The sequence below is a fragment of the Cyprinus carpio genome, chromosome A18 (genome assembly GCF_018340385.1).
Source record: "Cyprinus carpio isolate SPL01 chromosome A18, ASM1834038v1, whole genome shotgun sequence".
Classification (NCBI taxonomy): domain Eukaryota; kingdom Metazoa; phylum Chordata; class Actinopteri; order Cypriniformes; family Cyprinidae; genus Cyprinus; species Cyprinus carpio.
The window spans coordinates 24984326-25272683 of NC_056589.1; the positions used below are offsets into that span (position 1 = coordinate 24984326).

Consider the following 288358-nt stretch of genomic DNA (forward strand, 5'->3'; position numbering starts at 1 on the left):
GAACATTTCCTTCAAAACCAAAATAATTTATTTTATTTTTTTTCTGATATTGTTGGCACACCTTAATTGACAAACTAGGGAAAATAGTTTTTTGAGATTTTATGAGAAAATAGAAGCAGCAGGAGTCTCTGAACATGTTGAACAGATTAATCCAAAATAAATGGTCAATGCAATTTATTTATTTTTTTCGCGGTACTAAAGAATCTGGCTTTTATTCATGGAATTTTCTGAAGACTTATTAGGGTCTGATTTATCTAGAACTATTATTTTTCTGTCCTACATTCTTTTGTTGACTCAAACTGTTCTTGTCATTCACTGGCAGAGTAAACTCAAGGACTGTTTGCCGTTTGTTAATAAGTAAATGACGACTGCACACAGGGTAGGAAGTTTCCCATGGAAATGCATACCATTCGCATTCTTTGTGTTTGTCTCATTTGCACACACACATTAGATACACGTTTCCATCTTCATTGTCAAACATGTGCGTACACATGTTGCATGTGCATTATGCTTCATAACTCACACACTCTGGACATCTAACTGTTTTCCATGGTGAGTTTTTACTTTTTTGTATAAAGCAGTAGAGAGAATGACGTATATGTGGAAGTGGATGTTTTTCTTGATGAAAAGCCTCACTTCTGATGATGTATGATGATTTATATAAACACACACAATAGTTGCACAATTCTCATTTTGATTTCTGTCACCAGAATTGTTAGGAGATTATTCTTTGTTGTAACTGGTGAGAAACGTAAGCTCATATGTTTTTGGGCTAAAATGATTTAAATATTTTATTTTATTTTAATTTTTTATTTTTTTATTTTTTATTATTTTATAGATTGAGGAGAGGAAAACTAGACTCAAACCTAAACCTCAAATGCTTTTGGGATAAAAAAAAAAAAATTCCGTCAGCATTGTATTTATTTTTTTTTATTTTTTTGCCATTATCTATCTTTTGCATTGGCATTATTCTATTTTAGCATATAGGGGATTGGAAATGATCAGCGAAAGAGGGGAAACTGAATTCGGAAAAGTTGCATGCTGGATTTAAACTCCCATAACCTGCATTAGAACTGTAACTCAGCGTGGCAGAAAACATGCACTAATCAGTAGTTGTTTACAAAGGCAAACTCTAATGCATACTACACATTAGTTGGTTGTTAGGGCATTGCTAAATGGTTGTAGTTTTTTTTTTTTTTTTTTTTGTCAAGGCAAAATTAGTATATCTGAAGTAATGACACACCTTTCCTCAACAAGCCACATGATGAAATGAATGAAATTCAAATTGTTCAAATCCCTAACACTTAGTGTGAGCAATAATAATAATAATGAGGCAGTATCATCAATGCTAATGACTAAGCAAGCAGCACTAATTATTTTAGTGTTTATCATGGTGTCATCATGTCACTCTTCTCAGTGTCTGCCTCAGGTTTGCTTTTATTTGCAGTGGAGTCTCTGTAGGCATGGGTCATCTTTATGAGATGCGTCCTGCTAATCGTATTTAAGGCTTATTACCTCTCTCACTCTCTCTGTTTCCGTCTCACACACACACACACACTCACTCACAGCCTGTGGTGCTGGCTTCATTAGTACTATCCGTCAGCGTTAATGTAGAACAATCTGCAATTTCCAAACACTCCCGAAACATCTGTCAGAATGAGGGTTAATGCGGCTTCGGCAATCATCTCGCCCGTAAACACTACCGTTTCCTATAAACGTGTCCGGAACAACCAGAGGTTTATTTGCTTTTATAATTAGAGGTTGAGGCTAAATGCATTTTTCATGCTAAAGATCAGGCCGACAGTGTGTCAGTTCTTTATTTGTCATCTTCTGTTATGTTACGTTGGTTTCACTGTGATATGTGTTCAATACTGAAATGCTAAACGGTCTAAAGTGAGTCCCGGACTAAATAGTTCATTGTTTCCTTGTCATTGAGAGTTTTGGTTGAAATTTAAGTTTGCTAAGGGCAAAAGAATGTGGGAAGACCTTTGGCTATCTTTCCCATCAGCCCCTTTCTGTCTTTTAGTTCCTGATGTGCTCTGGGAATCTCAACACAGTTGGCCACGAGCCCAAATCAAGACAATACAAAGGTAAATGGGACACTACAGTTTTATCAGTGATTTGAAGCGGTCTTTAGAATATTTGAATGAAAAAAAAATCAAAAGTGTATTTGTATGCATATCTAAGTTAACCTGTTTACTTGAAATATAAATGTAATATATTTCAAATATTTATAGAATTTAGTGATGTTATATGATTTCATTTTTTCATTTCTCATTTTTAAAGACTGGTAAGAAAAAAAAAAATGATTATTTTAAATTAATAGCTTATTGTATTGACACATTTTTAACTGTAAAAAAAAGTGTTTTATCTTTCAACTTTTATGCTTATTTAAATGTTATTCAAATAACTTAACTGAAAAAATGTATCTTGGGGTTTATTCATATAACATTAATAGTGGGTAGGAAAAGATACAGATACTGTTAACTTAATAAATATTTTCCAGATAATACTTTAATACTTTAATACTGGCTTCTGTACAGTAACAATATAAAAGCTAACAACATATTTTCTTTTTCACACTATTTTCTCACACAGTAAAAATGGATCCGTATGCATACAATTATATATCTGCTGTATGCATAAGATTATATATCTGTTTAATATTTCAGGGTCTTTAAAAACCCTTGATTTACAGTTAGGTCTTTTAGAATCTTATACCATTTGTTTTATGTTTGGTTTTGGAAACAATTGAGGTTGCAGAGTTTTGGGCAAGGACTACTATGTCTAAGCAATCAGATTTATTGATTTTTTTTTTTTTTACCTGACAGACCATAAAATGAGAAGAAAACTCCCACAGAACACAGTGAATGAAGGTCACCAAATTATTTTTGAATGCAGAAATAACATTAGCATAGCATATTTTCTACAAGACTTCAAGAGCTACATGGAATGATAATTGGTTTTAAACGACCTTTTTTTCTAGTCTCTTTTGTTGTTGATTTTGATGGAAATCGATGCATAATAGTGTTAATCCAGCATGGGCACCTGTTGTCCTTGTATATGCTAATGTGTTTGTATGGAGCAAAGGCTCTTTTCATCTACAGGTCACAGCTCAACCACTGTTCAGCTCCAACACTGTGAACCGTGAAGAACAGCACAACACCAAAACCCATCTGCATTCTGTTGTTTAGAAAGCTATATCATGCTTATAGCTCTCTCCGCTGTGGGAGGTATGTGTATATGCAGCTAGAAAAACAATTGGTGAAAGTGTCAGGACTGATGTTTACTGTGATGATGGTTGTAGTTGTAGATCGGTGCACTGATATTATTGGCATAGCTCCTCTTGGAGATTTTAGAGCACTTATAGCAACACATGGATGATGTGCAGGGATATTACTCTGTGCTTGGTGTTAATCTCTCAGCTGTAATTATGTTGCACATTGATGTCAACGCAAACATGCTTTTAATGAGTGTGTTTAATTTTTAGAGCAGATGAGTACTGCAGGGGCTGGATAGAGTTGTGTATGAAGTATACTCACAGGCTCACATGCATATAGGCTATAAGTATTGAACCATGCGCAACTAAGGTTATTCAATAAACTCTGCTCATTTTTTACAACCATTATTCGTCTCCTGCCTCTGCTCTACTCTGGCTTTACACAGTCAACTTGGCTGATAGAAGACATGCTGTTAACAGTATGCAGTGTTTTTACAAGTCACATTTTTTTCAAAGAATTTTTATATGATTTTATAGAAAATAAGTAAATATTTAAATTCTATAATTAAATATATTTTATATTTAATTTTAATATATAATTAAATATATTTTATATTTAATTTTAATAAATGTTAAATGATAAATGGAAAAATGTTTTATATTAAATCATTAAATCTAAAAGTATATATATATATATATATATATATATATATATATATATATATATATATATATATATATAGCAATTAATTTGATTAATTGACACATAATGTCAGTAATTAAATATATATTTAATGACATTATGTGCCAATTAATTAATTAATTAATTAATTATTTTGATTCAACATGGCATAAATAATGCTAAATTCATATTAATGGGTTAAAAAGTGAATATTTAAGTATGAGATTATTATTTATTTTTTTTTTTTAAATGAAATGATACTCTCAATATGAAACTAATAGCACCAGTATGTGGGTGTATGTCACTGTCTTAATAAGTGAGTCATTCAGTCAATCATTTAACCGCTTTGTATCAAAAAGCTGTGAGTCTTTATGAGTGGATCACTGAATTAATGGCTCACTCAAGTTGTTAAAAATCGTGGATTCATTCAGTAACAAAAACCACTGTGTGTTGCTCGGAAAGGCACAACAGTTCTGCTGTTGCTTTGTTTGGCACTATTTTCATTTGTAAAATTGAGCAAAACAGATAATATTGGCAATATTGTGTCTAAATTTTAACACAGTAATAACTTTGTTTATTTAACCTATTGCATCAAAAATTAATATCACATTTGCAATAATGCAGAAAAACAGATACTTGCTTGTGTGATATTGCTAAATATATCATATGAAATAAATATAGGACAAAAACCTATACAGGGACATTTCTTGCCCACATATTTTAAATTTAGGGGCGTCGAACTGCATTCTAATATAGGCTACATTACACAGTCAGTCCTAATCTCTCTCTCTCTCTGTCTCTCACTTGCTCCTTGCTCTTCCTCCAAAATCACATTATACTTTACAACACAAAATGAATGTTAATTGTAAATGCCAAGAACTTGTTCTCCAGGGGAGCTTAAATGTGGGTTAAACTCCCAGTCAGAGATTTTAATGAGGATTGTATTAAGCTCCCCTTTTGTGTAAGATCATTCTGTGGCTTTTGAAAATTAGGCTTATTTCTGAAGCTACTGCAGTTTTGGTGTGTGTCTTAATGTTGTGTAGTGCAATTACAGGCTTCTTGCATACTGTGTGTGTATGGAATTTAATATCCAATCCTTTAAAGGGGTAATATCATAGAAATTAAATTTTCCTTGAACTTTTGAAATAATAAAAGTTGGATGTAGCTTTCAAAACTCAGAACTCCTTTCCCAGTCCATAAAGAGCATTTGCTGAAACAAAGCTCCAAACATAGGCAATTTTCAACTTTCTGACATCAACTAGATGAATACATTAACATGACCGCCCACATTTACATGTACAATGCCTATAGAAAAATAAATTTACTCTTTTTGACACAAGAATAATTTACTAACATTATAAGTAATCTATAAAAGTAATTAAATTCACTAAATAGTAATGATCTTCACTTTGCATCTATGTCATGAATTCATTGTATTTGAGTACCTGTTCAATATTTTAGAGGAAAAAAAACTCCGGGTTTGGTGGGAAATTGATCTTTAGGATTTAAAAAAAATGCATACTGTATTTTGAAGCGTGTATTTGGATCTACATGCTTTTTTTTGCGAATGAGAAGAGAAATGCCAATGGGTAATGTTATTGAGTAATGTATAGCTAGACTAAAGATTCGAATATCTGCATAATTTAGAGAGTACATCATTTATTCTCTTACATGATGGAAATATGCAAGGTGCCAGGAGAATCTTGTCTAACAAACTGTGGTCCATAAAAATCCATTATGGTTATGATATGAGTCGGTTTTCTGCTGCAAGGCGGATGTTGTCTCACAAACACTGAAATGTTAGCCTATATGATGTTGTATGAGAAACACCAATATTTGTAGAATTGTGTGGAAATGTGTGAGTGTGAAGTGAGTGTGTATGTGTGTGCCTGTTGATGTTACACTGCAAAATGAATTATTGAAATCTCTTTATTTATTAATATATTTTTTGCTTACCATACTATATATGTGTGTGTGTGTGTGTGTGTGTGTGTGTGTGTGTGTGTGTGTGTATATGTGTGTGTTTGGGACTGATGCCGTTTTTATTATTTTAATTATCATTATTGTTACAAAAGTTACTTCAAAGAAATAGTGATGTTTAATAAGATAATCAAAGCAACATTTTGGCATCTTACATCTGTAAATAATAAACATCAGCCAACAATATTAGCAAACGAAAAGATATATTAATGTATAAAGTTGTATTTCCTTACACTGCTGCATTTAACAATGTGCTATATAATATAGGGCTTGTCCTCAGACTGCAGAGCTGGTGGAGAGAGACAGACTTTTACAGTTTTTTTTTCACAAATATCACAAGAATAGAAGAGTGATTTGACATTTCTTTGAGAAGAACACCTGTTAGTAAATATGGTTGTCAGTACTAAGCATACGTCAAAGACTCTGTGTCTACAGAACGAGATCAAGTGCTTGCATAAGAATATTAACCATATTTGCAGTGTGTACAAGGCCTTGGACACTCAACAAGTAGCTCTGTTGCCATTGGTTACCTAACACTGATCCAAACATAATGTACTAAATTAGCTTCGTTTAAGGATGTTAATTGAAAATTCTTCATCATTATTCCATGTCATTATTTTCTATAGCTTGTTGGGGCCCTCTAATCAGCAGCAAACATGATTTCTATGATCATGTGTGTGATTGTTTTAATATGATGGATGGGGAATTCCAACTTGTGGGTCTTTTTTGAAAAATTATTAAGTTCCTTTCCTGCAATGACTTGAATCTTACAGGTCAGTAGAACTTTCTGCCAGGATGTGTGTTTTGTGGTTAAAGGATGCCACACAGGGATAACTGCTTACATCTTTCAGATCCAATCAAAATGACTTTTACCTCTCTCTCTCTGTGTGTGTGTGAGTTAGTTTGATCCATCATTTCTATAGTGGAATTCGATGCTTGATAGCTGTGTGGACATGCATAGATTGTCTGCTGTTGAAGCCTGGGGTGAGCAATACCTCTCTCTCTCTCTCTCCCCTTCTCTCTCTCTCTCTCTCTCTCTCTCTCTCCCCTTCTCTCTCTCTCTCTCTCTCTCTCTCTCTCACAAACACACAAACTTACACACACACACACACACACACACACACACACACTTAAAATGTTCAGTTAAATGTTGATTGAGAAGACAGTGCTGTGTGCACGGCTAGGGAAGTTTTGTCATTCTCAGTGCTGCTTGGACCTTAAACAGTATTTAAATGCTTCCCGGTGGCCACTGCAGGCACCCTGTGAGGCCAGATTTACCAGAAGCTTCATTTTGTGAGTTTCTCATTTGACTGCATCCGATTGCAGTGTCAAGTTGAATGACTGGAGCAGATGAGACTCCACAGAAAGTTTGTAATCAGGCAAAGCCGTATTGCATGAATAAATGTTCATATTGAGTTTGTGAAAAACGTGGCCACAACTCTAGTGACCTGTTTTGTAAAAGAGAACAATAATGTCACAGCTAACTGCCCGAATATGTCTGCAGCTGCCTTTTGTCTTTTGAAATCCTATGTTTCGATTCAGTCAACGAAAATTTTAATCCACTATAAGACTTGATAACCAGATCAGTTTTTCTTTTTTTTTTTTGTTTTTTTTTCATATTTCGATATAGTTTGATTTTTACATTTTTCCTGAAGAAAATGTGAGTGTTGTTTGTCTGTTGCCACAATACTAGGGTGTTCTGGGTTGTTGTTTGGTGTTGCTGGGTAGTTGTTGGGCTGTTGATGGCATGTTGCCTGGTGTGTTGCTGGAGAGGTTTTGGGGTGTTGCTGGGTAGTTGTTGGGCTGTTGATGGCATGTTGCCTGGTGTGTTGCTGGAGAGGTTTTGGGGTGTTGCTGGGAAGTTGTTGGGGTGTTGATGGCGTGTTGCTGGGGCGTTGCTGGGGTGTTGATGGGCTGTTGATGGGGTGTTGCCTGGAGATTTTTTGGGGTGTTGCTGGGTAGTTGTTGGGGTGTTGATGGGCTGTTGCTGGGGTGTTGATGGAGAGTTGTTGGGGTGTTGCTGGGTAGTTGTTGGGCTGTTGCTGGGGTGTCAATGGAGAGTTGTTGGGGTGTTGATGGGCTGTTGATGGGGTGTTGCTGGGGTGTCGATGGAGAGTTGTTGGGGTGTTGCTGGGTAGTTGTTGGGGTGTTGATGGGCTTTTGATGGGGTGTTGCTGGGGTGTTGATGGAGAGTTGTTGGGGTGCTGCTGGTTAGTTGTCGGGGTGTTGATAGGGTGTTGCTATTGATAGGTTATTGTTTGTATGTACTAGTGCAAAAAATGGTCAGGTCACACATCCAACTTGTTGTTATGACGTGTAATCATAATTCATGCAGGATTACTATACACACATATGCTGCATTCTTAGCTCTTGAACAATTAAATTGTTCATTGACTTTCAATATAGCTTACATCTACAACCGTCCAATGGTTATTTGACTTCCTTTCCTGACGGCTTGGGCACAGGAAGCTCTAATATCCTTGTGTAATGGAGTGTTTCTCTGTCACCGTCCACTGTCTCTAATTAAACGGTCCCATTTGTGAGTTTAACTAGTCCCGTTTTTTACTTTTAACCTAACCAAAAAAAGTATTTCTCCAATTTTAACGTATCTGCTTCTTGATGTCAGCACATTCTCCCCTTTCTATTTTTTTTAGAATATTGCCTCCTGTAAATAAAATATTCTCTCCCTCTTTTCTTAAAATCTGTAAAGAATAAAATAACTTATGAATGTTACACATTTTGTGTAAATCAAATGATAAAAATGAAAAGGATTTTAATTCCAGGCTTTAGCATAACACATTGTGGAAAAAGTCCATGTGAGGTGAATCCTTACACTTACAGTATAGCATTAACACAATCCTTATGCAAAGTGCTATTCGAGTGAAAAATATCAGTCAGTTTACTTGGTTGTTATTTTTTCAAGCATATTGAGCACAGGTCTCTTTATCTTCAGATTTCTCTTTTATCTGAGATTCAACAGATAAAGCCAGTGTAGAGCATCTCTAGTGTTGTTTATTGATCTCAGAGTCCTCCATTCAGCAGTCACTTCCAGCCATCCTGCTCTCCTGCGCTGTTATGAGTATTTTGTATGAATGGATGAAAATGAGGTTGCTCGTGGCACTGCTGTCGGAATCATCACTGGCCTCCGATCTGCTTTGGTTAAATAATGAGGCAACACACAGATAATGCATAACCTAAAAAGATCAGGCCAGAATCGATACAACTGCTGAGTGCTCCGTGCAACATCTCTCTCCCGTGATTATCCTGAGCAGGTTTGGGACCAGAAGTAGCAGTAATGGAGATAGAACGATGAGAGGGAAAAAAATTTAGACAAATAGAGGTAAATCAACAGAAACAGGAGAGCAGCTGTAGAGATGAGCAAAGACTTTGTCTCTCCCTATGAACTCATAAATATTCAATTATTATTAATATTATTATTATTATTATTATTATTGTTGTTGTTGTTGTTGTTGTTATTAGTATTCAATTTTTTATATTATTATTTTATTTAATAACAACAATAACAATAATTATTATTTTTATTATAGTAAAATTTAAAATAATAATAATGTAAAATAATAACAGTAATAATAGTTATAAATAGATAAATAGTTATTAACAGTAATAACAATAATAGTTATTATTATTAGTAGTATTATTATATATAATAATTAATATAAATATTAATTTGCATTATATATATATATTAATAATAATAATAACAACAGCTAATATTGTTATTACTATTAATAACTGTTATTATTGTTATTGTTTACATTATATTTGTTAATGTTACAATAATAATAATAATAATAATAATAATAATTATGATTATTATTATTATTATTCTTATTCTTATTATTTAAATTAATACACATATGTGCGTGTACATAATGACACTTTTGTACAAAAATACTTCAGAGAAAAATTAACTATTAAATATGTGTTATTGTTTGCTTTAACAATAATATTTATTTCATCATATTTAAATTATAAAAATATGAACATGGCCTTGGTCTTTTCCTCTCAGTTTCTTTCTTACCAGCATTGTCTCTCTTTCTAGGGAAAAAAATCCTTCAAGTACCACTTTCTCATCGATTGGTTGCCCTCTCTTTCCTTCATCAGTCTATCTCTCTGTCTCTGTAGACATTATGCACCTCCATTAAATCTCATTTCAGTCTGTCTGGTAGGTTTCTCCCTCTCTCTCTCTCTCTCTCTCTCTCTCTCTCTCTGTCCTCATTCTTGCTCCATGTGTTTGTGTTGAAGCCTGCAGGGCAGAGTGAGAGACAGAGAAGGCCCAACTGTCCTGCTGCGGCTTGTGTTCAGAGACGAGACTTCTGTCTGTTTAGCTGGGTAGATGCTCAAACATTTGCCACATGGCATGTGCTTAGGAAGAAGTGGAGGGAACACTTAATGCCTTTTTATTTGGCTAGCTCGATTTCAAGATGTAAGATCAGTAAATGCCAAATCTCTCTTTTACACGTTTTCCACCGATGGTGAAATTTATTTATTTTGTAAATGTTTTTAAACTGTTATTGAGATAATTGTTTAAATAAAAACTTCTTTCACAAAAGAATTAGATTTATTCAAGCATCAGTACATCAATAAATGATCATCAGTGCCAGGTTAAGTAAAAATGTAATGCAAATAAAATGTCCATGTTTAATAATATATTTAAAATTTAAGCAATATACAGTAATATTTTAGTATCATTGAGATAATATTATAGTTTTTGTTAATATTTGTATATTTTCTATTCCATTTAGATTTTAATTTTAAAGTATAAGTATTTAAAAAAAATAAAAAAGTTTATTATTATATTATTATTATTATATTATTATTATTGCTTGTTTTTAACTTCATTTTATTTTTTGCCACGTTATATACAATATAAAATTTTAATTTTCTTTTCTTTTCATTTTTAAATGTGACTTTTTACCTTGTTTTTATTTCCTTAAATTTTTTTAATTCACATTTTTTATTCCCTTTTTAAGATTTTTTTTTATTGCTTAAAGAAATGGTACATCATCAGGCTGTAGGCCTGTTTTGTGGTAAACAAGCTGTAATAGATGATGACATTCAGAAAGTTTTCTCCTGAGATTTCTGCCCTCCCTGACGTCTCTCATCTTCCTCTCTATACCCCAAAACAAAGCTCTTCATCTCTCTTATTAGGGTAGGTAATTGAAAGTGGAGAGGCTCGTCATCTCACCTGGTTAATGTTCATTCAAACTAGAGCACATCCTCTGCTTTCCATTAGATTTCCTCTCTCTTCTTACTCACCTCATTTATTCACATCATCCAGCTCTTTACTCAGCATGTCACTTTCCAGCCTATTCCAGTGAAAGCTGCCAGAAGCTTTCGCTAAGGCTGTTCGTTCGTCCTATCTTTTGGCTGGTCTTTTGTGCTTTCAGAAAGTCGTGAGAGAGCAATAACCTAGCATACATCTGAAATTAATCGTAATCGAGCTGCATTCCAATCTGTTTATCTCTCGTGAACAAACAGTGGCTAAATGAATGCTAACCATTGTTTACACAACACTAACTTTGTCCTCGCCCTACTGTGTTGTTGTTAAATAAACTTCACCCCTCACGAGCACCAGTCAAAGCTGGCGTACCCTTCAGTGCTACTTTGTCAGAGCCGCAGCTCTGTTCAGCTTAATATGAGGGTGTGCGGCTACCTAATGCAGTGTGTATGGCTTGCTAATTAATTTGATAGGCTAGTCACGCTCTGGCTTGTCCAGTGGGATAGGATGGATTGTATTGGATCAGTGACACAGATTAAAAGAGAGTAGCCACTGAATGTGTTGGATGGGTCCTGTACCACTGTGTACTTTCATTAAGCTAATGCCGCTGAGTTTCAGTGTGATAGCGGCTATTATCAGCCAAGCTATTTCCCATCTCACTGAAATTACTCGTCCCTCATCACCCGTTTCTAAAGATAAATAAACAGTTGTGTGGTATAGTCTAGTAGAAATGATGAAAAACTAATAGGGCTTTCTGTATTGCAATAACCTTGATGTGCTGTAGCATCTTTTTATATGCTTTCAAGCTTTGTCGCTCATGGACAGTTCAGCTAAACTAGTTACTGATTGTTGCTCCAAGACGGTTCAAGCTTATTTAGGTGGTTTATCAAATGGAGTTTAACCTGGTTTGAGACTTTTTTTCCCACATTGACAGGGACCTGTTTGAACTGATTAATCATTTGTGAACTAGTTAACCAGCTTATAGTAAGTACTTTAGGTAGCCTATATAACTTTTCCAGAAAGTGCATAGACAAAACTTTACTTGGTTAAAGACATCTGACCATCTATCTATCTATCTATCTATCCATCTATCTATCTATCTATCTATCTATCTATCTATCTATCTATCTATCTATCTATCTATCTATCTATCTATCTATCTACAGTATATATCTATCTATCTGTCCGTCTGTCTGTCTTTCTGTCCGTCCGTCCGTCCGTCCATCCGTCTGTCCCAGTTCAGATAAGGAGAACATGCATTTTATTCCAAATCCAGAAGGATTCAACCAGTGCAAAAAAAGTACAGAAATGTAAAACAGGATGTGAGTGATCCTTTGGTGAATGCACGCCCAGGTTTCATCTTATCTAAATCTTGTTGGGCTGTCCTGCTGTGAGTCTGGTGGCATCGTGAACAAACCAGAACAGGAAATCTGATCAGCTGGAGTAATGAGCTCTGAGCTGCTGCTTCTCCTTTTTGCATCTTTTATAGACCTCCACAAGCCAAGCTCAACGCCAGCTAAATTCTTAATGACCGCTCAGACTGGGCTGTATACGCTCTCATTTTTGCCTGCACGCTCGCAGCTCCCTTAGATCGTTTGCTTTTTCCTGATGCCGGGAAATGATGTGTCTCTTTGTTGATAAGGAGAATGACCTGTTTTGAATGTAGCTGAAAGCAAAGTGTCATAGTAATGAGAGGATAGTGCTTCGGCTCTCGTGGCAAACATAAAAGTCAAGACACGAAAAAGGGAGGAAGCTCTTGGCAGCATCTGGAAAATACTTGATATTAGGTTGCCATGGCAACCTGCTAACACATGGAAATAGTCGTTAATTGCAGGTAATGGCAACACCGCAAGCGTGCGGTGAAAAGTTGAGTCAAAACATTTGTACATTTTATGTTAACATGTAATTATGCTAAAACAGTAATAATTTAATGAGGGAAGCACTGCACAATTGTATTTTTTCTTTTTCTTTTTTATCTTTTCACATCTTCATAGTCAACAAACTGTAATTTTTTCATAATTGAGAAGTAATTTTCCTTGTGTGTGCACCGTTTTTCCTTTGAAGTGTAAGACAAGAGTTTCGTTCTTTAATTAAAGGCTCTGGGCTCTCCAGACTGCTCTGATGAAATGCTGTCAGAAATTACAATGTCTAGAGACCATGTTCCTGTTTGGCCCCATTTATTCTTCTTTTCTGGTCTCACTCCTTTCTTATCTGTCCCTCTCTGTCCGTTTTTTTTTTTAATCCCTAGAGGTCACTGGTTTATCAGAGATGATATCATATGGAGGCAGGCATGCCCGTCTAAAAAAGATGTTCAGTGGGAAAAATGTAGGGTAGGACTTGATTTTAAACATACTTTTTATTGATTTTGCTAAATACCACAGTATATTTGCAGATATTTAAAATGTAGGGTAGGACTTGATTTTAAACATACTTTTTATTGATTTTGCTAAATACCACAGTATATTTGCAGATATTTAGCAAACACGCTAACACGCTAAACTCCATATGATACTCCGGGTTGCCAGTTAGTGGAAAACACAGTGTATTGCAGCCATGGATCCATCTAAAAAAATCAATGACTAGAGGCTTATTAAAATTCAGATAAATCAACTCATCAACTTATGTTCGTCGCCTTCCATCATCAATTGAGCTTGTTCCTGTTATGTGTCCTCAATCTGGCAACCCACATGAGCATCAAGTCTGAGGAGGAAGAAGTGGGAGAAACAACTTTTTAATTTGGACTGCGGTATCCATTCCAGATGTTAGCTGTCAATATTACATTCTGCACCTTTAAACATCTGTTTATCTGTTACTTAACACAGTATGTATTGTCTTCAGTGAAAAAAAAAGAGTTGTTTTTGCAGCAAAACTTTGATTATTAACAAAATGTTTTGGTTGGAATAACATTAACCACTGAATCATCTACAATAACACCAGGATTGTGTGCATTGAGAAAGTAAATAAAACCACTTTAAACCATATTTAAGTAAGGCATTTATGTTTTTATTCAGTGTTAGAAATAGACGGAGGAATCAAAGGTGCGGAAAACAACCTTTTAAACAGCCAATGTCTTGTTAAATCCTGTAATGAAGCGAATGTACTGTTACTCTTTCATCCGTAACTTTGCAACCTTGAACTTTTCTTTATTCTTATTGAAATTAGTGGGGTTTACAGAACACAGTACATGAAGATATAATTAGGATTTTTACACAAATACCGCATTAACTTTGTTCTGGAATCTAATTGCGTATGCATCATGTTCTTCATCAAACTTTAAAACTTACAAATTTATGCATGCTTTTAGGCTAAAAGTGTTCTCACCAAATAGGCAACAGGCAATCAAGAGCACCTTGTGAGTGTGGTCTGTCATTCTCTTGTTTAAATACCCATCCCTCCATCGATCCATCTGTCTTTCTTTGCATCCATCCTTCCGTCCATCTTGCTATCTTTATCCTTGTTGCCGTTAAATGTTGTTAAATACTTGCCGTTCACTCATCTCAGTCCAGATTACACAGACGAAAACATCAGTTATTCTTTAACTCAGAATGACTGTATATGTTCCTGAGTGTGCAGTCCTTAAATGTTGGTGTGTATGTAGTGTTTGTGCACAGCCTGACATTCTCTACCATAGAGATCTGAGTTTTTTTTTTCATTTTTTCTTATTTTTTCTCTTCTACTTACTCGGTGTTTGGCTCTTCCTCTGTTTCCATGGTAACATGTCAAACTATCGGAACCTCCTGTCTCCACCCAACCCAGCCCCCCTCCCAATTTGGTTGTAGGTCAGAGATAAAGAGCTGGAGAGAAAGCGAGCAAGTACTCTTAAAGGTGTTTGGAGTTTCATGGCTCTTTTATGGCTCAGCTCTTTCTCTCTTCTTCCCTCTCTCTCTGTCTACTTTCAAATACACTTGGATCTCTATGGTGACGAGAGCAGCAGGCCTGTCTGCTGTTTGCTTGGGTTCTGTAATGGTGAGTAACACATGAAACTGCCCTGTTTCTCCTTACTGCTTAAAGTACAAGTCTTTGTACTTTTTATCATACATATTGTATCAGTTCTGTGATGCATCACTTTGATGAATCCAGAGCAGTTGTACGCTTGAATAACTTTGATTTTTGGTTCAGTTTAATTATTTTTGTTATGTTATTTCGCTTTCTTACTCTCTCTCTCTAACTCTGCAACTCTTTGGCCTGTAAGTACCAAAACCTAGTGAGCTGCATATCTGGACAGCATTGCAATCCCAGAATACATTGTGATGTGCTCAGTGAAAAAATAAAGAAAAAAAAGCAACAGCTTAGTTTGTGTTATTTACTTTTGGCAGGGTAATTTAAACTTTTTTTTTTTTTCAGCTTCATGTGCATATAAGATGTGCATATAATGTCCAGTTTATGTGCATATAAAACACACTGTAATAAAAAAGATACTGGTAATTTTCTGCCAGGACATTATCTATAAAGTTACTCACTCAAAATAAATAAAAACTGAACTAATACTAAAACTGAAATAAAAATAATTTAAAACTAAATATTTAAAAATGACAAAAGTACATAACGAAATAACAAAAATGGACTAAAATTCAATTGAAAACTGTCAATATTCAGTTTATATTTTATAAATGTAATATACAAATATTCAAAAAATTGTAAGTATAACTATAACGGTAAATAAATAATACTAAAATATCACTAGTGTACTATAAACAAACTCGACTATCAAACAAATGATTGGTCCTTTTGGGTTTGGTCCTGTCTCCAGTGCACTTCTTGTAAGTTGTAGGCTGTCTATGAAGGTGGTTCTGTTAGGGTTCTGATGCTGCCTTCTTTGTTTTGAGCTAATCTCTCTTTTTCTCTGCCTGTGTTTATTGTAAGTAAGATTAAACATGGTCTTTACAGGTCAGACAGCAAATAAACTGAAGCTCGCCCAGTAATCAGTTCATAACTGACTTCCAAGACAAACACACACCTACAGACTGGCCTTAGTCTTACTGTGACAATCAGAGGGATTCATGGAAACACAATCAGGCCGCTAATGGAAATGGAAAATGAAGTGCTTTCAATCAGCCCCATGCCGAGTGCATTCATGAGCATAACAATTTAAATTCCTTTATTTCATTAGTGTGATACTTGATATTTTGCCATAATTATATTGTGTGTCATTTGTATGCATTGTACTTTCTCAATTACATCTAGCAGGATTCCACGAGTTTGGCATGTGGGTAGTTTTCATGAAGCACACCAATGTTTTTTTATGCCTCAAGAACCCACTTGAACTTCTCCCTAAGTTGTTTGGTAAAACAATCAGTCAGTCTTTCAGTAACACTTTGTCTGTCATTTTGTCAGTAATCCAGGAAATCAGCATTAATCAATTTCATCCCCTTTAGACATCATGTATGTGACAGAAAATACAAACACAGGTTTCTTCCTCTATGTAACTTCGAAAAATGGCATTTGTGCTCTTAAAGAAATACTATAGGTTATTTTAAGCTCAATTGACAGCATTTGTGGTGTAAAGTAGAATACCACAAGAACCTGGACTCATTCCTTGTTTCTCTCTCATTTTTTTAAGCTTTTTTTAAGGTTAAATTGAGGTTATTTTGATGGAATTTTAATGGATGTAAAGCTGTTGAAATCACTGGCGTTCCGTTGTCATGACAACAGTGTTGTAAAATTGCATATAACCTTACACAGAAAAGTCAATTTTTTCACATTTAAAATAATGTTAATGTTATCATTTACAACTTGTGGCTACTTTTGAGAGAGTGAGTATTTATGTTCACAAGGAATCAGTTTTTGCTGCTAAACATTAATGTTCCACACAGAAAATGTTTGGCTGCATCCAAAATTGCTTGAGTAGGAGCTTTTGAAATAAGTACTTTGTTACTATTAAAAAAAAAGCATGTTCTATATAGGCTGTGGTATAAATTTGTGTAGCTTGAATGTAACCTGGACATACTATATTCATCATATTTACACTTGCAGTGTCACAAATCCTCTCCTGTGGCCTCATAGGAAAGTAAAATGTACTTGTGTTGTGCATTTCGAAATCTCTAAAATACTAGTAGTTAATCTACTGTTTTATACTGTGAATTCGGACACACTTCTCTTTTCACAGACTCTTTTTTTCACCTATATAGTGGAGAAGTGTGTATATTAAGATGCCTTTGTTTATAAATTACAGCAACATAAAATGCAAAATGATTTGAAATGTGCAAATCAAACTGACTCAGAATGTTGATGATTCCTGGCTGTTCCTGATTTTTATTATATTGCTATACGTGAGCACAGACAAATAGAATAGTCAAATCACTCACAGTAACAATAGATTCAGCTCATATGAGCTTGATGCATCAAGTTGATGCTAATTTGCATGAAGTTAAACTTTTCTCTGCTTCGTCAAGCTGTTGGACATGCCATATCGTGTTGCCAGCGGCCATTGACTCTCACTTCTGCTTGGTTTGTCTTTGCAAGTTGCTGTCAGTGTGAACAGGGCTTTAAAAGTGCCAGATGGTTAACCAGATGGATAAATGTCTTGCAAACATGACTTAGAAAAATAAAGTAGCTCTAAGAAAAGAGTCTAGCATCATTTGTTTGCAGACACCACATAGTTTGATTTTGTATTATGTAATTCAATGATATTCAGACTTTCTAAAGGCAAGTAACCGTTGTTTTATCAGGAACTGGTAAATTTTTGACTCTTTTTCTGATAACATTCAAAAGACACATCTAAGTGTTTATTTTATTACACTTCATCTATTTGCATCTGTAGATTCCAATTACGATACTTATTTTTAAATGCAGTTTTCTCGAAATGAGTTTTTTTCTAATGCACTGAGCCAGAAATCTCCTTCTTCAGTCGCACTTACATAAACCAGCTTTACACTTTTATTTTTTTTTTCTGTATGTTTTGTATGTTTTAGGTGTTAGGTTGGTTCATATATTAATCACCTGATATATAATTCACATTTTCTTCCTAAAAACCTGTTATCGACCTGTTAATGAGTATTTTCTGATTTATGGAGCGATTAAAAACATGTTGAATTCTTGTCTGATAACCAACAAAATGAAACAAGAATTTTGAACCTGACTTTATCTGATGATCAGATGTCTGTGCTGGACATTTATGCAATTGTAAGCATATTTAATTAGATAATGCTTAATATGCATATTTAAACATAACATTTAAGAAAATTTCATAATACAAATCAATTTAGTTAAATATTTTACTTTTGCCTTTACTGAAGTGTACATTTGGGCCAACAGGTGTGTAAGTGTGTAAGCAATTTAGTATTTGGCAATACTAAATGGGCATGAAACTTTGATCACATTAAGGTTGTACTCTACCTGGACTGATATGCTCATTCTTTGAATAATATATTTGCAGGTGATGTCAGAACTAATGAGTCACCAAACTTTGCTCTCTTTCTTTCCTGATGTACCACACACACATAAAAAACGTCAAATTAATTCCTATGTGTCACACTGCTGTAATACAGTCTTGTCTCCCTAAAGCAAATGTGTAAATTATTATCATCATAAATGATTAATCTAACCTCATACAAAGTGTCCTCACAGACCAAAATCTGATGATCCACTGCCATAATGATCCCAAAAATGAACACAAGACATAGTCATCGGTCAGGACATGTGACTTCACACTCAGTGATGGTGATCGCTAGATAGTGTGGTAACTTTGAAGTGGGATAAATTAAGTTGCTATAAAAAATTACCAGTGCTAAAGGTACAATAGTATCTTAGTATCTCTTACAAAAAAGGTACACTAAGCCCTTTTCAAAAGCTACTGCAGTTTAGGTACTAATATGTAATTTTAAAGTACTAATATGTACCTTTAATGCACTTACTGTATATGCACTATTTAGGGATAAATAAGGAACAAAGATCATACCATTTAGATTTTGTATTTCAGAAAAGACTAGAGTAGAATAGTGAGCTATTTAACTGATGGATTGAGGCATAGTTTTTTCTCCTTTTTTTGCTATGTACTGCAGGAGATCGCTCAAATGTGCACTTTCTTTCTCTTTCATTTGCATTTTGGAGAATAATGCATTGGTCTTTTGTTAATTCATCTTTTTTTGTTCTTTCACACTGAGTGTGACAGATCAAAATGAGAACAAAATGACAGCGGCCATATTTCTTTCAGATGACGTCAGTTTATTCATACGCCGACTAATTAGTGTGAATAATATGCACACACAGTCATTTGTTGTGAGAAAATGGTTGAGCATGATTGAGACGGGTTGATTTGTGCACAGCATGTGACGCTAGAATGAGAGGAAGGAGAGAACTGTATGTTTGTAATAATACTGGGCTGCTTTTGGTTGGAAGTCAGCCTTGGGTTGTGCGCTCTAGGTGGTCTCACTATAACTGAAATAGCTTCAGCTGTGACTAATAAGACTGATAGAGTCTTTGCTATACTGAACTCATCTATTTCCAACTGTGCAATGGAAAAAAAACAACAATAAATAAATTAAATTAACATCAAAATGAGGCTAGGTTACGTTGAAATTGGCGGCTCATTTATTTAAGTTTTTTTTTTTTTTTTTTTTTTTTTTTTTTCATTTAGTACTTGTTTTTCCATTTGACCAAGAATAAAAATTATTATGCTTAATATGACATGAGTTTGCCTGTAAAGTGAGGTGAGCTGTGTCACTTTTACTTAAATTGCTCTATATAAATGAGATAAAGGTGAAACATATAAATATAAATAAGAAGAAATAATTTACTGCAACTGAATCAAGCAACTGATTGGTTGCTTGATAATGTTGAGTTTAAGAGGTAGCAGTTAGTCCCATGCTGGTAGATGTAATATCTACCATTATATGGCTTCAAAAAGCATTATTTTACATTAAATACTTTTGGGAGACTCTGCAGCAACCAAGATAAATGGGTACTGATGCAGTTCTGCAGGTATTGTAGACTTTGGTTGGGATCCAGGATTACAGAAGCTTTGAAGAGTAAGTCATTATAATCTGGCCTTTTATGACACTAATGTCCCACAGTCATCAGCTGTTGTATGATTTATTATCATAAGCTTGACACTAGTCACTAGTACAGCCTCTTTCTTTCTTTCTTTCTTTCTTTCTTTCTTTCTGTGTTTTTTTTTTTTTTTTTTTTTTAGTACTGCAGTGAGTTTGGGCTAAGAACCACAGAGATGTAAAATGTCTTGCTTATAATGTAAACTTTTTGGTCGGACCAGTGATTAATGTTAGCATTTTTTTTTTTAATTAAAATATTTTACAAATATAAAAAATGTAATGAATCAATAGATGTTAAAAGTTTTGATGAAGTTACATATTAAAAAAAAAAAAAAAAGATATATATATATATATATTTAAATGCATTTTTATTTTATTTTTTTATTAAATTTTAAATTGTATTATTTTTGTATTATTATTTTTTTTGATCAGTTTTGATGGTTACACATTTTTTTTAACAATGTTTAAGTGCATTTTAAAATAACAAAATTAAATATTTGTATTTTAATTTTTCATTTTAATTTTACATTTTATTATTTTCGACTGTTGAGCCCCGGTTTGTGTCTGTTTAACACAAACAATGCTGTTTAATGAGTTTATTCCAGCAGGGAATTGAAGAAAATGCAGAATAACATACACAGGTGTTGCAGATGTGATGAGAATGCAGGTCACATTGAGAAACCAGAGAAAACATGAAGAAAATTGCTCCTACCTTCAGAAATGATGCACCCTAAGCCAATAATGGCTCCCTCCATAGTAGATCTGATTATTTCTGAAAGCTACACTATCTCACAATCTACGGATCTTTTCCATCATCATCTCACTCTTGTCCTCCTCTTCCTTCCTCACTGCACTATTCTGCTGTCTCTTCATTTTGCAGAAACAAGTGAGGACGCCCAAACTCCTCTGTAATGTTATTTTCTGTGCGCTGAGCTCAGTTCTGCTGAAAACGATATAATCAGGATGGTGCCGACAGAATTGTTGCATTAGATAACTGCAGAACGCCCTTCAGGTCCGTCATTTACACCTTAATATGTTGAGCAGCTAGATTGAAGTTCAATTTAGCTGCTAACAGCAAACTAAGCTTCTCTCTCAAGGGTGTCAGTTTAGTCTAAAGTTCTTCCTGAAATAACACGACATATCTTATTAGTATTAAGAACCTTTTGATGCACTGTTGCGCATCAGTTCACTAGATTTAAAGTTTTTTAACCCTGTTTTTTACACTGGTGGTCTGAAACCGTGGTTGGAATGATGCTTATCAAACACAGGTGAAATCCTCCACACAAGAAGAGATTGAGTTTTCTTTGTGAAGAGAACGCGATTGCACCTCCTTGAATAGAGGTTATGCACAATAAACATCTGTATTCTGTAAAACAGGTTGCGTTGCTTCCAATTCAGGCCTTTTGAATGTGTTAAATATTGAGCTGTTTTACTCCAGATGCCTTCGGCAGAAATACTAAAGATGAGCATAACTGATGTCCATCACATATGTAGATTGATATTAATATCTAAAAGTTTTTTCTTCTTCATATTAACATTTGGATATTAAAACATAAATATAAAAACCCTTTTATACTGTATGAAGAAAAATATAGAATTTTATTTTTAAAATAGTTTTATGCTGTATGAAAAAAAGTGAAAGTGAAATGAAATGTAATTTTATTGTCTTAAGTTTGTTTGGAAGTTGTTTTTTGTTTTTATTATTGTTATTTTTTATCTATTTGCATGAAATATATTTTTCTGTACGTATGTATTATTTATTTATTTGAAGAAGTCTCTTATGCTCACCAAGGATGCATTTATCTCATTAAAAATACAATCAAATCTGTAATATTGTGAAATATTATTACATTTTAAAACAACTTTTTCTATTTGAATATATTTTAAACTGTAATTTATTCCTGTGATGCAATGCTGAATTATCAGCATCATTACTCCAGTCTTCAGTGTCACATGATCATTCAAAAATTTGAATAATTTAATTATTTTTATTTTTATTTTGATATTTTGATGATGAAGAATTTTTTGTTGTTATTATAGTATTATATGGTTTTTTTGCTTATTATTTTTTTTGTGGATAAACAGCGATGCATTTTTTCTCAGGTTCAACAGAACAGCATTTGTTTGAGATAATTTTATAACAACATAAGTCTCTACAGTCACTTTTGATTAATTTATTGTGTCCTTGCTGAATAAAAGTATCATTACCTTAAAAACAAATGACTGACCCCAAACATTTGAACAGTAGTGTATCTAGAAAACTCACTTGCCTTGTTAGAAGACTTTCTTGAAATCGATCAGGTTTCCTAGAATGGGGTGAAGGTCAAGTTTTCTTAGACAGGTTGAATTTCTCAGGTTCAATCACAGCTCCAGGATCAGGGTAAGAAGTAATAAAGCTGCTGGGTTGAGCCTGATAAAAACAAGCAATGAAATATCACCATTGTGCGCTCTGTTGTATACATTTCTATAGCTTTCCTACTCGCCTGCACATTGAATGCAGGCCCTGTCAGCATGTCTCATGTTAGTGTCTCGTTTTGACGGCTTTCTGTTTAGGAAAGTCTCGAGAAGAAACTTTCATTTCCTCCCCAGTATTTTCACATCACAGACGGCTTACTCTGGATTATGAATATTTGTGCAAGTGTGTATGTTTGTGTGTTTGACGATGTGCTAGACGTGTGTGTTCTGTCATGCCGTCATCTCTGACTTCACTTTCACACAAACAGACTGGAATATTATGAAAGGATAAAGTGCTGTTCTCTGCTCGGCCCATTATATCCATCTTTACTCTTCTCTCTTGTGTTCCTTTGTCATTTTCTCACTCGGTCTGGTATCCAGTCATTCATTTTATGTATTGTATTCTCTGTACACCGCTCTGTCTGTCTTGGCAGTTTTAATAAGCTCCTCTTCTTTTTTTCTACAATAACTCAGTGACTTCCTTTCATTGTCTTTTTCTCTATCTATAGAGATAAAGGTCAAATGACATGCCGGCTGGTGGGTTATCTTATGTAATTGTACTGCATTTGTGCAGCCACTGACAGTCAAAGAGGTCAGAGAGCAACTGTTTTTTAACATATGCACTGTGAATTAACATGAACTAACAATGAATGACTGTATTTTCATTAACCTTGAGACATTAAGAAAGATTAATAAATACTGTAATAAATGTATTGTTCATTGTTTGTTCCTGTTAGTTAATACATTAACTAACATTAACTGATGGAACCTTATTGTAAAGTGTTACCGAGTAATGAAATGAGTAATCTGATGAATAAAGTAATAAAACAAATGCACACCTTTTTGACGTGCAAGCAAACTAAAAAAAGAAAAAAATACTGCACACTCTCTTAAGCACTGTTTATTAGTTACCAACGTTTCGTAAAACAAAATGTAAACTCTTGCATAAATCTAAAAAAATCAATAAAAAAAATCAATAAATAAATACATTTACATCACAAATGCTCATAACATTAACAAAACAGAATATCAAAGTATACATGTACCATTATCTTCACATGTGCATGATTACTACCCTTATTTATATTGTTCTCCACTTGGTAAGAAATCATACCTTGACCAGGGGTACTTGTTTTGCCAAAACACTGGTAACTAATAAACAGTACTTAAGAGAGTGTGCAGTTATATTTATTATTATTATTTATTTGGGCAAGTAACATCTTCCACACATCTGAAACCCAAATCAAAGCTTATTCTTATTCTTGTCTCGTCTTGTCTGTCTGAATGTCTGTCTCTGTCTATCTGTGCTTATAGATTTGGAACAGGATATCATAGACAAGAAGTAATATTTCTACATTTACTGTCCATTGGCAGATGTAACAAAAGTTGCTTTTGCATCTCTTTACATTGATGGAGAGCCTCAGTAGTGGCTAGTGGACTGTAGAAGGTGCTTGACAGATCGCAGTGTGACAGTGAGTTTCTGATGTGCTCTTTGGAGAGAAAGACAGACACACAGAAGTAGTGTGTGAGAGAGAGAGTGATGGGAAAGTGTGGTGAAGGGGCTTCCTTTGGCTGTGAATTATTTAGCTTGACTCTGATTGAGTTTTGCACAGCCTGTCTGTTAAACACCAAGAAATATTGTGATTCTGATCTATTCTGTATTTGCTCTTCTAATTCAGAATTCATGCGTTAACAGTACATTAATTTTTAAATGAATTATTTTAATTAATTTTAATTTATTTAATTTAATTTAATTTAATTTAATTTAATTTAATTTAATTTAATTTAATTTAATTTAATTTAATTTAATTTAATTTAATTTAATTGTTTAATTTTGATAGATTTTCACTTTTGCGTTCCACAGAAGAAGAAGATTGAGCAAATGATGCCTGAACTGTAAGGATAAACCGCTTTGATTCATTTTGTGGCATGTGTCTCTTTTTGAAAGACTTTCGGCATTTGGCGCTTCACATCAAGCAGGAATTCAAACACTTGGTATCCTTCTGTCAAGTATTAGGCATTATTAATTGATAAATGGATTTTTCCGAGGCATCTAAATTGGTTGCCATGGGAGAGTTTGCATGTCAGCAGCGTTAGACTGAGAGAAAGGGCATTAAATGGGGCAAGACAGCGTTCAGTGGTGGAACAGGGCTGCGTCACACCAGCCTGACAGCCCTTTCTAACAAGCCGTCACCATAGAAATGCCATTGGACGCGTCAGGCAAACATGACCTGCTTCACAACCTCTGACTCTCACTGATGGAGGCCACTGGAGGGTGATGCTTATTGGTCAGGAAGCTATCAGTCACTGAAGAGCCTGGAGACTCATGAGGCAGTGCACTTCAAAATTCAATAGATTGTTGTGTTATGTGTAGTTAATGCATAGCCATGTATGATGATATAACTACCCTAGATGTGATGATATTTGTATGAAACATAAAAAACCCCATCATGCACAGAATTATTGGGCAGCTTGCTAGACTTTGAAACTGATCTATTATGTTTCTCATAGTTTTTATTTGATATACCTGTTGGTACAATTTGCATAATCATCTCTGTTTTATTGTTCCTCTTCTGTTCCTTTTGGGGACTGGTTATGCCAAGAGAAAATGGCTTTGTCCAGCCTGTTCAACTGTGTGAATTAATGCTAATAAATGTAATAGAAATAAATTGATTCGGTTCCCCCTCTGAAGCTGAGAATGGTCTTTCTGCTGTTTTAGACATTAATGAATGCATGGCTCTGTAAGCACATTAGGCCTCTCTCTCTGTGCAGCAGGATTGAGTGGTCTTTTCGTCATACTTATAAATTTTCAGAAATCCAGCAGTCTGAGAAATATTCCATTTGCAGCATATAAACATACTCGGGCACATTCACACTCAACTCATCCACTGAGCTGGTGGCTGGTCTCTCGCTTCAAAAACACACAAGTTCTTGGTCTTTTCGGATTAAGAGTCTTTCATTATCAAAGCCATTATCAGTGGTATTACTTCCATCCATCTCAACATGACTACATGGCATTTAAATTAAATAACTGTACCAAAGTCCAGCCTTCGTAATAGGAAAAAGAGAGATAGAAAGAGAAACAGTGAATGAGAGAGGAAAATGGAAATGACTGTCATTCTGTCTGTGTGTGTGTGCATACTTCACCAATTTTTAGGGATAATTTTGTTTCAAGAAGTGAACTAAACTTGACAAAACCATCTTTTGGGAACATCCTCACTTATATAAAATAATATTTTTTAAAACTTATTTAAAAGTAACAATTGTTTTTTTGTCTCGCAGATTGTTTTATGCTCACAAAGGCTGCATTTGTTTGATCAAAATACAGTAAAATAGTATTTGTGAAATATTATGACAATTTAAAATAACTTTTAATATATTTTTATTATTTTAATATATTTTAGAATTTTTTTATATATATATTAGAAATGTATTTACATTTTTTTTATATTTAATATTTTCTAAAATATATTGTTTTAAAGTGTAAATTATTACTCAGAATCATTGCTCCAGTCTTTAGTTTCACAGTATGCTGATTGTTGCTCAAGAAGCATTTCTTATTTATGTGGATAATTTTTCTTTTATTTTTGTTCGTTTTTGTGGAATCATTTGATGAATAGAAAAGTTCAGAACAGAATTTATTTGAGAGAGAGAAATCTTTTGCAGTATTATAAATGACTTTACTGTCATTTGTGATCAATTTAATGCCTTGCTGAATAAAAGCATCATTTTATTTCCCTCATAAAGTCACTCAGGGCTGCGTTTATTTATATTTTATTTAATAATATTTTGAAATATTATTACAATTTAAAGTTTCTGTTCAATATATTTATATTTTTATATATATTTAAAGTGCAAGTTATTCCTGTGATAGCAAACTTGAATTTTCAGCAACTTTGGAATGATAGTGTCAAATATTGATATATGCATATAGAGAGAAAGAGAGAGGGTAAATGCATTAAAGTAATTTAACATGTAATTGACTTACTAGTGCCCTTCGCTTTGCTGTAACTCTTTAATTTGCTGAAGAAAAGCATGAAGATGGGAGTGCTGAAAGAAATCAGAAAGGTTTAATAACTCATCTGAACAGACTCCTCTATAAAGACTGAGTTAAAAGCCCCATCCCCTCAAACGGCCCTTAGGGAGGGAGCAGTTAATAGTGCACTGGCCTGTGCTCCGAGCGAGGTTTGAACCTGTGCACAGCAGAAGATGATTTTAATGTTGTGCCCTGTAACACTGAGTGTTGTGAATGTCATAAGCAGACTACTGTATAGACATTACAAGCCCCGGGGAGTGAGTTCGACAGTCATTACCCACTGACCCTTATTACTTACAGCTTCAGTGTCAGGGACACTTCAGACTGGGTTTTGGCCTCTTTATTCAAAGTTTATTCAACTAGCCAAAACAAACATCCTAGAGGAAAATATTGCTCGGAGGTTGCCATTTCATAGCTCTGGACACGTAAAGGGATAGTTCACACAAAAATGAAAATTCTGTCATCATTTACTCAACCTCAAGTTGTTCCAAGCCTGTATGAGTTTCTTTAGATACTTTGAAGAATGTTGATAAACAGTTGCTGGAGCCCATTGAAAAAAAAAAAAATAAGATACTACGGCCAATGGCTACCAGCAACTGTTTGGTCTCCTAATTTCTCAGAAATGAGTACAGAGCTAAAAAAAGAATGTGATCTTGGGAATGTTTGCGAGGCATGATTAAGTTTATATTGAGATCTCTGACTTTTGAATGCAGTTTAAAGGGATAGTTCACCCAAAAAAAGTTGTTTTTGTTTTCTTTCTTTTGTGAATTATATTTGTTAAGATTTTGAAGAATGTTGGTAACCAAACAGTTGAGGGTAGACATTGACCTCCATAGTATTTTTTTCATGGAAGTCAATGGCTACCCTCAAATGTTTGGTTACCCACATTCCTCAAAATATCTTCTTTTGTGTTCAACAGCTGAAAAAAAAAATTCATATAGGTTTGGAGCAGCTTGAGCGCGACTAAATCATGACATGGTTTTCATTTTGGGGTGAGTTATGCTTTTAAGACTTTGTTGATATCTGTTCATCTGCTCATTTGTGATTTTTCTTTCCTATGGGGTTGGATGAATAAATTATGTCATCAGTTTTTTTTAGCTTTCTGATTTGTACAGTATCAGCTAAGACTTCCCATTTAAATTGTTACTGTACATTTGAACTGGCTGGAGTGTTAGTAAAGGAAGAAGACAGATACAATTACTCTTTTATTATTTTTTTCCTGAGAAAAACCCTAGAGAGCCATGAAGTGAAACGTTCGGACAAAACAAGGCAAATGCCCGATTGCTTTAAAGCAGTTGATCTTGATTAAAGTCCCTCCTCTGCAAAATCTCAATATCAAACACAGGAATTACACCCTCCACTTGTTAATTGTCCCAACACGGCCGCCTCAGTGGGAAATGGATTAGCATTTCTGCATAATAGAGCTGCTAGTCGCTCTTCAGCGCTAATTGTGTTTTTTTAGCTCTTTCTGTCAGCGCTCGTTGAGAGGTGAGAGAGACGGATGTTTGTTTTTGACGTTTTAAGTAAACTGGTTGCAGACAGCACTGATTGTAATGGTAAATGGTCAGGCACTTTGTTAAGTAATGTGCATTTAAGATGAACTGGAAAACAGACACTTTTATAACTTAAGTAAAAACAAGTACTAAGCTAGAAAACAGAATTGATTTAACACTTTTTAACACATTTAATTTTTGTTAATTTATTTCTGAGAGAAGTAAATTGAACACTAAAAGTGCCAAAGTGTACCATGGTATTACTTTGTTTTTTGGACAAGGGGCCATTGTAATACCTTTTTTTTTGGCCATGAACATTAAACGTTAATCTATTGCAAACACAATAAATAGAAGTTCTCTGTCTTCTGAGTGATTTTAAGCAAAATTTTTTTCAAGGTTGCTAAGGTGTTCAGGTGTTGCTAGGGTTGAACTGTATTGCGAGAGCATGTTTACAATGTAGAGACACCAATCAGAGACAATGTGACATCATTACTTGTCAGTTTGATTTTGAATGGCACATTCAAAGGAATAAAACATTCTAGAACAGTAATGTTAAATTTCTTAAAGGGATACTCCATCCCAAAATGAAAATTTTGTCATTAATCACTTACCCCCATGTCGTTCCAAACCCGTAAAAGCTTTGTTCGTCTTCAGAACACAATTTAAGATATTTTGAATGAAAACCAGTATGAGACTGTCTTGAGACTTGCCAAAATGGCACTACGCTAATTTGGAGAGACACAGAGCAGAGAAATTATTGAATAAAGTTGTTATTTTTGTTTTCTTTGTGTACAAAAAGTATTCTTGTTGCTTTATAATGTTACGATTGAATCACTGATGGCAGATGGACTATTCTGACGATGCTTTTCATACTTTCCTGGACCTTGACAGTGTAACTTACTTGGCAGTCTATGGGACAGTCTCAAGCCTACCGGTTTTCCAAAATATCTTAAATTGTGTTCCGAAGACGAACAAAGCTTTTACGTGTTTGGAACGACATGGGGGTAAGTGATTAATGACAAAAATTTCATTTTGCGGTGGAGTAACCCTTTAAGTATAAACTATTAATTTTATCGAACAGTGTTATGGATCAGTTAGTTTGTTTTCTTCATCAGAACAGATTTGGAGAAATTTTGCATTACGTCACTTGCTCACCAATGGATCCTCATTCATGCAGAGAATGAGAGTCCAAACAGCTGATAAAAACATCACGATAATCCACAAGTAATCCACACCACTCCAGTCCATCAATTAACATCTTGTGAAGTGAAAAGCTTTGTGTTTGTAAGAAAGAAATCTATGATTAACACTTTTTTAATTTCAAACCATTGCTTCCAGGTGAAATTTGAGTCCTCTATCAATAATATTGCTTTCTGCAATGAAAACATAATTTAACCTGAATCAGGAGAGAATTATGTACAGATCAAGCCCTGTTTACAAGTGAAAACCGTCTAAAATAATTCTAAACAAAAATGTTGGTGGATTTTGATGTGAGAGGACAACAAGAGATTTCATTGGATGAAGTGGTATGGATTACGGACCCATATTTTGCCCAGAAACTAAGGTTTGAAGTTCAAACGACTTAATGATTTATTTGTTTCTTATAAACACACAGCTTATCACTTCACAAGGCATTAACTGATGGACCGGAGTGGTGTTGATTACTTACACTATATCTAACCATATCTATCTATCTCATTAAAAATTTCACAATATTACTGTATTTTTTAATGAAAAAAATGCAGCCTTGGTGAGCATAAGAAACTTCTTTCAAAAGCATGACAAAATCTTTATTATTCCAGATTTTTGAATGGTAGTGTAACTTTACTGATTGGTTGACAGAACAGCAAACCAGTGAGATCGCAGTTTGTAATAAATCTGGTATTTTATAGCTTATGACCCGTAGCATTTTACGATTTCTAAGTTTCGAATGCATAACATTTTTATTTCATAAAGTATGTTTTGTAGTTTCAAAGCCTTTTATCAATGCAAAGTCATCACTAAATGGTAAGGATTTATGCTAATATCTTTCAAAAACCATCTTTGCCTAGGGCCTTTCAGAACTTTTGGAGGACACTGTATGTGTGCATGTATATCATTACATTAACAGTTCACTGAATGAAGAAACAAGTAATCTAAATACACTCATGCACTTTTCTGCAGTTTTAATCATGATCCAGTTATATTACTAGAATGCATTGGGAGCAATGTTCTAGTTGTGTTTGTATTTGCCAGTTTGTGTATTTGTTTGAGTGAGACTTTTATGTGAGCAATTAAGTCAAAAGTCAGTTTGGTGATTAACTTTGAGAAGAAAGGGGTTGATGAGATCATTGGCTTTGAGAACGAGAGAGATTGAGACTGATAAATCTTAATAATTCTCTATAATTAGCTCGTGGTCTGTACAAGTGGGACCCAGGTACACAGCTGCTAGATCCAGCTCACCAGCAGCTCACCATCAGGACCCTCTGTGATGTGTATGTGCTGTAATGAGACAGGTGAGAGCAGATGTCTCTCGGGTATATCATTATGATAATACTTTTTTAATGAAGCTTGGATATATAGTATATTACAATATAGCAGATGCCTTATTAAAGGGAGAGTTTTGATTCTAGGTTCTGATTGTTTAGCACGGCAATTTTTACTGTCCACAATATAGAAATGTAATAGTAGGTATGAGTCTGACACAAAACCTAATAAGAATTTGATGATTAAAATCTGTCCTTAATATTTTATTATAAATATTGTAATATAGTAGTGGGTATAAAACAACATATAATTGTGATAACATTTATTTAATAAAACAAATGAATCTGTTTAATAACATTGTAATTATAACATTTATTTTTTAAAATAAAATGTCTTTAATATTTTATTATATATATCTTAATAATATAATATAATATTTATATATATATATATATATATATATATATATATATATATATATATATATATATATATATTTGAACTGCCATTCAAAAGTTTGGGATCAGTATGATTAAAGAAGTTTCTTATGATCATCAAGACTGCATTTATTCAATCAAAAATACAGAGAAAAGAACAGTAATATTGTGAAATATTATTGCCCTTTAAAAATATTATTTATTCCTGTGATGGCAAAGCTGAATTTTCAGCATCATTACTCCAGTCATCAGTGGCACATGATCCGTCAGAAATCATTCTAATATGTTGTTTTATTAATAATGTTGGAAACAGTTGTGCTGCTAAATATTTTTAGGAGCCTGTGAAACTTCTTTCAGGATTCTTTGTTGAATAAAAAGTAAAAATGAAAGCGAGAGAGATAGAGAGAGAGAGAGAGAGAGAATAGCATTTATTTAAAAAAGAAATATTTTGTAACAATATAAACTACTGTTCAAAAGTATGGGTATTTAAAAAAAAATCAGCAAGGACGTGTTTAATTGATTTTTTTTTAATTATTGTAAAGACTTATATTGTTAGAAAAGATTTCTATTTTGAATAAATGCTGTTCTTTTCTTCTTAACTACTTTTATAGCTGTTTTTTATTCATTTGTTATTGTATCCAGTATCCACTGTATATGTACAGTATATGGCTGCCATGGCGTGAATGCGATCTCAGAAGCTTTTTGCTTGTTTGCTTATCTGTATTTGATTTTAATTTCATTAAGTAGATGTTTCGCTCCACCAGTGTTCTAATGAATTTCTATTGGAGTGTTAAATAAATCTTGAATGTTTGTTAGCCCCACTTATATCCTAGCTCATATATCATCACTGTGTTTGTGTGTGTGTGTGCATCTTTCTGCATTCATTTCATCCCCACAATATGCCAGAGCAGCACCCACAAGAGGATGAGAGGGGGAAAGCTCGTCAGAGCTCATCTGCTAATTAATGTCTGATTAAAGCAGTGTGCCTGCAAGGTCAGATTTAGTTTCTCCGCTCAGTCTGCATGAACACAACTTCCATACTAATCAACATGTCCTGCCACTATTGCTTTAAGATTGGTTTAAACCGCCATTCTTTATGTGATCTTGGTCAAAATGAAATAGAGCTCTAGAGAACATCATAAAGAGCATCATCTGCTTTCTTGAGGGATCTGGTTGATGCTATGTGTCAGTATTGTTCAGTGCACTTGACAATGACGCTGACACATTCTCATTATCAGAATCGTGTTGTTAGTTCATGAGAATATGCTAATTTGACAGTGACTGAAGTCTTTTTTGGCCTGTCTCATCCAGGTTCTGTGTTATGGATGCTGTACTTGTTAGCTACCCACAGTCCTTTCTGCTTATTTATAAGAATGGGAATCATGAACTTATTCAGAACCAGTTACATTTTAAATAGTTCATATATATTTGTATTTTTTGTTTAAGGTAGATTATTGGATTGCATTCATGCTACCTCTAAAAAGATTAAAAAGTATGTTTTTTTTTTGTTTGTTTTTTTTAATGTATTAACTGAAATGATCAGCATTTATTTTTACAAATATTTATTCCTGAAATCAACTAAAGGAATAATAAATGGACTTATTCAGAGGTTGTTGTTGTTGTAGATTTACATCACGGATGACGTTTTGATAACTGTGCTCGTGAAAGCCCCACTGTTGCTGTTTCTGCATCTAGTGCGACTTTCTATTGACCCTGTGATACAAGTAGAGTGCAATCGTTTATTTTAGAGAGTAAATATCTTCCATGAATGCTGATATGTACAGTAGATGTTCAATGAAAGCCAGTTGTTGTGTGTCTTTCTGTCAGTTTTTAAATGTGAGCCTGTTGTTTGCGGGTGTTCTCGCCATGCTGCTTTTCCAAGGGTCCTCAGTGCAGAGTAATAAGCAGTTTATTTTGTTTCGGTCTCTCTGTTGAAACAGATCCCATGCTGACAACAATAGCCTTTCAAATCCTATTGCTTACTTGCCTAATTTCTTCCACCGGGAGCGTGGAGAGGAGGAACCTCTCATTTTTCCCCTCCACCTCTCCGTCGAGGAGCGAGTGTTAGATCATTACGTGAGGGTGAGAAGAATGAGCACTCTGTGTGGAGCCCCGTGTGGTATTGATCTGGTTGAGCTCCGCTAAGGACGTGACTCTGAGCTGTTATTGGTCTGTTTGGAAAGGCAGCCGTGTCCTCTGGAGTTAAAGTGTGTGAATGAAGTGTGTTTGAAAGGTAGCGTATGTACAATGCATTCTGAATTGACTGCACCACATGAAGACTTCATTTTCTAGCGGCGGCGCTCGGCTCTGGCCATCTCGAGTCTGCAGGTGATGGCCTGTTACTTTGAAAAGTAGTAGTAGGAAGGGCTAGTGGCCACTTTTGCACTGATTTCCAAGTAAATGAGCTGAAAAATATCAAAAATAAAAATAATCTATCGTTCTATCGTTCTGTTGTTATATCTATCATTCTATCTATATATCATTCTATCATTCAATCATTTTATCATTGTTGTTTGTTTTTTAATTCTTTCTATTATTCTATCATTCTATCTATCATTCTGTATGTCGTTTTGTTGTTCTAAAGTATCTATCATTCTGTCTGTATCTGTGTTCTGTGTGGTGTTCTTTCTGTCATTCATTTTATCATCTACTGTAAATAATTTTATTCACCATTCTATCTACTGTTCGATCGTTCTATTTTTGTGTACTATAATTCTGTCTGTCAGTCGGTATTTTGATAGTTCTTTCATTCTGTCTATTTGTCTTATACTCAATCTATTTCAATTCTATTTCAATTTAACTTCTTTGTCTTGAAATTCAAATAGTATCTGTGCCAGGCGAAGGAAAAGTTGTGAGTTGGCTTCAATCTTTGGCTTTTTGTCACAGATAAGTCACATACTTAAAACATGAAAGGCAGATGAGCATCAGTCTTGTCGTATGTGCTTGGTTTTTGGCTCCGTTTTCCCCGAGATCAAAGCCACCGGTGCTCCATGCACCATTTGAGGCAGAAGTCCACTCCTAATTGCTTGGCCACTTACAAAATCAATTTGGGATTTAATTGAATCCATAAATGCCTTGGTGGCTGCTTGCACTGTACAGTCCCAAAGATTGTGCTATAGATTATTGGTCTTGCAAGTTAAAGGTATTTAGGCATGCTTTACTGTACAAGCAAGGCGAGTCTGTGTTTGTGTGGTTAAAGGAAATTGTTTGGGATACCTAACACCTGAGATAAGTTTCAAATGGAGGATACACGTGAATGGGGGAAGTTAGTCAGTATGGTTAAGTGAACAGTTATAGTGTTAATGTCTATTTTTTTTAGTAGTTAGATTTTTTTTTTCTGGGAGCTGTTAAGCTGGAGGCTCTGCCATGATTTAAAATGCTTGAAATCTGTTGGTTCAAATGAAAGTGGAAAAATGTGAAAACAAAATACAACAGTAGAAACACTTGCCAAGGCAATGCATTTTTAGAACACTGAATGTGCTGTACATAGAAAAAGGCAATAGCACTATATAGTAATCCAACAGTGAAAACTAAAATATCTAATGCAAAATATAAAGTTGCTTTTATTGAAGAAAAATAAACTCAAAAGCAAATTAAAAATTCTATCCCAAGTGAGTCGCAGTGCTTTGTTTATTTATAATTGTTTATTCACATAAATTACCATGATTTTTTCATGTTTGCGTTTGTGACTTCACAGGTATTTTCCTCGAATGTTTGCAATAATATATGGTGCATGATTAGATTCCAATGAAGGTGCCACAGAAAATGCAGAGTTTCCATTTTTCCTTCGGAAAGGAAAAGCTGATATGGTGCATTTTGTAAGCAATGACCTGGGTTCAGTAACGACATCTGTGGCATGCTGTCGATTACCAGGTACACTCATTTCAGCTTGAAACTAATGCTGTTTTTATAATAGTGCTTCTCAAGGGTCTATTAGGGAAAGATATTCTAGAAATATGATTGATATTTTTGTTAAGAACTAATCCATTGTGAAGGTGTCTAAAGCATGAAGGTCTAGATATGCACTTAATATGAGTTTGTTACATGTAAACAGAGAATTGTGGATAGCTACATTTACGTCTTTTTTTTTTTACTATCCTTACATATATTATAAGAACATATCTTGTGATTGTTTTTATCAACTAGTCTCATATTAACACACACAGTATAATGGCCATACTTTCAAAGCAGTTTGCATTTTTACAGACTTTCCTTCGTAAATGTAATATTGTACAGATAATTTTTGTATGCTTTTTCAAGCTGAGAGGCGAATTCAAGTTATTTTCAGTGTTAACCGGCAATATGCCACAGATGTTGTCAATAGAGCTTAACTTGTATTGAACAGAGAATGTTCCTTTAACCTTGAGATCAGAACATGTCGATTTACCATTTTCATACATCTGAGATCTACTGCCCTATTGTGGAAATTTCCAGAAAACCCAGCATGCGTATTTTGAGAATATGATTGACTGCTCATTGTCAAATAAATGCTTCATTCCCACCAGGATAACTTTGATCTTGTGACATTCTCTGACTGCAGAGATAAAAAAAAAAATAACTGTGAATTTTCTTGTAACATCTTCATTATATTTCTTGTCATTTTGTACCTGAGGTTCATTATTGAAGTGCAAAATATTAAATTATTCTGCCTAAATACATTTTACGGCCTTATTCTCCTGGACAAAAGAACTGGAGATGTGCAGATGCTGCAGTCTGACAGATGTTTAATTGAGTTGTACAATTGATGTAGTAGCAGTTAATAATCTGTCTTCACCTTGATACTCCGCCCTGATCTTTATCTGTAGCCGTGTTTTACGGGCCTTTTTTTCTATTACAGCTTTTACACCTTGTGTGTGTGTGTGTGTGTGTGTGTGTGTGTGTGTGTGTGAGAGAGAGAGAGAGAGTATGTCTATTACTCTTTCTGGCCTGAATGGCTGCAGTTTATGGAGGTTTTTTTTTTTTTTTTACTAATCTCATTATGGGCACATTTCACCTCAGAACCTTATCATGGATGTGGGACTCCAGCCAGAACCAACACACACACACACACACACACACACACACACACACACACACACACACACACACACACACACACACACACACACACACACACACACACACACTCACTCACACACACACTTATTTGGATCCACTGATATCTAAAGCGAAATAAATTTCTATTCTTCCAATTTAATAAAATACTTCTGATTATGTAATAGGATTTGCCAAGTTGATTATTAGATTTACTTTTATTTACACAAGCCTGCAATTAAAATGCCACCTGCTCTCTTTCTGTGTGTGAGTTTCACTGGAGATTTATAAAATGAGCAATTCCAGCCTTGGCTTCTGATTGATCAATACAATGCTCTAGTTGTGCTGAAATCCACAAGCCTGTGTCTCTGTTCATAAGAGTTCATGGTTGCTTGATCTCTATTGCTTGCTATCGGGGGTTCTCAGATTTGTTTTTGATGCCTCCCTGCAAAATGAGATGAAACTTTTGCAATAATCAGATTGCTAATCAGTACTGTCAAATGGCACTTAATGTGAAATGATGAAAGTTATTTACATTTATTCATTTATGTGTCTAAAAAGAAAAAGAAAAGAGGAAAATCAATAGGAATTTTACTTACAATATTATATTATATTATATTATATATAATTTGTCATTGAAAAAATCAATATTTTTGTCATATGTATTTTTACAGGTACAATTTACAGGTATTCATTTACGGATGTTTATTATTAATAATACAATATTTTATGATCAATATTTTACATAATCATTAAAAAACTATAATAATCAACTGTATTATCCTACAGTATCCGTGCAGTAGATCTGAATGTGAGGAGCTAAATGAGATTTGAGAAGGGATAGTCTTCACACTTTGAGCACCACTGGCATTTAAAGCTCTCTTTAAACACTCTCCCTGGTGTGTGTGTGTGTCCTCAGGTTGATGGGTCACTGGTGCTGTAAAAGCCAATAGCCTCTGTGGGTCTGTGATGTACTGCTTGCTTTCAAGGGGAAACCCTGAGCACTCTGCAAGCAGACAATCTGATTGGATGAGGAAATTGGCCGCAATAATAACCAGGGCTCTCATTAATATCAGTGCAGCATCCACAGGGATCTCTTATTCATCTCTCTCTCTTTCTTTTTCCCTCAGTCTGACTCCCACCTTTGTGAATAGCTGAATACATTGAGAACAGAAAAACACTGCGTAAGTAAACACTTGGTATTCTGTTTGGTTACAGGCAACTCTAGTGCCTCTGGTATATGGGGTCTTAGACTAAATATCTCACGCCACATGAAGGATGGTGCACAGTCTCACTATGACAGTTCTTGTGCTATTCTACAGCATTTTCTTCCTTACAATATAACATTAATAATATCGACTTTTTCTCGCTGAAGCACAGTTGATTGTTTAAAGATAGAAAACAGAAATTGAATCTGTGTTTGTATGAATATCCAGGCAGACAGTATGGGGTTATAAATCTCCCAACTTAGTTGAAGATGCAATGCAGTATAAAATGCATAATACTGGTAAAACACCTGTAAAATATAAATATGGAAAAATTCCTTCAAAGTTTTACAGATTTTTTAGAGTTCACAATCCAGTTTACGATTATTTTAATTTATTTAAATTATTGGTGTCAGTTGCTAAAGGCTACATATTGGTGTGTGTGTGTGTGTGTGTGTATGCACTGTTAAAAATTTTGGGGTCAGTAAGATTTTAAATTATTTTTTTTTAATGTTGCTGAAAAGCCTGATTTTTTTTGTGATTAAAAATACAGTTAAAACAATTCTATGGTGAAATATTATAACATTTTAAAATAAATGTTTTCTATTTTCATATCTTTTAAATTTTTATTTATTCCTGTGATGCAAAGCATCATTAGTCTTCATCTCCAGTCTTCAGTGTCACATGATCCTTCAGGAATCATTCTAATTTGCTGATTTTCTATTAATAACTTTTTGAAATATAAATCTTTTGTAACGTTACAAATATTTTTACTGTCACTTTTGATCAATTTAATGCATCATTGCTGTATAAAAGTATTAATTTCTTGGGGGAAAAACAATATTACTGATCCCCAGTGGTATTGTGTGTGTGTGTGTGTGTGTATGTATGATACTATGTATATATATATTATATATATATCTATATATATATAATATATACTGATCCCCAGTGGTACTGTGTGTGTGTGTGCGTGTGGGTGTGTGTGTGTATATATATATATATATATGCTCTTGAAGGACACGGGTTGACACAACAGCCAAAGAAGAGGAAGAGCAGGAAGCATGAAATGAACCTGTCTGAGCTGTTCTTAACTCAACACACACACACACACACACACACACACACACACACACACACACACACACACACACACACACACACACACACACACACTTGCCTCTCCATCAGACAGTGTTCTTTCTCCAGTGTCATTCTCTTTAGATGGGAGCATGCTGCTTTGCTCTAGCTTGCCATCAGACAGTGTTCTTTCTCCAGTGTCATTCTCTTTAGATGGGAGCATGCTGCTTTGCTCTAGCTTGCTTGCCTTTGAATGGGTAGTGCATGTACAGTTCTCTCTCCACCTTCAATACCACGACTTAGGTGCCCTTGAGCAAGGCATCGAACCCCCAACTGCTCCCCGGGCGCCGCAGCATAAAATGGCTGCCCACTGCTCCGGGTGTGTGTTCACAGTGTGTGTGTGTGTTCAATGCTCTGTGTGTGTGCACTTCGGATGGGTTAAATGCAGAGCACTAATTCTGAGTATGGGTCACCATACTTGGCTGAATGTCACGTCACTTTTCACTTTTCACTGTTCTTTGCTTTTGGACTTCTGATGGGTTGGATGCTTTTAAATATCATTTGGCCAGAAATTGCCACTGTTGTGCCTGACATTATTCACCTGCAAGGAGTTAGAACACATGTAAAGTGGTGATTAAATTCGACATGACACTATCTTGAATAAAACACTTTGAAATAAAGTCCAGCAGCAACTAGTTCTTCCTAAGAAATACTCGCTGTAGCAACCTGGTACTTTGTAAACGTGTCTTTGATTCTCGGGGGACTGGTAAAGAACCCTGACTCACGGAAATTGCATAAATTCAGCCAATCAGATTGTAACTTGTTTTAGGAATGCTGTCCCAGGCAGAGACAGCTTTTAACTGTAAATCAGCTCAGGTTTTACTGTGTCTTACTTTGGGAGGCCAGTGTAAAGTCTTTGAAATGATTTCCGCCATCTCCTTGTGGGGACATATTTATAAACATAATCAGGTTACATTTATTGTTTTTGTTCCTGTTTGATTTGCTAGAAAAGATTTGCTAGGCTTGTGGTTTGTGTGAGCTCAAAGTGTGTTGGAGAGCACAAATTTCATCCTCCTTTTGAGAGGCGGAAATGTCTAGAGAAGCAATATCCCCTCATAAACTGTGTAGAGCCTGAATTACATTGGCAGATACTGTTTCATAAGGTTGTGTGCTTCTGGAGACTATTCGTGGACAACACAAGCACAGAGCAATTTGAAAAGCCGTGGCTTCCTCATCTCAGCCGCAGAAGTTTCAGAGCGGGGTGGGGTGAGCTTTTCTCACTACCTGAGTGTGAACCCTAAAATAAAGTGATAATTCAGGATGACAGTCTGATTTCAATCAGCTTTCTTTAGAGAATAGCTGGCTCACAGCTCACCTGGAATTCATTAAGCTTATTGGCTCTTTGTTTGATCCGATAAGAGGCATCTCGTGCTTTCATGCTCTGTCAGTGGCACTGGCCCTGTACCTCACTCACTCTCAGAACCAGGCTTTATCTACAGTATCTGTGTTTGTGTTTTTCAGTCTTTCTAATAGAAGCAAGACTAATGAAGTGCAGTATCATGTCCAGATTATTGACTGGGGCCCATATTGGGCACAGCCTCATTCAAGAGTGGCATGAAGTATAAACAGACCATAACAAGGATGATGATGACATCACTGAATCATCAGTGAACTTACTTTAGCTGGAAAAATTACTCTTTGTATTTTCTTCTTGCATTATTGACAAGCTATTTTCATGTCTGACACTGTAAAGCTGCTTTGACACAATTAGTATTGTATAAAGCGTTTTATATTTCGGATTTTTATGGTTTTTATATTTCGGATTTTTGTTGTTGTATAAAAATTTAGTTGTTTTGAATTTTTATTATTTTTGTATTTTGTTGATTTATTGGGATTAAGTTAATTTTTTTCACTATCAATATAAACTAGATTTTAGGTATTAATTAAAAAAATTATGATTAAAGAAATAAAATAAAAAATATTTTTTTATCAGTAAGTACTTAATAAATATTAATTAGTTGTTCCACTATCAATATAAAATATATAAAATATTAATAATAAAAAAGTAAAAAATTAATTAATAATTAATAGTTAAATAAAATAAATATTTAGAGTAAATGCGTGAAGAAAATACCTGGTGATTAGTTAAATTAATAAATTATTTAATTAAATTCATTTTTAAGTACACTATATAAAAGCACAACTAATAACAAATTATCACAGACATGTTTGTCTTTTTATGAGCTATAGTGTATGATTCTAATTAACTGATGTTCTCATTGTCGCTTAATTAATTTCCGGTGTGTAGATAGGTTGTTGTGATATGTTCGTGTTGCCACATGGGACGCCGGAGGTGTGCTTCTGTTTTGTGCTCTTTGATATGTACTCAGTGTTCAGATTCTTTTTTTTCACACCGTTTAATCCTCAGTGTTCAATCTGTAAATATACAGAAGGGATAAAGGGATAAAGAAACACATCAAGATATTTGAATTTCCCCAGAAGATCTTTCAACACAGCCATAAAAAACCCATCATCTCAGCTTACATTGATAAGTACAGCATTTTGTTGTGTAAATGGATCCGCAAAGCAAGGCTTTACATGAAAGATGATAACATTTACATAAATAAAATGACACTTTTATTCGCTATCAAAGGAATCCAGCTGTTATAAATAAAACATTAATAATATTATTCACGCTATTTGGTATCAGCAACTCTACAGAGACCCCGAGGTCTGGATTATGGTGAAGAGGGATTTGTGAAGCTGAAGATCTGGATCTAGATCCACATCCGGGTCTGATCCAGATCAGTCCTCAAGGGGTTTTTAGGGGCAGATGTTTAGTCCTGGCATTGCTCAGGCTTTGGCCATGTTAAAAATGCGCATACATTGCTCAGTTTGTGGGCAAAACCTAGTGTACAGTGAGAACATGAATAATTCACTTTGTTTGACAGCTGGATTGAAAATAAGGGGAGCCATTGGAGACTGTATGTGAGAGCGATCCGCAGAGCATCTTGTGTTGTGTAGAAACCAAAGGAGGATCTTGGGTAGAGCTGCCTAGCAGGGGGACGCGATTTAAAACCCCATAACCTCACCAACAAAATCTTCTATTATTTCCTGTTTTGCATACAGAATTTGCTTTGGTAAAATCTAGCACAGAACAACATATTCGCACAGGTTTGGAAACGCAGGGGTCTGTGTTGTGAGTGTGTGAGGTTGTAAAGGCTGTGATGGCCGGTTTTAGTCTATAGATATCTCTATCTTCAGCAGGGTATGATGTAATGGAGATGAAATATGTTTTCTGGCACCACAAACTTTTAAGCATCATTTTAGCAGTCATAGCCACTTCGAACAGCACACTATCACAGTCTCCCTCACTTTCTGCTCTCGCTGTTATTTACCCTTCACCTTCATTTCTGTTCTGTCCTTGGAGACTTTTCAAACAAGTGGAGTATGTAACAGCTCTGGAATTAAACTTGTCGGCGATGTAGTTCCCTGAATATATTGCAAACTTTAACAGATGCGGCTGTTAGGGATGGACGCTGGTACACGAGTAGCGACAGCAACTTGATCACTGAAATATAGTGATAGTTGGACTTTTTTCATCTCACAAGCATTTCAGTTTTGCAGTAGTTTTGGCATTGGTTATGTTAGCATGTAGTTCATTGTGTATTGATTGGCAGCAGGACATGCACAATATATCAGTACCATTTTGGTTATTGGCTGCTTTTAGTTTAGTTTTAGTTTATATATACAGTATATATATACATTAATAATGTTTATTATTATTATTAATATACATACTGTGACATGTTCAGATTATTTTGATTGGTTCTCATGTGAGGCAAGACCTTAATAATAATAATAATAATAATAATAATAATAATAATAATAATAATAATAATACTGCTGCTAATATTAACAATAAACCCATATTGTTTAAATTTTTGGTTATTATATATATATATATTATAACAACCAGTTGTTGCAATTTTTCTAATTCCATTTTAAGTAAATATTTAAAGGAAATACCCAATAATTTAAATTAAATAAACTAGTAAGTAACATACAGTATGCTAAGTGTGTGTGTGTTAAATATATTTCTAGATATGTTTAATCTTATTTTTATATTTAGATTTATTTAATAATCAGCCGAAATTGTATACAGTATTTGATTATTATATTTGTTTATTTTTGCATTTTGATCACCTTTATCATTAATTAACCCTCACTTAAATCACTAAAGCACTAATATTAGTTAAAAACACTGTTAAATGTAAAGTTTAGCAAATCTCAAAATAAATATTACTTTTCATACTGTGCATTTTAATTTTTTTTTTTTTTTTTTTTTTGCCTTTGCAGTCACCATTAAAAATGTATGAATTCATGTAAATGTCTGGGTATGTAATACTAGTGATTTGTAACAACAAATATAATGAGGTATAAATGTACAATAAATAATAGTAGCCTAACATTTATGTAACGTTCATCAGACACTCCGTTGAGAGTGTTCTGTGGGTTGTGGGCAGCTGGCAGTGGTGTGATGTGAGAATCCACTGTGGTGACTGGGGTTCACCCACTGATGTGTCTCGTTCTCCATCTGGAAGAGGTGCGCATGCCCACAGATGCATCCAATGTGTGAGACAGTTTCATCTGCTCCCACAAGCCTGACTGATCACAGGCAGTTTGAGTCTTTCAGAGTATCAGTGGGAGCTTTTTGGTTTTGTTGCTGTTTTCTCAGAAAGTTGCTCCTTTTGAGGTGTCATTTACAGACAAAAGAAAAATACTGAAGCTGGATTCTGCTGATATTAGCATGACACATCAGGCTTGTTTTATTGTATGTGTGCAGACCTGTTAAATCTGCCGTTGAGCTGTTGTCAGTCACTGAGAAATGTCATATTGCAGATGTTATTTGTAGTCATTATTAATGAAGACTTTCTTTAATGAGATGGGGAAAAAAACAAGGAATAGAATCAAACTTAGCCTGCACGCAATATGTTACTAGACTTTCATAACATATATATGATTATGTATGTTTTTAAATGTGATATTTCATTATAAGTGCCGTCATTTACATATGAGCAGTGAAAGCTACATTATTCACGTTGCCGTTGGTTGACTCATGTTAGCAGAATCTCGAGACACTGCGTATAGTGTGTTAAATCATCTTGAATGCTCTCTCATTGCGTGTGTGCATGTGAAGATGTCTGATTTTCAGATTAAAGGATTAGTTTACCCAAAAATGAAAATTAGACTGTGTTTTACTCAAAACATCCCATGTGTATATGACTTTCTTCTTTCAGACGAATCCAGTCGGAGTTATATTAAAAATTGGCCTGGCTATTCCAAGCTCTATCATTGCAGTCAGCTGGTGTTGCGGTTGAACAGTCCAGAAGTCATCAAATAAAGCACGCGCATCCAAAATAAAATGTGCCTCACGTGGCTCTGGGTGTGAATAAAGGCCTCCTGTAGTCGTTTTTGCACCTTTTTTAAAATTGCACTAGCTTATAGAGGACTGTAAGTTCTTTAAAGTTGACTAGTTGTTCAAACAGAAGTGAATTTAAGCATTAGTGGCACACTATAAAACTTTCATCTGTTTTTACATCTACTGCCTGTCTGTCTGCTAATTTAACCTCCCACAGAGGCGACGCAGCATACAGCCCAGCTCTGTGTGTGTTCACACTGGAAAATGATAGTTTCAAAAACAATATGCCCATGAGTGTTAACGCAAGAAAGACTTAGACATGCAATTATGCTACAGAACAAGACAAATTCAAAGGAATGAGAAAGAGACTGAGGAAAAATGTGTCATGGGAACAGATGAGTTTGTGATGGATGGCATAATAAAGTGGAACAATGACATGGGGGTCAATCAAATTTTGGCCCACAGAGATAAAACACGAGGGCATGTGAGCAAATGAGAGCAGGAGTCAGTGACATCACAATGATGGACGGGAGCGGGAGGGAGGGGATCCCTGTGGTCAATCCATAACTGCTTTACTCTGTGCTGATTACATGTCGGGCTTTTGTCAGGTTTGCCTGCATTTGGTTACATGCTGAGGGGGGAATTCACTAAGAATGCATGACGAAGAGCAGGCTGATAGTGCCATGTATTTGCATGCATTAACTTGCATTTGCATACAGTATATGTACAGTTATAGTACTCTTTCAGTGCATTTTGCACTAGATTGCATGGATTCATTCTTTTTTAAATGAATTGTATTACATTATGCAAGCCTCAAATATGCATGAAAAACTGACTTGAACACAGGTCCATTATCATTAACGGTTTGTGTGTTATATTGTATTTGGTGCATTTATTGGTCCTTGTGTTTCGTGATGTAATGTGGCAGCACTGCTTTAGTGATGCTGCTTAGTATTCAGTCAACCTGATAAAATGTTGATTTACGCATACAGATACACACATGCACACACACTGTCAGCGTGAGATGACACTCACCGATGTGTGAACACATCAAACTTGGTCAGATAGTGTTGGTAGCTGATGCTTTGCTGTGGACTGTGAAGGCAATATTTGCTTGAAATCAATAAAGCAGTTCAGCAGCCTCTCTTTCACTCGTCCGCTTATGTTTTTACACTGAAACTCTGCCAATTATCATGTATCAGATTTATTAGATCATTAGAATTCTCTGTGTATCTCATATCATCGTTTTGAATGATTGTGAGTTAATGCCCACAGGTTTGCCTTTCCTGCTCAAATTCACTCTCTTGTGATTTTACACTATAATTCTGGCAATTATCAAACATGCAAACCCTGAATGGGTTTATTTTGCGAAAATGATTGGCTGGAAGTGCACTATCCTCTTATACAAATTACATTGATGTTTACTGAATCAAAGATGATGAAACATTAAATATTGTTTGGAATTTATTTTATGTGAGAAGAAAGACAGTGTGAAGCAATACAGGCAATATGAAATTAGCACAGCTAGGAAATCAGTTGCCTGGGTCAGTGTTCAATTATATAGCGTAGTGTCATTATACAAAATAATAACACAATGCCACAAAACTAACCAAGCAGAATCAAATATTGCACAGAGCCCCGCAGTAAGAGATCATTAGAGTTATATATGTATATCTGTTGTGAATGTTTTGCGTTATTTAATTATGGTGTTGTAATTTGTTTTATTGTTCATTCAGAAATGTGTTTACCCAGCATTATAGTCCACAGATTCTTTACCTTCTTTTTGCTTTTATATTTTATAATTTCTTTAATAATTTTAAGTCTTACTAAAATAAAATAAAAAGGCAAAATAAATTACTGACCACAAATCTTTATATAGTTATTATTGGGGTAAGAACAAAGAAAAGAAAGAAATTACAATTGTGAAGGAAAGAAATTAATACTTTTAGTCAGTAAGGAAATACTGAACAAAAGTGACAGTAAAGACATTTATAATGTTATAAAGAAACATCATGGTTTGTCACAAAAAATTAAGCAGCTCAAGTTTTCAACATAACTTTTCAATAAGAAATGTTTCAAATCCACATATTAGAATGATTTCTGAAGGATCGTGTGACACTGAAGACTGGAATGGTTCTGAAAATACAGCTTTGCATCACAGGATTAAATTTAAAATTATATTTAAATAGAATATAATAAAATATTCGAATTTTAATTTATTAATAATTTTTCATAATATTACTGTTATGACTGCATTTTTGATCAAATAAATTCAAGCTTGGTGAACTTGCCGATGTTTGGTATATAAACAATGCAGGAGTATATTTTGTGATAACTTATAACTTATATGGCCATTTATCAATTAAATAAACAAATAAATGGACAAAATTGTTTAGATTTTAATTGTATTATATGAGAAGAAAGATTTTAGGGATGTGAAGACATAAAACTAGTGCAGCTAGATAGAATATTCATTACTTGGGCCAGAGGTCATTTATAGAAACAAAATATTGATTTAATAGATAAATAGAAATATTTGACTCCAGAAAAGAAACAAGAGAGCTGTTGCAATAATAAATAGCCAATATCAGATCATTAGAATTGTTTTGTGAGCTAATCTGATTATTATGCATTATTTAATGCTGATGTTGTAGTCTGTCTTATTGTTTATTGATAAATGTACATTATTGCCTACAGGTTTAATGATTGAAATGCTTAATCACAGCACACATCTAACCCCTCTCTCTCTCTGTCTCTCTCTCTCTCTAATCCTCTCTTGCATCTCCCCTCCCCTCTCTCTCTCTCTCTCTTTCTCTCTCTGCGCTGGTGCGTGTGCCGGCAGCTCCCCGTGAGTGTGTGTGTGTGTGTGGATGCGTGAGGGAGGCACTATGCAGTCAGAGCTCCACACACACAGAGCATGCTTGTGAGTGCGGGCTCGGGCAAACATGAGCCTTCCCAGCCCAGAGATCGTCCACAGCAGCAGCCTGAACTCCCGTCTAAGCCCCCCTCTGCCCTCCCCCTCTCCTCTATACCTCTTTCGCTGCCTCTCTCTCTCCCTCTCCTCATCTACTCTCGCCCTGCGCAGCCTCTTCCCCGCCACCTCTCCAGCACCAGCCGGGGGGACATCTCCCACTCTCCGCACGCCGACGTTTGCCGAGCGCCGGTTGGCCCCATGGAGGAACCCCAGGGTAACACACTGGTGGTCCGCATAGGCATCCCTGACCTGCAGCAAACGGTGAGTTCTGTCAGTGCTCCAAACTCTCTCTTTCTCTGTCTTTTATTGCCTGTTCTCGTCTCTTTCAAGCATGCACTTGATTGTTCTCTTTCTTTTTGTACCTTTTTATCTTCTTTGCTCTTTTTGCTCTTGAACGCAACGTGTCTTCATTAGTGTAACTGCGGCGGACTTTGAAACTGGCCACTTGGAGAGAGACGGAAAATTAAAGGTAGATACAGTGATGGGTGGGTTATCGGAGCTTTACTGTAATTCACAGGGACTTTTTCCCGCCTGTCGCCAGGCTGTCAGACTTGTCAGTTGGGTTGCAGTGTATTGTACTGCGTCCCCAGGGCCCTCTGGAGCGACATATGGTGCTGATGGATATGAGAGCGCCGTGTTGAAGTGCAGTTACTCACCTGTTCCTTTTGGACAGATACAGGTGTTACGGTTGCAGGTGGAATATTGAATTAAAAAAAAAAAAGTCAGTATTGCACACACACTGAAGCCAGGATCTGGAGGTGTGCTTGAACTTTGATTGCATATAAGCATGGCTTTCATTTCTTTTTCTAACCTGAGGTTAGTTTGGATGTGTTGAGGTTGTTTAAACATGATTTGCAGCAACTGGAAGTCATTTGATTTTGGTGAGATTTGGCGATTTTGATGCATGACTGGACGAGATGAGCGTCGGTTTTCAATTTGTTCTCTGTAGAACCGGGCGACAGCTATCCATTAGAATTCCCAATACAATTATGTATGATACACTAGCTTTCAAAAGTTTGGTGTTGGTAAGATTTTTTTATGTTTATGAACAAAGTCTCCTATGGTCACCAAGGCTTCATTTATTGAATCAAAAAATGCAGTAAAATTATGAAAAAAATTTAAATTTAAAATAACAGTTTTCTGTTTGAATGTATTTTAAAAATGTAATTTATTCCTGTGATGCAAAGCTGAATTTTCAGCAGCCATTACTTCAGTCTTAAGTGTCACATGTTCCTTCAGAAATCATTCTGATATGCTGATTTGCTCTTATTATTATCAATGTTGAAAACAGTAGTGCTGCTCAATATTTTTTCAAAGAAACCGTTTTTTCCCTTTCATTAATAGAAAAGAACAGCATTTATTTTGTTTAGAAGTATTTGTAACAGTTTACTGTCACTTTTGATTTAATTTAATGCATGCTTGCTAAAACAAATTCTTGCTAAAAAATCGTACTAACCCCGAAACCTTTGAATGTTAGTACATGTTTTGTGTAAAAAAAAAAAATTAAAATTCATTGCTACATGGCTAGTAATCACATACTAGCAGGTGCTAACAGAGCCATGCTAACTATCCAAACCTTGACCCCTTGGAGCTGAGCTGGGATTGTGTGATTGACAGCAGTGTGGAGCATGATGTGAGAGCCTCAAAAAAATGAGAAATGCTTTATAACTTTATTCAAACAATATAGGCAGCTGCCAGCCAATCACTGTGAGTCTCAAAGCGTCTCAAAATTTACCAATATAACTTATGGTTGGTTTTTATATTCTAATATATATTTAAGTCTGATTTCAAATGCAATTTCCACACTTCAATTATAGCTTGGATATGGGTGGGTTAACAAAAGTGTATGAAATGTCAATAAGCACAATTACAGCAATTACAAAAATGCACATATGCTAAAATGCCTAAAGTGTATGTATGATGATTTAATTGACTTTGAATTGAAAGCAATCATAGACCATGCTGAAGGTGTTTTGGCCAGTGCCATGCGGTTTCCTTTTTTAGTCAATGAAAACATGTTTGACTCCATTTTGATATGCTGAGCAAATGTGCAAACAATGAAGTTCACGTGATCCTGACACAGATGAATATGACAGTCGAGTAGGATCACCTACTAGTGACCAACAGCAACTTGTTATTCATTAGTAGCTCCGAGTGGGTGGGTTTATTTCTGTTGGATGGTCCTTGCCCATTTGTTCAGGTTCCAGTATGAGGTTTCATTTTTTGGATTGAGGTGGAGCTGATGTTGGATTCTAAGTATGTGACCAAATATTCTTGATTGGGGGATCAAATGGAAAAGTTTAAGAAATTATCCTGTGAATATTGTGTGAATATATGTGTCTAGCCCTGGATGAATTGATTGGTTGGTTTTAAGAAAGCTTGCTGCATGTTTCTCAGCCTGTTTGGTTGAGTCCTTCAATGCATTTGATGCCTGGGAAGTGAGTAACTGCAGTAGAATGAGTGAGCAACAGATCAATGGCTCATTCTGCCAGTCAGAAATGTGTTTCTCCTCGAATCTTTCATCCTCGCTCTCGGCGCTGTATGAGTGTGCATTTGTGACCATGCATGCATTAGTATGGACTTGTGGTTGCATGTATGTGTGTGGTTATGTGTCAGAGCTTCATTAAAAGCAGAAAGCCATAGTGTTAATGAGTGCTGACTTTAGAAGGGCCCAAATCTCTATGTTAATAATGAGAGGTGAATGAAAGCAGAGAGAATGTGTTAAATGCCAGATTTTCACTGGCCCATCCAACCGTCACTCGCCTTTCAAATGCTAACTCGCACCCGCTAAATCCTGATAGTATCTTTGGGAGCATTATAATCCACATAAACAATATCAGATTGCAATCTCTGTACTCATATGGCCACATCCAGCTCCTGAGAGCACGTGGAACTCTGAATTTCTCAAACATAATTTTTTTTTTTTTGCATTTTTTTTTTGCATTTTTTTGCATTTTTGAGATGGAAGGGGTCTTTGGTGTAAGTTTTGTTAGGTCAGGGGATTGCAAACTTTTTGATCTCAAGGAAAACCAAGTATGTTGGTCCTCTCTTGTAAGAAACCCCCTTCCTAAATTATTATGCATCATTTCCTTGTATAATAAAGTGTGTGTAATATATAAGGTTTGATAAATGTTGATCTGTTTTATTTAATTTGTTTTTATTATTATCAGTAATAATAATACACCTCTAATAATGTCACACCTCTGTTCATCAACTTGCACTGGCTTTCAGTATCTGCTCACATAAAATTTAAGACATTGATGTTTGTCTACAAAAAAACCTCTGCACCCCTTTACATATTAATTCATCATATGTGCCCTCCAGAAGCTTGCGTTCTGCAAGTGAACAGTGCTTTGTAGTGCCATCCCAAAAGGGCACAAAATCACTTTCACTGACTTTTAACTTAACTGTTCCCAGCTGGTGGAATGACCTACCCAACTCGAGTCTTTAGCCATCTTATTATTATTATGCAATTTATCTCTTTTACATTTTTTACTTTATTTACTGCACACTCCTTTGCGGGTCCCATGCAGGACCCCAGTTTGAAACCCCCAATTTTTGATCACTATGTTCCAGAGGAAAGTATTATTGCTCAAACTGCTCAAATTTTATTGCTCTTTCACAGCTCCTTGGTTGTAGACTTTGTCTCTTGGCAAATTTAAGAATATTTGTGACCATGGACCACAAAACCAGTCTTAAGTGTCCATTTTTCGAAATTGAGATTTATACATCTTCTGAAAGCTGAATAAATAAGCTTTCCATTGATGTATATGTATGGTTTATTAGGATTGGACAATATTAGGCCGAATTACAACTATTTGAAAATCTGGAATCTGAGGGTGCAAAAAAATCTAAATACTGAGAAAATCACCTTTAAAGTTGTCCAAATGAATTCTTAGCAATACATATTACTAATCAAAAATTAAGTTTTGATATATTTATGGTAGGAAATTTACTAAATATCTTCATGGAACATTCTCTTTACTTAATATCCTAATGATTTTTGGCATAAAAGAATAATCAATAATTTTGACCACAATGTTTTTTGGCTATTGCTACAAATATACCCCAGCAACTTAAGAATGGTTTTGTGGTCCAGGGTCACATTTTGAAACAATGCTGAGATCTCTATAAGAGACACATGTGAGATTCATAGACACTTTTTTCCCAGGAGGAAAACCTAAAGTCTCCATTTGCGCTCCAGTTTATCTCATTGCTATTTATGAGAAACAGTTATTAAAACAGATATTAAAAAGAGTTGTGATGTGTAAAATATACCAATTCGCCTCGAAATTATATATAAAAAGTGCACTTTTTTAAATCTTCCATATATTCAGGTTCTTTATTCATCTTTTGCAGTGGATGCCTTTGGCAGTGATTACAGCTGCGAGACTTACTGTAAGTAGGCTGTGCATCTACTGGATTTGCAGAACTGGATTTGGTCAGTTATTCCTGTGTCCTCCATGCGGATGCTTTGTGGATCATCTGTAAACTGTTATCTTCAGGTCTCTGAACACATTTTCTGTGGGGTTTAAATCTTGGCTTTGACAGTGCCAATTAGAGACGTCCAGAAAACTGTCCATTAAGTATGGCTCATTGACGTAGTCTAAGACTGGTGTTTTTTTTTCCATTGCAGATTTTTTTGAGTTTTGTTCCATTCAATTAGCTCCTTCAGATGAGCAAATCTCCCTTTTCTAGCCCATAAAAAGTAGGAATGAGCATTAATTCAAATATTTGGGCTCATAAACAATGAATATTCAAATATTTGTTTATTTAAATAATGTTTAACGAGAAAGATGTTATTTTTTAATAATAAAGTTTTTGTCATCATTTCTAAACAGCTTTTGAGTAGGCATTATACTGTACACAACAATGTTCTACAACAATGTTACATTCCCTCTCAAGGTTTTTTCTTTGTTTTTTTTTTTTTTGTTGTTTTTTTGAAAAGTGTGTATACAAACAAGGATTTATCATGGATTCTCTGGCATTATGCCCAGCAAAGCAACAAGTTGTAAAATTCGAATAGTGTTTTTATTTTTCAAATAATAATCACAGATGGAATATTCAACAATTTGTGCACACCCCTAATAAAAAGCTTCCTGCTCCATGAACCTGCATGACTTCATGGTGTTAGCGTTTTCATCAGACGCAGTGCTTGGCATTTTTGCAAGCCAAAGAGAGAGAGATGTTTCTCTCATCAGATCTGGGAAGCTTTTCCTTTAGTCTTCGCAAAGTGCCAGTTGGCAAAGACTAGGTTCTGGCATAAGTTTAGTAAACAGGAGCGGCCAGGGTCCTTATTGGATGGATAACCAGTCTTTGGGGTTTGAATTGTCTTTAATTTGACAATGATGGCCTCCACACTGCTTTTAGAATCCTTCAATGTTTTGACATTGTAAACTGTAGGACCTCATGTGGACAAGTGTATGATTATGCGTGTCCAACCAAGTGAATTTTCAACAGTCAAGTCTTCAAGCTATCAGATTATCAAAAATCTAGTGTGGTGAAAAAAGCTCAGGCTTGCATGCATGCTTATTTATTTATTTATTTATACATGCTTATTTATTTTATTATTTTTTAAAAGTATCTATTTATGATTTTAATTACAGGTATGTACAGTTTTTCCCTTGCATTTATTTATTTTCTTGTGTGATGCAGTGGTGAAAGCACAAGGTTTTTTACTTATTTATTTATGCATTTATTTGCTTATGTATGTTTTTTAATTCTTATTTGAAAGTATAGTTTCTTACTATGGGCATCCTGTGCATTAATATATATATATATATATATATATATATATATATATATATATATATATATATATATATATATATATATATTAGAGCCCGACCGATATGGATTTTTGGGGGCCGATGCCGATATTAATTCGAAAAGAGCCGATTTATAAGCCGATATTTTAATTTTGAAAATAAACTGGATATTAGACCCATTTCCTATAAACTACACTTACACAACATTCAATAGCAAAATATCTGCCTGTTCTATGTATGTGGGCTGTATAAACCATTTTCCAGAAGGGATTATGTTAAAAAAAGCCTTAGATTATAGTCTCAATGACTAAACAATTGCACATCAAAAGTATATATTTTTAATGATCAAAAGAACACTGCATTAGAGGAATCTTTGCAGAAGTAGTCCCACACTTTGCTGCTACAGCGTTCACCTTTTTCAGCCATCTGTAGGGCAGAAAGAGAGACAGAGAAAGAATAAGCATGTGTATTAATAATATCACCATGTATCATTACTCATGTCATCATTAGAATTATAATAATAATAATAAACAGAGATCTCCTACATAGGCAAAAATGAGAAATATAGGTAGTTTTTTATATTTATTAATTTTTTTTTTTTATTTAAAATTCTAAGCAATAGGTATTACCTATTACCTACTTATATTTAACTATATTATTACACAATATTTTCCTGTTATGTCTGTAAAGCTGCTTTGAAACAATCTGTAAAAAAGAAGAAAAAAATAGCGCTTGTTCTATTTTAATTATTTACATGTCCCCTCTGGTTTAATCATTTCTGACGCACCTACTGTAGTTACTGTAACTACACTATATTTGCCTTCACAGACACATTCACAACGGACCCGTATATCTTCTCCTCTTCTCTTTGTGCAGTCTGAATCAAAACATCGTCATGGACTAGCGAACGTAAAGTTAGCCTACTGTTACCGGAAGATTACGGAATCAATTCGAAGTTGAATGGTTAACGTTAGTGTCATGAACACACCGCTGTCAATTTTGAGAAGAACCACCTTCAAACACTTAATAGAAAGCATTTAAGGGGCCTGCTAAAAAGGAAGCTATGTTAGCGTTAGAATAACGTAACAGTTGTTGTTTTTTTCGAGGCACGCTGTACATAACTTCTAGTCATTGACTACACGCGCCCCCCCCCTGCCACACAGTTACGCGGTCATTATGTGGGAAACACTGCAGATATATTTAGAATAAGTTAAACGCTAACGTTATAGTTTGACCTCTTATTAACGTTCGCGCGCTCTTTCCACTGATAAACATGGTATTAGCTTTGTGGCTAATCTAATATAGCAATGCATTAGCGGCTGTAAGTGATGTTACAGAATATTTAGAAGTGATAATGATAGGACCGTTAGCTAGAACTACCACACTGTTTTATACAGTGTATGAACTAAATCTACAATCATTTCACATGACGAACGACAGACTCACCGTCAAAAGAGTACATCTCCATGGCTCGGCTGATAGCTTTCTTCTGTAGTGGATTTCTGGCGCTGTTGTCAACTGGGGAGCTGCAGAGCTCCCTCTGGTGGGCAAACTATGCAACACTCATAACATGAGTGAAGCATGAGACTCTGTTTCTCATGTTTCTTCGGCCGTTATAAACGCCGATGCCGATTTAAATGCAATTAGCTCATATCGGCCGATAATATCGGCCGGCCGATATATCGGTCGGGCTCTAATATATATATATGTATATATAAATAAAAGCTGGTTATCACAAGCATTAATTTCATAGATAGAATAATAATTTTAGTACGTTCTGAAATAAAAGTGTCCATTCTAAAATGAAAGTTGAGAAAAAAGGTTTGAATCATTTCTGAAAGGTTTATACCCGAAGAGTTCTATCTGCCATGTGTGGTTTTGTTGCACTCGTTTTGCAAATTCTTGTATTAATGTCGCACCTGCTTACAGTTTGTCTTGCGAATGTTGTTGGCTGTGTTCACTGCAGGGTGACTTCCAAAATACTGTGTATATTAATAAAAAAGTGAGAGAAATAGGAAGAAAGGGGAAATACAAAGAAGGATAGGAAAAGGTGGAGAAAAACGGATATGTAGAAAAGAGCACATGTCTCTGGAGGGTTTCAGTTAAGGATTTCAAAGTGTGACAAAAGCCCTATCCGCTGACGTTAATCGCAGAGGGACACCTGTGATGTACTTACACATGGCACAGACTACAGGGACCTACAGGAAGAAATGTTACGCTTTACAGTAGATTACAGAAGAAAGTTTGACTGTACACGTGTAGGTTTGTGCACTCTTCATCTGCTCCTATCTCTTGTGTGAAATTCAAATCATTTCCCGAAGAGAAATTATGATTATTTCTTCAGCTTTTCCTTTTTCACATATTGGTTTTGCTTAAAGGAGTTCCCTCAAAAATGAAAATTCTTTTATCTTTTTTTCTTCTTCTCACCCTCATGTCGTTCCCATGCCTTATGACTTTCTTTCTTCTGTGGAACACAAAAGAAGACATATTGGGTAATATCTAGACTATTCTTTTTCATAATGGGGACTGGGGCTGTTTGGCTCCACAAAATGATAAAAAGCCACATAAAAGTAGTCCATATGACTCATGTGCCACATTACAAGTCTTTGTGTGAAATTTAATTCATTAAGTAGTTTTGTTAAGCAATTCTCAAACCTCCTGCGTCAAGATTCGTTGTGCTAGATTTGACAAGAATGACTCCTGACATCAGTGACGTCGAACTTCTTGACATGCCGTATTTGAATTGAATGTGATTTGAGGGTTACAGGGTTACATTTCAGTTGATTTTTTGTTTATATTTTGTTATGTTTTTGAATGTAAGTTGGATTAAGTTGGGTTTTGTTATGTTTTGGAATATAGTTATGTTGATTTTTTTTGATGATTTTTAATCTGCATTATGAAAAAGAACACTCTTGACATTCTGCAATATTTCTTCTATTGTGTTCCACAGAAGAAATAAAATCATACCGGTTTGGAATGACATGAGGGTGAGTAAATGATGACAGAATTTTCATTTTGGGTGAACTGTCTCCTCGTTGGTTTCATATTGACTGCCAATCAATGTGGCAGATGTCTGGCATGAGTTCATTCAGGTTGATTACCCGGCTGAGCTGTGCTGCTCAAATGCATGCAATCGCCTGAGAGTACCAAGTAGTCAAAGTATCTTGTGCACTATATAATCTTTAGGAGCCAGAAGCTTTGTGTAAAGAGAAGAAGTTGTCTGGCAAGCATGAGTAACATTAGAGCAATTTTCAGCAGATATCATCTTAAATGTTGGTCTTTTTCTCACATAAAGCTATCATCCGACTTTGGAATACTTGGAATAAAGTGCACAAGTCATATAGAACATGTCAGAAGAGCAACGGCTCATAGCTCATTCCTTTCAAACTTGAGGTTTTTTTTTTTTTTTTTTGAGAGTAGAAGTGAGCATTTTGTGGAATATGAATGTGTTTTCTAGAGTTTTATGCATTGTTATCTATGCCGTCTTTGTCTTTTTATGTCTCAAATGACTAATATCAAACGCTACACGAAATACTTGTTCCCATGACTTGTTAATTTGTAGCCACGATTTACTGATTAGTTCCCTCGATTTAGTAAATTGTGGCTATGTTGTACTGATTTGTTCCTTAGATTTAGTAAATCGTGGCCACATTGTACTAATTCGTTCTCTCATTTTGATTTAATAAAACGAGGAAATTCCATTGTTTCATGTCTGTATTTATGTAGTACTGTGGTCCTGTGAGGTATGACATTTCATTCCACTGTATGTCCCCACATGTAGCGGAATGACAATAAAGCTCAACTTGACTTGACTCGAATTAGTAAATTGGGGCCACAAATATACATGTAGTGGGAACAAATTCTTAATTCGTGGCCCCGTTCTATATATATTTTTTCCTGCATGTCATGTGTGGGGGACTGTAGTTTTGTGATATATAATCTGACCGTTTAATGAAAGCTTATCATATTGGATTTTGTAATGCTCTGGTAATCAGGTTCTTGGTCCCAGATCTCCTGTTGACAGATGGCATGCATGGCACAGAATGGACGCAGAACACAGTGACAGCTGTAAAACACACCTTACAGTCCACCTGGCCTTCCTCTGCGGATGTCTAATGAGTGTTTAAAACAAGGAGTAGCATTCTCAGCACATTTAACTTCCATAATGTGATTTTTTTCAGTGGGAAGTAATGTAGAGAGGTACATGATTAATCGTAATAAAACTGAATCGTATTATGGTTTAGTGGGATTCTCAAATCAGAAGGACTGTGATTTCATTAAATAAATATAAGATCTGTGTGTTTCAGAGTGAAGCGCAGCACTGAGTTTTTTACACGCTAGCAGCTTGATCCAGTGTTTTCAGTGTCTTGGTTTGCAGTAAATTCTGCTACACACCAACTTACCTCTGCATCTGCTCTGAGTTTGGGTCAGTTATAATGTGCATTTAGGAACATGTGTCAAACATCTTCTCAGCAGAAGTGCTTATAACTTTCAGGACTTCCTGCGGTTTTCTGCCAAAATAAAAGCTCAATGGTTTAATGTTTCAAAATGAAAAAAAAAAAAAGACATAAATATTTATTTATATATTTAATATTAGTATTTCCATTGTCATTTACAGTTGTCAAGTGAAATTAAATTATTATTATTATTTCATTATTTTGTTAAATACTCATTTTTATTTTCCAGTGAAATGCTGCAATAGTTACATTTCTTATTTTTTATGAATAAAAATCAATCAAAGGCCTATGGCTGCAAGGGAAGAAAAAAATCTAAATTTTAAAATTGTACATTTTCTGATACAAATTGTGATTTAAAATGCAATTAAAAAATAAATAAATACATTTTAAAAAGCCCCAGATTTGCTGTGCTTTTTTTATAGGGATGCATCATTTGGCAAAAAATTTAAACCACCTGGAAACTAGTGGCAGGTATTTGGAGTCAGTGTTGATGTTGTGTTGCAGAACGATGTGTGATGTTACTGAGGCGAGACGGCATCATCCGAGCTTGAGACAGACTGATGGGTCTGAGACAGCAGACTCTCTAGAATACTGGTGGCTGACTGCAGCTGTCCGATCTAATGCTCGTCTTGGACTCGCCGCTTGGGATCTGATTATTTTTGGGTTAGCTTTATTAGCATTGAGTTGTGAGCATATTAGCCCCACGTCGGCTGCCCTGCTGCTTAATAAAGGCCATTAATTGAGAGCGGCCTTTGTTTGGATCTCAACAGAAGAGATTAGCCGTTCACTTCAGCCACAGCAGGCTGTCTAAACTACATAAAGAGCCTGCTTTCCATCTCATTCTCTTTCTTTCCTTTTTTCTGTCACTGTATACTTAAATAGAGGTGATGGATGCATTTTTAACACCACAGTGTGCATACAGCAGTAATGTGTGGTTATAAATATGCTTTTCACTCACAGCATTCAACAGTGTCACTTCATGAGGATCGTCTTTTTCTTTCACACTTTCTGTTTGATCATTTAGCTTCCTTTTCTTACGTTGTCATCGCTACATCGAGACATCCTAGTCTCCTATGTTCTCTCTGTCTGTCTCCACAATCCTCTGTGCTTCAGAAGGCATCTTGCCCCCTCTTCTGGCACACACATTTGCTCGGCAAGACGATGCCATCCATCATGGCAAAGATGGAAATGGGGAGCTTAGTTTGCGGAGGCGTCTCACGTTCTTCTGATGCTATTTTTAGCTCATTCAAACCCAACCTGCACTAGCATGTCTGTCGCAGACTCTCCCAGCACATTCACACAGTTCACTCAAATTAGAGCTGGGTTTTAGGACTGAAGGTCTGGAGCTTGTTATTCAGGTGTGTCCTGCAATCATCTGAGCAGGTGAAGGGAGCTGTCCCCGGTGGACTCTGGGATTGATGTGCATATGACACTGAGAGCAGACCTCGACAGAGATCCATGCTGCTCCAGGCATTTGCCTTTGTTCTTGAAGTGGAGCTTTCTTTTCCATCTGAAGCCATGAAACCAGGAACGTTCTGAAAAGCTGCCTTTAGTATGCATGTGTGTGTGTCTGTGTATAATATACAGAGTTGGGTAAAATGCATTACATAGTAAAAAAAAAAAAAGTAAAGTAATTTAAGTCTGCATTTATTAAATAAAAAATACAGTAAAAAAAAGAGTAAAAGTGTGAATTATTATTACAATTTAAAATAACTCTACTTTTATTCAACAAGGCACATTAAACTGTTCAAAAGTGCAGTAAACACATTTGTAATGTTATAGATTTAATACTTTTCATCAATATAATATCCATCAAAGAATCCTGAGAAATGTCTCACCATTTCCACAAAATATGAAGCAGTACAATGGTTTCTAACCAGGATAATAGTAAGAAATATGTCTTGAGCAGCAAATAGGGATATTAGAATGATTTCTGAAGGATCATGTGACACTGAAGACTGGAGTAATGATGCTGAAAATTCAGCTTTGTATCACAGGAATAAATAACATTTAAATATATATAAATACAAAAAAAAGGATTAATATTTCACAATAATATTACTGTTTTTTTATTTATTTTTTTAAAAGAGAGAGTTATTTAAAAAATTTTTTTTACAAATCTTACCGACCCAAACTTTTGAACAGTTTGTCCTCATTTAAGTAAGTAAATGTGCGTGAGAGAGAGAAAAGAGGATTTCCTCAGCTTTGCTACAGCATGGTACAGTTTCTTCCTTGTGGCAGTGCTTCTCCAAACGGCGTCCTCATCCCATTATTTATTCTTTTTTTTATTCATTGACTCTTACACTCCAGCCTGTAGCACAACACACACAACTATAGGAGCCGGCTCAGAGAGCTGCTGATTGGATGTGACGAGGTCAACACACGAGAAATGTTTGTGAAGTTAGGTTGGCTGTTTGTTTAGGAGCAAACCTGTAAGTGTCAGAGACTCCGGACAACTGATGTTAGATCATGACCCTGCTGAAAAAAAGCCAACAACAACAATAGAAAGCTTCACAGAAGTTTCCACTTCCGTTACAAACATTACAAACGTTTAACTGTTAGAACTGCCAAGTTTGCGGAATTTCCCCCAGAATTGGGCAGCTTGTGAACTATTACTGAAGGGTAACAGTTTAAAAACTAAAAACTCCAATCCGTTTAAAAGTTGGACTACTAATAATTTTCAAGTTGACTTGTGTATAACACATAACAGTGCCTATTAAAATATGTATTTTAGATATGGGAGTGGCATATGTTGAGTTTTGATATTTGGATATGGTCAATGGGCTTGTTTTATGTTATTTTGGATTGACCTTTGGGCAGGTTTTGTTGCACAGACCTGGCAACCCTATCCAGTAGTCTTTTTAAGCCATATTCCATTAGGATTTAGTGAGTTTAACATGCCACCAATAGAATGCAACAGTTAACTAGTAGAGACCCACAGGGAAAATTACAGTCTCCAGTAAAACCAATACAATTCCCATTAAAACCATTATAAATTATATGAGGGTTTCTATGTATTTTTTTGTTTGTTTTTCATGTTTTCTTTGCTGATTTTTTATAATACATTAAAATTTAAATTAGTTGGTTCTTCGAACATTTGAATATTAAACTCATAATATTTAATATAAATGACAGGGCTGCTGTAGAAATGTACCTCAATTATGGTTATTTTACACAGAGCTCTTATAGTTCTTATTCTTTTCTTGTTCTCTCTACAGTATACTACTCTTTTTTTCTGGCCATATCACTCGTTTCTCTATTAGTGTTGTGTTTGTGAATTCTGGGTGTTCTCGCTGTTTAAGTGCCAAAGGGAGCTTCAGTGCCCTAGGCAATTTACATCCCAACACAGACTTTTCTCCTGAGTTGATATAAGCGATTGTGAGCGATTGTTCTCTCATATCTCTGCAGTATGAGAGAGATCCTGAGGGAATGTGTTAGTCCGGCTTTTGCCCATCTAAAACGGTTATTGTTTGTTTGTAACATGGCCAGAGTGATGTATGTATTCATTTCTTTTCTAATGTGTTTGTGTTTATGTCACTAATGAAAAAAAGTTCTGGGGTAATATTGTGCTATTCTTTATTCTTTACATTTTGGCCTACACTACTGTTCCAAAGTTTGGTGTTGGCACATTTTTTAAAATGGTTTTAAAAGTCTCTTATGTTCACCAAATCTGCATTTGTTTGATAACAAATATTGTAAAACGGGAATGTTGTGAAATATTATTACAAATTAAAATAACTGATTTCTATTTTAATGTATTTTAAAATATAATTTATTCCTGTGAAGCAAAACTTACTCCAGTCTTCACTGTAACATGATCCTTCAGAATTCATTCTAATATGATTTGCTGCTCAACAAGAAAAAATAAAAATTAAAAAATTGAGAAAAATGATACTGTGTTGCATATCTGTCAGTGCCAAAATTATGTGAATATTTGCTTTCAGTATCTGGTCCTGACCCCCTTTTGCAGCAATACATGCAGCTAAACATTTCTTAACATAACTGTAACATGTAACATTCTTGTAACATATTAGTACCTATAAATGTATACATTTAAAGTTAGTCAGAGGGAATTTTTATTAACCACTCAACAGATATTACTCTTTAATTATGAGTTTTCACTTTTACATTTCTTTATGACTTTTTTTTTGTTGTTGTTGTTTAATGATAGTTGGTTTGTTAATTTGATTATAGATTTTCATATCAATTTTGTATTTTGTTTCTGATGTATTTTTGATAGTTGATGTTAGGTGGCCACTTGTTAGTTTCTTTTTAACGGTATTTGGGACAATTTGGGTTCTAATTGATGTAAATAAAGATTTTGTGTAATGGGTTTTGCAGTTCTGCACTTACATTTCAGCATTAATTTTGCTGTAAGAACAGCTTATTTGAACATGTTTTTATATGTGTGTACATGTTGATGTCATTTTGTGAGTCTATAGCCATAGTCATCCGGCATATGAAAGGAGAAGTGCAGCAGTCCTCTCATTTGTACAGCAGATAGAGCTGTAATTTCCTGCTCTATACAGAGTGCATGTGAGGGGAGAAAAACTTTGGACTCTCAACCAAACTGACTCGAATGTAAAATAGTTGTGCAAATATCTTGTCTAGCTTGTCTGTTATGGGTAACTGATGGTCTTTATCAAGGCAAATGTAAAGCCAAAGCTGAATTTGTTAACAGATTTGGAGAAATGTAGCATTCCATCATTTGCTCACCAATGAATCCTCTGCAGTGAATGGGTGCCTTCAGAATGAGAGTCCAAACAACTGATAAAAACATCACAATAATCCACATGCAAGTCAACTTCAAGCTGTGTGTTTGTAATAAATCCATCATTAAGAGTTTTTTTTTTTTTAACTTCAAATTGTTGCTTTCAGCTAAAATACAAGTCCTCGAACTATAATATTGCTTTCTCCAGTGAAAAAGTCTTCTCATTTGAATCAGGAGAGAAATATGCACAGATAAAGTACTGTAAATAAGTGAAAACAGCCCAAAACACTTCTGAACAAATACGTTGGTGGATTTTGATGTGAGAGGACAACAGTGGATGGACTTTTTCACTGGACGAAGTGATATTATGGATTATGGAGTGATATTTTGGCCAGAAGCAACGGTTCAAAGTTAAAAGGCCTCAATGATGAAATTGTTTCTTACAAACACACATATTTTAACTTCACAAGACGTTAATTGATGGACTGGAGTCAAGTGGTTTACTTGTGGATTATTGTGATGTTTTCATCAGTTGTTTGGACTCTCATTCTGACGGCACCCATTCACTGCAGAGGATCCATTGGTGAGCAACTGATGTTATGCTACATTTCTGCAAATCTATTCCGATGAAACAAGCTCATCTACATCTTGGATATGGCCTAAAGGTGAATACATTTTCAGCTAATTTTTATGTTTGGGTAAACTATTACCTTTAAAACAACAGCTTTGTCCAAAATACATAGTATCATCATAGTACACGTCCAAAAATTTAGCTAATTCCATGGTTTGGGGTGTTAGCTTTACCTCCATGTAAGGTTCTGTAGTCATCAAAGTCTTTGGGTTCACCGTAACATCTCACTCAACATTCATCTAAAGACTCTTGCCTTCAGTTTGAGTCATCTTCTGTGTTGACTTTGAGTTAAAGATGACAGCCTTCATATAAGATGTTAGCACAGTAATTTACACCCTGACACACATGGGAACAGGTGTGTGTCAGAGAGAAGATCTTGACTGACGTTAGTGTTGAAGTTAGCTGATGGAATCTCTTAAGCTTGTCCGTAAAGAGTGGAGAGACTTTAATTGCATCTGAAATTGAGACTGCTCTTTCTTCACATTTCCATCACCTTTCCTTTCCATTTCTCTTCCCCGGTCCCTTTATCCACCTCCTCTCTTTCCTCCAGGAATACAGCAATCCCTGAGTACACTGGTACAAGACTGGGCTGCACTAGACTTAACATTTTCAGAGATAGATTAAAAATATATATTTGATTCCATATTATGTATTAATTTGTTATTGTATAACATTTCTATTTTAAGATTACATTTAACTTTTATGATAATTTTAAATAATATAAAAAATATATAAATTTTTTATTGTATATAATTTTTATTTTTTTGTTTGGTTTTATTTTATTTTTTTAATAATAGAAAATAAATAAATAAAAAATCAGGTATTTTTGTTTGGTTCTTACATCAAACTCTGTTGGAGTCAGCTGTGAGCTTGTTTCTCATGTTTCTCATGTTGGTGGAGCTCTATTTGTGTGGCATGCATGAGTGAGTGTTAATGTAGTTGTCGTTTATGAGGACCATTTTAAATCAGTGACTTATGTTGGCTAATTTAGAAAATAGTTGCATTATAGACTGCTGTTAGTGAAGCTGCTCACTAGGGTTTGCTCCAAAACTGTAGTTTGTTTATGCACCAGACCACTATGTTAATTTCCAATGTATTAGATTTTTAAAAAATAAATTTTAAATTTTACACATTTCATTTTCACTTATTAAATAAGCAAATTTGTTACACTTACCTACTGACTTTTTTTAAAAAAAAAATATCAAATAAATCATGAGAAATTTAATGTTCTGCACTTTTCTTTGTCTCTGATTAAATATCTAAACTTGCGACACTGACCTTGTGAACTCCTCAGATGTTCTTGCTTCAACTAGATCAAGATGTTCTTGTGAAAATTTTCAAATCAAAATGGAGAACATGATTATCTGGTTTTGTCATTAATCAAACGTCTGAAATTATGAAAATCAAGGTCTTTTTTCTTTTTTTTTTTTTTTTTACTTTTCTTTAAAAATGACTTTTTTAATGATTTGAAAAGTGTCTTATGCCATCAGAGGGATAAATTACATTTTAAAAGTTAATTTAAATTTTGATAATATTTCACAGTATTAGTGTTTTACTGTATTTTTGACAAAATAAATTCAGCCTTTGTGAACTTTCAGAAACATAAAAAAAACTATTCCAAACTTTTAGTGTATATTAATTCAGAGGTATCTCTGAAAATAGCTCATTTAATTCATAATTCTTTATGTACAAGCTTTATGGTGCATTTTGAATGAGATTTTGAACAAACTGCTGAGCAGTAACCCTCTCCTTCAGCCCTAGCTCTGCGATGCTTGTGTTGACCGGTGTGATTTCTGTAAGCAGGTCAAGAGCAGTTCAAGTGTGGGTGATTCAGTGCAGACTGTGGGGTCAGTGACCAAAAATGCTTTGACAAATACACCACTGACACACAAAAATACATAGCAACACAAGCATACACACACTTGAGGTCTGTCATACAGTTTTTCCGCTCTTGCACACTCACTTTAACATGCATCCCTCATGTATCCACACACTTCTGTTGAGATGGCAGTATTCCCTGAAGACACACATGCACAGCTGAATTTCTTCTGAGGATAGAGAAACTCTAGAGCATTTGGCAGAAATACAATCTCTGTAAGAACATGCGGATGTGAATGCTTGGCCAACACATTGCAAGTTTGTGTTATCATACTCGCAGTAAGATGCAGCGAAACCTGATGATCATGTTCTCCAGCATGATTTCAGAATGTCCTCATTAGCATCTAATGCTTGAGTGGAAGCAAGAACAAATAACCTAACCCTAACTCTAAAGCTATCGTGTGATATCAAAAGGCACAGAATGCAGTGCACGGGTCTTACAGCCACTTTTATGAATTTTATTTGAAGCTTTTGCCTCATTTATAAAGCCTCTATTCATGCTCATTGTAATTGCGTGGAATGGAGCATCCGTTCTTCAAAATATCTTCTATTGTGAAAGTCATACAGGTTTGGAACGACATGACAGTGAGTAAATGATGATAGAATTTTCATTCTTTGGGTGAGCTGGTATAAAATGCATTTGCGTCTGAGTGTTTGCCCATTTCTCAGTGTGACAGGTTTGAAAATACAGTCTTTTAGCTCAGGCTAGTAAAGCACAGAAGCAGAACACATGGTAAAAAAAAAAAAAATGCCTTCCATCTTTCCATATTATTCACATTTTTTCTTTTCCTTCATCCCTCCGTCTGTTCCAGTCTGTCACGCTCCCCGTCTCAATCGAATTTTTCCCTCTTGTTTATTTGCTTTTTGTTCCCAAATGGCCTGTGGTAGCGCAGCGGGCTTGAAAGACAGACGCAGAAATCAAATCTTTTCCCTGTGTGTTGGTCGTCCTCACTCGCCCAGCTGAGCCCTGTCACCATGCCATCCCGTCCGGCTTTAACAGTCTCTCAAGCACACATATTGAGGGGCATATGTCAACACCCATGAGCTTTTTGACACTTATAGTCACCGTAAGTGTCATTTTTAAGAAGCTCTATGATTTTGACAAAGTGTACCTAATGCCATATTTCTACTTATCCAATTGTTCGTAATCACATTTAAAGTAAATACTTATTTCCGGACAGTGAACAAAGACTTATAAATTCCCAAAGATAAATGTGAATTTCCATTAAAAAGGCAGACCTGCTGTTTATGGAAGGCACAAATATTTAATAGCTCGTATGAATTTTACATTAGTTGACAATGGCATTTGTGCTTCATGCACATGTAACGCACTGTAAAATTCATGGCGTTATCATAGTGTGCAAATAAAACTTAATCATAATTTCACATTTTCAATATGTAATTTGATTAGGTTTTAAAGTTTATATTCATTCATGTGTTATAAAGAGGGAAAAGTCATTTTTATATGTTCTGTGGAAACTGAGAGGTGCTCACTATTCAACAGTGTTTCAGATGGTTGCTAGGGTGTTTTGGGTGGTTGCTATGTTTTTTGAGGTGGTTGCTAGGAAACCTGTTTTTTTGCCAGTGAATAAAAAATAAAGGTAATTGCGACTTTTTTCTCGCAATTCTAACTTTTTTCTCATAATTGTGGTATAAATAGTCACAATATATACATACACAAACACATTTGTGAGAAAAATGTCAGAATTGTGAGTTTATATCTCGCAATTCTGGCTTTATAACTTGCAATTAGGAGTTTATATTATTATGGGGGAAAGTCATAATTGTGAAATAATAAGAAAAATAAAAAAAACAATTCAGTGGCAAAAACAGGCTTCCATACAAATCATTATCCCTGTGCGTGAGCAATGGTAATATTGATGGTTGTCTTAACAGATGCTGCTAATAAAGTTTGTTTAGTGATGAAAGCAGGGAAGTATAGATGTAAGTAGCACATTTAGTAAAATGTTTATAGGTCTCTGCTTTCTATGTAAAAACCAACCGACTGAGATACAACCACAGTGTGTTGTCATGCATCAGTGTCTCTTAATTAGAAAAACTTCATTCTCAGCATGTCCTTCAGGATGTGTGTGTATGTGTGTGTTTGCATGTGTGTATATATGTGTGTTTGTGTGTGTGCATGTTTTCACACACTGAGAACAGCTAATTGAATGACAAGTGTGTCTTTCCATGAGCTGGTTTAGTGAGTTCAGTTCCCCCAGGCATCTATTATGTGGTGATAAAAGAAAACAGCCCACCTACAGTCTCCTACATGTGTGTAAGAGATCCAGAGACTGGTTAAGCCATGTTTACAGCCATGTGAGACTTGTCTTAGAGGGATTTGACCCTTGTGAATTACATTCAAGTGCTCTTGCAGAGTCAGATGAAATCTTTTCTGGTCGTAAACCTTCCACTTAGACAGGAAGAGACTGTCTGACTATCATGTAAAATGACCAGCCATAGTTTATTTTAGATTTATTTCACATTTAGCAGCAGGTACATTTGAAATCAGCTATGCTAAATTAATAAACCATTGTGTGAAAATGTGGCCAGAATGTGTGTCCAAATTCTTAATTAGATCATAAACTTAACTCTGAAAGCAAACTGCATTAAACAACTAAGTGACTCAAACAAAATGTGACTGTAGATGCAATGCCACAAATTTTTACCAAAACCTTTGTCTGGTTCTTCCTCAGAAATGTTCATTGGAGCAGTTCACTATCTTGTAAGCACAATTTTGTTGCCCAGTGGAGCACTAAAACCTGTGCACCCGACTCCCAGAAATTACACAGCAGGCAGCCAGTAAGATTAGAGCCTTATTGAGCCTTATGTTTTTGTTTGTTTGTTTGTTTGTTTGTTTGTTTGTTTTTTCATTTTTGCTTAAATTAATAACGTCTGGAGCCAGATTTTGAAGATGTACAGTCAATGTCAAAGAAGTACAGATTTATACAGCATTGGGTCTAATAACAGAAAACGATCAGCTCTGACAGCTGATAAATGTTCAAAATTGTTTGTTTTTTTAGTGGATATTGAGTAAGTATTGTATGGCATTGTGAATATTGTGAAGATGAAAATATACATACATACATAAATATGCCATCTGCCACCCTGTAGAGGCCATTTCTTTCAATGATTTAAGCACAGCTGCAGGACATCACTAGTTTCTCACACTTTGCATGTGTGATCTTGGACCACTCTTCTTTCACTCTCTTCCACAGTTCGGTGACTGTGGTTTCTTAGCCATAACTTTGTTGTCAAGGATTTTCCATATATATATAATATGTAATTTGAAAAAAAGCGAATAAAGAAAATAACAATTTAGAAAAAAATATATATTCTACAATATAGAGTTTATGTATTACAATACAATATACTGTAAAAAATATTTATACGTATGCATTGTCTATTGACATACCTATAGACCATTAATGTGTACACTATCATAAGACAAATATGCATTGACAGGATTGATATACACACACAATATAAATACTTAAGATTAGGGCTGGGAGTCGATTCCAAAAAGAATCGATTCCTCGATTCCGGGGCGTTGGGAATCGAGAGTCGATTCCAAAGGTTGGAATCGATTCCATCAAGGGGAGTCGACTCCTCATTCAGAGTTTTTTTCAGTTCAACAAAGCTTATCAATGGGAGTCTCTAAAACGGAAGGCTACGTCCGACAAAAGCGGCACACATTTAATTTCACGAAAAAAGAAAAGAAAAAAAAAAACAGAAAGAAAACGAGTCGGTACTGATCAATTGAATTTTAGGATGTAGGCTAGCCTTCCGTTTCAGAAGCACAATTCACCAAAGCCATAATTACAACAGTTGTGAGATAAAAGATTATTATATATATAAAACGATTCAGAGGTTATTTTACGGTAGAACTGGCTTGTCCTCAATTTTGAGCGCTGCATGACAGAATAGATCATGACGTGATCGAGGGTCTTGATCTTATTCCCATCTAAAATACTCTTTTTTGAAACATTTCTATCAGCCAATGATAATTCTAAAAGAAAACTTCAGGAGCATAGATCAGTGGCCAAGAGCGCATCTGATTGACAGATAAACCATGAGCTCTATCAGTTATTAATGTTCTGGTTATTTAGTTTAAGTGTACAGTTTGTTAATATTGTGCAAAGTATACAAAGTAAACTTCATCATTCAGCTCAACTGGGCACATTTCTTTTAGACACTTCATGTCTTATTTAATATATGCGATAAACGATTGTCCCTGCTGAGCTGGGCTATGACTAATTTCACGGGCAAAGCTGAAAAAACAAAACTTTTCATATCATCATTTTTTTTACAAATTTTTTCAGCTTCATATTATAAGGATACATTATACGACCTATCCTGCAGTCATCATGATGAGATTAGGTTCCTTTAATCTAAAAAAAAGAAAGAAAAAAAAAAAGAATTGAAAAAGAATCGAAAACAACAGTGAGGAATCGATTCTTGGAATCGATTCCCATCGATTCCAGGACCAGGAATTGGAATCGGAATCGATTCCAAAAATTGTGGAATCGAACAGCCCTACTTAAGATGATTTAATATATCATATATTTAATATGGTAGTAAACTTAGATCGTAGCGTGGCCTTATGGCTCTATGATATGTTCAACTAGCAGCTCTGAATTCAGTGCACATACAAGACCACAGCTGTCTGTCCGTTACAAGAGAGAGAGCAAAAGTGAGTGAGAGTTTCTAAAGAATCAACACACCGTGTAGATTGAGCTTCTGCCTCCAATATGCTTCTCTGGCTGTGTGTGTGTGTGTGTGTGGAAACCATAGGAAAGTTTCACACAGCCAAACTTTTAACTCATCAGGAGTGTGTGACCTGCGTTTCGGAGCTGTATTTGTCATGTCACATAAATAAGTTAGCACTCTGTTGATTGTTGTGTGGATGTTCTTCTCACTCCCGTTTCCTCTAGAAAAAATTGTTTTTACAGCTTGTCAGATCTGGGCTCCTTCAGAACTCGCTTTGTGCATGTGAGCGTGATTTTACAGCTAAAGTTTCAGCACATGACAATCCAACACAGAATCTTTAGCATAGTAACTACATATTTTAATATCATTGATATACTCTTACAGTTTTTCTTAATAATTTGAATGACATTTCATTGTTAATTTTTTTTTTCTACATTTCTCATTTTCTTATGGTTATAGTATGATGAATGTGTGTGTGTATATATATATATATATATATATATATATATATATATATATATATATATATATATATATATATATATATATATATATATATATATATGGGGACTATATATATTTATTTTGGACATACTAAAGAAAATAAAGTTGTGTGATGATGTGTCAGGTTATAGACATTTAAAACTAGTGATATTTTAGTATCATTGATATACTATTACAGTTTTATTTAATATTTTTGAATGAGATTTTTCTTTTTAATTTTAACATTTTAATAATTTTGTTGTGCTTTTTTATGTCTGTATAGTTTCTATTTTTGTTTATTCGCGTTAAGTTTAGTATTTTAGTACTTTTAAACATAGATAAATTGTGAAATTAAAACATTTGATTTTTTTTTATTTAGTTAGTTTATTTAGGTATTTGTTTATGTTTTTAGTTGAAGTTAACTATGATAACCCTGTCTAGAACATATGTGCAGTTTAGTTTTTTCATATTTCTTTATACAATATACAGGTTTGAGGATGAGATGATGACAATGTTCATTTTTGGTTAAAATATCCCTTTAAGACCTTGACATGCTGAGAAAGTGATTAGCCAGCCATCTCGCAATGAGATTTTGAAAATCAATCATGAGTAACGATCATTTTCCAGCTATTTCCAGTGTGCCTGAACTCCCATCATTTACATCAGGTCCTCCTTACTGAATAAACTACCTTTGATTATCGAAATGAAACCAGCAAAAGAAACGACAAGAATGAGAGATCTTCTGATGTGTCCCTCCATCTCATTATACCTGGAACATATGCTGCTGCTACCTTTAGATATTCCTCAGCACTTCAGGCTTTGGTTTCGATGACAGAGAGAAAAAGAGGGATGACCAATCAAGTGTATCAGCACAGTTTTCCATTACTCATTATTACTTCACCACCTAAGAAACAAAACACACACAGACAGGAGCAGGAGTTTTGTAGATCTTACACAGATTATGCAAACAGCTTGTTCATGATGTATTTCATTCTCTGATACAGTTGTTTTTTCTTCATTGTTGTCTTAAAGGACATCATAAATACAACAGTAGTCAGTCATTTTTGGGTGCAAACAGTAGGACTTTTTGCCATTTTAACGGTTGGTTGATACGAGCTCATGTGTATTTGTTTAGCTGTATGGGTAGTTATGGGTAGTTGAGTAACTGATTACTTTGACATCAAATAGTGACCCAACATAATTTCAAACCTAGATTTATTGTTTCCTGGGTCATATTTTGTTTTACTTTACACAGTGTTGTTCATGTTTTTGATGTCACAAAACCTGCCACATCCATTTAATCTGGCCAGTCTGGATAGGTTGCATGAAAAGCCCTCAAATCCATGAATAAAACAACACAAGTTGAAACAAAATATGACACAGACTACATTAAATATATATATTAAATGCAGCCAAGTACAGTCATGTAAATAAATAGAATTGTGTTAGTCCCGAAAACTACAACGACAACTTTAATAGAAAAACTCAAATTATAGGCCTAATAGTAAATATGATGAAAAAAAAAATATTCATGAGAGATAATTTTTCACAATAAAGATGTGTATTATATTATATTATATTATATTATATTATATTATATTAATTATATTAAAAAAAAAATATTCATGAGAGATAATTATATTATATATATATCTGTCTACTTTGGCAAACGTATACCAAGTGAGAAATATGCAGCAAAATAGTGTGTGTGTGTTTGTGTCATGTGCATACGTAAACAAACAGACGTATTATATCAAACTTATAGCAAAATGTGGTATATGTTGTCTCTGGTTCGCATATATAGATGGCATCATATCCATACTGGAGCTTGTGTAAATATAGTTACCACGGGATATCATAGCAGAGAAACAAATAGAGACATACAGTAATAGCGTATACCAAGTAATATTAATACAAACCCAAGCATACATTTACATGCACAAAATTATTAGATGCACACATCACAGAGACTGAGCCCCACACATCACACACATTCCACACAGCCACACACAAACACACAGACATATGTGACCCTGGACCATTAAACCTGTTATAAGGGTACATTTTTCGAAATGGAGATTTATACAAATAAATAAGCTTTCCTTGATGTAGGAACTCTGGTTTGTAGCTTGTTTATGTATAGGACAATATTTGGCCCGAGATATGCATGAAACTATTTGAAAACATCTGGAATCTGAGGGTGCATGGGAAAATATGATTTTTCAAAAAAATCTAAATACTGAGAAAATCGTCCTGTAATCTACGAGATTCTTGTAAGTTGTTCCAAATGCAATGCATTTTACTAATCAAAAATTACGTTTTGATATATTTACAGTAGGAAATTTACAAAATATCTTAATGGAATATGATCTTTAGGTAATATCCTAATGTTTTTTGGCATAAAAGAAAAATCAATAATTTTGACCCATACAATGTATTTTTGGCAATTGCTACAAAGACACACCAGCGACTTAAGACTGGTTTTGTGCTCCAGGGTCTCATATATGAAAAAGAACAACTGTTTATTGACCTTTATTTAGTTAGTTCGTTGTTATAAATGTAATCCAGGGTCTCATATATGAAAAAGGTTATATGTTTATTGACCTTTTTTTTTATCAAGCATCAGTGTCTTTAACCATATTGCTGTTACTGCTCCTAACAGCACTTTTACCATGGTAAATTAAATGCTTTTGTCTTGATCTGTATGTATCATTCTACTCTACAGACACAAACATAAGTGCTGAGCTCTATGTTAAGGACCCCTTGTCCTCCAGTCAACTGTGGATAAAGTGGTGACCACTTTTCTCAATTGATCTTACTCTTTTTTTTATGGTGTTAAGTGTAGTAGTATAAAGAGTATGTATTTAAATAATAATAAGAAAGATGGTTGTTTAAAGTTTTAAGATTAAAGTATGAGATGTTGATTAGTACATTTGTCAGTGTTGGTGATTTGGTCTTTTTTCTTTTTTTTTTTTTATATGTTTGACACTTCAGTTTCCATCTTCTCCTTGTCTTCTCGTCTCCAGTCCTTGAAATCCTTCATCTTGCTGAAGATGTCTGAATTGTAAGAGAATTGTGTTTCTGTATATGCTTGTATCAAGATTGTACACGTTTGATGTGCCTCTTAAAGTCAGCACATGCTTGAAGTACGCCTGTATAAAGCTTATCAAGTGGGCTTGGGCTTGTTTTCTGTCTCTGGTGATGAAGGTGTTTCATCTTCACTGTGCTCAGACTGACAGAAAGAAACAGCAGCTCAGCTTGACTGTGTAATGTGAAAGCTTCTTGTTGTCTGTCTCTTCCTGAATCTCTAGATATTGCTCTTGTCGTAAATTTTTGTCCTCTCTCTCTCTCTCTTGTAATGTGAAAGCTTCTTGTTCTCTGTCTCTTCCTGAATCTCTAGATAATTTTGGATGAAAGTTTTTGGCTTGCAAGTAACAGTGAGTAAAGCAATTGTAATGTGTGTGAATTTTTCGAACCAAACAAGCTATAAGGTCGTAAATTTTTGTCCTCTCTCTCTCTCTCTTTTTCAAGCAGTTTGGATGAAAGTTTTTGGCTTGTTTTTTCGAACCAATAATATTCTTTGTCACCTATAATTAAAAATATTGTTATTTTCTCACATAATTTAGTCAAATGTAAGCTTACTAAAATGATATCTAAATATTAATTTATTAATATTTTATTTGATATGAAAGTGGAAAATGAATTAACACTTTATTATTTTGTTATTTTCCAGCGACTTAATGTGACCCTGGACCATCAAGCATTAAAACCCACTGTCCGGTCATGGTAAATTATTGATTTTTCTTTTATGACAAAAATCATTAGGATATTAACTAAAGAACATGTTCCTTAAAGATATTTTGTAAATTTCCTACAGTAAATATATAAAAACTACATTTTTGATTAGTAATAAGCATTGCTAAGGACTTCATTTGGACAACCTTAAAAACGATTTTCTATTAACTAAAGAACATGTTAACGATTTTCTCCATTTTTTTAATTTTTTTGCACCCTCCCAAATAGCTTCTTGTCCTATCCTAACTAAACCATACTTTTTCAGCATATGAAAGTTTTTGGCTTATTTATTCAGATTTTTCAGAGATTGTGTATTCACAAATCTCAATTTTGAAAAAATTACAGTCTTAAGACTAAAATGATATCTAAATTTAATTTATTATATTTTATTTTGATATGTTTTTTTTTGTGGGTTCGGGTTATATATGTGACCCTCTAATCAAATATTGATTATGACATAATCATTAGGATATTCTGTCTGTTCTGATCTGTCTATCTATTTACTCTGATAGTAAAATTTGCTAAAGGACCCCCCCCCTTATGACAATGTCCATTTTTTTTATTTAATATTCTTATTAATAGTCCTCACATACTCATAGGATGTGTTTTTGGTAAGTAATTGAAAAAACCTGACTGGCAACAATTATAATAATCTCTGCATTGGTCTATTTATCTATATAAATTTATTATGAATGTTTTTTTTTTTTTTTTTTTTTTTTTTTAAGTTTTCTGGTATTCATTTTTTTTTTTTGTTTTTTTTTTTTCGTATTCATTATTATTGATGAAACCAAATCAAATTTTCAGGATTTTTCATTTTGACAAAATTAACACTGCCTACTGCATACAAAACTGCCAAGAGCCAAATCTCAAGCTCCGATCTGATTGGCTGGCTTTACGCAATAACCTGAAGTTTTTAATCAGTTCGCCAGGATACAAACTTCCCAGGCTGCGAGTTTATTCTTCTGCCCTCAATTCATTTATGGTTGTGAATCTTTAAACAGTGTGAGGGTGTGAGCTTTTAAATCATTCCTGCCGTGTGTTTTCCCTACTGTATATGTAACAGATTAATAATTAATACTGTTGCGAATGCATGTGCAACATGATCACACACTAACACACACATTAGCAACTCCCGTGGTGGTTGTGGGGTGCCTCATTGGTTGATGAGCCCTCGCTATGGGCGTTTGTGGAGAGATAACACCCTCTCGACTCAACAAGCTCTCGTCCTCTCTCTTGGCCGAGTGTGTGTGTGTGTGTGTGTGTGTGTGTGTGTGTGTGTGTGTGTGTGTGTGTGTGTGTGTGTGTGTGTGTGTTTGTGTGTGTAAATGATCCTCATTCTGCAAGGTCTCTATCCCAAACATTGCTGAGTAAGACTTTCTCATACCAAAGTAGCCAATCAACATGACCCTGCACTGCAGAGAGGAGAGAGTTTGTTCGTTTGACTTTTTCAAGTCTTTCTCATTACCGGGGCCCCTGGAGACCCTGCATGTGGTTTTAGAGAGCAAAGACCCAGCCTGCTCATATCTAGCGCCTGTCAGCTCATACTGTCAAAGGACTAGAGCTGGTCAGACTGTTTAGAGGGACAAAATGTTCAAAGAAAGTTACTGTATAGGGGAATGTCACAGAAACATGTCCAGGTAAGTAAGTAGATATATAAATAAAATGTATGTGTGTGTGTGCGTGTGCACTGGTTTGGGTGGTTTATGATGACACAAATTTGTATAATGACAGGGGTATGACACAGGTATTACAATATGAATGTGGTTTGTGAGGACACTACCTGTGTCCCTGTAATTCAAAAAGTTTTTAAAACATACTAAATGGTGTTTTTTGAAAATCTAAAAATGCACAAAGTTTCCTGTGAGGGGTAGGTTTAGGTGTAGGAAATACAGTATGTACAGTATAAAAACCATTACACATGGAGAGTCCCCGTAAACCACCAATACCAACATCTCTGTGTGTGTGTGTGTGTGTGTGTGTGTGTGTGTGTGTGTGTGTGTGTGTGTGTGTGTGTGTGTGTGTGTGTGTGCGTTTGTGTGCCAAAGTTGTTATATATAACATTTACTAGACATATTAATTTATTTTATAATAAATGATCATAGAAAGTTTGAATAATTTGAGTGTGTTTCATCGACTAATATGTACTGTAGTTGCTATTTTAATCAGCTTAAATTTTAGTCAGCTTAAAAATGATGTGACAAAATATTGACCAAATTTAAAGGCTATTTGTGAAAAAAGACCAAAAAAAAAAAAAAAGTTTCAAAGTGAAAACTAACCAGACCATCTGTGAATAGATCTTGTATATACTTTTACATTTTTTAATGACATTTTTAAATATTTTGCATTGACTATTTATTGGTATTATTTTAATGGCATTTAAGAGCATTGATGACCTGGAAATGCTCTTGAAAGAATTTTGGAGTTTCACCAATAAGGAGAGAGCAAGAGCAAGATGTGTGGGAAGGAGAATTTTTATCTGCATATTTTCTCTCTCTCTCGCTCTCTCTCTCTCTCTCTCTCTCTCTCTCTCTCTCTCTCTCTCTCTCTCTCTCTCTCTCTCTCTCTCTCTCTCTCTCTCTGCAGTAAATTGTGTTCAGTGAACTTTTTCATTTGAGGCAGTGCGGTCTTCCTCCGATGATACACAGCATTGTGGACAATTACCTTTTGTGAAAAAAAAAACACTTTTTGCCTTCTTGCACACACACTAAAGTAAAATCCAATATTTGTAGTGTTAAGTTTAGCCATAAGTAGCTACATTCAGCATAATGAAAAATAGCTCTGTTGATTTGAACTGTTTTCATTTTAAAAAGTATTGACTTGATATGCATATTTGTTATTTAGATGGATACAGTAAAAGTAGTGTTGACAGTATCTGTGCGTTGTCTTTGGGAGGAGTGGCCAAAAAGCCATTGTTTCTGAATATTTAATTATGTGTAGGCATGAGCAAGGTATGGTGGCTTATGGGATAGATGTTGGGTTGTAGTTGTGTTTACAGCTCTGTTCAGTGTTGCTTGTGCTGTTTTGTGTTAAATTATCCTTGTTTTATTGAATATATTTCTGTCATAGTAAACATTGGAGTAGTACACAAGTACAGATGTTGTACAGTACTTATGTACAAGTACTTGAGAGAACGTTACTTGCTGGTAATTGTTACTTTGCTATCTTTGCTAAAAAGTATGATTATGTGAACATGTCTGGTTCAAAAATAGCAGTGTCACTTCTAGCATCATATGGGTTGCATTTACCATTTAAAGAGCATTAAATACTGATGAATGAAGAAACATTGTATGGAAGCTGATATATGAGACTAAGAGTTTTCTAAGTGAGAATATGGTGCTTTTAGTTGTTGTTTGGAGTCCATGAGCCGATCCTCTTACAGGGCTCTGGAGAACATTAATTTACCACAGTTAATCACTTACATTATTCACCACACTAAAGTGGACGTTTTGAAATACTAATAATCAGATTTTGCAGTATATGGCTGGACTGTTCCAACTGCAAATTCTAGATCATTATTTATGGGTGGAGACAGTGACAACACTTTATTTAAACAATGTATATACAGTATAATCTATATATATATAAAGATATTCTTAATGCACTAATGCATACAGTAGACTGAACATACTAATAAGTATGTTCTCATGAACATCTGGAACCCCAATTATATATTCATGCTTATTTATAACTACTCCTTGAAATGGTTTAATGCATAAAAACACAGCATTACTGCATTTTCGGTGCATGAATGCTTAATGTGATGTGTTTGTGTGCACCTGCTTGTGTGTGACAGTGATGGACTGTGCCTGTCTCTTTCTCCACGTTTTTATTTTTTTTTTTAGAATAGATTCAACTTTATTGTCATTATGCAGAGTACAAGTACAGAGCTAATGAAATGCAGTTAGCATCTAACAGTGCAAGAATATAGTGTTTTATGTACATATATACAGTATGTGCAGAGTAAGTGAAGCTATGATTTACAGAATGTACAGTGGAGTTGGTATATACAGTATTAAGTATGTACAGAATATAAATAGAAATGCAATGTAGGATTATATGTACATTATGAACACCAGCAATGTAAGAACAGTGGTAATAAATTCAGTTGGTTGAGTGTAGTATTGTTAAACAGTGTATTCTATGCAAAATATCAGTAGTGCAATAATATTTTTATAGAAATAGTTTACTGTGCTTTGTACAGTAACAACGTTAGACAGTTTACAGTGTAATAGCTTGAACAATGTACAGGCTGTGCAAAATATGAGAAGTGCAAATACATGTATGAACAGTACTGTGACCAGTGCAGTAAGAAAGCAGGTGCAGGTTAGATTGGTGGTGTGGAGTTCAGAAGTGTCACAGCCTCGGGGAAGAAGATCTTCCTGAGCCTACTAGTGTGAGAGCGTAGGCTCCTGTAACGCCTGCCGGATGGAAGGAGGGTGAAAAGTCCATGGTTAGGGTGAGAGGCATCCTTGATGATGTTCCTTGCCCTGCCCAGGCAGCGCTTGTGATAAATGTTCTCAATAGTAGTTAACTGGGTGCCGGTGATCCGTTGAGCAGTTTTCACAACCCGCTGGAGTGCTTTGCGGTCAGATGCACAGCAATTGCTGTACCATACTGAGATGCAGTTTGTGAGTATGCTCTCAATGGTACAGCGGTAGAATTCCACAAGGATCCTGGAGGCCTGCTGAAAACCAGCCTGCTTACCAGAGCCCTACTGAGCAAATCCACAATGTTTTCCAGCCAAACTGAGTCATTGTGTGTGGCTGTATGCATGCAGCTCAATCAATGCATTGTTAGGAATCTCTCTCTCCTAAACTGATGCCAATAGAGCCCTGTTATGAATTTCCTCAGGCTAATACTATCCAGCATCAATCCATGAGTTCAGGAAATCACATCAGCACTGCTGGATTGTGGGAGAACTGCCCATCAGTGAGCATTTGAGGACATGTGTGCATGTTGATTACACGTTGAGGTTCTGATTTCTGGCTAAATTAAGGACAAAGTAACAAATGGAATAAGATGTTTGCTTATTTGTAAACCACATAAAACATAAAACTATTTGTACATAAAACTATAGTTTTGTTCCAAAACCTAGTGATGCCAACTTTAGTACATAGACAGCATTTCCTGATTCAAGGTTGTTCCAAAAAGTTGGCACCAAAATTAACCTTCCCTTTAAGATAACTTAATTGGTCTAAATTCTAAATCAATCCTAAGGCAGTCCAAGGCAATTCTAAACGGGCAGTCCCAGAATGCACTGCAGTAACCTCAGTGAAACCTCAGTTAATAGCAAAACATATCAATAAATACAGTCCTGTCTAATTAAAGATGAACTGACAGTCCCAAACCCTTATCTTCAGTAATTATTCTGGGATGTGATATAAACGCAGACAAGATACAATCATTATCAATATTTATACTTACAACATTTTACAATATTTATTTTATATACTGTATATACTCTGAGTTTATATCAGTGTTATTTTAGTATTATTTATATACTATTATGTTATTTCTTAATGCTTTAGCCTTTTTTTATTTCAGTTGGCATTTTAGTTTTAGTAATTTTGTTATGTGTCTTTGTCATTTTTATTTTGTTTCTATTTACTGTATTTTATTTTGTACTTTTATTTATCAACTTTTCTAAGGCATGCTTAAAAATACAAATACAAAATTGTAAATTTTCTCCCCACCCCCACCCCTTTCTGCTACAATAAATTACATACATCAAAATAAATTAATAATTCAAATAATTAATAATAATAATAATAATATCATATAAAATAGGTGATAGGTGATGTATATAATACATAAAATATGTAATTATAGGTCTCCAAATTCTATATATAAGTTTTGAACAGATCCTTTTTGTTTAAAGATTTTATTTTCTCTCATTTTAAATATGATATGAGGACACAAATCCACATCGAATCCTTAGGTGGATTCTTTGACTTCCATTCCAAAAATATTCTTCTCCTTTCTAATAAAGAGGCCAAAGCAATAACATTTTTCACATTGTTAAGCAAAAAACTCCATGTTCTGGTACTCCAAAAATAGCAATTTCAACACAGGGCATTAAATTCAAGTTAAAAACATTGTTTAGTGTTTTGAATATAAACGCCCAGTAGTTTCTCAGCTTTACATATGAATAAAGCCTCATTATATTTGCACCGATCACACCTATCATCAACATTATGATAGATTTTAGAAAGTCTAGATTTTGTGTAATAGGCACAGTGAAGAATCTTAAATTGTATGAGATGTTTCTATTTCTATAATTTTTTGTTTATACACACACACACTTAGTGTATCAGTGTAGTTATTGTTAATAAATTATATATATTTGTTTGTGTGTATATAGCATGCAAAACTTTGTGAAAATACACATGCAATTTTTGAATGCCATACATTTTTGCATAATTTTGGTACTTCTGTTTTTTTTTGTTGTTTTTTTTTGTTTTTTTTTTTGTGGTGTATATGTTTTTTTGTGAGAAAAGAGTGTGGGTGTGTGGTGTGGTTTTTTTGTATTATTATTCTGAGGCGTCAGTTCCATTTTTATATTGAATAGAGGTCTGGTTTTACTCTTGTTCTGCGTTTAAATAGAGCTGAATGCACTCCAGTCGCCTGTCAGTGTGTGCAAAGATAAACGAAAAAAGAAAAGAGTGATGAAATTTAAGATTGAAAATCAAGAGGAACGACCATAGTGGAAGCTGTTGTTATCCCCGGGAAAACAGAATGAAACGCAGGCTTAACTTCAGGGGAATTCTGCACACAATTACAAGTTTCTGAAACAATTTTCTTTTTATGTTCGTGTGTGTGTGTGTTGGAGACTGATGTCCTCTCTCTTTCCCATCTTTGTCTCCTTAATACTGGGCTCTCTGGTAAAATAAATGCAGTAGACAAGAGTTCAAAGCAGCATTTGATGTCGTATTTGCTGAGAGGAGAAGCGAACAAAAGTGCTGAAAGCCTCTCTCACTTCTGCTTGCTCTCTCTGTCCCGGTGGTCTGCTGGATCTCTGCCTCTAGTAATCAGAGTACTGTGGAAAGGGCAGAGGTTGTGTGTTATTAGTGATGGTATAGAGGACAAAGACACGGGTGAGAGGCTTTTATTGATACACTGCTTCATTTGGCAGTGGGTTCACGCTCAAATCTTCACTGTTGATTTTGGAGCAAAAGCTCCACAAAGTCACAACACAGAGTAAACTCTGAAAGACACCGAGAGGAAGGAATAGGTAATAAGACGTCGAGGGCATCACATACAAAAGAACCTGTTATGATCTGGTCACTGAACTTCCATTTATTCACAACCAGAGGTCATCATCCACAACACAGACTCTCATACTACACAGTACACCCTGGACTACATTTCCCATGCTCCATTGCACCAATCACATTCACATGATAACAATCACACCATGCACCTGAGACCAATCACTCACACACACACACAGCACAATCATCAGACACGCTTTATAAGCATTGGACTTTCCCTCACACACTGCCGAGTATTGTTCTGCATATATCCCTCTCCTTGTGATAGCTGCGATACCAAGCCATTCCGTGTTTGTTTTCATAGTCTTGTTTCAGTTTATAGTTTTCATAGTCTAGTCTTTTCCTTGCCCTGCCCTACTTCTCATGTTTTGACCCGTTTGCTCTGGTTACTGGATTACCCATCATGTCTACCCCTCTGGATATTATTTGCTCATCGAAGACCAGCGCTTGCCCTAGGATTATTGTTGTGTCTTGCCCTCTATATACCTGTTTGCCATTGTTTTGACTCATACCTGTTATGACCACATCTCATTCTAATAAAAGCTTGCACATGGATCCGCACGTCTCACGACTCATCAGCCCCGTTACAGAACCTCAAAGGACATCAGTAAATGATTTTTATTAGTACAGAAAACTTCATATTATATTCATATTTAACAAATATTCAGTACTTATGTTATTTGTACAAATAAATCAACAGTGCGCCATAAGTTTTCAATGATAACTTCAGTTTCCACCTAAATAAAAGTTACTACAGTTACTTTTGAAAAAATGACTACCTACTTTATGTAATGAGAAGATAATGCATTGTTTGATTCTACAGTTAAAAATAGACTGTACAGACACTTAATGTTACAAAATATATATCTTAAATTAATGGTTCTTCTGAACTTTCTACAGGTGCATCTCAATAAATTAGAATGTCATGGAAAAGTTCATTTATTTCTGTAATTCAACTCAAATTGTAAATCTTGTGTATTAAATAAATTTAATGCACACAGACTGAACTCTTTGGTTGTTTTAATTGTGATGATTTTGGCTTACATTTAACAAAAATCCACCAATTCACTTGCTCAACAAATTAGAATACTTCATAAGACCAAAAAAAAAGAAATAAAAATAAGAAACATTTTTAGTGAATTGTTGGCCTTCTGGAAAGTATGTTCATTTTAAGAAACATTATACTTGATAGGGGCTCCTTTTGCTTTAATTACTGCCTCAATTTGGTGTGGCATGGAGGTGATCAGTTTGTGGCACTGCTGAGGTGGTATGGAAGCCCAGTTTTCTTTGACAGTGGCCTTCAGCTCATCTGCATTTTTTGGTCTCTTGTTTCTCATTTTGCTCTTGACAATACCCCATAGATTCTCTATGGGGTCCAGGTCTGGTGAGTTTGCTGGCCAGTCAAGCACACCAACACCATGGTCATTTATCCAACTTTTGGTGCTTTTGCCAGTGTGGGCAGGTGCCATATCCTTCTGGGGTCAGCAGAAGGAAACATGAAGTGCTCCAAAATATCTTTGGTAAACGGGTGCAGTGACTTTGGTTTTCAAAAAACACACAATGGACCAACACCAGCAGATGACATTGCACCCCAAAATCACATTGCACCCCAAAACTTAAGCACTGGACTTCCAGCAACTTGGGCTATGAGCTTCTCCACCCTTCCTCCAGACTCTAGGACCTTGGTTTCCAAATGAAATACAAAACTTGCTCTAAACTGAAAAGAGGAATCTGGACCACTGGGCAACAGTCCAGTTCTTCTTCTCTTTAGCCCAGGTAAGATGCCTCTGACGTTGTCTGTGGTTCAGGGGTTGTCTGTGTATGGTGGCTCTTGATGCCTTGACCCCAGCCTCAGTCCATTCCTTGTGAAGTTCACTCAAATTTTTGAATCGATTTTGCTTCACAATTCTTGTAAGGCTGCGGTTCTCTTGGTTGGTGGTGCATCTTTTTCTTCCACACCTTTTCCTTCCACTCAACTTTCTGTTAACATGCTTGGCTACAACACTATGTGAACAGCCAGCTTCTTTGGCAATGAATGTTTGTGGCTTACCCTCCTTGTGAAGGGTGTCAATGATTGTCTTCTAGACAACTGTCAGATCAGCAGTCTTCCCCATGATTGTGTAGCCTAGTGAACCAAACTGAGAGACCATTTGAAGGCTCAAGAAACCTTTGCAGGTGTTTTGAGTTGATTAGCTGATTGGCATGTCACCATATTCTAATTTGTTGAGAGTGAATTGGTGAGTTTTTGTTAAATGTGAGACAAAATCATCACAATTAAAATAACCCAAGACTTAAACTACTTCAGTCTGTGTGCATTGAATTTATTTAATACACGAGTTTCACAATTTGAGTTGAATTACTGAAATAAATGAACTTTTCCATGACATTCTAATTTGAGATGCACCTGTATTGATCAAAAAATTATTTAAATGCATTAAGGTTTCCACAAAATATTAAGCAGCACAGCTGTTTTCAACATTGATAATAATAAGAAATGTTTCTTGAGCAGCAAATCAGTATATTATAATATTTTCTGAAGGATCGTGTGACTGGAGTACTGTAATGATGCTGAAAATTCAGCTTTGCATTACAGGAATAAATTACATTCTAAAATATTTTTTTATCTAAACTGTTATTTTAAATTGAAATAATATTTCACAGCATTACTGTTTTTACTGTATTTTTGATCAAATAAATGCATACTTGGTAAGTATACAAAAAAGAATTCTTTCAAAAACTTTTTAAAAAATGTTATCGACCCCAATCTTTTGAATTATATTAGGTAATCTTCAGATTTGCTGTTGCATTATAAGATTTTCATGACTCATCATGTCTCTCTTTTTGTTTCCTCTGCAGAAATGCATGAAGTTTAATGTGGAGTCTCCCCTCTGGTTGTCTAAACAACAAATCCTCTGCACACTCAACCAGAGCCTGAAGGATGTGCTAAACTATGGCCTCTTTCAGCCTGCGTACAACGGCAAAGCCGGGAAGTTCCTGGACGAGCAGCGAACACTGAAAGAATACCCACTTCCCGCCATCTCTCCTGTCCCATACCTGGAGGTAAGAGTCATAACCCCAAATTAACACCATGGTCTTGACACTCAATATGTGCACCAATAAAATAAAAGCTTGGCTTGCTTACAGTGTGAGATCTAATTTTGGCACCCTGCCTTCCTGAGTATATCTCCATTGCTCCATCCTCTTCTGTCAGCTTGTGTGGTCAGGAATACTCTTTATTGTCATTTCACCTGATTTATCACTCCAATTTTGACTTATGGAGTCTGTGGAGAAAAAAGCATTTGAGAGAGAGAGAGAGAGCAAACTAGCGTCGGCTTTTGAAAAATGGCCTCTCCATATTTCTGCTATGAGCAGATAAATGACAAAAAGAAATCATTGCCTTTATGCAGTTAGGCTCTTTCTGAATGTGTTACTGAATTTGGAGCTGTACTGAATTTATTATGAATGTCTCCTAGGTGCCATAAACCATGACAAGCATGAATTAATATCTCAACCTGTTTGCCATCAGTTAAAGACACACATCTATATTTGCCTCTAAATATGTTTGACTCTGTAATAGACTTACAGATATATTTCTGTGTGTTCAATGAAAGTGAAATCATCTATATTTGACTATATATATGTTTGTCTATGTAATATATTTATATATATATTTCTGTGTGTTTATCTATCTATCTCTGTCTATCTGTCTGTCTGTCTGTCTATCTATCTGTCTATCTGTCTGTATGTGTCTGTCTGTGTCTGTCTGTAACTGTAAGTTTACAGTGTTAGAACATGATTGGATATTTTGCTCACCAATGTGATGAAATAAAAAAAAAACCTGTATACATTGCTGGTTAGAACATGAGGAAGTTGTTTGTCTGTCTGTCTGTCTGTGTTAGAACATGAGGCTCACCAAAAAAAAACCCTGTATAGATGAAGTGTCTGATAAATAGTGAAACTTTCAAACTTGAGCGATATACCCTGTGTGTGAGAGAACAGAAGGAGATGTGTGTTTGTGTGCGTTTTATCATTCCTCAAAGCAACCCGCTGCACGTGAACAGTCCACAGTCATTTATTTTGCTCACATGGCTAAGTGTTGGCACGCTTCATACAGCTCAGACCCATTTTGGTAGTTCAGGTACCATCACTGCACAGCAGACGGTCCATCGACACACTAGCAGCTCTATAGATCCGCCACACACTGGCCTGACAAACCCAACTCCCATAGTGAACAGATCACTCCTGGGTTTGCTAGATAGACTCATAGATAGACAGATACAGAACAAAATAACAAAGAGATGTGAATGGTCAGATCTCAGTAGAGGAGATGGATGGAGCTGTGGGCGTCCGCGAGGCCCTGCCCTCTTCACGGGCACATGGTTTTTTGTACAGCATTCACTTCTGCAGCTCGAAGTCATGCTGTTTCGTAGTTATGTTTTGCAGTATGGTGTTGTAGTTGGTGTCATGTTTTGGGATTGATGGCGCTGAGGCACAGGACAGATGAATTCTGGGTAGTGCTGAGAATTATAGTGTCGGCTCGCTTGCACTGCTACTGCCCACAGCCAGAGAGATGCGTAGTGCAGCAGCGGGATCCTGTGGTGAGTTCTGAGCATGTACGATTTATTCACCCTCGTTGTTTGTGAGCTTTTGACTTGTTTTCTGTTTGATCATGACATTTTGACTCAGTTGTTCCTGAGGCGTTTGTTAATGGCCTTGAGTTTGACAGCAATGCATTACTTTGAGTTTCCAGTCTGCCACTGAGTTTCTTCAACTTTCCTGTTGTTGTCATGGTTGAAAAGTTATCCCCCCCCCCAACTCATAATTCAAGAAGAGTTTTTGTCTCATCAGTTTTCTTGGTATTTAAAGCAATAGTTCACATAAAAATGAAAATTCTGTCATTAACTTCTCACTCTCAAACTTCTAACTAAGTTTATGACATAGATATTGAAATTGAAGTCATTATTCAGTGAAATCCAGACATCCATCGGAGCTCTCCTCAGCACAATAATGAGAGTTAATGAAAGTAGAGCAGTGAATAATGACTTAAATTTTGGGTTGTTCCTAGCACAGCTAGCGTATGGCTAGGTACGGAAATATAGCGTATAAATTATAATGTCTACTTTTATGGAAACTTTTATGAAAACAGGTTAGCAATGACATAAGGGTGAGGAAATGAGGACAGACTTACACATTTATAGGTGAACTATATATCCCTTTAAAGCCGAAGTGTGTAATTGTTTTTGATGTTTTAGAAAATACTTCTGATTAAATTTATGATGCAGAGACAACTGTTAGTACGACATTTGTAGGTTGACTTCCTGAAGAATATAACAGCTGCGGCACTGTGGGGCTTTAAGCATATTACACTGTTGTTTTAGCAGTCCGACAACATCTGGTTCAAGTGAGTTTTGGGCTGTAGAAACTTTTAGGAATTTTTGCTACTTGGTGTCCCTTGTGGTTTAGAAATTACATTACATTGACATTCCATGACAATACCCAAAGGTGTTCTTTCATAAGCTTTTCTGTTATTTTTCTTGCCAATTGTACATTGCATATAATTAATATTTATAATTAAGTCTGGTTTTAATTGATACTTTATCATGTGATTTCATATGTTCAGATATTTGATTTTGGTGCATTCCAGCTTTTGAGATTTGTTGTATAATTTTTTTTACCAATTTTCTCTTTACCAGGATGTTCCATACAAATGTCAGTGTTTGATATGAATATATTTTTCTGAAATCATACTATAGGTTTGTGTGAGGAACTTTAGGTCTGAAATTTGAACTGAAATTTAGGTCATTATTCTATGATAATTTTGAAAATGTTTTCCATTTTTGCGTGAACTTTACCTTTTCTGTATACACATAAGGAAATATGATTCAAAAATTATTAAAAAATCTGATTCACTTCTCTTTTGTCAGTTAGACAATATAAGAATCATTTATTCATTTTTATGCTGCTATTGTAATTTTTTTCTCCCTAAAAGTGTCAAAAGACTCCCGTTGTCTTGTTCCTCATGCAGTTCCGCTTGTTTGCATCGTGATTTGACTGAATGTGCAGTTTGTTGATTCACAGCTTGTTCTCTGTTAAAGGACTGTGTGATCCTGAGTGCAGCTGTAATGTCGATGTGCAGATGTTTCAGCAGCTCACAGTTATGATTACAGCAGTTCACACTCAAACCCTCCTCTTCAGTTAACATGACAATCACTGAAGAATGTTAGCATGTGCTCTTTAATGAAGACTAAAGTTGTGATATCCATAGTGATGTAAACCTAATCAATGCTGTGTTTTTGGTTTTGGCAGTTTCGCTACAAGAGGCGAGTGTACACAGAATCTCACTTGGATGAAAAACAGCTGTCGAAGCTTCACACTAAGGTAAGACAGGAGCGTTAGCCTCTTTCTGTACCCACAATGCATCTGGGTGATCTGCTTTCACTATAGACACACATTTTTTTGAACAAGAGTTCAGTGGCTACTAAAGTTTCTCGATGTCATGATTCAGGTTTACATTAAGGTGGTGAAACATGGTACCTGTTACTTTTCTCAGCACTGGACCAATCAGAGATAACATGATGAGGATTCTACATAACGGGAGATTACTGGCAAATTTTAATTTGTTCCCGATGATAGGGATTTTTATATAATTTTATCGTGATTTCTGTTGCAAATTTGAATGTGTTCTTCAGGAAGAAATCATTCTAATTAATACATTTTAAAACGTATGCTTTTACTTGTGCCAGTGTCTCAAATTGAATCCTGATGTCATTATTCAAGTTTAAATTAAGGTGATGACACATGGTACCTGTTACTTTTCTCAGCGCTGTATCAGTCAGTGATTACATGATGGGGATTATATCATTTTATAGAGAATACTGTGGCAAATCTTTATTTGTTCTTCAGAATAAATAGTTCTACAAATAGTTGTAATTAATATATTTAAACAATTATGTTTTTTATTTGTACCAGTGTCTCAAATTAAACATTCCTCATTAATCAGGTGATTGCGGTGGCAAATTAATTTTTTCTTCTGAAAGAAATCATTGTAATTAATATAGATTTTTTTTTTTAATTATGCTTTTTAGTTGTACCAGTGTCTCAAAATATTGTTTAAATTAAGGTGACCTGTTGCTTTTCTCAGCACTGGACCCGATTTTAATATCATTTTATTGAGATTGCTGTGGCAATATTTTTTTTTTTCTTCAGGAAGAAATAATTGTAATAAATAGATTTTTTTTAAATATGCTTTTTATTTATACCAGTGTTTCAATTTAGACATCCTGAGATGAAAATAACAACTCTATGTATTCTGAGCCACCAGGCGCCCTGCAGAGGAAGTTTGTGCCTTGTAGAAAACGGTTATTAGCTAGTCTCATCTGCTGCCTAATGGTTCCTGGAATGCTGAAGATGTTGAGGTGTCATCGAGCTGTTTAGATAGATGATAATGATGACGACAGTAATCATGAGAAGCATGAAGCTCTGGAAGAGTTTACATGACCGTAACCTCCTCTGCTCTTCACAGATCAACAACACTTCTCATAAACACACATCGCGCTGCAATTACCAGCCAGTCCAATCAACTCCCCTCTCATCGTGTTAATGCTGCTGTTTTTGGCCCGTCTGGCCTCTAGGAATGAGATCTCCTCTCATCTCTCCTGGAGAGTCAAGAGTTATGGCCTAAATCAAAATGAGCCATTAGCGCAATAAATGGAAATCAATGTTGGCTTTGTACCAAGTTCGGCATCATGATGTCAGCTTGAATCCTCAATTCCATTCAGTTAGACGAGAGCCTTTCTTTAGATGACAGCGAAAATACCACTCGACTGACAGATCACCCTGTGTGACCGCATTACTGCAGTGAATGAAATGAAAAAGTCATGCTCAATGAATAATCCACACTAGTGCTTACTAAAAGGTTAGTTCCCCCTAAAATGACATTAATTATAATTATATTAAAAATATATTCTCCATTTTTGGAAGAAACTTTCCTTTAAGGCTTGATTTGGATACAGTTATTTGAATCATATTCATTTTAGCAAATTCATTCATTTGGTAGGTACATTTTAAGGAACGTTTTCAAATTCTTCTGTCATGTGAACAAAGTCATTTTAATAGTAAAATTGTGGTTTTCTTTTTATTTATATATATTTTTATTTGTACAAAAAATATACAAATTGTCCTGTTGAAAAGTTCTTTAAAACTGTGTGATTCCTTTTGGGCTTTCTGATTTTTGTTTTGTTGAATTCTTCTTTAGTTATCCTGAAAAAAATGGATGTTAGCTGAGATTTTTATATGTTTAGAAAATGATTCTTATATAGATAACAAACACACACACACACACACACACACACACACACACACACAAACACAAATATATACTGTATATATATACAGTACAGACCAAAAGTTTGGAAACATTACTATTTTTAATATTTTTTTGAAAGAAGTCTCTTCTGCTCATCAAGCCTGCATTTATTTGATCAAAAATACAGAAAAAACAGTAATATTGTGAAATATTATTACAACTTAAAATAATAGTTTTCTATTTGAATATACTTTAAAAAAATAATTTATTCCTGTGATGCAAAGCTGAATTTTCAGCATCATTACTCCAGCCTTCAGTGTCACATGTAACATCCAGTCTATCACATGATCATTTAGAAATCATTCTAATATTCTGATTTATTATGAGTGTTGGAAACAGTTCTGCTGTCTATATATTTGATGAATAAAAAGGTTAAAAAGAACTGCATTTATTCAAAATAAAAAAAATAACAATCTAATAATATATATTCTAATAATATATTTTCTTTACTATCACTTTTTATCAATTTAACACATCCTTGCTGAATAAAAGTATTGATTTTATTTAAAAAAAAGAAGAAAAAAAAATTACTGACCCCAAATTACTGACCAGTAGTGTATATTGTTATTACAAAATATTTATATGAAATATTGATTTTATTTAAAAAAAAGAAGAAACTTTTTTTCATCAAAGTATCCTAAAAAAAGTATCACATGTTCTGAAAAAATATTAAGCAGCAGAACTGTTTCCAACTTTGATAATGAATCATCATATTAGAATGATTTCTAAAGGATCATGTGATAATGATCCTAAAAATTCAGCTTTGCATCACAGAAATAAATGATAATTTAAAGTATAATAAATTTAAAAACAATTATTTTAAATTGTAATAATATATGACAATATTACATTTTTTTCTGTATTTTTGATCAAATAAATGCAGGCTTGATGAGCAGAAGAAACTTCTTTCAAAAACATTAAAAATAGTAATGTTTCCAAACTTTTGGTCTGTACTGTATGTGTATATATATAAATATATTAGTAATGTTTCCAAACTTTTGGTCTGTACTGTATGTGATACACACACACACACACACACACACACACACACACACATATAGATATACACACACACAGAGATAACTTTTTATTATTATTTTATTTAATCATTATTTATTTATTTGCAGTATTAATACTGTACATATAGGTAATCACTAATCACAAAACAGCCAACTTCACTATTTTGGACTCCTTGGGATGGACTGACTATCATTTCACTTTAATATAAGATAAGGTACAAATGGTTTGTGAGAAAGTTTGACTGAATCACTAAAGAGAGTCGTTTTGAAAGAGTGTTTAGTTTGTGAATCAGACATCACTAGTTGTTTTTGGTTTTTAATTGTTCAGTGTGGCATACTGATATTTGAGGATTGTGTGTGAGAATTGGAGCGGGCATATTCCCTGGCACTCTTAAGTGGCGCCTATACTGATTCCTCTTCCAATTTTTTCTGGGCCAGCGTGGTTCACTGTTGCTTTTCTGTCATTGTGGTTTTGTTGTGAAATTGTGGGTTTTTTGATGGTCCATGCCATTTAACTGTTGGACTATGCCATCTCCTGCTCGCACAGGGGGTGGTGAGAGCACAATCCGCTTATACAATGACATCGTTTCATTTGTTGTACTGACCTCTCCTGCTGGGTGAGCATGCAGATGATCAAACATCTACGAATGCCAGTGCCTGCTCATGAACTGTCAATTTGTGGCACAGCCGTGTGCTCAGTGGTGTGTGTTCAGGTCAAGCATTAGCCTAGTTTTCAGTCATTCACTTTTTACTGAGCCGAGGTGAAACATAATGCACTGTGTGTGTGTGTGTGTTTAGTAAAGCCTGGAGGCCAGAGATGGTCATATGACAGACGGTAGAAAGACGTCTTTCTTTAGCAGAGACAACAGACCCTCAGTGCTAAAGCAGCTGATGTTTATGTGGAAATAAGAAGCTATCATTGCATTACTGAGCTCATAAAGATGCGTCCAGTTCAACTCCGGCCAACCCCATCACAGTCTCACCTGAGCTGCATTACTGAGCTGGCACGACACACTGCAGGCCCAGCTGTGTGTTAGCAACTTCTGCTCTCCAGAGAACGAGAGGAGGAGGAGGAGAGAAAGAGAACTAGAGCGTGTAGACAAGAGCCTCCTGATGCACACAAACACACTTTACACTGTATTTGCAACATGGGTATTTTAATCTATCGATTCAGTAAAGAATCAGTTTATAAGAGTCATTTGTTTGTGAATTGGACTGCACTGTTGACACTTTGTGACACTATTTGTCACTATTTTTTATTACACACCCTTCTCATCTGTTTTAGTTAATTAATTATTTTATTCATTCATATTAATTAAACACATTCAGACATTCCATAGCTCACTCATCCACTAACTCATTCTTTCACTGTCTGTATAAACTGAAGTGTGTTGTACTGGCGAGTGTGTTGAATGTTAAAATCTGATATCTGAACTGCTTCTTTCTGTTTCACTGACATTCACCCCATTCCTCTCAGACAGTCTGTCTATGTGTGTGTGTGTGTGTTGAGAGAGAGAGAGCGAGAGAGTGATACTCTGTATCCACCCTGAGCTAGTACGGGTGTGGAGCTGCTTGTTTGGACAAACGTGTTCTGGCTACTAACTCGTGTCAGTGTACAGGGCAAGTGTATATCTGTGTGTTGTGGAGCTCTGTGTCGTATAGTTTGTTTTCTTTTTTTTATTGTTTGTGGCATGTTTGACTTGTGCCCTCTGCCTCACCTATATCTGATTCAACCTCTCTCTCTACACATCAATCCCTCATTCCTGATCTCCAGTTTTCTTTTCTTTGGCTTGCACCTTCCTCCCTGTCTGCCACACCTGAGGAAGCTCATTACTGACAGTCAGCCTCCAGTGCAGAACACCCCTCTGACTCATCCCTCCATCAAACAGACAGAGAGAGTGAGAGACAGAGTAAATGTGCTGAAAGACGCAGTGAATGAGAGAATCTCTTATATAAACTGTGTTTGTCCTCTAAGCACAACAGAACACCATGTGTGTGTTGCTTCTTTTGATTGTGAGTGTTGTGAAACATAAAGTAGCTTCGTTTTCTGAACCAGTGGTTCTCAACTGGTGGATCGTGACCCAGAATTGGGTCTGCAAACTGCGAAGAACAATGAATGCTAAATGGAAATAATTAAGTGCTAGTATTAAACCAACCTTATCATTGTGTTTAGTTAGGGTTACAAAATAGTCCTATATTATTTAAATGGGAGGTGAAAACACTTTCTTGATTGAGTTTTGATCTTGATGTCAAAGGTTGTGTGTTGAAAGTCTATAGCGCATTGGTGCAATAAACCAAATCAATCAGACATAGAATCACAATATTACAAAATTGTATTTAAACCAAAAAAAGTATTTGAAAACACAGCAAAACTGAGCACACAGTGGTTGAAGGAGAAAAAGGTGAATGTCCTTGCATGGCCTAGTCAGAGCCCAGACTTAAACCCCATTGGAAATCTTATGAATGACTTGAAGACTGCAGTCCACAAACACTCACCCTCAAATTTAACTGAACTTGAGCAGTTCTGTTATGAAGAGTGGGCAAATATTGCAAAGTCTAGATGTGCAAAGTTAGTAGAGACAAATCCCAACAGACTAAAGGCTGTAATTAAAGATATTAAAGCATCCCTTTTCCAACTCAATTATTCTGTTTTTTTATTTATTTATTTTTCTGACATGTTGGTGTTCTATCTTTCACTTGGATGTTATAAGATGCACTGAGTAAATACAGCTGGATGAAACAAAAACTGTGTATAAACAATACTTTATAAAGAGAAATTGAAAGTATCTCAGTTAACTTTGCCTGCATATTCTTCCTTTGAATCAATTGCCTTAAAAATTAATTGGCCGATTCCTACAATCCATCTATTTACCGTCCGCCCAAGAGCAATAATGCCTATTTAACTGAACTTTCTGAACTCTTGACTTATCTATGTTCCATGTCTTAAAATGTTATTATGCTGGGTGATTTTAACATTCATATAGATAATGTCAGTAATGCATTTACAAGTGAATTTTTAACATGCTTGGATTGCTTTGGTATGCAGCAATTTAACACAATGCCCACTCATTCTAAGGGGCATGCTCTTGATCTTGTTTGCTGTTCTGGTATAACACCTTATAATTTCACTGTTTCTGGTCTGTTCATATCAGATCACCTGTTGGTGTCTTTTTGTGCCCAACTGGCAGTTTTAAAGGTAAACCCGTGTCCTCGGAATATTAAGAACATTGATGTGCCTATACCCTTGTTGTTGAACTTGCCAGATTTTCCAGTAAATTTGATTTCTCTGCTGTTGATGAACTGGTTTCATATTACAATGATGGACTGAACATGATTTTAGATGATTTTGTAACTGTGAAAGCTCAAACTGTTTCATTTGTACATTCAGCTCCTTGGTTTACACCTGAATTGCGTGAACTTAAAACTAAAGGCCGTAGGTTAGAGCGTTTGTTCGTCAGTTCTGGCCTCACTGTTCATAAAGAAATGTATGCTGAACATATTCAAAACTACAAAAATGCACTCTCCAAAGCTAAATCTGATTATTATTCTAACATACAGTAATTAGAGTAAGCAATGGGAACTCCAGGTTTCTTTTCTTGGTGGTAAACAATATTCTGCGACCTCCTGATTCTTTGCCATCTGATATGTATTCCACTGACTTTTTTTTTGATAAATGTATGACTTTTTTTGAGTCTAAGGTTAGAAATGTATTACTCCTATACTTAGGAAACCAGGGGCTGATTCATTTAACTTTGATAATTTTCGTCCAATATCAAATTTACTGTTTATCTCTAAGATAGTGGAAAAGTGTATTGCAATTAAAATTCATGAACATCTTTCAAATAATAATTTGTATGAACATTTTCAATCTTGTTTTCATCCCCACTATATCACTGAGACTGCTCTTGCCAGAATAACCAATGATCTGTTACTGGCAGCTGACTCTGGGCTTTTAACCATAGTTGTCCTTCTTGACTTGAGTGCTGCCTTTGATACTGTCTCACTGAGACTGCTCTTGCCAGAATAACCAATGATCTGTTACTGGCAGCTGACTCTGGGCTTTTAACCATAGTTGTCCTTCTTGACTTGAGCGCTGCCTTTGATACTGTCTCACATAAGATACTTCTCGACAGGTTAGCTTCTATTGGGATTACTGGCACTCCTCTGTCTTGGTTTGGTCATATCTTTCTGGATGCAATCAGCGTATTCAATTAAAAAGTTTCAGATCAAGAACATCTACAGTCACCACTGGTGTTACCCAGGGTTCTGTTTTGGGCCCGCTTCTTTTCATTATTTTTTCATTACTCCCTCTTGGTTATATTTTGAGGAAACATGGTATTCATTTTCATTGTTATGCAGATGACACCCAACTTTACCTGTCTGTCAAACCCACTGGTTCTTTTTCTCCACCATCTTTGTCCAGTTGTTCAGCTGAAATTAAAGATTGGCTTTCAGCTAACTTCCTGAAGTTAAATTGAAACAACACTAAGGCCCTACTTGTTGGCACTAGATCTGTGTTGTCTAAATCTAATTGTTTTTCCTTCTACATTGACAATAATGCAATCTGCCCTTCCTCTCAAGTTAAAAGTTTGGGTGTTATCATGGATAGCACACTGTCTTTTCAATCTCATATCAATAATATCAGACTGCATATTTTCACTTGTGAATATCAACCGTCTCCGTCCATTTCTCTCAACCAATAATACAGCAGTTCTTGTTCATGCACTAGTCACCTCACGTATAGACAACTGTAATGCCCTTCTCACTGGTGTTCCCTCTAAATTGCTACGTAAGCTCCAGTTGGTTCAGAATTCTGCAGCTTGTGTTCTTTCTAGAACACCCTCTACTGAGCACATTTCTCCAGTTCTTTAGCAATTGCACTGGCTTCCAGTAAAGTATCGAGTTGAAAACAAGATCTTGCTACTTACTGTACTTCATAATCTTGCACCCCAATACCTTACTCAACTTCTTCATGTTTATACCCCTTCATGTCTCTCAGATCCTCATCTTCAATTTCTCTTGTGGTTCCTTGGATTCAACTAACTACCATGGGTGCCAGATCTTTTAGCTATGCTGCCCCCTGCCTATGGAACTCCCTTTAGCATGGACTATGCTAAAGATTTTTTTTATATGTTGTGCCCTGTGTATGTGGATCTCTTTTTAGTGTGGTATGTTATAAAATGTTTTAAACAAAAAACTATGATAAGAAAAAAAATGTTATTATTCCAATGTCTGATTTTTTTTCTGTAATAACAAAATTTTTTGTTATAATTTTTGGTTTTTGTTAAATTTAGAACTGATGTTAAGAAACCAAAATTATTAATTTCCCTGTTCATTTTCTGTAAGGAAACCATAAAATTATTAATTCCCCTGATTTGTTTTTTAGTTGTTTTTTTTTTGAGGTTTTTAGTTTGTAGGAATATTACAACATTTCAGTATTTGATTTTAAGGACTAAAACCAGTTGAGTACTGTGCTTCCGAGTAATTACTGTGCTATACTCCGGAGTAATGATGATGGGATTACAATCTCTTTTCTCTGAAGCATGTCTAATATTTAGATGCAGATATATTTGCAGTGTTTCTTGATTGGACTTTCCATATTGATTTGTTTTTCATGTCAGATGGGATTTTAGCAGTGCATGAACCACCAGCTGTTATGTTTTGTCAGTAAGGTTTAAATCCACAATGAAGGTCCACCAGGCAGTCAGAAGATTTGCACACAATGAGAAATGTAGCTTTCATTACAGAAATCGACAGCATAAATGAGGTGAAGTTTTGTGACACCAACAGACATTTCTATCCAGACAGAATTAGATTTCTCAGAGGATGGCTGAGTTAACTGCAGAAAGTAGGTAATTTGTTATTTACACCGACATGTTCGATTCAGACAGGATTGAATTGACAAAATATATCTGTGAAACATGACTTTACTGACCTGAGGGAACTAGTTTCAATAGGGCTATAGTTTCTTTCAGAAAGAGTTTTTCCATACATAAAGACATGGAGCATGTTGATACAGTGTTTGAATGATATTACAGATCTGCAGCGAGAGAAAACAACAGCCACATCTAAGAGTTGTTTCTCTGTCTGTCTGTGTGTTTGGGCTTTTGTGGTTTCTTCTCTTATAACACACCTTGAATGCAGTGTGTGTGTGTGTGTGTGTGTGTGAGAGAGAGAGAGAGAGAGAGAGAGAGAGAGAGAGAGAGAGAGAGAGAGACTGCAGCAATCGCCTGACCCTGCATAAGTTCATTATACTGGTATAGATTGTTTCCACTGCAGTGATCTGGACTAGTGTGTCTGTAAATGCATGTTTATTAATACATCATGGGCCAATAACAATAACAGTGTGTTTAACTAGTTTGTCTTCCTCTCTTCATTTCTTCATTCCTTCTTAACTACTTTTTTTTCTCAGAAAAGCTGCATCTTTAAATTTCTTCATCCTTCCTCCCTTTGTTCCTTCCTTCCTTCCCTCCTTCCAACATTTCTTCCTTCTCAGAAAAGTGGCATCTTTAAATTCCTTTCTTCCATCCTTCCTTTCTTGTTTCCAACCTTCTTTCTTGCTTCCTACCTTCCTTCCATCCTTCTCAGAAAAGTTTTCTTTCTTTCTTTCTTCCTTCCTTCCTTTTCAGAAAAGCTGCATCTTTAAATTCCTTCCTTCCTTACTCCCACCCTTCCCTGTTTCGTTTCTTTCTTCCCTCCTTCTTTCTCAGAAAAGCAGCATATTTAAATACCATCCTCCCTTCCTTCCTTCCTTCCTTAAAGGTGTCTTCAAATTCCTTCCTTCCTTCCTTCCTTCCTTCATCCCACTTTTAAAGCACTAAACACATTTTGGCTCTTGCTGTGATCAGTGTCCCAGTGGTTCTCAACCAGGGGTCCTGGACCCACTAGGGGGCCTCATCCAACTTCCAAGAAGGCTGCAGGGTGACTTGATTTAATTAAAATTAATATATTGTTAATACAGCTCCTATTAATTTTATTAATATGTAAAAGTTACGTTATTAATAAACTAAAACTATAAAAATTTAAAGTGTTAAAAACACATCAAAAGAAATTATTTTTCCCCATCAATAACTATTGTTTCAAATGAAAATTGTTGACGACCCCTGCACAAAAACAAAACTAGAGAAAAAATGATATATTATTCATTGACGAGGCAGTCTGTAGAGCATATTCACATCTTACAAGTTCATATCCATCAGGCACTCAATCGGTGCTTTCTCTAGTGTATAGACATCCTGGCTGATATATTGTATCAATACTGTTTCCAAGCAGTCTGAATACACTATCATTTAATCAACCAATCACACGTCCTGTCTCAGACATCAAAGTAAGAGAGAGAAAAGTATACCTAGCACTCTGGTTTCCCTCCGACCAATCACATCAAGCAGGAGGCGGGGCTTAATGTAGTTGCAGTCGTATCTTTTCTGGTCAGTGAGCATGCTGCAGTCGACTGCATAGTGTGTGTGTCTGTGTTGTCAGAACATAGATTCGTTTCATCACTGCTCTCTATGTGACACACACCATCAGCATGAACAAATGCGTGTGAATGAATAAACGTGAGCTTTTTTCTTACTGGCTCAACCCTAAATTGTCTCCCCCCTCCCCTCCTCAAAACTACCGCCACATCTCCCCCTCTTCCTCCTTTTCTCCTCCCTCTCCCCCTCACATTCCCACCCCGTCACCGCATCCAGCAAAATCACCCCTTCATCACACGCTAGCGTGTGTGCGCGCATGTTAGAGAGAGAGTGTGAGCGGGCAGCACTACGGCGAGACGTGAGTGTGTGGAGAGAGAGAGGACGAGGAGGAGAAGACCAGGCGATAGGTGAGAGGGCATGTGGTGGATGAGTGTGTGATGAGAGGAGATGGGGGGAGCGCTCGGACGGAGAGACGGCAGAGAGCGGAGGAACAGGAAGCCGCACAAGGACGCCAAGAAGTCCAAAATCAACAGTAAGGTATCCCGTTCTCTCTCTGACACTTCTCTATGTGTCTGTATCTCCTTGTCTGTCTTGTTTAGATTGTGTATGTGTGTGTGTGTTGCATTGCATTCCATCAGTGTGTGTACGTGGCTTTATAGCAGAGTAACTTCCCTTTGAATGTGTTAGACAGTTTGGTACAGGGACAGAGAGACAGAACTGGCTGCAGGATTTTTTTTCTGCTGTCATTGTTCATCTAATGGTCAAATTTTTTTTCCAAAAAGCTGTGATGTAACTCTGGGTCAGGTGTAAATTCATACACAGTTTTGATTGCATACTGTGTGAAATAGAACTGTTTGCTCATCATTTTTAAGTCATTCTTACATTTTTTACATCCTATTCAGTACAATTAATTGAGATAATCTTGCCAATTTTTTGTAAAATAAATAATTTCAATAAGTTAGCTCCAACACTGGTACCAAGTTACCAGGTGTGCATTGATCAGTGAAAATCTCCACAAGAACCATACAAATCCACACAATTTGCAAATAAATAAATATTACAAAATAAATAAATAAATAAAATAATATCAATTTGAAAATTAATAATTATTACAATTTGAATAAAAAAAAATATTACAATGTAAATAAATAAACTAATATGATATATCAGCCAGTATTGGATATTTAATTGTGCATGCTTATTTCTCTTATTTTTCCTTTTAGATTTGCATAACTAATTTTTTCACTCTTAAATGTAACATTTAGCAAATCTCAAATTAAATATCCATTTTTTTGTACATTGTAATATTGTGATGCCTAAATTTACTTGCTGCATCTAAGATTTATTTTAGTTTTTAGAATTTAGTTTTAGTTTTTTGTTTAGTATTTATTAAGACAAAATACAGTTTAATATTCATTATTTATCACTGTATCACTAAATATCACAATTTATCATTAGCCATAACCTGAAAATAAGTATCAGCTTGCTCTCAATATTAGTTTTTATCTCTTTTTTTTTTTTCAATTTTACAAATTTTGTGTTACTTTTGTATTATTTATATACTATTATAGTATTTATTAATATTAGCTTTTATTTTTATATTTTCTTTTAATTTTTTTTTTCATTAATCTTAGTTTCACTTTTGGTAATTTGTACCATCGCACACCACTGACGTCCAAAAAAATACTATGGAAGTCATTGGTGGCCATTAACTGTTCGTATACCAACATTTTTCAACTGAAGAAAGTCATACAAGTTTGGAACAAGTGGAGGGTGAGTAAATGATGACAGAATTTTCATTCTGGAAGTGAACTTATCCTTTAAAAATTAGAAATGTTTTCTTGACAAACTAGCTAAAACAATTTATCCTGTAAGTTTTTCATGTAAAATACAGCTTCTTTTAGTGAATGAAAATCATTTTTAATAGTTTTAGTTATTATTAGCTACACTGCAGCTTATTGTTTTGTCTCTTTTATCAGCATGTGTTCAGTGTAGCATAGAATGTCAAGACAGCAGTGGAGCTCCAGTGTAAGTGTGTGTGAGTGTTTAAGGTGTGAACAAGAATGATTCAAGCGTTAAAGTTTAGCATCAAGCATTTTCAGCTGTTTTTCGTTCTTGCTTGTTCTTCCTTTGAATGCCATGCCCGGAATTCTGATTGTGTGTGGTACCTGCGTGTGGATTTGACAGCGTGTCTTGACGAAGATGACACTGGCTGTGATGCGTAATCTCTTGATCCTGTGAAATGACTGATGGGAGATTTAACGAGGCATCGGAGTGGCAGCCGCTTGTGCGACGGCACGATCAGACAGAATGTGGAGGTGTAGTCAGTAACAGAGATGACAGATTTGGGAAAACAGTATTGGAATGTTTGGGAGACTCTTTCCTTTAGGGACTTGTGAGAGCACACGAGGTGAATGTGTGCTTCTTCCCACTCTTTTTATACTGTCGATTTCATCCAGTACCAACAGACCACCTTTACACCTCATATTAGCTTGGATTTTGGGTGATTGGATTACATTCTGGACCTGAAAAAAAGAACATTATTTGAAATAGAAATCTTTTGTAACATTATACTAATGTCTGTCACTGTTGATCAATTGAATGCGTCTTTGAATAAAGAATGATTAATGATTAATTTCTTAAATAAAAAAGTTAAATCTTGATTTCCCCAAACTATTGAATATTAGTGTATATATCTGTCATTTGTTTTAATGTTCCTGAAAATTATATAGTTTATGTCTATAATTATCTGACATTATTATGTCTATAATTACCAACATACTGTATGCTATGATGGCAGTTTATAAAGATTTAAAGGACTAAAATCATGTACAACTAACAAGCAAGAGTTCATCTGACATTGTTGTGATCTCTTCTGAAACTCTTGAAGAGACATTACTAGGGTGTTTATTTGGAGAAGCAGTTGCTTTAGGCAAATATCTCCGTTTGAGCTTATTTTAATTTAATTTATAAAAATGAGATCTGTTTAATACCTCAGTTGTTTTTCTAATATGCTACTTTTTTACAGGAAGCACTTGAAACTGTAGCGTAATGTACTGTATATGTCTGTATATATATGCATGTCTTGGTGTGATAGCAAGCACTATATTCACTCCACATGAGAGAGTGAGTTACTGTAAAACTAACAGAACATGAACTAGTTTGCTCCATATTTGCCAGCTCTGGCCTCTTCCAGTGATGTTCTACTGTATATGTTGCTGTGTAATGTAGCCTACTGTATAGTTTGTGAAATGTATGTTAATGCTGATTAGGTTTGAACCAAACTTGCTTTGAGTTCTCTATTGTTTTCAAATGCGGTGTCTTTGCGGTGGTTAAACATTAAAGGTGTCATATGATGCGATTTCAAATTTTCCTTTCTCTTTGGAGTGTTACAAGCTCTTGGTGAATAAAGAAGATCTGTAAAGTTGCAAAGACTAAAGTCTCAAATCGAAAGAGATATTCTTTATAAAAGTTGAGACTCGTCCCCGCCCCCTGAAACGGCTCGTTCTAACACGCCCCCACATAACTACGTCAGTATGTGGTAAGATTTACATAACACCGCCCGGATGTTCACGCAAAGACAGAAGGCATACCTTTTATTCTCGTTGTAGTATTGTTGTTGCCACCGCCGCCATGTCGTATAGTCGCTGTGTGTTTCACTGTGAAAGCGAAACTACTTTTTGGCCTTCCAAAAGAGGATGATATCCGTTTTGTCATGCCTAAAGCTGATCCGTGCTGGTTGCTGAGGAAATACATCAACTTTGCACTGTGGATCTCCGAATGGGCTTTCACCGTGGACGAAGTGGCGTCCAGCCCGGTGTCGTCACATGTGGTTGCCGCAAGCCCAAGGTATGCTCCTTCGCAGTATCCATTCGGCCAATCACAACGCGCTGGATAGCTGGCCAACCACAGCACACCTCACTTTTCAGAGAGATGAGACATGTTAAAATTGACGCATTTCAGAAGGCGGGGCATAGAGGAGAAACAATAATGTACAGTATGTGGAAAATAATGTGTTTTTTAACCTTAAACCGCATGAACACATTTCATTACACCAAATACACAAAATAATGTTATTTTTAGCAGCATTATATGACCCCTTTAAAGGTTGCTGGTTTGGGCCCTTGAATGAGACAATTAACCTCAGGTTACTCTAGGAGGACTGACCCTGTTATACGCCACTTTTAATGAAATCATCTACTAAATGACTATTTGTGTATTTTTGAGGGAGGTTTTTGAAATGCATGTCAGGTTTTCAAGAGAGGGTACATACTAATATTATATATTAAAGGTTATAAAGTGGAAGAAATAGTTGTATTCAGTGGTTAAATTCTGTTTAATACTTTTGAAGTGCTTTTAAAATACCATGCATGTGAGTTTGGAGAGAGAGCATAGAGCTGTGAATAGCGTCCCATCCACTGAGCTGTCCCGGGACTCTTTTATCGGTTCTGCCCAGAGGCTGACCATTACACGACCTAATTAAACCAGAGTGAGGTCCAGTACAGCCACAGAGTACTTACACATCAGCTGCACACACACACAGGGCTTTATTTCATCAGAAGTATTTAACCGTTTAGAATCACTCATGCACTGGTACACACTGATATACTGGATTCAAAACAGTTCATTTATCATTATACAGCTTATACATCTGCAGTGTTTAAAGGAAAATACTTCATATATTAATTATTAAATTACAGCTGAATATGAGCAGCACTAAACATTCGGTGCTCATAATAACTGTTGTTTGTCAATCGCTTAAGGTCTATTGGAACAAACTGGCATCTTAAATTGGCAGCTATTACTTTTAAATGAAATAAAATAATAAATAAAGTTATGCAACTTATACACAGGAGCCTTTTCATGCAGCAAAAGGAATCTGTCCATCTATCAATCTCAGTCTATCCATCCATCCATCCATCATTCTTTTGTTTTATCTGTCATTCCGTTTATCCATCCATCCATTTATTGTTCTATCCATCCATGGTTCCATTAATTCATCCATCTATCATTCTAACAGTTTATCTGTTGTTCTGTCTATCCATTCATCCATCCATCCATCCATCCCTCAGTCTGTCCATCCATCCATCCATCCATGGTTCTGTCAATCCCTCCATCATTCTAACGTTTTGTCTGTCATTCCCTGTCTGTTTATCCATCCATCCCTCAGTCCGTCCATCCATCCATCCATGATTCTGTCAATCCCTCCATCATTCTAACATTTTATCTGTCATTCCCACTGTCTGTTTATCCATCCATCCATCATTCTATCATTTTATCTGTCATTCCGTCCATCTATCCATCCATCCATCCATCCATCCACCCTTCCATCCATTCTGTCATTTTTTTCTGTTGTTCTGTCAATCTGTGACTTTCTAGTTCTGTCTGCTGTTCCACATATATCCATGTTATGTTCATTAGACGGTAATAAATAAGAGTTATTTTCATAATTGCTATTTTTGAGATGGCCCAGGCCTTCAAAATGATGGTTGTGTAATTCAATGTTCTCAGACTGCTCATATGTCTTTTGTGAAACAGATGGATATGATCCAGTGGACACGACATGTATTCTGTTTTATCTTTCTGTTTACTTTAAAGCATGGCATTTTTGGTGCACACAACTAGAATTGTTCAATGATGTTAATATGACATCGAAACAGCAGGCATGATGTACAGGATGCATTATTAATCAGATACCTAAAATCAGACCACCATAACATACGGTACAAGGATGTGCTTTTTTCCTTATGGCTGCTCATATATCTTCTGGCATGAATACATCTGTCTTTTTCTCTTTCAGACTGCAAGAACTGATGTGTTGTAAGCCTCACTACTATGAATTAATGTCATGCAGGGTGTGTTGAGGGTAACTGGAGGAAACAGCAGTTATTTATGCATTAGGAACTTTTGCACTGTTGTTTTGTCATGTGTTTTACAAAATGTTATATTAGGCCGAAAGACTTTGAATATAGTTTGCAAAGTGTATGGGCTAGTTTGATGATACTTTTATGGTATTTTCTGAAGTTTGAAACCGGTTCCCATTGAAAATGGTGATCAGTACTTCTTTTTTTTTTTACGGAGGAAAGTACGTCATAGAGGTTTGGAACAACATGTGGTTGAGTAAATGATGATAAAATGTTAATTTTCAGGTGAACTATCCCTTTTAACATCAGCCTAGTAGTCGTTTATTAAATTGACTGAAACCGATACATAAGAGCACCATCTTTCTTTCTCTGTGCAGCAGTCAGAGGTTAATGGGCCAGTTGTTCATCCATAAACTGCACCTATGAGAGTTTAAACTACTCTTCTTCTCATCTGTGGACAGAGAGACAGATTATATGGAGTCTGAGAAAGAGATTGTAAGTTTGTCACCATTTTTTGTTACCAAGAGGACTCACTCCTGAAGTCCCATTAAGACAAATGGATTTCTCAAGGAGCCGTCTGTCAGGCGTGAAGTGCTGGAAAGCGGAGCAATAACTCAACACTAACTCACTGTGGAATGGGGAACTGACATCTAACCGCTAGCCTGCCAATCTCTCGGGTCAGTATAACGGACAGCACATATGCCATTTACACGACACATTAACACCAGTGTGCCGGCGGTCCGTTTCGTTATACACGGCATTAGAACAAATGACATGCATTATGAGCAGTGCTAAATGCATCATGGGAAGACTTGGGTGTTTTTTGGATGCCATCAGATGTATAAGCAGATTTGGGACGCATTGTTATGAAATGTGCCGGCAGTGATGGGTGCTTTATGAGTATTGATGGGAATGTTATGCTAATGCTGGGAATTTTACAAATAGTAGTGGGTTATGTTATAGGCGATGTGTAATGTGCTGTGTTTCCATTTTTGGATATGTTATGAGTTCTGCAGGCTATATTAAGAAATATGAGGTATTGTGGGCTGTGTTATATTTTCACAGTGAGTACATTTAAGGTCACATTAGTTGTATAATGGGTAAAATGAGTTTGAAATAGGAAATGTGTGGAATATTGTCCATAGTGCTGGATATATATTTATGTAAATTATAGGAAGCAAATGGGGTTCTGTAGGATATTTATCTGACATGGGTCATTAGAGATTTATGATTATGAATACTGTGGAAAGTAATTTATTAGATATATTATGGACATTTATAATAGTATTCATATATTATACTATGGATAACATATCCATATGTATACATAATGAATCTTATGATGTGCATGTGCGGATCATTAACAGTCATAATAGATATAATATGGGGAAAGTGTAATTTCATTTTTTCTAAAATGTATGGAATGTTGTGTTGGATAAACACTAGGCAAAGCGAAGTATATTATGAGAAATTTATGGAATAATTTGGATTGCGTTGGATATACATATATATAATATACAGTTAAATTACGGGATCATGTAGTGAGTTCATAAAATGAATAGCCCTTACTTTTTCTGTATTATCAAAGTATTCTGAAAACTGAGGATAGTAATATGATTAGATGCATTATAGGTATTAATGCCCGTAAATAAAATAACTTGCATTAACAGAGTGGTCTAATATAATGGATGTACAGATGAAATACTATATATTATGAGAATTGGGAATTTTATGGACAGGATTAGGTACACTGTTATAAAGACTGAGGACTGTAAGTTTTTTTTTTTTTTTTTTTTTTTGAAAAATACGTTTTTGAAAGAAGTCTCTTCTGCTCATCAGTGCTGCATTTTGATCAAAAATACAATAAAATCAGTAATGTTGTTGTCACAAACCAGGGTAGAGACGGGAGGTTAGTAAAATAATGAGGTTTATTGAACAGTCTGAATTTAGAGTGAATGGCAGGTGAGAATATTGGCAGTGGCAACAGTCCAGAGAGAATTCCCAATAGTGGATATTAGATTGTGATTTCGGAGTATGGACTAGGGATCCAGGAGACTGGGGAGACAATGAGGGAAACCACAAGAGGATCGTTAGAGTTTCTGGAGGTAAAACAGACACAGGTTAGTGTAGCAAGAGTCTGGTACTGTTCAGTGTCGTGAACGGTAGACCGGAAGCCAAAGTACTGAAGTGCAGGTGGCTTTATACTGGGAAGTATAAATGAGTGCAGGTGCAGGTGATCAGTACTCTGGTGGCTGGGATCGGGTGTGATTGAGAACAGGTGATGGTGAGGATGGAGGTGTCTGTGATGGTGATGTATCCCTGACAGTTGTGAAATATTATTACAGTTTAGAATTTTTTTTATTCCATTTAAATATATTTTTAAATGTAATTAATTTCTGTGATGCAAAGCTGAATTTTCAGCGTCATTACTCCAGTCTTCAGTGTCACATGATCCTTCAGAAATCATTCTAATATACTGATTTGTTGCTCAAGAAGCATTTTTATTATGATCTTTTCTTTGATAAATAGAAAGTTCATAACAGCATTCTGTTTGGAATATAATTTAATTAAAAATGTCTTTACTAACATTTTTTATCAATTTAATGCTTCCTTGCTGAATAAAGATTTTTTTTGGGGCGGAGGTTGGTCTTACTAACCCCAGCTTTTGAACGTTATTGGATAAGGTGAGGCATATAATGGGAAATGTAGGAAATATTATGGACAGTGTTCAATATACTGTATATCGGTAGGATGATGTTTATGGGAGGTGTAGGGAATGTTTTTGGCTAAGATGATTTATGTTATGTGGGGAGTTTGATGGGATGTGCTGGATATATTTGGAGGAAAGGCGAGTGTATTGTGGGAGTGTGTGGTGTATTTTGGACTGTGCCATGCTCTGCTTGTTGGGGCTATCAGAGGCACATGGATGGCAACGCTGACTCAAGCTTTTCTCTTTCTGTGGGTCTGTTCGTGATCTGATGATGGAAGGCATTCCTTGCATTCCTTTACACACATACACACACACAGACAGACTCACAAACATTATTAATTCACTCACTCACACGCGCACACACAATATTCATGTGTTTGTGTATATTGAATGCTGAAGTCAGCAGTATGTGGAGTGACTGCGCTCAGCTTTATGACTGCAGTGAATAAGTTCATATTTAAAAATCACATCAATGCCACGCCTGAGAGAATAACCAGACCCTGTGTACATAGCCCTGTTTTCATTGTCATTACACTGTAAACCTGTGGAAACGCAGTCATCTTACGTTCATCGCCTTACACTCAGAAAATAAAACAAACACAGGAGTTAGCGTTTTGAGCCATTCATAACTGTGAAGTTACATTTCCTTTTGCTGGTTTGGGAATGAATAAGCACATGTTGCATTATGGCTAATGTAGTCATAATGTATTACACAACATGAGTTATGGTTATAGGTTAAAAGAGTAGTTCATTCAAATATAAAAATATACAAAACAATTTACTCACCCTTGGGTTATTCAAGATGTAGATTCGTTTGTTTCTTCATCAGAACAGATTCAGAGAATTAAAGGGATCATAAAGGATGCTTGTGGCGTGGATGATACAGAAGAGCATACGCAGCATACGGTGATATGGAGAGACACACAGGAGACTGTTGACAAAGGAATTGTTGAATAAAGTTGTTATTTTTGTTTTCTTCGCTTACAAAAAGTTTTCCCGTCACTTCATATAACCCAGATTGCACATCTGATGGCAGATGGAGTATTCTGACGATGACTTTCATACCTTTTATGGACCTTGACACTGCTATTTACTTAGCAGTCTATGGAACAGTCACAGGCCTCCAGGTTTTCATCCAAAATACCTTAAATTGTGTTCCGAATACGAACGGAGCTTTTACGGGTTTGGAACAACATGGGGGTAAGTGATTAATGACAAAATTTTCATTTTAGGGTGGAGTATCCCTTTAACATCTTCTAAAGTGAAAATCTGTATGTTTGTAAGAAGCAATACCTTCATTTAAGCCATTTGTAACCATCACTTAATCCATAATAAAACTTCCTCCAGTGAAAAAGTCCATTCCTGGTTGACATATTAAACTGTTTTGGACTGTTTTTGCTAGTAAACGGTGCTTGATCTGTGCATATTTATCTCCAGATTCAGGTCGAGATGATTTTTTCACTAGCGAAAGCAATATAATGGATAGAGGACACATATTTTAGCTGGAAGCAAAAGTTTGAAGTTAAAAATGTCTTAATAATTGTTTTGTTTATTACAATACACAGCTTTTCACTTGACAAGACAATAATTGATGGACTGGAGTGATGTGGATTAGTTGTGGATTATTGTGATGCTTTTATCAGCTGTTTGAACTCTTATTCTGACGGCACCCATTCACTGCAGAGGATCCTTTATGGAGCAAGTGATCTAATGCTTAATTTCTTCAAATCTTTTTCAGTGTAGACGAGCAATGTGAGTCACTTTGGATAAAAACGTTACAAAATTCCATGTTACTTGTGATTTCTTTGAAGGTATTTGTGAAATTAACTAGCAAATTCTGAGTGAAGTAATTGTAGTAAATCCTACACCAAATGTGTTTCAGTGTATTTGGCAACGTGTGTGTGTGTGTGTGTGTGTTTGGGAGGGGCTGGTGTGGTCATTCAGAGTGTGTGTGTCTCTCAGTGGTCAGTCAGCAGCAGTATGTCGTGTGCTGTGCCAGAGCGATGGGGATCTCTAACATTATGCCGAGGGTAGAAAAAGAGAAAACCACCCGCCATCCAGCCATCGAGGTCAGAATGTCACGTCAAGTCATTCTTTCTTAGTTTTTCTTGTAGTAGAAGCTGCATACACACCTGTTCTGAAAATAACAACTCTGACTTCAGGCTAGACATCAAGAGGGACATGAAAACACAACTGATAGTGTCATAGAGGTGTTTCAGCTCCAGTAGTTTAATTACAGATAGCAGTCGTAGCTGATTAAGTTTGATTATTGTGTGAGGTTTGGCTGCATGTGTTTAAGTGCGTCTGCTTCAGAAGTCAAGCAGTCTCACACTTAGTATCAGTTGTTTTGGTTCAGGCTGCTTTTCTGGATTGCTTCAAGGGATAGTTCACACAAAAATAAAAAATAAAAATCTGTCATCATTTACTCATCCTCATGTTTTTTCAAGAATGTATGATTTTCCTTTTTGTTTTGTTTGGAAAAAAATACAAATGTTGTCATGTTTCTTGTACCACATTTGAGTATTATGACTATTATAGTTGTTTTTTCAAATATTTTAAAGTGGTTTTTGTTTTTTCCATTTTCATTTTAAAATTAAAGTTTTAGTAATTTAATTTTGTTAGACATTTCTATTAGTTATTTTTAAAGGTCTATATAGATTTATTATTTTTTTTATTTTTTTTGAGACATTCCTAATGAAAATGAGAAATGTTCCTTTAGCAACCAGCTGAATTAAAAAAAGGGTGTTTCATATTTAATTTTATTTCTGTTAACATTTATTTTGTTTCAAGTAACAAAAGTGTGTTTTTTTTTTTCTTTGTTTTTTTTGCTGAGGATTGACTGGTCACTATATGTCTTCAATGTATTGAGTGAAGCAATTCTCCTTTTGTGTTATGTACGAGAAGGAAATAAATTCCATTTACAGGTGAACTATCACTTTAACATAATTAGAGAGAGATTAGCCTTTAATGAGCCAAGAGACTCAATCTATTCAGGGTTTTTGGGTTTCTGAGTATATATTCTCATTAGAATAGTGTATTAGAAAGCAAATCTAGCTTGTTAATAAACCTGGCATTGTATGTTATGAATATTGTTGGCTCTGTGATGAATTGCTTATGCTCTTCATTTGTAAGTCACTTTGGATAAAAGTATCTGCTAAATGAATATTAATGGTATCAAGCTTTGTTGTCAAGAAGTAAAATGGCAAGTTGTTTCTGTCATTTTCTGTTTAAATGAACTCAAACCTCCACTGTAATTTAATTGCTTGTTTCAGCTGAAACATTTATCTCTGTTTGCGTAACTCTGCTTTAGTGTATTTGTGTATGTCAACACATGACAGTATGCTGCTTCATATGTCACATGACTAACAGAGGCAGACAAAGAGAACACCGCTCATGACAAAGGCTTCTGTGACAGCAGCACGTGTAACATGCAGTGTTCATGTGGATTTGAATGGGACTCTTTTACTCCTACTCTCAGCATGTGTGCATGTACAGTATGGGATTGTTTTCACTGATGATAAAAAAAAAAAAAATTGTGAAAATTGCATCTTTGACCATCATTACGGCCTAGATGTATTTTTGAACAGTAATGCTCGTTTGAGAGAAGTAACAATGGGTCGCATTCACTAATAACTGCATATATTTGTGCACAGAAATGAGTTCACGCAGCTCATTTGGAAAACAATATATAAAGTAAAGTAAATATTCTACTTTTTGCTATGTAATTATATGTCTTTGTGTGTAGCTTGTGGTCGGTTAAATTTTTTTACATTTGTTTGAAAAAATTGTCTTATGCTTAACAAAGCTGCCTTTTTTTAATCAAAAATATATTAAAAACAGTAATATTATTAGTTATTATTATTATTATTTTTTTTACCATTTTAATATATTTAAAAATGTAATTAATTTCTGTGATGCAAAGCTAAATTTTCAGCATCATTACTCCAGTCTTCAGTGTCACATGATCCTTCAGAAATCATTCTAATATACTGATTTGCCGCTCAAGAAACATTTCTTATTATTAGAATTTTTTTTTTCATACTGCTTCATGTTTTTTGTGAAAACAGTGCTACATCTTTTTTCAGGATTCTTTGATATAGAGAAGTTTAAAAGAACAACAATTATTTGAAATCTTTTTGTAACATTATAAATGTATTTTGAACAATTTAATACATCCTTTTATTTATATATGGTTTTAAAATGACAATATACCGTTTAATTATAAAAATGCACAAAGTTTCCTGTTAGAGTTAGAGAATGGAAAATGTCCCCGTTTCAGATAGCGAAGTGGACGTGTGAGAAAGACTCAGTGAGTGTAAAGCTCATTACAGCAGCAGCACAAGAGCTGTTAAGGTGAGTGATGTGTTGCTGTTAGGTAACCCTAGCAACGCAACTCATCTTTTGAAAATTAAGAGGAGCTAAATTATGGTCATGAATCAAGAATGTCTGCGCACATGCGTGTAGTTTTCTTTTTTTCTTTTTTTTTTTTTTTTTTTTTTTTTTTTTTTTTTTTTTTTTTCTATATGTAAAAAAAAAAAAAAAAAAAAAAAAAAAAAGAACACTGACACATAAAATGCATCACATTTGTCCATGAGAAGTTAATGTGTAATTTGTTATTTATGAATCTGGCTGTTAAATCATAACGCCCCAAAGGAACACACACAACACGTTAACCTATGAGGTTAATTACAAACTCATTCAAACTGTGTTTCTAAACTCTCTGTAATATGTATATGACCTTACATGCATTTGACGTAAGCTCAATGAATTCTTCAGGTAATTTGGTGTGGTGTACAGTATTAGCACTTTTGTCTACAGGGTCAGTGCTTGCGTTATCATAATAGTAAACAGCTAACAAATGTGGTTGCATGCTCATAATTGCATTTCGTCATGTACACTATTGTTCAACAGAAAGAAGAAAGAAATTGTCCACCAAAAATGAAAATTTGCTGATTAATTACCTACCCTCAATCCATTCAAGATGTAGATGAGTTTGTTTTTTCGTCAGAACAGATTTGGAGAAATGTAGCATTACATCACTTGCTCATGCATTTCTAAAAAAAATAAATTGGTGGATGTAAGAGGACAACAGCGAATGTGCTTATTCACTGGAGGAAGCATTATTATGGATTATTGACTCTTTTTTTTTTTTTTTTTTTTACCAGAATCGACAGTTTATCGACAGTTGTTTCCTACAGATACGTACTGTAGTTTTTTTCACTTCACAAGACATTAATTGATGGACTAGAGTTGTGTGGGTTACTTATGGATTTTAGTGATGTTTTTTTTTTTCTGACGGCACCCATTCACTGCAGAGGATCTGTTGGTGTGCAAGTGATGGAATGCTAATTTTTTCGAATGTGTTCTGATAAATACACAAAATCAGCTAAATCTTGGATGGCCTCAGCAAATATTCATTTTTGGGTGAACTATTATACTTTAATACTTCTGTACCATAGGGATGCATTCAATTTATCAAATGTGACAGTAAATACTTTTACATTGTTACAACAACAACAAAAAAAATGTTATTTCAAATATATTTTCCTATCCTTGTTCTGTGCTTTTCCTGTTCTTTCCATTCTTTTCATCATGATCCCTCACATCCATTTTCCCTGTTCTGTCACTTCTTCTTCTCTCTCTCATGTATGGCTCTATCATGTTCCTGCATATTTCATACCGACACACATATAAACCCCAAAACAGTGGGTTAGGCTCTTAAATAATATAAAATAGACCTCTGCCTTAAAGCGGCCTCTTTTCCTATGATAGCAGGGTTTATAGAGAGGGAGTGCTGCTCTGAATATGACTTCTGTGTGGGTCACTTAGTTTAGTGGTGTGGCAAAAATCGCCCTGCGGGCACTGACACTGCCCTAACCCAGATTCAGTGGTATGCATAGTACAACACAGCCGGGCTCTGGGGGAAGGGAACTACATCTGTACACTCTGGCATAGCTTGCATTCGTAGTGTTATGCACTAATGCGCTGTGGGAGATGAGTGTTCACTGACTAGCGACGTGAATGTAGTACATTTATGTTTTGGGATGGCCCTTTCAGTACAAGACGCTGTGCCAATTATCAGTTTTTGTGAAACTTTGAAAAGCAGATATTGGCAGAATTTTAGGTTCACTGGACAGCAGAATGTTGTTTACTAATTATTGTTGTTGTTTTTATCTGCAGGGGGCGCAACTGAGTGCATCACTCTGTTTTCTGTTTTATAAAAAAAATTTTTTGTTGATTTAGGAATTTTTACTGTATAAAGTCAGATTCTGAATGATTATTTTTTGGTTTCTGAAGTATAAAGTCAGATTTTGAATGATTATAGTAATCATAACATATATTCTTTTTTAGACTCAATTACACACATATATTGTAAACATAAACTTATTTTTGGATGTGATTAATCGTGATTAATATTTGATAGCCCTAATATATATACATATATATATATATATATATATATATATATATATATATATATAATATATATATATATATATATATATAATTTTTTTTTTTTTTTTCCCCAATGAAATGACTTTAAATGGAAATATATATATAGTCATTCTGTTTCTGTGTTCAGGTTAAACAGAATGTAATGTACTTATACACAAACATGTGGTCTTCCACTATCTTTGGCACAAACATTTGGTGTGTCTCTGGAAGCTCCAGATGTTCAAATCGCTTCTTGGAAGCTAATGAGATTTAATTACCCTTCATTTAATATCTGCTGGTGGTTTATCCCTTCGCTTTTGCCATTAACATCTTTCAGTCAGATTTCTTGACTAATGGCTCCCCTTAAGATGATCAGGTTAAACCAAAGTTTTCAGCGTTCTTCCATTTGCAGTCATTTTACAACATACAATTACATTCACATTACTATCTAATTTCTCTTCCTTGCGTTAATATACAAATTCCTTGAGATGTGAAATGAGACTATTGTAGTGTTGGTTTACTTGTCATAAAGTTAAGATTGTATTCTGTGTCTACTTAATCATCTGTTTAGTATAATTATATCATAGAAGCGCAGCAGATATCACAGAAGTTAGTGATCTCATCATGCCGTTTGCATGTGTGATATGTCCTGAAATGTAAATGCTGTATATTGTGGTGTAATAATGTCTGAATGATCATATTTAAGTGAACATGCATTAACATTGTCACATTATTCTTCAGTTTGGAAACTTATCATTTTCTTTGAGGCTCAATTTTCCCAAGTTGAGTTGAGTGAATTATGAATAACGGCAGAAGCAAATTGTTGTTTATCATAATGAGCTGTAATTGTGGATGTTGACTGTAGTTTTGTTTATACATTATGTGTACTGCTGATGAAGAATAGCGTTAATGCTTGCCAGAAATGCTTGTCTCTTTATTTTGATGCAATAGTGCTAAATCACTTGCCGTTTTGTGTTGGGAAGTACGAAAGAAAAAATAAATATTAAAATTCCTAACACATCTACAGTACTTTATTTTGCCTTTAAACAGAATTTAAATGTTTCCTGAACATCCATATTATAATAATGATTTTCATATTCATGAGCAGGAACTGACTTTGAAGACTCAGAATAAAGGTTCTTGTTCGTTGTTGTGCATTATAGGTTCAGCAAAGAATCCTATTCTTATCCACCATTTTTCACTGTATAGGGAATATTATGTAGGCAATACTGTTCTTAGGAATTTAAAAAGTTCTTAATGTAAAAATATTCAATGTTTTTTTTTTAATTGTCTTAAGATGTAATCTGTTAACAGAGGAAATTAAAGCCTCTTGAGTTCTTTAAAGCACCTTTAGATAAACCAAAAGCAAAAAATTCCGGAATCAAAAAATATTTTGTTGAACTTAATATTGTCTTATGGCATCACATTGTAAACTTACTGTAAACTGTAAACTTACTACTGGTTGCAAGTTTGAAGGTAAACTGGTAAAAACATAATTACACATCTTGCTTTTAACATTGATAATAAGAAATGTTTCCTAAGCAGCAAATCAGCATTTCAGAATGATTTCTGAAGAATCATGTAGCACTGAAGACTGGAGGAATGATGCTGAAAATTCAGCTTTCATCACAGGAATAAATGACATTTTAAAATACATTCAAATAGAAAACAGTTATTTTAAATTGTAATAATATTTCACAAATTTACTGTTTCTGCTCAAATAAATGAAGCTTTGGTGAGCACAAGAGATGTCCTTCAAAACCATTAAAAAAACTTACAGAACCCAAACATTTGAATGGTACTGAATATTTGTATTATCTTAGTCTTTATTTAATCTGACGTATCTATAAATGAATATCTTATTGCTGTTGTTTCGTCTGTTGTACTGCACTGTTTGAAGCAGTAATAGAAAAGCCCTCACATGGTTGTCAGCAGCAGTCTCTCTCATATTAGTCACAGCCCTATATTCTCTTTAGATCTGAAATCTGAGTTCATCTGCTCATGCCTAAGGGACGGTGCTGTACACATGCTCTGAATGCCAGCATGTGGCCTGGCATTGTAAATCCTGAATGGGTGAGATCCCAGTTTTGAAATGATGCCATGGCTTGGATGGTGATCCTCACATCTGGAGATCATCTCGAGCTTCCATTCAGTCCAAAAGAACCAGTGTCAGAACAGTCCAGTCCAGTATCTGCACAGATACAGCCATATACTGTAGATGGGCATAGAAAATTGAGAAAATTATCCAAACAAAAGCATTGCATTTATGTTCTCAAATGGTCTTGATTTTGTTTATTTTTTACTAAATGTATTTGGATTGTAGGTCAGATAGCAGTTGGTTTCATTAAACCAATGCAGTTAATTGTGTCTGTTTGCAATGGCAAAAACAAAAAAAAAAATACAAATTAATAAATAAAAACCCTGCACGATTCAGCAATGAACTTGTGTCTGTTTGCAATGGCAAAAACAAAACATGATGGGAATTTGAGTTTGGAGCACTCGAGAGTTAAATGATGCCCACTTTCCCAATTCAACTGCAGCTGCAAACACATTGATGTTTGTTTGTGCTGAAATGTTAAGCAATAGCTTCATTTTGTAGTCCTGAAACGTTCATTGATTTTACAGTTTTGCCTCTTGTTGTTTGTAAAAATGTTTCCCTGCAGTTTACTCGAGGGCTGCTGTTGTATTACAGATTCCAGTCTGATGTATTTCATCATTTCATTGTGTTACACTCAACAATATTTATCTACATAATGGAGGAGTTGCTTCGTTGATGCAACAGAGCGGCCAGCTGTTAAGGTGTGTGTGCGTGTGTGTGTGTGTGCTTTCTCTGAGCAGTAGATGGCCCATATATGTCACATCTGTTCCAGACTGGTCAAGAGCTCTCCAGAGACAACTGCTTGACTGCATGTTGGATATGTGTCAATATATCACTTCGTAAATATAATTGATTAAAAAAGTAAAACTTTAACATATGACCTCCATGATTTACACTAATTATCTTATTAATGCACGTCAATAAAGAAGTCAGAATTCATTTTTGTGGTAATCAAATTTTTGCCACAAATGCTGTCGAATCGGTGTAATCCAAAAATTAACCAGGCATTACATATGCTGCAATAGAATAGTGCAAAACATTGAGAAATATTTTTACAATTTAAAATAACAGTTTTACTATTTTACCATATTTTAAAATGTAATTTATTCCTGTGATCAAAGCTGAATTTTCAGCATCATTACTCAGCATCAGTGTCACATGATCCTTCAGAAATCATTCCGATATACTGATTTGCTGCTCGAGAAACATTTCTTATTATCATTAGCATTTGAAACCATTGTGCTGCTCGGTATTTTTGTGGAACCTGTGGTACATATTTTTTTTTCAGGATTCTATGATGAATAGAAAGTTCAAACAGCATTTATTTAAAAATAGAGATCTTTTGCAACATAATAATTGTCTTTACTGTCACTTTTGATGAATTTAATACATCCTTGTTTCGTTCCAAAAAATATTACAGACTCTAAACTTTTTAATGGTTGTGGATGTAAAAAAGACGCAACCATTGTGTCACCTTGGGTTTTTATTATTGCTAGTAAAAACACTGGAATAAGTAGCTGGTAAAACACAAACCCATCATGCAGACTTGTAACTTTCATTATCCATAATATCGTTCAACCACTGTTAAGATATGAGCAATCCAGCTAACGTAATTGAGTCAGGTTTCAGTGCAAGCGAAGCAGTATTTGTACTCTAGCTGAAAATCTGTGGAAATTTTATTCAGTATGTGGGGGAAAAAAGAGAAAGACCGAGAGAAACTGAGAGCTGTAATATTATATTATGATTTGTTCTTCTCATAGCTGAAAAGCTGTTTGGTTTTCCACCATCCAATGAGATTATGTGCATCAAATAACCACTTGAGGTTTTACACTCAACTCGCACACAAACACACAACTCTCTCTCTATCTCTCTCTCTCTCTCTCTGCCAACAATTCTTTTGTATTACATCTCCATAACAACAGCCTGAGTGGCTGAGAGCAAGAGAGGACAGAGAGAGTGAGTTTCTAATATTCACCGCATGGAAAGGCGGAGCTGCGGAGAGCATGTGTGAGTGTGTGTGTGTGAGACGGAGGTGCTCAGATGGTAGTGTGCCGGGGTGGAATCAGGGCGGTGTGATGACTTGAAGCACATCAGAGTAGATGAAGGAGATCAGCTAACACCACACATGGTGAGAAACCCACGCCTTTTACTGGTTTTTGGCAGGGGACAGGTGTGTGAGAAAGAGAGAGAGAGTGTTTGTGTGTGTGTGTGCACGTGTGAGAGTGTCTGTGTGTTTGGCCAGCTTCGATCTTCTGAGGGTTTTATGTAACAGGCTGCAAGACCAGAGATGGTAAGACAGAGCTACACTAATGTCATGCTATATGTTGTGCTTAGCGGCATATGCTGGACTTCGAAAGGAGAAGACAATGTCTTTGCATTTGTGTTTTTTAGACTTAGAAAAATAAGTTTCAGAATAATTTAATATTTATTTATTTATTTATTGCTTAAATAGCATTTTGAGTTCTGGTATAGCATTTACATTGCACTATGAACACCAGACCAATACTTAAACACTATAATATTTTTGTTTGTTTAAATTAGCTTACTATTTTTTTAAGTCTCAAAAATTTTGAAAAGCTTTTAAATGTTACAATTCTCCAATATTATAACTGTAGTAATACACTGTTTTTGTTGTTAATATTAACAGTTGTTTACTATTATTATTAAAACACTGAAAAAAAATTGGTGAAACAATTTTCACTCAGAAATATTTACAAAGAAATGGAAAATTACACGTTAAATTAAAACATGGAATTTTACGGGATAATTAATTTATTGTAAAACATACTCCAATTATTGTTTTATTTGCAACTTCAAAAAAAAAAAAAAAAATTACAGTGTTGGCACCTTTTTTTTACCATTAGTCTAGAGATCAGAAAATTAATTTTTCTTTTCTTTTTTTTTTTTTTTTAGCTTCAGTTGTGACCAAAAATGACTTTGCCTGAGTGGGTTATTGGTTTACTCTGTAATTAACATGTTTAAATTAACATACTATTTCTTGAAACCACATCAAAGTCTCATCAGTTTTATGATGATAAGTTTTTAATTGTTGCATTAAATATATATTATAACTGTACCTTGTTTTTGTTACTATTATCTGTTAACTGACTATTATTGTTAATAGGCACCTTCTTTTTTGGACCATTAGTTAAGAAGCCAATAAAAACAGACTCAGTCACAGATAATCATTTCAGGTTTATTAAGATTCAGAAGGTGACTTTGTCTGTGTGTGTTGTTTATTCTGTTTAGTCCATCCATGTCCACTAGTTTGACCCATTCAGACTTGATTTGAGGAACGGATATGAACGGTGAAGGCAGGTATTGTCATTTAAACAGTACTCTGTCAGTCATAGTGATGTGGAGGCACTGCTTCCTCTCACATAGCTTTTTAATTGAAATTTGCCAGTAACTCACAACCACATTCATGACGTGTACAGTCCTTCACGGAAAGAAAAGATGATATTTTGATTTTTTTTTTTCAGTCTATACAATAAAAGTCAATGGGGTCCAGTGTTGTTTGGACCCCAGTATTCTTCAAAACATCTTCTGTTGTGCATTTGAGCTGTAAAGTTATTTAAATTCTCCTTTTAACAGAGAAAGTCTTGTGGTATTGCATTGCATTGTCTTGCCTCAAGGCACTGTTGTGCCACAGATGTTATGATTGAGCATCTATCAGAAACTCTCGGCCAGAAGATCACTTTAATGGTACTTGTTAGCCAGTCCTTTCCTTTGTTTCCATTCTTACATGATAATGGTTGTGTGACAGGTCATGAAAATATACTGGATTTTTGGGTGAATGCTATCATTTGATTTCAAAGTAGACTCCGTCTTGTGGAAATGTTAAGTGGATTTCGAAATATTGTGTTATATGATATTAACCTGTTACCTGTCACCCCGTCCCGTATACGGGACGCCTACGTTTACTTCACTAAATCCTTATCTAATCATGACAAAACTATATATCGTTGAAAGGTCAGACTCCTAAATAGATATTTTTACATGTTAAAAAATATGTAGGAAAAGTTAATAGATTCATTTATGACAAGAGTTCCACCCTCAAAAATCTTCATAACAGGAGTTTCTGGTCAAAAAAAAGTCTTCTTCGTTGCCTTTTTTTCTGTCACACTTTAGAAATAATTGATTATCAAACTTAAAATCTCAAAATTCATCCTTTTTGAAAAAAAACCCATTTTTAAAATCAGTCATTGCATTACCACAAAAATGGTCCTTCAATATCTGTTATAAAAAGTGTTCATGAATTTATGAAAAATTTAGTTTGGAAAGTGCACTTTCAAAGTCATCTCTATGTTCAAAAATGTGAGTGACAGTTAAGGGGTTAAGCAGTAAACTGTGGATCAGGATTGCAGCATCAACAGATTTTCTAATGTATTTATTAAGGCTTCCATCTGTGAATCTCCAAAAAAAGCTAAAATTAAGTCCTTTCTGTGGAGTACTGAGGAGCTTTATTCCATCTCAGTTTCTTCCGCTTGGGAAAACTTGCCTGTTTTTGCTTTTATCCTACTTTTGCATTATTCAGCTTGCCTCACATCTCTCTCTGTTTCTCTATCTCTCGTTTTTTCTCATTCCCTCAGGCTAACTTGAAGAAGTTTATGGAATATGTTCAGCAACGGAACGTTGAGAAGGTATCAAAGTTTGTGGAGAAAGGGCTTGACCCAAACTTCCATGACCCAGAGACCGGAGGTAAGCGATACTAACTTAACTCAAAAATTAAATTCACTAACATCTTCCAAATGTCCATCTTTTGGTGTGTGTATGCCTCAGCGTACATATTGACTTTGCTTTGTACTGTTAAATTGGTGCCATGACCCGGTTCTTTCAGCGTTTATCTCTTGGCTCTGGGTCAGTCAAAAGCAGCTGAATTTGAACTGAAGCACTCTTGCATGCTGTAGGGTAATAGTGGGTATCCATTTGAACCATATTTGTGTAGTTGTTCAGTTTGATGATCTATTTGGTCCCCTTAAACAATGTCAGTATTGTTGGTAAAAATGTGGAAAGGTTGGTTTCAACTAATTTGATATTTATGTGTATGGATTGTTGTTATAGATTTTTTTCCTCCCAATTAACTTAGCCAACTTTCTTTACCATCATGGAATGCATAAAAAAAAAACTTTATTTTTGGTTTTGTTTGAAATGAGAAGTGACACTAAATAATAATATAATAGTAGTAGTAGTAATGTATTTTAGATTTTTTTACATCATGATCTGAGAGTATTTTTGTTTGTGTTTTGCTGAATTTTAATTAATTAGTCATCAATCTATTTTATTTTATGTTAATTCACTGCTAGCTAACTTGTATTAACACATTTTATCTTAATTCAACTTCAAAAAATGTTATTGGCATCACACACCATATCAAAAAGGCAACTCATCGCACATTATTTTGCAAAATCCACTTGAAGTTTGATCAAAACCATGATCATATCTTATTCCAGACATTTGTTAAAGGTTTTAACATAAATTAAATAAAAAAATAAAAAAAAATTTTAAAGTCATTTCCTTGTTCAAGTAGTTAAAAGCATCCACAGTCGAAGAATCCCATTTACATGTGTTCAGGAATCATTTTCAGTCAATAATTTTGTCAGAAATTTTAGCGTTAAATGTCACCTGGTGATCTTTTTGGTCTTATTCAGTACTTAAACACTGAGAACTTGTATCTCCTCATTTCAGTTTTCAATTAGAGTGAAAGAAAGGGACAGATTGTTCCGCATTAATGACTATAGTGCAGTCACGTCTGACCTCTTCCAGTGCATGCTGGGAAGATAAGAACAACTTCAATGCAAATTCCCTCATACTTATTCAGATTTATTCATGCATTTGTTTGGAACTGCTTAGAACTGACCTCTGGCCACAGTGATGGACAGGAATCGAAGAGTTGGTGTTTGTATACACACATGTAATTGTTACAGATAGAGCAGCCGTGACCTCCAGCTTGTGCAGCATCTCACAGTCAGTGTTAAGCTGTCTGGAGACAGAAGCTAAACAATTTGATCGCAGTCCATGTATCCCTGATCTTTAAAAGGACAGAAAAGACCAGAAGCGAAAGATAGAATCAAAATGCAACAGGCTTAAAAAGACAGTTCACACAAAATATTAAAATTCTTATGTTGAGAAATTGTTTCAAACCTGTGACATTATTTCTTTTGTGGAACAGAAAATGCTTTTTTTTGCAAACATTTCTGTGGCCATCAAGCTCTAAAAAGCACTTTTTTAAAAAATTATCATTACAGTCCCTGGTCATATAGAAAAGAGCAACATGAACATTCTTTTAAATGTTTTCCTTACGTGTTCCACAGAAGAACACATTTTTTGTTGTTGTTGTTGTTTTTGGTTTTGTTAAACCACTCCTTTACAAAAAATCAGAAATGCACAAAAGATGTCAACAGTTGTTTTTGTGTGCACAGAATGTCCATTGACAATGGCATCACAACTGGAAGGCTGTGCAGAGCTCATAAAGGTTCTAAAGAGTGGAGGAGCTCACCTGGATTTCAGGACCAGAGACGGCATAACTGCCCTTCACAAAGCAGTCCGCACCAAGAACCACACGGCACTTATTGTGAGTAACACACTCATCCTGCTGGCAATGGGAGCGAACACGGGGTTCTAATACATACTTGAAAGAGACATCAGAGGTGTGTGTGTGTCTGTCCAGACATGAGTCATAGAGTGGCACAAAGATGAAAAGCGTTCATTGACACCGGGCTGTATAAAAGCTTGCTGTGTTTTATAATGATCAGAGCAGATCTTTTGCTGGAGCAGAGGACTCGTACACAACTGATGTGTCATCTGAAGTTCAACTGAAAGAGGCATATCAGTGTTGTTTTTATATGTTAATGACATATTGATCACAAACCTAAGGACATAGAGAGGCAACCAGGGTAGTTGTCACAAAGTGGTATCTCAGTAACTATAACGCCTCAATAACATCAGCATTATTTTTAAATGTAGGTTTTCAAAAATCAATTTATTAATCACAATATTTGCTGGCCAAATAAACAATAAAAAAGAATAACTTGTATACATTATATATATATATATATATATACATTATATATAGATAGATAGATAGATAGATACACACACATACACACACACACACACACACACTTGTATACATTATATATATTTTTATACACACACACACATCAATATTAAATTGTATAAATAATAATAAAATAACACATAAATGTAAAATATGCATACAGTACAATATATTTATATGTATATGAATATGTATATATGTATATGTATATGTATATATATATATATATATATATATATATATATATATTTATATATATATATATATATATACAGTATATTTCAAGATGTCCTCTCGACCCTCTCGACCTGTGTGTGTGTGTCCATGTAAAAATTAAAAATTAAATGACTATTATTGGTATTGTTTTTTTTTTGTTTGTTTGTTTGTTTGTTTGTTTTTTTTACAAATGTCTGCATATACAAAAATTTACTGTAAAACACAAACCTACCCTGAGATAATGAGATATATTCACTTTAGTAAAATTTGGGACAACTAGCCCCAGTCTCCCATATCCTGACTGTTTAAGACAGATCGTCAGCCGTTATTATTTTCCTTCAAGTCTGTCTTTTCTCTACATATTTAAGTCTGACCTGTAGGTGGCATTTAGCTTGATGCCAAACCTCTCCCTTTTCCACATCGTTCCTCTTATTCATTATACCCTTTGAATGTAAACTCATGAAATGAGTCTTGAATGACTTGTCACGGCTAATAAATCAGCTTGGCTGTTGCAGTCTAGTCTTAGTCTCAGATAGCACACCTACAGTCCATTCACTGATTCACTGATGTATATTGCATTACAGAACTGGTAGGAGCTAGCAGAAAATCTGCAAGGATAAGCTGCAAAGTGCTCCAGACTTAATGCCGATAGTCAAAAGTCTTACTTGACTACTTAGGTTATAGGTTCAATCTCCATTTGGGGCGATCCTTGAACTTTTGCCATCATGCCCTTGAGCAAGACACATACAGATATGCTGTATGCAATTTTTTATGGAATAGCATGCAAAAAATATCCTAATATTTGACAGATGTCACTGAAATAGTCTCAGACACAGCCTGAGGCTCTGTAAAAAGCAAAAAAGAATATGAATATGGGGTGCTGGAACATGGGGTTCGCTGACATGTCTTTTAATCAGGGCTGTCAATGTTAACACGTTAACGCATGCAATTAATTCAAAAATCGCCTTCATGTTGAACATGATTTCTCTCCAGTGAGGGGGGGGAGGGGGCGGAATGTTTGTCGAATTTTGCTACAGCACTTTATTGCACTGATTGGCTATTAACTGTGAGCAGACAGTGTCAAGTAATGCATTGGAGAATACGGCGAACATACATGTAAAGAATTTCCATACATGTGTCAGATTTTCCTAACAAGCAACCGTATTGTTATTAAATAAGGCCAAAATAACACAACCCGGGATTTTTCAAACATCTGAACAAAAAAAAGAAGCCCAAAGTCGTCTATTATGAGTGGACTTGGCAACTCTGATTGATGCTCAAACAAACCATGAATGAGCACTCTAGATGCACAGATCATACATTGTAATAGATTCACAGATACATTTCTGTACATTCACGTTGTTTCCACACACATTGGGGTTAATGTTTTGATTTGTCATGTCAAATTAATCACACAAAAAGGGTGTGATTAATCTGGTTAAAAATTTGAATCTAGAAAAGAAGCAGGCTAATTGGTTGGTGTAGTTGAGAGGAGTGAACATGACTTGTGTGTGCAGACGCTGCTGGATCTGGGCGCCTCTCCGGATTACAAGGACAGTCGTGGCCTGACTCCTCTGTACCACAGCTCTATGGTGGGGGGCGACCCGTACTGCTGCGAGCTCCTGCTGCATGATCACGCTCAGGTGGGCTGCATGGATGAGAACGGCTGGCAGGAGATTCACCAGGTAACACACTTTGTTTTAATTTGTTTGTGTTCTCAAAGCTTCCTTCAAAGTAATGAATTAAATGCCAAATTTACACTGCAAAGCTGGCACAGAAGTGCTTCTGAAGTGGCATTTAGGTGTCTTTACACAGACTGTTTAATGCTGCTCAGAGGTGGCATAAATTCACTTCCACAGCAGTTACAGCTGTATGCTTTGATACTTGGGACTAAGCCAGATCAGAGCCGGCATAATTTAGTCTGACTTTCATGCGGCATTGTGCCTCTGCACAGAATTTTGAGCAGGCACAGAGCAGCCTTAACCCAAGTGACACCAAAAATGGGTCATAATGTCATAATATTGACATCACAACCACATTCCCTGTCCACATTTACATATACACTACTGTTCTGATTTTTGGGTCAGTGCGATTTTAGTAAATCCTGTTCTTTTGAACTTTCTGTTTGTTAAAGAATCCTGAAAAACAATTTCATTTTTATCATCTAAAATAAGATGAGTGGCTTTTTTAACATTTTTTTATTATTGTTAGATTATTGTTCAATTTTTTTTTTTGATAAATGCAGCCTTTGTAAACATAAGAGACTCCTTTCAGAAACAACCAAAAAATCTTACCAACCCCAATTTTTTGAATTGTACTGTAAATACATATTCAGTATTCAGCAGCTAGTCTCTGTTGAGGTTAGCCAATCATAACCAAGATCGTTTACATAAAGTGTTAGCCTTAAAAGCAGTGTGGGTCTGCTTTTAAGACAGTAGAAAATGAAAAATTAAATTACAGCTGTTTTTGGTGCAAGACATTATAAACTTGGACTTCAGGGAAAAAAAAAATACTACAACAAAATAGAACACGGCCTTTATAGCACACACACACTTACACGGTCAGGTCACAATTGACTTACAATCGGCTGAGCCTGTGGATTACTGCGGGGTAATACAGTAGGAGATTGTCTTGCAAGGGCTTTTTCTCCATCTCTGTCCATGTTCTGGAGGCTGGCCACACACACACACACAAACACACACTCACTTCTATACTATTTCTCTCAGTTAGCTGCTCCTGGTGCATGACATTGGCATCCATGACATCTGACCTTTTCAGAAGTTTGAAAAGTGTGTGTGTGAGAGAGAGACAGAAGTATCCATACTTGTGTTTTAACCTCCACACAGGATTTAAAATGAATACACCTCATTTGCTCTACATTTGCTCACTAGTTATCTGGTGACTTTATTAGGACATATTGTATAGCTTTATTTTTGCCAACTTTGTTCAAATAAACATCAATATTGGTGTTAATATTAATGCTAATAATAATTTTCATTATATATTTAATATGCAGTGTAATATATATTTTACACATGTTATTGTTACTCCTAATGAACAAAATATGTAATATATAATTCATATTAATATTGCTGTTTATATATATATTACATAAAACAACTACAACATATGTACACACACAATGTTGTTGTTATTTTTGTTATTATTATTATTTTATTTATTATATAATTAATATTAATATTGGTGTTGACGATAATAATAACTATTATTATTATTATATAGATGATTAGACTTTGAAATAATCCTTAAATTACCACTTCCTCCCTTGTCCCATGTCTTTTCTTTTTCTTTCCTGTATTATTTTACAACAAACATGTTGTTTTGCTGCTTTGCAAGCAGTGATATTCTAGTTTCTTTTTGCCATGCTTTGAGAGGAAAGATGAGAGCTTGCAGTCTCTTTTCTGTCTGTGAAAAACAGTAATTTTTCAACCGCAGCTGAGAGTGTCACGTTTGGAAACGTATGTATGGATGGAGGCATAGATGCCCTGAGGGTGGACAGAGCTGCTGGGACAGATAGGACTGTGTGTGTGTATACACCGATGCCGCCGCTGCGAGTTTACAGTGTTTAACCCAAGGCTCATTCCCAAAATTAGATCAGGCCCAAAAATGGGATGGAAATGCTATTAAACTATGTTACCTACACCTCACAAACACACACTGCCCTCAGGAGTCTTCGTGTGGCAGAAAGGAGAACAGCAGTTGACAGGGCTGATTTGTGTATGTGTGTGTTTAGGAAGGTGGGCACTTTTCTTATCGTAATATTTATTTTTTCCACCACTCTCCCTTCCTACTAATGTTCTCATCCATCTGTCTGACCTACACTTGTCATTTGTAAAGAGAACCTATGGCAACCCGAGCAAATGCCAAGTGCGTGTGTCTCAATGAGGCTGCTTTTCACTGTAGTTTTTCTAGTTTAGATAGTCATCCTTGCACATCTGTTAGTGTGTGTGTCTTTAAATGGCTGTGTATATTGTAAATCACTGAATGAATGGTTAAATGTGAATCTGAACACATTCATTCTTGTCTCTTTCTAGCTCTCATTATGCATTGACAATTATAGTGAACCTATATTCAAACACACTGTGGAACTAAAGTTAACATTAGCTCTGTTCAAAAATCTAGTGCACTGCTTATGTAGACAGCATTTTAATTATGTTGCCTTCTAAGGTACATTTACCCAACTTATAAATCTGCTTGAAGGCAATCCCAAAATGTACTGGGACAAGCTTAATGAAAAAAAAAAAATCCAGTGTGATGGATATGAGCTATTCTACAATTTAGGGTACATTTAATGTCTATATAATTAAAATAAGATAATTATATTTTTCCAACTTTTTTCTTTACAAAAATCCAATTTTGTACATTTAGGAAAATCATATTATAATCTCTCAGAAATATTTTGTGCAAATGTTTCAGTTTGCCTGAAATTGCCTTGTCCCTTACATTATTTATTTTGTTGCAGTGTCCAATTTATTTATTTATTTTTTAATTGAGTGGGTCAAAATAAGGCAACATTATCTGTATTAAATTTATTTGTAAAATCTAGATACTTCAGAAAAATAAGATTTTTTAAAATTGAGTTTATTATTATTATTATTATTATTATTATTATTATTACTAAAGAGTAATATCGTAATATTATCATTAGTAATAATAATGCTGATTTTTTTTTTACTAACAGTAATAATATCATAAGACCATCATCATCAACAACAACAATTAAATACAAAAAACAAGAGTTTTTAAACTGAGTTTTTTTATTAGTAGTAGGAATATAGTAATATTATAATATTATCACTTAAAAAAATATTTTTTATTATTTTGCTAACAGTAATAATATCATAAATATCATAATACCATCAACAACAACAATTAAATACTTAGGAAAAATATGAGTTTTTATATTGAGTTTATTATTATTATTGTTATTAACAGTAATAATATCACAATATTATCAACAACAATAATTAAAAGTTGTCTCTTTTATGTACAACAGAACATTTTGTTTTTTAATTGGTTTGGTTTTCTTGTCTGTATCATTTTACTGTGATGTGTTAAGTCAAGTTTTTTGTTGCTGAACCTCAATGGTCAGCAGCAATGGATTAACCATAAGGGCATCTGGACAGCACGTCCATTTCTTGTTTGATAGGGTGGGAAGATATTGATGTGAGAGCGAGGTGTATTTTAGTTCTGTGCAGACTGCAAATTGACACAAAACAGAAACAGCCATACCGATGCAAAGTTTTCATGTGTGTGTGTGTGTTTGTGTGTTGTCAGGCTTGTCGTCACGGATATGTGCAGCATCTGGAACACCTGCTGTTCTACGGAGCGGACATGAGCGCTCAGAACGCTTCTGGAAACACTGCCCTGCACGTGTGTGCTCTCTATAACCAGGTAATAATACACACTCATTCACTCATATGTATTCGCTTAGCAACCAGATAACACAAATATATACACACACACTTCAGGCTCAGATGCCTGAACCCACAAGGACACACTCAGTCATACTGCCTCAAATATCTGCACTCATTTCAGCCAGGCAAAACAATCAGATGCAGACATCTATATGTACGGGCATTAGCAATTTGTATGATGTGTAATATGTTGTAAGTATCAGAGTTAATAAGTGTATACAGAGCAGCAAGGTCACAGATTGTTCATGCAGTCACACAGAAACACAAAGAGTGATCTCATCCTCAGGTGTGTGTGTGTGTGTGTGTGTGTGTGTGTGTGTGTGTGTGTGTGTGTGTGTGTGTGTGTGTGTGTGTGTGTGGAGGCCTCATGCATTTTAATTCTGCTCTTATTAAGTATTAATGGATGCTCCCAAAACACACACCCACACAAACATAAAGACAGTCTGAAACGTCTGAAAACACATGGAGTCACAGAACTCCATGTGCTGTTTTCTTTTTCTTTTCAAACAAACATAAAGACAGTCTGAAACGTCTGAAAACACGTGGAGTCACAGTATCTCATGCTATTGAAACTGTTATTGCTATTGAATTGTCTGTGAACCTGCTTCTAAAGTACATCTCAATTGTCTGTTATTGAGACTGGCTGATACACTGGTTACACCAGGGGCTTCCAAACTATTTTTTAAAGGGGGCCAGATTCGATGATGTGGACACAACGGGGGGATGGATGTATGTGTGTGTGTGTGTGTGTGTGTAAGATATATATAAGAGTAAACAGTTGACAGTAACAGCAGCTTGAATTGTGCTTAGGATATAAAAATCTGCAAACATTTTAACAACCTTGTTTTTGAAGGGTAAAATTTTAATAATTATGATATCTAGAAAGGCTTTATAGTATTTAGTTTATAAACACATTTATTTAGTATACATAGAAATGGCACAAAACTGCTTATAACTAAAATGTCTGTAATTTGGCCTATATTTCATTACTGACTTACAGTACATTCAATATGCCTACATATCTACATTAATAATAAAACAAAATTCAATATGAATACCCTACATTTCTGCCACAATACTACAGTTAAAGTTAGTGTTACAACAGTAAATCTATTGTAAATGTTGGTGATTTGTGGATTGTAAAGTATTCTAACTGGATTGTTGTCACAATGTTCCTCCTGTTTCTCAGTCAGTGTTGTTGAGAATGTCAGTGCTGTTTCGTCTGCCTTTAAACTAGTTTTAGTCACCGACATCTGTGGTTTGTATCGGAGACCTCTGCTCTGAACTCTCATGGAATCTCACAGCGCTGTTGAGTGGTCGCGAGTGAATGCATTTGTTCTGAGCTCGAGCTGTGCTGTCTGTAGGCAGAGCTCATAGCGTTACATGCAGAGCAGTTCTCAAGTAGCGCTCTTCCACTTTAGGCAGCGAATAAGTTATTATATTGTTGACACTGGCATTTTGCTGCTACATGTAGCCTAAAATGTATTGCTGTCACCTTGTGTTGACATTGTGTTGACAATGCATGATTGGCCGTTTGAAATTCATCCACGGGCCGGACTTTAGACACCCCTGGGTTACACTAATAGGCTGAGCTTTGGCTATTTTGAGTTTTTTTTTTTTTTTTTTTGAGGATTGAGGATGTACAATACTATAAATATAAACAGAGTTTTACTATACAGTATATACATATATTATATACTATATGTACTAATTTGAGTCTATAAGAGTTTATAATATTTTGGATAAGAATATTTGACATGAAATATGAAAATCATTTTTAAAAGAGGTCCCTTGTGCTTCCCAAGTCACCAAGTCTGCATTTATTCATAAATAGTAATATTTTTAAAAAATATTATTACAAATTGAAATGTCTGTTTAATATTTAAATTTTATCTTTTCTTTTTTCTTTTTTTTCTGTGATGGCAAAGTTGCATTTCAGTCCTTCACACATGACCCTTCAGAAATCATTCTAAAATGCTGTTTTGGTGCTCAAGAATTTCTTATTATTATCAGTATTGAAAACAGTTATGCTGCTTAATATTTTTGTGGAAACTGGGATACTGAGAATTTATTTAGATTTTTTTTTTTTTTTTTGATGAATAGAAAGTTCAAAAGCACAGCATTTATTTGAAAAAGAAATCAATTATAACAATATAAAAGTTTTTACAGTTAACTTTGATCAAGTTTAAAATATCCTTGCTGAATACAAGTATGAATTTCTTTTTTTATTATTATTTGCAAAATGTATGGCTGATTGTATGCATGTTTGTTCTATATAGTCTTGGTCAAAGATTAAGCTAAGTTGTACAAAATTCTGCTAAACTGTACAAAAAAAACAGTACAATTATAGAATATAATTCAGGGAAAACTCATTTTAAAATTTAAGAAATTAATATTTTCTAATAGGCAAAAAGCTTTCTTTTATGGTTGGAGTTCTAGTTAATTAGAATGAGTTTTATATAAAAGCATTCAAAGTCTAAGTCGTTTAAAAAAAAAAGCATTCAAAGTCTAATTTTACAGCTGTGGTTTCTGTTTATCTTCATTCCACTCATTATAATGAGATTAAACTACAGCTGACCTGCACTAATGTAACATCCAGTCTGGATGAAGTCAGTTACAAACAGATCAATAACATCTAAACTACAAAAACATGTAGATGTTGCAATGAAACTTGAACTTCTAAAACATAAAAATAGTGCTCTGATTATTAAAGAAAAATCCTAGATCATAGTTCAACCGTTGATGTCTAATGATATTCTGTAAATTCATTTCTTCAAGTTTGGCTTGAAATGTTAATGTTTATCTCAATTGTCATATCTCAAACACGAACCCACATGCACAGCACCAGGCATCTCACATCTTTCTGAGCCGTATTACAGAGCTGCTGAGACAGCAAAGAAAATCACATAAACAAATTTGCTAAGTTGTGCTCCTATTAACTAAGTCTGTCAAAACGGTCCTTTTAGAGATGCTCTCTAAAGGGAAAATTACTTTTAAAACGTTTAAATAATGTCCTAAAGATGTCTAATATGGTCAGCTAGTAAGTTTTATAACTATATATAACTATAGTATATAGTAATATAATTAAAAGATTGATTGATTGATTGTTTGATTGATTGGTTGATTGATTGTTTGATTGATTGGTTGATTGATTGATTCACTTTAAAAAGTGTGCTCAGGAGTTTGCTAAATCTGTCATGAAGTAAGTGTGTGTGTGTGTGTGTGTGTGTGTGTGTGTGTGTGTGTGTGTGTGTGTGTGTGTGTGTGTGTGTGTGTGTGTGTGTGTGTGCTCCCTTACCAGTGCTCAGCGGTGATAGCGAGGTTTAAGGACTCTCTGCAGATGTTTAGCTCGGGCTCAGAGGAGATGTTAGAGTGGATCGATTCCCAGAAAGATCCTCTGAGAGGACGTATCAGCCTGAGGAGAGAGGCATTACTGGATAGACGAGAGAAAATCTACGAGGGCAATGATGAAAGAAGAGACAGAGAGAGTGTGAAACAGTGCTAAAATGATGGGGAGAGCAGGATGAGGTGAACGAGGAAGAGATGACCACCTGATGTGGAACAGAAGAGTGAATTTACAGCTATGGATAATAAGACGGCTGATGAGATTTGTCTGTGAGTGGGAGGTCAGGTTTTGCTCGCTTTTTGGGGACCAAATGTCCATTTGGAAAGAATAAAAGCTGAACAACCTACAGTTTAGCCACTCACTTCACGCTCTTCATGATCAAATGTCTCATTATACATCAACGGCAAGTCTCCATGCATATTTCTAGGCCAATGTGTGTTTGTGTGAGTTCATGTGTGTTTCTATTCATACTTAAAGGACAGATTTAAAAAAAAACAAAAAACAAAAAAAAACTATAACTAGACAAATAATATTACTAGAAAAATAATAATAAATAAAGCAAATACATAAAAAACTATTAAAAAATAATAATAAATAAATGATTAATATATATATATAATATATATATATATATATATATATATATATATATATATATATATATAGTTATATATATATAAAAAAAATAATAATAAATAAAATGATTTTGTGTATTTTATGGTCAGGACTACTTTTTATTTGTTTGTGTTTTTATGTGTCTCATTAATCATGTAAAAATGCCAGAGGTTTAAGGTAAGACTGTAGTAAAACATTCTCAAAAATTATTTAGGCCTAAATTTAAAATGTATGCATTTGAAATGCATATATGTGGGGTTTAAGTTTGGATTGTAGTGTTTTAACATAAACTAATAAAATTTAATAAAACGTACATTTGTCAGTTATGCATAAATGAAACGGGTATGATTTCTGCACGCCCCCCCAAAAAAGGCATAATTTTTGACTATTTGCATCTATTTGGTTTTACTTAATCATATTTTCAAAATGATTTTTTTTTTCAAATTGCTTAGAATCAGAATAAATCTGTTAATTAAATAAAATTAAAAACAAGTGAACAAATCAAAAACAAGTGAAAACAATTAAATTAATTCATTTAATATGTATGAACATGGTTTGAATATGGCTAGCTGTGGAACAAGCAATATTCAGTTTATTAAAATGTATGGGTTTGAAACAAATGTATTTATTGGTAGACATAAACCTGGTTACTGTGTTTTTAAAACATTCAGTTCATTAGTACTATTACAGAAATCATACCTATTTTTTTTTTTTTTTTGTTTTACCAGTTTCATTTATGTATATCTGACAATAATATATTTTAATGTCACATTAAAATTATTAGATTATGTCAAAACTGTGTAATTCATATGCATGGAAATGTTATATGCAATTCAAATACAAAACATCCAGCTAGGATGTTGTGGGTCTTTGTTGGGCGTTGCTGTGTGGTTGCTAAGGATTGATTGTGTGATTGTTAGTATTGTTATGTGATTGCTAGTGTGTTCAGTGTTATGAACTTTTTTGCTGAACCGAAAATCTGATGTCTTCTTTGCATATCTGAATAATTTATGTCTTTAATGTATGCTGGTGCATTATTTTGGTATGCTGGTGCTTTTTTTTGGTGTAGTTGAATTTTTGTGGACTGTTTTTGTCTTATTGGTGGAGTTCATGGCCAAATAAGCTGCAGAGTGAATCAGAATTTATGGCGACTTTATCCCATCTGTCTCTTAGTTGTGTTCTTATAAAGTTTCACCACTAGAGGTCACATGTTGCTCTATTGTCCAGCAGACATTCGGTCCATTGAAACGTCAAATTGACATAAAAGGCCACATTCAGTAAAGTTTGTGTTTTCATACTACTGTTTCTCCAGACCTCTGCAGCTCTGATGACTTTTGATTTATTATTTTACAGAAGTGTATATAGCATATTATTTTTCACTTCTGAAGGTTTGTGTCCTTTAAATGGATCAATAATGCAGAAGAGTGTATAAGAGATAAAGAGCAAAAGACAGAAAGAAAAAGGGAAAAAAGTCTGTGTGATTTGGAAGCTCAATCATCGTTCTGTTAATTCACTCTGCAGTCGAAATTACATATCGATTTTTGCACAGAGCTGTAGCATTAAACACATGCAGTGCTCTACTCTGTCTCCTGTATGACAGACTGTTCCCAATAGCATACTATCATACTACTGTCATGCTGATATTTTTGCAGTATGTACTGTATAGAATGCATGGAACCAGGCGATGTATTCCACAATGCGAAAGACTTTCCATGAATGGACCAGGTGCAGTGGAATAATATATAATATAAATATATACAATTTAAAATAGCAATTTATATGTTAATATATGTAATTTATTAATTTGGTAAAAGAGGTGATTTTTTGGAATATTTTTTTAATTTTGTTGTGTCAGTTTTTTGTTTAGATGTTTTTTTGTTATTTTTATTTTGTGATGCTCAAGAAACATTTATTATTATTATCAACGTTGAAAACAGCTGTGCTGCTTAATATTTTTGTGGAAATACATTTTTTCATGATTCTCTGATGAAAAGAAAGGTAAACATTTTTATAACATCATAAATGGTTTACTGTCACTTTCGGTCAATTTAATGCATACTTGCTAAAAGTAAATTAAAAAGTATTAATTTCTTTGAAAAAATAAACACAAAAATGTTTAATGTCCACACACGTTTGAACAGTATCTGTACAAAAAATATATATATTATAGTTTTCTCGCTACACTATATAAAATTGCATAGTTATATAACCAATTATCTATCTATTTTTACCAGAGACACTTTTAATTTGTGTGTTTGCGAGAGAGACAGACAGGAAGTGCAATACAAGTGTAATTAAATATCAGCACACAGGTTCTACTGAAGGTGTGTTAGTGGGCCAAGAGATGCTTTCTCACCACTGTTAGGAAACTAGGACACCAATCCCAGCTGAGTCATGTCTGTGTGGTACAGCTCCTAAATGTGTGTGTGGACTGTCAAAACTGTCTACAGAGAAAGAGAGAGAGAGGGATGATAGCCAGATGCTGTGCTGACCTTCTCAGATGCCCATAGAGAAACACTGCCATTAGAGCAGCTCTGTGTTTGTGTCTCTCTCTCTGTTTCTCTCTCTGATAGCAGACCTACATATGAGCTGGTGAGCTAATTGGTCCCAGTGGAACATCAGTTTTGTCATTTCTGTTGTTGTGAAAGCGACACGCATGTAGACAAACACACTCATCCCACTCCAAAACTTTCTAGGGCAAATTTTCATGGACATGCAATGTACATGTTTTACTAGTGACAAATTATCACAACGCTTGTAATCTCTCTGTTTGTCTCTCTCCAGGATAGCTGCGCGAGAGTTCTGCTGTTCAGAGGGGCGAATAAGGAGATCAAGAACTACAACAGCCAAACTGCCTTCCAGGTGAGAGCGCAAGAGCTCTGGGTTCCTGGAGATCAAACACCGTGGAAGAGTTAGTGGAGCTGGATCTCATTTAAACTGATGCTGTCATTCACAGCCTACAGAGCCAAACTGTATTTAACTTAAGGCCAAGAGCAGTTTCAGGGCTGCGTTTTGAGAATTTTCCCTGGCCTTCTTATGGCATGAAGACATCTACCTAGATAACATTTCTAGGCACTTCTGACGAAAAGGCTGGTAGGCAGCCAAATGATGAGACACCTTGATTTGACCAAAATGTAAGTTAGCACTTTTGCAACTACTGTACCTCCGAGAACATTTTGATTTAAGATGGTGGACAGTGTAAGAGGAAATGTTGATATTTTAATCAATTTTACAATGGAAAGGTGGTACATAAATCTAAGATTTTATACATACATTGGTACTATAAATATTTCGAAAAGAATGATTTGGCTATGGTACCATGTAAAATATAATTGATAAGAAACCATGGTACTTTTAGTTGGTTTACTATGGTATTACCATCATGCCAGTGTCTAAAATCTATTTGTACAATACCGTTCAAAATTATAGGGCCAGTAGGATTTGTGTCAAATGTTTTTGAAAATCTCTCTTGCTCACCAAGGCTGCATTTATTTGATTAAAATTACAGTAAAAAGTGAAAATTTGTGAAATACTTTTCTATTGTAATATACTTTAAAATGTAATTTATTCCTCTGATACATAGCTGATTTTCAGCATCATTACTCCAGTGTCACATGATTTCTCAGAAATCATTCTATTTTGCTGATTTGATGCTTAAAAAACTTATATATCTATATCTATATCTATATCTATATCTATATATATATAATCAATTTTGAAAACTTTTTGTGGAAACCATTATACAGATTTTTTCAGGATCATTTCATAAATACAAAGTTCAACAGAACAGTATTTATTTGAAATAGAAATATTTTGTAACATTATAAATGTCTTTACTGTCACTTTTGATCAACTTAATGCATCCTTGCTGAAATACAGTATTATTAAAAAATAAACATTTGTACAGAGTTCAACCTTTTAAACAAATATTGTAATATACTTCAATTTTTCAGTCTGTCTGGTTCACTCTACCCCCTTCGAACACCATATTCTACTAGTTTTTGGGTTTTGCTGAATGTGTGTATTAACCATGTTAGCATTTGTTGAGTTAGTGTTAGCAGCATGTCAACATGACAAGTCAAATGGTTCACTCGTGCCCTTTTGGTCCACATGTACAATGTGATGCTTAATTTAACATCATATTGGGATTGGTGTTTGTCTGCTTCTGTTCCATGATGCTCACTGCTTGAACTCACAGTACAATTGATGTTGACACTAATTTTCTGCTCAGATCAAAGTTAATTTGTTAGTACAAGGGGAGGGGGAACCCGACTTGGTGCGGCTGCATAAACCAACAAGGAAACCATTAGACAGCTGCTTTGATTCAGCTTTTAGTGAGGAAAAGTTAATTAGCCTTCACATTTGTAAGTATCATATTAGACAGAATTACATGAGTTATTGGTCTGTGGTCTTTATTTGAGACAGAAAAGGACCATGGTGCAATGGTGTACCATGTAAATTAAAATGTAATAGGCCTACTATGGTACTGTACTACTTTGTAGGGCTGGGTATTGACACAGAATTCACAAATCTAATTCAACATCGTTGTGCTTGATATAAATATGTTTGTTTGATATATATCAGATACAGTACAGTCGGTTTTTCTTAAGGAAAGAGGGCTTAAAGTATTCCGGCACCGTGCCGGATCTCCGGCGTGTGGCCGTGAGGGGAAAAAAATATTTGAGAGCCTGCGCATGCGGTTTAATATTTTCGAGCCAATTTATTTCACCTACCAATCATATGAGAGGAACGCAGCTTTAACTAACGTTACAAGCCTATCAGAAGCAGAGAAGGGTGGGTCCTTGCAACACAGTATGATTGACACTTTACTGTCTATGGATTGACACCCATACGTCAATGTCACGTTAGCGTTGTCGGAGAAAAAAAAATGGAGCGCAAGTTTATGAAACCTGGGGATGATGTCCTTGCAATCGATAAAGGACTCAAAGTCCGGGGCTTGTTTCTGCACGATTTGCTCGAGGAAGCTACTGTATGGCAGCAGCGGTAAGAAAGTGCTTGCTCGTCATGATTAATGGTGCGTTCACAACAGACGCGAATAGAGCGTCTGGCGCGAGTGATTTCAATGTTAAGTCAATGCAAAGACGCGAAAAGACAACCTGCCTTTTTACGCGCGAAACGCGCGAGTTGAAAAATCTGAACTTTGGCGAAATTTTGCGCCGCCATAACCAATCAGGAGCTTGCTCAATTAGTGATGTGATTACGACGTAGCAAGCGGAGGGAAAATCCGAAACAACAATGGAGGACACACTTATCATTGCTGTATGTGCATACCTGGAGCTGTATGATACTTCTTCATACTTTCATACAATGACCAAAGGTTTTGGTGTGTTAATTTGTGCACAACATAGTAAATCATAATTTGTATTATTAAATAAAAATATTATTTATATGTTAAGACTAGAATACTTATGGCAAACACTTGTACATTCATACTAATTATATCCTATTGCAAATACACTCACAATAGTATAGTAAAAATAGTTATTTGTGATTAGACAAGTGTTGTGGTATAGTGTAATGAGAATGCAGCAACGAGACAGGGATTCTTTTTGGAGGCTGGCTCCATTTATCATTTGAAAACAAGAAAACTATAACAATCTAAACTTGAACAAAAAAATATATATATATTGAAAATGATGAAATATTTCCAAGAGTTAAGTATGAAAAAAGATAGCAATATTTACAAGAGAGGTTGAAAAGATTATTTACAATATATAAAGTGTGTAAATCAAAAGAAAATTTCACATGCCACTCTTTCCTCTTCCAGTCAAGAACCTTTTTATTCCTGCATGTAAATAGCACAGTAACTCCGGTCATAGAGCCGCTGCCCATGCACTCAAACTTACCACAACGTTGCCGGGAGCAACTGGTACAGCTGACACACCGTTGTCTATGACTGACCGTGTCTGCGATTTAAAAATGTTTGTGCACATTTATAGCAGAACATGATTTGTCATTCAGAATTTTGCAGCCACTGGTCACCCTGTGTAGAAAAATGGCAGAAGACAAAAAAAGCGTTAACTAGCCTGTCGGTTTCAAATCAACATGCGAGTTACATGAACACTCATGGCATTGCACTACAGTTCAAAAAATGTTTGTCTGAGAAGCTAAAAAAAATGCATGTTCTCACTCAGTGTTGATGAAGCAACAACCTTGAATATGGAAAAAAATACTCAATGTGCTTGTTCGCTTTTTTGATAATGAAAGCAACAGAGTAATAACACAACATGTGGAGATAAGAAAAGTGAACATTGCCAATGGCCCAAACCTTATGCTGGAACTTAAAGATGTCATGCAGACTTATGGTCTTGAGTGGAGACACAGTTACCAGCATCCTCCTTGACAACTATGCAGTCATGAGAGGAAAAAAGTCTGGCCTTGAAACTCAAGCAAGGAAGGAGAACCCATACCTCCTTGACGTATCTGGAGAGAATGTGCACATGGTTTCCAATGCTGCCAAGGCCCTCATGATAATGGCCTTGATTTCACTTCTAATCTTCAGTTTAGCAGTTCAGTTCTTTAGCACTTTAAGCACTTGTTATTGTTTAGAAGAAAACACTTTATTTGACATAGTACTTTTAAATAAACGGTGCAAAGCATAATCATTGAAGAGAGTCATGTCTATCTCAGTCTCAGTTTACCAGTTTAAGCACTTTAAGCTCTTGTTACTGTATTTTTGTTATTATCGTCAATATTTGAAGTAAGTCCGTCTTTGCAGTTTCTCTTCAAACACCAGCCCCCCCCCCTTCAAAAAAAAACTTCAGGCTCAGGATTTTTTTTTATTCAGTTTATGTTGTTTCTCTAGACAGACTAGATTTTTTTCCATTTTAAAATAACTTTATAAATTATACAAGGAACCCTGTCAGTTGGTACAGAGTCCAGATTAAATTGCTATTTATTTTAAGATATATTAGATATAATGTAAAATAAAAACATTGTATACAAACATTTAAATTGCGCACAAGTTTTTATATGAACATTTAATATAATTGTTTCTATTTTACTACAATTTGTTGTTGAAATTTAAGGTATATAGGAATATAGTGCATATGTTTAGCGAAATGTTCCTGTTTACAGTTATTTTTTTCTAGCTAACTATCGAGCTATATGGGAAATGAAGGCTTTCCTACTTACATGGCATGTTTACAAGCTGTTTTGTTGATGACTTTCCCTGACTGAAACACTGATTTCATGAGACGTGATTACATTTCAGTAGGTTGTACTGGACCTCCTGATGTTCATTCATGTTTCTTTTTGCTGTAACTGCTAGTGAAACGGAAGAGGAGACTACGTCGTCTGTCATGCCACATTAAAGAGCGCCAAAACCATATTTATTCTGTATAACTGACAGAATTTGAAAGCTGAGACTCCGTTTCATATTAAAAGTATTAAAGCACAAAAGGTTGTGGGTTCAATTCCCAGGGAACACACATACTGACAAAAATATGTACTGTATAGCCTAAATGCACTGTAAGTCGCTTTGGAAAAAAGTGTCTGCTAAATGCTTAAATGTAAATGTAAAATGTAAAATATTGATCTTGGTATTTAAGAACTGATATCGGTTTATCAAGATAAAAATTAAGATTAATTGCCCAATACTGTCAGCCGAACCCTAGTGTTTTGAATTTTACTGTAGTACATCCTGCTTAGCTTCACTCCATATTCTCAGCTACACTCAGCACTGTATATAATCAATATTTCATGTATTTATTTATTTGTAAACAGGATCATGTACAGTCATTCGTAATAATTTTGTAGTAGCCAATGACTGACAACTTTCATTATTGCTTATGAATTGCTAGCTTAGTTTATTTTATTTTTTTTTTTTTTGCTTGTTTGTTTTGTTGTTGTTTTTTGGGAGGGGGTGGGGGGTGTGCAGGTAACATAACATCCTGTTGCATGCAGTGTTATAAATCTGTAACTGGGGTATTTGTTTGCCCAGGGATGTTTGGCAGAAATATAACCCATTTTTCTTTCTCTCTGTAGGTGGCTATTATAGCTGGAAACTTTGACCTGGCAGAAATTATAAAGACTCACAAAGCATCAGATGTTGGTAAGTGGCTTGTATACGTTACCTCCACCATCATTATCTGCTATTGAATTTGCAAACAAATGCAGAAAATCCCTTGTGTTAATGAATCCTTACAAATGCAGCAGAGCACCACGGCCAGGAAACATGAAAATGAGAGTGCCCCCTTGTGTGTCCGTGTGTGTTTGAGAGTCTGCAGCGTTCAGTTGAATGAGAGTCATCACTCTATTCGCCCGCGTCTACGGCAAGTTTAGCTCATTCCGTGTGCTGCCAGTTGTCGCACCGCTGTAATGGATCGTACCCATTAGTGTGGAGTACCATTGTCATGGCGACGGAGCGGGGTTAATCCCAGAGGCTCAGCAGGTGTTGGGAGTTTGATTTGAGCCAATGGGAGCATAGCCGCAGGCTCTGGTATCTCATCAGAACGGTGTGTGACCTCGATGAAGGATGGGACGTATGCTCTCACGCACACACAGATTCAGAACCCATCTTAAAACACACTGTTTACAAGAGGGGAGCTGGTATTTTGTCACTAATGCTGAAGCTTCTCAGGATGTGTCCATTCTTTGTCTTTCTCCACACATTTCCTTCCCATGAGTCACTGAGTGAGAGGAAAAGAGAGTGAGCGAGTGTGTCCTGAGTGGGTTGGACAGTTGGCCTTTTCACCCTGAATGGATGAGCTGAAGAGTAGAGGATTTAAACAAGCAGACAGCTTGACTACAGAGCGCAGTATTTACACTGCTTAAACAAGCAGCCCATCTTACTGTAAGTGGCCCTTAGATGATTTCTCAGGGTGAAACTATTGAAGGAGGACTGATTTAAAATTACTAATAGTAATATATATGATAATTTTTAGTACTGTCAATTTGACTTAATTTAGTAATATTAATCATGTCAAATGCAGTAAAAAATGTGTTACATTGAGCTGCACTGGTTAAAAAATGTCTTGTTTACTAATCAATTTTATTTAGATTTAAATACATTAAATACATTTCAGTAAAAAAAAAAACATTTCTTAAATGTATATTACATTTTTCTTAATATATTTATTTTATAGTAATATTAATAATTATCAGATGCAGTAAAAATTAGTTACATTGAGCTGCCCTGGTAAAAAATAAAAAAAAATAAAGTTTATTTTATTTATTCATCCTTAAAACAAGAGAAATGTACTTATGACGCAAAATTGTTTAGACTTTCATTTAGAACACAACTATACACACACACACACACACATCTCAAATGCACACACACAACTAACCAAATAAATGTAAATAGCTATAAGTAGGCAAAATACGCAAGCCATCCCAGTTTTTTTTTTTTTTTTTTTTCTTAATATGGTACAAATACAGTCTTGAAATATGAAATACATCATCACTCAGTGTTCAGTGTAACATCAGTTACATTGAGGCAAAACCAATTAAGAAAGAAAGTTATTTGTTGTTTTGTTTAGTGTCTTGTTCTCACGCCCTGCTCTGATTGGCAGAGAGCTGTTCATGTCTGATCAGGTGACATGTGGATGTTCAGTACAGCGGTTTGATCAATACTTAATTTACATTAGAGATTAGAGAGAATCGGCTATAAAAATGACAGCAAACCATATGTCAGGATGATGGCACTGTGCTCTCTTTTATCCTGCTTGTCTCTGTTTCTCTCTCTTTCTTATGTTGTATCATTAAATAAGGCTGTCATTGAGCCATATGACCCTGATATACACCACACCATGCATTTTTATCTACATATTAGCTTTAAAACAGCAACAGTACAGAGTTTTATCTGCATCTAGGAGAGGTGAGATATTGCCATCTAGTGTTGATGGTCTGTACTAATTGCTTTCCTCAGTAGAAAGAAAAAAACAGCCTCACTTCTCAGTTATTGGTAAACAAGATAGTTTTTTACCCCCCAAAAAAATGTCCCAAGCAAACGACCGCTGTGCTAGCGGTCAGGACAGGAGGAAGTGTGTTTTGGTAATGAATTATAGATGAGGTGCTTTGTAATTGGAGTACGTCTTTTGTTTACCACTTTGAATGCCCGATGAGGTTGCTGTACCCTTCATTTACAAATTATGCTAATTGTACCTGACAGTTTGTCACGTACGGCCCCCTCTTGTTTGATGTGCCCTTTTGTTGACACCTACTCTTTTCTGTTTCCAGTGCCTTTCAGGGAAACGCCTTCCTACACAAATCGCCGGCGCGTGACCGGAGGTGACACGCTGACATCATCACGCTTGCTTCCTCGCTCCGCCTCCGACAACAATCTGAACAATGTGGGTGACACAGGTCCCGCCCACTCGCCCGTGCCATCTCTGAGGAGCCTGCCCCCTCTGGCACACACCGGGATCGACACGGCGGCCGACGGCAGCCTGCAGAGCACAGGCAGCTCGCTCTCCTCGCACTCCCGCTCACCCTCCCTCCAGCGCATCAGCCAGGAGCCCGGCACGCCTGCAGTACGCCGACACACGCCCCTCACGCACTCCCACAGCCGCGGACGCCTCAGGTGAGCATCGCACATCCACAGTCCCGATTTGCACCTGCAGATTTCCACCCGTCCAAATTGCCTGCCCATTGGGAGTTTGTTTAATAAATATTTTGCTAATTTGATTATGTACTTCAGTATTCTTCATACACTATAAAAAAGCTGGGTTTGAAAACAACCCAACCCAATTACCAGCTTATAGAGTTAAACAAAATTGCTTTTTAAAAAGTCTATGAAAATTGTTGAATGAGCCAAATTTGACCAGTTGTTTTGTTGATTTGTTCTTTTCCGCCAATGAAAATAGTCCCAGTACAGGCAAAGCCTCAGGCTTTAAGTGCCGCTAAGAAACACACAGACCATTAAAACCCAAATTGGGTCTAATTAATACAGTTTCCATAGCCAGCATTTGGGTTGAAAACAACCCAACATTTGTGTAATAGTGTATTCATCTTACCACAATTTTTCTATGTTTATATCCATCCCCATCAAATCAGTGCAGAAAAGTCTGCAGATTCTGTCTGGGCTTGTGAATATTTACTCCTCCTGTAACGGCACTGTCAAATAATCAATGATTCATTGTAACTCTCAACATATCAGTCAGACATCGGCCACTGCAAGACGTGTCAAACAATAACAAAGTGTGATTCTGTTTCTAAAATATTCACCTGCAAAAATATTTTTGGGGAGGTACCATGGTTCAGTGCTACCATTGGAATTAGACTATGGTATTTTTATTTTTTTCCTCAAGGTGAAACTATTGAAGGAGTTATTTGAAAATACAAATAGTAATATATATGATAATTATTAGTACTATCATTTTACTGAGTTTAGCTGAACGGGAAAAAATATATATATTTTCTTCATCAGTATATTTGTCTTGTTTACCAGTCAATTTTATTTAAATATCCTTTAAAAAAGAGAAATTTACTATGGTACTTTGAAATATACCATGGTACTGAAATTCATGTTGAATAGTATTTACATGGTATTTCCAAGAATACCATTTTAATAGCATGCTACAAGTTATGGTATAATACTATAGTACTGTATAATACATGGTTTTAAACATACCATAGTACTTCCAAGAAAAGGATGCTTCTACCCTGGAACATGTTCATAGTACCATAGTATTCCCTTCTGATTCCATCACTGTACCACAGAGCAGTCACGGTAATTTTTTTGTAAGAGTACTGCCATGGTAGTGGATAATCATATTCACATACTATGGTACATAAAAGATACTGTAAGGTATTTCACTGAATACCACGGTATTATGTTTAAATTGCTTGTTTTCCATGTATATGTTTTTATGATAATACTGTAGTGTTTTCCAAAGGCGGTAATGTGTATAGTTTTGTGGGTGTGTTTTATTTATGAGCCCTTTTAATTATGGCTGCTGAGACCTGTATTGAATGAAGTCACTCGGATTCCTCTCCTCGTTCTCGTCCATCTAAAATACTCACACTGTTGTAATCTATCACATCCTCATGAAGCAGCATTCAATCGACATTTGCTGCTTTTAAATCGTGCTATTCAAATGTTTAATATATATTCTGATTAGACTCTCCTCTCCTGCAGAGCTGCAGGACATTGCTGGAATCGACTGTGTTTTGGGACTCCAACAGGCCATATTGAATTCTCAGCAATATTGCTCTGAATCTCATATGTGTATTTATTGCAGGGAGATGATTGACAGGTTTTTAGAGATCGTGAGACGTGGCACTTTATAATTGTCGCTTCTAAATGGAAGAAAATGTGAAACTTACATGGATTAATTTGAAATTCACACTCTTAGTGTTGCATCTGATATAAATGAGAAATTCTTTGAATTCTAGCAAGGGTTAGTGAGTACTGGGTGTTTTGCAGCGCTAATCAGCACAAATCTGTCATTGGAGACGCAACAGAGGTTGTTTCTCACCACATTGCCTTTTATCGCAGGTGTAATTTTTCTACTGTCTGAAACACTCATTTGAAATGTACTAAATCACATCATTATGTGTACGGTTATCAAAAGTAGCAACTTCAGAACCAGTTGGTACTGAAATTGTACAAATTTGACAATACCAGAATTTCCCGCTAGCATTTTGCTTACAAGGATGCACACAGGAGGGATTGAAAGCAACGTCTATCAGCGTATAACCTATATTTTAAGGATCTGCTGGAGACATTTCTCAGGAAATATTAAGATAAATTCATTGGGATTAATGCATTAAATAAATCAGCATATCATGTAATAATTTCAGTTAGATCTAACTTTTTTATTTATGTGTAATTAAATATGAAGAAACAGCTGTTAAAATTTTTTGGGTTTAGTAAGATTTTTTTTTTTTTTTTATGTTTTTGAAAGTTTCTTAATCTCAACAAGGCTGCATTTATTTGCTAAAAAATACAATAACATTAATTTTGTAAAATTTATTTTTACAATTTAAAATGTGTATTTTAGAATGTAATTTATTATTATGATGCAAAGCTGAATTTTCAGCATCATTACTCCAGTCTTCAGTGTCACATGATCCTTCAGAAATCAGTATATTATGCAGATTTGCTGCTCAAGAAACATTTCTTTTTATTATCAATGTTAAAAACAGTTGTGCTATTTAATTTTTTTTTCAATGTTAAAAACAGTTTTTTTATTTATTTTTTTTTTTTTTATGGGTAAAAAATTCAAAAGTACAGCATGAAATAAAAATCTTTTGTAACATAATAAATCTTTACTTTCTGTTTCGATCAATGTAATGTGTCCCTGCGGAATATTTCTTTAAAAAAAAAAAAAAAAAATTAATGACCCCAAATTTTTGAACAGTAGTCTATATTGTTAAAGTTTCTCTTGAACAGAATATAATTCTCAATGTATTTTTGGATTTACCTGTTCACAAAGTCTTATATATGCCCCTTTCACTTCGCATTTTGGCAAAACTTGGAAGCAGCTTTTGTGTGTGTGTGTGTAGGGTTAGGGTAAAGGGATAGAAAATAACACAGTTTGTACAGTATTAAAACCATTATGCCAATGGAGAGTCCCTATAAACCACATATGCAAGAGCGCGCACGTGTGTGTGTGTGTGTGTGTGTGTGTGTGGGTGGGTGGTTGTGTGTGTGGAGAGCATGTCTGTGCTGCCTTAAAATGTTAGATAGGGATCTTACTACAGATCTACAAACCCGATTCCAAAAAAGTTGGGACACTGTACAAATTGTGAATAAAAACAGAATGCAATGATGTGGAAGTTTCAAATTTCAATTTCAAATTGTCATGTTGGAAAATGCAAGGTCTTCCCTGAAAGAGACGACGTCTGGATGGGAGCATATGTTGTTCTAGAACTTGAATAAACCTTTTCAGCATTGATGGTGCCTTTCCAGATGTGTAATCTGCCCATGCCACACGCACTCATGCAACCCCATACCATCAGAGATGCAGGCTTCTGAACTGAGCGCTGATAACATACTTGGGTTGTCCTTGTCCTCTTTAGTCCGGATGACATGGCGTCCCCGGTTTTTCCAAAAGGACCTCAAATTTTGATTTGTCTGACCACAGAACAGTTTTCCACTTTGCCACAGTCCATTTTAAATGAGCTTGGCCCAGAGGAGAAAACACCTGCAACTTCTGGATCATGTTTAGATATGGCTTCTTTTTTGACCTATAGAGTTTTAGCTGGCAACGGCGAATGGCACGGTGGATTGTGTTCACCGACAATGTTTTCTGGAAGTATTCCTGAGCCCATGTTGTTATTTCCATTACAGTAGCATTCCTGTATGTGATGCAGTGCCGTCTAAGGGCCCGAAGATCACGGGCATCGAGTATGGTTTTCCGGCCTTGACCCTTACGCAGAGAGATTGTTCCAGATTCTCTGAATCTTTGGATGATATTATGCGCTGTAGATGATGATAACTTCAAACTCTTTGCAATTTTTCTCTGAGAAACTCCTTTCTGATATTGCTCCACTATTTTTGCCACAGCATTGGTGATCCTCTGCCTATCTGCCACTCTGAGAGGCTCTTTTTAAAAATTCTGCAGGATAGATAATGTTGTTTTGTAGGTTAGAAAAGTGAAGGCTACTTTCTGAAGCAGTTCTTTTGTGCTGTTCAACTTCACTTGAGCAAAACGAGTGGCTTTGTGTGCTAATTTGGACCTCAGGACTCTAATTTTACCAGCAGGTGTAAGGTACTTCTGCCGCAGAACAGAAAAACTGGTTCTGGCTTATCTGAAGGACATCACTGGACCCTTACTGGACCCCCTGCAGTTTGCTTACAGCTTGCAAACAGGTCTGTGGATTATGCAATCAACATGGGATTGCACTTCATCCTGCAACATCTGGACAAAATAGGGACTTATGTGAGGATCCTGTTTGTGGACTTCAGTTCGGCTTTCAACACCATCATCCCAACAGTCCTCCAGACCAAACTGACCCAGCTCTCTGTTCCTAGTTCTATCTGTCAGTGGATCACCAGCTTTCTGACAGGAAGGCAACAGCTAGTGAGACTGGGGAAATTCATGTCCAACAGCTGCTCCACCAACACTGGTGCCCCTCAGGGATGTGTTCTCTCCCCCCTGCTCTTTTTCTGGCTGTACACCAACGACTGCACCTCAAAAAGACCCCTTTGTCAAGCTCCTGAAGTTTGCAGATGACACCACACTCATCGGTCTCATCCAGGACGGTGACGAGTCTGCTTACAGACAAGAGGTTGAGCAGCTGGCTGTCTGGTGCAGTCTTAACAACCTGAAGCTGAACACGCTCAAAACAGTGGAGATGATCGTGGACTTCAGAAAGAACCCCCCCCCCACTCTGTGGCTGCAGTGGAGTCATTCAGATTCCTGGGAACCAACTCTCGGGACCTGAAGTGGGACAATCACATTGACTCCATTGTTAAAAAGGCCCAACAAAGGCTGTACTTCCTTCGCCAGCTGAGGAAGTTTAACCTGCCACAGGAGCTGCTGAAACAGTTCTACTCAGCCCGTCATTGAGTCTGTCCTGTGCACTTCAATAACTGTGTGGTTTGGTTCAGCTACAAAATCAGACATCAGAAGACTACAGAGAACGGTTCGGACTGCTGAAAGGATTATTGGTACTCTCCTGCCCACCCTTCAAGAACTGTATACATCCAGAGTGAGGAAAAGGGCTCAGAAAATCACTCTGGATCCCTCACACCCAAGTTACCCCATCTTTGAACTCTTGCCATCTGGCCGGCGCTTCAGAGCCGCAAATACCAGGACAGTCAGGCACAAGAACAGTTTCTTCCCCCAGGCAATCTACCTCATGAACAGTTAAATGTTCCCCACTTATACAATAAAAAAAATGTGCAATATCCTTATATTTATTTGTTTACCCCTTCATCCTAGTACATCCCTGCATCTTACTCAATCCAATTCCATTATCATTTATAGCACATTGTGTTTATACACTTATTTATCTGCAAAGGGTTTTTATTTTTTATTTTTTTGACTGTGTGTTGTTGTCTTTTGTGTACTGGAAGCTTATGTCACTAAAACAAATTCCTTGTATGCGCAAGCATACTTGGCAATAAAGCTCTTTCTGATTCTGATTCTGATTCTGAACAACACTTTAGGGCTCACTCTCTTTCTTTGTGTGGTCCTGAGGGGCGTTTGCTGTGTTCTGTCCTAGTTGTCCATCTGTCAGTGTTTCCTGACATCCTGGCCTGCTAATAATCAGAACCACCGGTGCCTGTTTGTGTGGTTTGCAGTGTGTTTGTGTTTAATACACAGAATGTGATGATACCAACAGGAATTAAGCCAAAGCGCCTGTCCTTGGTGCCCAGCGTTCTATAAAAGTCCCCTCTCTTTCTCTCTGGTCATTGCCCTTTCTGTCTGTGTCCAGCTGTCACTCCCTGAGGTGAGCGTGGTGACCAGGAGAGTGTGTAATTAGTGCCGTAGCTCTTTGTTCAGGGTGAGATTCGAGGCCATGACACATTGTACTAAATATTGTTGAAATGGATTTAGAGATCACAGGTCGCTGGGTGCACAAGTGGAATCAAAGGTCAGAGGTCAAACGCAAGTGTACAGTATGATATCAAGTTAAATTTGGCCCTTGCTATGATATGAATCCTTAAGTTATAAAAAGAAAATATGAGGTTTAGATCGAGGTGATGTTGTCACTGAATATATCTCAAACTGTTAACCTGTTCCTTGGCAAATATTTAAACCACCATAGTTGTTCATGTTTAATGAGATTAGATAATATAATAATGAATTGGGAATATTTCAATATTTATATTATATAATAGTTGCAACTAGAAAGTTAGTGTGACAGTAGCTCAGCCACTTTATTTACTCAGAATTGGTCTTGTTTTCCATTAGAAATATCTAAAGATTTAACATTCTTAAATCAAAATACATTTACCTGAGAAGCAAAATTACAAAGTCTAAAGTGTTGTTTTCTGAAAAAAATCAAATTTCAAAATCAACGTGACTTTATGGTACGGAAGAGGATTAGGGCCAAGCTATAATAAAAAAATAAAACCATCTCGAGATTAAAGTCATTATATTGCGAGATTAAACTCATTAAATTTCGAGAAAAAAAAAGTCGAAATACAATCTTGAGAATAAACTCATTAAATATCGAGAATAAAGTCGTTGTGTTTCGAGATTAAACTCGTTAAATTTAGAGAAAAAAAAGTCGAAATACAATCTTGAGAATAAACTCATTAAATATCGAGAATAAAGTCGCACTCTGGCACTTGGACAGCTATGATAAATTAAAACCGTACAGCATTGCCATTAATGGCGTGTAATGTAATGAGTTTATTCTCAAGATTGTATTTCGACTTTTTTTTCTCGAAATTTAACGAGTTTTTTTCTAGAAACACAACGATTTTATTCTCGAAATTTAATGAGTTTATTCTCAAGATTATATTTCGACTTTTTTTCTCGAAATTTAACGAGTTTAATCTCGCAATATAATGACTTTAATCTCGAGATGGTTTTTATTTTTTTTATTATTGCTTGGCCCTAATCCTCTTCCGTATTATGGTTAATACCAGAAAAAAACAAACTTGCCTGGTGTAAGAAAAATAAACAAAGAATCTTTTTTAAATGTTGTTTTTCTTCTTTTCCCATTGGCAGATATTTTATAAACTCACTTTAAAAAAAAAAAAAAAAAAACATAATATCTTAATATCATTTTGCTTCTCACGTAAATGCATCTTGATTTAAGAATATTTTTGAGAATATAATTTTTTTAAAATATAATGTACTGTGTATTTTTGCTATAATATAATGCAGCTTTGCAGCTAAATTGAAGTATTTCTGGAAGCTTAAACCAAACAGGTTTTTCAGGACTGACTCGTGTGTTCTTATACACACACAATGCTAGTTTATGGGATTCATTCCCATATTTAAATGTCACCGTCAGTCCTAAAACATTGGCCCTTCAAGCAGTTATATAATATAATATATGAGACAGCATCTTGATGAAGTCTGTCATAGACAGAGTGTTCAGAATAATGAACAGTCTAGGAGATTGTTCTTTTGGATGTCATTGAATAAGTAAAGGTGACATGCACATTACACATTTTTGCTCAGCTCAGTAGTAGCTGTTTGAATTAGCTAGTGATACTGAGAGCTAACGACAACCATGTTGGTCATATTGTTGGTTTAGCTTTTCACCCTTGTGAGTGAAAAAAAAACCAATCTCATTAAAGCTCTGTTGTAATGAATGATGCACAGTGAAAACTGTGCAAGTTTTCTTTCCTGTGAAAATATGATTATAAATGCATTCCAGTGGGCCGGTGTAACTGAAAGGTGCTCATCACTCATCATTAACCTGTCTCTTTTACCACCAGTTAAGAGGCAGAAATTTAGACCTCACTTTATTTCTGCTGTTTCATTACTTTACTGATTTATGAGCTCTGTTTACAGAGGAAAAAGAGAGAGGGAAGGAGAATTGAGCGATTTATCGATGGCAAAAGGGAATCGGTTTTGTTTGTGCAAGGCAGGTACATGAGGTGTCACTCTGAAAGAGCACTCTCTCAGTCTGGAGCTTTCCATGATGGATTCCACCCTCAGGACATCCAGCCCTGCCACTCCCTCGACACTCACCTATAGACGGGAGTGCTGGGATCAGAAGAGTGAGCCTGCTGATTTCCTATTGGACAATGGGAGATTTAAGGGGCGGTGATGAGGTCAACAGACCTGCCAACCTGTACGCAATTTGCGTAGCGGCTACGCATTTTGACCTGAAAGTACACTGGTACGATTTGTCAATCTAAACTATGCAAAAATCTAGTCACGCCTCTGTCCACGCGCAGTATTCAAAACAAGCAGCAGAAAAAGACGAAGAGTTTTTTTTTTTTTTTTTTTTTTTTTTTTTTTGCTTATTTTGTTTTGCATTTAAATAATTTCTGCGTTATATTTCTCTCCTAGCAGCCTATAGTTTATAGTTCAAGGCGGCTCGCAGATGCCCTGACAGAAAGGCTGCGTGTGAGGCTGACAGAGACGCGCTGTTTAATGTGTTGGAGATGTGCTGGTATCCTTAATGCATAACTTGCATTTCACAGGTGTATTCTCCATCTGTAAATGTTTAAAAAAGCCATGGAAATATTTCCATTTTGCTGTCAGAAGTGCATGAGTTTTTTTTCAAGCCTTTTATGATGAGCGCTGGAGTTTTTTTGTTTGTTTTGTTTTTTTTTTCTTTTTTAAATAGCATAAAAAAAACTAAATAGCAAAAATTAACTAAACAGTTATGGTAAACAGTTACAGTAAACAGTAATAAACCGTAAACTGTTTACCCCCACTCCACATATCAATCCCCCCCGGCCGCCCACCACGCTGATGGTACTCAAAAAAAATTCCAAGGTTGGCAAGGTCTGGGTCAGTATCATTATCTGCACTCCTATTGGCTTCTTTTTTTTCATTTATTTTTTACCTCTGGCCTATTCCTTATCCACACTTATGGTTTAAATCCAACCCATCAAATCAAAGAATCAGTTGAAACAAGGAAACAGTATAAGAGGCATTTCTTTATGGGTGAATCTCACCAAAAAAATAAATAAAAAAAATGTTGTTGTTGTATTTTTTTACTGAATAATCAACGAAAGAATATTTAATAAATACAGCTTATAACATTTAAATATAATAATTATGTATTTGATTTTTTTATAAGTAGGATATATGAAATATAATTGAAATATGTATTATTTTTATAAAATATTTTGCATACTAAGTAAAGCCTGTTTCAAAAGTTTAGTTTAGTTTAGTTTAGTTTAAGGATAATGTACATCCAGCCTGTTGTTATCTCAGAATAAACCACGACAGGGTGATCAGGACCCCGACGCAAAGCAGAGGCGCTTATTACACAGCTACTGGCCACCATAAGTAAATAATTTAGACGCTCTTTAAAATATTGATTTTGAGTTGAAAATATATGAGCACGCAGAGAAGCTTGGGGACCCGTGAAGGATCAGCAGTTGGTGAGCAAGCGGGCAATTTTCAAAAATAGACGGACATTAAGGGAAAACAGAGCAGTCAACACCACAATTATTTACACACAACTTTCACCGCAAAAATAAGTATGGGGGCAATAAAGCGAATTAAAGATCGAAATTTTTTAAAACCCTTAGCCGTTGTTAGTATTCCCTGATTTCTAATCCATTGCAAAATGGACAAGCATGGTTGCGTTGTTATGACACTACGGAGAAGCAACTCGTTACCAGGGAAGTATTTGTATTAATTAAATTGTGTATATGTTTCAGTTGGAGTTGGTTTTAAAACTTTTATTCTAGCTCAGCACCAAACCCGCAAAGCGCGCCAAAGCTTCCCACAAGAAAAATAGTTTGAAGCAAGAGTAACAGGAATTGTTGTTTACCAGATGAGCTGTGTGTCTTTTGTTTATATCGAGGATTATCAACACACCTCGGAATGATCAGCGAGCAATGTTGGAATCAAGGTTATAGCACCAACAGCAACTGGTGCGGTATAATGATTTATAACTAAGCATCTTTTGTGAAAATTAGAATGTGAAAAACAAAGTGCTTTATTTTGGAAAAAAAGTAAAGTTGGATTTACCAAATGTAATATGACTATATTTTGTAATATGACTAATAATATGAGAATCCATACTGATGTGACTTGTCATGACATCACGTTTTTTCCGACCCCATTGTGAAAAAAAACAATTATTAAAAGCTAAATATTTTGTTTACTTTGTTTTGTTTTACATTTGTTATTAGTTTTTTTTTTTTCAGTTAGTATATTATTTCGTTTAAATTAATTTTTGCTTTTAACACAGTATCTGAAATATGTAAAGCTGTAATATACGAACTATCATTTAGTGGTTTGTTATAAGAATATTATAACAAATATTATGGCCATGTTCCTTCAGATAGCTAATATATACTTTTGGTTTTACAATCTTAGGAACTAAGCAGTTGTACAGTTTATTGATCACAATTTATTTATTTATTTGGATTAAATTAATGAGTATTGGTAGGTTGGTAAGGTATTACCTATTTGGGCATGGAAACCACACGATGACAATCGTAATCGAATTGTTCGTTTTTCGGGACCGCTTAATGACTCTAAAAAAATTAAGCACTTTAATTCTGTTATGCTTATTTATCAAATAGAGACTGTTTCTTGTTATGTTTGTATGTTTTATTTGGTTTTTGTGTGTGAAAATGTCATGTATCCTTGACAACGCTTTCGAAGTTCTCACCCCAGGTGTCCCTTGTCTTATTCGAAGAGAGTGTACATTTCTACATTATTTGCACCACGACTGAAGTATTAAAAGGGCCACTTAGATAAAATAAAAAGAAAGGGATATTGATAGAGGGAGAGGAGGGAGAAAAAAGGAAATTTTTGTAGATAGCGGTGTTCTTCAAAATTGCTACGAGGATAGGATGACCCCAGTAAGTACACAAACACACCACACATTTATGCTTCGGTCTGAGGACCAAGGGCTTCACACCGGACTCCATTACCACTCAATTAACCCCTGATAAAAAGGGGCAAGACAGACTGAGAGAGATTCAGAAAGAAGAATGGAAGAGATGATGAAAGAGAATGAGACATTACTCATTTCAATCTTTCATCCTAGTCTGTCCACAAAGAACATTTTGTGCACTTATGCAAATAACCGTTTGTGAGATAATGACTGATTCTGATGCCTTTTTCTGTTATTACAAAGAATTTGAGTCTCTCCATTGTGGCTGGACTGGTTGGTCTTAGCATCATTTTTTTCAGAACTCGAAGGGTCATTTCTTCATGATTATGGTCTTTTAGTTTTATTCATATTGTTAAGTGAAGATGAAAGCTTTGTTTAAAAATGTTAAACATTTTGTAAAAGGAAAAGTGTAGTTTGATAAGCAGCAAGAAAACAGCTGATGGCAGAGTTGTGCTAAAAAAAGCAAGTCTATACATTGAATCTATTTTTGTGATTTAAGATTGCCAATGACATTGATTTTTCTTTATGACCTTAGTTGTAAAATATGCTAAATAACCTGTCATAACAAATGCACAAATATGTTTCCCTCAAGTACTGCAAAATATTTCACCTGGATTATTATACCTGGAATATATCATATAAATTGTGTGTGTGTGTGTGTGTGTGTGTCGGTGGTGTGTGTGTGTGGTGTGTGTGTGTGTGTGTGTGTGTGTGTGTGTGTGTGTGTGTGTGTGTGTGTGTTTACAAAGTGCAGAAAGTTGAGATGCTTCTGTCTGTGGCCCAGATATCACACGTATGACGTGAGTTTGTTGAGTTGTTCACTGCATGATGACAGCATGGAGACTTTAGTCTTTGACTTCTGATCAAGCTGCTGTTTGAGAGAAAGAATCGTGAGAGACTGCGGAAAAGAAGCCTCTGATTCATTGTTGACAGGAGGCACCTGGTGAATCAAGACAGTTGCTTTCAATTTATCTCTCCATGATGGCAGTTGCCAGGGTTACCGATGTATAGTTGGTGTCCAAGGAGGCAGCCGAGAGGATGCTCAGGAGAGGTATAGTGCCAATGAATCACTTTGTCACACCCTTCAACAGGACACTGTATGCCTGAGGGGTTTAGTGTGGTCGATTAGGGCAAGGTTGTTGTTGTGGGTGAGAGTGTGTGGGGTTCTGCAGGTTACACATGTCTGTACGTGTGAGTTTATACCTAACGGTACATGTCAATAAGTTTGAATGAGCTCAGACCTTCTCGACAGAGAACCACAAGTTTATAGCTTATAAACACATTCAAGCTGAGGTAGTAGTTTGAAAGAATCTCTATTCATGTAGAATGTGGCTGTGTTTCAAAACCTAGTGAGCTTCCTGTCTTCCTGACAGTATATTTTAGGCAACATTGTAAGGCATTTTGAGGCAATGTACTGTAGGAACGTATGAATACATTTTTAGGCTTTTTAGCTGTATTTAAATTTCCAAACTGAACTTTGTGCATCACAGGCATTAAAATAGAAACATTTTTATCATTGCAGGCAGATCTGAACCAAACAATTTGGGCATCATTTTGTGTTTCTGTTTTTAAATCCAAAATCTTAAAATCAATTTTTAGGCATTGTAGGCATGTGCTTGAAAAACATAAATGCTGCCCACTGCTCTGGGTGTGTGTTCACAGTGTGTATGTGTTCACTGCTGTGTGTGTGCACTTTGGATGGGTTAAATGCAGAGCACGAATTGTAAGTATGGGTCACCATACTTGGCTGTATGTCACCTCACTCACTCACTTTCTAGATAGCATCATTAGAACATCACAGGTAGATTCAAATGTTCAAATTGAAAATGTTTAGGCATCAAAGGTGTGTTCAAATTTCATGCTTTTGAATGAAACATTTGTATGAAACATTTGTTGCCTTAACAGGAATATTTGATAATTTTTTTTTGGTATCATATGCATTATCTGATTGCATACTAGATTATGACAAAAATCATAATTGTGATTATTAATTATGATTATCACAATTTACATTGAATGATGTTTATACCATTGTTTGATGCAACTGCATGCCATATTTTTATATGAAAATAAAAAAGCTGAAAACACTCTTACTGGAAAAACTTTAGTGCTTTTAGTGCAACCCCTATTGACCTATTTGGGCACTATTGCAATACAATACAAAAAAAGTCTCATTAGTTAACTTTAATTAATGCATTGATATTAACTAACAGTATTTATTCATTTTTGTTAACGTTAGTGACTAAAATACAACTGTTCATTGTTAGTTCATGTTAGCTCAGGTCTATGAAATAATTCTAACATATACAACTTAATAATTTATTAGTAAATGTAGGAATTAACATTAACTAAGATTAATAAATGTGACCCTGGACCACTAAAAGGGTAAATTATGTAGCAATAGCCAAAAATACATTGCATGGGTCAAAATTGTTTTTTTTTTATGCCAAAAATCATTAGGATATTAAGTAAAGATCATGTTCCATGGAGATATTTTGTAAATTTCCTACCATAAATATATCAAAAATGTATTATCATTAGTAATATGCATGGCTAAGAAACTTCATTTGGACAACTTTAAAGGCGATTTTCTCAGTATTTTGATTTTTTTGCACCCTCAGATTCCAGATTTTCAAATATTTGTATCTCTGCCAAATATTGTCCTGTACATAACAAACCATTCATCAATGGAAAGCTTATTTATTCAGCTGATTTATAAATCTCAGTTTCAAAAAAACTGACCCTTATGACTGGTTTGTGGTCCAGGGTCGCAAATTCTTCTAAGATTCCATGTGTTTGGTTGTTGAGATTAAATGCTTTCAGATTGAATGTTTGAATCAAATATTTTTTGGGTTTCATAGGTACACCTGAATGTTTGAACACATTTTGAATCAAACATTTTAAATCAGGCAATGTTTGGAACCATCATGCACATTCAAATCGTGTATGAAATTCTAGTGAATCAAGCACAGTTAGACTAAATGTTTCAAAACTGTCTCAGTAGGCAGCAGCTCACTAGAATTTAAGTTTTGAAACACAGCATATGTCTTTGTGGATTCACACAGCGTGTGTGAAACTTCCTCATGCATGGGAAGAGTCAGATCGGCCTGAGATCAGACAGAGCAGAGTGTGACGTTAATGTCATCTACAGGCTGCCGTTCCTCAGGTGTCGCTGCACTGCTTCAAATCTATCGTCATACAAATGTCCTAAATAAAAAGAACACTTGTCAGATGCTGTGTATGTCTGTTTTTATGAGGATTGATGTGTGTGAAATATGGTATTACTGCAGAGCCCGCTGATGATTTTCAGTGCTGTTTATTACAGGCTTGTGGCGGCTCTAACTGATCAGTACTGAGTCAGAGGAAACCGTGACGACAGGACTCCATACCTCTCTGTCTCTCATCCATTCTCTCACTTCTTACAGCCTCTGTCCATCATTTCTTCTTTGCTTTACGGCCCTTTTCTTTTCCTCTCTCGGTTTCTTATCATCTCTCCGCCCTTAAATTCCTCTCTCTTTCTTGTTACTCTGCATTTACATGCTGCAGTCACTCTAGCCCCATACTGCTGCAGTAATTGGAAAGCCGTCACTGAGCTCGATGTTTAGAGCGAGGGATAGATGGAGAGAGAGAGATAGCTGGAAAGAGTGTGTGAATATGCATGTGTGTTCAGACTGACTGATTTTGACAGTAAAGGCAAAGGTTTAAGGGTAACACTTTACAATAAGTTTCCAGATTTGTTAACATTATTTAACATAAACAAGCAATAAAAAATACTTATAAAGCATTTATTAATATAAGCTTGATTCCAGCATTTACTGATACATTATTAAAATCAAAAGTTGTATCTATTATTGTATTGTTAAAAGGATTAAGAAATACTGTAACAGTGTGCTGCACACTGTTAGTTAATGTTAGTTAATGCATTAAATAACAAGTGGAACCTTATGGTAAAGTGTTACCGTTTTAAGAATTTCCTTGCTCATGCTGGAAGATATCAACTTCCTTTTGAGAATCAAAACAGAGGAGTCAGTTCACTAAACAGTTGCACCAGTTTTTGCATTCCAAAATTTAGCACAAAAACCTACTAAATTTTCCACCTGACCACCTGCAATCCAGTTTAACTACTGTATAAGTTGAAAAAAATTAAATATATATATATATGTGTGTGTGTGTGTGTGTGTGTGTGTGTGTGTGTGTGTGTGTGTTTTTTTTTTGTGTGTGTTTGTGTTATTCCCAGTAAAGTCTGACAGATTATCGGAGTATGCTGCGTTCTCCACAGATTTAATTCAGTGCATGTTTGTGTGATTTACCTCATTTGCATAACACCTTAAGTGAATCAGGGACTAAAACAGCACAAATAAACAATGCATAACAAGGGTGATTCATTCTCAGTGAATCCACCCCAAAACATTTGAGCAGAATTCCAATGGGGGGGGAAGTTAACATCCTTCAGACACACAAACCTGTTAAAGCTCTTTAAACCTTGTGTGTCTCTTGTGTGTGTTTTGCTGTAATTCTAGTTTCGTTCCTGACTGGTCTGAAAACAAGAATCATATTGGGATGTTGCCTTTTTTCGCTGGCATGTATGTGTGTGTGTGTGTGTGTGTGTGTGTGTGTGTGTGTGTGTGTGTGTGTGTGTGTGTGTGTGTGTGTGTGTGGAATGAATGAATGAACGATTTGTGATGAATGAGAGAGACAGAGCTATAGCCACTCTACCTGCAGCTGTATTAACATTCAGAAGCTGTCTTACTGAAAGAGAGAGAGAGAGGGAGACGGGGAGGGCAGAGAGACAGAGGAGGGAGGGAGAGGGAGGGAGAGGAGGACTTGGAGGGCAGAGAGAGGGAGAGAGAGGGGGATAGGAGGGGCTGTTGATTACAGCACTAGGAGAATATGTGTGTATGTGTGTTTTTGTGGGTGCAGGGCTGTTTTAGGGGGGTGAGGTGAGTCGTGCTCAACCCCCCACCCCCACCACCCCCCCAAACTAATCAATCCGGACCCCTGGCGTTGTCGTCGGCAACCATCCGCGTACGGATAGAATGTTCAGGGTGGGAACACGCCAGCCCAGCCACGGGAAAACTGTGCAGCCGCGTTACAGTGTGTGTGTGAGAGCCACGGGGAGTGAACATGCCCCACTTGCGGAGAGTGCAGCCCGAGCGCTCGCCGCCGTTCGCGACAGGCAGCCGTTAGCGGGAGAGAGGGGGGAGGGCGGGGAAGTGCACAGAGGGAGGAGAGGTGGAAGAAAGGAGGAGAGAGGAGCAGAGGAGGAGAAGAGTGATAGGAAGAGAGGGAGTGAGTTGCTTTCACCTGACGGCCCTGGCCGGTTCAGGAATATCGAGAAGGAGACCCGTGCATGCACGCATGCTGCCGCCTTCTCGCGGGACCATGTCGTTGACCACCGGATTTGGCTACCAGTTGCCGGGCATCACCACGGTAACCTATGTTTTTGTTTACAGCCCGGGGACGGTCCAGCGGGACCCCAGCCCTCCTCCCGCGGGGCCCTCGCACACACTCTCAGGAGCCCGGGGCCCCAAACGGAAACTCTACAGCGCCGTGCCGGGGCGCACCTTCATCGTGGTCAAACCGTACACACCGCAGGGAGAGGGAGAGATCCAGCTGAACCGCGGAGAGAGGGTCAAAGGTGAGTCCCCTTTCCCTGCTAATCGCTTTGCACCTGACAGCTGTCAATCATCTGTAAAAGGGGCGGGGTTAGGCCAAGTTTGCTCTGTGATGCAACAGTCTTGGTTTGTGTCTCTTTTGCTATTACAGTTGATTTGTTAGTTCTTTATAATTTTTATCGGGCTGTTCGGGAAGACTTGTGACTTTATTGCCAAAAAAAAAACAGACATCAGCATACATTATACACAATATTCTGACTGAGGACCCAATATGCTTATATATAATCTGTTGCATACAGTTAATATTGTCATTGCTATAAGCAGAAGATGATTTGAGACAGCCCGTAGAACTAGATCTGCTGGCTAAGTTATGAACAGGACTGTAGTTGGATCCACAGTGACCTACAGATTGTCTGTTTTGCAAGATGCACACGATTTTCCATCTTTTAACATGTCATCTGCACTGGTATGTCTCAGAACAGGGAGACGAAGGGTTGTCGTCTGTCAAACACTGCTCTCTGGAGACCGTCTCTCAAATCACACACACACAGACACGCCGGCTATGCCCACTTGCTTACGTGCCCTAGCTAGGGAATCTTGATCCAGAGGAGCTTCAACTCATGTATTCATGTCTTTATGCTGTGTTTATGCATTGTTATTAAAAGATGTGGTTCAAACTCATGTTTGAAACTTTGTGTGAATGAATGCTGTAGAAGTATTTGTGTTTGTGTGTGTGTGTGTGTGTGTGTGTGTGTGCGTGTGCTCACGGCTCAGGTTCATGGCTTATGTGTTGTTCTGTTCTTGTCTCCATTCATGCTTCAAACCAGACTACCACTCAAAAGCAGAGGAAGGTAAAGAACTCTGCATCCATCCCACAGCCCTCCAGTGTTTATGAGTCTGTGTGCCCCGTTCACAGCCCCCTACAGTGGTGTTTTTATCCTTTAGTAACGCTTTCTTTTCCACTGTGCCCTACCTGCATGCTCACACATCTGTACCCAACACCCCGAACACATACATGGCAATGTTACTGTGTTTCCTTCCTCCCGCTGTATGGAAAAATATTGCACATATTCTGATTTCTGTCACATTTAATGCATTTAGCTCAGAAAACTCAGTGGAGTTCATTTAAGTGTTAACTTTGTCTCAGATGTTTCTACTAAAATTGCTTCTGAGAAATACAAATAGACATGCATTACACAATAATTAAATATGAAAAAAATATAATTATGCCACTGGAAGAGCTCAGATCATTTGGTCTTGAAAGAATTTGAATGTGATTATTATTGCTCAGATGCTGCCTTTTATTGCTTAATAAATGTCCTAGTTATGCTGCATTTAAATATTAGCTTTGTCTCAGATGTTCCCTCTAAAATTCCTTATGAGAAATACAGATGGAGGTGAGATGAGATAAATATTTGCGTACGGTATGTGTAAAAAGTTATTTATTTATGCCGCTGGCAGAGCTCAGATCATTTGGTCTTGAAGAATTTGAATGGATAGTATTATCATTATTATTATGATTATTGCTCTTTTGCATTAATGAGACTATCTGAAGGTCTTAGTTAAGCCACATTTAAGTATTAATTTTGTCTAAAAATGGAAATAACTCAAGTTGGCATACAGTAACAGTACAAAACTATAAAACTCATGTGGATTGCATAATTCAGTTGATTTGATTTTGGGTGGATTTGATGAGAAATGTTTGAGATCATATTGAGATCTTTGGGATCTTGACAAATATTGGCTTAGTTTGTGATACTGCTGAGATCTTTTCTGAATGTCTTGAGGAAGCATTACTAGTCTCTTTCTCCTACTACTAGTTCTAAGAAAAAAACTAATTAGCAGAAGTCTCAATTTACTTTCCATTTAATCACATTGCTATCTGGGAGAAACATTTGCGATATCATAGAGATCTTATTTGTAATTTTACTGTCCTATGGGGCATGTAATCGTTTTGTCAAGAACAGCTGCACGTGCGCTTTACCTTCTGAAAACAACATCCTGGCTCACATTCCTGTGCTGGGCAGCAGGTGCATTAGTGGCCATGAAGTGCCAGGATGCCCATGCTGGTGGAGATGGAGTTGCTGCTATAATCTGGTGGCACCATGACACCATGCTGCTTGTGCCAGCTCAGAAACTGCCAGGACAAACCATATGCTGGACACACGAAGCATCTCTGACGTAACAGCACCATATGTCAAAAAACATTCTTATTTCCTGTGCACTTTAGGTCTTGTAGCACATTACAAAGAGAGCAACCAGCAGTCTCTCTTTGACTCCCAGCTCCTGATATATTCATAATGCCTGTCTCACTGATGTTCATTAATGTAGGAGTCACTGCTGGGAAAGCAACATCTCATTTTCAGATTCAGCAACGCTATCTATGCAGTGGGTCTCATTCGTTAACCTTTCAGTTTTGTACTTTATTTAGGTTTATATAAAATGTATTTTTATAAATATGTATATATATATATATATATATATATATATATATATATATATATATATATATATATATATATATTATATAATATATATATTATATATATATTATTCAATATTTATGGTAAGTTATCACATTATACAATTGTTTAAATATTAAAATTATTTATTTTTATACATTTTTATTTTAGATACACTACCAGTTCATTTTTTTTTTTTTTACAAGTTTCATATGGTCATCATGGCTGCATTTATTTAATCAAAAATACTGTAAACATAGTAATATTGTGAAATAATATAACAATTTATAATAATTGTTTTCCATTTAAAAATATTTTTAAATGTAATTTATTCCTGTTATTGCAAAGTTTAATTTTCTGAAGCCGTTACTTCAGTCTCACATTTTCATCAATTTAATGCATCCTTGCAAAATAAATCAATGATCAATTTCTTAAAAAAAAAAGAAAGTGTTACTGACCCCTAACTTTTGAATAGTAATGTATAATACAAGGTGCACTCAAACAAATAAACTATACTGAGAGATGCCTGCTGATAAAATCACATTTGGGTGCACAAATGCCTACTAGACCTTGAGGACTGAGTAAACCCACTCGTGACTTCAGGTTGATAACCTTTAGCGTGCTCATGTGGGAATGTTTTGATGGTCCTTTGCCTCATACAGCTGTGAAATGCATTTTAACTGCATGGCTTCAGTTCATTGGAGCTTACTAACTTCAGCCTTGCTTTGAGGTCGCAGGTGATAAACAGATGAGGGCTGGAAATGTATCCCCCTCACGGGGCTCTGACCTGCTACTGAGGAATGATATTTTTAGTTTAGCATTTTTTAGGGGAGATTGAGGGATCAAGCTCGATAAGTGATTGATACATTTGTATAAAACCAAAGGTTACAGCTTCTGGTGCTGAGCTAAGTTACATTATAAAGGATCTGAAAACAGGTTACATGATATTTACTGGTATATACTTTGAAATTATTACACATTTTTAATTTTAGTATGAACATTGGATCAGAACATTTGATATCCCTACTTCTGATTACTCCATACTCGAGTTGAGTACAAGAGTTAAGTACCAATCTGTAATTACTTAGTCAACATAAACATAGACATCAAATTTGGAAGCACCAGCCAAGGACTTCCAGAATAACTTCTGAGGAGTATAACTGACATTCACAATAAGCTGTTGTCTTTCGGGCTTGTTCAAAGAGACAGTTCGTCTAACACTTTATCTCTTTCTGCCTCTCTTACAATGCTGTTTATCTGTTTCTCCTTCACTCTTCATTTTCTGTCTTTACCTTGACTTTTCTTCTTTTCTCTCTCATTCCATTTTCTGACAGAAGAGAATGTTTAGGAGGAGATCACGCTCGGTAAACATGAAGTCCACTCATCTCCACCTGTCTTTCCTCTATCCTCTTCATAACTCTGAGTAGCTATATGAGTATACTCAGTAGATATTGATATATTACAATCATAGTTATCTGTAGAGCAAAATTCACTAGTAAAATCAGCACTGTAGACCCACAAATGCACAGTTTGTCTTGTTGTAGAGATCTGATGAATGTGTGTTGTCTCTCTCTGGCAGAGTCTATCAAAGAAAGTGAAGAGGAAGGTAAATTCATTAGTGTAGAGCTCTGTGCACTGTGCAGCTCCTGCTGGACTCTCTGTAGACTGCTTTAGGTCAGACGGAACCAGTTTGAGACTGCAGACCACCAATAGAATGAAGATCCCTGTAGATCCAGTGCAGTAGGTTACTAGGTTTAGAGAAAAAGGATGGAATGATGGATGAGGTTTTGCTACAGTATGTGCCTGTGTGTGTGTGTGTGTGTGTGTGTGTGTGTGTGTGTGTGTGTGTGTGTGTGTGTGTGTGTGTGTGTGTGTGTGTGTCCAAATGTCCCTACAAAGATGGTGAAACCCACATTTTAGGAAGCCTTCCATTATATGAAGGCATTGACTTATGTAATATATCATATGTAAAAATGACAGACAATCAGGGCTCTGGTTTGGGCAAGGTTAGTCTGTAGTAATTATATTTGGCTAAATTAAGACGGCAGATTGTTTGTCCCTAACAGTGTCAGGTTGAGAGACAGCAGTGGAAAAAAAATGTAAAAAACTATACCGAAAGATAGTCTTTTTGCTTATATTTTCTTCTGAAATTATATTTGCTGATTTGTTGATGACACTTTTCTTATTAATATCAATGTTAAAATAGTTTTTGCTGTATGAGGGTGGAAGAAAGCGCTGTACATTCACTCCCCCCACCGACAATTCCTGCCAGACCTAAGACTCAAACCCACACCCTTCGGGTTACAAGTCCGACTCTCTAACCATTAGGCCATGACTGTTATATAAATTTGATTGATATTTTTGTGGAAACCATGAAATCTTAATTATTCCTAAGTTTTGACCAGTAGTTTGTATTTATATTAAATTATCATTTTTTCTAAAATCATATCTAAAATATATATATATATACACATACAGTGTGTGTGTGTGTGTGTGTGTGTGTTTTTTTTTTCTGGATTCATGGGTAGTGTATTTCTTCACCTGGAATTTAAAATGTGTCTGTTAAATGCTCTTTTTTTCTTCTTTTAAATTAAGTTGAAATAACACTGTTTTATTTTTGATTATTAACTTCAGAGCTTATGGTATCTTTGTCTTAAACAGCTTTATATAGAATCATTCAAGATCAATTGCTTTGTTTGTTAAAAAAAAAAGTGAGAGAGAGAGAGAGAAAGAAAGAGATTTTACTTCCAGAACCCAACTGTTGCACATTATAGCCAGTGTGCTTTAACAGCAAAGAAAAATCATTTCAGAGAAAGGGCATGTTATATTATTTTTTGTCTGAAGATTGAAAATAAGATGCAAATAAGAAAGTACATTTTTGATTTCATTTTGACTATGATATTTTGTAGAGTGTTTTAATGGTATGTAAATATGGTTATATTTTTTAATTTTCTGTTTTATGTCCCCATGCTGTTAAATTTATTTCATTCATTCATTTCATTTTTGCCTTTTTCCTTAATGTCATCAGCAGAATCTCCCTATGTAGACCATTATGTAGAGCATGAAATTAAGGAGGAGGATGGCCATGGTTCCATGGACGATAAAGGTAATTTTACCCATGTTGCTCAGCTATATTTTCTCAGAAACAGTAGGTAGAGAAGTACGCTGTAGGTGTAATAGATGTGTTTCTGTTTTTTTATATCTGTGATGTGTTTTAATGTTTCTACATCTCTTAATGCTATCCTACATGATCTTGAATGCATTTCCTGCTCACTTTGTTCCATCGACAACCAGGTAGTATTAAAAGATGTATCCTGTTAAACTCAATCTCTCAAGAGAGTGAGCAGATAAACACGGTGGCTGGTCTTACGGGTGTTGTTGTTTAACATTAGTGGGTGCTGATGCATGCGATAGTCTTACAGCGTAACGGAAACGTGGCTGTCGCACACATTATGTCGTTAATATTCTATGAGCATTGGGAGTGTCCCACAGCCATTAATCATGTTTGTGAATGTCTAATCTGGCTGTTATTTGCAGCAATTCCATTTTCATGCCTGTCTTAAAGATTAATAAGTAGAGGTGTACGAGACTAGAGCCTGCTGGGAAAACATGAGCTCACATTGATAATCTACTTTGTGACAAAGTCATGGCTGGTTCAATCAAAGACCATGTGACAGTATCATTTTAGAGTTCAAAGTCTGTAGGCCAGTTTTGAGTAACACATCTTCACCTGAATGGGAGCAAAACTGGCCTTTATCGAAGGAATGGATAAAGGACACTGTCTTGACACTGTGTCCTAGAACTTGTTTGAACCCGAAAGAAGCTGATTTGCTTACTTGCTACCCAGAAAGTCAGTGCCAAAAGCCAGCAGCATTTTTGTATGAAGGTGCCTTTTAAGGAAACGGCCTTCCAAGGGACCATTGCAACCCTTCAGATTCTGTAGAACATAATTAATGAATTATTTAATGGCTACAGCACTTGTTTACATTTCAAATGGTACACTGACGTTCAAAAATTTGGTACTTTTGAAACCATGTAAACGCAAAAACTTAGGAAGTCTGTGTAATAATTACAAAGTAACACATTGAATTAAACATGAAATTTTGAAGTAGAAAGACTGAAAAGGTATTTCATTAAAAACGTACTTAAATAATCTTTTGTTTACGAATTTGAAAATTAAAAAAATAATCATTACAGTCTATATCTCCAGTGCTGGCAACACCAAAGTCATGGGTCTGTATTTCAAGGAAGGCATGAACTCATAAAATGTATTGAATACAATAATGCCAAATGTAATACAATTTTTATGTCTCTAGATACATAATTAATAATTGTTCAATTTATTTATGTATTAAAATAATTATTTACTTCTAACATTCTCTAAAATTAAATTTTTACTCTTAGTTTTATACTTTTATACTAACAGCTCCAAAACTACATGCACAGGATTGTGATATATTATGGACAGTGAGGGATACATCTGTACTGCCTGCAGAAATGCATCAGATGGAGTAAACAGGACCGTATACAGAGATTGGATTTGGATGCACCTTAATGCATTCGTACTTATGCAAACAGTCTGGCTGATTAGCCAACATAACCTGGTATTCATAACCCATCTTACTTCCATAATATGATGTAATTCAAATGCAACAAGATGTTCAGTGAGTAAAAATATAGGTTAACATGATTTTTTTTTCGATTGGGAATTGATTGGATTGTGATGAGTTGTCACTAAATGACAGGTGAGTGGGGGGGTTATTTTGATAAGATTGATTAATTATTATTGAAAAAAAAAAAATCCCAAGACAAATATTTGATCTTTAGAATTATCTGATGATTCATTCACCCTAGGACCAAGAACCTAAATATTGATTTCATGACTTTAATGATTGTCTTTACCAACATTGAGCATATAAAATCCTCTTTTAATATTTAAAAAAAACAAAAAAAAACGCATTCATAGATGGGCCAGTGGTGTTTATTTAGCTATTTATTTAGCTCCTCTAACATTTTCTGGTCCGTTTGTCCACCTCAGTAAAGATTTCCCATCGGCCAACAATAAAACCGTAATTCTTTTGAAGTTAAAGAAGTCAATTAACTTTAATTGTGCTTCTCCACTAGTTTTGAGGCAGTGTTGCCATGTGGCCGGTTTCCCCAGAAAGAGCTCTGTTACTTTTTAAAGCAGCTTAATAGAATTGGTATTTGAAGAGGCCACTAGTTCCTAGTATTTGTCAAGAAGTTTGTGTTGCTGTGCTTAAAGTGAACATTTGGAAACAACCACTTGTCCTGGCGGCCCGTGGGCAAGATCTAGTGCTTTCCGTGCCAGGAGCACGATCTCTTGCTTTTCGCGGTTGGTACGTAACTGTGTCGAAGGCAGCTGTAGTTATTTGGGAAACAAGAGCACATCTGCCAGTCTCTTAGCAACAGGTGTCTGTGCTTCAGTATGGTATGTGCGCTTGCCAAATGATGTGGCATTTCACTGTCAAAGTTTAACTCTCAGTAATATGGAAATATTTGTGTTCGCTCGAACTCTGCCAAGTCGTGTGGTGTAGACACAGTGACCTAAATAAATACCCACAATGCACTGACGCTCTGGGCGATGCATGTTCGACACAGTGTAATCCCTCTCAAATGTGCCGGATGTATAAAATATTATTTCCCATGCATGCAATGTATGCATAAAAATATGACCCAGTTCTGCATCCAAAAGCAGTCAGCAAACGATTCCGCCATCTGAAATGTGATTTAAAGTGTGCATAAATACAGATGTTTGCAAGTTGGAGTAGCCGGTTTTTCTATTCTAATTAATGTTTTGCAAGGTCATGTCGCAGATGATGCTCAGATCAAGCGGCAGTTTTGGATTTATGTTTGTCCGTGTGTGTTTTTTGTAGATGTTTTATGGTGTTTGACAGTGTAATGAATGGTGGTTTTGATGTAGGTTCTTATTGTCCCGTTGCAGCTGTAGGGAGCCCATCTCATCCTGTTTATGGCCGTAAGAGGCTTTCTGCTGACTCATGCCTGTGTATCATAGGGCCTGTGCATTTGTGCTGAATCACTCACAATTTTTATTAAGGCGACAGAGTAGAACATATGTTGCTTTATGGTGTAGATACACTGAGTCTGAACATCTGCACTTACACACTCACTCAAAGATTTAGGCTACAGTATGTACCAGTCAACTAATAGTGCAGCTTCACAAGGTATTTGGCCTTCGTAACTAAGATTACAAAATATACATATATATATGATGACATAAAATAGAGTAAATGCATATAGATAGATCTAGATTATAAAAAAAAACATTCGGCTTTAGTATATGCCCAATTTTTGCCCCAATATAGAGTTTTCTGTCAGACTAAGAGATGACACAATAAAGCCTGATGAAGCATACAGAACATGCAGACACTAAGAGTGCTGCTTTCTGTGCGTGTGTGTGTGTGTGTGTGTGTGTGTGTGTGTGTGTGTGTGTGTGTGTGTGTGTGTCTGTTTGTGTGTGTTTGTTTGTGTGTATGTATTTGTCCTTCTGGCAATTTGAAAGACATCTTTAGCCTTCTGAGTCAATTAAATTGGAGCTGCATAACAAAATGACACACATTTGGGTTTTCCTACCACAATACCAATCAAATGTGGGAATATCTGTTGTTAGTTGATTTGTTTATTAATTGACTTCTCAGTATGACTATTGCAACTTTGTCAAAACAGCAAGCTCTAATCTGATTGGCTGGCTTTCTGTAGTTTCTGAATGCACATAGTTTTATCCATCTGACTTTTGTTTGAGACACTTAGTAACAAGTATACAGGGTATCTTTAAATGCACCTGGATACTCTGCTTTGTACTTTAAACTGCGATTGGATTACATTATGGAAATATCCACCACCCGTCTAAGTGGGTGATTCTTGGCCAGAATAAGCTGCACTGTGAACTGCATTTATTGCTGATAATCAAAAGTTTGGCTATGAGAGTTACTGTAAGTGACTACATGGTAGTCTGAAAATCATTACAAATGTCAGTTTTATGTCTGAGACACTGATCAGTGCTGGTGTTTGTTACTTGTGTAATGTCTGCTTATAATGAGTCAACGTTTCACTTACATCAGCTTGCGCTTGTTTGCATGTGATATCTTTGATCCCAAGGTTAATGTGCCACTCGGTGCATTTTGACTTTTCTGTCACAGCTGACCACCTGTTTTCTTTCTCTGTCACCTTTACCTTACCCCAAACTTTTGCCCCCCACCATCCACACCACCTGTCTCACACACACAAACACACACATACACACATTCATCTTGGCTAACACACAATAGCCTTCTGCTTGTAGCATGTTTTATATGCACTCTGTCGTTTAACTTGAGTTTTTATCTTGTGAACAGCATCTTGTGTGTTTTTTAAAGAAATCTTAAAAAAAGAAGTCTTTTTTGGAATATAAGCATTCAATTTAGCATGTAGACAAACATTAATATTCACAACAAAAGGCCGCAAAAACAGCTTATTCTAAATGTTCATGCTTGTGATATACATAAATTAAAACAATTGTATTTTATATTGTATTATGTATTTATTTAATTTTGTCTTAATTAATTTATTTTGTATAAACATTTAATTATCCATTCATTCATTCATTAAAATAAATTTTGTACCTTAAAATAATTGACTTACCATATACTGCTTTATTTATTTATTTGTTTGTTCATTTATTTTTTATTTTATTATTTTTCTGTAACTTAAAAATAATTGAAAGTTTTGTTTAAATTTATTTTTTATTTTGTTTTATCCAATTTTTTATTTTTTTTTAAGTCCCATTTTTCCCAGTGAATATCCTCTATCATTCTGAAATGTTAACTGTGGAAGTAAAACTGATTGCAAACACAGTCGACTCATTGACTTTTAAGATGCAATTGCATAGTTAGTTGGAAATTGTAGAAAACTTTCAAGTAAAACTAATTAGTGTTTAATTATTACATTAAGACCTTCTTTAATATTAAAAGTGGGCAGAAATATGACAGAATATGGTAGAATATACTTTCATACTGCCAAGATAATGGCAGAATATAGTCGGATATACAGTACTTTTAAAATCCAGTTTACCTTTATATACAATAAAAATCTAACAGGTAACACAAGCTAGGTCTTTCTCCCATCCCTTTATGATTACACACGTTAATGATGTTGACAGGCTTTTGGAACAAGGCTGTGTTGTTGTTTCTAAATGGTTAGAGCTCATGTGAAGGCCCATTGTTCCCAAGGGCAGTCTGAACACATCAACAAAACGCCATCGATCAGGAGCCCATGATTGATGTTCTGATAGCTAGGGACTAATCAATAGATTGAAGCAGTGTGTGGGTGTGATGGGCCAGAGAGGGGCTTCCTCTGTCACTGGTGCTGCTGACTGCAGACTTCCACCTCTACCACAGCAACACTCCTGAGTCTGACGGTGATGGAGTCCCTCCATAAACAATCTGTTGTTTGCTGACCTGAACCTGGGAAAGCTGTACTGACAGTGAATGCGAATGAGAAATATTTCACCCAAAAATGGAAATTCAGTCAGCATTTATTCCCCCTCATGTTGTTTTAAATCTGTTTGAGTTTTTTCTTCTACTGTATGTAACACAACGGGTAACGTTTTGAAGAATATCCTGACCTCGCTTTAAATGAAAGTGAATGCAGATTGGGGTTGTCAGGATTCAAAACGGATGCAATAGCACCATAAAAGTATCGTAAAAACATTCCAATGATTCATGTATTATATTCCAGTTTATCTGAAGCCGTACAATAGTGTGATTAACTTTTACAAACGTGGTTGTTTGCAAACATTATTATTATTAACATTATTACATTGTAGTATAGCCAATACTTGTTAAAGGGAAACTTGTTGTTTCCTTTCTCTTTGGAGTGTTTCAAGCTCTTGGTGAATAAAGAAGATCTGTAAAGTTGCAAAGACTAAAGTCCCAAATCCAAAGAGATATTCTTTATAAAAGTTAATACTCGTCTATGCCCCCCCCCCCCCCCCCCCCCAAACGGCTCGTTTTAACATGCCCTTACATGTCTACGTCAGTATGTGGGGAGATTTGCATAACGCTGCCCAGATGTTCATGCATGAAAAAGGCGTATCTTTTATTCTCGTTGTAGTATTGTTGTTGCCGCCACCGCCATGTCATATAGATGCTGTGTGTTTCACTGTGAAAGTGAAACTACTTTGTTTGGCCTTCCAAAAGAAGATACGACTAGAAATCATGTTTATATCACGTTTATAATGGGTTTTATGTTTATGTCTCGTTGCTCCAGCCGAAAAAGACATCACAATATGTTAAGAGGTGTAACATTTCAGTCACATGCTTGAGGCATTTGGCCAATCACAATGCGCTGGATAGCTGACCAATCACAGCACACCTCGCTTTTCAGAGCGATGAGCCTTGTGAAAATCGGCGCATTTCAGAAGGCAGGGCATAAAGGAGAATCATGAATTATACATCTTATATATATATATATATATATATATATATATATATATATATATATATATATATATATATATATATATATATATATATATATATATATATATATATATAACTGTGTATTAGAATAGATAGTGTTTCTGATCTTTTAAACTCTGTTTTTTTGTGTGTGAGTGTGTGTTATGATATAAAAAGATAACAGCTGACAGGTTTGAAGAAACATGATGGTGAATATATAATAATTTTCCATTTTTGGGGTAAATTATTCTTTTAAACTGGGATAGGATAGGATCCAATTTAATTTGGATCCAAACCCAAAACCTTGCACACCTACAGCCAATACTTGTTAATGCAACAACAGTCATGAAAAATCATCAGTCTCACACATGATTCTCTCAGCAAATTATGTTTTTCACCTCAGATCGCTCATCAAAGGTGAACTTTGCAATCCTTCTCTCTGATTAAATTCATTAAGCAGTCACACAGTGTTAAAGTCACTAATGCAGGAGAATACAGGGGGAGGGATGATGGACAGAGCATTTCCGTGGGACTATTGTACCTGTCGGCCTGCTGTCAGAGAGAAAAGCTTTAACTGTGCGTTTAATCTTCTCTAACTTCTTTTATCTGGTGCTTTCAGAGAGACAGAGAGGTAAGAGAGTGAAGCTGGAGAAAAAGTGGCTGTTAATGACTGCTAATAATGTTCTGCGTCTAACTGTTTTAAATATCGGTGTTTTAAATAAGACTTGTGTTCTGTGTCTGTAGTATGTTTTTGGGGGAAGGGAAGTGTGCTTGTTAAACCAGATGGACAGATTATCCTCTAATAATCATGGTGAATGATGTAGTTTTATATAAATTAGAATTACTTTTTTTTCTGATGTATTTAGTGTACAATTTTTTCATGATGACATTCTAATTGTCATTCACTGTTCATTCAGAAACCTTTATGATTAACTCTTTCCTTTGAAAGGAATTTTTCAGCTTTTCTGTGTTTTCACCGATGTATGATAGAAGGCACTATTACACATCTTCTGAAAAAGTATTAAATGTCTGAGTCAAAACACGGTGAAGAAGAAGCAGAAGCACGCAATCGCGTATAGCAAATGCATGTGTAAATCATTGCAATAGTCAAACATTAATCATTAAATAAATCAAATCCGTTACAAGATAACGTTACAAGATGAAATGATGATCCAGGAAGTGGTATAGAACCGTGCAATCTATTCTACCTATATATATATATATATATATATATATATATATATATTTTGCATGACGCTAGAATAAACATTTTTTTTGTTGTTGTTGTTAACTTAATAACTTAATAACTTCTGCACCATTTCTAGCATCACTGAATGTAAAGGCAAAAATAATCAGTCATTGCAGTCACCGCAGTTATTGATCATTTCTACTGTTTCAACTATTTTGCCAATGCTTTAAGATTCAGTTGTTTAACATCAATAAATTGTGGTTAATGCATTTTGCATCATTAGTAAAATGCTGAATTAGTGCATTTACTTTAGAAATATGCTATTGTTTATTTTTGCTATTAATACATAAACTAATGTTAACTTGAAATGAAAATGACCCAATATAAATGCTTTAAAAGTGTTACTGCATTAGCTATTGCATTAACTTATGTTAAAACACAGAACCTTATTGTAAAGTGTTACCACTACTTTAAATTAGAAGTAGCTTGTAGCTTGGCGAACTGTAATTTCAAAGTTGCTGTAAACTCCTGTCATGCATGGCCTCGTATGGCTTATTGCTTTTTTAAACATGTGATTTGACAATCTAATGATGACCAGTGGGATTTGCAGTGCATGTTTACTCATTAGTTTTACAAAGCGACAGTGACCAGACATGAATGTTGTTCTACAGCGAGCAGTTAGAGGTGAGACACAGGAGCTTTTTCTTCATTAGGACATCACTATGATGATTGCAGACATGACTAGACTGTCCAAAAAAATGTCCATCAGGATCTAATACTGCCCTGCGCAGCACACAGCTTTCTTTTTCCAGCCAACCCAGAGTCTTTCGGAAAACTGTCCTGCTTCCGACACACTGCGATTTGCTCTAAAGGCTGGAAACAAAAAGCAAATCGCCTAAATCCCCTCCACGGGATTTCTGTCATTAACTCGTAGAAGAAAGCCTGTCGCTCCGTCTGCCGGTGCACATGCTGTCCGCTCCCCTTCCAGATCTTTCCATGTAGGCAATTAGGTTTAAGAGAAACATGCTGTTACTCGTCGGCATATTTACATTTACGTGTCTAACTGTGTAGCAATCATGACAGTTTAGGCGCTTAAATATGAGATGCCGTAATTTATAGTTCAGGCGACCAACAAGGTCGGATTCTTACGGAGTCGTAGATTGTAAACATAGCTGGTGCATGTGTGGGTGAGTCAGAGGCTGAGAATAGTAAGCTCAGAATTCCCGGAGTGTGTCCATATGGCTTACATTGGAAAAGAGTGGACTCGCGCGCAGGTGATGGGGTCTGACTGTGATTAGGTTGAACCCAGTGTAGAAATGCTTTGATAAGCCTCACCATGAAACAGAGCAGTGCCTGACTCATCAATGAAAAAAGCTGCCCAGATTTAGTGAGAGGACCAATAACAAGATCAAAATAACAAGATCTACTCAATATAGAGAAACAGGTAAAGATGGGAGGGAGGGATGGGAGGGAGGTGGGGGGGAGGAAGGGCGGGTTTGTTTGTTTCTGGCTGTGTTAGTTCATTAGCACGCTAGTAGGGGAGAGGGCAGCTCTCTGGGCATGTAGCGTGCCTGCAGACCTGATGAAGGGCATCTTTTATATGAGCCAAATAAATACAGCTTCTCCTTTGTGTGTTATAGGACACCTATGCATCCACATAAACCTCAGACATATGATATGATAAATGCATATTATATAAGATTCAAAATTAAATAGATTGCTGGTAATATATTCTTGAAAATGATATTGATTGTCACAAAGCTCAGCCTGATTGCTTTAAGCTGCTAATTAAAGCAATGGGACTAGTGATCATGCATGAAACAAAATGGTCATAAATCTAGCAATCAAAGAAATTATAATATTTGTGTATTCAGACTATGTATTTGTTATTAAATCGTAGCATATAGAAGTAATCATTTGCATTTTATTTCTTTCAATAAATATAAAACATAATCAAGGCTTTAACTGAGATCAGTTAACTAGAGGCAGTAATTGGTATACTAAATATTCTTCATCTACAATTTTCTAACCATAAATTGAGCTTAAACATATTTAAACATATTAAACATAATTGCAGTGTAAACATACAGACATATTAAATAATTACATCATTTACAGTAGGTTTGCCAGCTTAAATGTTTCTGATGACATCCGCTATAGTCACTTGCTTCATACTATTACAACAGAGTACTATTTTAACAATTTCTAAAGCAATTTGTTTGTGTCTAGAGCCCTGCCCTGGTTTGGTGTTTTTGATGGATTCTGATGTAGTATATCCAATAGTTTGTGCAGAGGCGCTTTGCAGGACATGGAGATGCCAGGGCGATCACTTGCATTTTTCAGTGGATACACCGTCATTTTTGGTAAGAGTAATCATTCATATCTGCAAAGGGTCTACTTTTATTTGTGCACTCACAATATCAACAAAATGTTGTGCTTTTATAAAATAAAGAAAACAAACATGATGCGCTTTCTGCCATCTTGTCTTTAACAGGAGTACAAAAATGAACCGAAACTCTGCGAAAACATGCCTCACAGACATGATAAATATATTTATGGAAAGATTTAAATGATTACTTAACGAAATAAAACAAATCAAAAACAAAAACTCTTTCATTATAATCATAATCATAATCTGTGAAGATGCACTTCTCTAATGAGGAGATGGCGAGTCAGGATCTGCTACTTCATCCTTGTGACACAGACTCAGAAAACACTAATTTATTAGTAAATAATTCTAACTCCTTACTATTTCCCCCGTCACATTTATGGTAATTATTTTTGCCGGTGCTTTGTGGCAAGCTTAAGCCTATTGCTTGTATTTGAATGAAGAACTGTTCAGCTGCGCTGACGGCGCGCACCATAGACTACTGCTGCTGGCAGGACAATAAACACCGTCGAGTAGCACGGTCTCGTGTTGTTTCCACCAGCGCAGTGTTTTGTTTTTATTTCATCATTAATTGATGGATGTCTAAAATATAAAAATAAGGAGAAGCCTAAAACAGGCCAGAGGCCTGGGCCGCGTCTGAACTATGACGTGAAAATTGCCCCGAAGCCCGGCCCGAGGGGCGTAAAAAAGTCGGGGCCCATCGGGCCCGGGCTGAAATGCACGGCACTATTTGTGTCAACATTGTGAACATTAGCTCCCAAGAAGACCTTATCCAGTTATCTTAAACAACTGGGAATGTCATGGAAATTCATTGGTCAGAATTGATGGGAACTCCTTCTATAATCTCATAACACACTCCGGCCCTACATTCTGACTTCAGAATTTTCTGTAGGACATAATCATTGGTAGCGTTAATAATCATGAACACCCAGCAGCAATGTGCCTGCAGCTCTGAACCTTTTACATTCTTCAAAATGAGAACAGTGTTAAAGGTGCAATGTGTAAAAATTGAGGTAAAAATATCCAAAAAATGACCTACACGCATCAAAAGAATGAGAAGAAATAAGGGCGATGATGTCATTAAAAAAATGTCAATTTATGGTGCTGCAGAGATATCAACCTTAATTAGCATTAGCATTACTAGCCACGGCCCGACAGGTGTCGTAATACCAGTCTCGGCCATGGGAGGCGGTTATGCGGGCAACATAACCACCAGCCAACTTGCAATACACGAATAACTCGCACGGCTTTGCGTACTGGAACCTGAGGTCAATCGTGTGGAAGGTACTATTCAGTTTCAGGGAAGAGAGCGGAAGGATGGCTGAAGCCCTTGGAAAGAGACACCTACCACCACCACCCGCTCACCAGGGACAGGAAAAACCCGCGCTCGGAATCACAAATCAAATCCGATAAGAAAAGGAGCCGAAACAGAGTAAAATCGGCACTGCTGCCATCGCTGGAGACAACTGATGGACTCTAAGAAAGAGGGACTCCGAACTTGCAACATTTCTTTTGGATTGGTAAGTAAGATGCTGTTAGTATTTCGCTGTTTGTTTTATATGTTTTGCTATAACATAGAAATGCTATCGAAGGCTGTTCGATAAACGTGCCTAATTGGCTAACCGTAGCTGCGTTTGATAATTAGCTAGCTATAACTTTCCGATCCTGTTTTTACTGTTATCTACCAAAGCCCGTCTCTACCAAGCTGATGCTAAAATGTAACATTACCTAAGAAGCTTGAAATGTCTTCGATGATAATGAACCCGAGAGAGAGAGAGAGAGAGAGAGAGCGGAGTTGAGAGAGGGAGAGCGCCCCGGCTCGCGCGCACTCACTCACTATATTCAAGCTGTCAAGTTTTTGAAAGCGTGTGAAAAGAGTCATTGCTCCACGGTTGAATGCTTACATGGCAGCTCTGGTTACGTTGGTTGGCGCTAGCTGGGTTAATTTATGATTTCTTTATCATTTCAATGATGTTGACAGAATGCTGTCTGTCAAATTAATTTTAATTCAAATAATGTGTATATACAACTCAAAATGTAATATGAACAAAAGCATATTTGTGTAAAGGTGAAGGGGAGTAGCTTGAAGATGTCATGTTTCAAAATCACTTGACATAACCCAACGTTCCTCTGGAGGCCAGAACGTCCTTTAGGCTTCGGCTATGGCTCTAGGGTTGTTGTGAAGGTAGGGGCTGACTATGCCGTTTTCTCGTTTGTTTACTCTAGAGTGACCAATTCACTTATTGAGGCATACTGCCCCCATCTGGTATGGAATGTGGGAGTATGACTTGATTTTTTTGCCAAAACATTACACATGGCTCCTTTAAAGAGGGTGACTTTGGGATTTGCTGTTGTCCTGGGTTGCTTTTTTGAGGCTCATTGGCTTCGTGCTTCATTTTCATGCAGTTCTCTCTGCATGTCCATTAGAGACCGCTTCACAGAAGAACTTTCCCAGCTGCTCGTTGCTCTTTCTTACATGCTTTCTCGTCTCGTGTTCCATGTGTTATGCGGCCTCCCTCCGGCTCTAGCAGATCCATTGCTTTGATATGCAATTCGTGTTTGCTTTTTAAGGGCTGTGTCTCTCTCGTTTTTCTCAGTCTTCTCTCTCACCTTCTCTCTCCCTCTCTTTCTACATCTATCCAGCATCTAAACGTAATTGCTCTGGAGTGAATGTGGTGAAGACGTAAGATGAGGAGTAATGCAGAGTGCTTAGAGACACTGCAAGGAGACTCGTAATTATTACCAAAGCCTTTTCCCTGATGTGGACAGATAGCCCGTCTCTCTCTTTCTCGTCCTCCCTGTCGCTGTCTGTTTCTTCAAACCATCTATACAAACTTAATTTGTGATTTCTGCATGCAGTAAGGCTGATATGCATTGTCTGATTGCTTGTTTGTTTGTTTTCTGAGCTAGATCAGAACATGGAGAAAATCATTATTACTGTGGCTTTAGGATATGTGCTATATATAATTTTATTTTATATTTAATACATATTTAACTAAAAACAAGGTGGAGATATATGTTCAGTGTCCAATGAGTTGTACTGTTGAATAGCACTCACATTTACTTTCAAACATGTAAAACTAGTTTAAAGCTGAATATTGTTGTCCAGTGCAAATTATTATTTTTTTAGCTGTACTGTATATTCATGATGTGCCTGACAGGGTGTAAGACTCATCACTCATGTGAACAGAGATCCAGTGGACATGCACAGGGTTTCTTCGGTGCAGGAATAATAGGGCTTATTGTGTGTTCTTACCTTCCACATAATTAAGGTTGACTGTGAAAGAACTAAAGAGGCGATCATCAGCCCTAATCAGAGAATTAAATTCTAAGCAAACACACAGATTCCCCTGCATGTAAAGAGTATTGCAAGCTTTAATGCCGCTTATCATCTGAACCAGTGTTGATGATCCGTGATAAGAGTATAGACGTGCACAAAGCATTTCACAGAGACCTGGAACCCCCTGTGTGACATTGTATGTCATCTTTTTGTAGCAAAATAAATATTTAGTACTACAGTTTAACATTGTTTGGTTTAGTTATATCAAATAGTGTGGTATTTAGTGTTCATTAGAATGATTTCTGAAGAATCGCATGACACTGAAGACTGGAGGATTGATGCTGAAAATTCAGCTTTGCATCACAAGAATAAATTACATTTTAAAATATATACAAATTTAAAACAGTTATTTTAAATTGTAATAATATTTCACAATACTACTGTTTTTACTGTATTTATGATCAAATAAATGCAGACTTGGTGAGGATAAGAGACTTCTTGCAAAAACGTAGAAAATCATATCAACCCCAAACATTGTGTATATATGGTTATATGTATATATGGTTATATTGTTGTTAGCTACATTTTGACTAGTTGGACTGCTTTAAAATCAATATTAAATTTTTTTGTGATTCCTACGGAAACAACCTTTCCTTTTCTGATGACATCAACCAGGTTCCATGAGCTGATTTGATCCAATCAAACTGCAGAAGTTCAGAAAATGTATTTAAAAATTTGAGTAGTTTGCAGATGTCCTTTGTAAGTAGCTTCCCAACACTGATCTGAATATTTCACATCCAGTTCATTAGTTGTGTGGTTATCAATGGCTCCCAATAGCCCAGCAGCTGCTGTTCACATCTCACATCATTCCCTTTGTTGAGTTTTGTGTGTGTGTGTGTGAGTGTGAAGGAGAGATTAAGGTGGTGACGTGAAGTTTGGGCATGCAGTGAGACTCTGAGGTTGGAGTCATAAAACTTCCAAGCCAGGCTATTTCAGGCTGCACCCCTGGGGCTCCAAGAGAGATGGAGGGAAAAGGTAAACGCTGTGAAAATAGAATGAAAGAAAGACAAAGGAAAGAGATGAAAAGAAGAGGGATTCCTAGGCATCCTAATCACTATTTCAGTCCTGGTGCCTTTAGACTGTTCATGATATCATTGTGAAATGCTATCATTCACTCTCTCTCTCTCTCTCTCTCTCTCTCTCTCTCTCTCTCTCTCGCTCTTCATTGAGGGTTCAGCATACCAATGAGCACAGAGCTGCACCACTGCACTTCTCCTCTGTGTAGTCGTGACTTTCTCTCATCTCTGCTGTTCACTCTTTACCTCAGTGACACTCGCTTCTCTGCCTTCTGCTCCATCCTTTTTTTTCTTTTTAAACAGTCATAGAAAGAGGACTATTGTTTAGAGAATTAAGAAAAGTATTGTTTAGAGTTCTTTTTTTTATATATTTTGTATATTTTTTTTTCTTTTCTTCTCATTTCTTCTTGGCTCATCTCTTCACATCTCCCTTTAACGTGCTTTCTTCATTTCTTTCTTTCTTTCTTTCTTTCTTTCTTTCTTTCTTTCTTTCTTTCTTTCTTTCTTTCTTTCTTTCTTTCTTTCTTTCTTTAATTTCTTATCTCATAATGATCATGTATTTTAGTCTCATTCCTCGTGTTTATTTATTGTCCTTTTTTTCTTTTTTCTGTCTTTTCTCATCTCATGGTGAATCATCATCTTGTTCCTCATCTCCTTTCTTTCTCTCTTTCTTTCTTTTCAAATCTCATAATTGATCAGCACTTTTCATCTCATGCCTCATCTCCTTGTCTCCTTTCCCTGCTCTTCTCATCTTCCTTCTTTTCATCTCATCTTGTCTTATTTCATTTTATGTCTTCTCTTATTTTCTTATCTCATTTTGTTTAATTTCTTTTATTTTCTCTTCTTGTATCTTTTGTTTTTTTTTTTTTTTGTATTCTTTGTTGTTATCTTTTCTTATCTCTTCTCTTCTCTTCTCTTCTCTTCTCTTCTCTTCTCTCACAGTCTCACCCCAGTGAGTTTGATTTCTCTCTTTTCTATTTTCGCTGAACTTCAGTTCCCATAACTCCCTCTGCGACAGGCTCTGATTTCACAGGGAGTTATCATCAGGCAGTGTATGGCATGTGGGCTTGTGGATCAGCAGATTAATTTCATAAGACCCCAGCAGTGGTGTATGTGAGAAGGGCTGTCGCGGTTATTGAATAAAGCACTGAGCTTGTTGTAATACACCGCACACATACCACCAGAGTCAGCACTCTGCTGCCCACCACTGTAACTACACAACACACACACTCTCCATCTGGCCCACTTCCTGTTAGCTTTTAATTATGATTGTATGTAAATTAGATTATTACATACACCAGTACTCTCACTGCCAGACAGTGCAGATCTACTAGTTTACAGTTCATACATGCTGTACAGACATGGCGCCATGGACTGCAATCAGATGTACCTCCAGCTACAAAAAAGGAAAAAAAATGTTAACAAGTATCAGTACTATTATTGACACAACAAATCCAATTATCTCTGGCAAACCATTAAATCAGCAGGAAACTTTCCCTAAACAAAGTGTCCTCGGGCGATGCTGGAAAATGCCCACCACTGCATTCAGAGCCAAATGAGGCCAATAGTCTTTAATTATCACAATCTGGAAAACAGATATTCTGGTGATAATAATCAAGCAACTGGCTGAATATGTGAGGAAGTGTGTTTGGACCGTCTGTTCTCAGGGTTGGTGATGTAACGCATGCAAATATTATAAACAATCAATCACTCACTCACAAGTTCTCAGTAATGTGCAGCGCTAGATATAATAATCACTGAAAGGATAATCACATATGGAAAAGATAAAGCCAAGAACACTAAATTGAGATGCATACTCAACATAGCCGTAAACAGTTTGGCAATTGCAAGAGACTCAGTGCAGCTTTGCATTTCTACAAAGATGTAGTCTGAGATACTATTCAGAGCTGAAAGTATCTTCTGCGCTTTCAGACAATACGGCGCAAATATACCAAAATTATCACTTTCAAAGATAGAGCAGTGTCTTTCAAGACTTTTTGGTTGTGAAAATGAATGAAGAGTTTCTATTTATTCATTTAAAGGATGAATATCTACAGTATCTGTCTATCTATCGTTTGTTCATTGTTCATCATATCATCTGTCTGTCTATCCTATCTATCTATCTATCTATCTATCTATCTATCTATCTATCTATCTATCTATCTATCTATCTATCTATCTATCATCTGTCTATCGTTTGTTTGTTTGTTCGTTTTATCATTTTATTGTTCTAGCTATCATTCTATCATATATGTTTTGTTTGTTTGTTTGTTCTATAATTTATTGTTCTATCTATCTTTCTATATATCTATCTATCTATTGTTCATTTGTTCTATCATTTTATTGTTTTAGCTATTGTTTTATCATATCATCTGTCTGTCTATCTATATATCTATATCTCTATATTAATTTGTTTATTCGTTTGTTTGTTTTGTTTTGTTTTGTTCATTCTGTCATTACATGTTTTATATAAGGCCCAGAATTACAATTTAGGTCCCGCTTTATATTGTGTCCCTAATACTTGTGTACTTATATAGTAAGTAAATGTGTATGTACCATGTACAACCAACTGGCAACCCGGGGTGCTGAAATACAATTGGGTAAACTGGCAGTGGGCGGGTTTCACAAATTAAAACTACAGACATTCCGGCCTGGAAAGCTCATTTTTAAAGGAGAATAACTGACTGTAGCATTGTTTTTCAGATAAACAAGTATGTTAGCTTAGCATGTTTCTTAAATATCTGCAAACATATTATGGTATTTTTATGCTTTAGTAGAGTCAAAATCTTACATACAGCACCTTTAAATATAGAATTCAGTTGATTCAACATCTTTGAAAGCTGCTCATCCAATCAGATTTCAGAGTCAAAATTTCCAATCATTTTATCAAAAGTTCAAAGAGGTTCCGTTGAGCTGTACTATTTTACTTTAGTAATATAACTACAAAGCACTCTTGAATTAAATTGGAAGAGAGACCATCAGCGAGCACTCTGTCATATCTGTCAGTAGAACACTTCAGGCATTTTTCTTTCATTAACCTGACGGACAATCAGCCGGAAAGCCTTCCACTGAATATCAAATATCTCTGATCATTCGGCGGCTCTCCCAGCAGGTGTGTGAGTTCTGACTGCCTGACTGCTGATCAGATGTTATCACACTAACTGTGCAATATAGCGGTCTGTGTATGAGAGAGAAAGTTTTACCTGTATTTAAAGGTGCATCTTTCAGATAACTTCACACAGATGAAGATGATGACGTTTATGAGGACGATGGTGGAGATGACGATTGTAATGACAGAAGCATCTTTATAAAAGACTCCTTTGATGATTCTGATGTGACTGAAGTGAGCACAAGTCATCTGATATTTCAGCGGCTCAGAGCATCACTGAGGCTTTTATAGAGTCGTGTTTTCAGCTTATTGCGTTCTTTAAGTGTTTCCGTTTGGAAATGGCTTTTTGATAAATGCCGAAGTGCAGGTCAAAGCACTCTCAAACACACACACCGGTAATGGGACATAAGGGACTGGAGTACTGGGCTTTTTCTAGGGTTTTTACATGCATGTTTACTCCATTTTGCATTTATGCAGATCTTACTTTGCATTCATACTGATCTGGTCTCCATTTATATTTATATAGTTTTTTTCTTTTTGTTTTTGTCCTTAAGGGAATAGTTCACCCAAAAATGAAAATTTCCTGAAAATTGACTTGGGCCATCCAAGATGAGTTTGTTTCTTCAGTAGAGTTGAAGAAATTTAACATTACATCACTTGCTCATAAATTAATCCTCTACAGTGAATGGGTGTTTGATTTTCGCTTCATGAGATGTCAGTTGATGGACTGAAGTGGTGTGGATTACTCTGATGTTTTTATCAGTTGTTTGGACTCTCATTCTGATGGCACCCATTCACTGCAGAGGATCCATTGGTGAGCTAAGCAAACAATGTTAACAAATTGTTGCTATTTTGTGGCAGTTTTTTTTTTATTATTATTATTATTTGATGATTATTTTTTATGAAATGTTTTTACGGTCCTAGTTTACACTACTGTATGTCAGCTTGTTTGGGTTTGGCGTTTTTTCTTCTTCTTTTAGTGTTAATTCCAGCCAATTAGGTGGTGCCGTGTCAGACTGGGGCAAAAATGCTGGAGCCTTAAATTTTGATTGGATTACACACTATTTGATTGGTTCAGTGAAGAACAGTACATCACCTTGCACATACTGCACATATAGTTAGAATAGCAATAAGTTAATGTGATCACAGCCTGTTAATCAACACAATGTTAATCAAAAAGTGAATTTGTTTATCACTTGTACATAGTACATAGTTATGAAATCATACCATTACATGGACATTGTAATGTAATTAGTGTGACCAAATGCTTAATGTGACCTTGCTTTTACCCGTCAAGCTATTTAACGCATTAAACAAACCAGATATTCGTGGAAACCATCCTTCCTGGAGCTGGTAGTTTTTGCAATTTAGCATTTGCCATTTAGCTTTTGGTTGCTTTAATGAAAGTTATTGAGCAGTGGGATTCATTAGAGACATATGATTAGATTTGATACACCCTGTCTTTCTCTCTCAGAAGGAGAGGCTTATCTCAGTTAAGTGGCCTGGAAATTTAGAGCTGCGGCTATCATTCTATTTATTAAGCGAAAGAGAGCACAGACTTGAACCCAGTTGATTAGCATGTGACTGACGTGCATTTTAACTCAACCAGCGGTTTGTTCATACAGATTAAACTTTATTACATATCAAGTTAATAAGATGGTTAACAGATCTGAACGCACACACACTTGCTTTCGTATACTGACACACACATATACTTCATACTAATACTCATGAATGCAGACGTGCATTAAAGTAATGCAAAAAAAAGAAATCTAAATCTCAGTACAAGTATATATATATATTTAAAATAATGTACCTGTGAATAATTTAATTTATTAAAAACGGCAGAGCTGAATTTGCCTTCAAAAATCATTCTAATATGCTGCTTTGCTGCTCAAGAAACAGAAGCTTATTTTTAGCAATGTTGAAAACAGTTTAATATTTTTGTGGAATCCGTAATACTTTTTCAGGATTTTTTAAAGAATAGAAAGAACAAAAAGAGCAGCATTATTGAAGACAAATCTATTGTAAGATTTTAAATGTCTTTACTGTTGCTTAGACCAATTTAATGTGTCCTTACTAAATAAAAGCATAGATTTCTTTTTAAAAAGGCTGAGATTATAGAATGATAGTGTATATTCATTTAAAAAGTTGTCCAAAAACATCATTAGCTCTTCTCTTTTTATGTTAGATTTAACAGTCTTTCTTTGTGTCTGTATCGATCTTTTCCTTTTAAAATCTCTTTTTGAGGGATTATCTCTCCTGTCTCGTTCATGTGTGATTTGGTCCAATGTGTCATTTACCTGTGAATGAGCTGTAAATGACTGAATGAGCAACAGCCTGAGTCTTTTCTGTCCTAACAGAAAGTCCTTTACTATATCCAGCTACATTCATTCATATCTGATTTTATGCTGAAAAGAAATTAAAGAATCATGCTGTATTTGTTGAGCTCTTATTGTACTCAGTTGAAAAGTTACATGCTAGCTGAATTACTCATTCTCCTTTCATCTTTTTTAAGACTCAGTGGGGCTTTGAAGCTGATAAGAATGGAGATTTTTGATGGTATCTCAACATCCGAAAAGCAACACTCTCCTGTGTGCTTATACATACACACTTAAGGTCCTTCTCCTCAGAAACAACGGTCCTTCTGTCAAGAGCTCGCCGTGGCACTTTGCCATAGTCAGCTGCTGGTTGATGGTCAGGGACTGACACTGAGAGCTTGGCGAGTGTTTCTCCCATGGTGCTGTTTGCTAGTATGTGTGAAGGTCTGTTTTCAATATGCCAAGCGTGTCCAGGCACACAGCAGAGCTGAAGAGGTCGGGCGGGCCCACTTCTGGTACTTTGTTAACACACTAGTGCGAGTCCGTTGAGTGATCAGTTATGTAAGACACACGCAGATCTAAAAACGTCTATACGGACATGCTGTTCTTTGCAGTCATTGTGGATAAAAGAGGATGAGTTGATCCTTCAGGACACGTCAAAAGGATTGCACACACGTCACTTATGCTTAAATATTTTGTAAGTAAATTTGTGGATTTTATTTTTTGTAATGTTAGCTTCTTGAACCAAAAATAGCAGTTTTAATAGACAATTTCTATATTCCCTCTCAGGCTTAAAATTGTACTAAACTCTAAACTTAAATGGAAGTCTTGGTTAGAAATTATAAGTCCATCAGTATTTTGGCATTGTGTGACATTGTGTTTATAAATATGTTATACAGTAAATATGGTGACTATAGTATAATGTAAAATTCCAGCTGTAATTGAACATTTCATTGTTTTACAGTTATTGTGGTTAAAAAATAATAATAAATAAATAAATAAATAAATATAAGATTGAATGAACAATATATTTTTCTGGTACATAAAACATTGCTTAAAAGTTAGATCTTAATTATATATATAATACTGTATTTCTATATACTTTTAAGTGACATATATTGTGTGTGTGTGTGTGTGTGTATATATATATATATATATATATATACATTATTTTTAGAAAATACTAAAAACGGGAAAGAAAAAAAAACTACCAAATGTAGAAAAGGAAAAAAATAAACGGTACAGTTGAACACGGAATGAATATTTATTGATATGTAAATGTGCACAGTCATATATTAATGTTCTTATAGTTCTGACATCATAATGGTGACACATTTTAAATTCAGCTATTTAATTCATGTTCATATTTTAAAGATCTGGCTTGTTATCAAAATGTAGTGTTATGTGTTACTCAGGTCAGTTGTTTCCACACACATCCAGCAATTCTTTACCTGAAAACCTTATATTCCCAGTTTTTTTTTTCCTCTTTTCATGCAGCATGTCCAATTTTTCTGCCTAATATCCATAACTGGTCAGTCTGTGTGGACTGGGTTATGGGTGGATTGTGTTATGAACATTAGATTACGTTGACAGCACATCAAACTTCTTGTGTTTCAGAAGAGCGAGAAATTCCTGTTTTCCATGAAATGTCCCCTCAACGCAATACGTGTTGTCCACAAATACTCACTACACTGATTTCTCTGGACAAAAAATTGGAAACATTCAAATAAGAAGCGTCACTGGTGATATTTGCATTTCTTTTCCTCCTGAATTTATTACAAGACAAGCCCCTTTTACACAAGTGTTTAATTGTGACTAGCAGCAGAGGCATCCATTTGTATGTGTCTGGAGGCGTGTGTGTGTGTGTGTAACCTCAGTCAGTAGCATTGAGGTGATCATTTTCTAATGACTGTGCTGCCAGCTAGATCATCACTAAAAAGCACTCACAGAATTTTAAATCTCCTTTTTAGAGTGATTTAGATGATTAGGTTTTGATTCTTTCTCAAGAGAAAATTGAGTGTGTGTGTGTGTGTGTGTGTGTGTGTGTGTGTGTGTGTGTGTGTGTGTGTGTGTGTGTGTGTCTTGAGGAGTGATGGAAGGTTTGTATTTCAATTAAACTTTGGCTAAGCCCCATCTAAAAGGAGTCAGATTATGCTTTTTCACTTTTTTAACTTTAGTTAGTGTGTAATCTTGTTGTTTGAGCATAAAAAGCCCACCCCAAAGGGACATATTCTCATTAACAGAAAACACATCTCAAGAACTACAACAAACAGCTCATTCAGACTACAGGACTCCGCTTCTGGATGTTGTGAAGTCACAATGTCACTCATTTAAATAATTCCCACCCACAGAATATGCAAAAACGGGGTCGAGGCCTGGTTGAGCTGCACTAGAGACCATAGGCTGTTAAAAAAAAAAATGTTTAACATAAACACACCAAATTGTAATGACAAAATTGACACCATCATACATATTTACAACTGAGCAGATTAAAATAGAAGCCCTTTACAAATATTACTGACACAATCATGCCTTGGCAACTGTTGGCATCTGTTTTTTTTTTTTTTTTCACATTGAAAAAGGCTTTTTCTCTATAAATTATCAATTAAAATAATTAAAATTCTGTTGGTAGAAAACTCCAGTTCATTCCTATGGGATGTTCTGTAAGTGAGCATTGGCCTTGAAGACCGTCAAGCAGTACTTTCATCATGAATTACACTACAAGAGCAAGTAGAACGAGTACTTCACAAAGAGGCTGAAAGACACACTGAGAAAAAGTGTGTGGTTTGCATTTGTTATGTGCTCTGTGTAAGCGGGGTTTCACTTATATGCCATCTACTTCAGCATGAATGAAACCTGTGTGTGTGTGTGTGTGTGTGTGTGTGTGTGTGTGTGTACAATACACAGCACACGCTTACATTGTTGCTTATTGATTCATGGAATTCATGAAGTATCACAAAATTGCCCACCTGGATTTTTGCACACCTTGCACATTGGATAAACACACACACACACAGACTCATACATACAGTTCTTTTAAACTGCAGTATCCTAGCAACTACAATGCTGAAGGACTTGCATGTGACTTTATATGTTTTTAGTGTGTCTGGTGTTCTCACCAAATGTAATGCATTGTGTTTCTTCAGTTAGTGTAGAATATCACTGGATGAATCAGTTTCCGGTTGAACACAATGTTCTACACCGTCTCAGATTTCACTGGTCATTCAACACACGTCACAGAATATTTCATCTATCGGTTCTCCCTCTGCAAGCTTGTTTCCGAAAGGAAAAAGATGTTTGAATGCTTACTGAGATCACATTCATGCACACACCACACTTCTAAATGAGAAATGTACTGTAACATAGACTTCTATTAAGTTCATTATAATTATTTCCATAAATGTAAAATGTTTGTATTTTCAGAATAAAAAAACAAACAAACAAAAAACAGTGTTTGCTTGATATAAATGATTTTCCAATTGATGTAAATTCCATCAATTACTAACTTGATCTATTTATTTATTTATTCATTGTTATTTTTATATCCAGGTATTATCATCAAGGATTTAAGCTAACTTTTATGGGGATCTATGTCTGATCAACAGACAAATGTGTGTTCATGTGATGATAATTAATGTCTCGCTCTGTGTCTCTTTCTCTGTCAGTGTTAAGTATAGGAGAAGGGGGTTTCTGGGAAGGGACGGTGAAAGGAAGAACCGGGTGGTTTCCTGCAGACTGTGTGGAGGAGGTACAGATGAGACAGTTTGATCCTCGACTTGGTAAGAAGTGGCACACAAATACACATTTGCATACAACTAGTGCTGGCCAATATATTAAATATTTATACTGTATTAAATATTATTCTGTTGGCAATATAAAATCAACCAACATTATGAGAATTGTGATTAATTTAACATGTTTTTTACCTTTAGAACTGTGCATACTTTCCCATAATGTTTTAGAACATAATGCATACTAGTTTTGCACCTGCAACTTGTTTGATTAATTTCTGTGAATCAGTTCTTTAAAGTGTAAACTTCATTGAATCAGTTCAAAATGATTCATACTCAAGAATTTATCTTTAAATTGCCTTAAAAAGTTGTCATTTATATTATATTGTTATATTATGTTATACTTTTATTGTGTTAAATTTTATATTTATGTTATATTATTAGATTATACTATATTTTATGGCATTTTACTGCATTCTTTGTAGTTGCTCCAAACATTTTGAATCTAAATGCTGAAATAATGGTTCAAAATCAAACTTTTTACTTTTACATTTGTGCATTTGGCAGGTGCTTTTATTCAAAGTGACTTACTTTGCATTCAAGCTATATATATATATTTCTATTTATGGATTTTCTAGAAACCTAAATCTCTAGATTGTCTACATGCCTCACATGCATGGTTTTCAACGGTACAGTATGTTTCTCTCTCTCTCTCTCTCTGGATTTTCTAGAAACCTAAATCTCTCTCTCTATAATCTCTCTCTCTCTCTATCTATCTATCTATCTATCTATCTATCTATATATCTATATTTTTTTTTTTTCCATTCTTTTTTTTGTGTTTTTTTTTATTTTTATGTATATGTTTTTAGTTTATTATTGTTGTTTAGTGTCTGTACTAAACATCCCATTTAAATGCATTGTGAAAGTGTGAGAAAGAGAGATGAAAAATTCCCACACACCTTTTCTGACTTGGCACGTGTCCAATAATTCAAACACGCATACATAGAGAAACAGGTTAAAGGAGAGCTCAGAGTGATGTATTGCCTCATCACCTGCTTTCTAGAAATGAAAGATCTAATGATGCCAGGAAACCACTGGCAAGCCCCTGTAGGTGTGTCTCCTGTAGAGCACCGGGGTGTTTTCCCATCAGCAGAGATTGGTTATAGTAAAAAAAAACTGTTATTTTAAATTATAATAATATTTACATTTTTCTTTTGTTGTTGATGTTGTTGTTGTTTACTGTATTTTCTATCAAATACATGCATCCAATACATGAGCATACAAGAATTCTTTCAAAAAAGTCATACCGACCCCAAGCATTCTGTTTGAACAATAGTGAATGTACAACAAGCTTTGATAATTGTATTTCTTCATTTGTGTGTGAGAGCCTTAACGCTGATAGTTTTTCCTTTAGTTTTATTAGAAAAGAGCATCGATTCTCCTGAGAACAAAGATTGTAACAACCAGTAGGATCCCTTGAGACCACATGTAATTTGTAATTGGTCTCATTTTTCCCATTAGAATAAAATTAACAGTTACTCTCCTTTTTTGCTTCTGATCACATGTATACACAGACACACACACATTTGCAAACACAGTGCTATTGCATTTTTCAATTTATGACGTCTTTCTAATGGAGGAAGCACTGCTTGTTCTGCCATCTACATCCTCTTTTATGGGCATCTGTGTGCACATAACTTTGAAGTATGTGCGAATATAGTGATTTTCACTGTACAAATCTACACACACTCTATGGATTCCTTTTAGATCAATTTAAAAAAAGTTTTTTTCTAATTTCATTTTTTATTTATTTTCATTTTTAAAACCAACATCATTTAACATTTAAAACCAAAAATATCTCCTAGAAAAACAAGCATTTGTGTAATTGGACCTTTAACTTAGTTATTACCTGCTTCGTTATTACCCTGCTGGTAGAAGTTGTAACTACACCATTTGGACCCAAAAGATATGCAATTTGGTGCAGATGCTGATATTTATATTGCCAAAAATTGACATGAGAACTCCATCTCTGCACGTGCTGTGAGTTTGACATTTGCAACACGCATCAAGTATCTTCCCAAGTCTGTAAAAAGAAATGACAAAAGAGAAGCATTTCAAAAGAGAAGTTTCTCTGCGAAAAAAATATTAAAAATAGTATTGTAATTGTACTTTCTAATTTTTATGATTTGATTAAATAAATACAAATTAAGTAAATAATAAGTAACTAAAATAAAATAAAATAAAAACTGCAGTTAGATGTGTTTCCCCAATTTGTTTTGCCCATTTTGTTTTATGAAATAATCCACATACAGTTTAATGGCTGGTCAGTTTTCTCAAGTCATCAGCCATTGGCAGGTGTGGCAAACTGTAAGTTTTAGGCCCTGTTTACAAGCTATCCTGCTATCCTTGGCATCCTAACAAACAGCTTTCTCCATCCATTCCAGTGCTGTTTGAGTGTGTTTCAGCACCAACTGTGGTGGACAGCTCCCTGATTTTACTGGACAGCTCCTGCACATCAGGAAACTGGAGACTAGTCCAGAACTGCAGCGCTTCACTGTATGACAGATGCACTGTGAAGTGTGTGTGTGTGTGTGTCTACATCTGCACACTCAAATCTCTAGTATCACTGCTCTAAAGCTGGTAACACTGGGCGGTCTGTAATAGGATTGCATAATGCTGTATATGAGAATATGTTGCTGTGTGTCATTGTCCAGACACTCGTCACAATCTATCAGTCTTAAACAATGTGTGATGACAGACCTGTCATCTGTCCATCTCTATCAAGACCTGCAAGAGTTAAAATGAGTGTGTGTGTGTATGTGTGTGTGTGTCTTTTGTGTTAGTGTTTATCCAGCAATAACAGATGAAAGCTCTTTGACAGTGGAGGCAATATGTTTCGCCTCAGTGAAGCGATGAAGACAGCGCTGTGTACAATTAACTTACCCAAACAAATCCCTTTATGTGCTCTGACTGTGTGTGTGTGTGTGTGTGTGTGTGTGTGTGTGTGTGTGATTTAACATCGATTACTGAAGCGATTTCAGTCATGCATGTCATATTCTGAAGCCTGAACTAATGTTCATTCAGATTTCTCTCTGAGCTTACTGCTGTGTCGTGACTCGAGTGACATCAATCTCATTCTCTTGAGCTCTCTCATCCTCTCTCTTTCTTCTTTGCTTCTTTTCATCCCTCATTCTCTGTAGTTGACCTCAGTACTTAGATTAGAATGCTGTAGGTTAGAAGATTAGCATATTTATTTGTATTAAGTGTATGGTTTTTGTAAATAGGCATATATTTAACAGAATATATTTTTAACATTTTTACCTAAATCTTTCAGTACAGTAGAATAATATGTGGTTTTTAGTGCATGTGTTGAGATTATCTGTATGCTTCAGTTCTTTTAAACTTTACATTTTAAACTGTACTTTTAAATAGTAATCCTCATTTTCATCCAGTGAAATTCTTTCTTGAATGACATTGTCCCTCCCTTTTCTGAAATTGACAAATTATTATTCATGGCTGTTACGGAAACTAAACACTATTGGTTATTTTAAAAGGGCGAGGGGCTGTTCAGTATGCACCACCCCCAGTGTATATCTACGTATATCTATATTTTTATTACTAGCTTTTATTAATATTTTGAATTAGCATTTATTTTTATATTTTCAGTTTTCATTTTAATTTTTGTTAAATTTGTTTGTATTTCTAATGTACTTTTGTCAGTGTTTTTTTTTTGTTTGTTTGTTTGTTTTAGTGTCTGTTTTTTTAGTGTCTGTCAAGGCAACATTTCTAACTTTTTATTGAGTTTTATCTTTTCATCTATTAATACTATTTTATTTCAGCCACATTTCAATTAACAAAAATGTTTTAATAGTTTTAGTTTTAGTTTTACACCATGGTTACACCGGCTCCAACTTCCTGTTTCAACAGGAAAGACTCCACCACATGAAATGACAATAAATACATGTACTGTACTCATCATGACATTTCGTCTTTTACTTAATTAAATTAATTATTTCATTAACTTGAAGTCTTTAACTAGGCATTCATTTTAATAAACAAAATAACCTAAATATGTAAACTGAAATAAAATTTAACATAAAAGAGTAGAATACTTATTTTGAGTGTAGACTTGATTTAATTTTTAACTCAGCAGATCACCTCAGAAAATAGTCTTATTTAAAGGATTGCCAACCACACTCTTCTTAGCAGACCATCTGTGTGCTGCTCTAAAAGAAATTATTCATGTCCTATGGTTCGGATATGTTTCGGAATACCCGCACACTATTTAGAATGCTGTTCAGCTAGTGTATATTGCATTTATACACACTTACCAACACAGTGGAATTTCCATCAGTGCTGCTGCAGTGTGCAGCGGGATCTGGAGGACATGTCTGGAATCAGTAAACACCTACAGACCCACACAGACTTTCTCTCTCTCTGCCCCTGCCTCAGTCGATGACTCATCCTTCTGAATCACCCAAATAGTTCTCTTGCTATTTTTAGTCTCATTTATGGGTTTGGGTGCAGAAACTCCCTCAGTTTTTTTTTCTTCTTTCTCTGGTTTGATGTTGTTTTAGCAGACTCTCACGACCCCTCTCATTGTCTGTCTCTCTTACGTAGATAGCAGTCAGTTTTTTTATGTTTTCACATATTGACTGAGTTTAAACTTTTTTATGGTGCCTTCTTGTGTCATTCACAGAATTATTTGTTTTGTTCACTAAGGTAAGCATCACTGTTACTATTGATAATAGTTTAAGTTAGTGATTTTAAATCTATAACTTTAAGTATGTACTAGTAGCGTTTAACATCCTGCACCGTTTGGGCTACAGACTTGAATAATAACGGAAATCATGCCACTTGAGATGTGCTATTACTTTTCCAAACCATCAGACCTACAATTTTCAACTGTGGGCAATAACATGGGAAAAAATCCCATAGACTTGGACTGAAGAAAAGACCTGAGACATTTCGAGAGACCAGAATATAATAGAGACACACACTAGTTATAATGGTGCCGTGACCCAGATGGGAGTGAGGTTCAGTGGGGTGAGTGTAATGGAGGCCAGCTGGTCCCTGTTAGCGTGCCTGCCTCCCATGCCAGCAGCCCAGGTTAAGAAGAGTTACACATAGAGTGGTGTGCTCTTTTGACTCAGGCCAGTAAGTAACAACCCAGAAGACCACAGAAACAACCTAGCAAGCACCCAGAACACCCTAGCAAAGTGTTTTCTAATTGTGTTTTTAAATCTAGTTTATCTTGTAATTGTGTAATTTTATAATGTGTCTAAGTGTTTAAATACAGTACCTTGCAAATTCATTCAGTTCTCCCAGCAGGGTCTCTCTCTCTCTCTCTCTCTCTCTCACACACACACACACACACACTGATGCACATCCATTGAGTTCAAATTAAATTAGTCGAGCTAACAACTGTTTTAACACACTTTTTCGACCCAGTACCACAAAGGCTGCACTTATTTGATCAAAAATGCAGTAAAACAGTAATATTGATTTCATTTAAAATAACTTTTATGATTGAATATGTAATTGAATATGTTTTAAAATGCAATTTATTTCTGTGATGCAAAGCTGAATTTTCAGCATCATTACTCTAATCCAATCACATGATCCTTCAGAAATTAGTCTAATATGCTGCTCAAGAAACATTTATTATTATTATCAATGTTGAAAACAGTTGTGCTCCTTAATATTTTTGTGGAAACCATGATACATTTTATTCAAGATTTTTTGTGTGAATAGGAACAGCATTTATTTGAAATACAAAACTTTTGAAACATTGCAAATGTCTATTTCAATCAATTTAATGTATCCATGCTAAATAAAAGTTTTCATTTCTTTTAAAGCTTATGAACAGTAGTGTATGAAGAGATTTTTGACCCAGTGAGCCTCACATTTAGAAACATTTGTTAGAATTATGTGTCAGACACAGAGAGATTTGGAGATTTCAGAGATTTGCTGGAATTACTCTGTATGACACTTAGTAGTTATTAGACTAATTTAATCAATAGTGCAAGTTTGAATATCGTTTCCATGGATACAGTCTTCTTTTTGAAAATGTAGATATTGGAGTGGCCCGAGAACATGATTTTAGAAGCCATCTACATGAGGACAGACCATGACCAAACTTCTGGATTGAAAAATCAGTGAATCTCTAATTCAGATGTCAATATATCATTAACATTTCAAGTGTATGATTAAAATAAACTTCTTTACCAATCATTTATCCAGTAGAGGTCGTCCCAGCATGTCCCCAATGGCTTCTCAGCTAGTGTGCAGTGTGTGGCTGTATGTTGAGGGTAGTCGGTTCTTGGTCTGTTGCATACTGTATCTCAGCTTCTTACACATGAGCTCTGTTCCAAACCGTGCTGAGATGTTGAGTCTACAGCATACATCGGCAGCTGTCTTCTAAGGGAGTACCTTTACTGAAATGGAACCTGATAAGTGTCTGATTTGGAATGTGCTACATAGACAACAGTGCTTAGATTCTGTGCAAAGTACCGTTATTACATTACATTGTGTAATATTACAAATAATGTGGAATAGAGCTATTACACTGGGGAAAAATGGTGCGAAGACTGTTTTCACTCAGAAATTGCTAATAAATCTCACAAACAACAAAAAAGTAACACACTGAATTAAATGTGAAATTTTAAAATAGAAAAACTGAAATGGCATTTTCTTGTAAAACATTCCCCAGTAATGTTTTATTTATAACTTTGGCAAATCATTTTTGACAGTGTATGTGAAACACTGAATATTGAGAGAGAATATCTGTGTCACACACACTCATACATGCATATTTTTTCCAGTATACTGAGATTCATACATTTTCTTGGGTTAATGGTTTGGTGTAGAAAATACGTTTTAAAACATATTATTTTCTCTTTCTGAGAGGCTATAAATGTCACTCTGTGAAAATATGTCAGACCCAGTCAGGCTGACAAAAGGATTGTCAGTCACATGGTGAGAAGAGTTTGAATGTGTAACTAAAGGGTACAGACAGTGACAGAGGAAGAGAGCGGGAAAGAGGCAATTTCTGTTTCAAAACCAAGTGAGCTTCCTACAGAGGCAGATATTAAATATAAGACATTAGCAATATGTAAGCTCCCGATGTGAAGGCTTTTTCGAAAGGTAGGAAAGCCAACATCCTTGGAAATCTTGAATGCATTCCAGAATGCATTATGACTAGTTCAGTAATAAAACCAAGATAGTTTATGTGGTGAGAAAAATGTTGAGTATTAATACACTTGAATCCCTGCAAAAAAAATAAAAAATAGGATAATTGAGGATACAAGGATACATAGTGACTAAAAAACATTTTTTTTGTCCAATATTGGTGTGTGCAGTATACACTAAAATGTTTGGGGTCAGCAAGATTTTTGTCCTGTTTTTGCTCTCCAAGGGTGCATTTATTTGATCAAAAATACAGTATAAACAGATTTCTTTCTTTAATAAAATATTGGGAGTTAACAATTTAAAATTAATTTAATGTTTGTTTATTTTTTTTACATCATTTGTTTTTGTGATGTCAAAACTGAATCGTGATCCTTCAGAAATCATTCTTATATGCTGATTCGCTGCTGTTGTTGTTATCAAAGTATGAAACATTTCTGATGCTTAATATTTTTATGGAAACTAGATGCATTTTTTTTTCTTCAGAATTTTGTTGATAAATAGAGAGTTCAACAGAACAGCATGCATTTAAAACATAAGCCTTTTTGTAACATTATATATGTTTTTACTGTCGCTTTTGATCAACTTAATGCATCCTTGCTGAATACAAGCATTAATTTCTTAGAAAATAAATCTTGCTTGACCCCATACTGTTAAATTGTAATGGGTTCGATTCACAGGGAACACTCATACTGATCAAATGTATATCCTGAATGCACTGCAAGTCACTTTAGATTAAAAACCCTCTGGCAAATGAATAAATGTGCATTTAGAAAATCAGGAAAAATGAAAGAGAGACAGATATCAGTAAGTGAGAGGGAAGTTAGAGAGATAACAGCAGGAATGTATTCCATTAAATTAGCTTTCATGTTATTAATTTCTTTTCTGCAGGTTAAATGTGATTTCATTGTACGGTGGCTGTTTTGCATACTACTCAGAGATAGTTACCATGGGAAACACGGGATAGTCTGAATATGGATGTATATGTTTAACCTTGCTTTATCCTGGAAGGAAAGTTTTATAACAGATCCAACTATATTTGTAACTTTGTACTGCAATGTGGTTACTAGGGTGTTTCAAGTGGTTGCTAAAGCATATCAAGGTTGTTAGGGTGTTCTGCATGGCTGCAAATTCAAGAGAAAAAAAAATGTGGTGTAAAAATAATTTTCACTCAGAAATTGGTAGTAAATTTTACAATTAATTACAAGAAATGGCAAGTAACATTGAATTAAATATTGTTCTTAAATATTGTTCTTATAAAACATACTACAGTGATATTTGTTTCATTATAACTTTGAAAAACAATTTTTTACATTGTGGGTTCTTTGATATGGCTAGATATGGCTTCAGCAATAGTAATAGTGATGCTTGCATTATCAAACACCACAAATGATTATGTGCCTGCACAGCCTGAAGTGAAGTGAAGGAGGTGTGTCACATGATCAGATGTGTTGAAGCGTAGACAGGTTTGGCTTGGTGTGACTGTCGAGCGGGTGAAGGTGAGAGTGTGGAATCTAATGAAGGCCTGTAATCTGCTCTGATGCATTTCTGGGAGGTTAGAACTCATTCCCAGGGCTCACAGTGCCGCTGATGGTGATTCTGTGTTATTCTGTTGCCATGCCTCCAGAGTTACCATGACAATACATTTGAAGAGATAACAGTCCTGGTTTTTGGCAGAGTTACACTCCTATACACACACACATACACAAAAAAACATAGTGTTTGTACAAACCCGATTCCAAAAAAGTTGGGACACTGTACAAATTGTGAGTAAAAAAGGAATGGAATAATTTACAAATCTCATAAACTTATATTTTATTCACAATAGAATATAGATAACATATCAGATGTTGAAAGTGAGACATTTTGAAATGTCATGCCAAATATTGGCTCATTTTGGATTTCATGAGAGCTACACATTCCAAAAAAGTTGGGACAGGTAAGATAAGAGGCCGGAAAAGTTAAATGTACATATAAGGAACAGCTGGAGGACCAATTTTCAACTTATTACAGTAGGTCAATTGGCAACATGATTGGGTATAAAACGAGCCTCTCAGAGTGGCAGTGTATCTTAGAAGTCAAGATGGGCAGAGGATCACCAATTCCCCCAATGCTGCAGCGAAAAATAGTGGAGCAATATCAGAAAGGTGTTTCTCAGAGAAAAATTGCAAAGAGTTTGAAGTTATCATCATCTACAGTGCAAAATATTATCCAAAGATTCAGAGAATCTGGAACAATCTCTGTGTGTAAGGGTCAAGGCCGGAAAACCATACTCGATGCCCGTTATCTTCGGGCCCTTAGACGGCACTGCATCACATACAGGAATGCTACTGTAATGGAAATAACAACATGGGCTCAGGAATACTTCCAGAAAACATTGTCGATGAACACAATCCACCGTGCCATTCGCCGCTGCCGGATAAAACTCTATAGGTCAAAAAAGAAGCCATATCTAAACATGATCCAGAAGTGCAGCCGTTTTCTCTGGGCCAAGGCTCATTTAAAATGGACTGTGGCAAAGTGGAAAACTGTTCTGTGGTCAGACAAATCAAAATTTGTCAAAGTTCTTTTTGGAAAACTGGGACGCCATGTCATCCGGACTAAAGAGGACAAGGACAACCCAAGTTGTTATTAGCGCTCAGTTCAGAAGCCTGCATCTCTGATGGTATGGGGTGGCATGAGTGGGTGTGGCATGGGCAGCTTACACATCTGGAAAGGCACCATCAATGCTGAAAGGTATAAGTTCTAGAACAACATATGCTCCCATCCAGACGTCGCCTCTTTCAGGGAAGACCTTGCATTTTCCAACATGACAATGCCAGACCACATACTGCATCAATTACAACATCATGGCTGCATAGAAGAAGGATCCGGGTACTGAAATGGCCAGCCTGCAGTCCAGATCTTTGATGCGTAGAAGAAGTTTGGTCCATCATAAAGAGGAAGATGCGACAAAGAAGACCTAAGTTGAGCAACTAGAAGCCTGTATTAGACAAGAATGAGACAACATTCCTATTCCTAAACTTGAGCAACTTGTCTCCTCAGTCCCAGACGTTTGCAGACTGTTATAAAAAGAAGAGGGGATGCCACACAGTGGTAAACATGGCCTTGTCCCAACTTTTTGAGATGTGTTGATGCCATGAAATTTTAAATCAATTTATTTTTCCCTTAAGTTTCTCAGTTTAAACAGTTGATACGTCATCTATGTTGTATTCTGAATAAAATATTTAAATTTGAAACTTCCACATCATTGCATTCTGTTTTTATTCACAATTTGTACAGTGTCCCAACTTTTTTGGAATCGGGTTTGTATATACAGTGAAGTAGACTGATTGATTGTAAAGTATCCTTGTGTTTTGAAAAGGCTCTATATAAATGAAAAGTTATATTATTGTTTTGAAAAGCACTATATAAACAATAATAAATATTATATTATTGTTACTGCTGCTGTTATTAATAGTAGAATAATAATAGAGTTTTTATTAGTTAATCTGAGTGTAAAGTTTTTAAAGTATCCCTGATTTTTGGAAATGTGCCTTATAAATAAAGATTATTATTATTATTATTATTATTACTTTTTATGAAGTAATCTGACTGATCATAAACTAGCTTTAAGTTTTAGATAGGCGTTATATAAATAAAATTTATTAATAGTCGTAGTATTGTTCTGTTGTTTATAAAATGCAAAATAGTAATAATAATGCATAGAAAAAAATAGGTTGCTCTTCGATTTTGAGGTGTTTTTTATAGACCTATTTTCTGCATTAGCATACATTTTTGATTGATTGATTGATTGATTGATTGATTGATTGATTGTTCACACAATCATTGTCACATCAGCAGAAAAGTCTTTTAAGTGACAGAGAAGGGCTGATTAAAAATTCTCAGCATTTTGCCTCTGAGGAAAATTTAGAAATGTCTGCACGTATGTACAGTAAGTCTGGTAACACTTTATTTTAAGGTCCAATTGTCGCTATTAACTAGTTGCTTATTAGCATGCATATTACTAGCATATTGGCTGTTTATTAGTACTCATAAAGCACATATTAATGCTTTATTCTGCATGACCATATTCTAGATTCCTTAATCCTACTCCATAGCTCAATTTAACAACTACCTTATAAACTATTCATTAACAGCAATTTTGGAGTTTGTTCAGGGAAACCTCTTAGTTAATAGTGAAAATATGTTCCCTATTCTAAAGTGTTGCCGTGAGTCTCTTTACATAGGAAAGCTTTTGCTGAAGTGCTACTTACTGCTCATGTACACTGGTGTATGTTTTTAGTGAAAGAAAAGATTACTTCCCTCTGAGTCTCCCAGATTCATCTCTCTCAGGTCTCACCATTGATAATAATCATTTTATGACTTTGGGAAAATGGGCTACTTGCTGTAAGAGAGACAGTCAAACGCAGCAACCCCTTTCTCTCTTCTCGGTGCATAAAAAATGGGTCGGCTCCATGCAGGGCAGCCAGAGGCCATGGAGAGACAGAGAGATGTCTGGGAGAAAGCAGGAGAGATTTAAAAAAAAAAAAAAAAAAAAAAGTGTTGAGGATGGAGGGAGAGAGGGTAAGCGTGAGGTAATGGCGAAATCACATCAGCAGCTATTCTACTGATCAAGCGTGGAAAGAGACCTGCCACCCCATTGATCTGACCTATTTACTGCACTGTGTGTGTGTGTATGTGTGTGTGTTAGAGTTAGTGTGGTTTGTTTGGGTCTACGTGGACCATCGTCTTGGCTTTCTAAACCTTGTGAGTCTCTATGATGTGTGTTAGGATGGAGGCCCCCATCGGCCAAAGCTTTTGAAAGCAAACTCAGACCACATCAGTAAGCTGTAGAGATAAGAACAGGACAGAACCCACTCAGAATAAATCACACGTCGGTTCAGAGTGGCAGAGAGAGATCGCAGTGAAAGGTAAAGAGTCAAGGGCTGAATGTATCTATCAGTGTGGTGAACTGGGACACTGTTGTCTGGCCAAAGGCACAAGCTCTTCTTAGAGCACTGGCCCTTCAATACTAGATATCCATAGCAAAGCATCAGAGATACGACTACACCACCAATATGGCAAAATCACAACTACTGGTCTCAGCTGATATTCGGCCTAGATTAGCAGCATCAGCTGATAAGCATGTTCACTTCTATTAACAATCATGCACTTAACAAGTGTTTGTCTCCCTACTTTGTCAATTCCTAATTCTACCGACAGCTCTGTCAATTTATCATACATTTTATAAAATCTTTTATCAAATTACCACAATGACACTTTGAGACTCTGAAGACTTTTGTAGACTGTCACTCAACTGATCAAGGCTTTACAGAGAGTCATTTGAGCTCCCGAAGTATGTGATTTGCCATTGAACTCATTGTCTGCTGACTGATTCTCCTGTATGGATTTGTGTAGTTTCCTGCATTTTGAGTGTTTGTCAGGTTACCCTTAATTTTTCTGACAGCCTTTTTATCTCACTATGAGTTCAGTGAGGCAGTGTCTTGTTGTATGTGTGTGTGGGATTGTGTCCATTTGGCCACTTTATTGGAATAAATGGTCTAGTTGTTCATTTAGCCATCTGGAATGGATGTGACTCAGCTGTGCTTTACGAACTTTTAATCTCATTTCCGGATCCTGTCTGTATATGGCCATTCATATGACACAAACAACTGCATCAACATATCCCATTCCTGAACAGATAATAGACTGATTCATATACAGTGTGTGTTCATGTAGTTTGTCATTTGACAGATGATTGCTGCATATAGCCCTCAGAGATCTCTCTGTCTTTCTTATTTTCTCTCACTCCTCTTCCTGTAAGAATGATAAATGTTTGCATTATTCTTACTCTGGACACAGATGGCAAGGACCTGTGTAATCACCTACGCACACATGCACTTGTCCATATGTTGATTATATATTTGTGCAGTTATTTATGAGTAAAGATTATGCATTAGGCATTATGCATTATGGGTAAATCAGATCAGATTTTTGTGTGTGTATTCAAAACACTTACTTGCTGTCAATGAATTGTATTACAATCAGTAATTTATTTATATATCGTTTTTTAAATAAATATGTATTTTTATCATTTAAATAATTGTATAAGTTGTATAAATGTGATAATTTATAATTGTGTTTATAGTGTATTTATATTAGAATGTATAATTTTCAATCCGTTAAATTTTTTATATTTTTTTGTATTTATATTTATCCATAAAGTTAGTTATATAAAATGTATATATTTTTTATAATGTATTATAGGTATAATCAAGAAGGGTACCTTTGCAATGGAACAGATGTAAAATATTGTTCATGAACTTTCAAAAATGTAAATGTTTTTTCAGTAGAAATGATTTGGTGGTTATTGCAAAACCCAAAACAATGTTAGAATGTACTGGTTGGTTGCAAGGAAATTGATAAGTGGTTAGTACAGTAAAATGTTCTAGATGGTTTCATACTGGTTCAAAGTCAAAAGAGTGCAAGCATACTGACAAATTTTAAATGCTTTTGGTTCTGTCTGTGTTTAAATCCCTGTAGGCAATAATAATACCAGTGCTTATATATGTGCTTATATATCACCCTCTTTCTCTCTCCTGTGGATTTGATCTGTGCATCCTTCCTTGCCTTCAAGTCATTAAAATGCTAATGCATGCTTTAACTTCTCAATTCTGAGGTGACAGAGTAGGACACAGAGTCAGTAGATGTAACTCTCGCTTTTCTCTCTCTCTCTCTCTGTCTCCCTTCTTTCTTTTGAAATGTAAGCAATTATCAATATACTGTAATGTAATTATTAATCACATTAGTCTGAGTGAAGCGACTAAAGTATGAGCATAGCAGGCAGATTTTTAGACTTAGTTATGGAATTGTGAATTAAGAACTGTTGTGTTAAAAGAGCTCAGTAATTTTTTAAAGCAAGTTTTCGTATTTGCTGTCAACTTTTATCTATTGTTGTAATTGGATTTGTATGATTTATCACTTATAATTTTTTGCTCTATAATTTAGCATAAATTATTTGTAATTTATTTATTTATGATTTATGTAATTATATTAATTTTGGTTTTTATATACATTTATTTCTTCAGATATACTGTATGTTTCATTTGAAATATTGTATGTCATGTCAAACTTTCTTCATCGTTTTAGTTTATAATATAATGTATAATATAATATTAGTCAAGTTTTTTCTGCACCAATTGCAGTCATAATTTAGTTTTTCATGATGATTTTTCATCATCTCTCTCTGATCCTTTGTCTCTTGTCAGAAGTAGAGCGTCATACGCAACATAGGGGTAATAATGTTGGGTAGCATACCACATTTTCCTCATATTATTAGTTTTAACTGTATCTTTAGGTATTAGTATATATCCAGCTTTCACCTTTTTACCTAACTGTAAACATCACCAACAATGTGGTCAGTATAATACAATATTCATTTGCCATTACTTTTTTGGGTTGAAAGAAGTTGAGTTTTACAGTATGCTTTCATAGTACACTGAACCTATTTATTTCAAAACTTTAATTTATCATAATATGACTCCTTTAAACACACATGTGACACCGTCGCAGAATGTCACGTGAAGAGAGGACTGAAGAATTTACAAACATGTACAGAGGGAATACTAGTGTGTGACACAGGAAGGAGTGGAGACAGGGGACGGAAGAAAAAGACTGAGGAAATATGCATTAGTAATCAGACCAGAGCAAGTGGGTCACTGAGTTTATTAAGAAAGGGGAGAGAGAGAGGAAGAGATGTTGAATTTAATAACACTGAGAGCAAAGTGTAATTCAATAACCGCTGTAACACAATTTCTAATGTATCAAGGAAAGAAATGCATGTGTTTGACTGTTTGTTCTTGCCAGAAAATGTTTGTAAGATTCATTATTTGTAAGATTCTCGGGGTGTGTTTGTGTATGAACGTGAATATGTGTATATGTGTGTCAGCAGATTGGACTTCTGTAGGGGAGCAGTGCATTGATTTCCAGCCCTAAATCCAATCACATAAATCTAGTCTGGCTTGAGACACCAGCCCTATTAGCCAGAACCTCTGACTGGATTAACGAGACCACATTCACACACACACACACACACACACACAAATATACAGTTGACCTTGCCTGTGCATTTAATTAAGATTGTCTGCATTTTTGCACATAAATACCCACATTTTCACAGATGGCTGATTAGAGACATGTGATCGGCTCTGAAATGCAATGCAAATATGATTAACGGCATTGAAAATGATAAATATGGTAGTTACGATGATTAATGTTCAATTCGTGTCATGTTTGTCTTTCAGAGACGAGAGAGGACCGAAACAAGAGGCTGTTCAGACATTACACTGTGGGCTCCTATGACAACTTTACCTCATATAGGTAATGTATATACAGTATGTGTGCATGCATAAATAATTATATGGGCATTTTGGTTATCAGTAGTTCAAGCCTAACCTGTGAAGTCTAAAGTATTGAGTCTCTGCTGCCATCTAGAGGATAAAGGTTGTGAACACACATTACGTCATTTTTTTGTTTTTTGACATCATATTTGCTTTTAATTTAAACACACCTTTAGTCCTCATTTCATGTTTGATTGCATGCAACATATTTCTTTTTGTTTCTGTTTGTTTTAGAGTAAAAAATAAATGCTTAAGTACTCGATTCCCTTGAGAACGGAGAACTACAGTACATTTTACAGCTGAGTGTAATAAAAAAGTCAGTGCATGCTATTAAAGAAGAGGTCATGTTTTACATTATGCGCAATGTTACAGTGTAATTGGATATGCAAAGCTATTTATGAATAATATCTACTGTGTTTCAAGGGAGGATCAAATTAGATGATATGAATGCAGTTAATTCTGTCTCACCAATAAATATGAGCAACAAGATATGATGTTGTATGCTGTAATATAATAAATAATAAAATAAATGTATTTTCTATATTTTTTATACATCATTTTATTATATTATTGTATGCATTTAATTTATTCAAAGTTAATCCATTTTGATATCTACTACAATTTCTCACAATATTGCACAAACTGCTTCTAGTTTCTATAGTTTTATACTACAAAGGTTTGTATATTGTAAACTTACATTGTTGCAAAACTGTCTAAATGATTTGATTCACACCCAAGAAGCCAAATGAAGACGTCTTTCCACTGTACAAAGTTGCAGGTCAGAGTATATCGTGTTTAAAAAAATCTTTATAAAATAATCATGTTTGAACTCTATGGAGCTATAGACCTTAATCAGGCTAGTGCATATTTAATTTTGGAGATTCTACTAGTGTGACCGCAACACATAAGCTAGTTTTTGTTGCTGCTATTGTAATTCTGTTGATTCTGCATTTGTATTATATTTAACACTGTAATGAAAAGTGTTTTCGAAATTAAAGACTGATTGATGTGGGACAGAGGATGAGATGGGATGAGTTGTGGAATAGAGTAAGAGAGAGAGAGAGAACCAGAGAGGATTAATTACTGGAGTCTCTCTGTCAAACTGATACTACTCACTCCATTCGTCTTCTCTTGCCAGGCTGCTCAACAGCAAACAGGCCTAGAACAGCAGCCTAAAGAACTGCACCCAGTCAAATCAATTACCTTCTGAAATGGACTTGAAACACACAAGACAAATGATGTTAAAATCATCAGATATGAATGAATGACCATCACTTTACTGAAATCCTCTGTGAGATGTGTTTAGACAAACAGTGATTAAACTGTTGGAAGTTGCCAAGATGGCGATCCAGCTGTGAACTCCAAATTTTCTGCACATTTAAAGTACACAGTACTTTTTAAGTTTTAAGTTTAAAATCAAATTAAATGTAAAGTCTACTAAGGTAAATATTAGCATGTGAGTACTCCAAACTGTTTTCAGCTAATATAAGAAGCCTGCTAATCAGTTTAAGCTGTAAATGTTAGCATGTGAACTACATTAAATCTATTAACATATCTTTTTAATATTGTATATATTAGCACATCAGTGCCAAACTACATTCAGTTATAATAATAGATTTAAACTGTAAATGTTAGCATGTAAGTATGCAAAACTATGTTCCGCTAAGTCTGTTAATTCAGCACGAGTTAGCACCCATTGACCTAGCTGTGAAAAGCTAGCACACAGACACGAAGCACACATTAACTGGCTGAAGTTAAAATGTGTGCTCTCAACTCCCTCTACTCTTCTCGCAAATTATATGTGAATGTCAGTCGCCGTACAGAGGTGTATCTTCATTGACATGGGAAAAAGTGGAGCTAACACGCTCATGTACATTCCCCTGGGCTCAAGAGGTCATTTTAGGGAGTCGTGTGCACTACAGTGACAAGTCAGCGCTACAGGAAATCTTCTTCCTGAGGTCTAATGGCCATTATATTAATTTTCACACTTCGTTATCTTATCATTAGGCGCTAGATTAGCTGAACTTGGCTGTGAGGGCTCTTGTAAGTTTATAACAAATATTTGAAGTGTTTAATGCTTTTATATAATTGAAATATTACATAAGGCATGAACCAATCCTGACAATGTACACACACGTATATATTGTGGTGGGAGGAGCAAACGACATACACAGTGGGTGTGGCGTCAGGCCTCAGAGAGGCTTTTATTTAACACAAAATAAAACAAAGTGGGGAATAAAGTGTCCAAAGGGGAAGGAGTGTCCAAAATAAACAGGGGGATCTTGTGTCCTTGAGCTTTGGAAAGGAGGGGTCCAGCTAAGGGGTGGGGTCCGGCAGCCACATGCACTCCTCTCTGTGGCCCGGGGCGTGAGAGCCGGCAGCTTCTTCACAGTTGCTCATCTTCCCTGGCCCACAGCACTCGAGGTGATTATCGGCACAGCAGCATCACATGTGCATCTCCATTGCGGTCTAGCAGCTCGCTTCTCTGGCATCGTGGGAGTCCCTCCACGCTCCCTTCCTGGACCCACAAGTAGACCAGCATGCACGCACAGTCTCTCAGGGAGAGGCACGCTTGGCATTTAACAACGGCGGTAACGAGGCTCCATTAATTTCAGGTGTGCCTCATCAACCACTACCAGCCCTGACTGTTTCTGTGCCCCTCTTCTCTCACACACCCACTCCTGTCAGGAACCAGGTGAAGGGCGGCGATTAAAAAGACGGGGTGTCGATGTTAATTAGGGGGTATAGAAATGAAGCAAAACTGAATTGAAGATTGACAGTTTTTGTTTTATCCAACTATATTTACTCAGTGCAACTTATGACATCCAAGTGAAAGATATCACCAACATGTCAGAAAAAAAATAAAAACCAAGAGTCACTGAGTTGGAAACAGGATCACCCCCTTCTGTCAGTATTTTGTTGAACCACCTTTTACTTTAATTACAGCCTTTAGTCGGTTGGGATTTGTCTCTACTAACTTTGAACATCTAGACTTTGCGATATTTGCCCACTCTTCTTTGCAGAACTGCTCAAGTTCATTTGATGGTGAGCGTTTGTGGACTGCAGTCTTCAAGTCATTCCACAGATTTTCAATGGGGTTTAAGTCTGGGCTCTGACTGTGCCATGCAAGGACATTCACCTTTTTCTCCTTCAACCCCTGTGTGCTCAGTTTTGCTGTGTGCTTTGGGTCATTGGGTCACAACTTTCTGGCAGAGGGAAGCAGACCCAAATATTCCACTGTCCCAGTTTATAGTAGCTTGTCTGGGATTTAGTTCGTAAACAATTCCATAGCAAATGAAAGTTCCAGATGCCCGACCATACACTGATGTTATCACAGCCGTGACTGCTGTTCTGTAGGACAGAGCATTTCGTTAACCCGAGGCACTAACGATACCGAATCATCTGCAATTTATCTAATTGATTCTCCACTGCTTAATTAGATTCTTGTCATTCCTAATGCATCAGTGATGAAGACCCTCAGGGTACGAGAGAGAGAGAGAGAGAGAAGAGAGAGAGAGAGAAATGCATCAGTGATGAAGACCCTCAGGGTACGAGAGAGAGAGAGGGAGAGGGATGTGATCGTTGCTGTGGTCTCATGTGATCACATAGACAGCTTTTAGTCATTTTGTGGTAATTATTCTGCATTCAGCACACAAGCAGCTGTTCACAAGGACTTTATTATGCTCTGTTTGTGAAACAGATTTTTAGATGGCATGGGAGTTGTTATAAATGAGGTGCTGTGTTTAGAGCTATAGATTTTCAGTAATAAAATATAAGTAATAATATATTTTCCTGTAGCTTGACTGGTAGTGCATGGCACCAGCAATGCCAAGGTCATGGATTTGATTCCCAGGGAACACAGAAACTGATTTATATCATGAAATCACTTTAAATTGCTTTTCACACTATGATTAAATTGGATTTGTGTCTTTTTTACACCCTTTACTGGTTCTGAAAGCATGCAATGGGAATCAGTTCATTTCTTGAATATTACAGCAAGTTGTTTAGCAACAGCAACATTTGATTTTAAAAATTAAAACAAATCCATGGACGAATCATTCACAATAAGATAAAAGACGTGGATTTAGAAAACAGATAGAGTGAAATTTTAACATTTAAATGCAAGACACTACTTTTCAGACACTGGTCAAATTTAAAATTTCAGTCTATTTTGCTTCCATAACTTATCCTCTTTCACACATTACGCTTTATCTATTTGCATCTGTAGATTTTACTTACAATACATAAATTGAGTTTTTTTGTTGTTGTTTTTTCTCATGCACTCAGCCAGAATTCCCCACTTCAGTAGCATTTACATACTTTACACCAGACTTTACAGTTTTATTCCTATCTATATTCTAAAGGTTTTTACGGAGGGGTTTGTTCATATATCATTCATCTGATTTAGAATTTTAATCCTTAAAACGTGTTTTAAAAAAAAATTATCTTGAAAATATTTTCAGATTTCTGGAGTGATAAAAAGAGATATCCAAAATCCCCTGTGTAAAAACCATTCATTCTAACATGTCGACAAAATGAATGAAATATTCCGTATTTAGATTTCTGTTCTTGGAATGTATGCAAATTAGTGCATATTAAATTGCACAATGCCTCTTTTGCAAATTCAAACATAACATTTCAGAAAACGTGTAATACAAAGCAGTTATCTTAATGTACTGTGATGATTCAACTGGGGAAAGTACAGTGAAATCTGTTATTTACAATTTTTACCCTCTGTAGTGTGTTGCCTTTAGCATGAGAAGCCCAGTTGTTTTATTTAGAAGCATCTGCCACATCATGCAAATGTAGAACAGCACAGTCAATCATAGCAGTAAGGTTAGTGATGTGATATTTGTATGTCTAGTGCGCTGTTTGTATGTGTGTGTTGGAGGGGGGCTGATGGTGTCTACAGGCGGGTTACTGTGGCTCACATGAGTAAGGAAGAACAGATTTGTCCCTGCTGTTCGCACTGATGATAACCATCTCAATGCATCCAGACAGATGGACCGTGTTTGTGTGTTGGGGGAAGAGACCACCATAGAAAAAGATCCTTTGTGTCTCTCTGTCTCACTTTCTTTTATGTGAGTGCTCATCCCATCTCTTTATCATTGATGGGCTGCACTTTAAGGCATAAATGCAGGGTTAAGATTGTCTTCTTACATTTCTGGCTTTTAAAGGACATTTTTTGTCTCTCTGCTGCTTTTGGAGTTGGACACTGCCCTTTTTTTCTCTATCCTTTAATCTAAAAGCATAACAGGCTGGATATTAGCATTTGGTTCAATCTCCTAATGCAGTTAAAGAGGCTGCGCTGGAGTCAGACAGAAGGACAGGAGCTTCCACCTGAGCTTTTTCATACCGTCCACACTCTCACAGCCACTGCTTTTAACCTGATTGGCTCATCAGTGGAGTGGGACGGGGATCAGGGAGAGTAGCTGTGTGGGGGTACGTCCAGGTGGTCCAGGCCTGAAGTGCCCGGCTGTGGTGGTCCACCTGGCATGGTGCTGGAGTCTGACCTCACTGTCCTGCTCTCTCTTATGCTCAGTGATTACATCATCGAGGAGAAGAACGCTGTGCTCCAGAAGAAAGAGAATGAGGGATTCGGCTTCGTCTTGCGGGGAGCAAAAGGTAAGACATGACTGAGTTCATGGCCTCAGTTTGCTCTTACAGTCAGTGTTGCAGCTTCTTTCACAAAACTGGGCAACATTACACACTTACAGAAAAAAAATGTATTTGGGAATTGATTGGCTTGTGAAAACTGACTAATCGGAATGGAGCCAGACTTGAATGCAACTTTACTACTATCAAGTGTAAATAGTTTTGGTTACGGGTTAATATTATCCAACAGCCTACTGTATGTGGCCTCAAAGAGATCAGCTAAAAAAGAAGGAGACCAGGAGCATTGTTTATTATTTAATTAATTTATTAAATATAAAAATGTATATTATTGTTGTTTTTGTCTAATTATCAACAGTTAATAATAGGTATTTTTATTAATAACAATCATCAAAATTATAAAAAATTATTATTATTATTATTGATGTTGTTGTTAAGTATTTTTTAAATATATGTATGAAATTAGTTATTATTATTGTTATAAATAATATATAATAAGTAACAATAGTTAAAACTAGTTGTTATTATTAATAATCTAAATACTTTAATATTAATCAACATATTAATAATCATTATTGCCATCAAAATTATAATAAAAATATTAGTATCAAATGCATTATTTAATAATAATAACAACAAAAACATCAATGATAGTTGGCATAAAAGGATTAGAGAAATAGAAAAAAATAATAGATTTTAGATATACAATTGAACCAAAATGTAGTTTTTCTCTAAAGTTAAAATTAATAATACTATGAAATAACATCCATCACACATCTACATTTATTTACATGAAATACTCACATAATAGTTCAAACTCATTGCATATCAGCAGTGCAACAGTGTGTGTGCTTTACAGATGCAGTTCGGTGACAGCATAAAATAGAGTTAAGTGAATAAGTGAACTTCATTACTTACAAAATCAAATATCGCGGTCACTGGTTCATATTGTGACATTTCTGTAGCATGTATATATGTTGACTCAACAGCATTATTAGACAGTTGTGTTTGACAGCACATTCGGATCAACAAGGTTTGTAAGTAGTGTGTGTGTGTGTGTGTGTGTGTGTGTGTGTGTGTGTGTGTGTGTGTGTGTGTGTGTGTGTGTGTGTGTGTGTTAGTGCCCAGTATCTGGGGTGGCACCATCCTGTGTAGGAGTTATGAGATCCTAATGCCATCTGTTACCCACATGGTGCATTAATATCTCTTACTAATATGTGTGTCAGCAGTCTATTGCTTTCATAATTCCTATATTATGACTTCCTCAAAGATTAAGAGCAAAACACTTACAAATCTATTTAGACACATGTTTATATTAATGGCTCATCAAAGGACAGTCTAATTTTTTACTTTTACTTATCCCAGCAGAATTATGTACAGTATAAGTCATTCACTGTCTCCTCAAAGAGTCTGAGCACCAATAATGTGATATTGCATGTGATTCTCTGTGTTTTTGTAGCGGAGACGCCCATTGAAGAGTTTACACCCACACCTGCCTTTCCTGCACTGCAGTACCTGGAGTCTGTGGATGTTGAGGGCGTGGCCTGGAGGGCGGGGCTAAGGACTGGTGACTTCCTCATTGAGGTATAGGATTGGTTTGTCCGCTGATATCTCAGATCTTTCTGTACCTACTATTCATCATGTTTCCATTTTCAGCACATAAAAATGCACTAATATTTGTTGCAGCTGTGTAATGACCTTGAGTCTAGTCTGAGATGCTGGGAATGTACCAGAGGGATGAAAAACACATGATTTCTCTGTGATTTTTTCTCTCAGGTGAACGGTGTTAACGTGGTAAAAGTGGGACACAAGCAGGTGGTGTCACTCATCCGGCAGGGCGGGAATAACCTCTTTGAAGGTGGTGTCAGTCACACGCAAGCCAGAGTCTGAGGAGTCAGTCAGGAAGAAGGGTAAGGTGCTTTTTCACTTCAAACAGAACTGTTCTGTCCTAGATAATAAAGGTGCTGTATTTTATTTTGCTTTGTTTTGTTTTGTTTTGTTTTGTTTTGTTTTATTTAAATTAAATCATTATTATTATTATGTTTTCTTAATTTTATATTTTCCTTCATTTAAATTAGATTTTTCATTTTATTCTTAATTTTATATTTTCCTTCATTTAAATTAGATTTTTCATTTTATTTTATTTCTTATTTTAAATTGCAGAATTTCCAGAATTGAAAATACGGAATAATAAAGTTAAATTGCTGGATTTTCTGGCAAGGAAAATGGTCCGTGTACTTTTGCGTCCATTCCTTTTTCGGTTTTAAACCCAGATTTGATTTTATGTTTTTGTTGTTTTTTATTTGATTTTTCATTTTTTTTTGTTTATTATTTTAAGTTGCAGAATTTTTTTAATTGTTAAAAATGTATTATTTCATTAAAAAATCGTAAAAATTATATAAAGCTTGTTTTTTAAATGTATATAATGCTAAATTTAATTTCTAGCTTTTTTAGCGTCTCCTGTAGACATTAAAGCGCCCTCTTGCGCTACTGACGTGACTACCAGTATCCTAACCTGCTTTATCAAAAGTTTTGACTTCTATATTTTTATAACCTTGATATTTCTTTACACCTAAAAACATGTATGGAATTGAAATACTCATTTTTTTTAAATGAACTGTATGCAGAAACGATTCTACTCGAGTGTTAGAGGGAATGAAACAAAAGCTAGAGCAAGTCATTTGAATCTGGCGAAACATATTTTCATATTTGTGTTTGAACTCTGGAGAGTTTCCAAAGTTTGGATTTTTTTCAACATGTTTTTCTAGCACTGATCAATGTGGCCAATCACTGACATTTTCTGTTGATTTTCTAAACTCAGTGGCCAAGGGTTTAAGTTAGAATCCATGCCACGCTACAGTTTTAAGTTCTGCACACTCAGGAGTCTCTCATTATAACAAACAAAGTGTAGCATGATGTAAATTAGAGATTCATTTGCAGTATACAGCTTCATTGATTATACAGAACTTTGTGAGATCGAGAGAAACTGAAATGACTGACAGCTTTTTAATTATTATAAAGGGAGTGGTCTTTGCATGCTTTCTTGTCTAATCCATTCAGAATTTAAAGATGTTTTTTTGCTATTCATGATGCAGAGGACCAGTGACTGCTTACACAATGCAAAGTTTCGAGAGTGTCATCCGCATATAAATGCGTCTTTTATTTGCATATGTCACTATCAATGGACAGGGCAAAAATATGTCAAAATAGATGTAGGCTACATAAAAGCTAGAGCACCCTCACTGATGTCTGTATCTGGAGAAGTAGGAAAAATTATAATTTTATGTATTTCTAAATTATGTATATGTTTACCCCAAAGCCTCGTGTGTAGCACTGTAACACGATACTGTACATACGTACTTGGAGCAACCATGGTCCTCTGAGAGGTAACCCAGATAGCACACAAAATTATTTAAAAATTATAACCCAGTATATAATTTCATGACAATATGACGATAATTTCATGACGATCCCAGGATTCTGCAAAATCATATTTGTATCAAGTCTCTGCATTGTTCCAGAGATGGCTAGTTCTCAACTGAACGTGCGGGAGAAGCATTACTTCTAATCTGGACAAAGAAAACTTGTTTAAATCTACATTTTTCTATATTAATTTGTGCCTTTTGAAGGTGTTTATTAAAAGTGCAAAAAGTCATTAACAAAAATCTGACAGGAAGTGAATATTGTAGTTTTTCGGGCAGCATTTTGGGTGTATGGTCCTAATTTCAACACGTACCGAAAATGCAAGTATTAATTTTAATTTTAATTGGTTTTCCAGCAATCAAAACGCAAGTGTTACAGGGTATGTGACTTAGAAACAAGGTCTGCCGTTTAATATATTGCTTGATTGTTGTGGTGTTGTAGTTGAGTTATAGGGAATGTGTTGACTGCTGGTTTTGTTTGTTTATTGTGGGCGGGGCTACTTTAGTCAGTCAGAAGAGCTCTTACATTTATGCATTTTAGCAGACACTTTTATCCAAAGTGACGTACAGTGCATTCAGGCTAACATTTTTTACCTAATGTGTGTTCTCTGGGAATCGAACCCACAACCTAACACAATGCTCTACCACTGAGCCACAGGAACACCCCTTAAAGGTATGGGTTGCTAGGAAACCAGTCTTTCTGTACTGTATGTGATGATCAGACTGTGAGAGATTTCTCTCAGCAGGGTGAATCTAGTCTCAAACATGAGGCAAAGAAATGCTGCAAGAATGAATAAAGGAGTGAGCGTAATGATCATAGCCGATTGTGATGCTAATGCCTGTGTTTGTCAGAGGAGAAAACTTCAGGAGCATTAACTAAATAACAGGGTTGCTTGTCACAAGGAATTGTGATAACTAATCAGATTGAAGTGTTTTCTGTGCAGCCTTTCCACATACACGCATTTCTGCATTCCTACACCCACTCAATCGATTAGCAGCTCAATGAGTCTGCCGGCAGAGTTATTAAAACTATACCAAAACCTTGAATCCCAAAGAAGTCGTCTATTCAATATCCATGTAAACTATCCTCACTTTTATCTGCAACTCCCACACACTATCTGAACCCTTCATTGACCTGTGTTTGTGTATGCTTTTTTGCAACTCTCTATAGATCCATCAGACATATTTGCAGTCTTTTCAGTATCTCACTCAATGGATATGTGTATTTTATTTTTTTTTTTATATATATATATATATTATATATATATATATATATATATATATATATATATATATATATATATATATATATATATATATATATATATATATATATATATATATATATATATATATATATATATTTTAATTATTTAGTTGCTGGATTCCTCACCAAGGAATATATATTTATTTAGTGGATTTAGTATTATTAACAATAATCCACAGCAATATACTTTAATGTAGTTCATATATGTTCAAAAATGAGTCTTACAAGTGCAAACTGCATTAACTACTCTTAAATTGAATGCACTTGGCAGATGCTTTCATCCAAAGCAAATTTTTAAAATCTTTTTTTTTAACAAAGTTGCTGGATTTTTCACCAAGGAAAAAATTTAACATGCTCCTGAATCAGTTTTTTTATATATTATTATTTTTTTTTATTATTAAATTAATTTATTGCCACCAAAAATGTGAGTATTATTAACAAAGTTTGTAGCTTATAAATAAGATCCATACCTTAATATATTTCTTAAATGTAGTTCATATATGTTCAACAGTGAATCTCTTAAGTGCAAAATGCATTAACTACACTTCTATTTAATGCATTTGTAATTACATTGCATTGAAGTTTTACACTTGATTGGTTCCTGCATTCCATGGGAGTCGAACCCATGACCTCGGTGTTGCTAGCAGGATTCTCTACAGCAGGGATGTCAAACTCAATTCCTAGAGGGCCGGAGCCCTGCAGAGTTTAGATTCAACCCTAATTAAACACACCAGATCCAACTAATCAAGTCCTTCAGGCTTATTTGAAAACTACATGGTATGTGTGTTGGAGCAAAACTCTAGGAATTGAGTTTGACACCCCTGCTCTACAGCATGCAACCGAAATGAACTATCCCTGCGATCAGAGGGAAGTGATGTGTTGCTTATGGCCCTAAGACAGATCCTTACCCTAAAATCTGTTTGTCGATAAGAATATTGTTCTTACTTGACAAAATCACGGTCACCTGCAAAGTCATTGCAGGGTTATTGCATAACTCTGGGCTATGCATACTACCACACACTTACACACTACTGATGAAGTAATAATAGAGTGTCTGTTGTTAGTTTTGTGGCTATATCCTCCCACACACACATACAAACTCACACACACACACACACACAGATTCTCACAGTTGAAATGCACAAACCCAGGCCTTGCTCCTGCCAGAGTTGCCATGGTTACTACAATGCATGTTTGAAGTAAGTATTGCATTAGTGCCTTGGTATTTCTCTCCTCGTCTCTCTCTCTCCAGCTCTACTCCAGTCTGCAAGGTTGTTAGCTGAAGGAGTGAGGAGTTTTACACCGATGTTACTGAGACAACAGAAGTGTCTGATTTCCTGGAACTCTGATTGTTTTCTTGTTGCTTCTTGTATCACTGCTTGGAAGTTCATAGCATGCTTTGGACATAGCAGCAGGTTTCATTTCTGAGAGACAAAGGGAAACTCGGCCACCATTTGGGTTGTAAGAGGCTGAATGTGATATGAAGGGTTTTGGGAGACGAGTATTTCTTTCTACCATCGGAGGGCCACCAAGGACGGAAGTTGGTTTCTGGTCGTGCATTTACACAGGAGATGTCTGATAGTTGCATGATTCTATGTTGCATATCAGAGAGAGAAAGACGGAAGGAGAGAGTTTAATCGTGGTGCGGCTGTGTGGTACCGTGATCTTCAGATGAAGTTGGTGAAAAAGCGCTGGCAACTGCCGATAGGCAGCAGCCATGAAGGCCCCTCACCACGCCATCCTATCTTCTCATCCACTCCTTGCCTTTCCTCCACAGCACCCCCACCTCCAAAACGAGCGCCCAGCACCACCCTCACCCTGAGGTCCAAAAGCATGACCGCTGAGCTTGAAGAACTAGGTAAGATACCCACAAACAAACACATGCACTATGTTGTGAGGCTGAATAGTTTTTCTAAATTGTTTTCAGTTTTTGTCTTAAAGGAATAGTTCATCCAAAAATAAAAATATTTGCTGAAATGTACTCACCCTCAGGCCATTAGCGGTGTAGATGAGTTTGTTTCTTCAACAGAACAGATTTGGAGAAATGTTGTTCAACAGTGGATCCTCTGCAGTGAATGGGTGCCGTCAGAATGATTAAAACATCACAATGATCCAAAAGTAATCCACACCACTCCAGTCCATCAGTTAGTTTCTTGTGAAGTGAAAAGCTGTGTGTTTGCAAAAAACAGATCCATCATTAAGACGTTCAAAACTGACTTCAGACTGTTGTTTCCTGCTAAATCCATAATACTGCTTTCTCTAGTGGAAAAAGCCATTTCTTCTGACTCAAAAAAAGAAATATACACAGACCAAGCTTCATTTACAAACGAAAACAGTTCTGAACAAATGTTGTTGTTTTTTTTTATGTAAAAGGACAACAGGGGATTTTTTTAGTTTTATGGACTATGGACTTGTATTTTGACTGCAAGCAACATTTAAACATTTAAAATGACTTAATGATGAATTTGTTTCTTACGAACCCGCAACTTTTCACTTCACAAGATGATAATTGATGGACTGGAGTGGTATGGATTACTTGTGGATTATTGTGGTGTTTTTATCAGCTGTTTGGACTCTCATTCTGACGGCACCCATTCACTGCAGAGGATCCATTGGTGAGCAAGTGATGTAATGGTAAAGTTCCAATGAAGAAACAAATGCTGTAATTTACCCTATTGAAAGGCTGCACATTCTTGGATCCTGGATTTAAACCTATGTGCACATGTAGATGGACATTTTTGGGCAACAGGTTTTCCTCCAAATAGACAGATCATCATTCAGATTATGAAATAGTCAATTAGGAAAATAGATCATTTTACACATCCACACACACTTGGATGCAACATTTTCTTTCTATCTGTCTCTCTCTGTAGTGTGTTGCTCTTTCTTGTTTATTTATTAACTATGTCATCTCCCTCCTGCAGCCATTTGGGCTGTTCAAAACATCAGCTGTCTTTTCCTCTCTCACTCAATCTGTGCTCTGCGTTTACTGAATTCATTACACATATTCACACTCACGTTCACACACTGAAACAGACAGACATTTGCTGCTGTGAGACTTTAATGGAGAAGTGTTCTGTACATTTATTTCATGCTCAGCCTCTGCAAGGAGGAGAAGAGGAGGTGAGTTACACATTGAGGTTTTTAGAATCAAAATCACTAAACCATCTTCACCTTGCTCATGCTGGAATACGATTTATTTAGCTCTGTTCCAAAACCTACAGTAGTGAGCTGCCTACCTAACCAGTATTTTTAGGCATTCCCAACACAAAGGCAGTAAAATTATCCTCTCCTTTAAAATATCTTGTTTTGGGTGTCCCATAATGTTTTGAAAAAACTAAATTTAACACATATTGATTTAATTATTCAAAAAAAGAAATGTGCAAAAATGTAATTGATTAATGACTATTTTATCCAGTATTTCTGTGCAATGTATTTTTCATGCTTATTTGAATTTAACACTCTTAACGTAGCAACGTGCTAACGCCAAATTGGAAATCTGCTTTACACAAGGAATTCTATTTGTTCCAAATGAGTCACTTATGGTGTTCTATTTCAGTTAGGATGCTGCCCTAGGGACTGTTTACACAGGATGCATTCTTGCCTCCATCTGTGATGTTTTTTAATTGTTTTTCTTTGTGAACATGCACTAATGTACGAATGTATCCTGTCTATGGCACTGCTCAAGTAGACAGTATACAGCCAGGAAGGTCTATGGGTTGGAACCGAGCTTGTCACATACAACTTTTGCCAAAAAATAGGGAACAATGATGCATCGTGGCATTGTGTTAATGTCATTAACATTTCCATTGCATGTGTACTTTGTCTTTTTTTATTTCAAAGCATGTGAACAAATGTGATCCATATTGCAAACTGATGAGCACTATTTGTGTGGGTGTGTATAATGAACATGGTTTTATATGTGTTTCTAAACAGAAAGGTTAGATGAGATTTTGGCCTCTCAGGAGACAGTACTGAGGCCAAAGGTGGAAACAGACTACAGAGCAGCCACGGTGAAGCAACGTCCTACCAGTCGCCGAATTACACCAGCAGAAATCAGTGTAAGATACAGTATGTCTGCACACTCAGATGATCAGAAAGTGTCCTATTTTAGCAGCATTGGCCCAGATACATTGTATGTACACAGTGGAGTTCAAAAGTCAAAAACATTTCTTTGTTTTACATTCATCAAACTGAAAAACTGGCTTTATGCAGTTTTGATGATGGTCTAATGTACCAGCAGAGTTTAGCTGTATACCAGTTTCCAAAACACAGCATACTCTATGCTGGTCCTTTCAGCAGGGATAACACTTCTCACAAAAACAGTAGCCAGTAGAAACACTTTGTTGAAAATGTCAAAAACATTTCTTAAATGTTCTTGCTTGTCCCTTTTAAACATAAAAGTTTTCTTTGTGCAGTCTCTTTTTGAGCGGCAAGGACTTGCTCTCCATGGTGCTCTACACCCAGCGTTGGAAAAAGCCCACATGCAGCTGCCAAAAAGCATGGCTAGAACAAAGTCTTTTGGTAATTCTTCAGGAACCTTTTACATACACTCCTCAATTAATCTCCTCAATTTGAAATAGCAGTAAAGTGCTTGGCTTTGTTCTAATTTCTTTTATCTATCTGTCCTTTGATCCTCAAATCTGAATGCAATGAAATGCAGAACTTTGACACACAGTAACATTTGTAATGCCAAGAATAAGGGGAGTTGTTAAAGGAAAGAGCAAAGATCAAATCTGTAAAATATTGCATACTTCTTCATCATCAAAGCTCAGCCAAACCCAAAATAAATCTTTATAGATCTATCTGTCTCTCTGTGCAGGAGCAACTGAAGAGGATCGACTGTCTGCCCTGGCAGCGGAACACAGGTTTCCACGGAGCTCCTCCATGACGGACAGCCTGAGAGACAGCCATAGTATCCCTCCACCTCCTCAAACAGCTCCCCCACCTCCCCCATCACTTTACTATATAGATACTGGACCCCCTCCTTCGTTCTGCCCACCCCCTCCTCCTGGCCGCATTCACGACCCCAGCCGTTCCAGTTTCAAACCAGGCTCTGAACCAAGACTGCACATTTTGCCACAGACAATGTCTGCTGAGCTGTTTGAGCCGCCTCGTCATGCCTCCCACATGGATCGGCAGAAAAAATCCCGCTCCATGATCATCCTGCAGGACTCCTCCCACCTTCCTGTGGAGCCTACTGACATCCCCAGGCCAGGTCTTGTTTCAACTCCACCCGAAAGGATCAAGCGGAAAGGTCGAGTCATTGATAACCCCTACGCCAATGTGGGCCAGTTCAGTGTGGGCCTGTTCACGCCGCCTCCGAGCAAGCCACAGCGGAGGAAGAGCCCACTTGTAAAGCAACTGCAGGTGGAAGATGCTCAGGAGAGAGCCTCGCTAGCACTGGCATCCATCCATGCGAGAGAGCACTCTCCCTCTGGGCGCCTAGCTGCCCACCATACCAGCAGGGCTGATTTCTATCAGCAGCAGCAGCAGCTGTTGCAGGAACGCAGTAAAGCTCAGGCTGAGGGACTGTTGCAAGGAAAGGGACCTTTCGCTGCTGCCATTGCTGATGCTGTGAAAGACCGGGAACGTCGTCTGGAGGACAGGCGGAAATCCACAGTCTTCCTATCTGTGGGCACTATGGAGGGCAGTTCAGCACCACACCCAGAGGCCCCCTCACTCACACCATCTCGTTCGGTTGATGACCGAATGCTCACACGTGAACTTGGTCAGTTGCCTCCTCCTGCCTTGGCATTGCGTCCCTCTCCTGGGGGCACCACCTTCATTCACCCACTGACGGGCAAGCCCCTGGACCCCAACTCGCCATTGGCACTTGCGCTGGCCGCAAGGGAACGGGCATTAACCTCCCAGAGTCAGTCACCTTCAAGCAGCCCTGAGCCCAGAACTAAACATGAAGCTGCTGGAGGGGTGCTGTATATGGAGACCCAGACCAAAGAGACTGAGCGGTCAGAAGGTGAGGGGGAGTTTGCCTCACCTCCCTTTTCCCCTGCAATGAAAAGAATTTATGAGACCTCCACCCCCACCAGCAAGATTCAGTGGGGAAGTCCCATATCCACCAGGAAAGAGTTAGTAACAAGGACAGAAACGAAGGAAGAAAGAAAAATTGAGGACAAGAAGAGTATGATCATCAGCATTATGGACACATCCCAGCAGAAAACTGCTGGACTTATCATGGTTCATGCAACGAGTAATGGGGAGGCAGTGGGGCCCAGCCCAGAGCACAGTGTCTCCTCTCCTAAGGGGGCATTGTCAGAGAGCCCAAAACCCATGTTGGCCGAAATAAAACGAGCTAAGTCCCCTGGTCCCGTTGCTCCTTCGAGATCCACCCCACCTCCAACCACAGCTCCAACTTCCCAGCCACCTCCCAGCCCATCCTCAGATAAAACCCTGGCACAGGGTAGTTCTGAGGAGGACGTGGAACCCTATACGGTCACATTGCCACCTGCCATGCTTTCTTCCAGTGATGAGGAGACACGTGAGGAGCTCCGTAAAATTGGTGTGGTTCCTCCACCGGATGAATTTGCCAATGGTCTCCTTGGAAAGACACCTGCAACTGCAGTACCTCCTGCTCCTATGTTGGCTCAGACAACCACTTCTGCCGTGCCCTCAGCTCCACCCCCACCCCCTGCCCCTCCAGCAGCGTTCACCACAGCAGCACAGGTCCCCGCTAGCAGTGGCCCACAAGTAGCCTCAGGGAAGCCATCTGAGTCCCACCTGGGCCCAGAGTCTGCTGCTGACTCCGGGGTGGAAGAGGTAGACACTCGTAGCTCCAGTGATCACCACCTGGAGACCACGAGCACCATCTCCACTGTCTCCAGTATGTCCACACTGTCCTCGGAAAGCGGCGAGCCCACGGACACCTACACCACCCATGCAGATGGCCAGACTTTCATTCTTGATAAGCCGCCAGTGCCTCCAAAGCCAAAGCTCAAGTCCCAGCTCAGCAAGGGCCCGGTGACGTTCAGGGACCCCCTGCTAAAGCAGTCATCTGATAGCGAACTGCTCTCACAGCAGCACGCGGCAGCGCTGGCTGCTGCTGCGGGAGCCTCAGGCCCGGCCAGACCCCGCTACCTCTTCCAGAGACGCTCCAAGTTATGGGGGGACCCCGTGGAACCCCGTCCACTTTCGGGGGCAGAGGAAGGCAAGCCCACTGTGATCAGCGAGCTCAGCTCACGGCTGCAGCAGCTGAACAAGGACACGCGCTCACTCGGGGAAGAGCCGCTTGGAGCATCACTTGACCCCGGAAGGAAATCACCCGTGGTCAGTGCAAGGTAAGGCATGAATCCTGGAGAAGGCAAAATGCAAATCAACTTTGCAACCAAATCAAACCTTACATAAAAAAAAAATTAACACCTTTTCTAAAGCAACATTGTAAGGAGAATACATAAGTTGGTTGTTTATACTGCAAAATTTTCCTGTTGGTTAAACAGCAGTGAGAACACTGCTATTCTTTTCCCCTATCTGAATAACAATGTTTAATCAAAACCGATGGTTTGTGTTTAGTAATATGAAATAAAATTAACATAATATATTAAACATCCTCATGAAAATGACATCTCAAAGAATACCAAAGAACGTCACCTGTGTCTGTGTTCACAAGATTTAAAGAGGAGTCATCTTTAACTTTTATTTAAAAGAAAGCTAATTCAGAACCTTAAAATTTCTTACTCATTTAGAAGCATTAAGTGTTAATGTTTAACATGCTTTCTTCATTGAGACGTTTGGAGCCCCAGAACTATCTCAACATTGGACGACCAATGGTAAGTAACATAGAACGGCCCACAGCACTACCATATAAGCCGTAGACAATAGTTGAATAATAGTTGAATGAAATAGACCAGAGCTACAGGGACAGTTTGTTCAAATAATCAGTTGGAATAAACAATGTTTTATATAAAAGCTCAAGAGGCAATGTTTTTTCTGTCTTGATTTTTTAAAGCACCAGCTATATACTATTTTGCTCAAGTCCTTTATATTCCAACAGATGTGACAAGGACATGGAAGACAGTAAACCTTAGCTTTTAGCAACTAGGGTAAATCAAATGTCATTCCTTTTATTTTCTATTCTTTGACATCCACTAATCCCATATTCAGTCACTTTTGCTGACATTGTTCTGGGTTTTATTAATCACTTCTGCAGGTTCTGTGTTCCCTTGTCCACCCTGGCAAATCAACCAAAATGTCTGTCCCTTGTGACAGTATTGTCAAGTATTCTCTGTGCATCTGTTTTGAAATCTTTTTCAGTGCACATGATTTGGAAAAAGATTCTTGATGACATGCAGTAGGGTGACTACATTATGACATAAATTTAATTTTAACCATGAAGCACTTCTTTTAGTCCCACTGTCTTGCCACTGGGGTGTTCACAAGGTTACAGATGGCCTGAGGGCATGCACCATCTCAAGCTTCGACCTTTCACCTTCCAAACTCTGTTACATCTGAGCTTTTTCCTTGTGGCCTGCTTCTCTACAGCACTGTGCTAGCAGTATGTATTTAGGTCCATGTGTGACTGATGTTTTTTTTTTGTTTGTTTTTTTTATGCAACATCTTATGATATGAATGTGTTTGACCCATGTTTACCACAATAATTTTAAGCTAAGTTACTTTTTAAAATCCATTTGTCCAACACTCAATAAAGTTCTTTTAAAACTGGATTGTATTTAAATTAATTATACCAGTTGAAAGTTGCCATTTCTCATTGGATAATCCAACATAAAACTAACCTCTCATTCCTCTCAGTCTGTGTAGTCGTTCTTTTTCTCTCTCCATTCAAACATGCTGTCCAAGCTTACTGTGCTCGCTAAGCGTTTCATTTCTGTAGTTTCGTGACACTTTCATACTTTAATCATGCTAACACAGTGAACGATCCGGCTTCTTCTTAGAAAAATTATTCCAACAAAGTATTATGCATTGTTTATTTTTCATGCATATTTGTTCATTTTGCTAAATTTGTGTTTCATTTGACCAGAATGGCACCTTACCCCAGACAGAGGATGTGATGAAAGAAATGCTGTATTTGATTTAACATCATCATTAATAAAGTCACTCTTTATTGATAATGTCTATATGTGCACGTTCCAATGTTGAAAGGTGACGTCTGGGGCTAGCTGCGCTCTGGTCTGTGTTGCTATGCATTTGGTTTGCATTCAATTGACATTGTTGAGGATGTGAAGTGTGTGGTGTTTGTTTTTGTTCTGTCATGGACTGATGCTAACCGACCACTCTCTCTCTCCCATTGCCCCTCACTCTCTCTCTCTCTCTCTGTTTCTCTCTCTCTCTCTCGTTCTCCATCTCCCTCTCTCCCTCTTTCTATCACTCTCTCTCTTTGCATGCTACGCAGCTCTGTCTAGAGCTGAATCTGAGGTTAAGCCCAGAAGAGCCGGGCACCTGTGTAAGTGCGCATGAATCATCTCATCTCTCTTTTTTCTTTTCTTTTTTTTTCTTCACACCCCTGAGTCAAGCCTTGATCATCATCCATCCTTCCTCATCTACTGACCCACCTAATGCTAATTTGGTCAGGCCTCTTTCAACCCCAGCTTTTCCTTGTTTTTCATTGGCTGCTTAATTCTCATCAATCATCAAGTTACAAAGGCAAAAGGATTTAGACAATTTAAGTATAGGACATTAGTTAATGATCATATAGGTAATGATCAGAGCTTGCACCTATATTGCTAAATAAATTCCGGTCTCCTCACCCAAGGTGCATAAGAATGGCTGAATGGCTAGCCACATAAAAACAAAATATAACTGCACTTTCACTTAAGCTTCTTTTATTATTACTATTTTGGCAAGTCAAAATCTCAAATTAAGAAACCTATATATTGTTATATATTTAAAAATATATATCACATTAAGTAATTTGAAGGTTGAGATGTTATGCATGTCTACACATCTGTCTTCTGTTATTTCTCATGTGTTGCATGTTTGGGTTCGCTTTCAGTGTTCTGCTGTAGTGCTCATAAAATTGGTGTAAATCTGTCCATGTTTTACATTTCATTCAAATTGCATTCAAACTCACGTAACACCTCAGTCATTACCATTGATTGTTAACAGAGTAAGTAATTACATCTGATCTTCGCTTCATTGCTCAAAGAGGCAAGTTCTAAGTGGAGAGCGAGTTTCTTCTGCCTAGTTACAGTTGTAGTGTGCAGAAGTTGATTAACAGTTCAACTTTATAAACTGATTTTAAAACAATCAATTTTATTTTTAATTTAATTTAATTTAATTATAGATATGCATCTGGTCAGTTGCTTTGCATTTAGTTTGTTTCTTTTTAACTAAATTGCATTTAAAAATGCACAATCTTAAATTATTTAAATTAAGCTTTTTGTCTAATTTTTCTTAAAATATCTAAAAAATCCTTGAAACAAGAAAAATTTACTTGAGAAGCAACAAACCATAAAATGTCCCATTAGTTAACATTGGTTTATGCATTAACTAACAATGAGCAATACATTTGTTACAGTATTTATTATCTTAATGTTACAACTGTTCATCGTTAGTTCAATTTAGGCTAAGGTCCATTAAATGATATTAACAGATACAACTTTGAAATTAATAATGTATTAGTAAATGCTGAATAACATAAATATCTAAAATTTTAAAATTATTTAGAAGTTTATATGTTCATGTTAACAAATGTAGTAAACTAATGTTCACAAATTAAATGTTATTGTGAATTGTTCCCAGTATTTTTACTTAAATTTACCTTAAAATCTGCCAGTGCATTAAGAGAAAATACATTTATATTCAAGATACAATGCGTGAAAACACGTCTTAATATCATATGTGGTTTGCTTCACAAGTAAATTTAGGAATTTTTAGATATTTTCACTGGTAAATCAATCAAAAAAAATCAAAACTCGTCATTTTTACATTGTAAATAGGGTGAATTTTGATGTCATGTTGACTAAGGAAAAAGACTTTACATTTTAGTTGTACGACTGAACTATATATATATATATATATATATATATAATATATATATATATATAAATATATATATATATATATATAAAAATCTAAGATTTTATGATGTATTCTCTATCTTTGCTCCACAGGTGTGTAACACCTTTGCACATCCTCTATTACGGCTAAACACATTAATTAAGCATCTCACTAACACTAGTTTAATGCGTTTGCCACATCTAACTCAAAGAGCGTAGAGTCCTAACATAGCTGATGCTTTCTCTAAAACTGGGCATAAAGGAGCCACTGAATTTATTGTTTCTCACAAAAAAAAAAAAAAAAAAAGTTGACTTTCATTCTTTAATTTCTTCTGTTCCCTACTTTCAGACTCTTCAGCAGTTTGGGGGAGCTCCATACTATCTCTCAGAGAGGCTACGGCACCACCTACACCATCAGACCAGGCAGCCGCTACCCAGTGACCCGGCGGACACCCAGTCCCGGTTCCCCGGACCGCTCGGATCCTCTGGGACCCATCCGGGGCTTTGGTCTGGCCACTTCTCCCATCGCACCCCCCACCATCCTTAAGTCGTCTAGCCTCAGTCTCCCTCACGAACCTAAAGAGGTGCGTTTTGTCATGAGGAGCTCCAGTGCGCGGAGTCGTTCTCCCTCGCCTGCCCCCTCCCCGGGCATGCCCTCCCCCCTGCTCACCCTACGGCCATTCCACCAGAAGCCCCTCCACCTGTGGAACAAGTACGATGTTGGCGACTGGCTGGCCAGCATTAACCTGTCTGAACACCGGGAGCGATTCCAAGAGCATGAGATTGAGGGCTCCCATCTGCCTGCTCTGACCAAGGAGGACTTCGCTGAGCTGGGCGTGACTCGCGTCGGTCATCGCATGAACATTGAGCGCGCCCTTAAACAGCTGCTGGAGAGTTGACCAAGCGCCTCCCTCTGCCTGTAGCTAGTCTCAACACAATTTTCTTTTATTTTCTCATTTAATTTGCTTGTCTTGTAAGTGTTCTTGCAATCCTTGAGCTTTACATCCGAAGTGTGTCATTTCGATGTTAAAATACTTATCCTATCCCACACTTTCGTGAAAAACGAATCACTGGGGTGGTACTAAAAGATATTAACATGTACCATTTAGGTACTAATATGAACATTTTTGGTACTAATATGTAAGGCAGGGGTGTCTGATTTTGCTCTTTGAGGGCCACTTTCCTGGAGTTTAGCTCCCACCAGTTTCAAAACGCTTGCCTGGAAGTTTCTAGTGATTCTGTAGACCGTCATTAGCTGTTTCAGATGTGTTTAACTGGAACTAGAGATAAACTCTGCTGACAAGTGACCCTCCAGGAGCAGGATTGGACACCCCTGCTTTAAGGTACTATTATGCATCCTTTAGGGGTAAATAAGTGGGTTTGCAAAGAGGCAGTACATTTTGGAATCATTCCAGAAATTTTGGAAACTTTCAGGAATTTTTGAAAATTGTACGGAAATTTTATGCCCCTTTGCAAACCTACAAATATGGTACAAAGGTTTATCTTTTGAAAGGCTACTGCCCCAGTGACAGCTTTTGTACCTTTTTTACAGGAGTGCAGTTTAATATTCCCCTGAAAACATTGCTCTGTTTATTTGACCATACCAACCGATCTGACACACCAACAATTTAAACACAACCATTTTCACAATTTTAAATTGACACAGAAATTACACACTTCCGTTTTGAATATTCTCGCTATTTCCTAAATCCATCATTAGTGTAGTGGGTGTTTAGCTCCATGCTGTTTTTGTAGCACTATCCTAAGCCCCTCCCACACTAATGCCAGCAGCCAATGACATGGGTGCTGTGTGTTTGGGAGGGGCTGTGAATTTAGTGATCGAATTGGCTTTGTTCACACTGCACAAAGTCTGATTTGTTTATCCACAATTGTGTCATGGCACCTTGCCATGGTGCTGAAATCATGATACATTAAAGTATTTAATTCATTTATGCAAAATACTGAAACCGCTCATTGATTACTATTCATTGTATAATTCGCTATATGGGGGGGGGGTGAGACACGATTTGTGTATTTGCAAAATAAATCTCATCCCGAATTAAGAAATACTTGAAATCCAATTAGACAGTTCACACTTTGTTTTAATTCGATTTCAAACCACCTCTAGTACAAATGTGGTTTCAAACAGTTTTTTTTTTTGCTGTCCAAACTACAAAAATACAACAAAAAGAGATTTTTTTTGCTTTTTCTGAACAAAGCCTATTCAAAATATCCCGTAATTGATTCTTCAGTTTCATTAGCATGATAAACACCCACTAATCCCTTAGTCCCAAAACCAGTTTTTCTTCTTTCTTTACGCTGTGTCATTCATTCCGAAAAAGGAGGGATGCTGTTGAGAAAAGGAAGTTTAGTTGCCTTTCAGAGTATTTTTTTAGGAGTGGATGAGCAGAGTGGGCGTGGCCGGATCCTTACCGCCAGCCCCCTTCTGGCTGAGGGACGTACTACACTCGGAGAATGTTTAACCAACACTAGTGGCTTTTTCATAATCAGACTCTTAACTTTGGGTTTCCAAAGGAAATATGACATTAGATAGAATATCTCAATGTATTTAAATAGCTTTGAAAATGGAGAGAGACAGCAAACAACAGAACAGACCGTTCTTTCTCTCTCCCTAGATGATTTATTCCACCAATAATTTACCCATTTTTACCAATTATATACATATATATTTGACAGAAAAAAAGTATATAGATATATGAATATTAAATTTTTGTCATAAATAAATATGAAACTTATATATATAATATATATTATAAATATATATATATATATATATATATATAGACATAAAAAAAACACTCTTGAAAAAGATTTTTGGTTATCCTTTTATGATGGACTGTAGCATGAAACGTGACATCACCATACGGAATGACGGTTGACTGGATTGTTCGATTTGTATTGTATCACTCCCTTTTTTGCTTTTGTTTGTTAAAGTTTTACTGAACCTGGTCTTCCATCTTTAATTGAACATCCCACAGTGGGCTGTAATGGTGTGTTCATGTTTGAGCCCCCTCACACACACCACTACTGTCAGTTATTCGTTTGTAGTTTTTACATTCCCAGTACAGTTACACACTTTCATGCACACAGCCACACCAGTTTCTTATCCAAATTTGATCTAAAGAAGTCTTCTTAATCTGGTAATAAGAAATTCTGAATAAGAAACTCTGCAATAAGTGTGCATGTAAACAAGTGTGTGAACTAATGTGTGTGAGGTGTGCATGATAGAACCACTGTGGGACGAGAAACATCTGGAATATTGCAGCTTATCTGGATGGTAACGACTGGTGTTCAACATCTCAAACCTGAAGACAGAATCTATAATTGTAAAAGTTTCCACCGTATGGCTTATATGTTAACCTGCTGAAAGCACTGAAGCATTTGGCCTATTTGTTTTGGCCTTTTTTATTTCTTTATTTTTTTTATTTTTTATTTTTTTTCTCATAGGTGGATTTCGTAGCTTGTGAAATATGATGCTTAGAAGAATTTTATGAATTCATTTAGAATTAATTTTAGAATGTCAGTTAGTTCAAAGAAAATGCTGAGGACAAAAGATTAAATGAAAAAACATCAATGTAAAAGAAGCCCAGAGATCCTGCAGCTGTACATATGGACAAATAACTAAAATATTTGCTTTTTATATCAATCACAAGCAATGTATATATGATAGTTTTCATATAAATTTTTAAAAATCAAAAAATATATAGATCTATATATGAATGTTTGGCATATATGCATAGTTAACCACCTGTCAAAAAAGGTGAAGATTTTACTCTTTGTATGGAGTTTGGGGGTGATTTGCACAAAACAAGGTGCTAGCATTTCAAGCCATTCATTCCAACCTGTCCCATTCAACCCTCTATTAGGGCTCAACAGATGCATATATAACCTGTTTGCATATTTAACCGAAACCTGGGATCCAAACACAGACACAAATATGCTCATTTCTCTTCCATGCACCATCGTTCCTATTCAGTCCTGTTTTTAATACCTAACGTGTGTATGTGTCTTAGACTGTGACAGCAGAAAGAGTTAATGCTTCACCATTGGTCATCTCTTCTCTTGCATCTGAAATCAGGCCACACGCAAACAGCCAAGGATGACGAGACCTCAGTGCATCATCAGATGAGCATGCCAGCAACACTGTGTAGGAAAACTCTCTTCTGTAGGAGCAGTGTTGAGTCGGAGTAGATGCCATATTTTGATATGAACAAAATAAACATAAAAGCAGCTGTGAGGGATTGAAGTACAGCCTGTTCACACTGCAGGTAAAAACAGATGTCACTCCTCTTCTTAATGCTGTTCTGTACACACTGTTAAATATGGGAGTGCCATTCTAAACCTGAATTTACTAGGGATACAAAACCAATTGTGATTTTAGGCATTACAACACAATGTACAGACTGAAAAATGGATATTAATTTTTGAATTTTCTAAAGATTGTATTTTACAGTTATTAATTTATTACTGGTAAAGATTAATTTTTGTTAATCATATATATATATATATATATATATATATATATATATATATATAAACACACACACACACACACTAGCATAAAACATTTTGAAGGTCAGTTTTTTTTTTTTTTTATTTTTTTTTTTTAGAGAGTATATATTTTTTTTTTAGTATATGTGTTTTTTATAAAGTGTGACAGTAAATACATTTATAATTTTACAAAAAAAAATAGCATTTTTAAATGTATTCAAATAGAAAATTTTTATTTTAAATTGTAATAAAATTAACATCACGTTTTTACTGTGTTTTGATCCTAAAAATGCAGCTTTAGTGACCATAAAAGACTTCAAACTAATTAAAGCGTTTTACTGACTATTAATATTGAATGATACTGTACTAATAAATTGAAAAATCTGATAACTGATATGGTGTTGATAGTGACTGTACCTTTATATTTTTCCCCCTCTGACTAACATTTAAAATATACAAATTTCCAACATAAAATTAAGGTTTTGAAAATCAGATGTGACCTATGACCTTGAGCAGACTGTACTTTTATAACCTCATTCCTGTTCTGGAAATATGGTGGTTACTCTGTTTAAAGTTTATTCTCCCATCCTAGATGAAGACTAGTTACAATTTAGCTCATTAACAGAGATCCTGACCTCCCATCCTAAAGCAGCCGCTCTGCGTTAAATCTTCAGTCTGTCTGACTGTACAAGGGCTTGAATGAAGGTGTTGAGGGGCCTTCTTCATTCCATGGTAGACTTGTTAAATCCACTTTGTTTTTACTTAAATCTTACAGAATCGCTCAATTTTGACATTTTTAATTTTTCATCCCACTCAAAGTCATGTTCCTACCTTCAGCTCATCCAGAAGAACAAAGGCAAGTGTGTGTATGTTTTTGTGAATGTCGTCCCACTCTGGAGACTTGGAACTGCATTTCTGAGCCATATGTACCACAGTTTTCCTCCTCTCAACTTCTGATAACTCGCGAGCTGAGATTTTCATTCTGTACACACATCACTTTCATCTTTCATGATATTGATTTTATTCCATTATAGTTGTTCTAGCAGGAGATGAAAGGACATGAAGAAAAATGAACAAATGTGCCAAAAAGTGATTATTGTTTTTAGCTTTTCTTTGAGGTTTGTTGGAACTAAATGCTGTTTGAACCAGCACTATGGTGCCACCTCCTGGACATTTTGAGACTACACACATCTACTGTTTTCTTTTGCTTTCTTTGTTTATGAGTTTATATACATTTTTATGTTTTTCAATGATTTCCATACGTGTCCCAGTTTATTGAGTTTCCTGGGCACATTCATGTCTGGATTTAAGAAGCTGTTCTGTTTGGCTTGAATTCCAGTCAATTCAATTAGTGACTGACTTGCACATTCGGTGGACACTCTCCCTGACCTTTGCCCTTTATTCTCTCCCAATGTAGCAGAAATCAGGGGTTCTGCATATTTAACCAGAATGAAAATTGCAGTTGATTTCTTTGTCATTTTACTCAACCAATGGCAGGACGAAACATGAAATAAAACACATCATTTACATGACTGCAGTATGTTCTATAGGGTTGTCCATCTTGTTTTCTGACCAACAAAAGCACAATAAAAAAATAGCAAGAAATGCAGTATATACTGCTTTAATGAGCATTGTTTTCTGGTGGGTTGATTGCTCAGTTGAGGTTGTGATGGAGGTTTATTTCACTCAGGTAATACTTAAAGAGAGAGAAGCACTTTCCACAAAGATGTGAAAAAAAAGGGTTGAAACTGAAGTCTTCATTTTGTAACAGACTAAAGAATGTTTAACCTTCAGAAAATGTTTGTCCACCTCAAATAAATTTAAAATAAAACTGCTCATATAGCATTTAGTTTTATAGGTTTGATGAGTATTATAAAATCATGAGCATTAAATATATAGAGATAAAAACAGTATGGGAAACAGGGTTGCAGATTTCACTGTCTCTAGTTTTGGCTTGAATGCTTATTTTTAAATGACTTTTCATATAAAGAAAAATACTTGATCTTACCATTTTTGTATTGTATGTACATTTTGTGTTTTTCTTGCAAAAAGATACTTCTACAATACACTAATTTTACACTAAGTTTCAGAAGAGTGTTGGAATGGTTGATGTTTGATATTAAATCTAGCAACTTCTCATGCATAGATAATTTTCTGTTAAAAATTATAATTTGTCAATTATGGTCCATTCGTGGAAAGTGCTAATAATTGCTGAATGATGTCATATGTGAGATCTTGCTTTATAATTCTTTAATATGAACTACATTCTTCTCATAGAACAAGAAAATGACTGTACATAAAAACACCAGAGGCTTCAGAAATAAGAACATTTTTCTAAAGACATACAAGTTGTATCCAGTTCATTTAAACACATTCATGTGCAGTACAAAGATGGTTCTATTTTAATTCACCAACATAGATGTATGTTTGATATATAAAGCACTTGTGCAAAACATCACAAAACACAAACCAAATGCAACCAACTAAAAATAATTTTAAAAAACCTTCACAGTTTGTGCAATATGAATAAATGCTCTTTACAGTAATGATTATTTCTGATTTCTAAAGGGGAAACTCACATAGAAATATCTGGTTCATGTTTTAATTAAAAAATATATTTTTGAATAAGGAATTTAATTAAACATCAATTTTTTGCATGATGCATTTTTTAGGACAATGGTTACATTTTTATGCAAATCACGCATGACAAACATCTGTCCAAACACAATTGATGACTTAAAATCTGTATCAGTTACATTTGTTAGAGAACAAATACTTTAAAATCGAAATCATTTACAATCAGTAATTTAAAACAAATAATAATAATAGAGGGATAGTGTGTTTTGATTTTGCTGTAACATGATAGGTATGTTCTTGACATTTAATGAGATGCACTCCTGAATTTCCCACCGGTTTCACTGGACAGCTCATCAAACAGCTGCACGTGGAAGTGGCAATGAATGCTTTACACTTGGCTTGCATGTCCATTTGTCTCTCTTTGAGATGTCCAGTGAGTGGGTCAAAAAAATGAAAGCTGCACATTATCAGGTCAAGTGCACATAAGTCATTCGTCCTCATTTGAAGATAGAAGTCAACAGTGTTTCACAGCTGGATCTGTAATCTGACGGTTTGTACTTGTCAGTGATCATCCAGAGCAATCGCTGCTCTTTATTTGCTCTGGTTTTCACATCCACACAAACACACATTCATCTGCTACACTGAGATTGCATCATGGCTGTCTTCTCATCCATTCCTGAGAAGAGTTTGATCCTGTTCTCAGATATTCTTGCAACAAATTGCTTTAATATAAAAATCTGTTTAGTTGGCAAATAAGATGGACGTAAAATTTTAAATTTTAATATGAATTAATAAGGGAACATGCTTATCTTAAAGGGATACTCCACCCCAAAAGAAAATTTTGTCATTAATCACTTACCCCCATGTCATTCCAAACCCGTAAAAGCTTCGTTCATCTTCGGACCACAATTTAAGATATTTTGGATGAAAACCGGGAGTCTACTCTGTCTCTCCATATCACCGTATCTTCTGTATCAGCCGCGCCACAAGGATGCGCTGTTTTCTTTCAAATCAAGGCTAAATACATGTAGAAACAGCGCATGCTTGTGGCGTGGCTGATACAGAAGAGCATATGGTGATATGGAGAGACACAGAGGAGACTGTTGACAAAGGAATTGTTGAATAAAGTTACTATTTTTGTTTTCTTCTTCGCTTACAAAAATATATTCTCCTCGCTTCATCAACGTTACGGTTGATCCACTGATGGCCGATGGACTATTTTGACAATGTCTTTCATGCTTTTCTGGACCTTGACAGTGTAACTTACTTGGCAGTCTATGGGACAGTCACAGGCCTCCCGGTTTTCATCCAAAATATCTTAAATTGTGGTCTTAAGACGAATGAAGCTTTTACGGGTTGAAAGGACTTGGGGTAAGTGATTCATGACAAAATTTTGGTTTTGAAGTGGAGTATCCCTTTAAAACGGTATAATTATTTCAGCTTGTAGAGTATAATCAACTACCCTTATACAAAGATCAAGTACTTTACTGATACCAGTGAGCATCACAAATTGTTACTTGAAATGTGCAAATGTTATAAAATAGTACACTAAAAAAAAAAAGATTATCTGAGTGGTTCATAAATATTTCACCAAAAACTCCATCTGAAAACAAAAATATGTAAAATTATAATGACAAATTATTTCATGTTACGCCACAAAGCTTCACATTCCAGAGTTTTACAAGTTTTAAATCTGCATGCTCCACAATTTGTATCAAATCAAAGTTCAGAGTGCATTGTGATTCCATCATGTCAATCATCCGATAATGCCAGCTGTACATTCACAGAAGCATAATTTATTCCAAGAACAGACACACACTTTGAGTGGTGTGAGGTAGAGTTCTGCTGTTCAGGATGGTGAGAGGACAGCCATGATCTGAAGAAGTCAGTACAACTGCAGAAGCAGCGGAGACAGAGAATGAGAAAAGAAGAGGATGAAGAATGTGACGTGGTCACGCTGAGTCCGGTTTTCCCTGTTGTGTCTCCTCTTCTTTATCAGATGATTCTTCTTTTCTCTCTAAATCAAAGTTCTGCAAAATAACATGAATAAAATCGATCGGTAAGCTGCATCATGAAGAGTAAGCATTTAACTTAAAACAAAAACACACGCACCTCTAGCTCCCTCATGACTTCATCCATAAAGTCACTGGAGTTCTTCTTGTAGGACAGAGCCATCTGAATGGCATCTTTAAACACCTGTGGAACATTTACGGGACATCAAAACTTCACAGTTATTTGAACCCTAAAACATATTTTTTTATCCATTCCTCAATTAAAAATATTCATATTCACAAGATTCATCACAGCAAACAATGGCGAATGTATTTAATCCACGTCACACTAAAACAATCTGTTTTAAGAATTCAACGCTATAGCAGTTTTTTACTGAATGCTCTCCTGATATCTGTCTATCTGTCTAGGACGCTCTGCTTTGCATCCTCACCTTGACCACATTGGTCCCATCAGCAGCAGATACAAAGTAGAAGGGCAGACCTTGTTTCTTAGCGAAGTTGAAACTCTTCTGGGTGACCTTAATGTCAGCTTTGAAGAGCAGAACACATAAAAGGACAAAAGATAAGAGACATGCAAAGCGTGACACTGGCTAATAAAGCTCTCATCTGTAATCTCACAAGCCAAATTTACCATCTATTTTGTTAGCGACCACCACACAGGGAATCTCTGGACGGTACTCCCGCAGTTCTTTGTACCAATTTGGGAGATTCTTATATGTTTTTTTTCTGTGGATATAAAACATGTGGAAAGAGATATTTTTTTTTTTGTGAGATTTTTTGAGAGACTGTTTTTATAAAGAGTTTTCAAAAAAATAGTAATAATAACCTACACCAATTTTTTCCAAAAATTTTTATTTTTCACTTTTTAGAGGAGGTGAGTGTGTGTTGTTGCTGTTAAACAGCTATTAATCTACAACTACTGCAGCATAAAAATATAGATTTATTTCTCTGATTCATGCATGTAGTTTCAATGCAGTTATTAACTAAAAATAAAAACTATAAAACATACATTTAATTAATTGAAATAAAGATGGAATCAAATTAAATATAACAAACTTATTTTATTTCAATATTTGTTTAAAAATATTTTTACGCTATCGTACTATAATTGCTAAAAATAAAATTAAATTAAAGCTAAACAGAAATATTTTTAAAGCCAATAAAATTAGAGCACATCAAATAAAAAATGTAAATTATATCAATATAAAATATATAAATAAAAGGTAATTCAAAATATTAGTAAATAGTGATATTGATAACAGCAAATAAATAAAACTAAAATAAGACTGAGTGGTTTGCGACTGTCTCTTACCATGACACAGGCATGAGCTTTATGGTAGTAAGACGGGTGCATGCTTCGAAAACGTTCCTGCCCTGCAGTATCCCAGAAATCTGTCGTGCAGATCAACAAGTGCTTCAGAGCTCAGGTTAGACACAAGCCTTAATGGCATTAAAAAGTCATGACTGCTCCTCTAACATGAAAACAAAAACACCTGGCATTCCTAAATAATAAAAAAATGAAAACGCTAAATATGCAATATGGCCACCTGTTACATTATCATTCACTAAAATAATTTTTTAAAATAATTTTCATGCCAAACTTACCAACCAGGACAGTTTGTCCATTGATGGTGGTGGTGTATTTGTACAGAGTCAGAGCGTATGTGGAGAGCTGCTGAGGCCGACTGACACATTTCATTAAGAACCTGACAACTCTCGGAATCAATCAAACACTGACACAAACACACAGAGAGAGACAGATCTGACTCACATCAAATACCAAAGTCAAAGGATACTACCCGTCCATAAGGAACCTCTCCATAAGCCTGAAAAGAAACGATCAAAGCCTTTAGAAAACAAACCCCAAACGACATGACAGTGAAGGAGAGCAGTGAGACATTAAGCATACTTGGATTTGCCCACAGCGCTGTCTCCGAGGCAGATGATCTTGACTTGCTCATCAGCGTCATATTTCTCCAGGTCCAGATCAGAAATGCCTCTTACGTCCATTGCGAGACCAGCAGGAGTTTAACACTGAGCGTCTTACCGCAGCGGGATTAGATTAACGTTAGATGAGATGATGATGAGAGCCGAAACACTGCTGCTTTACTCCATCAACTCTGTTAGATGGCATTTAGTTCATCTTTACAAGCCGCAAAGCGAATAATAAAGTTTATTTCCCCAAAGATACGCCGACCGTGTCCGAATCTCGCTTTGGCTAGCTGGCTAATTAACGTTAGTTAGCAGATTAGCGTGTTGGCGTGATATCCCAAGCTAACTAAATCAATAATCACAGCGGAATATTGTCTAACAATCCCGTGCGGATGTATTTAAGGCTCGTCGTAAGTTTGTTCGCATTCACGGCTGGATTTCAGACGAGATAAACATCGCTATTTTGTGATGAAAATTCTCGGTTTGGTTCCAGAAAATTCACTGTGAAGCTGCACGACAACAACGCGTCTCTAAGCAACGCCAGGACCCATAAAGGGCCTGCTGGAAAGCGTCGGGCTGTCTTTGAAGATGCCTGTTTATTTTGGCTTTTTAATTTTAAAGTACTTTATTCTAATGACTGCTCTAAACGTAATACAGCTACAGTGGCATAAAGGAAATACTGTTATTACTGATAATAATACTACTAAAAATACAATATGAAATGGGATATAAAAGAATACATTACATTAAGCAATAACTTCTTCATCTATTTTGTGTTATTTTTTTGTGGTTATTATTGTTGTGGTGTTGTATAGTTTATTAATCGCATCCGAAATAAAATTTTGTGTTTACAAAATATATGTGTGTGTGTGTGTGTGTGTGTGTGTGTGTGTGTGTGTGTGTGTGTGTGTGTGTGTGTGTGTGTGTTTATATGTATATATAAATACATACACATGCATGTATAGGCTATATTTAAGAAATATTTACATGTATACATATTTACATATTTATATAAATATAAATATATATTACATATATTTCTTAAGTATATACATGTATGTGTGTGTATTAATATATATATGCAATGCATATGAATATACACAGTACACACACATATATTATGTAAACACAAACTTTTATTTTGGATGCGATTCATTGCAATTAATCAATCTGATAGCACTAAATTTTAAACATTATTTTTCTAAATTATCATTTATTTCTATAGGTGTAAACTTTGACCTATATTTGTGCTTTATTTTGGATGATATTAATTGAAATTAATAAGAATGTCTTCTTTGACAAATTGCCTGTCAGTAATATCAAACACAATTATCTTACTTTTCTGAGTGTGAGAAGTTAGAGAATGTTGTTTTGGTATCGTTTTCTTGGTATCGTTATTGAACAGTGGGGATAAGCAGAAAAGTATATAAATCTGCTTTTTAGACAGGATGATAGAAAAGGCTGTTTTCTTCTTTACCACAGAGGTCAGTGAGTACATGACTATAATGAAATAAAAAAAGCTAAAGAACAGATTGAAACCAGAAGGTTCCCACAAAGTCTATATAACAGGATAAACATGCATCCCTCACATTAAATATCTTTTTTGTTTGTTTTGATTGCTTCTATTGTCCTCATTTGTAAGTCACTTTGAATAAAAGCGTCTGTTAAATGACATCTGTTAAATGTAAATTAAAAATAATAATAATAATTATAATAAATCCATTAACCACAATTTTAGGTAACAAGACTAAACTAAATAAAATAAACTAAACTAAATTTAAATCTATTTTGAAATGCTGAAATAAAGCCAAACAAATAAGTTGGAGTACTAAAACTGAAATTAAAGTAAATTTAAGTTATACAGAAATCTAAGAATTTAAATTAATATAAAGTATATATTATTTATTATATTTATATAAATATAAAAAATAATAAAAATGACAAAAGAAAAAACAAAAATTAAACTAACATAAAAACTGAAAATATAAAAACGTGCTTCAAAATATTCATAAATACTATAACAGAATATAAATGATACTAAAATAACAGAGATAGATACTGTATAAAGTAAAGACAGAAATTGACCCCTACCAACATTGTTCAGAAATTTATGTTTACTATAGAAATTATTTTGTAACTACATTTTTTATGTTTATAAACTAGTTTTGGTCCTTATTTCTTTGTCACTATATATATATATATCATTTTTATTTATATTGACACCAGCACCAAGTGAAATTGTACTTGCTGAATAAAGATTCTAAAGTCTAATTAATTATTGAAATGAATAGGGTGTTACTGTAGAAAATTAGTGCTGTAAACAATGCATGGTTCTGCTGAAATGCTGTCTTTGCTCTTATAAGCTCCACCCTGATTTGCAGGTTTCTGGGATGTAAACACAGCTGAGAGACACTCTTGTGCTCTTTGACAGCTGGACCAGGCACACAAAGAGAGTCAGAGAGACACAACTTGTTAAAACATTTAATTGCATAGTTGGCAAAAATGGCCTGCAGACTGTCCCTTACAGAGGAGGATTTCTGTTGCCCCATCTGCTATGATATCTTCAGGGATCCCGTTCTCCTAGCCTGCTCTCACAGCATCTGTAACATCTGCGTGAAAACCTTCTGGAATCGGCGAGGAACTCAAGACTGTCCCATTTGCAGAACTGTGTCCTCCAACCCTAACCCACCCATAAACATCGTGCTGAGAAACATGTGTGATCTGATGAGAGAAGAAACAACTCAGGAGCCTCCTGTAGAGACGGTGGAGGTCTGTAGTCTTCATGGAGAACCTCTTACTTTCTTCTGCACTGAAGATCAAGAACTAGTTTGTGGGAAATGCAGAAATGCCAAATCACATAAGAACCACCGCATCCGTTCAACAGAAGACGCGTCACAGGAACTCAGGGTAAGAGCTCAGAGTGTTAGATGGAAACACAGTTTTTAACAACAGTCAGTTGCTTGGTTGAAATGATTGGCTTGTGGACTCTAGTCAGATTTCACTGATTGTTGGTGTCAGATTTAATGGACTAGAAATGGGTGAGATATGAAAGGTGTCTTGTCAAACAGGTCTTAGCACACTAATGGCCCTTATATGCCACTCATTCTCAGACTCACAAAAACAAAACTTCCGTGGGAACTTTGCTGATAAGTCAAATATAAACTGGACACTGCTGATCCATTTTAGATATGGGTTGTAACAAACAACTTGTTTAACAACATTAAACAAATCATCAGTCATCACGCTTAAACATCTGAGCATCATAGGCTGAAGTGGTGAGCACAAAAAAAGCGTGTGTGTGTGTGCTATATAGAAATATTTTATTAGTAAAAAATACTAACAAAAATTACAAAAGCACAAAACAAAATTACTAAAACTGAACATAAATGTTAATTCAAACTAGTAATTTTATAAATGTTAATAGTATTTAAATATGATAACAGTATATAAATAATAATAAAAAAAACACAAATATTCTATATGTCCGATATTAAAAATATCCCTACCCTGAAACAGCCTAGTTTAACCTAGTTTTTAGTTAAAAAAAAAAAAGTGACAACTTGCCCCAACTTTATTTGTCTCACATCTCTTTCTAACATTTGTTAGCAAGAGCTCCAGCTGAAACTAAAGGCCTTTCTGGAGAAACTCAGAGTCTACGAACAAATTAAACAGTCCTGGGATGAAACAGAAGAGTATATTAAAGTGAGTACTGTCCGGGAGGATATTTCAACATTAAAACAGTTTAACTATTGTATGGATATTGCAGCCTGAATTTGCTGATATTTTGTGTTTAGAAGCAGAGTCAAAACACCGAAACTCAAATTAAAGAGGCGTTTGACAAGCTTCACCAGTTTCTAGAAACTGAAGAGGCAGCCAGGACGACTGCGCTGAAGAAAGAAGAGGAGCAGAAGAGTGAGATAATTAAGAAGAAGACTGAGGAGATTAGATCAGGGATGTTATCTCTCTCACAAATTATTGAATCCATCGAAGACCAGCTAAGAAGGAATGACTTCACGTTTCTTGTGGTAAGAAGCCATACATTTCTTGAGCAGCAAATCAGCATATTAAAATGATTTCTGAAGGATCACGTGACATGATTACCTTTTAAAATGTATTAAAATAAAAAACAAAGATATTTTAAATTGTAATAGTATTTCATAATATTACTGTTTTATTGTAGTTTTGGTCAAATAAATGCAGCTTTTGTAGATTTTCTAATCACTTAATATAGATTCATCTTTGTTTTATCTACATTATTTCTAGAACTACAAGGCTACAACTGAAAGGTAAGATCCCCCCTCCCCCCTCCCCTCCCCCCCAAACTTCTGGTGAAACCAAACCCATATCAGTATTGACTATTAAATGTTGTTTCAGAACAAAGTGTACTCTGCGGGATCAGACCAGACCTTCAGGAATGCTCATCAATGTAGCAAAACATGTGGGTAACCTAACCTTTGAAGTATCCAAGAAACTACAAGCCAACGTCCGATACAGTGAGTACTGAGCAGATAAAATAATCATCTGTGCTACTAGCTGTTCACACAGAGATGCAGAACGCATTTTTGCTTTGAAAAAACTGCAGACGCGGAATCAGAATGTGAGATATAAACTCTGAATTCTGAGAAAATGTCAGCACTGTTAGACATAAACTTGACCCTTTGTTACTGTTATTACGTCCGACAAGCCATGGCACTCTCACGGCACACATTATGTTCTCAAAATAAAAAAGTCAAAATGACCTTTTTTTAATTTGTAATTTATTTTTTATTAATGGCCAAAAAAATAACTGTGAGATGTACTTTTAGAATTCAGAGGGAAAAAGTCAGAATTCTGAGAAAATAAAAGTCAGAATTAGGAAATATAAACTATATAATCTTGCAAGTCAGGAAAGAAAAATTGTATTGTATTATTGTATTATTAACTCAATTTTAAGATATTCAGTAAAGAATTCAGATGGAAAAAAAAAAAAATTGTGAGACGTAAACAATTCTGAGTAGGAAAATTCAGAAGATTTGACACTTGACTTTTTTTCTCAGAATTGGGAGTTTTTTCTGAGCTTGTATCTCAGAATGTCAAATAAAGAAAGAAAGAAAACCAGAGGTCAGAATAGTCGCAAATAAAAAGTCTCAATTACCTTTTTTTTATTCCATGCTGGAAACGGGCTTCCATAGTTATAAAAATGTGTTTAAAGTATTAAAGATTAAAGAAGTATTAAAAGTGTCGAGACTTTGCGTTTTACCCCATTCCACTGCCAGCGTCTCACATTTTACAAAGCAAAATGCATTGTGTGTGAATGTCTTAAAAGTGATTATACATCTCGATCTCTTTCTCTCTAGCCCCAGTAACCTTTGACCCCAACACCGCCCATCCTTATCTGCTCGTGTCAGATGATCTGACCAGTATAACTTACTCTGATGAGCACTTCCCACAGCTTCCAGCAAACCCAGAGAGATTTGATGGCTACACAAGCATTCTAGGTTCTGAGGGCTTTAACTCGGGGACTCACTGCTGGGACATTGAGGTGGGCGACAGCACAGCCTGGGCAGTGGGAGTGATCACAGAGTCTGCGTACAAACACAGACAGACCCCCTCCAAAACGGGTTTGTGGTATGTGGGCTTCTGCAACGGTAAATATGGAAAGGGCTGTTCTCCACAGATCCTCACCCTTCTACGGGTAACCCAGAGAATTCAGAGGATCAGGGTGCAGCTGGACTGGGACAAGGGCAAAGTCACATTCACTGACTCAGGTCGTGATATCGGCCTGCATATGTTTAAACACAGGTTCACTGAGAGAGTGTTCCCTTACTTTTATTGTCACTGTATGCAACAGCCAATGAGGATCATACCGATAAAGACAACTGTGGAAGTACACATTTAGAGCCAATACTACTTTTAAACTGGTAAAGTTCAGCTGATAGGTTAATCAATAATACAGCAATATAAAATCATCCTAAGAAGACAATAGCAAGTACAGTACTGCAGTAAAAAGTTACTGCTTGACTGCAAATGTTCAATCCACCTACACTACAAAAAATAAATAAACCTGAATCATTGTTGTGTTTTGGAGTAATGAATGCTTAAAGATTTAACTGACAAACTATATTGTTTGAAGTAAGATTGCATAAGTTTTTCAGAGAAAGTGTATTTTATTAAGAAAGACTCAATAAATGTATTACTGCATGAACCAAAATGTTTTATAAAAAGACTAAAAATAGAACGTAATAATGAACTACTGCACTGTCGATGTAAATATTGTTCCTGAATTGGCTGCTTTGCTTTGAGATAAGCTTAAATTTTCAGATGCTGTTGTATGACTGAAGTGCCAAGTAACAATAATAAAGTGACCACAATAAAGTATTTTGATTCAAAGATTTACTTTCTTTCTTGATTTACACAGTAATCAACAGTGCTGTTTGTCAACTTTATGCCATTCCAAAACGTAGTGAGCAGACATGCAAAAATTCAGCTTTGCCATCACAGAAATAAATCAGATTTTAAAATAGAAAACATTTATTGTAATAATATCTTCACAAGATCACTTTTTTCATGTGAATTTTTTTTTTTAGGTTAATGTGGATTTTTTTTTTTTTTTTTTATTTAGATATTATATAACTAGTTTTTAATTATTTGTTTTTGCTGCTAATTTTTATTTATTTGGAATAACCTCCATGTATGGATTGTAGAGTTGGGGTTTTTGGACTGCAATTATGAATGAACATGTACTTGTCCTTGGTTAAGGTTTTGGACTCTACAAGGTGGAGTCAGACCCAACACTATTACTACAGTATTATTGTGTCTGTGATGTGTTAAAATGCTAGTCTAGGTAGACTTGGTTCACTTGGTTTTGGAATGGAGCTTATTTCTTATATTGTGGCAGCAGCACAAATATGCATCTTGGAGCCTTTTTTACTGAAACACCATTAATTCAAGTTATATGTTTTAGCAATATTAAGACATGATATGAGAGACTATAGCTTGCCTAACAGAATTCACTAAGACCGAATAGACCCGTTTAATCAGCCCCATCCACAATTATGGGAGCAATGTACTCCGAGTGACGAATTCCAAAGGAATAGCTGGGAGCTTTGGATACTGTGAAAGTAACCTGTGGAGAGAGACAAAGGGAATCATTTTAGTATACTAATTCTTGTTAATTTAAAACTAGTTTCAGAAGACAGCATTGCAAAGCTAGAAACTAGAGTTCAAAAGTTTGGTGTCTGTAAGGTTTTTTTTTTTTTTTATGTTCTTCTCCTATACTCCCCAAAGCTGCATTTGACCAAAAATACATTAAAAACAGTAATATATTATATTATAATTTTTTTTAACCACTTAAGCTCTGACCCAGTTGGATGTTTACTCTTTGGCATCCCCTTTAACCACCGAATTGGCTACTTGTTTTTTACTGCAACCAAAAGCAGCTGTGGCTAAATAGAACAGCTGGATTCAATAGGCATGAAGATGCTATTGAAAAACATAAGAACCAGGGATATAAGTAATGAGAAAACTAGTGCTAAACAATTAAATATGCTTAAACTCTATCAATGTGTCTGACTGCTGCTGATTTATATGTATATAAAACATGGATGTCAGTGCTGGTGGTCTTGAATCTTAAATGTACAGACCCTTTCTGGATGGTGGGCTCCAGGTCCAGGTTTCTTTGTAATGTCTCCAGGAGTGAAGTTGCGTCCGGTGATGCTGTACTCAGGGGCCTTGTGTTTGTACACACATGAATCCACCACTTGATAGGTCCCTGGGCCTGGAGTCTGAGAAAACGAACGTTATCATCTTTGCAAAGTACGTACAAAGAGGTAAATACTGTAAAATGATGTGCCCACACCTTCCGTAGATCTTCATGGAAGCTGCCGATAGCACTACGACCACTGAAGGAGACGTTTGGGGCCGATGCTTTATTCACAACTCTTGACCCCAAAACTGGGGGAAGCATGTACGCAGCTGGACCTGGAGACAAGATAATGCATGAAAGGAAATGGACCTGTTCCTGTAGTGTTGCTGTGTGGATCTGTGGGAATCTACCTGGTGTTTGATCATTACGGAACAGTTTAGTCCTTGCAGACAGAGAGAACGCAGGGGCCAAGTAATAGGTGGTCTTTGTTGCGTTTTCAGGGGAGTAACTTCCTGAAAGAATAAGCAAAAGCCAGCTTAACTTTACTCTGTTCTGCCATGTACTACATTTCAGCACAGCTACAAAGCTTGTGTTTATGTTGTGTAAAAGACCTGGGCCAGGAGTCTGGAAGGGCTGAATATCCTTGGGTCGGCCATAGACAGAGTATGCAGGGGTTCCATCCCGACCCACCCTGGTGATGTTGGAGGGAACGAGGTAACCAGGACCTGGGGAAGAGTTGGCATGTAAGCCACGATGACGTGTGCCGAAGCTAAACGCTGGGCCTTTCTGCATCCGTGGGTCATGGTTGTTCATTCCTGTGTAGTGCACAGAAATGCCTCAAAATCACAGCAGGGCAATAATTTATCACCTAAAAATAACATTTAGAAATGGTTACAGGTCCTCCAAATTGGAACTTTGTCTTTTCTCTTACAGGTATTTCCAGATTGCACAAGGGAATCAGGAATCCAGGAAGGAAGGAGAATATCACACAGGTTAGTAGTGACTAGCAGTCCTAGTCATTGATGAGACCAGACACGGCCTGTGTGTGTGGTGCTGGCTTTTATGGAGAGTTGATGAGGATGAAAGCAAACAGATCTGGTGATTGTGAAGTGTGTGCCAAGGAGGATTGTGGGAGTATAGTGTGCAGAGATGATAGGTAAGGTGACTGGTGATCCTGACACTGGGTGTATTTATTGTAAACTTTGTATTTATGTACCTACTAAATATTTTGGGGACAATTTTGTACCCAGAAGTCAGCTTAACCTTCTTTTTGGGGACGTCATCATTTGTAAGTAAGAAGTAAATAAAAAAGTGTTTTAGAAACTGTGAAAAATGTTGAAGGTTTTCTCTTATGGTCAGGGTGTGGATTAGGTTATTGCATTTGAAAATAGCTGTATATAAAAACAGTATAATCTATGCAATGTACCCAATTGTGTGTGTGTGTGTGTGTGTGTGTGTGTGTGTGTGTGTGTGTGTGTGTGTGTACCTGTTTAGCTATACTTGTTAGGGCCAAATATCCTCGCTTTGTGTAGTGAAATATACGACAAACAACAAGTGGGGACATTTTACCTGATTTCACTAGTTAAAAAGACTCACAAAGCAGTCAAATAATTTTTATATTTTTAAATCTGGTGATTTGCAAAGGTTTCTGTGAGGGTTAACTTTATGGGTAGCGATCCGGTCAGGTTAGGCCAGGTTTTATATATTTTGATTTGTATTAAAAACCATTGGAAGTATATAAGATGTCTTCATTAATATAGTGAATCAAGTGTGTGTGTGTGTGTGTGTGTGTGTGTGTGTATACCAGTTGCCCCTGGCAGAGCATATGTTGGCCCTGGAACCATTGGAAGTATACAAGATGTCTTCGCAGTTGCCCCTGGCAGAGCATATGTTGGCCCTGGACTGTTATACATTGCAGCGATGGGGCCCCTTGGTCTGTGGGGCCTCCAAGGACCCACCCATACTTCCACAGGTGACATGTCTGTTGAAAAAAAATATATATTTTTTTTCTTTTTACAGAATTACTAGAACTGCTTGTTAAATAATAATAATAATAATAAAAACCTGAAAAAGTGTTAAAAAAATAACACATGAATATCAGCATTTTATGATGCAAAGTAGCCTTTAACTTCACGATCCTTACAGATAAGTATGGTAGTTTTCTGGAAGTGATGACAGGTACTAACACGTTACCATGACACTTTTTTGTTTAGTGTAGGCTGCTGCAAAACACTTAATTTGCATTTAGTCTCATTTCATTTTATCATACAGCTACATAACTGGTAACTGTTGCGAGATATGTTTTCTGTAGCAAAAAGCATAAATATAAACAACAAACGAAGGAAGCAACTTACCTTAACTGCAAGATATTAAAAAGTGCGTGAATTTAATAGACTTCCAAGTGAGTTTGAAAGAAATACTCGTTTTAAACCAACCTGGTGTAATATTATTATCTCTTAGAATGTGTTCAGTGCGTTGATGATTTTTAGATGTGAAACGATAAAAATGTACACTTAGATAACTTAAAACGACAAAATTGCGATGCTGACTTACAATATATGCACAAAACTATTATTGACAAATAAAGGTAAAATAAAGTAATAAATGTAGCTCGTGAAGAGCTCTAATCAAACTCTCAGCTGCTGCGACTGTGTTTGATTGTGTATCATTCTTTCTTTTAAATCTCTATGACGCCGTCGCCATGGAGATTCTTTGATGTCATTTTGAGTGACATTCCAGCGGCTCTACAAGCAAATCAAACTTAATCCGTGCAGTGTTGTTTATTATTTGACAAATTAAGGTATAACTAAATTCAACAAGTGCTCTCCTTAGAGATATTTCAAATGCTAGTTTAATACACACATATTGTATTAGGTTCCTCTGTCTTTAGACCAGATTACACTACTTTAAAACACTTATAAAACACATTCAACAATGTTTCATTAGGCTATATACTATAATTTTATATAATTATATAAATCATTAATTAATGTTTCATAAAACATATCTAAAGTAAATCAGTCAACACTATATATATATATATATATATATATATATATATATATATATATATATATATATACATTCAACAGTGTTTCATAAAACATATCTAAAGTAAATCAGTCAACACTTAGAAATCACAATATTTTAGTTTAGAAAGGAGAGAGAACATTTTTTGTTTTGTAAAATGTTGTTTGGAAAAATGTATGGGAAACCAATGATGAATTTGAAAATATCTTATGTAGGCCTAATATATATTATGTGATGTGACACTTCCAAAGAAAAAAATAAATAAATACATTTAAAAGATACACATTTCACAAAAATATGTTTTAATTGATACCGCAATACTCTTTTGCAAAAATGGCTAGAACAGTTCATTTTGCAGATGCCCCTTGGTTTGATATTTTGTTAACTAATACAAAAACATTCAGACAGTTTTATACATGATATAATACGTGTTTAAATATTTAAAAGGAGTACTGTACATTGAAATACAAATCAATAACTCGATCAGTCATTCAGTTATACCATCAAACAATGGTTCTTTCTCCAGATATCTTTAATGGTTTTTATTAGTTTAACCACTGCTCCTAGCACTTTGTTGATGGTGTTGTAGTATTTGGGTAGTGGTTGTGTAGGTACTGCTCTCTCATTGTAGCTCTGAGGACCCGTAACAAGATGTTGTTTCTCTCTATTTCCTCTGGAGGGCGCTGTTGTAATACAAAATCATGCAAAAGTGACTAAAATACTTCTATTATTATTTTTTTTTAACTATCTCTATATTTGGGAAAATTAGCACATGTACACACACACTTACTCTTGTTAAAGCTCGAATGAGTCTCTGTAGTATAGCATGTTCAAACTGAGGACAATGAACCGCCACATGACCCACACAGTCCAGCAAACAGCAGATGGTGTGCCGCTGATACTAAAACAACACAGAATTATAACACATGAAGCTGTCAATTGTTGTACAAGTTGTACAATACTGGAATATGGAAAAAACTATTCAAATTCTTCTACTTTCTATGTTTCTTCAAAATGCAGTTTCTTTGTAATTAATCACATTAATTATTAATATGTAGATAATTATTTTTTTGTCAAATTTCCTAGCAGTTTCTGAGTGAAAATTGTTTCTACAACAATTAATTTTTTTCAGTGTATAAGATTTGAAATATGTCATGTGTAATGCACAAAAAAATTGTAATATACATTTTAAAACTGGTTAAACAGCCATTTCTAGGGGTTTTATGCTTATAAAAATGCATTCACAAATTGTACATAATACAGTTTAACTTCAAACCACGTGTTGTAGTGTTTTCTGTCATAATGAGTTCAGACTTTTTTCACCTTTTGCAGTGAACTAAGGGGGTTCTTTGCAGGCCAGGTTGAGGTCAGCCTCTCTATGTCATCTTTATTGAGAACAGGATCCTGTTATGATAAAGTGCAACAGCTAAAACACTGCATATGAAACAATGAGAAAAACCTTTCTTAAAAGTATAGTTTTAAACAGTTCTTAAGCATGTTATGTTTATGTCTTGTTTTCCAGAATCTATTACTTGCATCATATTGTTTGAATAATGTTGTTTTGATTTTTGAAGTTTGGTTTTTAAAGGTGTGCTCAGAACATCTGGATCTGTTTCCATGACAAGTGTAGCCCAGCCACATTCACTCAAGTTGAGCTCATCCTGAGGAGCATTAAAACAGGGTAAAATCTCTTACATTAACAAAGCATTTACTGACTGAACTGGCTGAACATGGGATAAAACAAAATGATCCAGCAATTATGAATACCTTTTGGTAACTTAGAAAGTAAGAAATATGTCAAATATGTACAAAAATAAATAAATACATTAAAATTAGAATACAGAATACAACAAACAAAATTCTAACAAAACAATGATGGTAAAGTAATACAGACAGAATTAGGAGACTGCTAGATAAATAGGATTAAATGTAAAAGCCAATATGGTTATCTGAGCAATTTTAAAGCAAAAAAAAAAAAAAAAAAATGAAGAAAAAAAAATACAGATTATATACCATGATTTAAAAAAAATGTTTTTAAGCATTGTTCTGTGTAGGCTCTATATCTGTACATGCAGTCATATGACCTATGAAGTGAACCTTGAAAACATAATGTATTACTGGACCAAAACTCTTTGTCAGTCCTGAAACTAACAAGGGTGTGGATCCAGGAACATATTCTACTTGTCAAAATCAAGTCAAACACGCTTTACCTGCAAAACCGCTGCTTTTTTCAATACAGTGTCTAATGGAAGGCGCTGTTGTGCCATTGCTTCAGCGACGGCTCTTGATAATGATGATTGAACTGATGTATGATACTCCAGCCGCAGCTTAAAGTAAAACATCCACAACAATTGCACGGATTAGAAGTAATACAAAATAAAAGTTCCCAAAACCCTTCAGGCGGTGATGTAAGATGCAGGAAAAACGGTGGATATTTTATTTGATCTCACACTGACCTCGATGTTTGAGCTGTACTTTAGATAAGCTTGAGGTTTCTTGGTTGTGCATTTCGTCTTCTTGTTCACAGTCTCATTATGTGGGTGAGGAGCTGATGGTGGATTGGGGCTGCATTTCTCTGTCTCATTGCACTGGTCTGTCATCGGGGTGTGAGGAATCTTTTGGGATTCTGTTGGGATTCTCTGATCTTTTAATGGACCAATTTCTCCATTGCTTAATTTATGGTGTCCACCAGATTTAGGAGAGTAGCGTGAGAACATAAAATCCTGGGTGAAACAAAAGGATTTCATATATATATATATATGATTTAGGAGAGTAGCGTGAGAACATAAAATCCTGGGAGAAACTGTATGTTTTTATATATATATATACACTGTATATATATATATAACGGTCTCCTCTGTGTGTGTCTCTCTATATCACCGTATGCTGCGTATGATCTTTTGTGCCATCCGCGCCACAAGGATGCGCTGACCGGTGACAAAGGAATGTCATTATTTTTGTTTTCTTTGCTTACAAAACGTGTTCCTGTCGCTTCATATAACACAGATTGCACATCTGATGGCAGATGGACTATTCTGATGATGACTTTCATACCTTTTCTGGACCTTGACACTGTTATTTACTTGGCAGTCTATGGGATAGTCTCAAGCCTCCAGGTTTTCATCCAAAATACCTTAAATTGTGTTCTGAAGATGAACAAAGCTTTTACGGGTTTGGAACGACTTGGGGGTAAGTGATTAATGACAAAATTTTCATTTTGGGGTGGAGTATCCCTTTACCATATTAGTAAATGTTGAAATCAGTATAGAGAAATATTAATAAATGCTTTAGAAGTATTTATATTGTTAGTTAATGTTAACTAATGTAGTTAACTAATTTTAACAAATGGAACCTTATTGTTATTTATTTTTATTTTCAAAAATTTCAAAATACAGCAAATTTTATGAAAACTGATTGGTTCTCACCTCAATGATAGTAATCTTGCTGAGATCTGACTCGCTGTAGCTTCGCTTATTTAGAAGGACGTCTCTCTTTCTCTCCAAGAACCCAAATGGCTCATCCCAGGACTCGCAGGAGTACGCTCTGCATGAGCCTCTCCTTTCCTTCAAAGCAGGCAGGTTTCTCTTCAGAAGTGTCACCTTCACTGCCTTCTTCAGAGTCAAGATTTTCAGCCTCTTCTCCAGTTCTCTCTGGACCTCCGGAGGACTGGGAGCCCCCTGGGTGAGAGCGATCAGCATGCTGCAGAGGACGTGCAGGATCTTGGGTGTGTGTTTGAGGGTTCGGGCCTCGTCCCCGTGCAGTAGAAGGGCCTGACGCAGGAGATACTGCCGGAGACTGAAGGAGGAACCGTGGCGCATGTTCAGACATGGGTATTGGGCCAGCTGAGGGCCCACCAGCCGGGCGAAATCAAACACTAGATTGATCTGGGATCGTGTCTGGATTGAGCGAGGCCTTTTGATCCGAACATAGTGGACAGCTTCACTAGCGCTGATTCGACAGGTGTAGACCAGATAGCATGCGATAAGAACACCTGTAAAGCAGGGCAGATATTAAGGACTTCACTCAAATAGAATATCACTAAATTTAGACTTAAAGGAATAATGCATGAGTTGCAACTTGCCTGTCCTTCCCAGTCCAGCATGGCAATGAACAGCCACCTTTCCTTCCTGCACAGAGAAGGCCAAAACCTTCACGGCATCCAGCATCCCCTCCAGAGATGACACACCAAAATCAGACATCCCAAAATTATAGAAGTAAACTGTCAGACAAAAAGGAACATGGTTCAGTAATCCACCAGTTAATTTATTGCTGAACATTCAGGTATATTTAACCTGAACATTAAAAAAAATTATATATTGAGTGGAATGGAGATTGTGTGTTTTATTGTTTGTAGGACCAATACATATATGTTTCCATTTTAACATGATAATATATATATTAAATATGATAATATATATAAAGTATAGATTTATTTTAAATAAATTAGCTTAGTATTCATAAAGGATGCATTAAATTGTTTTTAAATATGTTAATTTATTAAAATTTTTTTTTTTTTTTATTTATATTAGTTTAGTATTCCTGAAAGAAAAGATATCACAGTTTCCACAAAAATATCAGTCTATGAAAAATATGAAGCAACACAACTGTTTTCAACAGTTGATGATAAAAACAAATATTTCTTGAGCAGCAAATCATCATATTAGAATGATTTCTGAAGGATCATGTGACACTGAAGACTGGAGTAATGATGCTGAATATTCAGCTTTGCATCACGGGAATAAATGACATTTTAATATACCATAAAAAAGAGCATTAGCAAAACATTACAAAACCTGACCAACCCCAGACTTTTGAACAGTAGTGTATTTAAAACTTGATATGGTAATGAGAATTAGGAATGACACAATGCAAAACATCTTCAATTTCTTATATCATGTTTTATATATCAAGTATTATTAATTTATTTTTTATTTTTTATTATTCTAGGGTGTAATATGAAACAGACATGTGCTTGACTGATTTTGCAAGAGGTTCCACTATTATTAGAAGTTCATGACTTTGGCTCACTTTGGCTGTCCATAAAGATCTGAGGTGAATATGTGAACCCACTGCCAGGGTCCAGAGGAGGGCCGCAGTGAGCATGTTCCCCGGGGAGCTGCATATTAATGATGGATTTAATGTTGAACCTGTAAGCAAGTACACAAGCGTACACACACATACACACACTGTCACTTATTAATCAGAAACAGACTCACACACACACACACACCCTCCCCCCACTGCAGAGCGTAAGTAAATATTAAACATCTTTTAAACAAAGACTATATTAAATAACACTCACTGTTTGAACTGCTCTATGATGCAGTATCTCTTGATGAGATATGTAGAAGGTCGTGCCAATGCAATAATGTCATCGGTCACCCTAAATACAAAGTGATTAATGTAAGGCAAAGAAACAGGAAAACATTATATTAAACATTAGTTTTAAATGAACAGTTTCTCATTCTCACTCATATTCAGTTCAAATCTGACAGGTTTGATGTCATTGGTTCTCTCACATATTTATTCCTGTTAGTTTGGTGTCTCTTCTAACACTAGGTTATATGTCCACATTGATCTGGATCAGTTCGAAAACACTTTTTTTTTGGCCTTTCGTCCACACTCAGACAATGATTTTGTCCACCAAAACAGCTTTTTGAAGACGCTTCCCAAGTCTGTAAATTTAGAAACACTGTTTCACACTGCATTTGTGGACTGTGGAAACAGAGGCATTCGAAAATGGTTGTTGTGCCTGCTATTCACTTAATAATAATGTTGCTAAAAAAATAAATGTTGCTTTGCACAATCTTCAAATTGCATTCATGCAAAGACAGAATATTTACTCGTAATTGCTGTAATTGTAATTGGCAGTTGTGTTTTTAGACCATACATAGATCTTAGTCACAGTAATAGCACCATATTTAATTTTTGACAGGAATGAAAACAAGGCTGAGGGAATAAAAAACTGTGCGATTAAAAGGAATTTAACTTTTGTGCAACAATATACCGATTGTTCAGCTGACGGAATTTATTTCCAAAAAAAACCCCATTAAGCTAAACTTTAAACTAAAGTTGTGAAAATTGCATGACGTTAGACCTTTACAGTGTGTGCCATTACAAGTGTTTTCAGACATATCAGTATGGATTAAAAATGCTAGTGTGGATGGAGAGTGTTTTGAAATGAAAATGCCATTAAAAAATACATCCAGATTAATGTGAATGTAAATCATTCAGACAATAGAAACGCTGTAGACCTCACCAGCTGGAGAAGACACCTTTAATGGCCTGTTGGCTCGTGCTCCAGCACGCCGGACCCTCATACCGGCAGTCTCTCCCCCCACAGGCGAAAAGACAGATGATCTTTGAGGGAATAGCCTTCACTAGACTCTCCCTGGCTTGAGAATATGATGGTCTGGGCACTGGAACCTGTGGAGTCATGGAGGACAGGAGAGAAACTAACAGCAAATGCCTGGTTCTATATGCACTAATGGCTTAACATTTAGCAGGCCACTTTGTGGATGAGCTGTGCATTGGGAAAGCAGCTGAGGAATACTATAGACAGAAATATGGTAAAGAGATAGAAAACATGCAGTAAGTGACAAAACATGACAAATTCCACTCACTACACTCACAACACACAATAATCAATAACTGCACCGGCGCCATGTTAGGTGACCTACATTTTAAGCCTGTTGATATATTCATGGATCTGTACTTTTATTTTTTGATAATTCTGCCAGACAAAAACTGACTTACCCACATGGCTCCATCCAAAGAAAGGGTTAAAGGTGAAATGTTTACATGTAGATTCCATAATAAACATGTAGAGAGAATCTAAAATGGCTATGCTGCATACAGAAACATGTCCATGCCTCAAAGCTGACCCAGCGATAGGTGTCTAATCCTTATTAAGTGTCATTAACACATTAGTGGATAGATTCACGATTCATAGTAAGCCTAATTATATAACGCTGAGTCTGGCAGTCTGTACATACAATATACCTACCAAACAAATATGTTTCTCACGTACATTTTAATTAATTAAAGGAAATTATTATAAATTTTTTTAAAGCATTCTTTGGTCTAAAGTTGTGGGCCATTAAGAATTGGCCTTAAATTTAAATTTATTGGAAATTGGGAATAAATTTCCAAGAAATTCATATAACTGCCGTAATACATTTAATTTTCAGTATCAAAACAAAACACGGCATTTGGGATATTTCCAGAAATATTAGTTGATAATAGTAATTATTAATGTTTAAAATGCCAGTAAATAATTGAAATGCAAAATAAAATTTAAATAAAATTTAATTTATACCCAGTATTTTTCATTACATTTATAAATGACCAAACTGAAATAAAACTGAAATAAAAATTAAATAAAAATATATTTAAAAAAACTAAGAAAAATGACAAAAGCACATAAAATCATTATAACTTAAACTAAAATGAAAACTGAAAATTATATTTTAAAAAGCCAATTAAAAATATTATTAAATACTATAATAGTATAAAATAGCACTGAAATTGTCTACATTTTATGGACCACAATTGCGCTAATTTACCCCAAAGTCTTAAAAATGTGGCCAAAACACATGACACATACCATGCGAAATATTAATCTAGAGATTGGCTCCATCAGGAAAAAAAAAAAAAAAAAAAAAAAAAAAAACTCACACAAAATATTTTTTCACAACATGTAGTACTTTATTTAGGGGGGTTTTATCGTGTAGCTCATTAGAAAGCGATACATTTAGGCAGACGAATGCACAGAACTCCATCTACATTCATGACATTTCTAAGAACACCATTGTAAAACTAAACAGACCACTTGCTAAGGACCCCCTTGCCACACAACCAAGACGAGTGCTCAATAGGATATGAGGGCCTTTGATGTTGTGTCGCATCTATTGGGCTTCATTTTTGGCTAGACCTTTATAGGTCCTTTGATTAGGACCTTGTTCTGTATGAGATCATGTCTCATTACAGGTACGTTACCTATGTTGTGTAACTTTTTTCAACAGCACTGCGATAACACCTGTGCGTGAAATTTAACAGTGTGTCATATTGTGTAGTGTTAGTAAGATATCTGAACCAGTGGATTCAACCCAGTCAGCACAACCTGCAGAACCAGTGTGCCTGTGAACCTTATTCTGGTGAACATGTCATCTCGCTCTGATCACGCTCTCTATGGCTGAGTGGCATTGACAAAGAGGTAAAAGAACATATAAAATAAAAAAAAAAAAAAAAAAAAAAAAAAACCATTGGGCTTTTATCTCTGACCTTGGTCCACTGCTTCAGAAACCTTCTGCTAGTTTTACTGGAGAGCAATTTGGACCAAGCAGCCATAGTCTGAATATATCTTTACAACAAATACACTTGGGCTTCAAAGGGGCATGACCTCCCAGTAAATAAGTGAGCAACATGCATCCATTAGAACATCTTCAAAATGCCCATCCAGCCCATTCTCTGTTTGTATCTTAATGGATTGTTGACTACTGTAGACATTTTGCAGAAACAGTCAGTCCTGCGTTGGAGTCATGTGCGTTGCTCGGTGGCACAATGGTGAATGAGGACGATTGTGATCTCAGAAAAAACTGTCTCACATCTTCCAACCTCTGGACCAGCAGCTCTGTAATCATCAGGGATCACCTCTCCATGAACGTTTCGTTCTTCTCTCCATGGTTTCTTCAGGGTTGCACAAACAGACATGAAAGCAGAGCCGTTCTGAAAAAAAGTGATGGTGCTGCCACTGCACAGCGGGAAAGTTGCGAGTTCCATCATTCCCATGGAGGAAACATAGTCTACGTGTCAAGTTTGCCATGGACACACATGGCGTGGGAGGTACTTGGGTTGCGACATTTGTCACAACTGAAGCTGTGTGATTGCTTTGGCTGCTGCTGGCTTGTATCAGCAATTGCACACAGTTTGTTTGATCCAGCGTGCTATTGGGTCTTTCTCAACACTGGCTGCATCAAGGTCTGGAGCAGTTGTCTACCCTTGGCAGCAGACACTTACTCCAGCACCTCCATCATCTTCTTCATCATCGTCGTCATCCCCTTCATCACTCCCCTCGGATAAGATCTGTTGATGGAGAAAAATGGTGTTGCTCAAATAGATAGACTAATAAAATGTTGACTTTATATTTTAACATATTGAGTTAGGTTACATTCTTTTTTGCTTTGACTCAGTTACATTGAATTTACTTCAAAATTACGTTTTGTTGGCACAATTACATTTTATTGACCCAGCCACTTTTTTTTTAAGTTATGTGAGTTTATCAAGTTTAGTTGGAATATCTTTATAAAATTAAGGTCAGACTCAGTACCAAAGTTAATGTTCATTTAACCTAATTTGGCTTATTTTTATAGATCAACCAAATATAATAATTCATTTATTTCAGTTGTTCATTGCAACCATATCAAAACGCCAAAGTCTAAAACATAAAATAGTAAATATGAAATTTATGAAAACACCTTCCATATAACACACTTTATTTTATTTCATTTAGGACCGTGCATTGAAGAAAAAAATGCTATATTTATTCATGAACCTTAAATATGAACCTTATTTTTAGTTATGCTGTCATAGTTTAGGGGTGCATTTTCTCATATAATACATAGCTACTTGATTAATAAATAAATAAATGGTGTTATTGATTTCAGATATTATTTTATTATCTTATTTGCAGATTATCAATTTATATATAGCAAGTTTGTTTAAGTTTGCCATCCATGCTTTACCCTGAAGAAACTGGCACACCCTCTTACATAAACACATTCTCTACAGAGGTGGGGTGATTATAAAACAATAGCCTGAACTTAAGATGCCATGCACAAACTAAGAGTTAATGTTTGACTTAAAACACAGTACAGTTCAAATGTCTGAGTATAATATGATAGCAGATGCCCTTGTGTCAATACATGGCACATTAGTATATTTGTCCATATTTTATCTGCAGTGATGCTTGCAATAACATTATCTGTCTATTTCCTCAATCTATAAATCTAAAGCTGAGTTCATGCATACATGAATGATTTAGATTAAGCGATACTGCAACTTAATGTCAAACCTAAAATCATACTTAAATGTGTGTTTCGAAATAGTTGCTGGACTCACACATATTAAAAATTTGCATTCTTGCTAGTTTGCAATAATAATAATAATAATAATAATAATAATAATAATAACATTTTACCTTATAGCTATATTTTACTTGAAGGGAATTATTTAAAAAAACTTACCATGCTGATGATTTGTTTAGGGTTCAGAGCAGCGTAGTGCAGTTCATCTGAACTGGACCTTCATCTGTTACTTATACTCTTCCTACAGAAACTGTTCACACCTCCTCAAAGAACACAACTATGCAGCAGCCAGTCTGGTGCAGACACATTAGATGAGAGCGTTTCACAGAAACGAAAGTGAAAGGGAAACTTTGCTTGGGTGGGATCTCAGATGTTCTCAGTTATATAATTTATTATGTAACATTTTAAATACAAAAGATCATGTTTGGCCTCTTGGTTATACTTATGTTAAATCTATGCAATGCTTTTGATTGTTTTGTACAAAATTCCATTTGTTCACATTCATAAACTACATAAATTAACATTAATCCTAGTCCAAAATTTACTACAATATTAAAATAAAGAGTTGTACTTTGAGTTGTATAGTTGTTTGTTAACAAATATTAATAAATACTGTAACAAATGTATTTCTCATTGTTAATTAATGGGACCTTGTTGTAAAGTGTAAACATACTTTCTTATATATACTTTGTTTCTCCACTGATTTTCTTTTTCTATTTTTTTTTTCCTACAGTGTCTAAACAGTCTTGTAGTGGCCTAGTGTAAGAAGTGATATAGTTAATAAATTCATCATCAAACACTGGAAGATAAACAAAAATAAACACAGTACAATAAGAATTTTTGTTGCAGATTTTACTATTTTTATTTAGATTTTTTTAAACATTTTTTCCGGGGCTTTTTGTTTTATCAGCTGGGCCCCGGACCAACCGAACCAAGCAATGCAGAAACCAAAGGTTTCACCAAAAATTCGCTTCTTCACTTTACTTTACATTTGTAGCAGTATTCATTGGTCAGCAACGTGTTAAAGAGATTTCTTGGTTCAGTTTTGGCATTACATTCATTGGTTTTTTTCTGGTCGGTTCTTGGCTTTGTAGCATTTGTCGGAAATTTGAGGCTTCATGCGCGGATCGTCAGGCGTCACAGCGGTGTTAGGCTTCGCAGACTGCGCAGGCCTCTGCACATCTGGGCACCAGCACAAAACAAAGATAGAGACTCATGCAAATGAGTTTCCCCTCTGAATGACGCTGTGCCAGATGACCCCGCCCCTGGCAGCAAGGATTTACATGACCTCCGCCTCCTTCATGATGCTAGAACAAAGAAGAAAACCCTTCAGCTACAGGAAATGCAGATGGTGTCAAATATCAATTATATAACAACTGTATAACCATATAACTTATTATATTACAATATTACTGAATAATGCATTTGAATGAAATCATTGGATATAACACTGTAAGGTTTATGTTTACAGTAGTACCCAGTCATAAAAACATCTGATATACTCACACATTAGTGCTCCAAGACCAGTCAGGTTTCCACAGCATCTCCCACAGAGGAAACACCGTAGACCTGTAAAGATGATTCAGTTTCCAGGTTACACATCGACATAAACACCAAAATAAAATTTGCATGTCAAAATTTGCAAATCATTTAATTGCAATGATTGAAAACACTTTATGTAATCTTTAAGGAAACACATTTTTGTAATAAAGTAATAATTACGGGAAATTTTCTCTATAACTAGTTGTCTTACCTTGTTGATCTGGCAGCAGAAGGATCTGGTCACGGAAAGGACAGATCAGTGTGTCTCTCTGTAATTTATACTAGTACACGGTTACCGCCCTCAACTGATCTGGGAACAGCGGTTGGCCTTGTTTTCATGTGTTTCGTTTTCTCAGTAAGTTTCTGATCTTCTGTCGGCCCGTCCCACTACAGGAAGGCTTTGCTGTTGTTCCAAAGTGAATGACAGCATTTTTGATTGCGCTTTTTAAACGTCCACTAAAATTAATCTTAGACACTCTTAACTTTATTGAGACAACACATATGTTTCTTACCAGTTGCTTTGCATACATTTATAGGTTCAGAACACATGCTTTTTTTAACACCATACCCAAAAAATTACAACACAGAAGACTGAAAGATCACTTTTACCTTCAGTAACACTTTACCATATTTGTTAACATTAATTAGCTTGAATTAACAATTAAGACAACTTCTACACTATTTAAGTTGAGATCAGCAGGATTTCTGTGGTATCAGGTTGTTAACTTTCGATTCTGCTCTTGGTTTCTGTTTCTCAAACCTCATTATGCTGAATTATGGGCAAGGTTAGACGGATGATGTTCATGAATATGAATGATAACACGTCATCAACTTTAAAAGTTTAAAAACCCAGATTAGATCAATTATTTTTAAAGAAACAGTTCATCCATCAGTTCATGAAACACAAAATAGGATTTTGGAAAATGTTTGAGAAGGTGGAAGATCAATGGGGACCAAATGTGGTTAGATCCCACTGACTTTCAGAATATATTCTTTTATGTTCCATAAAAGAAAGTCATACAGGCTTGGAACGACATGTGTCTGAGAAAATGATGCAAATCTCCTTTAACTTGTTATTCTTTAAAAAGAGTTTCATAACTTGAATAAAATAAAACACAGACATCAATTTCAGTTTCAGGTTTCAGGTTCAGTTTCTTTTTTTTCTGGAAAGAGTTGCGCACAGCCTTCATTAAAAAAATTTAAAAAATAAATAAAACACAGGTTGGTTTTACAGCAGGCCATCCCCATCACCTGCCAACCAAGCAACAGACAACCAGAAGCCTTCAGCCTTCGGCTTCAGTTTTCTTGTTTGTGTGGTTTGTTTGGTTGCTTCTAGTTTTCTGGTGCTTTGTCAGCGGGTCATAGACCTGGCGCTGTTCACTGCAGGTCCACTGGACCCCGGCCAGAGATCCAGTGTTGCCAGAGAATGCACTAGAACAGGACAGTGGACCCAAGTGCCCGAATCCCTTGGCAGTTGGGTTCTCCTCCTCTCCTCCTTAAAATCTAAACACGAAATGATCCCATTATTATTATTAATATATCTAAAGTTCAAAGATACAGGACTGATCTAATAATAATAATAATAATAATAATAATAGTTTAATGTGAAAGATGAATAAATGCAAGCATCAGCACAATGCCAAAGACATCCTTAGGCAGCATGATTTCTCAGCTCATGTGCAGTCATCTAGTGGCAGCTAAAATTGAGAGGAATTGAAAAAATAACATTAATATCATAAATTATTAACAAACTCAAAACTGCCTATCTAATTCTGCAGAAACAAATCGCAATATAAAATAATCCCCTAGATATATCTGCACACAATCACAAATGATCAAGAATTTCTCTGTCAAGCAGGCAATGTTTTTCTATTTAATCAGATGCGATGATTGTAAAACTGTAGGTCTAGATCTGTTTTGTAAAATGGATTGTAGCCTACATTTTTTTTGACAAATGTGTGGTGGTTTTATTCGTTACGTTACACGAGCACAACTTCCTTATTGCGTAGCCAAGTGAAGAGATCACAGAAAAAGATACATTATTTAAAAAGTATGTGATTATTACTGCTGTAAATTTTAAAAAGCAACAGTTTGCACACTAGATCACAGCATACAAGCTGTCCATTTCCGCTCCCTATCAGACCAGAGAGTCTGCAGGATAGCAAGGAGGGGTCTCGGTTTCCTCTCGCTTAAACACTTCCTCTATAAACTCCTCCCTCTCCTCATCAGATTTGGTTTCTCAGTAAAACGAAAGCTACAGTAGTGACATGTCTAAAGACGTTTTTAGTGTGATATTTCTGTTTAAACTTATTTATTTTCATGGTTATGTTTTAAGGGTTTGTTTGTTTTTTTTCTCTCTTAATCTCTCTGTAATTTATACTAGTACACGGTTCCCACCCCTGCTTGATCTGTTAACAGCTGTTGCTCTAGTTTCCCTTTCCCAGTAGTTTCTGGCCTTCTATCTGCTCATTGTTCTGTTTCTTGGGGAATGGCATAACATTTGTTTTAGTTTTTGTGTGCCTTTTAAACATCCACTAAAGTGAATCTTGATCACTCTTATCTCTAGAAATGTAGATTGGGAAACTTAAGTGTAATATGATGCTTACCTTAGTAAATAATCCATGCTTTTTCTTTCTATGAATCTTTCTTATGTATATTTTTTCGTACTTCCCATTAAATTTTGACTGCAAATAGTACAAGTAATCTTTTTTTTTTACTTTTTTGAATCATGTCCATGTTTGTGTGCATCTTACATAGCATGTGCCTTTAAAGTCACAAAGTAGAACAAAACCTGCTATGTTTTGCCCTTGGAAGCAGGATCTTCTTAACTCCATCTCCTCTCTATATAACGAAAAAAATTGAAAAAACACATCAAGATCGCCAAATGGGATTGCAGATAATAATTATATTGCAATTTATAAATTATGTAATTAATGTACATTTAACTTGTGTATCTTAAGGTCTGATTGCCTCCTGTAATTTATAATTTAACAGTACCTCACCTGTGATGTGGGCAGATCTTGCCCTGGAAAGTCCTGAAATGATCTCCACACCCAAATCTTGCCATGATTGATAAGAGAAACACACGCAACCAGGTAGCTCCTGTGGTATCAGTGATGTTTACAGCTGTGGTTGTGTGAATGGTGACAAATAACTTCTGTTCTACTCTTAGTTTCCATTTCACAGTATGTTTCTCACTGCATGCACTAAACATACTTAGTTGTTTTTATGACTTGTGTTCTTTATGGAGAGGGATGGGTGAAGTACATCATTATATTTAAGCCCTTTACCAAATTTACTAAATTTGCAAAATGTACATAATTTAACCTTGATGATAAATCATTTAAAAGGCATTGCACAGCTCACTTTATCCTAGCTTTTCAAAAATTGACCATAGCTCACATTATCACACAATGCAAGTGTACATATACTGTATATGCATGTACACACATACAGTATATATACAAACGTCAAACCGAAACATTTATAGAGGTGATCAAATATAGCTCTTCATCACAATCAGTTTAAATTATCTTAATGCTAGCTATCATTTAGTTATTTAAAAAAAAAAAAAAAGTAGCCAAGTAAGGTGTTCCCTATTTATGGAATTGGTGCTCTGCATTTATCCCATCCAAATGCACACACACACAGTGGTGATTAGTGAACAAACACACACACCGTGAACACACCTGGAGCAGTGTGCAGCCATTTTTGGTACTGTTCAGTTGACTGAAGTTGTTAATTCCAGGTGCCATCTGCTGGATTGATGCAGTAATGCAACTTACAATTTAAAGGGATACTCCACCCCAAAATGAACATTTTGTCATTAATCACTTACCCCCATGTCGTTCCAAACCCGTAAACGCTTCGTTCATCTTCAGAACACAATTTAAGATATTTTGGATGAAAACCAGGTCTAGACAGTCCCATAGACTGCCAAGTAAGTTACACTGTCAAGGTCCAGAAAAGTATGAAAGACATCATCAGAATACTGCATCTGGCATCAGTGATTAAACCATAACGTTATGAAGCGACGAGAATACTTTTTGTAAGTGAAGAAAACAAAAATAATGACTTTATTCAACAATTCCTCTCCTCTGTGTCTCTCCATATCACCGTATGCTGTGTACGCCACAAGGATGCGCTGTTTCTATGTGTATTTAGCTTTGATTTGAAAGAAAACAGTGCATCCTTGTGATGTGGCTGATACAGAAGAGCATACATAAGAGCTAAACCTCCTGGTTTTCATCCAAAATATCTTAAATTGTGTTCCGAAAATGAACAATGCTTTTACGGGTTTGGAACGACATGGGGGTAAGTGATTAATGACAAAATTTTCATTTTGGGGTGGAGTATCCCTTTAATAGTACAACTGAGACATTTTCTGACTTGTCTGTTATTGAGAAAATTATGATGAACATGAACTCTTGAATGGATGAAAACACAAATCAATGACTATTTTTTGCTCCCCAAAAGTGGGACATCTGAATTTAAAGTCTGCATTTAATGACCAAAATAGATTGATCACACTCAACACAATAATAAGTTCATGATTATGTTTTATTCTAAAACAATATCATACATAATATATAATACACAAACAAATTTGTCATGATAATAGGGTAAAATAGATTGTATCTGTTACACATAAGTTTAGGAAAGCAAACAATTTCAACCAGACTTGGAATTCATCAACACATTAAATTTTCTTTCAGATTCAGACATAAATATTGTTAAGCTCAAGAAACACGCCTAAGTGAAACATTTCACATGGCATGACGAACATAAAACACATCAATTGATTTCAACTCTAAATTATAATAGAAAGACCTTCATTGCATCGTTGTGGCTAAAGAATATCAAATCAGAATATCACGTTCCCTTTAACTCTGACCTAAAGTAAAACCAGTGTTCTGGGTCACTCAGACATTTGCCACAAACAACAACGGATTGTGTGGGGGGGCTAACCTAGTAAGAGAAACTTAACCTTTCCATGCCATTCATGCCATGTGATGTTGATGAGGCAAATTTCAACCAAGATCCAAAATGAAGTAAACTCTAGAAGACTCATGCAGACAAGGATAAGGTTTAGAAGGACCACAGGACCCCAGCCACTACAGCGGATAATGCAATCTAATAAACTTTACAGCTTGCATATCTATAAGGACTGATGGAACAGGCATGGCTTTGATTCGCCAAAACGACTCCACATGTAAAGTCCAGTTCCGAAATATTACTAACCCAAGAGATTCTCCAGTGAGCTTGACAACAAATCCTCAGATAAACAATACTGATCAGACTAAAGCAAAACCAATAACCCTGCTCACTGATCAGGGGCTCCAGTGTTTTTGCATGAGAAACTGAAAGAGCCACAGCGAAGGAAGGTCCTTCAAAACATTTTACCTCTCGCAAAATTTGTTGGATTTAATACAAAATAATAAGAAAAGAAACAGATAAACTTGGGCAGAGAAATATAGTGTAGAAAAGGAAAGCTAAGACAGGCGCAGAGTGTTTGATGGTTTCTCCCCAGTTTCCAGCTGTGTCACACACTTAAATATTCTAAGAGGAGTCTCTAGCTTTTCCATTGGTTCATATGCACCATCTCACCTCTAACAGGCACACTAGTGTTTGGAGAGCTCATTGGATAACCAGTCCAGTCCTTCATAGAGTCCAGTTCCCTGTGTAGCGCAGGTCGCTTGGACATACCACTGCAAGAAGCCCAGACAGAGAAGAATAAACCAAAATTTAAAAAAATAAATTAAAAAAAACAGCAAGTAGGATGTCACAGCCCACACTACATTCACAAAGTACATTTACACTCTAAGAAAAAAAAAGGTACAAAGCTATCTCTGGGGCAGTACCCTCAGGTACAAAATCTAAAAGGTACATCTTTGGTCCTTATTTACATGAAATGGTACATATTAGTACCATCCCAATAACAGTTTTGCACCATTTTTCAGAAAGTTAACATGCACTTAAAAAGTTTAATTTCAATTGCTCTTAAGAAAAAAAAATATATATATTTTTTTTTTAAATATCATGTAAATGCACTGTACGAGTTCAGTTTCAATCAAATTAATAAATTACATTTTAAAAATGTATTCAAATAGAAAACCGTTATTTTAAATTAAATTGTAAAAATTACAATATTACTGTTTTAACTATGTTCGATCAAATAAATATAGCCTTGTGAGCATAAGAAATGTCTTTAAAAAAAAAATAAAAATCTTACTGCCCCCAAACTATTGTCCGGTAGTGTATTCACTTTAATTAGAAGTTACTCAGACATTGTGCTGTTTAATCAGAGGGTGGCTATGTTGAAACTAGAGAGTATGCTGGTGTTAGTGCGCAAGTGTGTACCGTTCTACTGCGTAGACTCTGCAGTCCAAGTTTGTCTGTGAGTTCACTGACAGCCATGGCGTTAGGCAGATCCTGTTTGTTTGCGAAAACCAGCACCACGGCTTCCCTCAGTTCATCTTCCTGCAACTGCACAAACACACAGGAAAAGACACCGATGAGGCAACTCAACCACATTAAGCAAAAAAAAAAAAAAAAAAACAACACTTCCACAAATGTCCAGATTCATTTCACTTAGTTGCCATTTCAAAAGATCACAAAGATATATGCTTACCATTTTGGAAAGCTCCTCTGCAGATTCTGCCACTCTCTCTCTGTCATTGCTGTCCACCACAAAGATCAGACCCTGAGGACAAAGGGAAAAACAGAAAGAGCAATAAGTCTCTTCAAGGACTATAATAAGTAAGTGTGCCCTTACTTATGTGTGCCTGAATACTCATCAAGATCTTACCTGTGTGTTCTGAAAATAGTGTCTCCAGAGAGGACGAATCTTATCCTGGCCACCGACATCCCACACGGTGAAGCAGATGTTCTTGTATTCAACAGTCTCTACGTTAAAACCTGCCCAAAGAAATACAGTGACAAAGTACACTGAGAGGAATAGTTCTGCTTTTTTATGAAACACTGGCTAAACATTGTAGTGGTGTAAGACAGGACAATCAGGCAATCACTGAAACCACAAGTATGACGACAGCCATTGGACATTAGCATATCATAAAGGGAGACAAGTGCTACAAATTCAGAAAAATTCCCCGGGTGAAAGATAGAATACTCATATGACTCAGAACACAACACAAGACAATGACCTCAATCGACCCATGAGAACTGCTTCGAGATCACAGTCAAATCAAAACCAGTCCTGTCCTCTTACCTATGGTTGGAATGGTGGTCACAATTTCTCCAAGTTTGAGTTTGTACAGTATTGTGGTTTTGCCGGCAGCATCCAGCCCCACTGTAAAACAGCAAGTATTCATGATGAGAATTAGGTTTCTAAATATACAAGACAGAACCAGCAGTCAATTCTCTTAAAAACTCAACGAAGAGCTCATGTCCTTAAATGGCCAAGGATATTAACTATTCTAGTAAACATACTTTACTAGAATATAAACATAAATACGTACTAAAACCATATTATACTCTATAGCATACTACTTTATGTACTTTAATAAACTAGAGCATGATTTAAACTGTACTTTACTATATTAGTTAATAAATTACAGAGTATACTAGAATATTACTATACTTTATAAATACTATAATCCACAGTATACCATATTAAAATGGAAAGTACACTATATATATATTTATATATTTTTTTATATATATATATTATATATATATATATATATATATATATATATATATATATATATATATATATAAATTATACAATTATGCATACAAAAATAAAACAGAAAAATTACAGTACAGAAAAACAACTACAAAAATATTTTTCAAATTAAAATAACATAAAGAAAACAAAATAAATCAGAATAAATTTAGGTATAAAAAAATCAAGAAAAAAAAATCTAATAAATAAGCTGACAAACTTTTAAAGTCTTTATTCGAAGTTTTATTTATTTTAAGTCTTATTCAAATAGTCTCTAATACTATACACACTCTTACTTCAATCAACAAAGGCACAGTTAATTTTTTATTAGTGAACTTGCATTTATGAATGTGGAATTTGGTCCGAAATAATAAATAATAATTAAATAATAGCTTAATTGCATTTAAGCATTTTTCTATCCTATTTAAAATATACAGTGAAGCCAAAAAAGTACATTTTCCCATGAAAGTTAAAGAGGTAATGGGCCCTGAATATGTTCGATGACACATTTCTGTGAGTACGATGCTAAAAAAATAAACGCCAGGTGGTTTCATGACAGTTATTACAGTAATTAGATAGTACAGTATACTAGAATATAATATATATTTCACTCGAATATGAATTATACTAAACGTCAAGTGGCTAATCTGTTCCTGCACATGAACTGACAGTACGTTTCAATTATTTACCAAATTCATTTATTCAACGCCAGCTAGCAAAATAATTTAGCAGGTAACGTTAAATAAACGCCCACTTCACTTAGCTCGGTCTCTGCATGGTAAAGAAAGACATACTTTGAATTAAAGCAGAGTATTTTATCAGTTATATTCCGGGGAATGACAGAACTGCGAAAGTTGGCATACGCCGCTAGCTTAGCTAACTTAGCATGAAGCCTCAACACTCACCCATGAGAATTCTCATCTGTTTCTTTCCAAACAGCCTGCTAAAGATCGATGAGATGGTCAGACCCATGATGAAGGACACAAATCGCCTACAACTACGGGATTTATCCTAAAGTCTGAAGTTTTCCGGTGTGATGCTCGTCGTGTGTCAGGAAACCCCGTCGGCTCTGCGCTTGCGTAATGCCACGTCACGGCCGTCGTGGAAGAAATGACGCCAAGCCACTTCCGGTGAACAGATTCTATCTAGAACAGAAGAAAACCGCGAATAATGATAAAAACAGGTTCACGTACTGTTCACAATAATTGATTAATTAATTATTAATACAATAATTATACGATGTGTTAAATTGACATTTAAAAAAAAATCGTGAAAATCTGTCAGTCGAAGGTGCGAAGGTGATTAAAGATATGAGAAAGTACTTTGATTCTTACGCATTACAGTTAAAATAGTTCAAAAGTTGGCTTCTTGACAGCCTTCATTATTCTATTGCTGCGATTTCGTAAAGGATATATCCTAGTGGTGCCAGAATAATTATATTTTAGACCACATGCAGAAAGTTTTAAATAAAGCATAACATTAATTTCTTGCAAGACGTGCAATATAATATGTTTGTTTTGTGTAATGTTGTTTTGACTAAAGTTGAGTTGAGGTACAGTTCAGTTAATATGTTTTTTTTATTGTTTGTTATGTATGTTTTCATTTTGATTGGTTTTTCATTAAATAAAAATAATTGAAAAATTAATATAATGTTGTGTAGTCTACAATACTATAGACACAGCTAGTTTTACTCATTGAAATATTTATTAATGATAAAATACTTTATAATTGTATTGGAGTCTTACACACATGCTATACAGTTCATCTGTGCATTAATTTTAGTGTATGGGAGTGGCTTGATGGAGCGCAGGAGATCATGCAGATAACTTGATCTTGACCATTAAGAAACTTTAATTAATGCTGTCACGTAACAAATCTGTTTCAAAGATCAAATTAAATGAATTGCTAATTACAACATCGAAATAAAAATGTAAAGTCTGTACAAATACTAGAAATCGTAAATATAAATAATTGGGAGTCATGTAAAAAATAAAATAAAAACAGTGTATGTTTATTTTATTTATTTATTATATTTATGTATTTTTGTTGTTTTGTTTGTTTTTTTATTATAGTAGTGAAGTGTTTTGTGATTTTCATCAGGTGTATTTTTTTAATTATATGATGTCATTACGTTGCTGTCTTGGTTGGCCTGAGGGTGAGTAATTTTTCAGCTAAATTTTATTTTGGGGGAACTATTCCTTTAAGAATGGAAAATTCCAGAGGTATGTCACCAGGGTATATCAATGAAAAAAAAAACCTGCATACAACGTATCCATTTAGTTTTCACCAGATCTTTATTTTCTCACAGGGGTGGACCTTGTGGCACAGTTCGAGCAAGAGTAGGCCATTTGCCGCAGTAGGGAAGAAAATCCTGCTAAGGAATTGAGGACCTTATTGGTTTACTGGAGCGTCCCATACAAAATTCTCACCGAATGCACCTCAATCGCTGATATTAAAGGTGCCAGCATACATACATACATACATACAGCCGTTTGACATGAAAAGAGAAAAGAAACACACGGAGCAGATTGAAGAAACAATTCATCCTGGTCCAATCCACCATGTCCAACCCACCTCAGAAAAATCAAGCAAGGTACAATGATCTGTTCAAATGCTTTCAACTAAAACATTTACTCACATATTGTTCAATGGAGGTATTTAACATCAAAGGCAGTTAGAGATCATTGGGCTAATCAATCACGGATGACTCCATATTGCTGTCAATACTTCATGTACCATTTTGTTCCAAAGAATCTGTTTGTGGCAAAGTCCCAGAAACAAGACTTAGGAGGTTTTGCAACAAAAGTTAATGTATAGCTTTGTAAAACAACCCTGTGGAATAAAATTAACTGCCATGAAATGGAATGTTCATGGAGCTGCGAATCCTGCGACTCGCTAGTCGAGTTAGGCAGCACTGCAACAGGGATCTTGGAGTGAGCGTCAGCGCACAATGGCTTCTTTCTGGCATTTACTTGCTCTTAAGCTACAACTACTCCAAACTCGCACGAGAGGACGCCTCGACCTGGAATTCCTCCCAAACTTTCGTTCCGTTGTGCCATAATGCTCCCACAGTTAACAAGTAAACGTGCAATTTAAGCATTATCTTACAGTCATGAAAAAAAAAAAAAAAGGATTTGTAAGGAAAAGAATTAAAAGAATTAGTAGGAATACAGCATAGAAAAAGACAGATCAGACAGATTAGACATGATGCTCAACACTTGATAGCTCCTTCACACACACACACACACACACACTCACTCTCACTCACTCAAGTTCTTCAAGACAGAGTCTATCAACCGGCACACTCCATCTTTCTAAAGTACACACACATCTCGCCACCATCAGCAGGCACACTAGCGTTTGGAGAGCTCGTTTGATAACCAGTCCAGTCCTTCATAGAGTCCGGTGCCTTGTGTAGCACAGGTTGCTTGAACGTACCACTGTGGAAGCAGACAACAGACAATTAAAATGCAGTCGTCGTTTAAGCAAGTGCATGTTAGAGTCAAATTAAGTGTGTGTGTACCGTTCTGCTGCGTAGGCTTTGCAGGCCAAGTTTGTCTGTGAGTTCACTGACAGCCATGGCGTTAGGCAGATCCTGTTTGTTTGCAAAAACCAGAAGCACGGCGTCCCTCAGTTCATCTTCTTGCAACTGTATAAATGAAAAAAGGTCATTAAATCAAGACAGTTTACAGAGCTCAACAATTAGGATGGCAGGAAGAAAGCATGAGTTGCGGGCCACCAAACGTACATTAAATACCACGTATTTTTGCAATAAAAAAAAAAAAAAAAAAATTCGCAGAATGTCTCAGTCCAACATATTACATGAACTTTTCTCAAGATGCGTTTTTAAGACAATCTCCACCAAGTACATGAATGCAAATGTAAATACATTTTATAAGATGATTTCAGTTTAGGTCACTAAAGGTGACAGGTTCTTGAGCATTATACAGATTTTATGTAAAATCTAAAAATGAAACTGAATGCTTTAAACAGAGCAATTCTTACCATTTTAGAAAGCTCCTCTGCAGATTCGGCCACTCTCTCTCTGTCATTGCTGTCCACCACAAAGATCAGACCCTGAGGACAAGGGGATAAGGGATTAATAATTGATATTGTTCAATTGTTTAATTTTATAATATTCACATGATTACATGGTTTAAAGTATTTCTGTAAATATATTTTGATATTTTGAGACAGATTTTACACCAAGATTCTCAAAGGGCATGGTTCCTGGAACTGATCTATTATAAGTTGTTTTGAATAAATGCATTCAGAAACAGCTAAGAGGCGCTCTGGCCAGCTAAACAGCTCTAAATAAAGATCTTACCTGTGTGTTCTGAAAATAGTGTCTCCAGAGAGGACGAATCTTGTCCTGACCGCCGACATCCCACACGGTGAAGCAGATGTTCTTGTATTCAACAGTCTCTACATTAAAACCTGTCCACATGCAAAAAAAAAGTACATTTTACTCATGATGCATCATAATATCAAAGTATTTTTGATTGGCTACATGAGATCAGCCAGAGCAGTTCACTAGTTGATATTTGGCTGTTAAGAGATTATCGCCATCAGATGATGACTGTGTCTAATTGACCCTTTGGTCCCTCAGTTACTATAGTTCACTAAGAAACAAAGTGAAAGTGCACCTGAAACAGTTTTACCATATTATCAGATCATTTCTGTAAAACCTTGTGATAATGTGGTGGAAAGCAACAGATGTTTTTAAGGCGGGGCTTAGCGACCGGTGTATTAACAGCACTCATGTCAGCTCCAGTGCCTACTGTCAGGATTGTCAATGGATAAAATACTTTCTATTTTCAAACATTTTGATACATTTTAAATTAAAATAAAAGTTTATTTAATGTTATTTAAAGTTTAATTGCATAATTGCTGTTAAAAGTGTTAATCGTCTTTTTGTTTACGTCTTTTATTGATTTTTCCGAACATTTCTGCCGTTTGCACATAAACTGACAGTCATCACTGATAAGCTACTACTAAATATTGTAGAAACTTAATTTTCTGTAAAGTTGCTTTGCAATGATTTGTATCGTAAAAAGCGCTATACAAATAAACTTGAATTGATGTCAGTAATTACATTTTATTATATATGCTGTCAATAAGTGATCAATGCTGAAAACAGTTGCTGAAGGATCATGTGACACTGAAGACTGGAGTAATGGCTGCTGAAAATTCATCATATATTTAAATAGAGAAGTTATTTTAAAATTTTAATATTTCACTTTATTACTGTTTTTGATCAAATAAATGCACCCTTGGTGAACAGAGGAGACTTCTTTCAAAAACATAAAAAAAATCTAAATTGTTCCAAACTTTTGACTACTGGTGTATATGTATATTGTAAATAATCATCTCATAAAAAATTACTTTTAATCATCATCAAGTGCAATTTCTCCCTAGTTAAGCTATAAATGTGGTGGCAGTGACAGAGATATTGGTGATTAAAATGATGGGAAACTTAAAACAGATTGACATTCATCACACATTAAGTTATTATTAAGTAATCATGAACTCCTTTTGTTTTAAATGAAAAACGTTATATGGTGAAAGATGGAGCACAATGACAGTAATGATGGTGTGATCTCACCTATAGTAGGGATAGTGGTCACAATTTCTCCCAGCTTCAGCTTGTAAAGTATCGTGGTTTTACCTGCAGCGTCCAAACCCACTGAAAAAGAAAAGACCTTTAGCTGTCCAATTCATTACAGGGTTGTGATTTATTTCTGATTTCATATCTTCATACAAGCTCTATCTGAAGCTAGCAAGCTAACAATAGCCACTGCCCAAGAAATAGCACATTAATTGTTGAATTTCAAAGCGTAAGTTAATAAAAATCCGTCATTTACAAATGATTTCATCTTACACCCAAATATTACCCATTTTGTCTCAAAACTGAATATTTATCACAGAAATACATCAGAGAGACTATGTTCTTGAAACACTCACCCATCAGTATTCTCATCTGTTTCTTGCCGAAAAGTCTCCCGAAGAGCGATGAGATGGTCAGACCCATGATGATCCAAAAGAAAACCTAAACCCTAACAACAAGCGAAACAGTAAAGAAAACGTGAGGATGTATTTTAATTAATATTTCGTCTCTTTGTGCTCCGTGTCTCGCGCTCGCTTGACGCGTTGCCACGTAAGAAGAGGAGCCACCGTGGAAGACTTGGCGTCACTTCCTGCTGCAGTCCTTCTCCGGGCAGTGATGTCATAATTATTCATAACTTCAGATATTTTTCTATAACGCCCACGTGCTTTTTTGATGGTCAACGTTAAATTGACTCTGTTCTCAGTTCTTTAAAATGTAATCCCCGTATTCACGCCGAATCTGAGTGCACTAGACAGCATTATTTTTTATCTTATTTTCTGTCAAAAAAAAAGGATCCATTAAATAAATTAATTCATTCATTCATTCATTAAATCATTAGTATTGTTGTTGTTGTTATAGCAAATGAAAAACACATATTTTTCATTATTATTTTATGATTAATGTTGGTCTTCATTTCCCAACAGTAAAGATGTCAACAATTAAGATTGAAATATTTTTTAAAATATTATGTCTTCACCTAATATTTTTACATTATTTCGAATTTATTTTATATGATTTCTGTCGACAACACCAAAAATCAAGTTTCGGTTTTATTTTCTCCCTCGGTTTAATAATAGTAAAGTGTACAGTTGCACTGGACAACAATGATTTCTATCAAACTGTTGCAAATGCCATTTTGACCAGTAGGGGTCGTTGCATAGTAATTTTAATGGCTGTGGTGCGTTCAGTAAATTTGGGTTAGAGACCGAGTATCTGCAAGACATCAACACACACACACACACACCACACACACACACACACACACACACACACACACACACACACACACACACACACACAGACACAGACAGACAGACGACAGACAGACAGACAGACAGATAGATAGATAGATAGATAGATAGACAGATAGATAGATAGATAGTAGCAATTTAAAAGTTTATTTAATAATTATATAAGTTAGAGCTGTCAAACGATTAATCGCGATTAATCATATCCAAAATAAAAGTTTTTGTTTACATAATATAAGAGTGTGTACTGTGTATCTTTATCATATATATATAAAAATATAAAACACATATATATATATATATATATATGTATATATATATTATATATAATGTATTTATGCATGTATATATAAAATATGTTATATTTATTATAATAAATGTATTTATATAAGATATAATAATATTAATATATAAATGTATATACATGTACATATTTTAAAAATATATACTGTGTGTGTGTTTATATATACATAATAAATAAACACTGTACACATGTATATATTATGTAAACAAAAACTTATTTTGGATGCGATTAATCGCGATTAATCGTTTGACAGCACTAATATAAATTGTTTATCTGATCTGCTAATTTTTATTATAAAGCGTTACTAAGGAGGTCGACTTTTATGTTGTATCTCCTTGGTGACACACACACACCACAAAACACCTACCTGCGGAACGAGCTCTGTGTAAAACACATGTAGATTTACCCGCGAATGCATGACTGTGAAAGAAATGATAGGAGCGCAGGTGAGACGACAGGCGTCACGTGACCAGAGCTTCAACGTCCAGGTGAGACGGCGCGAGTCAGTCAGACAGCTGCTGTACTTGACAGAATACACACAACAAACAACAACGAGCTGGCATGTAGTTCACGGCATAAATCTCTTCATCATGAATTCAAGCGGTGGATTATCAGATGATGAAGAAAAGGTAATTAATCGCTTCACAATGAATTATTTACCTGAAGGCAAGGCGAATACAATTTAATGTAGAAAACAGCATATGTCCTTATTTGCCACTGCACTGCAGATACTAATGTCTGTCACACTTTCGACCTGATGGCCTCATTTTGATTATTATTAATAGCCTATATATGAAACATATTAATGTTCTTTATTTTCGTCTTGATTGCTTACACAGATTACGGTTTTGTCTTGGATCTACGTCTCGACTTTGAGTTTAAGGTGAGAAATACACGTCTGACGTGATTCCAGCGATGTTTAAGAATAAGCGCTTGCGATCTGTTGGAAAGAACACGCAAAGAGAAACCATTACTTGCAGCTGAAGTTATGCATTTGATCTGAGAGGCAGAAACTCGCCTAATTCGCAGTGTGACTTTCTGAAAAGTGAAGTAAGGATTTTGGGAATTTACATGTGACATAATACTATGAAGACACATGGGGCAGCCCAGTCTGTCCCATTATTTAAGCACAGTCCCCTGCAGGCCCCGTAAAACAATTATATTATAATTTAAAAGACAATACATTACATTTTATTATAAAACACTGACATGTTTTTAAAGTAAAAATATGCCTTTATAATTTACTGAAACAACGAGTCAGTATGTATGCAATTTGTATTTACTGTAAACGTTTTACAATATGTTAAATATTGTTAAAGAATGAATCCTTTTGAGTTTAACAGGAAAAGACATTTGTAGAAATCCCTGCACAAACCATCACATTAACATTTAAATGTTACTTTATTTTTCTTCATGCAAATTAGAGTATTTTATGTGGCATTTTATGTTGTTTATGGCAATACCATATGTCATGTTGTGGCTTTTAAAATCACATAGAATTCTCAACTTGTATCACATGTGTGCTTGTTGTTTTTGACTTCATTACTTCATTTATCACATTGCTGCACTCTAGGTTTATTATTTTAACCACTTTTTCTTTCTTTTGCAGTCTGATAGGTAGTTGTTCTGTCGTGGTGGTTTCCATCATAAAGAGAAGGCATCTCAATGAACAGGTGAGTTACACAGAAGAGAAAGAAACGTCCTGTTGCTGTTGTGCTTGTTTATTTTATTTTAAGGAAAAGGAATTTTTTATGGTTCCAGTTTTGGTTAATAATAACCCTGTCATTTGCAATGGTGAAATTTCATCTTGAGGACCGAATCTGATTAAGCCACCACACTGTAAAAACTAGGGCGCAACGTACAGTACTGTATTAATATGCTATTTTATACAGGTGTTTTTCCTGTGTTTTGAATTTTGCACTTAATTGCATTGTGTTTAAGGGTTAATGGAAATATTACTAGATCATGTCCTGGCAGAAAATTACTAGTACATTTTCTGTGTTTTTTGTTTTTACAATGCAGCCTCCAAATAGACACATAAAATGCCCACTTAAATATTTCCATCAGATAATCTGAATTTTTGAGTGGACAAATCAATTGAAACGAGGCAGAATTTGATGGATCTACTACATTCCCCAGCTAAATGTAGAGTACATACATCTCCCACTATTGCTGCAAAAGTCAACAGTGATGGTCAACATTGGCTAACAGTGTGCCAGAGCACTGAGAATGAATGCCAGGCTGAGAATGAAAACAAAGTCCTCTGATTACATCACTGCATATAACTCTCTTCATCAGCGTCACACGCTTTAGATAACTCCTATGCAAAGTTCACCAAAACGTGTAAAAATATTTCTTCAACAATCTTGTTAAATCGGCCCTCTTCATTTGCAAATATGCAGCATGTTCTTCATGTTTTAATGTTTCTCTATCATTGTTTTTGTGTTACAGGCAAAGCCTCTTCTTCAGCTGGCGCTGGCAGATTTCCTGGCATCACTTGTGTTGATGATCACCGCCATAATGAATTTACCCAATGAGATTTGGCCGTTCAGTGAAGAAATGTGCAACCTCGGATTGCCTTTGTCTTTGGTGAGAAACTGCTGACACAGAAAGCTGTTATCTAATCAACACGATTTAGGATAACCTGCAATAAAAGTCTGAAAGTAATTGTTAACATCTTCAACCACTGCTGGGGATAATAACACTACATACGCACATTCAGTGTGGAAAAATAAATATCTCTAGTGTGTACGCCCTTTACAATGAATTTGTTGAATAAATGGACTTGTTATGCAACAACTTCCTTGAGCGGCTAAGAAATATTTCTGTAACAGTGAGATGCTGGTGTAGAGTTACACACTATGTTTATTCAGTGCTTTGCAGATTTTCTGCATTATTGTATGTTGCCATAAAACAATTGAAAAGCCTCATGTATGCACAGTCATGCACTGCCCTGTAAACCCCTCATCATGACACTGAGCTGACACAGTGCTACAGTAAAAACATGAGTTTATTATTTACAGGAGGAGATTTCTTTAGGATGATCACCACAGTTAAGAAACTGTTTATTAAAAATACACAAAAGGTTTGGACACAAATTATGAAATGACATTTTTATATACAGTACACTACTACTCAAAAGTTTGGAATAATTTTAAGTCTCTTATGCTCACCAAGGCAGCATTTATTTGATTAAAATACAGTAAAACAGTAATATTGTGAAATATAATTGCAATTTAAAATAAGTGTTTTCTATTGGAATATATTTTAAATGTAATTTCAGCATCATTACTCCAGTCTTCAGTGTCCTTCAGAAATCATTCTAATATGCTGATTTGCTGCTTAAGAAAACTTTTTATTATTATTGTCAGTGTTGAAAACACTGTGCTTCTTCATATTTTTTGTCAAAACCATTAAACATTTTTTCAGGATTCTTTGATGAAAATAAAGTTCAAAAGAGTAGCATTTATTTATAACAGAATAACATAACATAATAAATAAATTTACTGTAACATTCTGATCAATTAATGTGTCCTAGCTGAATAAAAGTATTCATTTCTTTTTTCTTTTAAACCTTACATAACTTTTGAGTGGTAGAGTATGTTATTTTAAATATAGAATATAAATAATATTATATCTTATACATTTATATAAGATTGTATATCTTCATATATATTAAATTATATTCTTTTTAAATATACATAATATAGATTCAATATATTCTACAGAAATCCATGCACATTTCATGTCAAAACTAATTTGAAGCAATGCAGCATAAGCCTTTGAACTGAAATGTCAAACATTTTTTGTTTAAATCAAGCAAAATAGTTATGTGTGTCCAAACACTTCACTGTGGATCTGTGCAGCAGCTGTGATGAACTCTCTGTGTCTCCTCAGGCCTTCTACTGCATCTCGTTTCTGCTTGTCATCATTTATGCCTGTGAGTCAGCACATGCGTTTCAAGGATGGAGGGAAAAACCAGTCCAGGAAGCTTTTGAAACACAGGTGAGCAGGGTTACTGCTCATAAACATTCACTCTCCGTCACTGTTTTATAAATCAAATCAATGTCACTATTATTTAACATCACCGCAGGTATGAATGTTTGCTGACGCAGCAGTTTGAAACCAGTCAGGCTGTGCCACATTCCTAACACATTTTCTTTGTGTAGTCACAAACAAATATCTCTGTGCAATACTTTTCTTTTAGAAATACCCTGGGCCTGGAGTTGTTTCTACCTGATCTAATCCTTGAGCTCACTAAAATGATTTTTGTTGTTGTAACCTAAAGTAGTTCAGTCTTATTAAATATTTATAATAATACTCAAAACCTGATAATTTAGATCAGCGTAATTATTGTTAACTAAAACTAAAGCCATACATTTTTGTTACTTGAAATACATAGACATTAACTGAAATAAAATAAATATTTAGCAAGTTTCCAAGGCACCATCTGTCATTTTTGTTTAGTTTTATTTGAAGTTCTAAAATAACAAACTAAATAAAGTAAAAATAATGAATATAAATAAAACCATATAAAATATTAAATAAAGACATATACAAAAGAATATATATAAAAAAAGAATAAAACTAAAATTAAAATGATTAATATAAATTTATAAAATATAAAATATAAATTTAATTCAAAATATAAACACAAAAACCTACAAATCATTATGACTAAAGAACACTGATTTAGATGATACCAGATTTTTAAAGTTACCTAACAAAATATTTTTACAGTAAATGCTTTAGACATTTTTTATGATTGTTGTCTATTAATCAAAATGATTGTTATTAATGTTATACATATATATACATACACACACATACAGTACATACATTCCATTGTACTAATTTTTTATACATTCATTCCAGTTATCACGCAGAAGAAGGAGGTTTTGTCTGACCTATGTTATTGCGTGGTGAGTAGTTCCAGTTAGTTTTCATGAATGCATTTAAATATGATTTATGTACAACTGTAAATATGATAAAGTAATGCTTTAAATTTCATTGCAGTGTTTATGTAATGATCTCTATGTGTGCATATCATTGCTTTAGGCTTGTACCAATAATTGGATACTTCATCTATATTCGTACCGTCCGTTATATGGAAGCTACTATTACGCCAGCAGAGATACCAACACTGACAACCGTCAGCAGAGGACCCACTGCCAGGTTCTGCAACAGGTGAGAATGAGTGTCTGTACAGTATGGGAGCATCTGTACGTACATGTCGGTGTCATTTTACTTAATTCACGTCCGATTCCTCTTGCAGCTGCATTCTCTTCCTGCATCTCATAAATGATTCCTGCATAACAGTGGTAAGAAATTTACAGACACCATCAAACAAGTTCAGCTAAATCACCTCTTATTCTGTTCCCATCAAGCTGTCGTCTGTCCAACAGGATCCAGGTCATGCTGAGTTTATTCAGATTTTTACATTGAGCAGTGTGTTGATCGTCATCATCATCTGCACAGTGAGTACACACATCATACACAAACCAATCTGTCAATGTGACTCACCATAAAAATCCATAGTGGCCACATGTCATGTTTTACTTGAAAAGTGTCTTTAAAATAAATGCCACATGGTTTGATATTCTATTATTTAATGGAATGACATTCAGAAATGTTTAAGTGTCCAAATACTTTTGGTCACTGTAGGTGTTTTATGTAAATAATCTCCTGTAATGCATCTGTCATCCTGTAGCTGGTGTACTGTAAGTTAGAGAGCTCTTATAGGCATTATGAGAACACAAGGATGATCACAATGACACAGAGACATCCAGGTGGGATTTGGTCCTCGGCTCGATACATGATCCTTGTTGTCATTTTCTGCTGGGCACCAGGTCAGTACAATAACACACACATGTTCTCAAATGCTGCATGTATACAATATGTCTATATGTATTTAACTGAAAGATTGTAATTATCTTATTAACCTAAATGAAATGTTTTATTTTTTCAGCGCTGCTTCTCATCTGTCTGTCTTTCATACAACTTAAGATAAAATATCTCTTCCCTCTCTATGTCACTCAGGTAAAGCATGTTGTCTAAAGCAGAACATATTATGTTAAATAATAAATTATACACTATTTATGTAAGATTATGCATTAGTCATGCATCTTTGCATTAGTACTGGGGATTTTTAATGGACTCTTTCAGCACAGTTTATTTTTATTTATTTGACGTTTATGTAACCAGGATAGCCTCTCTAAGAGGAGTGTCCCGGCCAAAATGGGCAGCAATACAATCAGTTTCATCAAAAATTAACAAACAAAAACAAACTAATATCACTTAAAACAGTTACAATTATAGTACATCATAAAATTAGTAGGCGGAGACAAGTTGCTGTCTTTATCAATTAGTCATTGAATCGTCCACTCAACCAATTCGTTTAAAAATACTGATTCATTCAGGATCTAAATGAGTGACTTTTTGTATATGTCAGTCATTGAATTGTTCACTGATTCATTCAGGATCTAAATGAGTGACTTTTTGTTTTAGGAACAAAAGTGACATGCTCAAATTCGTAACCACATTCTTTTAGGAACAAAGGTGACTGCTTAAAACTATTACTCTACAATTTTTTGATTGAATTGTTCACTCAACTGATTCATCAAAAAAACAACCATTTCTTTTAGGAACATTGTCTGCATGAGTGAGTTATTGAATCATTCACTCAACTGATACATGCAAAAACGCTGTCTTATTCAGGAACAACTCATGAGTTACGAGTGACTCATTGAATTGTTCACTTAACCGATTTGTAAAAAAAAAAAAAAAAAAAAAAAAAAACATGGATTCAATTAGGAATTAAAAAAAGTGACTAGCTGTATGAGTGACTCATTGAATCATTCACTTAACCGATTTGTCCAAAAACGTTGATTCATTCTGGAATGAAAAAAGTAACTGACTGTATGAGCGACTCATTGATTCATTAACTTATCCGAATTGCATTACAAACTCTGATTCATTCACGACTGTGTATTACTCCAAGACACACAACATTTGTGTTTACAAAGCAAGAAACAGACAAATTAAATAGCAATATTGTGTCAAAAATATACAGTAGGCCTAAGTTACTCAGTGTAAACTTCTTGTTTACTGAACTGTTTCTATAATATTGTTTGAGACTCATAGAAATAGATGCTATTTTATAGACGTTTTAATCATGTGGAATATTTTCTTCCATGTGCTGCTGTACAGGCGCTGTCAGTGTCACTCCAGGGTTTTCTGAACAGTATTGTGTATGCATGGAGAAGACGCAATTTCAGAGACGCCGTGCTTGGGGAACGTCTGCCTCTCATGGCCTACTCTAACAGAGCCTTCTTTGACCAATCATTAAATGAGCCATCATGAAATCACAGTATGCAATCATCTACATGTTATGTGTGTATAAAATACAAGTTTTCTTTTACAAAAATGTTTGCTTCAATGATTTCTATTTATTTATATATATATATATATTATATATTCTTTTACAAAAATGTTTGCTTCAATGATTTCTATTTATTTATATATATATATTTGTGATAACCAATTATAGGAAATGCTATATATTTTGCTGTCTAGTTTCAAAAAGACAAATTATTAGCTGATTATTTTCAAACCATACTTTCACCTTACTTACAAGAGTGATATTATATGGAAACTGTATATTTGATATATCAGATATTCAACTTCAGTTTTGTTCAATAAATGTCTATGTATAGCCATGAGCCAGTACTTCTAGTTCTTGACCTGACAATTTTGCTAGTATATCTCTTACCTAACAATGACAAAGCGAAGTATGCCACAGGGCGGCGGTAGTAAGATGTTTCCTGTGTGAACTCATCAGGTTTAAAATGTGCTAAACAGAATGATCATGTCACATATGTCACATGAGTGGACATGCACATTCCTTTGGTTTCAGGTTGCACACAATCAGATTATCCAAAACGAAAGAATAATTAGTTTAACTGGCCAAGATATACTTTATTTTGAGGTAGATTATCCTATATTTATTGCCTATGTTTATTTCTGGATAATTAAAGGGGTCATATGAGGTTGCTAAAAAGAACATTATGTTGTGTATTTGGTGTAATAAAATGTGTTCATGCAGTTTAGGGTTTAAAAAACATTATTTTCCATATACTGTACATTATTGTTGCTCCTCTATGCCTTCTGAAACGCGTCGATTTTTACAAAGCTTATTCTGAAAAGCAAGGTGTACTCTGATTGGCCAGTCCAGTGCGTTGTGATTGGCTGAATGCCTCAAGCGTGCCATGAAAATGTTACGCACCTTACCATACAGTGATGCCGTCTCCCGGCACGGTGAGACAAAAACAATAAAACCCATTACAAATGAGGCTTTTATTGCATCCAATGGGGACATAATTACTGATAATGACTTATACTGTCTTTTTATGCGCTGCGTTGCGTTGTGTATTGCGCTGCGTAAACAAACCATGTCTGCATTTGTGATCTGAGAAATGACAAACAACAAGCCTACTCTACACTGCTTAAAACTCGCATTTGAATCGTCAGTGGCAAAATTTGTAAACGTACTTACAGGCTGTGAGTCAGAAGTGCCAGACTGTCCTTGCAAAATTTGAACTGCCCAACTTTATAGAAACACCCTTTGTCCACAGAAGCATTTTAGGCTACTCTCCCAGGAAACAGTCTTCGTCCTCTGTAAAACATGCTGCACACATCTGAATATTTGGGTTGAACTGTTCTGGAATATTGTTGTAAATACAACTTAACCACTGATTTCTAGTTGTGTGCTCTTTTGGAAGGCCCAACAAAGTAGTTTTCACTTTCACAATGAAACACAGCGTCTCCATGACATGGCTGGGCAGCATGGTGCCGAAGAATAAAAGTTACATCTTATTTCTTTGCGTGAACATTTGGGTGGCGTTATGCAAATCTTCCCACATTGTGACGTAGACATGTGGGGGGGTGTTTGAACGAACCGTTTTAGGAGGGCGTTGTTACAAAATTACTGATAATGACTTATAACTGTCTTTTGTGAGACTTAAGTCTTTGCATCTTTACAGATCTTATTTATGCACCAAGAGCTTGTAACACTCCAAAGAGAAAGGAAAACTTGAAATCGCATCATGTGACTCCTTTAATTTAGTCAAAAAAACAAACAAACAAAAAGATTTTCCTAATGAATGAATGGAAAGATATTTAGAGAGCCAAAGCCCCAAATTTATATGATATTTACATAGTTAAGGATTTAAATAGTATTCCATTTAAGGAGATTCTATTTAAAATTCTATTTTCTATTTAGCATTCATGCTTAGTTATAAATGCGTAAAACTTGAATTGTTTATTAGGATCAAAATCCAGTTCTTACACTACACACCTTTGAGTGAGGCATTTTGCTTTGATTTCTTTCAGGTTCAGTATCTTCCTTAAAAGAATTGCACCTAAATGACAAATTACAGTTTCAGTGATGACAAAATCTAGTATGCTCATAAAGTATATTACATGGGACCAGCGCTGTTCCTTCAATAACCTCCTGACTTACTGAAACACTGAAATTGACTTCATTTCACAGCATTTGTCTGTGTTATTAATAGACCTGATTTCTAGATTTGATCAAGCAATATGCTCAAATGAGGAAAGCATAGCATTTTACCTGTAGCATCTTTATGATTTATGAATTCACAGCAGCAGGTTCATCTAATCAGTAAAAGTGAACTAATGCCTTTGAGTAAAGCATTAAACTGTTCCTGTCCTGGACAAAAGCGTCTGTTAATGATCACTTCTTATCATGAACATAGCTGTTTTTACAGTCTAAAGACAATAAATCTATGCATTAAGGCTGTCATATGGTATGTTTATTTTTTGTTTGTTTTTTCTGTCTATCCTGTCATTCTGACCTATATTTGCTACCATAACAAAAACATTAAAAATATGCATGTGTAACACAGGGCTCAGTGAGGCATTAAGAGAACAAATACAGATTTACTGAATTTAAAATAAAACTCCACGTGACAATCTATTAAGTGTCACATGACAAACCATTAATGGTCGAGAAGACACAAAACATGAGGGCTTTATGGATGAGAACTTCAGAATAAAAGTACATGAACAAAATCAAAGAACATGGAAAAATGGCACAAAACATCTGAAATATGTTAGAGAGAACCAGAGGAGGGTGAAAAGGCATAAAATCTCTGTACAGTTTGGATCATGACATAAAGGTTGTCTACAGTCATAATATGGTCATAAAAAAGTCCTTTGGCTGCACAGTGATGTCAGACATATCCATAAATCCATAAATGTGGGGGACGTTTTCATGTGCATTTGGGAAAATGAAAAAAAAAAACTATTATATTATTGCTATTATATCTCAGTTATCTGGTTACATATTTACTGTATATTTCTTTTATTATTAAAAATATACATTTAACATTACATATCACAATAATAAAAGAATGAATGTCTTAGGGCTGTTGTTTTATTTGAAGAACTTCGTACTAAATTGAAAAATGACAGAAGGCATGTATTTTAAAATAATAATTGTAAAAAAATACATAAAATGAAACATTAGGGAATACAGTACTAGTGCATGTGCCATATTGTGAATATATTCAATATAAAATAGCACAGTATAGCATGACCTTGAGTTCCTTGCTGCTGTATTAAGAAGAGTCAGTGATATAAATATTTTCATTATTTTTTGTATACCTTAAAATCAATGGCAGTGTTGTGTGTGTGTGTGTTTATAATTTTATTTCTGTTATAGTTTAAATTATTTTAGTACAAATTGAAATAAATGAGAATAAGAAAAGTTGCTTTGGCAATTAGCTGAAATAAAATAAATATAAGTTATTTATTTATTTTTCAGTTTTATTTCAGTGTCAGTTTAAAAAAAAACTTTTTTTTTCCCAATGGTTGTGGTTTTCGTTTACTGAAATATAACCCTGATTCAAGAGGTGGCCAATGAAAGAATAATAGTGAAATAGTTTTTTGTTGAAACATGAGGTTTATTTCCACAGAATGGTGTTCATGTGACAGTCCTTTCAGTAATCCCAATGTAAGCTACGTCATAAATAACACTTTAGAAATGACTGACTCTCCTCAATAAACCTCACCGCCTCCTCTAAAAGCACAACCACAAGACCAAACATCACAGCACACTCCAAACTAAGTCAGATTAGATCAGTTCAAAGAAAGGGGAAAAGAAAGCAAAACTGAATAAACACAGACACAATCCACAGTCCTTCCTCCCACCTCAATACAAACTGTCTACTAAAGAAATCATCTGCAGACCTTCTGACAACTTTTACTTCACCAAGAACAATTTCTGATGATTTTTCAGTGGTTTTATCTCTATATATACACTATCATAAATCATATAATTCAATTCAATTATCAAATTGATCAAAAGTGACAGTAAAGATGATAAATGTTATAAAATATTTCTATTTTAAATAAATCTTTTAAACTTTAGATTAAAAAACAATGAAAGATGTATCAGGTTTGATGCTGAAAATTCAGCTTTGTGGAACAGGAATAAATTACATTTTAAAATATATTAAAATAGAAAACTGTTATTTTACTGTACCCCAAACATTTGAATGGTAGTGTAAGTGGAACATTCTTTGTATTAAACTATCAAAATGAATTTATTAGTAACACAATCTTCTAGTTGAAAACTGGCTCATGGTGACACAAAGACATGACCTGCTGGTTATGAATATATGAAAAAAAAAAAAAAAAAAAAAAAGGAAAAATGGACTAATAGCTAAGGAATCATGAGAAAAAAAATTTTATAAGCAAAAGATTGTGCAAAATACCGTCTCATGGCCAGTAAGAGATATTTAACACCAATTCACCCACCATTGGCAGGTGTGATAAAAGTCCAGATCTACATCTCTATTTTATATAATATGGTTTGGAAAATGAAAATAACACCAATAAAAAATACTGGACCTGGCTTGAAATCAAGTATAGGACGGACAAAGCAGGTACTGAGAATGATAAGAAAAACGTTGAAATAAAATAGTAAAATAAAAAAACAAGGTGTGGCTAAATGTGAACATTTACAGCTCTGAATTACATTATTGAATTTTTTCACATGACAAATAAAGTGTCCGCTGACTTCCGCTCCTCTCAGAAGTCCATAGAGAGGGAGCGCTGTTGGACAGGGTTGGCATGGTTACGCACCATCACGACGTTGCGTCCACGGGTGATAAACTCATTGTAGTCGATCTCCTCCATCACCCGTCCCTCCAGCCCCGGCTCCTCATCTTCAAGTGCCTCTCGCAGACTCTGCACGCTGTAAGCGTGAGCGCGTGGGTCGTGCGTCAAAGGGTGCGAGTGTGAGCTGCTCCTGCGTCCGTGGAAACTGCCCCAGCCTCTGGCCCCAACAACCGTACTCATCTCATCAGACGCCTGAGAGAGACGATGCACTCTGCTTGTCATGACAAAGGAGGCGGCGCTGCTCGGAGCACCACAGTGATGATCGTGGACGCAGCGGGACACACTGGAGGAGCGGCGGAGTTTCTGCAGACTCTCCAGCTCCTCCGACAGATCCTCCGGCAGATCCGCTTCCTGCATGGAGAACAGCTCATAAAGAGGAGGCTCCAGCCCCTCCTGCATCTCTGCAGCGCTGAGCAGAACTTTACGGCTCAAAACCTGGAGCAGATATATACACATCAGCAATATACAAGTTGATTCATGTAAAATGTTCATGCATCAAACATATATAAAGAGATTTAATGCTTAAAGTCATTGTACTTTGGTAAATTTGACCTATTTCTGAGTGACACAATATATTCAATGAGAAAAAAAAAACATAAATGTATGATTTAGATTTTAAGAGGGATTTGTGTCAAGTAAAAAGGAACTTGTTTCAGAGATGGAGAATTCAGTTTTGATAAAAGATTGCAAAAAAAAAAACATGTTTGTTAAAATGTTGAATAAAGTGCTCATTGAGCATGCACAATATGAGTGGGTCTGTGCATTAAATATGTAAACTAGGTGTTTTGTAATTATTATTTAATTATTCATTTTAATTAATGGCTTTTTTCCATTATTATACATGCTGCTTAGTTTTGCCAAGAATCATAATCATGTTTATTTTGGTCAATATTGAGTTCATGTTTATATACCAATATGACTCATTATATGTGTCTCATTATACAATTTATTTATCTCATTTTTAATTTAAAGTTTTTTTTCAGTTAAATGACACTTTATATATAATCGTCCAGGCTTACAGAATGATGTTTTTTTTTTTTTTTTTTTTTATGGAATAACATTTTCTGATGCATCATTTACAATTAGTCCAGGAAGATGTACTTAAAAAGTCAATGGCCAGTTTAATTACTTATATTATGTTGACATTATTTATCAAACTAGTGAAAACCTTTCAAACTGCAAAACAGAACATTTTTAACATAGAAAAAGTATATAATTTTTATATTGTATTACTGACCCCTGTGGGAAGGTGTTAATGTCTCATTCTAAATGGTGATTTCTCTATATAAATAGTAACCTTTTTTCTTGGCTGCTTCATTTGTATAAATACAGATATGATGAGAAGAAGCAAGACCACACCAGACGACACTCCAATCACAGTGCCATGAGTTTTATTCATCTGTTGGAAGAAACTTTTGGACTTTTTTTCTGTGAGAGACAAGGACAACAAACACAAAAGAAAGCTGAGTAAGAAAAATGAATATTTCTCCAACTAAATGAAAACAATGACAATAAAACTGAATTTATGAATACTTATTACTGCTTTACATAACCATGGTTCATAGCATTTCTGTACTCCATAATGACCCTTTAACCCATGTCCATTCCTTCATAGAATAATAACTTAATATGCATATACAGTATGTGCTTTATACAATATTACTTTAGTGAACATCAGTCCATTGAGGTCAAACCCCTGAAGGAGGGAATTCAGTTCTCTAAAAGATATGGACTAAAACATCTGCTTGCTAAACTATCCATTAAAATTCTCAAGAAAGCTTTCATTAGCGACTCTGGTTGGAAAACTGGCATGTGAAAGCACACTTTTACCTTTACAGTTGTTCTCATCCCAGGGAAACATACAATTTTGAACACCATTACAAACCAGAGAGTTGTTGATGCACATGTTGCTGTGACAGAAGAATGTGTTGGGCAAACATGGAGCTGCAAAACAGAGTTATTTAATGAGACGGTAGCCATAAATGCAATACTAATTATGTCCACATGATGGACCTCTCACACAAGATGTTTGAAATCTAGTACTGCTGGTCAGTCTATTTGTGTTTGTCACAAACATAAAGATGTTTTTGTGTGTTTTTATTATATATATATATATATATATATCTATATATATATATATATATATTTATTTATAATGTACTCCTAGATAAAGGATTGAAGCTAAAGGAAGATTTCATCCAAAAAGTTCAAACATGCAGAATGGAAAATTAAATTTGTGAGCTTTTTTAAAATCTCCTTATGCATTCAATGGACAAATAACAGCATATGGGTTTGGAACAACATTAGGATGAGTAAGTAATGACAGAATTTCCATTTCTGAATGTAAAAAGGTAGATGAGCACTTACGTTTAGCAAATACCGTGAAGAGAATACGGAAGCGGCTCATTTTGCTGGTCTCATCGGCCCACATTCTGACCACTCCCACAGCGTTGTCAAGCATGATGTCATTGGCAACGGTGCTGCAGAACTTGGCCTTTAGATCTTCAATGGCATTACTGCCTTCATAGATTGCAACAAAGTTCTTCTTACACTCATTTGAGTTCTCCAACTGATAGTCCAGAAAGCGGAGATAGATCTGTGTGTGAGATAGTAAGTATGAATAATGGTATATATAAAGTTTTATTCTGTGCCTCTCTGAAAAACTGTTTGATTCTGATTGGTCATTCACAGCATTCTAATGCAAAATATTTTTATATAAAGCCACAAAACTGCATAATTGCTCGTTTTCGCAGGCCACCTATTTCCTGCATATCTGTGCTAGTTTAATGTCTCTAAAGTCAATTTCCTCTTACATATTAAAATAATTTCAGCTTATAATGTTAATTTATTTATTCATTTGGTAAGAAAGTTTCATTTTTAAAATTTATTATAATTTATTTAAATTTATTTATTTTTTTTTATATTTTTTTTTAATTTTTTTTTTTTATTTTTTTTTTTATGGATTATTTGTTTTTGTTTTGTTTTTTAAATATTTTTATTTTTTAATTTTTATTTGATTTGTTTTTCAACTGAATTATGTTTAAAGTTCAAGCCACTAAAAATGTTCAATAGATGCATGATGTTCCAAAGTCATTGTAATTGTGGTAGATAATTAAGATCTCAATATTGACCAAAATAATCATGATTATGTTTCTTGCCAAAACTAAGCAGCTCTACATGACAGCATGGATAATAATGGGGAAAAAAAGCCATTAATTAATAATTAAGAATAATTTAAATGTACTCAATTTAAATATTCAATGCAAAAGCCAGTCGTATTGTTCATTGAGCACATTGAAGGAAGTGTTTATTTTATGATATGATATTTTATGATGATCAGCCAACTATATATTATCCTGTATCATACACAACTTCATTCCAAGACTTGACGTCACTGACTGTACATGATCCATGACAAATCTATGTGAGAGGAACGGATGTTTCATCAACCTTAGACATCGGTGGAGCTCGTATGGTCCAAATACAGTCCAGCGCTTCCCCTGATTTCACCTTATTTTCCTCCTCAACTTGACTAGATCTGATTATACCATCTGATCCAGACATTTCAAACTGACAGTCTGACGGGAGGAGACAACAGAATAGACAAAGACAATTAAATGAACATTATAGCATTAAAATATTACAGCTTATCTTTCAACTACTTGAGAAAGAGACCCGAGAGTCTGCAGACAGCGGCTGGGAAAAGTAATACTAATAATTTCTAGGACACTGAAATATTCAGGAGTTTACATAACTGATGCACTAAAGATGGAATTTACATTTATATTTGTTGGGTGCAGTAACCATAGCAACTGAAAAAAAAAGGATGAATGAAGTGTCATTCCAATTGGTAGCAAAAAATTGTGAAAAATCAAATCTCAAGTACTTTAACGGCTTTCTTAAGAAAAAGCCTTTTTCTGTAGGACTTGCCACGTCAGGTTTAGAAATCTAAAACAAATTTGCCATAGACCAGTATAAAATTCCAATATATATTTTTTTTTCAGATGTGAAAACAAACTACTAACAGTTTACTATTAACAGCACAAATGTTTTGAATACATTTGCACAATTTCCAACCATAAAATGTATGATTC

General features: G+C 35.6%; 9 protein-coding genes and 1 long non-coding RNA gene across 12 annotated transcripts in view; 3 read left to right on the plus strand and 7 right to left on the minus strand.

The window, feature by feature from the left end:
* Positions 1-417: 417 nt before the first annotated feature.
* Positions 418-226061, plus strand: LOC109108892 (SH3 and multiple ankyrin repeat domains protein 3-like). Its single transcript, XM_042775608.1, is given in 25 exon segments — positions 418-552; positions 37162-37215; positions 46581-46973; positions 83273-83476; positions 86723-86794; positions 118915-119023; positions 120745-120896; positions 123116-123283; positions 126897-127013; positions 133782-133859; positions 139005-139071; positions 141201-141543; positions 157865-158049; positions 186994-187107; positions 202533-202608; positions 208171-208253; positions 209701-209825; positions 210018-210091; positions 210093-210151; positions 214708-214788; positions 216030-216053; positions 216867-216991; positions 217349-217454; positions 217753-220225; positions 224250-226061. Coding segments are annotated over 23 exon segments (5703 nt in total). The 5' UTR covers positions 418-552; positions 37162-37215; positions 46581-46655; the 3' UTR covers positions 224800-226061.
* A 6276-nt stretch (positions 226062-232337) lies between these two features.
* LOC109108890 (rab-like protein 2A) lies at positions 232338-235486 on the minus strand. Its single transcript, XM_042775609.1, has 8 exons — positions 234911-235486; positions 234798-234827; positions 234607-234686; positions 234313-234393; positions 233633-233743; positions 233433-233530; positions 233102-233185; positions 232338-233019 (listed from the first exon to the last, which is right to left on the minus strand). Exons 1-8 carry the CDS (start codon positions 235009-235011, stop codon positions 232942-232944), a joined length of 663 nt encoding a protein of 220 aa, XP_042631543.1. The 5' UTR covers positions 235012-235486; the 3' UTR covers positions 232338-232941.
* A 1848-nt stretch (positions 235487-237334) lies between these two features.
* On the plus strand, positions 237335-241347 carry LOC109109732 (E3 ubiquitin-protein ligase TRIM35-like). The gene is made up of 6 exons (XM_042775610.1): positions 237335-237840; positions 238540-238635; positions 238728-238958; positions 239197-239219; positions 239308-239426; positions 240270-241347. The coding sequence occupies exons 1-6, from the start codon at positions 237436-237438 to the stop codon at positions 240809-240811; spliced, it is 1416 nt and encodes a 471-aa protein (XP_042631544.1). The 5' UTR covers positions 237335-237435; the 3' UTR covers positions 240812-241347.
* A 187-nt stretch (positions 241348-241534) lies between these two features.
* odf3b (outer dense fiber of sperm tails 3B) lies at positions 241535-244536 on the minus strand. 2 transcript variants are annotated; one of them, XM_042775611.1, is made up of 6 exons: positions 244426-244536; positions 243169-243373; positions 242968-243069; positions 242771-242892; positions 242556-242696; positions 241535-242038 (listed from the first exon to the last, which is right to left on the minus strand). In XM_042775611.1, exons 1-6 carry the CDS (start codon positions 244534-244536, stop codon positions 241946-241948), a joined length of 774 nt encoding a protein of 257 aa, XP_042631545.1. In that variant the 3' UTR covers positions 241535-241945. The 2 variants fall into 2 exon arrangements, with proteins under 2 accessions (XP_042631545.1, XP_018977541.1); XM_019121996.2 differs by lacking the exon at positions 244426-244536 and adding an exon at positions 243489-244229 and having other exon boundaries at positions 243169-243372.
* Positions 244537-245905: 1369 nt separating this feature from the next.
* Positions 245906-252471, minus strand: LOC109109448 (protein tyrosine phosphatase domain-containing protein 1-like). The gene is made up of 12 exons (XM_042775613.1): positions 252344-252471; positions 251847-252139; positions 250890-250970; positions 250616-250734; positions 249669-249806; positions 249013-249578; positions 248044-248310; positions 247798-247914; positions 247120-247248; positions 246911-246991; positions 246378-246488; positions 245906-246270 (listed from the first exon to the last, which is right to left on the minus strand). Exons 2-12 carry the CDS (start codon positions 252023-252025, stop codon positions 246151-246153), a joined length of 1908 nt encoding a protein of 635 aa, XP_042631547.1. The 5' UTR covers positions 252026-252139; positions 252344-252471; the 3' UTR covers positions 245906-246150.
* Positions 252472-253272: 801 nt separating this feature from the next.
* Positions 253273-260231, minus strand: LOC109108885. 2 transcript variants are annotated; one of them, XR_006162504.1, is made up of 5 exons: positions 260217-260231; positions 257426-260055; positions 257179-257241; positions 255832-256979; positions 253273-254671 (listed from the first exon to the last, which is right to left on the minus strand). It is a non-coding gene; the product is annotated as an uncharacterized LOC109108885 (long non-coding RNA). The 2 variants fall into 2 exon arrangements; XR_002020977.2 differs by lacking the exon at positions 260217-260231 and having other exon boundaries at positions 257426-257617; positions 257824-257838.
* A 1525-nt stretch (positions 260232-261756) lies between these two features.
* Positions 261757-266022, minus strand: LOC109108883 (ADP-ribosylation factor 4-like). Its single transcript, XM_019121990.2, has 6 exons — positions 265807-266022; positions 264443-264523; positions 264023-264132; positions 263846-263917; positions 263575-263700; positions 261757-262922 (listed from the first exon to the last, which is right to left on the minus strand). Exons 1-6 carry the CDS (start codon positions 265871-265873, stop codon positions 262836-262838), a joined length of 543 nt encoding a protein of 180 aa, XP_018977535.1. The 5' UTR covers positions 265874-266022; the 3' UTR covers positions 261757-262835.
* Positions 266023-268021: 1999 nt separating this feature from the next.
* Positions 268022-271102, minus strand: LOC122134089 (ADP-ribosylation factor 4). The gene is made up of 6 exons (XM_019121992.2): positions 270866-271102; positions 270507-270587; positions 269229-269338; positions 268907-268978; positions 268425-268550; positions 268022-268341 (listed from the first exon to the last, which is right to left on the minus strand). The coding sequence occupies exons 1-6, from the start codon at positions 270930-270932 to the stop codon at positions 268255-268257; spliced, it is 543 nt and encodes a 180-aa protein (XP_018977537.2). The 5' UTR covers positions 270933-271102; the 3' UTR covers positions 268022-268254.
* A 1359-nt stretch (positions 271103-272461) lies between these two features.
* Positions 272462-279528, plus strand: LOC109087544 (transmembrane protein 116-like). The gene is made up of 12 exons (XM_042775614.1): positions 272462-272689; positions 272900-272943; positions 273670-273733; positions 274512-274649; positions 275958-276065; positions 276936-276982; positions 277119-277247; positions 277336-277381; positions 277466-277537; positions 277771-277909; positions 278029-278099; positions 279270-279528. The coding sequence occupies exons 1-12, from the start codon at positions 272477-272479 to the stop codon at positions 279420-279422; spliced, it is 1224 nt and encodes a 407-aa protein (XP_042631548.1). The 5' UTR covers positions 272462-272476; the 3' UTR covers positions 279423-279528.
* A 4007-nt stretch (positions 279529-283535) lies between these two features.
* The window catches only part of LOC109094410 (neuropilin and tolloid-like protein 2), a 6986-nt gene continuing 2163 nt past the window's right edge, over positions 283536-288358 (minus strand). Inside the window, exons 6-10 of the mRNA XM_042775615.1 lie at positions 287715-287842; positions 286632-286860; positions 286095-286208; positions 285562-285692; positions 283536-284699 (exon numbers count right to left, since the gene is read on the minus strand). Coding sequence (XP_042631549.1) covers positions 284175-284699; positions 285562-285692; positions 286095-286208; positions 286632-286860; positions 287715-287842 — 1127 coding nt within the window. The 3' untranslated portion in view covers positions 283536-284174. The remainder of the gene's footprint in view (positions 284700-285561; positions 285693-286094; positions 286209-286631; positions 286861-287714; positions 287843-288358) is intronic.

Coding starts and splice junctions, on each gene's coding strand:
- LOC109108890 (XM_042775609.1), bottom strand. CDS start 235,011: ATGGACGTAAGAGGCATTTCTGATCTGGACCTGGAGAAATATGACGCT. Junction 234,828..234,910: donor AGCGCTGTGGGCAAATCCAA/GTATGCTTAATG, acceptor GTTTCTTTTCAG/GCTTATGGAGAGGTTCCTTA. Junction 234,394..234,606: donor TGGACAAACTGTCCTGGTTG/GTAAGTTTGGCA, acceptor TCTGCACGACAG/ATTTCTGGGATACTGCAGGG.
- LOC109109732 (XM_042775610.1), top strand. CDS start 237,436: ATGGCCTGCAGACTGTCCCTTACAGAGGAGGATTTCTGTTGCCCCATC. Junction 238,636..238,727: donor AAACAGAAGAGTATATTAAA/GTGAGTACTGTC, acceptor TTTTGTGTTTAG/AAGCAGAGTCAAAACACCGA. Junction 239,220..239,307: donor TACAAGGCTACAACTGAAAG/GTAAGATCCCCC, acceptor ATGTTGTTTCAG/AACAAAGTGTACTCTGCGGG.
- odf3b (XM_042775611.1), bottom strand. CDS start 244,536: ATGTCACCTGTGGAAGTATGGGTGGGTCCTTGGAGGCCCCACAGACCA. Junction 242,893..242,967: donor CCGTAATGATCAAACACCAG/GTAGATTCCCAC, acceptor TCTTGTCTCCAG/GTCCAGCTGCGTACATGCTT. Junction 242,697..242,770: donor TCCATGAAGATCTACGGAAG/GTGTGGGCACAT, acceptor TCGTTTTCTCAG/ACTCCAGGCCCAGGGACCTA.
- LOC109109448 (XM_042775613.1), bottom strand. CDS start 252,025: ATGACTCCACAGGTTCCAGTGCCCAGACCATCATATTCTCAAGCCAGG. Junction 250,735..250,889: donor ATCATAGAGCAGTTCAAACA/GTGAGTGTTATT, acceptor ACTTGCTTACAG/GTTCAACATTAAATCCATCA. Junction 248,311..249,012: donor GCAAGATTACTATCATTGAG/GTGAGAACCAAT, acceptor TGTTTCACCCAG/GATTTTATGTTCTCACGCTA.
- LOC109108883 (XM_019121990.2), bottom strand. CDS start 265,873: ATGGGTCTGACCATCTCATCGATCTTTAGCAGGCTGTTTGGAAAGAAA. Junction 263,918..264,022: donor ACTATTTTCAGAACACACAG/GTAAGATCTTGA, acceptor CTTTGTCCTCAG/GGTCTGATCTTTGTGGTGGA. Junction 262,923..263,574: donor AGAGTCTACGCAGTAGAACG/GTACACACTTGC, acceptor GGCTTCTTGCAG/TGGTATGTCCAAGCGACCTG.
- LOC122134089 (XM_019121992.2), bottom strand. CDS start 270,932: ATGGGTCTGACCATCTCATCGCTCTTCGGGAGACTTTTCGGCAAGAAA. Junction 268,979..269,228: donor ACTATTTTCAGAACACACAG/GTAAGATCTTTA, acceptor CCTTGTCCTCAG/GGTCTGATCTTTGTGGTGGA. Junction 268,342..268,424: donor AAAGCCTACGCAGCAGAACG/GTACACACACAC, acceptor CTGCTTCCACAG/TGGTACGTTCAAGCAACCTG.
- LOC109087544 (XM_042775614.1), top strand. CDS start 272,477: ATGACTGTGAAAGAAATGATAGGAGCGCAGGTGAGACGACAGGCGTCA. Junction 274,650..275,957: donor TCGGATTGCCTTTGTCTTTG/GTGAGAAACTGC, acceptor GTGTCTCCTCAG/GCCTTCTACTGCATCTCGTT. Junction 276,066..276,935: donor AGGAAGCTTTTGAAACACAG/GTGAGCAGGGTT, acceptor CATTCATTCCAG/TTATCACGCAGAAGAAGGAG.